This window comes from Canis aureus, chromosome 5 (assembly GCF_053574225.1).
Source record: "Canis aureus isolate CA01 chromosome 5, VMU_Caureus_v.1.0, whole genome shotgun sequence".
Lineage (NCBI taxonomy): Eukaryota > Metazoa > Chordata > Mammalia > Carnivora > Canidae > Canis > Canis aureus.
In genome coordinates, this window is record NC_135615.1 from 59273805 (window position 1) to 59552147 (window position 278343).

Here is a 278343-nt window from a genome sequence, read left to right on the forward strand (position 1 = left end):
GTGCTGTCTCTGCTCTGAGGCAGGCTCTCTCCATGCTGTGTCTAGATAATCCATTAGCATCTCCAGGCTCCTGCTCCAGTAGCTCAGCAATCCTGGCAGACACAGGGCTTCTCTCCCCAAGGGACTCCAGAAAAAGTGACAGGGAGGCCCTGATTGGCTTGGCCCACCGACCCTGAACAATGAACGGGGTTGCTGATTGGCTAGTGCTGGGTCACGAGATCATCTGGCCACCAAGGGAATGGGGTCAGCTGTACCAGAATCCCAGGCCTGAGAGGGAGGGAGGGGTTGTTCTCATAGGACAATGGGGGGCTATTTGCAGAGGGCAGAGCTCCTCTCCATGATCCGTGCTCTGTGAAGCACAGAAATGCCCTTTATCAGGAAGGCAGGATTAATCACAGCACACTGCCCTCAGCTCTCCAAAGAGCAGAAGAGGGAGGTCCCACAAGGGGGGGAGGGTTGGGTGGGGAGTAAAAGACGGGGCATGGGAAGTGAGGGGGGAGCGGTGGCTGGTGGGGGGAGAGAGTCCTGCCTGAAGACTGGAAGACAGTTCAGAGTCAGCCAGGGACTGTGGCCCAATCAGCTCCCTTCCAGCCAGACCTCAGTATCCCCATCTGTACAGAGAGGTTGATCTCACTGAAGCCTGCAGGTTTTAGGATGGTGCTGTGTGTCTTCAATGAAATGATTGGGGTATAGCTGCCTCTCCCCTTTCCAGTGACTCAGAAGGATTTCTTAATGGAATCCAGTTTATTGCTGTGATCCATGCTGGCAGGGGACCGATAGCGTTTTTCCAGGAGAGGCCTTGCAGCCGGGCTGTAAATGAAGGGGAGTTTGGAGGCTATTTCGGGCTGACTGAGGTGGGTGAGCAGTGTGGGGGTGGGAGGTGTCGGAGGCCCAGGGAGAAACCTGAGTCAGGGTCTGGGACTGAGGGCACCCGAGGGTGAGGAGGGGCCCGGCAGCTGGGAGGGGAGCGGGTGAGACAGGAATGTCCCTCCTCCCCGCACCTGTCCCCAGGCTCCTCAACCTTTGACCACATCCCATAAACACTCCTGGACAGAAAGGCAAGGAGGGAAGCCTCCTCCATGCCCATCAGGTACCCACACCTAAAATAGATATTAGTGGAGCACCTGGGTGGCTCAGCGGTTGAGTGTCCACCTTCAGCTCAGGGCGTGATCCCGGGGTCCTGGGATCGAGTCCTGCATCGAGTTGCCTGCAGGGAGCCCGCTTCTCCCTCTGCCTGTGTCTCTGCCTCTCTCTCTCTCTCTCTCTATGTCTCTCACGAATAAATAAATAAAAAAAATATATATTTTTAAGAAGATTCTTAAAATAGAGAAAAAACTGAGGGTTGATGTGGAGGTGATGGGGATTAGAGATTGAGATGAGCACTGGGTGTTGTATGGAAGTGAATTCTCCTAAAACCAATATTGCACTGTATGCTAACTAACTAGAATTTAAATTAAAAAGGGGGGAGGGGGAGGCTACTCTTGGAGGCAAGGCATGATCAGGAGTGCTGGGTGAGCCAGAGGAGGAAGGAAACTCCACGATCTTGAGGAGGGAGGGTGGCAATCTGGAAAAGGCAAGCCTTGTCTGGGCCTTGAGGATCTATACAATTTAGACAGGATGAATTGTACAGGGAAGGGTTTTCCAGTAGGAGGGAACAGCGTAAGCAAAGGCCTAGAAGCAAGCCAGGCCAGGGGACATTTGGGGCAGGTCAAGCAGCCAAGCAGGGGCCTCTACCTCACAGGACCACTTGAGCAGTGGGGTGAGGGTGGTACTACTCTGCCCTGAAAGTGCCTTGAGGCCTGGAATCTCCAGCATTTGCGGGCGGGGGGGGGTGGGGGGGTGAGCAGGAAGTGGCTGACCTCTGCCCCCTTGTGTGGTTTCACGAGCGGGAGGGTAAAGCCTGGCAGCTGTGGGTCCCCGAGGTAGGACTGGACGATGCGGAGGCCCAGAAAGCCCTGTTCCTTTCGGGCCTACGTGGAGGAGCCCACTGCAGTCTGGGAATGGACAGGAAACCAGCCATTCCTTCCCGTGAGCCGGAGAATGGCCTCTATGTGAGCCACAACAAAAAGGCTTTTCTGCCAAGTTTGGCAGGGAGGAAGCGGCCCGCTTGGCCCCTGCCCCAGCCTGAAAGGGGGCTCTGTTGGTGGCCCTGGGGTCTTTAATGCTTAGAATGTATGGGGAGGGAAGACTAGGGTGGGCAGGGGCGCCTCTTCCCTGTCTCTATTCTCCAACGGCACCAGGATGAGCTGGGGCCGAACTGCCCTGCAAGTCCGTCCGTCTGGGTTCTTCTCCCAGCGTGGCCATTTCCTAGCTGTGTGACCTTGGCAAAGTCACTTGACCTCTCTGAACCCCACCATTTCTTATGAGTAAAATGTAAGTGGGAAGTGTGCAAGCCGACTGGGGTCGCAGTTGCCCACTGAGCACTTGCGCTCCAGGCACGTGGCCAGCGCTGCACACCCGCCCACCCTCCGTTGCCCTCCCGGTGGCCCGTGAGGCCTGTCGTGTTACCCTGTCCGCTGAGATGTAGGCATGGGGAGCATCAGGCTGAAGCCCAGGATATTTTAGACTCTACGACTCCAAGCTGTGCAAACGTGAGGAAAAAAAGGCTGAAGAAACACGCCAAGCGGTCAACACTGGCCTGGGTAATTAGATGACTTATATTTTGCTTCTTTTTGTGTATCTGGTAAGTCTTAATGATCTTACTTGGCAATTAGCAAGATGGGGGCTGAGGCCCATGGTGAGCTCAGGTACAGCCACAGCAAACAAAACCAACCTAAAGATGCAGGTAGGTTCCTGTTAGTCCTGGTGGGGAAGAGGGTGTCCGGTCACACCGCCGGCTCTCTGGGGATGCGCGAGGCAGGGTTGGGGCTTTACACCCAAACCTCAGAACCTCCACGTGTGTGGGCCCCAGAGGGAGGAGGACCGGGGCGCATCACAGGATTCATTCCTTCAGCCACTGGTTCTTTGAGATTTGACCAGAGCGCTTGGGCGTCGAAGTCTCCTCAGGCGATTTCCTGAGGAGCTGCAGCCTCCTCTGCCAAGTCTCTTCCCTGGCCCGGGCTCTGAGGAAGAGCTCGGTGGGAGGTCTCGCATCTTCTCCTTTATCGTCCCTGGGCCCCTACCCCGCCCTCCACCTGCCTGGGGACCTCTGGGCTTCTGAGTGACCCTCAGGCTTCAGGCTTCAGACCTGGTGGGGCCCTGTGGCTAACAAGATGGCGTCTAAACCCGGCCGCCATGCTGCCCGCCCAGGGCCCTGTGGTGGGTGGGGGGCCCTCACGGGCCATTTCCTAGCTGGGCCTGAGAGGCCTTTGGGGCTTCTGAGGGCCAGCATTTCCTCCTCTCCTCGGCCAGTTTTCAACACAAAGAGAGGAAAGGGTGTGATCAAGGGGGGCTGGGGAGGAGGAGCGCAGGAGGGTGGGGTGTGGCACAGGTTGAAGGCCCTCGCCCCAGCTGTTGGGGAGGCCTGGTCTGCTCTGCGGTGGCGGTGGCACCCCACAACAGCTGACCATTGCATTTCTGGGGGTGCAGGCCAGTGCCCAGTAGCTCGGCCCAGAGGAGGATGTGGGGTCCGTGCCAGCCAGGCCCACATTCCAGGGGCAGAAAAGCTTCAGTCTCCTGCTCTCCTGGGCCTCATCTGCAGGCTGCCCAGGGTGAGATTTTCTGCTTCTCCAAAGATGGCAGGACAGATGGTGGCCACCATCTCATCCTCTGAGCAGAGCGTGTGCTGAAGGGGCACTTTCCAGATCCGAAGCGGTAGCATGTCCCATCTCTTGCCTCCAAGCTGGTCTTCGGGCGCCCAGAACCCAGTGTGGATGGGTGGGAGAACGAGGTGGCCTGGCCTGGCGTTCCCACCCCTCCTGGTCACGCACTGTGCGTGGGAAGCAGGGACGCCCTCCCTCACCACGAAGGAACGTCAGGTCAAGTCTGCACTCTGCCGGCCCCACTCCGGCAGGGCCAAGCCCGTCCCCGCCTCACTTTCCCCTGGTCTCCGGAGGGCAGCACCCCTCACTCTTCCTCCCAGGCCCCCTGGGAAGATCGCCTCCTCGAGAACTGGGACCAAGGTCTCTTCAGCATGGAGGCCCGGCCCCTGGTCCCAGCCTGGACCCCCTCCTGTCACCCGCAGCCCCTCCAGCCGTGAGCACCAGCCTCGAGCCTCTTACAAAGGAGGCCACGCTTGCCGGCTGTACAATTTAATCAGTGCAGAGTATTTACAGAAAGAAATGCCTGGGGGTGGACGCTGCCCCCCACCCCCCATCCCTTGGCTGGCCCTCCGGTTCCGAGGACGGAGAGGGGAGCAAGCTGCCAGACCTGTGTTCCGGGCCAGCCCGTGAGACGCCTCTCCCTCTAGGGGCCCTCGGGGGTCCGGGTGGCAGGCCCGCTTGCTCAGGGCTACGGGGAAGCACAGGGGACAGAGCCGGCTGTACAGTACCATTTCCACAGCAGCCTTGCCTCCTGCTTTGGGAAGGAAAAGAAGGAGGAAGTGTCCCTGCCTTTAGGGCTGAGCCAGGGAGAAGGGGAGTCTCCAGGCCACAGTGAGCTCCTTGGGGATCTACAGCCATGTCCCACAAGTCTGCATGAGGGGATGAGCTCCTGGCCTCTCTCTGCCAGTGTCCCTCCTCCCAGCGCCCTGAGGGACAGGGAGCTAGACGGAGGAGCCGTCAAGTCTGGTACATGGGGGGCTGTGGGTGCCCATCAGCCCCCTGTCTCCTCAGGGCAGCTGGGACCTGGCAGTGGGTGCCTGAGGCTGATGGGGTTCTGAGACCCCTGAGGACTGTGGTATGGGTGAGGGAGAGAGGGAGGAGGCCCAGGGCAGGAACCCAGGTGGATCATAGGTCAGAGAGGAGCGGACAGGGGCTGGGAGCTGGCTGGAGGGAGGCCCCTGGGTGGAGGGGTCTTGGCAAACCCCCTTTGGTCCTTAGTAAGGCAGGCCCAGGGCTGCTTCTGAAGAGAGGGGAGGAGGTGGAGGCTCAAGTGGTAATGTGGGAACTGGGGACTGTGGGGCCCTTGGCAGGCCAGGGCCAGAGCCAGGGCCAGGGGAGGAGTCTTAGGCAAGAGAAGCCTGGGTCACGGGTTGAGAGGGGTGGGTGGGGAAGGAATCAAAACTCCAAGTGACTCATGGCCAGTAGGCCCCTTGACCCTTCTGACCTCTGTGGCCTGAGGCTGCCCCAGGTGAATGCTCTTCCTAAGGCAGAGATTCAGGTGGGGGCCCCACCAGTCTCCAAAGCCAGCTCAGGCTGAGCGGGGCCCAGGGCTGGAAGGAGCCGCAGGAACCCTTTGGCCACCTTCCAGCGGGGCCTTTGGACCCCCTGCTCCTCTGGCTGTGGCTAAGGCGGGGCTAACTCCCTGTCCAGAGCAGAACTACATCTAGAAAGCTCTGATCCCTGTCCTAAGGGACCACTGCTTCTGGTCAGGAAAGTAGAAATGAAATACTCAATTAGTGTGAAAAAAAAAGAAAGAAAGAAAGAAAGAAAGAAAAACAAAACCCGGGCATAAATAATCAATGGGGCAGGGTTGGCAGGGATGTCAGCGGGCCTGGAGGGGCCCCCACCCAGGGGCTGAGGGAGCCACAGGAGGCTCTGGCTGGGTGCCCCCAGGCGCCGTCTGCCGTCTGAGAAGCACAGGTGTCTGAGAAGCACAGGCCCCGCCAGCCCCAGCCCTTAGCACCGTGAGGCGCAGGAGCAGGAGGGCAGGAGGGGGGTGGTGTCAGACCCACTCCTGCAGAGAGCGCTTGCAGTAGAGGAGCATGCGGGGCGCACCCTTGCGCTGCATCTGCACCAGGGCATAGGTGAGACCCAGGATGCACAGGAGCAGTAGCAGAGGCGGCACCAGCACCATCACCATGTTCACTGTCCGCGTGACCTCCTCCAGCTGCACCACCACACGGCTGCCCCCATCCTCGTCGGTGTCCTCCCCGGAGTCCTGGTCTCGGCCCCCCGTGCCAGGCTCATGGCCCTCCTCGCCCTCCTCGCCGTCCCCACCTGCCCCGGGCTCCGCACCCCCATCGGGGTTGAAGGGCGGACGGGCCACGTCGGGCCATCGGGGGCCTGGCTCCACCTGCTCTTGGCAGCCCATGAAGTCCCGCAGGATGGATTTGGGGTAGCCTGGCTCCATCCGCAGGCGCTCATTGTCAAATTTCCAGTACTTGGTGCCTTTGTAGAAGTACGTGTAGGCTGCAGGGGTGGCAGGGGGCAGGCAGGGAGGAGAGGTGTCAGGTCAGGCCCCACTCACCAGCCAGAGACCCTCAAGATGACCAGGGCATGTTGGAGGTGCCCCGGCTTTAAAATACCCACCTTCCCAGTCACTTGCCTGAGCCTTTTCAAACCTGCCTCCCCCCGCCCCCCCGCTGTCCAACATACAGGAGCCAGACCTGGCTCAGAAAGGGGCAGGGTTTGGGTCAAGGGCCTGACTATGCTTCTAGTGCTTCCTGGCTGGGTTGACACTGACTGGGGCGGGACACACAAGGGTCCTGGGCCCTGCTACCTTGTCCCAGGACTGGCTCCACCCCACACCAGAGAGGCTAGTGTCTTGTTCAAGGCCATGCAGCCAGCCTGTGGAGGACCTGGAGCAGAGCCCCACACTGCCTTGGACAGCTCTGGGGCCTTGGGCACTCTGCCCACGGCCCATCAGCCCCAGGAAGGGCCAAGTCTGAACTAATGGGTGAGTCTAGACTCGGCTGAACGCAATGAGATCAGCGTGGCTGGGGAGTGATGCCATCGTACAAGACACCATGTGATGTGCCTAGGCACTGGCAAAGCCAGCAGGGTCTCCCCTGAGCCCGAGACCCCAGAACCTGAGAACAGAGACTAATGGTTTCTCTTACGTTTGCCAGAGACCTCACCAGAGAAATAAAAGCCACGGCTCCCTTTTGTCAGTTATGGTGACAGAGGTCAAGCTTCCTTTTGAGGCGGGTAAAAGGGGACTCTGGGAAGACCCTTGCCCTCCAGTGCTCTGAGCCGAGCTCACCCTGCTCAGGCTTCAGGGTCCCTGGGGGCTTCCCAGGGTGGGCTGGACTCTGTAGGGAGCAGGGCAGTTCCAGGGCCAGCTCTGGACACAGGCAGACATGGGTTGGACACTTGCTGGGGGACTTGGGGCCCTTTACTCAAACTCTCTGATTTATTTGTCTGTAAAAAGGGGATGGAGACAGTGCAGCAAGGACCAGGAGAGTCATGCTCTGGCAGCCTCCAGCCCAGGGCTCTAACACAGCTGTGTCCCCCTTCCTGCCATCGCGATGCTGGGTAAATCCTGGGTGTGGAGGAGGAGGGATGTGGGTGCTGGGCAGCGCGCAGGGGGTTGGCCTTGGTACCTGCATCGTTGCTCAGGAAGGCCCCTTTGGGGGAGGTAGGGATTCCTTGCCAGACACTGATGGGTTTGGGGTAGCCAGGGTCTCCACGCTGTGTCTCCTCATTGAAGCGCCAGTACCTGTGACCAAAAGCACTGGGATGTGGGTCCTTTCTGGGTAAGGGGCACTCGACTGGGGCCTTCTCCCTTTGGGGAAGGGGGTGCTCACCTGTCCTCTTGGAAGAAGAAGGTATGACCTGTGGGTTCCCACCAGATGGCTGTGTCGATGCGGTCATAGGGAATGCCCAGGCCATAGCTGGTCAGTGGCTGTGGGTAGCCGGGCTCCAGGTTTGCTTCTCGGAAGAGCCAGTAGCGGTCACCTGCAGGAGTGGGAGGTGGGTGAGGACACGAGGAATACTATCCTGGATCTACAGATCCATTCACATCCACGGCTGCAATCACCACACACACACACACACACCACACACACACACCACACACACACTCATACTTACACCCTTACACGCAGGACAGGCACTGACCCCCCACACACACACCCAAGACAATACACAATGCAACTCACTTGCATGTCACACACACTCGCCACTCAGGGACACCCACAACATACTCATTTACACGTGTACAAGTCACTCACTCACAGCTGTACACACACCACACATTCCCGCTATAAATGGCCTGTATTCCCATGTGAACATCCGCCCCGCACCACACACAGTCCTTGTGCACAAACAGGAAAGGGGGCACCCTGCCTGGCCTCGGGGCCCAGGGGCTTTGCTTTGAGGGGGGGCTCAGGCCACAGGTCTGGGGACATGGCAGGTCTGCCAGGGCATCCTGCCCTTGAGACCCTCCCCAGGGAGGTGGGCCCCAAAGGGAGGGCTGGTAGGAAGGAGCCCCTCTGTCCCTGCAGGCAGACCCCAGAAGGCTTGCCCGAGTGGGCTCAGGGGATCTGTTTGTATGAGGGGGCGCTGCCAGAGGCACGGAGGAAAAGGATGCAGAGCCCCATGCTGCAGAAGACAGACACTCGCCTCCCCACCAGGGGGGTCTCCCCATCTCCCGGTTGCCGTCTACCTCCCCCGCCCCTGCCCTGACTCATCTGCCCCCATGGGGGACAACAGGATGACACATGCAATGTAACCCTTTCCTCTTCCCTCAGGCCCGCTGGGTCAGAGGCCAGGCCAGAGGCTAGGGCAGGAAGGCTGCCCCGCCCTCCCACCTACCCCAGCTAACCTTTAAAAAAGACAAAACGTCCGTCTTGGCGCTCGTAGGCAGCACTGATGTCACTGGGCAGGCCACGCCAGAAGTGCCCGATGGGCATGGGATAGTTGTCCAGGACGCGGTTGTGCCGAACCCGCCAGAACCAGCGGCCCTGGGGAGGGCGTGTATGTCAGTGGGCAGACCAGGCCTCCTCCTCAGCCCACCCCTGCCCAGATCAGGGAGATCGGAGGGTCGCTTGGAAAGCCAGGGGGGCACCAGCGAGCCAGCCCTGGGCGGGATACAGGCCTGCACTTGCTAGTCACCCCGGCCCGAGCCCCGAGCTCTCCAGGCTGGTTTCTTCTTGGCCTAGGGTCTGATGGCACCCCAGAGGCTGCTCAGCGAGGCAGCGGGGGATGCTGGGGCAGGCAGAGGGGGATGTGGGGGTGCTCTCCTGCTCTGAGGCTGGGCCAAGGGACTTGGGGAGGCAGGGACAGGGGCCAGACCTTGAACACGAACATCTCCCCGCGCAGCATGGCTACTGTGTCAAAGTCCCCGTCGCAGATGTTGGGGCCATACTGGTCAGGCCGTTCCGTGGCTCGGGGCTGGGCTGGGGGGCCTGGCTTCGGGGGTCGCTCTGGCTTCCCACCTGGGGGTGGTGGCTGGGGGGGTCTGGGGGGCCGATGGTCTGGCCGGCCTGGCCGCCGGGGAGTTACGGTGGGGAGAGGCCGGGTGGGCTGTGGCTGGCCATCCGGGGTGCCTGCAGAGGGGGGTAGGGAGAGTGGGAAGTCAGCCCAGAACCAGGGGACCCTGGGGCCCCCAGTCCAGGAAGACACGTACCAAGTTGCTATCCATCCACAGTAGACCCCTGCCCAACACCAGCCATCACCCTCAGGACCTCCATCCTCCATACAGCTCCCACCTTGACCTCCCCACTCTAGACATGGGTCACTGTGCCCCTGACGCTGCCCCTGTCTCCACTTCTCCTTGGGGACATTCCCCTCAGGGCACAAGCCTGCTTCAGGGGACCAGGAAGTCGTGGACACGTGCAGAGGAAAGAACGCGGCTCTGTGACCTCTGCTGAGGGCCCACCTCATTGCCCAGTTGCGGGGATACAGTAGGGGAGTGTCCATCATGTACGCAGCAGGGCAGGTACCGTGCGCAGCAGTGCCAGCCCTAACAAGGGGCCTGGTGTGGCACCGAGCGCAGGCCCTGACCCACAGAACTAGAGACCTCACCACTGGAGGCCCTCTTGGGTGGGGCGTGGGTGGAGGGGGTGCCACCTGCCTCTGTGAAGTGATAAGGCAACAACACTCACTGGAGAGCCTGGGACAGCCTTGGGTTGGGAGTAGGAGTGAGAAGGATGGGGTCTGGAACCCCAGGGGCATCCCCGTCTAATAAGAATATCACTGACCCTGAGGAGGAAAGGAGGTGTCAGTGAGGGGCCTCAGGGACCCCAGCCTGGAGCCACCATGAGGGCCCTGGGTGAGGGCCAGGCCCTGGAGTTGGCCCTGGGTGTGATTTCTAGCACCATCAGTTACTCACTGAGTGATGCGGACCCATCATTAATCCTCTCTGGGCCGGTTTCCTCATCTACAGAACAGGGTTAGTGGTGGTGCCTATGCCTGGTCGGGCTGGGAGTCGAGAGCCGGAGTGCAGAGCCCCCTGGCCGTGCCCACGCTGCCCCCTCACCGTAGAGCTGCTGGATGCCCCGGAGGTCGTCCTCGGGCAGCTGGAAGGTGTCGGTGTCCATCCACTGGTAGAATGGCGCCATGATGGCACTGGGGTTGCTAGAGTGCTCCAGCCCTAGAGCGTGGCCCAGCTCGTGCACTGCCACCAGGAAGAGGCTATTCCCTGCAGCGGGGGCGGGCAGCATGGTCAGCTCTGGCCCGGCCTGGGGCCTGTGGGCTGAGGCTATCAGAGAGCTGGCCCTTCTGCCCCTTTAGAAGAGGCTGAGCTGCTCTGACTCCAGGGCTTCATGCTTCCCCACCTGGGATATGGGTACGATAATTTCTCTTCTCTATAGCCCCTTGGAGATCATGGGTCAACGGACTGGGATGGAGGGGCAGTGCTCAGAGAAATGCACAGGGGAAGCTCTCCCCAACCAACCCAGTACCTGCTCAACCAGCTCAGAGGGCAGTGCCTGGATCTGCCTCCCCTGCCCTGCCTTGCCCTGGCCAGGTGCTCTCACCATGCAGGTCCGTGCTGGAGAAGGTCCAGGGCTCATCTGCATCGAAGTGGGTATCCCCGCCCAGACCAGGGCCAGGGAAATAGGCATGGGCCAGAAAGCCCCCCGTGCCGTCAAACGGTGAGCTGTCGCCGTGGAACCCAGAGGCAAAGAGTACCATGATGTCAGCTTCCTTCTGCCGCCGCAGCCGGATGTCCTCATAGGGCACCTCCTGGAAGACCAGGGGTGTGGCCTGCTCCCACACGCGGAAGGCCCTTCGCACTGCCTCTAGCGAGTGGTACCATCCCAGCTTCTCTGTGTAGTTCTGGATGCTGTGGGTGGGCAGGGAGACAAGGGATTGAACCCAGGGCCTACTGGGTTTCACTGTCCCCTGCTAGCACCCGCTGCAGGGGTGGGGGTGGGGTGAAGACACATGGTCATGAGAAACATATAGAAGATCTGAGCTGGCTCACGGACAGCGCCCATCAGTACAAACTGTCAGTTTACTCCGATGTCAATTTGAAAAACAGAACGTGTCAAACCCGGGAGTTCATTAGGATATCACCAAATAAGGCTGCACTGTCCCCAATTATCTTAAATAGGAAAATCATTAAGCAAACGAAACTATAGGTACTATGTAGCCGAGAGAAAGAACTAGATGGTTTGCATACAAATGGCCGAGGCTTGGGAAACATGGGCCAAGTGGTTCTGATTATTGGACTGTAGGGTCAGGCTGCCCTGAGTTTAAGACTGGGCTCTGGCATGATCTAGGTGACCTGGGGCAAGCGACTTAGTCTTTTCTGTATTTCAGTTTCTTGATCTGTAAAATGGGAAAAGGAGAGCAGTGCTCTCATCTTGGGGAGCTGTGGGGATAAAACAAATTAGCTCATGTAGGACATGTGCCCCGAGTCTGCACGTGATAAAAGCAGGATGCAGCCTGTTATTACCCACATAAATCAGATTAAGCTTCTGTGTGCTGGACAGATCTCCTCCATTAAAAGCTGGTTGGGCCATGAATTCGCTCTGGGGGCCTGGGTCTAAGTGGCCACAGGAGCTGCTCTTCCTCGGGAGACAGAGCTGTGGGTGGGGCGGTGGCTGGAGTGAAACAGGAAGGGGAGCCCTTGGGGACTGCCACAGGGCTCTGGGCTCAGGGGGTTTCTTGCCAAAGGAGGCGGATGCCTGACCCAGGGTTCTTGCAGGGACCTGTTGCCTGCCCATCTGCCAGAGGCCTGGATTCCAGCACCATGCCACCCTTAGGTGCGTGCCTCCCCTTAGGTGCCTGAAGTCCCCCTGCCAGGCAGTGTGGTGACCCCCAGCTAGGAAGCCAGCCCCGGGACTGCTGGTGGGTAGGGAGTGAGGAGGGAAGGAACACTGAGCGGAAGCAGGTCCAAGGGTCCTGACCTTTGCCGGCGGAAGACTGCCTGGGGTGTGCGGCTGAACTTGTGTGCGTGGGAGTGGGCCGGACTGTCTGTGCTGGGCACCCTGGGGTGGGCTTCTGGGAAAGGAAGCCTTCCAGACAAGCCCACTGGGAAGCCTGAGGCCTCAGCCCGGGTGGGGAGAGGAGTGGGCAGTCTCCAAGTGATGTGACGGGAAAGCTGCTGCCCTGGACCGCCACAGTCCCTACCTGAAGGTCAGGTGGTGGTTGTTCCACTTCCTCCCCGTGAGGGCATAGCGTTTCCGCCGCCGTCGCAGGTTGGCTTTCACGCGCACCCCGAACTGATCCGGCACCCCGCAGCGGGGTCGCTTCATCCACCTGGGTCATGGGCACAGAGGGGTAAGTCCAGAGCCTCTCCTTCCTATGTCTGCCTGCTTTGGCTCTGCCTCTTCCAGGCAGCCCACCTTCTTCCACCCCTTTGCCTGTGGCCTCCAGCCACCCTTTCTATGGGTATGGTGGAGGTGGGAGGCTTTCCGTGCTTCGGTATCCTCAACAGAAACACGGGCCCATTGACCTCAGACTGGAAGACTGAGTGCCCAGTAGGGCTCCACCAAGCTAAGCTCCCTTTCACCAGTATCACCCGGGAATGGGAGAGTTACTCCTTGATATGTTATGCTCAGTGCACACTCAACGACGTGTCCCATCACCTCTGTCAGATTCAGCACAGAGCCCGGGCCAAGCAAGGATGAGGATGTCCCAGCTAGGGCATGCATGCTGCTCCTCCCCATTCCCCTGTCTGTGGCAGACATCACCAGCCCGCCCCACGCTCCTTGCTGCTTGACCAGAGTCACCTCCTGGGGCTCAACATGAAGCTTCAGGCAGCCACTCCCAGCGTGGAATCAGAACTAGCATGGAAGACCTAACCCTTCGCCATTTCTTATCTAGGCCCCTCTAATCTGGAAACTCCACCTGCCAAACCCTTGTCAGAGCAGGTCAGAAGGAGGGCAGGTGCCATTGGGGTCGGGGGAGGGCTCGGTGGAGGGACTCACGCCTTGGTTTCTTCGTCAAGCACGCCCGTGACAGGAATCCCATAGAAGCGCTGCATCTCTGCGAGGGCTGAGGCCAGGATCTGGGCGGAGCGCATGGTGGACATGTGGCGGCTGGGCTGGGGCAGGTAGCCGTACAGCCTCAGCCAGTTCTGCAAAGGAGAAGCCACCACTCGGTCACCATGTCTAGCACTGCTACTTCTAAACACACAGCCTGCACCGACCACTGCCCACCACTGCCACCACCGCCCGGTTGGGGCCGCTGCCACCTCCTACTGCAGTGACCATGTGAGCCTCTGTACTGTTCTCTTTGCTGCCACCTCCTACGGCCTGTTCTCACACAAGAGCAAGAATAAAAGGCCTTTACAAGTCAGGTCTGCTGAGTCTTCTGCTTAGAATCCTCCAAAGACTTCCCAGCTCAGCGGAAAAGCCAGGCCCTCAGTACCTGGCCGGGCCTTCGCTCTCAGACCTCACTGCTCCTGCCTGACCCTAGCTGGTCACATCTCTGCCTCAGGACCTTTGCACTTGCTGCTCCTGCTGCCCAGACACCTGTATGGTTCCCACTCCCATTTTCTTCAGGCTCTGCTTTCACCTCCCCTTAGTGGAGGGGCATTCTCTGACAACACAATGTTAAAAGAAGACCCCCATCTGTGTACCCTGCATCCCCTCTTCTCCTTCCCTGTACTTGTCACCATCTAACACATTACATGTTTCACTTAGGTATTTATTATTTGTCTTCCCCCATTAGGATGGGAACTGTCCATGAGGACAGTCCACAGTAGCTGTCCTTGTCATTGTACTGGCTGCTCCAGGGAGGGCCCCCTACCACTCCTGGCAGACTGCTGGGGACCCTGAGGGGCTCAGAACCTCTTGAGGCCTCACCAAGTAGGAAAGCCGACCCCCGGCAGTGCTCTCTGACAGATCCGACCCTCCCGAAAGAAGAGTAGATGGATTTGGGCAGCGCACCCAGGCCCAAGAGGATGGGCCAGGAGGCCTAAAGTCCAGTCCCTGCTTGCCACAGATGCTTTGTTCTCACCAGGTCTGAGTTTACTCAAGGAAATCAATGGGGTTGTGGAGGTCATGAGATCTGAAGAAGACAGCCCTGGGAAAAGCAGCAGGCACACAATGGGGGTGCCGGTCCCCTTCCAGAGCTTGCTGGGCAAGTCTTCTCCATCTATTCATCTGTCCATTTATCCACCCACCCCTACTCCTGCCGAGAGTTTCTGTGGCACCCTGTGCCGGACACCATGCCAGCTGGAGGCTATGGAGGACCACGGGGGAGCTGTGCTGACCTCCAGGTGCTTACGGGCTCCCTGGGAAGACCAGGTGTTCCCACAGAGGGAGGGATTCACGCCTGCAAGTCTGTGAGCAGACATGACTGTCACAGCCGTAGCTGGAGGATGGGATCCCTGATGAGCCAAACCGAATCGCAGTAAGAATTCATCCTGGCCATGAGCGCATGGTGACTGCCATGGGATGGCCCATAGCAGTCCCTGGACACATGGAAGTGTCCTTTGTACCTCTCCTGGCCCACTCTGGGTCTCTGGGGGGCCCCAGAATGAGGGCACCTGAGGCCTGCTCTCTTGGAGGCTCTGGAAGGTTAAGGCTGCACATCAAAGTCCCATAAGGCAGGATGATGGCCAGATATGGTGGCTGCTGTGGACCAACAGCCCTATGTCAGCTGGCCACGCCCATGTCTCCTGCCACCAGCAGCACAGCCAACTCAAATACTTGCTCCCTCCCTGCCACCTGCCAGCCTACCCCCCCCGCCCCGCCCCGGCATGGCTGGGCTCAGCGGTGCCCACTGCCTCTGCTGGAGGCAATGGCTGTGGATCCAAAGAGGGGGGCACAAATGCCCAGCCGCAGCTGCCAGGCCTCCCAGGCCCTGAGAAACAGCCACAGAACAAGGAGGCAGAGACACAGAGCTGGGGACCAACTCTGGCCCAGGCACTTCAGGTGTGGCTGGATGCCGCCTGTGCGTTAGGCTGTTGGCAGACTACATTTTTTTTTTTATTTCCAGAAGACAAGACAGCCAAGTTTATATTTATTCAAAGGGACAGTGTTAAAAAAAAAAAATCAAACATCCTCTAATCAAGTGCTGCATTTAACGAAATCCATGTCAGACATAAAATGAGACAGAAGACAACCACAGAGATGTGGCCACTTAGGGGGGAATCTGTGCCTTGGAGCACCTCCCCTCCCCTGGGACACTGGGCACCCCCAGAAAGCAAGGGACGAGTGACGGCAGGTGAAGCAGCGGGGGAGCTGTGAGGGGTCCGCAGGCCAGCTGGCCCGGCTCCGACCTCCAGGAGGCACTGGGGATGAGGCACCTGCAGACGTCAGAGCCCACCGACACGGGGCGGCTGGACCAGGACCTGCCTCCTCACGCGGGCTTCCTGGAGGAGGAGTGGGGGGGCCATACCGCGGCTTGGCCATGTGCTGGGCAGGGAAAGGTGCTCAATCAATGTATTATTAATGACAGAGGCCTGTCTGGCTGTCCCTGGAACGGCAGCCTTTTGCCTCTCCGGAGAGTGGAAGGGTCCAGGCTCCAGCCTCAGGCCAGGGCAGGGCAGAGGGGGAGGCAGGAGTGCTCTGCCCCCCACCTCCCCGACCCTCCCACCCAGGGGTCCTACCCTCCCACACTGGCAGGGCCACAGGCCCCCTCCCTGTCCTCCCCCAGCGCGGGCAAGCTCTCCTGAAGCTCCGTGCGCACGGAAGGGCGGGGCGGGAGTCCACCGGAGCCGCGGGTCCCCGAAGCGGCTTGGAGACACAGAACCATGATGCCAGGCCAGCTGACGGTGGGGGGAGCCTGCGGACGACGAGGGCGCCTCTACAGCACCTATTTGCATAAGGTAAAAATATCTCAGGGAGTGCAATCACAGGCCACCAAGGGGCTGATTAGCAGCGTCTGCAGTGACAGGGGGAGGGCAGGGGCAGGCTCCGCGGCGGGCAGGCAGGCTCGGCGGCCCTGGGGAGGGAGGGGAGCTGGGGCCGTCCCGGTGAAGAGCTCCAGACCCCGCAGAGCCGAGGGGCAGCTCAGGGGCAGCTCAGGGCCGACGGGAAGGTCTCGTGGGTGCCTGAGGACCCTCCTCCATGCAGACAAGCACCCCTGGGGGCTCAGGGAAGCCAAGAGCTTCCGTGTCAGCATTGGCCAGGCCTTGACCGGTCAGTCTCCTGGGGACCAGTGGCCCCGGGCACCGCCAGTGCGAGAAGGCGGCCAGAAGCAAGGGCATGTGAGGGAGGGGGGCAGACACGTGGCCGGGGCGCAGGGCGGCGGAGCCCCAGACGCCAGGGTGAAGCTGCTGCTGGAGCCCGCCTGACTCTGGCAAGCCTGTGCTCAGGGCTGACTGCCAAGCGCTGATGGTCTACACCCGCCTTGGGGCTGTGTGGGCTTTCACGTTCCCCGTGTCTAGGGGGTCTCTCTCCGCCCTGCTGCCGGGCTGTGTGACCAGCCCAGGAGGGGAGAGCATGGCATACGGCTGCACAGGTGTGTGACAGCGGCTGCTCGCACCCCTCGGGTCCCAGCTTGCAGGCATGCTCTGCCGTTATGGGCCAAAAGGGGGTAGTGATTCCAAGGTCATGACCGACCTTGCTGGCTCAAAGTCGGGGAGGGGCTGTGTTCAAGGCCCTGCTGTTCCCACTGGTGACTGTAAAGTCTGTCCGTTACAGAAGTAGCCCCCTTTTCTTTCTTGTTACCTAGAGTCTCATAAGTGGGGTAAGCCAAGCAGGTGGGGAAACTGAGGGGAGGACAGGTCAGGGGGACCTCCTCTACGAGGGCCAATGTCCAGTTGATGGCAGAGAAGGATCTAAAAAGAGAATTCTAGGGACCATGCAGAGAGACCCCACTACCCAAGTTCTTCCAGCCATTTCTTTCCCTAGCTCCAGACCTCACCCTCTTAAGTATGTATAGACGCTTCAGGTGAGTGGTAACCCCAGGTAAGGAAATGTGGGACCATCAGGAGTCTGAGGGGAGATTCCTGGCCCCCTGGCCCCTCGGTGAGGCCATAAAGGCTGCGAACCTACTGTGGGCCAGGCAGTTTACTCTTGCCATCCCACTCAATGCTCACAAGTAACCCCATCCCCATTATACAGAGAGTGAGGTTCAGAGAGGGTGAGTGGCCCACCCAGGGTCACACAACTGTCTGGCTAGAATTGGAGCCCATAAGCGGTGCTATTGGCCCAGGCTACTGTGAAGTAGCACCGGCTCCTCTTGGCTGGATGAGCAACACCCAGCACAGCACTGGGGGAGGGCATCTAATCATCCCCACACCCCACCTCCCTGGCTGGGTCTGGGCGCTGGGCCATGTCAGCAGGGCTGCCCCCTAGAATTGCTGAGACAATGCCAAGCCAGGCCCATAGGGAGGGTATGTCTGAGAAGGAGCCTCGGATCAATATTGTGCATTAAGCGGCTGTGGGGGGCCGGGGGCGGGGGAGCGCCCCTGCTGCCACCACAGCCAGCTCCTCCAGACTGATTGCTGGGGCCCCTCCCACCCGGCTTTATCGGACCCTGTGCGATAAGGACGCTCTCTGCAGGGCTCTGCCCTGCTTCTGTCACCCACAGCTCTCTCTGCAGTCCAAGCAGACCCTGGCAGGGTTGCCAGTCAGGCATAAAAGGCATCTTGTCAGAGCTCCCAGTGACGGACCTGGACCTTCCATGGTGTGAGGTCCTCATGGTGTTCACCTCCCTTACTCTGTATCCTGGTCTGTGGGCTCTTGGGAACAGGCCAAGGTCTTGCCTGGCTCTGGATTTGGCCAGCACAGAGCCAGCGCTGAGATTTGTAGTCCTGGGAAGCCACAAACCCTGCAGATGCAAAGCATGCACCCTGGGGCCATTGGGGGTACCCTCTCCGGGGGATCAGAGCCAGGAGCCCATTCAGCAGCTAGATGACCCCACCCAGCCCTAGACTCATCCAGCCTTAGTCTAGAGAGGACCTCAGGGCCATCAAATCTAGCTACCTCACTGAAGATTCTACGGACCATGGCTGGGCCCAGGACTCTTCCAGCCTGTACCCCTGCAAAGATGGGGTGCCCACTGCCACCAAGGGAGCCCATTCTGTCTTTGGGCATCCATGACTGTTGGGAAGCTCCTCCTCAGGTGGAGCAGAAATCTGCCTCCCAGTGACACGTGCCCCTTGGTCTTGACTGTTTGTCCACCTAACAGGCCTTTGAGTGATACAGGCACGCTAATTAAGCTTCTCTGAGCCCCCTGTTCCTTCCTTGCAAAACAGAGTCAATATTAATCACTCCCTACCTGCCACAATGGGATGATAGCACAGATGACACAGACCCAAGGCCAGTGAAGAGAGGGGGCACCACGCCAAGCCCCTGTCCTTGGTGGATGCTTTTGCCTTTTGAGACAGCACGGTCCATATTTTAGCAGTTCCAGAAGAACACACTTGCTCATTTGGGGCTCAAGCTGTTCTCCCGCCCCACTACATGAAGGCTGCAGCTGGGGAAGTTGCTCTGGGTGGCAGGCAGAGTAGAAGGGGTGGGGAGGTCCAGCCAGGGAAGCAGGAAGGAGGTAGTTGCCAGAGTTTCCTGGGTTTCTTCCCCACCCCCCTCACCCGCCCTCTTCCAGCCTGGGCCTGTAATCCTTAACCTGGAGGGAAAAACAGACCGGTCCTTAGGCCAGGTCCTTGGGCCAGAGGGCGGGGTGAATGTGCCCCGTTTGCTAGTAGTTTCGGGGCAGGATGGGAGCCAGGCCTTGGGGCCTCACCTGGAAACTCTCCTGTAGTAGATACTAGTATCTATCAAGTGTAGATAGTGTGCTCAGGGTACAAAGCCTGGGTGGCTGGATAGGCTGTGGGGGAGGGCTAGGTGCCATTCTGGCCTCACCTCCACAACCTCCTTCCCACCTGGCTTCAGCTCAGCGGGGCACCACACAGGATGACACCTTGCAGCCTGTAGCCCAGCACTCGTGCTCCAGGCCAGACCAGCTGGGTTCATTCCAGCTCTGCTACCCCTCCGGCTGTGGAGTTTGGGGCAACTTCTCTTACCCCTCCCCTAGTCTCAGTTTCCTCTCCTGTACAGCAGGGTAACGACAGCCCCTACACTTGCAGAGTTAACACCGGGACTGAATGGGAAAATGCATACAAAACACCCACGGGCCGTGCCTAGGACATAACTATGGATGTTGAAGATGCTCAACAATGACACCTGATCCTCATTGGGCCCCACGTGAGGACCACTGGGCACACTGTTCAGCATTTTACACATAAATGTACTGGATCTCCCCAGTAACTCCATCTGGTAGATGCTATTACAATTCTCATTCTGTAGACAGGGAAACTGCGGCACACAGAGGTTTCATGACTTGCCCAACAGCAAATGCTATTTGCTACTCATTGTCACTGTGTTTGGCCACCATTTTGCAAGTGCTTATGTACCCAGGGCCATGCTCCTAAATGCTCCACATGAAGCTGGGCTCTCACCCCGCCAGGGTGGCAGTCGCTCCCGGAAAGACAAGGTAGTTCTCAGGGCTAATGGCCAGCCCTGGAAAGCTGATCCACACCCTGGCCTCCAGGCTCTGGCAGCTTGACCATCAGATGGCAGTGGGACTGGAAACATCTCTAAAGGCTGGATAGCAACAGGCACCTTGGTCCTCATCTGTCTGTCCAGACATCAGAGAATGAGTTGGGTCTTCTTGCTCATTTCCTGCTGTTCCCACAAGGGCAATGGGACGTGGTAAGAGGCATCCTTCTCTGTCTCTCTGATCCAAGCCCAGCATGCATATCTATGCCGTTCTTGTCTGGGGATGCAAAATCTGTGCTACCTCCCCCAAAGGGTCGGGTCCACAGCCTTTGGTCTCCAGGCTTCTCCAGAACTGGGGAGCACCCTCATGTGAGCCCTGATCTGGGGGGAGCTCATTCAGCTAGAAGGCACCTATGGTGTGCTGCAGGCTTACAGCGTTCCACCTGCAGGGCCCCAGGTCCTCACATTCATCGGTCCGGTCCTTCTAGGACCCTGTGTGGTAGAGGGGGTCCCAGCAGACAGTCCCTGACCCCTCTCTGCTTCTGCCGACTCAGGGACTGCACCTCCAGGTCCGAAAGCAAGCTGGCCATGGGGCTTGGCCCCTACCTGAGTGGCCAGTGGTGTGGGCCATGTAAACCTTGGGATCATACGGAAGATACCAGATGTCTCAGTCTGTTTAGACCACAATAACAAAAATACCATAAGCTGGGTGACTTATAACATTCATTGCTCACAGTTCTAGAGGCCAGCAGCCCAAGATGAGGGCAGTGGCAGGGTTATGTCCCAGGGAGGTCTTTCTTCTGGGTTGTGGACTGCCAACTGCCGACTGCTTGCTGTGCCCTCACATGGTAGATGGGGCAAGGGAGCTTTCTCAGAGTTTCCTTCAAGAGGGCTCCATCCTCATGACCTAGTCACCTCTTAAAGGCCTCCCTCCTAATACCATCACCTCAGGAGGCAGATTTCAACATATGATTTTGAAGGAGGACACACACATTCAGTGTAGAGCACCAACTACAACCCGAGGTGGGAGCAGTGGTGACCCCCAGCTGGCCTCAGGCAGAAATCAAAATCCCAGCTGGGCAGCTGGGTGATGATGGCAGGGAGCATCTGGTCAAGGAACAGAAGGGGCCCTTCCATGGCCATTCTGAGTTGGCCTCAGAAAACATGGGCAGTGAGTGCTGGGAGTTTGCACAAAGTCTCCCATAGGGGATCCAGGAGTGTTCTGCTCCTTGGGGTGGGACAAAGGAAGGTAGCTGTGTTCAGGGGTCAGAATGCGCAGGTCGAGTGTTGAGACAAGCACCCGCCGGGCTATTCTTCACATGGAGGTGGCTGGCTGACTGGACGGCGGGGCAGCCCAGACGCGGGGACCTGGCAGGAGATGGACTGTGATGAGCATGGCCCAATCGGATGCCAGGTCCCTGGCTGAGCTCATCAGCCCAGTTCTCTCTGGGTTTTGAAACAGAGTATGGCGAGGAGTGGTTTGTTTAGTTGGAGAAGACACTGAAAAGCCAAGATGGGAGGGAAGAGAGAAAACTAAGCTTCTTCTGAAGGTTCCCAATGACAAGGCCCTCACATTAACCCCTTTTCCCTGAGGGTGGGCACAGGGTACCTCTGCACTCTCTGCTCCGCATTTAAGAAACGATCCTAAAAGGACCAGCAAGAAATAAAATAAAATAAAATAAAATAAAATAAAATAAAATAAAATAAAAAATAAAAGGACCAGGAAGGTAGCGCAAGCAGAGATGGGAACACAAGCTGCCTGGGGGTTCGGCCTAATGGTCAGATCTGAAGGTCAAAATCACAATTTGAGGTGGCTTGCACCCCTCTTTTTACTCATTCTGCTCAGCCACCCCCTAGAGGCAAGGAAGCTGTGCGGAAGTCTACCTCCGCGGACCCGGGTATGAGCACATTTTAATGGCGGTGGCACCAGTGGCACCACACCTGTGAACCCTGCAGCTGAGTCACCTCCGTGGGGCGGGTCTGAGAACCTGAAGTCGTGTCTCACAGGAGGGTGCAGGTCTCACAGGAGGGTGCAGGTCGGGGAGAAGACCAGAGATTCTCTGGTGAAAACTGAGACACCTGAGCAGACGAGGTGTGGCAGCCGGAAACAGCGGGACAGAGACCCGAAGGCAGGGGCTGGACGCTCAGGGCAGGGAGTCCAGGAGCTGCCACTGGCAAGGCAGTCCGGCAGGGCGCGGGTCTGTGCAGGGGAGAGGGACTCCAGCCCAGAATGGCTGGAACCTGGGACTTGACATCACAGGCAGCCAATGGGACAGTGCAGAGCAGCTCAGTGGTGACTCCCTCAAGGACGACTGCCTTCTCCAGGCTGGGTGTGCCAGGTGGCAGGTGGTAGCCGGCTCCTAGCACATGCCAGGCTTCCTGATTCTTTAGTCTGGTGAAACTCCTGTGGTTTCTGTCCTGGGAGAGGGAGAGGGAAGAGAGAGGGGCTGGCCTTGACTCAGTTGCCAGGCTGCTCAGGGGAGGTCCCGGCCATGGCCTGACCTGAAAGTCTGGAGCTACAGAGGTTGTCTCGGGTGAGGGCCAGAGCCCTTCCTCTAAGGGAGGGAGGCTCTGTACACAGGGAATGGGCCAGGCCCAGGAGTCTCAGATGCTGGTCCCCAGATAGCACGGGCCTAGGGTTCTCCCATGGGCCTCCTGGCAAATGGGCTGGTTACTGAAGCCATTTGACTTTTGGGGCCCAGATCTGGATAGACTTGACAGACTTCAAAGAACGGGCTGTACCCCAAAGCCAACTCTAGTTGCTGGGGCAGCCCACTTGTCTCTGGCCCCCTGTCTACCTTGGCTTCCAACATCAAGGCTTCCAACATCCTTCTACCTTCCAGTGTCTCTTCCAGCAGTGAGTTAACCCAAGTTTTCCCCCAGGAGATGGACTGCAGGCCAGTCACAAATCTCTAGCCAGAGCCACCACAGGCTCAGATTTGACAGTGCAGGCCTGGGCTGTGGGTACTCCCTCAGCTAGGAGAGGAGGGGGGCGATGGAGGACCAGAAGCAAAGGAAAGAGAGGAAAGCCCCTCAAACCACAGTTCCTAGCGCCCCAACTCCTGGCCATCCAGGATGCCAATTCACAGGCAGGGCCACCCAATCCAGCTTGGTCTGTAGTTGCTTCCTTTACAGAGATGCCATTCTTAAATAGATTGTAATATTGTAATATGACTTGCAATCCTTTGGTCCTCCACTCCAGAGGGTAGCAGGTGGACTGGATAAGCACTCTCTACCCATTGCCTGGATGGGAGTCCCCACCGGCAGGAGCTCCCTATAAGCCTCTGCCTGACTGCTTGTGTGAAATGGGGGGCGGCTGGACTGGGCATGGGTTGGGCTCCCACTCCACCTCCTGCCAAGGCTCCCCGCAGCTTTCCCTAGCCCGGCCAGGGAGGGAGGGCAGAGCAGGTGGGGAACTGGCTGGGAGGTGTAACTTGAGCCGGGAGGAATTCCCTGCCCTTCCTCCAAGCTTTTATTAAAGCAGGGCGGGGAAGGGCAGGCTTCCATCGGAAAAATCTCCCAGGCTGCCGGGGAGGTGGGGAAGCGCGGGGGTGGGGGGGTGGCTGGGAGGCAGCACCGGCCCGGCGGCCAATAGAAGGCACTCAGGCCCACAGCCCGGGCTGCGGGAGGCTCCAGGCCGGCCCAAGGGTCCCGAGGCCCGAGCCCTGCACCCATCCCCTCGCTCCTGCCCAATCCACCCCTCTGCTGGTCCGGGGCAGGGAGTCGGGGCTTAGAAGTCTGGACTGAACGCTCCCCTCTTGCTGGGGCGGAGCTGGTGCCCTCACTGTCGGTGCTCGGGAGGAGGGCGCTGGGCGACCCGAGGGGCCGGCGTGTGGTGCGGGGGATGCCCGGGGGACCCCGCTCCACCAGGAGGCCGTGCCTGGTTACCGCGGGACCCATCCGGAGATCGGGCTCCGTAGGGACGTCAGTGGGCTCCTGATGAAAACACGATGGGAGTCCGCCCTCTCCCACCCAGGCGGCGGCGCAGGGGCGCTAGTGGGAGGAAGCGCCCGCGGACGCGGGGTCTCCCTCGAACCCACCTGGCCCTGGGGCGGCTTCCGCTCAAGAGCCCAAGAAAGTCGCCAAGGCGCCCCCGCGACCCGAGACCGCTGTCTGGGAGGCTCGCGGCCCTGCCCCCCCCCCCCCCCCCCCCGGCCCGCGGCTCGCTGTCACCCCGGCCAGAGGCTGCCGCGGCGGGCGCGCTGCGCGCTCGGCTCGGTCCGCCCAGGGCAGCCCCCTCCCCATTCGCAGAGAACGTCACGGCGCGCCCCAGGGCTCTCGAGGAATCGGCCGCGCGGGGAGAGGCGCGGAGGGGAGCGAGGGCTGGGGGCAGCAGAAGCGGCTCAGCGCCGCGGAGGGCCCTGGGGGTGCAGCGGGCGCGAGTCCTCCGCCCTCCAGGATCCGGGAGGAGGCGCGCCGCAGAGCGCCGGCTGGGGAGCCGCAGGTCGCCGGGCCCCGGTCTTCCCCGCCCCCCATCTCCGGGACCCCGGCTCGTCTCCGCGCCTCCACCCCCTCCGGGCTGCGGGCGTGGCTCCCCCCGCCCACCCACCCGCCCCGAGGCTCCGGGCCGGGGTCCTTACCTCGGCGTTGACTTCTGCGTCCTCCGCCGCCGCGCCGCGGCCCAGGCAGCCCAGCAGCACCAGGAGCAGCGGCAGCAGCCGCGGCCGCGCCGCCGCCTCCCGGCCGCCGAGGACACTGCCCGCCCGGCCCGGCCGTCCGAGCGCGCTCCGGTCGCTGCCCATGCTCTCGGCGCCCAGTCCGGCCCGGCGCGCTCCACGCCCGGCTCCTCGCTGGCCGGCGCCGGGGCCCCGCACGCGGCTCGGAAACTTGCGACGCTCCCTGGCTCCGCGCCCGGCGGGCGCGCGGCAGACCTCGGGGTCCCGGGCCCCGCCGGAGCCGCCGGGGTCCCCTCGGCAAATTCCCACGCCCGGGGAGCAGCGGGCGGGGCAGGTCCGCGGGGGGCGCCGGCCGGAGCCGCCCGCCGCGGGGTCCCGCAGCCTCCGCGCCCGGGCCCGGCTCCCCGGAGCGAGCGCGACTCCCGAGCCTTTGTCTGGCTCAGCGCTCCGGCCGCCCGGCCCCGCGGCGCCCCCTGCGCGCCCAGCTCCCTCCGTCCATGCCCGGGGCCGGGTGCTGCCCAGAGCGCGCGCCCCCCGCCCGGGGACTCTGCTCGCCCCGCGCCCGCCCGGGCCCGGGCCCCCGCGCAGTCCCGGGAGGAGGCGCAGGCAGCCGGCCGGAGCGAGTGGACGAGCCCGGGAGCCGGCGCCCGACGTCCCCGGCGAGTTGGGCGCAGCTCGGGGCGCTCCCAGGCCTCCTCCCCGCGCGCCGGGGCCGCCGCTCTTAAAGGGCCAGCGCTCTCTCCGCGCGCCCGCCCGGCGGGGGCGGGGGCGGCGCCTCAGCCCCAGGGCTTCTCCGTAGCAGGTGCCGGCGGCGGAGTCCAACGGGCGGCCCTTTGACTCTCCCCAGAAGGAGGCAGCCCTTCCCTGCCCGCTCCCGTCGCTCCCACCTTGCTTCTGGAGAGCGGGTTTGACGTTCCCACCCCCTCCCCAGCGACCCCCTGGAGAGGAAGGGAGCCAGGAGGGAGGAAGACTCTTCTTTCTCCCACCTGGCGGGTGCGTAGGGAGGGATACTAAGGCAGCGGAGGGCAGGGAGGGGGGCCGAGGGAACAGGGACCCGAGGGTCTGTCTTAGGGGGAAAAAAAGATAAACAGAAACCTCATGGTGTGTCTTTCCAAAAGCCTCAGGACGTCATGAGTCCTTGAGTGACCCTCCTCAGTTGCCCAGTGAGGTTGGGCACCTTGCAAGGGCGAGAGGACAGGTTTCAGAGGGAGGCAGGTGCACTTTTAGCCGCTTACCTGCCGCCTCCATGTCCTTACCTGGAATGCGGGGCAAAGGGCAGCCCAGGGTTAGGTATGCTTCTGTTGTCTCTACACTTTTTGTTTTTTTAAGATTTTATTTATTTATTCATGAGAGACAGGGAGAGAGGCAGGGGCAGAGGGCCAGATGCCAGACTCCATCCAAGGACCCAGGGATCAAGACTTGGCCCTAGGGGCAGCCACTTAACCGCTTAACCGACTGAGCCATCCAGGCGCCCTGCTGTCTCCACGCTTCCGCTGTTGAAGCAGAGGACCCTGTTTTGTGTAAGTGAAATGTAACGGTGCGGTTCCACGAGGTGATGGGCCAGTGGGCAAAACTTCCACAGAGTGGAGCTGAAAGTGCTAGATGCTAGATTTAGTTCTGAGATCCAGCATGAGCAGCTTGAGATCCGTCTGCATGGATGCCTCTGCACGGATGCGGAAGGCCCCGGTCTAAAGTCCACAAATACTGCGAGAGCAAGTGCAGTCCTGGCCCCACAGACTGGCCCCAAGGTCAGGAGGTGATGACTCCAGCGGGAGGGTGGAGACCTTCCCTCTCCTCTGCCACTTCCCAGCACTGGTGATGGGAACTTCCCTTACCTGAGGGCAGGTTTCTCTAGAGTGAGCCCTGGGGTGGCCCAGGCTGCCTCACCTCCCGGAAATGGGAGAGGTCAGGCTGAGCTTGCAAATGGCCTGTTGAGAGACCTGGCAGGTGCAGAAAAAGACCACTGAGAAAGAAAACAAAAGTTAAACTTGGCAATGATACATTTTGTTAAAAAAAAAAAAAAAAAAAAAACTTGCAGTAGAAGAGAGATTTCAGTATAGAATCCCAACTCCAAATACAACCTAAAGAGGGGCGAAAGCCAAAAAGCAAGTGGAATGGGAGGTGAGGGGTGGTGAGGATGGGGGTGGAGGTTGGCTGCAGGAGGCCCAGACGATTAGATATCACCTGGGGGGCAGAAGGGATGCTGAGCATGATAAGATCTCAGGGTGGGAAATTCTGGATAAACTGACTTAGCAGGATTCTTGCTAAACTGGATTCTAGAAGGAAGTACACAGAAGGGCCTCCTTGGGGAGAAGGTTCAGGGAATCCCAACTAAAGATTCAATCAAAGAATCTTTGTCAGTTTCCCCTCTTGCTCAAGGGAAGAAGAGAAATTCTTCTTTCCTCCGTTCAACTTAAGTTCATTCCTTTTTTTAAAATTTTTTTATTTATGATAGTCACAGAGAGAGAGAGAGAGAGAGAGAAAGAGGCAGAGACACAGGCAGAGGGAGAAGCAGGCTCCGGGAGCCCGACGAGGGATTTGATCCTGGGTCTCCAGGATCACGCCCTGGGCCAGAGGCAGGCACTAAACCGCTGCGCCACCCAGGGATCCCCGTAAGTCCATTCCTTATGCGGTCACCATTTATTTGTTTAGAATCTTGGTGACGGTAGATAATTGCTTGTTGTGACCTTTAATGAAAGGAGTGCCTTGAAGATAAATAGAGGAACATTAGAGTTCAATAAAGAATCAATGTGTGTACCCAACTTGATAGGCCTTCAGAGATCTATGAGACATCCCAGGACCTGTTGTCCTTCCATGGCAGCATGAGCTGGGATGGCAATGAAAAATTTCTTCATTCACCTCTCCAATGTTCCTGGTTATGGCAAAGATGTCTGGTGGACTGTTGGGGTTGAAAATGTAATGATTACCTCTGACTACTGTGCAAGTGCCCCCTTCTGTAACCAGGGTCGTATCGAGGGCACTGAAGTTATAGAGAATGGCTCGCTGGTTTTCTTGACTTTGGCCAGTCACTGATCAGGGATATTATCCGGAGACAAGGTGAATGGCTTCCTCAGTGAATTGATGATCCTGTTGTTGAATCTAACTTCTTGTACCAGGTGATAGATTCCTGGGGATGGTACTTAAATAGTGGCAAACATTTCCCAAAAAAGTAGCAAGGTCCTGGATGGAACACGGGCCTGGTCCTGTGGCTCTTTTTTTTCTACCCCACCTTCCCAGGAACTGAGATGTCCGTAGGGAGGATCCATGTTGTCCTGGATCCCTCTTGTTCTTATAGTGAGAGTGAAGTGACCCTGAGTGGGAGATGGTTGTTTTAGAAATAATTTAAGAATGCAGGAAGATGGCAGGAAATAGAGTAAGATGAAGAGACTGGGAAGATTGGTGAGGTAGCTAGAGCTGGCCCAGTTGGGAGGGAACAGCCAGGACGCTTGGGTTCCCCCAGACAAAGTCAGAATCCTCGGGAATTAGCCAGGAGTCATAGAAATAATCATCTGGTGGTTGAGGATAACCAAAGAATGCTAATTTTGAGGATGGAAAAAAGATGTGTCTGGAGGTGGTTTCTGTGTAGGACAGGCTATGTCTGAGAAACGAGGTAGGAATTTCCATTCACAGGAGGGATCTCCAGGGACCCCTGTAGTAGTGGCTGGGAGCTTTTATGTTGGATTTAGTGATGGCTAGGTCAGGGTTTTCTGGTTCTGGGTAATCCCATGGTTTAAAACGGTGGAGGGGGAGCTACTTCCCTTCCTTGTTGCACCTTGCCTGGTTTTCCCAGATTTATGTTTCTGGCAGTTGAGGCAAGGAGCAACCCCTTGGTCCAAATGAGAGCCACAGTCCAGACCACTGTTTGTCTACTATATCCTGCATTTTGTGCTTTTCCATGAGTCATATTGTAGAAACCACACACAATAACTCAAGAGATTAACTTAAAGACTGTGGAGCAGCCGTCTTGGTGTTTCGAAGTCCATCTGAGTGGCTTAAATATCAAGCTTTCCCCATCCAGTTCTCTCTGAGTCTGAAGCTACCATTTGGGCCACATGGATTTCTTTTATGATTTCCTAAGGAGTCGTCCTAAAATAGTGCACTGTCTCTCAAGGGAAGGTGAATGATCCCACCAGAGATCTAGGCTCTTAAAGCAGGATGCAAGGGCACAGTCCCAAGGCTTGGAAGCTGCTTGGGTTTCTTGGGTTGTCAGGCAGGAGGCTGCTGATTTAGCGTACTGATCAGTCAAATCTATTTCCTTAGATCTCAGGTGAATCTTTTCATGCTGCATTCCTCTGTTTTTACCATAATAATCTACTGGGATAATAACAGTGCCTCTAGAAGTTCTGCTGTTTGGGGTCCATTTTCGACTGGGGTACTGGCTGCTGTCAAGAGTCCTCTCTGTTTTATGAACCCAACTCACGTTCTGTATATATGTTAACCTTTATTCCTTCTGCTCTTATGCAAGCCCAAGTAAGAGCAATTAACTCAGCAACCAGGGCTGATTTGACATTTGGCAGGGCTGAATATTCTAGAGGTTTATGTTGATCAGTGATGGCATATTCAGCCAGAAAGGCTCCATCTTCCTTCCAGAGGTAGGAGCCATTGAAATGAAGAGTGAGGGATGCCTGGGTGGCTCAGCGGTTGAGCGCCTACCTTCGGCCCAGAGTGAGATCCCAGAGTCCTGCATAGAGCCTGCTTCTCCCTCTGCCTGTGTCTCTGCCATTCTCTCTCTCTCTCTCTCTGTGTGTGTGTGTGTGTGTCTCATGAATAAATAAATAAAATTAAAAACAAGAAAAAGAAATGAAGAGTGAGGTCACTATGTATATGCGGGGTGGGGGATGGGGTGAGGGGTGGGGGTGGGGGTTGGGGTTCTGATTAATCTGGCTGAGGACAGGATCATAGTCTAGTGTTAAGGACACAATGATGGGGCATCCCATTGGTGGGTGAAGGAAGCAAGGTGGCAGGGTTTTGAGAGTGACATATGGTGATGTGAGAGGGAGAGAGTAGTAAGATTTCATGAGAGGTAAGTCAAGATGCAGAAAAGTACTGTTTTTTTTTTTTTAAGATTTTATTTATTTATTCATGAGAGACAGAGAGGCAGAGATGCAGGCAGAGGGAGAAGCAGGCTCCCTGTGGGGAGCCCAATGTGGGACTTGATCCCAGGACTCTGGGATCTCGCCCTGAGCCAAAGGCAGATGCTCAACCCTTGAGCCACCCAGGCACCCCTCCCCCCCACCATTAGTTCTTTTTAATGGCCAAAGTGGGAGTATTGCTGGGATTAGAAGTGGGGATTACAAGTTCTTTTGTCTAACAAACCTTGGATTATCGAGTGGGGCCCTTCAAGTCCTTCTGGCTTTAAATGACACTGAGGGATCCTGGGAGGGGCATGGAAAGATCTATCTTTACCTTAGGGGGTTCTCTATCTCTATGTGTCCATATTAGTGGAGGTTTCTTTGTCCATAAAGAAGAGGGAATCCTGTTAATAATTGATTTCTATATTCAGTGAGGAGGTGTCAGTTGAAGGGGGCAGAGGACCCTCAGGGAAGTCAGACAGAGCCGGTAGGAGACTTACATGAAAGGAAGGAATCAGGGACTTGTAGAAGGAATCCTTCTAGGGCACGATGACCTTTTATCTCCCAACTCATGAGAAGCTTCCTTCCTACCAGGCTTCCAGGGTGGCAGAACTGACAAGGAAGTTGCGCTGAGCTTCAGGAGGTCCCCTGGAAATATTAAGGGGTGGAGACAGAGGCAGATCAGGAGGTAAATTATCAAAACTCACCACTGGTAAGGTGACCTCAGGAAGGGGGCAGGAAACAACGTGGTGCTAAGGGTAGAACGAGTTGCCCTGGTGTCAGTGAGAGGCGTGGTGAGATGCCCTCGAGGATGTAGGGTTCTTTCCCCTTGTGAGTTTGGTGGTGCTTGAGGGCACTGGAAGCTTACTTCCTTGGAAAGAGAGTTTCTTTCTCCGGAAAGAGAGAGTCCTGGTGAGGAGGGGACTCAGGCTTTTCCCTTCCTCTTGAGGCCTGGCACTCCCAGACCCAACACCCTTCTTTCTTACAATTTCAGCAAGTGTCCCAATTGGTGGAAGATGGTGATTTTGGAATTTGCCATAGATTAAAACTTTCAGGACCTCCTAGATCTTTTAATCCCAAAGCCATAAGCTTGCCTTCTGTATTTCCAATGGTTTTGAAATACTATCCTCGTAATGCTGGACTATTGTCTGGCGCTTAGACATGTCTGCGTTTTTGCCAGTTAATATTATTTAATATTATTTCTCTGGAATGGGTCATGAAGCTCTGGTCTGCAACTATTTCTAAAGCTTGTGGCCAGAGCTGAGGCTAATATGGAAGGTCAGCTCCAGCCCCAAGTGCTCCTTCCTGCTGTCTCTATTTAATGGTGATCGTTAGGCACATTTCATCTTTGTTTGTAATTTTGAATACCTGACCAATCCATTTGGGCAAGAGAGACCTGAGGGATGGCTTCTAGTCATTTTTCTCTTACTTTCTTCATTTTCTAATGGGAGTTAGAGGTATCCTTGAAAGTCGTCAGATATGGTGGTCCTTTGGCCTTTCCAAATTGAAGGGAGGTATCCCCAAGACCAAACCACAGGTAGAGAAGTTGATCTAAATCAGGGAATCTGGAGAGCATACTCCCAGAACCACCCTATAATATTCAACAAATCTTTTCCTTTTTTCTCAGGAGTCAGGAGAGTCCTTGATGATGACGTTTTGATTCTGAGACCAAGTTTTAAATGGCGTCTCTTCTGTCAACCTGGCTTGAGAATGGGTATGGGTCACATCTTGGGCCTCATCTGCAAGAAGAGATGGGGGTCTGGTGTGTCTTACAGTTGCAGCCAGTTGAGGGGCTGGGGGTGGTGATGGTGAAGGATATTTTGGGAGAGAGGGATGGATATGAAGAACTGTGAGGGGAACGTGAGGGGGTGCTGTGAAGGGTTCTAGGGGTTTACTGAGAACAGATTCTCTGAAGACATTGTTCAAGAACTTCTATGTTTGTTTTTTTTTTTTGAAGGTTTTATTTATTTATTCATGAGAGAGACAGAGAGACAGAGGCAGAGACACAGGTAGAGGGAGAAGCTTCCGGGACTCGATCTCCAGGATCATACCCTGGGCCAAAGGCGGGCGCCAAACCACTGAGCAACCCAGGGATCCCAACTTCTATGGTTTGAATGAGGTTTGAATCATTTAGTTGCTTTTTGGTGTCTTCATATCAACTGAACAAAGCAGACTACAGTGCATCAGAAAATTTTGTTCTTGATTGCCCTAGGGCTCCCCTTAGGTAATGCACTAATTTGGGCAAATCCCAAGAGCCCCCAGAGGGCCCACTGTAAAGAGAGTTTTCAGTAAAGTTTTGCTAATGAGAAAGAAAGTGGACAGCATTTGGCTACAGAAGGATATAGCCAGCAGGAGTTTGAGGAGAGCTTTCCTTCAGTTCAAGAGCTTCCCTGTTCTGGACTACCGGTACCTTTACACTTATGAACAGAAATGCCTGGGATTCTAACCCAGCCTCTGTTCCTTACAGAGACTGGCATCTTCTAATCAGAAAAGCCTAGGACTCACCTGGCCTCTGTTTATCCAGGACTCTAACAGTTAAACAGCTGCTTGCTTGGGACTCTGACCCAGCATCTAGGGAATACTCAGAATCCTAAGAATCAAAATCTGTCCTCACTGTGTTTCAGGGGACATTTATCCAGAGCAGTGGATTCTGGAGTCGGATTATCATCAGATACCCAAACCAGCAAACAGACTGGTGGCAAAAGGTCTAGATGCATAGCACCAACCCTGGTTGTTATGTCTGTGAGTCTGATGCTGGTTCCAGTTCAGATCTGGGTCACATTACCAACAACCATAAAGAGAAACAGGGTCGGACAGAAGTTAAAGCAGTGAAGATAGATTTTTACCGAAAAAAGCTATTGCAGTAGGAGAAGAGACTCCAGTATAGACTTGGGCTCAATTCCCAAGACAACCAGAACAAGGAGGGATTTATAGTGAAGAAGCAAGTTGGGTGGGGGGGCATTGGCGGATGGAAAATCACTAAGAGCAGACATTAAGTCTGGGGTGGGCTCTGGCTGAGGCAGGCAGGAGCCTAAGGGGTATTGCCTAGGGGGTAGTGGGGATGGGGAGTTTGTTCAGATTATTAGGGGAGGGGATTTCTCGCTAAACTGATTTAGCAGGTTTCTTGCTAAAACTAGATTCTAGCAGAAAGTATGCAGAAGGGCCTTAGTTCTTCAGGGAAAAGGTTGGGACAATTTTATCCATTTCCACTACCTTTTCTGTGGGACCCCCTCATTTGAGAAATGGATTTCTAATTTTTTAAAAAAAATTGAAGTATCATTGACAACAGTGTTATATTAGCTTCAGGTGTATAACACTGATTCAACAATTCTATACATATACTGTGCTTGCTACGATAAGTGTGGTAAATTTCTAATTTTTTTTACTCTGAAATGTATTGTGGTTGTCAGAAATGGACCACAGACTTTTCTTCGTTTAACTGAACACATTGCAATCTTTCCCAATATTTATCGCCAATTTAAAAAGAAGGGTTTGAGGGGTACCTGGCTGACTCAGCCAGTAGATCATGGGACTCAGATTGTAAATTCAAGCCCCACGTTGGGTGTAGAGATTACTTTCTAAAAAATCTTTAAAAAATAAAAATAAAAAGCAGAGTTTGAGTTTTAGTGATGTTTAGTAAAGAGAGGGAGCCAGGAACTGTGAATAACTGAGTAATGCTCTTAGAGACCTGTGTTCAGTTTAGTCATTGTTTTCTCTCTGTTGGAGGTTCCTCTCCTGGGGTAAATCCCACTTAAAGAGGTGGCATCTCAGGATGCCTGACTGGCTCAATGGTTGGGTGCCTGCCTTCGGTTCAGGCGGTGATCCTGGAAACCTGGGATCGAGTCCCACATTGGGCTCCCTGCATGGAGCCTGCTCCTCTCTCTGCCTGTGTCTCTGCCTCTCTGTGTGTGTCTCTCATGAATAAATAAATAAAATCTTAAAAAAAAAAAAAAAAAAAAGAGGCGGCATCCCTTGTGACCAGACCCTGAGGCTCCCAGTAGTTGGGTTCTGGGAACTGCAGTCACCTCTGGGCTCCCAGGTGGTTTGTACACCCATCCATCACAGAGGTCTGTGGTCCTACATGGTCTGGCCAGCACCTAAGGCCTGAGGGGACTGGCAGGACAGACACCGTGGGCCCTAGCCTTGGGTCACCCAGTGTTAAATGTCATCTGTGATTTGCTAATATCACTGCATCTAGAACCTCCCACCTGGCAGTTTTTGTTTTTTTGGAGCCTTTCTGAATTAAAGTGCAGACACCTGGTTTCATGGCAGCTTCACTGAGACTCCAAGGTGTTGTGAGGTGGTGTACAAACGCCTAGAGATTAGAAACCAGGCCTGGGAGGGGTGGGGAGGGGTTATTGGGGGTGGGGCACTGCCCCAGCACTAATTTACTGGGCAATCCTGAGCAAGTTCTTTCCCCTCTTTTGGGCTGCCTCTTCATTTGTAAGAGGGTTCTGGCTCAGATAGTGGCTGAAGTCCCTCATAAAGGCAAGGCACTGTGGGTTGGAACCAGGCCCAGGGCCCCACCCCCATCCTTGGCTGCCACCCCCCTACCCCCACCCTCATGGGCCCCTCAGGCTCCTGGTACTAAGATAAGGAATAAACAAACAAGCCAAACATGTGAGATGAGCAGAGGGTGTTAGAGTATGTTGGCAAATTGAATTTAAATAAAATTTTGAAAAACAAACAAAACCCAAGGCAAAGTGATTTCCCTTTTCCTTGGAAACGAAGCTGGGGTGGTCTGGAGAGGCGTGTGGAGAGAGCCAAGAGTGCCAGGAAATGGGCCAAGGAGGCCTCGGAAGATCACTTCCCTGCCCTGTAGGAACATCTGAGGACACCCAGGCCAGATGTGTTGATTTTGCACTCCCTCCGGTGTGATAAAATCCCCATCAGGAGCATCTCTCTGTTCTGAGCCAGCCTGCCAAGGGGTGGACCCCAGCCTGTGCTGGTCTCGTCTTCTGTCTTCGGATCACATCTCCTCTTATGGAAGAGCCCCAGCTGCTCCTGCACTGTCAGCAGAGCGCTGGGAGCCGGCGGCTCGGGCTCCAGCTCCAGCTCCAGCTCCAGCTCCAGCGGCACACTCAGAGTCTGGGCTTCCGCCAAGGCCCCCCCTCCCCCTCCCCCGCCTCCCTGCTGACCCTCCCCCACCAGCGACTCTCCCGCTTCCTTCCTCTGTCACCACCTGCCATTCCGCCTGAAGAGCCCCTTATTGATCTTGGCCCATCTCTTAAAGTTGTCGCTCTGTAATTCCACCCGGAGCCACATGGTCCCCTGGGGCTGGCCCAGCCGGTCCTCCCGGGTTTGTTAACGGGGGTGCCCTCTCCTGTGGAGAGCCAGCGCCCAAGATGGGGGATTGGTGTCGGCGAGGAGGAAAATCAGCTGGTCTGAGGCTACAGAGCCTGCGTTGGTGGAGCCTGGCTTCCACGCCAAGCTGGAGCCTGCAGGAAATCGGGTGGCTTTCTTGTGCCTCCCAGTCTGAGAAGTGCAAAGCTGGAGATGGGGAGTCTTCTCTGCACACCCTGCCTACCCCCTCCTTGTAGGCATCCAGACACAGCCAGTGTCGGTAAGTGCTGGCTGCACAGCAAGTGTGCGGTGTTCCTAGCATGCCAGGAAGGAGGCCAGCCTTCGCCCTTTACACTGTGACCTCAAAACCCAGAACTGACTGCCCAGTGGGAGTTGAATCAGCACATCGGTGCGGTGGAGTTGGGGAAGGAGGCACAGAATGTGACTTCCTGCATCTTTGGGCAGCGATTGAGAGCTTACCTCAGAAGGGTGCAGGAGGCGGAGTGGGAGCCAGAGTGACAGGTCCCCTTTCCTCAGGTGAGGCTGGGGAGAGCAGGCCTGACTGGGAGCCCCAGGGCAGGATCGAGGTCAAGGTGGACCAGCGATAAGGCATTTAAGCTGTTCTTCTGTATAAGTGGAATACTCATTCCTCCCTGGTTGACTTTTCAGGGGGTTGTTGGGAGAACAGAGGACATGGTCCTAGGAAGGGCTCCGACTGTGTGATGGCAGGGTCAGGTCTGAATGTCTTCGCTTACAATGATGAGGGGCGTGCACCGTTCCCCACCTCCCACCTGCACACCAGCCACAGACCCCGCCCTGGGCTAGATGTGGTCTGTGCCACTTCTCTGGTGTGCACACCTGGCAGGCCGGGTGACTGTCATTTTACTGAGGCATCACCAATGCCTCTCACGGCCACCTTAGAAGCCATAATGGGGACTCCCAAGAGTGCCCCATGCTGTGAGGCACGCTGGAGATGGTGGGGACAGAGCAAATTCATCTTTTCACCTAGCTGGACAGAAGCAGTCCCAAGCAAAATGCAAAATTAAAACAAATTTTTATTTGAACATAACTGAAAACTGGCACATAAAAATCTTTCTCGATCACCAGAGATGCAAATGACAACTGAGAGAACTGGTCTTTGGCTCTGGTGAAGGCCTGGTGGAAAATAAAAGCCCTGGGCAGCTCCCCTTCCTCTAAGCTCCCCCTCAGAATGCCTGCAGCCCACGGCAGGAGGCAGTGGAAAGAGAACTGGGGGAAGGCGCCTCTCTGCCTCTTTGGGAAAGCCGATGAGAAGTGAGAAGCTGGAGGTCACAGAGCGTTGGAGGCCTGGCTTAGAGCCACCAGCCAGGCCAAAACGAAACATCTGCTCCCAGCTCCCCAGGCACCTGGCTGGGGGCGAGTGGGAGGCAGGGGTGGGGAAAACTGATGCAGAAGCACAAATGAGGACTCTGCACCTTGGCTCTGAGATGGCCTCTGTTGGCCATGGAGGTGGGCGCGGTACCAAAAATAAATAAATAAAAGCGACCCGCTTCAGGAAGGGAGGGGACAGACCCATTAAAGCACACGGTGTCCAGTGTGAGTGAGCAAAGAGCCAGGGCAGGATGGTTTTAAGAACCCCGTGGAGGCCAATGGCATCCAAATGCAAACAGCTGATGGGGGAGGGGTAGGGTGTGAGAGAGGGGCTGTTTGTTGGAGGGCTACCGTGGGGATTCTGGCTGAGTCTGGGTGGGCTCACCGGGTGACCCTCACTTTATTCTGTGCCAGGCAGGACCACAGACCTGGAACTAGGAAGCCCAGGCTGCCCTCTACTGGTGATTCCTGACAATGACCACACAGCCAGGTGAGACCTGCAGCCCCAAACCACCGCCTGGTGAGAACCGCACCCAGGGACCTCGGTCAGGGCTGTGCTCCAGACCAGGCCTCCAATGGGAGGCTGGGCGCCTCCCCAGGGACTAGAGCTGGTTCCTCCATCTCTGCCTGGCTTGGGATGAGGGTCTTTGCTGCTCACATCAAAGGCATCGAGAAGAACTTGTTTCCAGACTTGCAGCGGACCTGCTCGGCATGGGCGCGCAGCACCATCTCGGAGTCTTCAAACTCATCCACGATATTCTTCCACCGGGAACCAAGAAAGGAGAGTCATATTAAGGCGAATCAGGGACCCAAAGGGTAGTGCAAACAAGACCAGCCTACTAAAATCCTTCAGGGGTTCGGCACTTGTGGAGGGAGACTGAGGGCTTGGCAGGCCCCAGGCTCTTGCTTGGGCATCTCTTGTCTCATCAGCTCTGCAATGTGAGGTTGGTCCTATCATCCCAACTTTGCAGAGGCGGAAATGGACACTCAGACCCAATAAAACTGGAATGGGGACCGGGTCCACAGGAGCCCCAAACCAGGGCTCTTTGCCCCCACCGCATGATTAGGCCAAGAGCAGAAGCAGCTGCTTGCTGATGGCCCAGGGGCTCTATCCTGTCTGGACACACTGTTTGGCTTGCAACATGTTTAAGAAAAATACACATTAAAAAAAAAAAAAAGAAAGAAAGAAAAAGAAAAATACACGTTAGTGCCAACGTTTGAAAATAGATCGCACATAAAAATCTGGACTTTTGGCCTCCTTTGAAAAGCAGAAGTGCTAGCGACACTAGGTCCACATTCCCCACTCCATCCTCTCCCAGAGGTGGAGGATCAGCTCCTCTGAAGGAACTGACGGGAAAGGAAATGTATCGCTCACTTATCAAAATAGGAAGGCTACCTGGGGCGGATGCCTGGCCCGTTTTACTCATTTCTAACACCTGCCAGGCCCGTGGGCAGCAGCGCCTTTGACCCCTGCGCGAGGGACTAGGGCTTCAGGAGGGGCCTACAGCACTCTCCCAGATCAGTGTCATAGAGCAGCGCTTCTCAAAATTTAGCATGCACACAAATCCCTAGAGATCTTGTTCAAATGCAGTTCTGATTTCTTAGGTCCAGGTTGGGGCCAAAGAGGTCTGGATTGTTAATAGGCTCCCCCCGGGGGCCGTGGCCACGGGGCTGCCCTTTCAGTAGCAAGGTGAGGTGAGGGGGTCTCCTCCCATAGGTTCTGGTTTGCACACATAATCATCAGGGCCTGCCAGCAACCCTCCGCTCCCCAGCATGCAGCTCATCACTCCTGGTGTGCCATGTGGCACCCCCTGTGCTCCCGCACTGGGAATCCACCTGTAGTTCCTGCAGGCACTGCCCTTCAAGCTGGAGACGCGCATCATCCACACACCAGGCCAGACTGATGTGGAATGAAGGGGCCTGTGGAGAAACAGCAGGGAGGCAGCCAGTCACTTGGATGCCTTGGCAGGTCCAGACAGGATGGTAGGTCCATGACAGTTGTCACAGTATCCCTGCTGGAGGCCTGGCCCTCAGTGTTGATCAGTGTTGGTTCCCAAGCACTTTCTACAGATAGATAAACTAGCTCTGGGTTGGCCCCAGCTCTGGACTGAATTGTGTCTATAACCTGCTCCCCCCACTGCCAGATGTGCCTGCTGAAGCCTCAATCCCCAGTGTGATGGTATTTGGAGATGGGGTCTCTGGGAGATAATTAGGTTTAGATGAGCATATCCAAGGGGGGGCCCTTGTAATGGGATTCATGCCTTTATGAGAGACCACAGAAAGCTGGTTTCCTTCTTCCACCGTGTGAGGACACAGTGAGAAGACAGCTACCCATGAGTCAGGAAACGAGTCTGCACCAGAAACTGACCACGATGGCACCTTGCTCTTGGGCTTCTAGGATCCAGAATTGTGAGCAAATAAACCCCTGTTGTCTAAACCACTCCATCTATGGTGTTTTGTTACAATGGATTCAGCTAAGACTGTCTGGCTTCCAGAGGCTTTCCTGTACACAGTCATTAAATCTGGGACCTGGATGAGAATGCAGGCTCCAGCTCTATTTTCTGATCTAGAACAATTCAATAGATGACATACTTTCTAAGATGAAACGAACAAAACCTAAAATGTCTAAAATTATGAGCAGTAATCTCCACTGAAATTCATACTCATATGCCTCAGTTTTTTTTTTTTAAGATTTTATTTATTCATTTATGAGACAGAGAGAGAGAGAGAGAGAGAGAGAGAAGCAGAGACATAGACAGAGGGAGAAGCAGCCTCCATGCAGGAAGCCCCATGTGGGACTTGATCCCAGGACTTGGGGATCACGCCCTGAGCCAAAGGCAGATGCTCAACCACTGAGCAACCCAGGTGTACCTCAGCTTGTTTTTTTTTTTTTTTTTTAAGATTTTATTTATTTATTCATGAGAGACACACACACACAGAGAAAGAGAGAGAGAGAGAGAGAGAGAGAGAGAGAGAGAGGCAGAGACACGGGCAGAGGGAGAAGCAGGCTCCATGCAGGGAGCCCAACGTGGGACTCGATCCCGGGACTCCAGGATCACGCCCTGGGCCAAAGGCAGGCGCCAAACCGCTGAGCCACCCAGGGATCCCCCCTCAGCTTGCTTTTAAAAAGAATGTATCAAGCAAAACCAGGAGCCTTTCAAGGACCCAATATTCAGTTTGGAGTTTCAAATACCACCAGAGGGCATGGTGTGAGGTGCAGGAAGGTATGTGGAGCTTCAGCTTCTCCTGGTGTGTCAGTTTTTACTAAAAAAAGATTGGGAGAACCACTACTTCTTAAAAAGTATGTGAACACGGATCCACATGGAGCAGAACGGGTAAATCTTATGTATACTGAAGATATAACAAAAGAGTCCTATGAAGTGTTGGATTTTTCAATGGGCAGCACCTGACTACATCTTGGACTCCTCCCCTCTCTCATGGAGGTGGGTGTCCTCAGAAGGCTGGCATTAGGGACACTTTGTGTGGGCAAGTTCTGGAGGGCTCTTAGGTTTGCTCTAATAAGGCCTCCTTCGAGGATGGTTTTACTCCACTTTGAGATAGGCCAGTGGAGAGCAAGAGGCTGTTACCTGGTAGAAAGTGGTGAGGTCAAATTCCTCCATGACTCTGTCTACCTCCGAAACGAGGTCCAGGAACTGGTTGTGCCCTGAGGTGACCTCGAGCCCAATAAAGGTCCTGTGGAAGGCAGAAGTGGAGACAACATGGCATGAGATGCAGCCCCTGAGGATGTAAATCATCCAGGCTAGGGGTGGAGGAAGTGACCAGGAGCAGTCAGGTTGGGGCCTTGGGTTCTCGCCCTCTCTCCTGGTTGCCTGGCCTGTCCGCCCTCTGAGCTGGATCTTTCCTCTGTCCATAAACCTTCCTTCCTCGGTTCTAACCACACATCTCTTCTCCTTCCCAGGGGTTCAGATCTTCGACGAACTCCTTCACCTGCCCCTGCCACGTGTCTATAACACTCAAGCTTTTGCGGCCCCGCTCTCCAGCATGGCTTTGCTCCAGAGTCTGGACCCTTTCTTGGGGACATGGCTCTCGGGTGCCAGCTACCTTCCCCTCAGCTGTCACACATACTTTCTCATCTTTATTTTTAAAGATTTTATTTATTTATTCATGAGAGACACACAGAGAGAGGCAGAGACATAGGCAGAGGGAGAAGCAGGCTCCATGCAGGGAGCCTGATATGGGGCTCGATCCCAGGATCCTGGAATCACAGCCCTGAGCCGAAGGTAGACACTCAACTACTGAGCCACCCAGGTGCCCCTCTACTTATTTTTCTTAATGAAAGGTTCCAATTTGGGAATAGCTGCTTTTATAGTCAGAGCACAAACAGAAAAGCACAAACAGAAAAAACTGGGGCAGACAAGGCTGGAAGCAAAACACCCTTTCAGTCTTTACTTCAAAGAATCTTCTGGAAGCAACTAGACAAGGAGACCCACCTGGTTTTCTCTTGATTGGTATAAATCTTTACCCGGTTGGCAGTAAAGAAGAATCTGGAATTTAGAAAAGTAGAGACCATGTTTCAGGAATAATAATAATAATTTTAATTCCAAAAGAACATTTATATTAAAAAGGAGTACTTGGAAAACAGTTAACTCATTTCACACTTCTTTTTGTTACCCTGTTATATAGGTGATATAACTGAACCCTAAATATTAGGGCTGAACAAGGCCTTACCATAATCACCCAGGTGAAGTAACACAGAGCTTCAATGAGAACCAGCAAAAGTTTTATTAATGGCAGTTCATCCCAATGAACATTTTGAGACTATTTCAATTTTACTGATGGGAACTGAGAAACTCATCAAGTAGATGATAGCAGATGAACATTTCCCACGTACCAGGTGCTGAGCTGAGGGCTTTGTGGCGATGAGCTAAGGGAATCCTCACACAACTCTGTGATGCAGGCACTCTAACTGTGCCCATTTTACAGACACGGAAGCTGAGGTTAGGTGAAGTAGGATTTGGTGATCTACAATCTTAACTTCAGTCTGATTCCAAAGCTCTTGCTGTCACCTGTGATGCTATAATGAAGGGAAATGGGTCTCTGCTGGTGTGAAGACGGGGCAGAAATACCTGCCCACCCTCATACCCACCCATCCCTCAGATCAGTTACACAGGGCACGAGTTCAGCCAGGGAAGTGCCTTCATTCTGGCCAGTTCCGGCTCTGTTCTCTGAGACACTAGGAGATCTCAGAGGGACTCACTGGCTTCATGCCCTTAGTGGACCAACTTGGCAAATACCATTGCAGGGAATGATCATTTACGGCCTCTGGGCCAGGTTTCCATGTGATGGGACACAACACCCCAGCACGCCGGGTAAAATCTCACAACTTGTCCGGGGCTTAGAGTCCGCCAGCTTTTGGCTTCCCCATCAGCCCTCAGCCTCCAAATGTATTCCTTTTGGGGAAAATATAAGGGACGACAGAACCAGCAGGAGCGTGGTTAAGTGCAGCATTTCCAAAGAGTTCTGCAGGGACCTGACAAACGTCCTGAAGTGGACATTGGAGGTTTGTCCCCAACCATGAGGGTTCATTTTATGAGTCAACTTGACTGGGCTAACGGATGCCCAAAGGGCTGGCAAAACATTATCTCTGGGTGTCTGTGAGGACGGTTCTGGAAAAGATTAGCATTTGAATTGGTGAACAGAATAAAGCAAATAGCCCTCCCCAGTGTGGAAGGGCATCATTCAATTCACTGAGGGCCTGGACAGAACAAAAATGGCAGAGGGAAGACAAAGTGGCGCTCCCACTCTCTGCTTGAGCAGAGACACTCACTTTCTCCTGCCCTTGGACACTAGACATCGCCTTTCTCAGGCTTTTAGGCTCTATGGGGACTTACACCATAGTCATCTCCCTCTCCCCCAGCACCCCCCACCCCCCACCAGATTCTCAGGCTTTTGGACTCAGACTGAATGATACCACGGGCTTTCCTGGTTCCCCAGCTTGCAGATGGCAGATTGCAGGATTTCTTGACTTTCGTAACTGCGTGAGCCAATTCCTATAATAAATCTCTGTGTATTTCTAGCGCTGTCTCCATCTCTACCCTATTGGTTCTGTTTCTCTGGAGAACCCTCCACAGATTTTCGTACCAAAAGTGGTTCTAAACCAGGATTTTAAGGTTGAATTTTCTGAATTGGTTCTGAGGCTTCTGGAATTGGCTAACTTGATTGGATTCAAAGACACGGCTGACTTCTTTCTAGAAGTAAAGAGAGTGCTGGTAGTCCATGTGGGAACTGATTATAGAGACGTGTAAAAAATCTGCACTGCATAATCCCAGTCAACCATTTATTAGAAGGAGCCAAATGACCCTCTGTATGAAACTTTCAAACAATTTGGGGGAGAATGTGGGATATAATTATATTGGTTGGTTGCCCCTCCTGTCTCACTGGACAAAGTGGGAAAAGAAAAAGGTGAGCTGGGGACTTGAAATCCCAACTGAAGCAGCATAAAAGGACCTAGGAGCCTCTAGGTGTGCTCTGAGGGAGGGCCTCGGTCCCCGTAGCCTCAGGGCTGGAACTGCTGAGAGCAAAGGTGGAACCACATCCTGTGATTGGCTGAACTATGACACAAGTTGGACTCCTAGCCCTGTAGGGTGTTACAGTTCCAATAAAGACACTGCCTGGGAGAGACTGGGATCCTGCAAGTTGGAATGCAGACACATGGGAAACCCTGCGGAAGCTGAAACACCAAGCCCCTAAATTCTCCCAAACTTTCTTCCTCCCCCCCAACAGTGGCTCCCACCTCAGTGGCCCCCCAACAGTGGCCTCCCACCTCAGTGGCCTCCCCCAATAGTGGCCCTCCACCAACAGTGGCCCCCTCCCTAGAGTTGCCCCCCCGCAACAGTGCTGTGGGCCTTTCGGCCTCCATCAGAGTGGATTCATCTGGCACCACCAGAGGACCAGGTAACGACCCCCCTGAGGCAGTTACCCTACAGGAGGCTGGCCAGTCTCCTCAGGACCCACCGCCGCCACCCCTCCTTGCTTCTAGGCCTGTAACGAAAGTCCTGGCGGACCCCTAAAGGGCAACAAAGCATGACTCGTGAGGAGATGTGCCATGCCCCAAATACTTGAGTTTTGAAGCTACGGGAGCAGAAATCCAGGGGCCTCGTGTGGTAATGGATATTAAAGGTGTGGGTTAATGGTGCAAGTGTCGTAAAGATGGATCAAGCTGGATTTCATTATGCGGGCTCACGAAGCAGAGACCAGGCATGAAGGCTGCACTCAGGGAGTGAGAAAGGGGATCTAACAGTTGGCTAGGACAGTTGCCTGAAACGTGGACCGAGAGGCAGCTCCAGAGACGAACAACCCCCCTAACCCTGAACTGAGAAGCTAGTGTAGTTACCATGGTAGGCAACGCACCAGAGCAGTGATCGGGAGAGTCTGACTCAGCAGACTTAGGCACTGGCTAATTGTCGTGGTGTCCCTAGAAGTGAAATAAATGGGAAGCCTACTAAACTCTTACTTCATCTGTACAAGCAGAAAAGTTCTACACAGGTGATCAACGTCTAACTTGAATAAAAAAAAAAATTACGGACCCTCAATTTCCAGACTTGAGCCAGTTTATGGACCTAAAACTCCTCGAATGAAGGGGAGGTTGGGTCCCTTTGAAGAAGGACCCTGGTACACTGTTAAAAATTTATACTATTCATCTTTTTCCTAGTCTTCTCAAAAGGGACCTATGGCCTTGTGGTGGAGTAATTATGCATGAGAGAAAAGGAAATAATTAGACCTTTTGGGAACAACTGGCCCCTGGCTCTGAACTAATTCTGGGAGACCAAAACATCACTGTGGCCCTCCAGTCGGAGTAGGGGCTCATGGAGGCCAGATGGCCAACGGAGTTTCAGCTCAGCTCTGTCTTGGTCCCAAACCCACCCTGTGGTTACTCCTCCAGTTCTGAATGCATAATTAAAAGACACACTCAGTAGCTGGCAGAGTCCCCACCTGACCTGTGGGCCAGGGTGATTATGGTTAGGAGAGCCAAGTGGAAGCCACCAGAACTGCCTCTACCTAGGAAAGTAGTAATTCAAAAGCAACACTCCATCCCTGGACGAACTGCAGAGATCGGTGTCACCACTAAGGACTTGAAAGATGAAAAGGGCAGGGGCAGGATTCCCACATCTCCATTCGATTCTATCTGGCCTGAGCAGAATACAGACGATCTTGGAGAATGACAGTGAGTTAGAACAAGCTTAACCAAGTGGTGACTCCACTTGCAGCTGGTGTTCCAGATGTGGTTTTATTGCTCAAGCATATGAACACGTTCCCCGGTTTCTGGTATGTGGCCATCAGTCTAGCAAATGCATTTTTCTCCAGCCCTGTCCCTGAGGCCCAGGGTCAGTGTGCTTTCAGCAGCTGAGGCCAGCATACACCCCTTCACTGTCCTGCCTCTTGGGTATATCATCTCCAGCCCTATGCCATAATTGATCTTGCAGGTTCCATCACCCTGTGTTTACACAAGACATTACATGGGACCATTACATTGATAATCTGTTGATAGGACCTAATGAGTGAGAAATAGCAACTACTCCAGACTTCAGAGAATCCAAAAACACCAAACAATACTCCATCTCCCAGGAATCCTGTATTGGACGGTTGCTCTCCTATTTTGTGCTGGTGGAGCAGTGTCTAATGGGCTTGGCCAATCAGAACACAGCATTCCTTCAGGTGCAGCAACAGAATCATGTGCGCTGTCCACTCTTGGTCACAGGCTCAGACAGACAAATTTGAAGAGGCCACCTAGTCCGGCTTTATCCAGGCCACGGGGTAGGAAACACCATGCACTAGCAGGGGAGCATCGGGGGAGCCTACTCTGATCTAGATGCTATTTTCTGGTCCCAAATGGAGCAAGAAGATAAGCTTCATCTGTGCTCCCCAGGGACCATTATCTCTAGGAACGGCCCTCGGCACAGTGTCCAGAGGTTCCAGCGAGGGACTTGTCTGGTCAAAGAACCACTGCATGCAGAGAAGCCCAGAGCCATGGCCTCCTGCCAGAGGTTTCATTCACTCACAGTCTTTGCAGCCCAGATGCCTGCAGTATATGACAAATGACAAATCATTTGGGCCTAAAAAATGTGGCCCCAGACAGAGCTAACATTCCACATTTATCCAGAGAACAGAGCTGGAAGGAGGGTAACTGAAGCATTCTCACATAGAAGGGGAGAGGGTTTTGTTAACTCAACTGACAAAAGCAGAGCACGTTAGCCAAGGTAAACCAATCAAAGTTGTCCCCGCAACTTTTGCTGAAGCTGTTAGAAGATGATTGTCTCCAAAGGCTGGCAGCCTTGAGTTGCTGGTGGCCTTCTTTGCCATTGTGAGAATGAAGCTTGCACCAAGAAGGGCAGGGGTAAGAGATGGTGAGAGTGTCAGGTACCATCTGACATCTGGTCACCCCAATCCACTCACTCATGAAGCTAGTGTTACTTCTGAACTTTTTAGTTATACCTATCAATTCCCCCTCAGTTTAAGCCACTCTGGGTTGGATTTTTGGTGTCTGTGACTAAGGGAGTCCTGATGAATATATATATTGCACAGTAAATTTAGTAGTGGAGATTAAAAACAAAACAAAACAAAACAAAACAATACACGGAGGGGAGAGATAAGCTGAATGAGATGGAGAGATAAGCGTTAGCCCTGATTCTCTGGTTGACTAAATTGGAGCAAATCCCTTCCTCCCCTGGCCCTTAGAAAGGGCTGAACCAAATGGGCAAGCAGTTCCCTACCTGGGCAGAGTGAGTCTATAGAATTCCTGGGCCTGAGGCTTCCTGGGCTGTGGGGGTAGGGCTTGCACCAGAAGACTTCTGTTTTCTTTTACACATCCACACTTCTAGGCTTTTGGGTAACACCTCATTTCAAGAAGGAGCTCTGCAAATAAAACCACCCCCTGGATGGCTTTTTAGGTTCCTTCTTCTGAAACCAACATTCTGGATCCCTCTCTCCTCCTGCTCAATCATTCAAAAAATACTCATGTGATGCCTACAGTCAGCAAAGTATCTGGAGAAGACGTATAGGGTATTCGGAGAGAAGGTGCATGCCTGGGCCTGCAGGCCCTTGGTTCCCAAGGGGGAGATGGACATGGGAAGGACTGGATATGAATGAAATGAGCACAGTGGTATAGACAGCACAACATGGGATGATTCCTGGGACTGAGGAATTCTGGGGGAAATGCCAAATCAGAGAGCTACAATGAAGGAGAAAGGCTTTGACCTGGCCAGGTACAGGAGAAAGGCACTCTGGTAGGAAGAAGAGATGTTAAAAATTGAGGAAGGAAAAGTCTTAGGCTGGCAAACAAAATCAGAGGCTGGGTCCAATTCTGATCCTCCAAGTGCCACGCCAAGACCTGCACGACCTCATTTCACTCTTGGAGTGAAGCTACCACTTTTTTATCCCCCCAGAAAACACACGTTTACCCGTACACTGCGGAGATGGCCCTGGCAGTCACAGTTCAAAGGCCCCTTTGCCCAACGAACCCCAAGCTCCAAGCTGCCCTGACCAAGGCAACCGGCCTGGGAAGTGTGGCACCAAAGGCAAGTAGAAGGCAGAGTGTGAGGGAGGACCAGGGCTGTTGCAAGATCAAAGACTGATGCTGGTGAGCGGGGGGCCATTGGCTCCAGGGCAAAGGCCACTGGACAGACCCAGAGAAGGGATGAAGATTTGGATGACTCAGGGAGTGGGGTGCAGAGGAGGGCGCCAAAGCAGCTCCCTGATCTGCCCATAGGTAAGGACGCAAGGCTTCCAGAGCTTATGTGGCATGTCCAAAGTTGCACAAAACGAGGTAAAGAGCAGGTGGCTCCAAGAGATGTTCACTGTTCTAAGCTTTAGGTCTGGTCTGCTGGCTGGGGTAGTACACCCACACCTACACCCCCACAGTAGCTTAGGACAGGAAGAGAAGCCATGCAGAGGAGATGAGAGGCAGAGGAAGCACTGGGCACTCACCGCTGGAAGGAGGCCATGCGGTCTTTCAGAGCCTGCACAAAGGGGAGGATCCAGTGATGCCGCAGAACCACACTCTGGGACAAGCTGAGGTGGAATGCTTCCATCTGGACCAGCCGGGGTACGTATGTCTGTGCGTGGGGCAGCAACACATCAAGCAGGTCCAGGAACTCCTCCCTGGTTTCATCTGGAGAGAAGAGTGGATAGTGGGCCATTCTTTTAGCTAAGGTGGTGTGGCTGAATGAAGAATTCCAGAAGGCAGAGAAAAGATTTGTTACTCTGGGTTTTTTGGTGAAAATTACTTTGACAGCAGCCTACTGTATGTATCTTAGTACAATTTTATGGTTATAGAAGTAACACACATATGCTCATTGTAGACAATTAAAAAAAAAAAAAGGAAATAATAAAAGGAGAAAGCAGGGCCCCCGAGATCCTATCACCCACAGCAGCAGTCTCCAAACTGTTGTGATCACCTGGGCCATTAGTCAAACAAACCTGCACGCACACCTCCATTAAACCAGTATTTATTTATAAATTACAAACATTCACGTTACAAAATTATGTCCATTGCAAAATGCACACTCCTGAGAATGGAACTTTTATTTATTTACTTATTTAAAGTTTATTTATTTTTTTAAAAGTTTATTTATTTTTTAATAATCTCCACACCCAACATGGGACTCGAACTCATAACCCCGAGATCGAGTTGCATGCTCTTATGACTGAGCCAGCCAGGTGCCCCAAGAACAGAAACTTTAAGAAGATTCAGATAAAGAAGTTCTAATACTTTTCTTCCAGATGGATCATCTTAACCTCCTCCCCCGGGGGCATACACCCCACTTTCAGGATCACTGCTCTAGAGATCAAAACTGTCAGAAGTGGACACCTGTCTCGCCAGCCCCCTCTCAGTGCCGGTACTAGTATATACATTTTATTTACTGAAAATATGAGACTGTACCATTCGAACTGTTCTTCCACCAGCTTTCTTCATGTAACACTACATGCTGGATAGTCTTCCTCTCAGGGCAGAGGGCAAGCTCATGATCACAGCTCCACAGTAATCCATAACTTACAGGCTCCTCTTAGACATTTAGAATCTCCTGATAAACGTTTAGAATGCTCCCGACTTTTCAGAGAAAAAGAAACTACAATGACCACCACTGTATGCTCATATATGCTGCTGCTGCTTCTTTTTTTTTTTTAACCAGACGTAGTACTGGAGCTGCGTGGTTAACAGTCTGCTCACACGCACCGTGAGTCACTTTTTCCAAATGCCCTGGTGAACAGGTAGTAGAGGGAATCACTCTCCTTCTGTGGATGGGGAAATGGGGGTTCTAAGAGTTGACCTGATCTAACGTAAAGTACTAAGAGCCACCACCTGCTCTGTGCATTGTGCTAAGAGCTTGACATAAATGATCTGATTTAATCTTCACAAAAGTTCTAAGACATACAGATTTCTATAATCTCCATTTTAGAGGTAAGCAAAGTGAGGCTCTGGGAAGTCCAGTAACTTAATAAAGGGTGCTCAGAGTAGTGGGTGGCGAGGTCTGACCCCTAAGCTTGGGCATTTTTTTGCCTGCCACTCACTCATGAGGGCTGGGGGTGAGAGGCAAGAGGGGGACCTGGCCTCAGCACATCTAGCACATCTTAGAAAAAAAACCTGTCAGTCATTCTCGCACTCCAGGATGGCCTTGACATTCTGCTCTAGATCCTTCCCTAGTCACCCTCCTCATGAGTTGGAAAACACTATATCAAGGGTTAATAAAAAAATATTTCAGGCAACAAATTTGAACCTGAAAACAAGTTTACAGAAAAATTCCCCAATTCCCTCTCTCTGTTAAGTCCATCTCCCTCCTACCCTCAACATCAGGGGTTTCTGGCTTCTTCCTCCTGATTGGGGCACCTATCAAGAGGCATCCCATCCGTCTCAGGCACTCGCCTTTTACACTACTCACATGGCACATAGACGTGGGTGGCCCAGTTGCCCCGCTCATGGGGGAAGGTGCGGACCCGGCCTCCATGCTTTTCAGGGTCATCCACAGGCTCCTCCTCTGTGTCCAGGAACATGTGCAGCACGCTGTCCGGGACTGGCAACCTCTGGCTGGGAAGTGGGCTCTGGGCACTGCAAGAGAGAAAAAGAGAACATGCAAATTTATCCTCCTAGCATCCTCTACCTCTGCACCTTTATCCAGGTGCCATAGGCACCTTCTAGATAACCACAAATCTCTTTCAGTGGTACTGTCTCACTGGGGTCTCCCAACAACCCCCTCGGAGGCCGACTTTAGCTGGGAGCGTGGTTCCCACAGGAAACAACTGGGCAGGCAGCAGTGTGTGGTTCAGAGGTCACATTCCCTAAGTGGACAAGCCTGAACTGGAGTAGAAGTGCTTTGGGGTCTTGAGCAAGTCACGTGTACTCCGTGGGCCTCAGGGTCCTCATCTGTAAAGTGTACTTGACAGAGCTATTGTGCGATGGCCCGGGTACTGCTGCTTGAAAGGCACTCCTCAAAGCACCAGGCGTGGCACCGGACAACTGAAGCTCCACGCAGTCCGACTTCCACGGCTTGGTTCACTGCCAGGTGTGCCAGCCCCAAGCCTGGCGCGGGGCGGGCGCTCCATGAGTATTTACTGGATGAATGAAAACACTCTCCAAGGGAGGAAACAGACCCAGGGCGGTGCCGTGGTGCTCGCCAGGAGGTCCAGGCGGCCAGCGCTGGGGGCTGGACCCAAACCCACGTTTCCTGCCTCCTAGCCTTGGCCTAGCCAGGTGGGAGCACCTGGGGCCGTGTCCGGGGCTGTCCTCCGGATCCTCCTTCCCTGGCGGGCCGCCCCGCACCGTCATCGCCCCTTTCCCCCAAGACCCTCGGGTCCCGTCGGGGTGTCGCGCAAACCAGCAAGCTCCCCAGGAAGACCTCCTCGCTCCTTACCGCCCGCAGCCTCCAGCACCCGGCTGCGCCTGGGCCCCGGCCCCGGCCCCGGCCCCGGCCCCGGCCTCATCCTCCGAGCCGCTGCTGCTGTAGCCCACCAGGGGCGCCGCGCTCATGGGGCCTCCTCCAGCACGACGCGCAGCGACCGCGAGCGCCCGCCCGCACCCGGAATTCCGCCGCGCCGGAAGTGCCCTCCGGGGGCGGGGCCCGGGCTAGCTCCGCCCCTGGGCGGGGCCGGAGGGCGGGGCCCGCGAGACCCCGGCGGGACTCCAGCCCAGGCCGCGCCGTCTGCCGGCTCGCGGCGCCTCGACGGCTCCCTGCAGCCTCCCCGAAGCCGCCCGCCTTCCCCCCAGCCTCTGTGCGCCCATTTCACAGATCGCCCCGGGCCCTGACCTCTGTGCGCTGCTCTGGCAGCCATCCGCGACCAGACCTCCCTGGGTCAGCGGCCGGCGCCCGAGGCCCCGCGGAGACCCCTGCCCTCGAGGCCCGGGCGGGATCGGCGGCCCGGGAGTCCCCTCCTCAAGCCGGCCCAGGTCCGAGCCCCGGGGCCCGCGCTCCTAAGAGCAAGCCGAGCAACCAGAGGCGAGTCCGTTCCGGGCGCTCCGAGGGTCTGGGAGGCCCGCCTGGCGAGCTCGGGCGTCGGGCCGCCGGTCGGGCCGCGGGACCCCTCCCCCAAGGCCGAGCAGGTGGGTCGGAGCCGGGCGCCCTCCCGGGTCCGCCGCGCGTGCGGGCAGGGCCCCTGGAGAGCCACTCCGCGCGCCCGGCTGTCCGCCCCGGCCCGGCCGCGGGGTCCCCGGCAGGGGGCGGCCTCGCTCCGCGCCGCCCGCTCCTCCCGCAGCCGCCGCCGCCCCGGCCGCCGCTCCTCCCCCGGCCCCGCCTCCCCGGCCCCCGCGCCGCCCGCCCGTCCGCCGGTCTCTGCAAGGCCGTCGGTCCGTCCGCCCGCCCTCCCGGCGCTCCTCCGCCCTGGCCCCGCTAGCCCGGCCGCGCACGTCGCCTCCTCGGTTCCGGCCGCCGCTAGCCCGTGCCCCGCCCCCGGGCCGGCCGCCGCCGCTACTCGAGGCCGGGGATTGGCAGTGCGCGTAGGCCGCGCCGCCGCCGCCGGAGCCGGAATAAAGGGGCGGCCGAGAACGCAGCCGGTCGCACTCGCCCCGCGCCTGACCCCGCGGGCGGCCTGGAGCAGGTGAGCGGCGGGGCGCCCCGGGCTGCGGCGGGGGCCCACTCCCGCGCCCGCCGCACCCGTTCCCCAGCCGGCCCGCCAGCCTCCACCACCACCTCCCCCGCTCCGGCCCGACCCGGCGGCCTCCTGAGCTCTGGGGCGGCCCAGGCCAGCCTGGGCGGGTCGCGACTAGCCGGGCCCAGCTGCGGCCCTGGGGCCTTCGTCGGCCCAGTCGCCCGCGGGGCCGGCCCGAGCGCCGGAGAGGCCCGGCCACCACCGCGGAGGGCTGACAGCAGCAGGCAGCCCCGCTGGGCCGCTGGCAGTGCCTGCGGGAGGGGATCGCCTTTCATTCGGTTTCCCCGGGGAGGAGGCAGGGCTGGCGTGGGGCGCAGGTGGGGGCCTCCCTTTGCCTCCCTTACCCTAGTCTCTCATTGCGGAATGGTCAGAGAGGTCTCCGGGCCGCACCTTCCTGGAGAGGGCAGGGGTGGGCGGCCGAGCTGGGCACGCAGGGTCTAGGACCCTGGTTCTGGTCTTGCAGCCATTCATGCCGCGGGGGGGGAAAAGCACCTGGGTTGGCGCACCGGGACCTAGACTGTGCTCAAAGGAGCCCCTCTTCCTTCTTTCCTGGGGAGGCTTCCTACCTGCTTGCTCAAGCAACCTGCTGCATCTGCCCCCGGCAGCGGCGCCTTTCCTCCTTTCCTTCCTGGAGGATGCTGTGGATGACAGTTATTTACCCGAGTCTTCGGTTTCTGTGGCAGAACAGTTAGAGGCACGGCTGGCCTGTGAAGGCATCCCCTTTCCCCCCCCTCTTTCCCTCAGGAGAAAACTTAGAAACTTTTCAGTGTTTGAGGCAGAGGAGCTGGAAACCTGAAAGTGGGTTGCATGTAATTCTAAAAGTTCCTCCCTCTCGCTGTCATTACCTTATGCTGCCACAAAGTGGTGAGTTAGAGATCTGCCTGGGCTGGGTGTTCTTTACCTTCCATCGATTACCCAAAATGTTTTAGAGTTTTGGAGCAAGGGAACAAGGTCATCTCTGGAAAGGCTGTCTTTTCCAGGTTGTCCTGGGAGCAGGAGAAATGCTCTGTGGTTAGCATGCTACTTGCCACATTGCTGAGGCAAACTCCTAATTGCCTACTTTTCCCTGCAGGGAATCTTCCTTGGCACGGTCAGATTCAGAAGATTTAGGAGTTTTGGCTGCTCTGGGAGTTAACGAGAGTGGGGATGTTCTGCTGTGGAGACCTCCAGCCTGGGTGGGTCTCTGGACCTATCATCCAACCCCCATCATACATTGGCTTGGGTCTCTGCAAGGCCATCCTAACTATTGTGTGGAGTGAGAAACAGGCACATAATCAGGATAGAGGGCCTGGGGATAGTTGAGAGGGATGTCGGTCACCCTTCACAAAGTAAGTTTTTTGAGATAGTCCTCATTTCCTGTAGTTGTTTTAAATATTTGCTGCCTGAGGCCTTTTGCTATTTGGGCCCTCAGGTCTGGGAGGCCTGATTCTCTGGCCCAGCAGGCTCTTACCCTGAGCAGCAATGTGCTGGGTTGAGATTCAGGCAGCCAGGGGAGAGGAGCTGGAAGGCCTTGGGGAATCCTCCACCAATGCCTCTCTGCTTTTATCTAATAACGTATTGGGCTTCCAAGTAAGAATTTTATTTGCAAAAAAGTCATGCTGCTGAAATTGGTTTGGACGCCATGGCCCTCTTTCTTCCTTTGGAGCATGAGCTGAATTTATGACTTCTTCGTATTATGGGCAGACCATCGCAGACCCTTATCTGTGAGATAGTTGACTAAAGAGAGCTGGCGGTAGGCTGGGAAGCTGGGAGGCTCCCTGAGCCACCAGCAGACTTCTTTGCTTCTTTGCTTTGAGGAGAGCTGGTCTTCCAGCCCTGAACCCCCCTCACTTCCCTGATGTGGCAGTGGTGTGGGCCAAATGGAGAGGCCCAGGGACCAGCTGCATATCCCTGCCTCAAGCTCATGATTTTTCTCTTCTTTCCAGAACCAATCATCCCGGAAGGCAGAGCCCGTCTGGCATTGCTGGCACCTTGCCTTGGAGAGCTCTCCCATCCTGTAGGCAGAGCCTCGTAGTCTGTGTTGGTTAATGACTTGGGCCGTCTGACCCGTCACTCTTCTGTGCCTTGTCTGAGGTTCTGGTCCATACCTGATCCTGGGCAGCTTCTCTGTGGGTTGGCTCACCTTAAGTGGGAAACTGAAGCCATTACTCTCCAAACCCTGTTTCATCTTCCCAAGCATGTCCGAAAGCTGGCAGCAGCCGCCACAGACACAGCCACAGCAGCCACAGCCACCACAGCCTCAGCACCACGCAGAGCCACCTCCGGCCCTGGCTGAGCACACACTGCCCCCAGGCTCAGCGGAGAACCCCCTGGGCTGTGCCGTCTATGGCATCCTCCTGCAGCCAGACCCTGGCCTACAGCCCCCTCAGCATGCGCCCCTGCAGGCAGCAGGTGAGCCAGGCCCCAAGTGCGGTGTGTGTGGTCACGACCTGGCACACCTGTCCAGCCCGCATGAGCACCAGTGCCTGGCGGGCCACGACCGCTCATTTCAGTGCACGCAGTGTCTCAAGATCTTCCATCAGGCTACTGACCTGCTGGAACACCAGTGTGTGCAGGCGGAACAGAAGCCTTTTGTCTGTGGTGTCTGCAAGATGGGCTTCTCGCTGCTCACCTCGCTGGCGCAGCACCATAGTGCGCACAGCGGCACGAGTGGCCTCGTGAAGTGTTCCATCTGTGAGAAGACCTACAAGCCGGCTGAGGCGGCTGAGCCAGCCGCCACTGCTGCCACCTCCCTGCCCCCGGCGCCCCCGCCGGCTGCCGTTGCTTCTGCCACCGAGCAGGCCGACAAGCCCTACAGCTGCCCCATCTGCCAGAAGCCCTTCAAGCACCTGTCGGAGCTATCGCGGCATGAGCGGATCCACACTGGGGAGAAACCGTACAAGTGCACATTGTGCGACAAGAGCTTCAGCCAGTCGTCGCACCTGGTGCACCACAAGCGCACGCACAGCTCCGAGCGGCCCTACAAGTGTGCGGTCTGCGAGAAGACCTTCAAGCACCGCTCTCACCTGGTGCGCCACATGTACGCACACTCGGGTGAGCACCACCTGTTCCGCTGCAATGTGTGCGAGCTGCACTTTAAGGAGTCCTCGGAGCTGCTGCAGCACCCCTGCACGCCAAGCGGGGAGCGGCCCTTCCGCTGTGGCGAGTGCCAAAAGGCCTTCAAGCGGCCATCGGACCTGCGGCAGCACGAGCGCACACACAGTGCCGAGCGGCCCTTCAAGTGCGACCTGTGCCCCATGGGCTTCAAGCAGCAGTACGCGCTCATGCGGCACCGGCGCACACACAAGACGGAGGAGCCCTTTAAGTGCGGCCTGTGCGAGAAAGGCTTCGGGCAGCCTAGCCACCTGCTCTACCACCAGCACGTGCACACCCTCGAGACGCTCTTCAAGTGCCCTGTGTGCCACAAGGGCTTCGACCAGTCGGCTGAGCTGCTTCGGCACAAGTGCCTGCCAGGCGCGGCTGAGCGGCCCTTCAAGTGCCCCGTGTGCAACAAGGCCTATAAGCGGGCGTCGGCCCTGCAGAAGCACCAGCTGGCACACTGCTCGGCGGCCGAGAAGCCCCTGCGCTGCACCCTGTGCGAGCGCCGCTTCTTCTCGTCCTCAGAGTTCGTGCAGCACCGCTGCGACCCGGCGCGCGAGAAGCCGCTCAAGTGCCCGGACTGCGAGAAGCGCTTCAAGTATGCGTCCGACCTGCAGCGGCACCGGCGCGTGCACACGGGCGAGAAGCCCTACAAGTGCCCCAATTGCGACAAGGCCTTTAAGCAGCGGGAGCACCTCAACAAGCATCAGGGTGTGCACGCCCGGGAGCAGCAATTCAAGTGCGTGTGGTGCGGCGAGCGCTTCCTGGACGTGGCCCTGCTGCAGGAGCATAGCGCCCAGCACAGTGCGGCGGCAGCCGCTGCAGAGGGCGCCTACCAGGTGGCTGCCTGCCTGCCCTGAGGGTGGCCCTGAGTGCGCCAGCGCTAGGCTCCCCCACCACGGTCCCCGCTCCCGGGTCCACCCATTGAACCCTCCCCCTTCTTCCCACCCCTGTCCTCCCCGGCTCGGTGGTCTGAGGCCCTGGGCCTGAAGACAGTGGGCGTTGGGCTGGGCAGTTGCAGGGTGTGGGTGCCTGGCATTCCTGGTTTTGGGCGGGAGGTGGTGGTTGGGTAGCCAGATTGCTGTGGCTGAACCTGATCCCAAAAACCTCTTTCCCTTTATGGGATTCCTTTTCTTGAGAGCCATCAGCCTCCCTTGTCTCTGGGGGCAGGAAACCAGGCTGGAAGTCAAGTGGCCTCTCTTTACCCCACGGAGGAATGGGTGCTGGTCCAAACTTCCCAAACTCTTTAGCCTAACTAGGAACCAGATAGGTTAGGAAAGAAGACCATGGTCTGGGACAAGGGCTGGGTCCTATAGGTAGGCTGGATATAGGGCATCCTACTTCAGGTTGCCATTTGATGAAGGCCAGCTTTGTGATGCAGTCCTGGGGACCACGAGGGCGGACGGTGAGCTGCAGGCCTCTCTGCTCCAGCTAGGGGCAATGTGGCCTCCCGGGTTCCCACAGTGAGACATACAGGAGAGCTGCACAGCTGTGAGCTGGGGCTGCTTGGAGAGAATCGGCCCAGCCAGAAGGGAGGAGGCAGAGAAATTCTCCCGTGACACACTCAGCCAGGGACAGTGCCATCCACAGGGAAAGGACGAAAGGCAGCTTTTGTAACATTGCTGTTCAGAAAGCACCCCTCCTACCTTTGCAGCATGGTTCCAAGCTCTGGGGAATGTGTTCTCAGCCAGACAGAACCACTGTAGAAGAGATTGTTAGATGTTAGACCACCTTGGTGCCTGGGAGGAAGCAGGGCCAAGCCCACAATCTTACCAGTGGATGCACACAAGTGTCTTCCCCCTTGAATGTGTGAACCAAAGTGTCCAGGCCTGGCCTCAAAAGCTTGCCCAGCTCTATTTCTGGGCCAAGACCAGGCCTGGGCACCCAGGGTGGGGAGGTGAATGAAAGGACTCTGAACCACAGTACTCTCCCTAGACCATGGTCTGGCTGCTGGCCTGGACCCCAGGGGTCTTGCACTGCCAAGATGCCCTGGATGACATCCAGTGACTTCCAAGGCTGGAGATTCTCTCTGGGGTCCTTCTGGGGTCCTTCTAGGTCTCTGCCTGCCCACTGGGACTCATGGAGTTGAGAGTGTCTGGGGCGATAGGGAGCAGGCCAGGGAAGAGGGCTGTGAAGGAAATCCATAGGTGCCTGGAGTTGAGGGAACTCGACTGGCCAGTGGGGGGGGGGGGGGCATCCCTTGGGAAGCCCAGAGGACCTTTATTATTAAAATGATTCTTTTGAACCCAGCTGTGGCCCTGCCCTGCTCTCTTCCAGCCCTCCTTGGGCGTGGGTCTTGAAAGAAGACTTCAATCAGTGCTCGCACCAAGGGCCCGGAGGAGCAACGAGGCCTGCCTTGTCTCGCTCTCGCCTTGAGAAGGCTGAACAGCCCACATCCGCCTCCTCTATGGGACTGGACTCCCTTCCTGTGCCTGCAGAGAGGGGCTGGGCCTTCCCCTTGGTGCTGGCTCTCAGTTCACAATGCCTCAAAAGACACGGAACCCAGGCCGACAACAGGCCCCAACTGCTAATTTTTCCCTTTCCTTTTGCTTTCTAAAAGCAGTTGTTATACTGTTCATAACATTGTATAGTTTAATTTCATGTCATTTTGGATCTTATATAAAAATGTGAAAATTTTGATTTTTAAAAAGAATGACTCCATTTTAGATAGCCCCTTTTGATGTTAATATATAGTGAGTCCAATGTATGCTTTAGAAGTAAAGACATTGACCATCACAGACCAAAGCACTGCTTGTTCTGGTCATTCTTCCACTGGGGAATGATGGGGCATGGAGAAAGAGAGAAGTGCAGGCTAGGGTGGCAGGCTTGGGATTGGGACATAAGGCTGGGTTTGAATCCTGAGTTTCGAATGTTCTGGTCATATTGCTTTGGGTAAGTCACTCAACCTCTTGGGATTCAGTTGCCTCAATTGCCTTGCTTGGTTGCTGTGAGAATTGATGGCATCATGTTTGGAGTTCCCGGTGGGGAAGCTGTGAAGGCGCTGACAGTACTCAGGGCCTTAGGGAATAGGCCAGCAGCCTCTTGACCTGCTAGGGGTCTAACTGCAGCCCATGCAGGGGGAGCCGGGCTGGGAGGGACAGGCAGCTTGTGGTCAGAAGTCGGGAACCTGGCCTGGTAAGTGTGAGCACTTGCTCTGCCCCGGTGGGAAGCCAGGGCTTGCCTGGAGCAACAGTGGCCTCAGCCAGATGCCCTGCCCCACGGGGTTGCCTGCCCTCGCCCCACTTGTACTCATGCTGTCACATGGCCATTCCATCTGTGGGTCCAGCCAACCGCCTCCCTTCTTGGCCTTCCAACCCACCTTTCTTCTGTTCTGCCCTAGTCCCCCAGTGGGTGAACTGTGACTCATTTCTCAAAGGCGGAGATGTGGAGAGAGGGAGAAACAGTCTCCCCAGGTCAGGACATCTGAGAGCCAGGGGAGGGTGCTTAGGAGGGTGGTCAACACCCTGGCCTGGAGGTGAGGGGTGATGAGAGTAGAAAGTCAAGAGGACAAGAAGCTGCCCATGCCACAGGGAGCTCAAAATTAGGTGCAGACGGATAGTGGAAAGGGTAAGGGGGACCCTAGATGTGACCTGGACCCCACAGTCCCCTTCTTCCCTCTGTGTGAGCTCATGGGAGGACTTCCCTTGAGGATCTGTGTGTGGGTCCTTCCTACAGGCATCCACTTGTCAGCCAGGCTTCTTTTTTTTTTTAATATTTTAATATATTTATTCATGAGACGCAGAGGCAGAGAGACACAAGCAGAAGGAGAAGCAGGCTCCCCACAGGGAGCCTCATGCAGGACTTGATCCCAGGACCCGGGGATCATGTTCTGAGCCAAAGGCAGATGTTTAACCACTGAACCACCCAGGTGTCCTGTAGGCCAGGCTTCAATCCTGCCCTCTTTTCTAACTGAGTGACCTCAAGCAAGACCCACCTACCTTGCAGAGACTTCTGGAAAGCACTGGCATGTGTTTGGTACTCTAGGGCTTCAGGTTCCTTTCCTGAATGGACAATGGTCTAAGTGTGCCTGGGGCAGGAGGAGCCCAGGCCGGGCATGGCTGAGCTCACATGGAGCCTGCAATGACTTTCTCTTGCTCTGTGCCCATCCTCACCTCTGCCTGCAAAGCAGTGGGGCTCCTACAGCCCCCACTTGGCCCTCAGGCTCTGGCCTCCAGCCTGCACTAAAACCAGGGCAGTGAATGGAGCCTGAGAGCCTGGAGGTTCAGGTTCAAGTCCTAGTCATTTGATAAAAAGTGACCCCAGGCACTCTGGGGTCTTGAGGCCTCAGTTCCCCATCTGAAGCAGAGGTCTTGACCCTGATCTCTAACGGTTCTTAGAGACCTGACACTCAGATTCTGGGAGGGTGACAGGATCAACCCTTGTCTCCTCTTCCTCTCCCAGCCCCTCCTGGCCTCCAGCCTGTAGTCTTCCTGTCTCAGTCTGGCTTCAGTTGTGATAGAAGGAGCACAGACTGGCATAAGCAGCTGTTGCCTGCAGCTGACTGCACCTCCCACCAGTCTGCCTGGGAGCCCCGCCATCTCCTGAGTCCCATAGCCGATGTGAGCCTACCCCTTGTAGAGCCTAGCATTTTCACGAGGGGACTTCAGACGTTGTGATGAGGGGTGTAGACTAGTATTACCTCCTTTAGTCTGGGGAATTGTTCCCTTTGCTCCAACCACTGACAAGATAGGAAGAAGGCAGTACCTTGGGGTGAGAGGTGACATCTGGATGACAACCAGAGCTGGGAGGAGCAGGAGGAAGAGGCTGACATAAGCCTCCCAGTTTGGAGTTAGTAACTGGGGAGCGTGAGGGCATAGTGAAATGGCCTGTGTGAAGGGTTTGGCAGGTAGTGGCCACTCGGGAGAGCAGAACTATCAGAGGTTGAAAGTGGGAGGGAGCCGGCCTAACTCTTCCCTCTGACAGTCAGGGCTCTCCCCACCCCACCCTGACACCCTATGCATAAGACCTTTCCCATCCACCAGCTGGTCAGAGCCTCATACCATCTCCAGGAGACGGGCAGGGCAGACCTGAGTATTCCCTTCCGGCTGACCCTTTAGAAGCCCTGGGGCTGCCCAAAGCCACGTAGTTGGTGACAAAAGATGCCTGCAATTTCGGGGGCTGGCCCGGTGGGAACAGACAGAGGGAAACGGGACAGCCCTTGGGTCTGAACCTCACAGGCCTCCAGCTCCGGCCGCTGAAGTCTGGGGCTCTGGTTCCACCCCACTCTTTGCGGGTCGGGAAGCTGGGCACAAGGGCTGGGACCCGTGCCGGCACGCGGTCTGGCATAGGGAGCAAGAGCGCACTTCACCGGCTGGCAGAGGGGGCGGCCAGCCCTCTGGTGGGCCCTGGATTCCTTGAGGGATTAAAGCAGCCGTGCTCTGTCTCCCATCTGTGCAGAGGCAGCTTTGTAAAGAGCCTAGACCTCCTCCTTAGACGCCTTTGGGAGTCTTCTGTCTCCAGCCCTCCATCCTCGCTTCTACCTCCCTGCCTCCTTCCTGCCTCCAGAGCAGGCCACAGACAAGAAGACCATGGGCTGCCCAGGCCTTGGACATCTGCCCAGGGCCTCCCAGCCTGGGCCAGGCTCTGCTGGTGATAAGCTCCACAACCCATCCTCAAACGGGTGCTTTCTTTGTTCCTTGAGGCTCAGGCCTCCAGGAAAAGCTTTGGCCGCATTGATTTTCACAAATCTACAAAGACTCCGAGGCCCAGTATGCCCGATCCCCCTCAGGGCCCTGAGAAGGAGGTTGAGGAGAGGGGTGGAGATTGGGGGGCACCCGCAGGGTCTCCCTTTTCCCTGTGTGTGCATCTCCAACCTAAATCTGCATTCCCGCCTTTGTTCCCCAAGGGCTGGTACTGCAGGGCTCGCAGCTAAAACTTCAGAGGAGAGAGCATTGAAGTTTTCATGTATCAAAAGGTAGGGTTAGAAAGGTCAGAGCTTCTGATTTGTAGCACAAAATATTACATGTGAGTCCTCCCTGACCCTCACCCCACCCCTGATCCATCCCCATTGCCAGCCCCAGGCCCTGGGTGTGTTTCGTGTGTTACTTTGTAACAAACATAGCCATTGCTTTGTAGAAGTTGTTTCATTTAGTCTAGATCTGTGTGTTGGTTCTGGGTGGTCTCAGGCCCCATTCTTGAGCCCTGCTGTTCACTCAAAGAGATAAAAAAGAGCCTCCAAGTGCAGTATTTCCTTAGAGACAACTGTGGGCCAGAGGCTAGGAATTGTTCTGTAGGCCTGGGGAAAATCGGTGGGGGGAGGAGAAGGGAGTGCTTGAGAGAGGACTTTCTGGAAGAAGTGGCAGGATTTGGGTAGGAATAGATGAGGAAAGTATTTCTGGTGGGAGGAAGGCTTTGAACAAAGGTGGGGAGGCAGACAAGAGCCTGGGTGTTCAGAACAGCAAGGAGGCGGATGGTGAGGTTTGCGTTGGGGGAATACATTGAGGCTCAGGGCCAAGGAAGTGGACTGGGTGACTGACCGGGAAGACCTGTGGGTGAGCCCATGGAGGCTGGACTGTTCCCAAGGTAGTGGGCCATAGGGAGGATTTCTAATGTGATCTATTTATGATGAGTCAAGAGCTCCTGAGGCTGAGGGGACTCCGAGGCCAGGAAACAGTGGCCCAGGCTTGGTGGGAATGGGGCTTCTGCCAATCTCTTGGCCTCCAGTTTGATCTCTTGGCCTCCATGTCCCTATCCCCAGGAAGCCCCATCTGGTTTCCTCTCCACTCTTGACTCGAATCTCTCTCACAGCTGGAAGCCAGTGGAATGTGGTGGCTGCAAGCTCAAGGGTCAGGTAGGCTGGCTTCAATTCCCAGCTCTCCAATCACCAGCAGTATGACCTTGGGCCAGTCACTTAACCTCCCTGAGTCCATTTCATCATCCATAAAAGGGGTCTGAAATTATCCACCTCACGGTGTCTGTAAAATGCTTAATACATTACCTTGGCTGAAAAAAATATAAAGTGCAGGGGTGCCTGGCTGGCTCAGTTGAAAGAGTATGTGACTCTTGATCTTGGGGTCTTGAGTTCGAGCCCCATGTTGGGTATAGAGATTACTTAAAAATAACAAGAAAAAGTGAGTACTTAATAAGCCTTATTAACACTCATCTACTCTGCATTTCCTTTATTCTTGGGCACACATTTTTAGGTCTGTGGAATCAGGATTCAATGTACAACTGGTCACAAGAACCCAATTAAATTGCTGGTGCAGGTTACCATTCACAGTGTCTCGGGTTTGAGGAACGTGGTCACCCATATTCTCACCTTTCACTTTCATATTTGAATCAGCGTGGCCTGCCTTCCTCTTCCTGGACTGGAAGCACCTCCCAGGCAGGGATGGCATCTGGTCCGTGTCCTTCCTGAAGCCAGCATGGGGCCAGGCAAGACCTCAAATGTCTGCTGGGCCAAATTCCTGGAGGGCCTTGCCCTGTCATTCGGTGTCAAGAAGGCAGGGCCAGGAAAAAGCTCCCAGGCACTTGATTCCCTCTGGCATACTGAAGTGTGCTCTTTGGCTGTCCCCAGTCCCACAGGGGCCAGGACTCCAGCATCCCTGCCATGATGTGAGCCTTGGGCAATTCTTTTCTCTGAGCTGTTGTGTTGGAGGAGGCACTCAGGTTTGCAGAGTGTGGCTCTGGCACCCCAACGGGTTCTGTCAGTGGCTTCCCAAGGTTCAAGCCTGGTGGACCGCCCACTGGGCTGGGACGAAAGGGTTTCTTCCTGCATGAAATGGCAGGAGGCTGAGTACCTTCCCAATAGGCCCCCAAAGGAGAAGGGTTTCCGTGATCTGTTTACCTGTCTGCTCTGCCCCCAATGCTTCTTCTTCTTCTTCTTTTTTTTTAAAAGATTTTATTTATTTATTCATGAGAGAGAGAGAGAGAGAGAGAGAGAGAGAGAGAGGCAGAGACACAGGCAGAGGGAGGAGCAGGCTCCATGCAGGGAGCCCGATGTGGGACTTGATCCCAGGACCCCGGGATCACGTCCTGAGCCAAAGGCAGACACTCTACCGCTGAGCAACCCAGGCATCCCACGCCCCCAAGCTTCTGCTCTATTGTCAGCAGAATCCCACACTTGAGGACAGAGACAGACACCCTGGTCCCTCGCCTCAGTATAAGGATAGTAACCATCACCTCCACCCCTAAAAGAAATTAAAATCAGCCTAGAGTCTGTAAGGCAGGCTCTCTCTGCATTTTCAGATGACAATAATATAATTCACCTCCTTGTTTTTTTACCCGAGAAACAAAAGACCTCCCATTCTGGGAAATAATTTATTCTACAATGTTGAGTATAAACTATAAGTGACCATTGTGTCAAGTGCCAGGACTTGCTTTGAGTCCTGAGTTGTGGGTTTGGCTGAAGTGAACTACTTCCCAATCTGGGCCTCAATTTTCTTATCTGTGATATAGGATAGCATTCATTCTGGTCACTTTTCAGAGTTTTTATGGGGCTTACAGCCAAAAAGTGATAATGAGTCACATGACAATGTATTCTGAATAGTGTAACATAGAGTCCATAAATAAAAGGATAGTATTGTTCTTCAAATCCCTTCCACCGGAGACCTGGCTTGCATACAGTAGTTGCTCAGTAAATATTAGTGGAAGGGGCTGGGGAGGGTATAAGTCAGGGTTTCCTAACCTTTGTGGGCACAGACTATCCTGAGAATCAGATGAAAAGGAGCCTCTCCATGGGGAAATTGTATGTGTGTATGTGTGTGTATGTGTGTGGGGGACAAGTTTCATTTTTTTAATAAAGATTTTATTTATTTATGAGACACACAGAGAGGAGAGACATAGGCAGAGGGAGAAACAGGCTTCCTGCAGGGAACCCGATGCAGAACTTGATCCCAGGACCCCAGGCTCATGGCCTGAGCCAAAGGCTCAATCACTGAGCCACCGAGGTGCCCCAGGACACACAGTGTTGCTCATAATTTCCAAAGGTTCGTGGATCCCTGAGGCCCCAGATCCTAGCAGCAGGGGTCTTGTCCAAATAGTCATAGAGCTTGGTGGCTATATGTCTTTGCAGACTGCCCACAAGCAGGATGCAGGTGGGATGTCTGGAAAGTCTGGGAGCTATCCATTGATCCTGGCTCTCTAATCCCCCAACCATGCCAGAGAAACTCTTCCTTAGCCCTTTGAGTGGCATCATTCTGGACCTGGCCCAGGAGTGCCGATGGCTGTCTCCAGGACATCATGCATCATACATTCCTTTCTGTAGTGCAGTGGACAGATGTAAGGGCTAGTCCTGAAGCTATGTGGATAGAATAGACAACTCTTGCTCCATGCCCAGAGATGCATCTAGCTCCCCAGAGCCTGCCAGGCCGAGGGAAGCCCCCCAGATTATACTGGTCTGCTGAAAGCTTCTGAGAGAGGTATCTAAAATCCCTTTCAAACTTCTTCTTTTCTCTTTAGGGACCAAGTTCAGAGCCTGAGGTGGAGGGGGCTTGGTTGTGGGGCTGCAAGCAGTGAACAAGGGCACAGGGGAAATGCAATTCCCAGGCTGCCTCTACACCTCACTCCCAGTTGAGTCTTGGGGCGCAGACCCTGGATCTCTACTTGGGGTCATGAGACATCTTTTTCTAGCCTCTGTACTGTCCTCCAGGAGTTGGCAGGGGGCAGGTACAGGTAAGATACTATCATCCTTTCCCAGTCCCTGCAACACATGTGTGCACGCACACACACACATAGACATGGGCCTGGCTTATTATTACTAGGTTTATTTCCAGTCAGGCTGAACTCTTAGGGAGATGAGTGATGCCACCATATACCCTCTGTCCTGCTGGAGAAACTGAGATGACATAGTCCAGCAGCCTGAAGCTTGGCTTCCTTTTCACAGATTAATGCCAAGGGATCTGGTAGTTGACACGGCTGTGGAAAGAAGGAGGGCTGATGCAGGGGCCTCCAGGGTGTCCTGGGGAAAATCAGGCTGTCCTTCTGCAGGCCTGCCCCCCACCCCATCTTCCTGTCCTCAAGGCTCCGAAAACACAGCTTCTATCCTGCCTCTCCTGGCTCAAGAGCCTTCAACAGCTCCCTATTTCATTTTATTTATATAATTTCTGAGACTCTGCTTGACTCTCAAGTCCCCTCCCCTTCCAGTTTGCCTCATCTTTGTTTCTCATTGATCCCCAGTCCTGCCCTGCTTTACTCATTTTTCAAACTTTTAGTGCACTTACTCTGGCAGGCATTATATCATAGTAAAATATCAGAAAGTGTTCCCCTGTGTGTGCACAGGGTGGGTTCGAGAAGGTAAGCTTTCCATCGGTAACTATAACGCAATACTCTGCATGCTTATCAGATAGGGATGCACCTGTGGTGGCCAACCTTGAGGGTTTGAGCTGCAGGGGAGGGGCAGAGGGGCAGGGAAGGCTTGAAGGAGGATGGCACATCTAGGCTGGGCTTTCAAGAGTGAGGAGGAAATTTCCAGGCAGAGAAGGAAGGATCATCTAGGCCCTGATACAGCACCGGCAAAGGCCTGGTGTACTTGGGTGTACTGGTACTTTGGGTGACACCAAGGAAGGTGGTACTGCTGTGGTGCAGGAAAGAGGGCTAGGTAGGTGGGAGATGGCCAAATGACCAAGATGCCTAACATCTTGCACTGTCCTGCTGGGAACAGGAGCCTCAGCCTCTCCCACCTACCCCCATTCTGGAAGGTGGACTCTAAGTTCTCTCTATCATGTTTCTTATATGTCTGTTTACTTCTCTGGCCCCTGATCTCCACCCGGTAAGCCCTCTCCTTTTGGCCCAGCCTGAGCCAAATTGGGTGGGACATGCATTCTGCTCCCATCTCTCAGTAGGCCACACCTTGGGCAAGTGCAGATCTCTCTGGAGGGAAGCAGCTTGGCACCCCCATATCACCCAGGAGGTACCAATCCTTGGGTGAAGTGGAGTGGAGAGGGGTCTGAGAATGGCCTGAGCCGGAGGCTATCTGGGCACCGCCCCTCGGGGAGTGGCTGGGTGTGGAGCCGGGCGGGGTCATTCCCCTACCTGTAGATTGAGCCAAAGCGTCGGAAAGCGTTCCTGTGGAAGAAGAGGAAGGTGAGCCCGAGGTGGGGGCGACCCTCTCCGGGAACCTCATTCCCATCTCGGGAGGCGCCATCCCACCGGGAGGATTACATTCCACTCTTGTCCCACCTAAGGCCTCTACTCCGAAAGGGTGGGGTTGCCAGGGACTGGACGACAGGGTGCACCGTTTGATGAGAATTAAACATCTATCCATTTTGAAACTGCTGTTTTCTTGTGGTGTATTGGAACCAAGCAGTTTTCCCGGGTCTCACATATTCAAGGGTCCCTAAATGTGCTCTGAGGAAAGTGGCCAAGCCCTCATCCTCCCTCCTCCAGGTATGGGGTTCCAGGGCTTGTGGTGTCACTTACAGGGAGTCAAAAGGCAGGGGCTTCTGTCCGTAGCGGTCCAGGCTGGGGTTCTGGTTGAGACAGTACTGGCGCGGGCCAGAGAAATGGGGGGGGGCAGTGAGCCGAGGGGGACACTGGCCCCCTCCCCGGCCCCCACAGCCCTCTCTGCCAGAGATCTTGGCCCTGGGGCCTGGAAAACTCTGCTCTGGGTGACCTCTCCCCTACCCCGCTCCGCGTGCTGGCCTCTCCTCCCCCACCTCCTGGTCCCCAGGGCCAGGTCAGCGCGCAGATCTTCCTTACCCGCCAGTTCTGGGTCACCTCCGGCTTCAAGTACCGCACCGCGTAGCCGCTGAAACTCTCGCCTGCGGGGGGCCCGCCAGCCTCCAGCGCCCAGCCAGCCCCGCCCCCGCCCCGCCCCGCCCCGCCCCCGCCCTACTAGGCCCGCCCCCGGCCCAACCACGCCCACACCTGTGGGCGAGCCAGTCCCGCCTCCACTGCCCCGCCGGGACCGCCGCGCCCCGCGACCCTGCTCCCCCCGTACGGAACGCGCCCCGCGCTCGGCCTCCTCCCCAGGGGCTCCCTCTGGCGGGACCTGGCCCCTGCCCCCTCCCCAGGACGAGCCCCATCTCTTTGTCCCTCTTCCCATCGCGGTCCTGCCCGCTCCACGCGCCCCAGCTGCTCCTCCGCCTCCCCGCGGTCCTTGTCGCAGCCCACCCGATGCCCCCCGCCGCAGTTGGAGCTCCGGGTCGGCCCCAGCCCCTCCCCGAGGGCGTCCTCCGGGCCCAGGAGACTGACCCTTCCTGCTCGGGCAGGGCAGCTTGAACTCGCCGGCGGCGGACACGAAGCGGGACCAGTCCTCAATGGCGCGTGTGAAGCGGGGCCAGTCCGGCCGGTTGATGCCTGGAGCAATGGGTACCAGCTTTCCCTCGCGGTACCTGTTGCGGAGTTTCTGGCCGGTCGCCGTGATGTCCTGCCGGGGCCATGGGAGTCAGGAACGCGTGGGTAGGTGCAGAAGCTTGGCCGGAGGGGGGGCGGGATTGGGGCGATGGGGGGGGGGGGGCGATCCAGTCCATCCTATAGACCGCAACTGACATCTTGGCCTGTCTGACCTAGGTGCCTGGCCCAGAGCCGGAGAAGCCCCCTAAAGGACATGGGAAAGGGGGAAGGGGCCCAAGCAGGCGGCTGAAGAACCCGAGGTACTCTGGGGCTGGGCGCAGGCAGGACCTTCACATCCTCTTTCCTGAGCAAATCCAGGGAGGTCCAGGAGCAAAGGACACTTACCAAGCAATGCAGGGGTTTGTTGGGGACACCCAAAAGTGTGAAGTGGGCATTGTCAAAATCATCTGAAAAAGAGAAAGAAGAGATGTCTCCTCCACCAGCCCGTTGTGCACCCATTCAGGAGATCTTTGGCCCACACTGCTTCAAAAGTTTTTGGGAGTTTTTGACAACTTAAAAAAAAAAAAAACCAAGATTAGATTTTACTTTTTTTAAAAAAGATTTTATTTATTCATGAGAGACACAGAGAGAGAGGCAGAGACATAGACAGAGGGAGAAGCAGGAGAACTCTGGGATCACGCCCTGAGCCGAAAGCAGACACTCAACTGCTGAGCCACCCAGGTGTCCCTAGATTTTTACTTTTACAACAGATAAACTCCAAGTAGTTCAAAGATTTCAATGTAAAAGAATGAAACCATGAAAGTACTAGAGGAAAACATGTAAATTCCCTTATAACCTTGGGGTGGGGAAGGCCATACCAACTCACCCACAATCCAATAGCCAAAAAGGAAAGATTGATGACTTTGACTACATAAACATAAACTTCTGCTCAGCAAAACTGACAAGAATCAAGGGACAAATGGGGAAAAAAATATTCCCATTTAGTTTACAGATGGAGCAATTGCCCTAAGAATTGCTAGAAATTGAGACAAGAAAAGAAAAATGAGCAAGCCATATGCATAGGTGGTTCACACACAAACACAAGGAGTGCAGATGGTCCCTAAAACATGTGAAAAGACACTCAGCCTCATTCACAATAAGATGAATGCATATTCAAACTACATTAAGATGCCAGTATTTGCCTATCAGATTGGAAACAATCCAAAAGTTAGTGCAGTTATCGGAAACAGTGACACTGCCCTAACATTGCCAGAGGAAGTATAAATTGATTCCAGCCTATGGAAAGCAACTGGCATTATCTATCAGGAGTATGTGAGTTTAAATTCATATACCTTTGGACTTAATAATCCTACTTCTGGGAATTTATCCCACATTACAGGTGTATGACTGGCAAATGATGTGGGTAAAAGATCTGCCCATTTCAGCATTGTTTGTAGCAGAGAATGATGAAACAGCTCAAGTGTCTGTCATTAAAGGACTCATTAAATACCCTATGATACCTCCTTACTAGGCAGCTACTTAAAATAGAGGAAGTTCTCTATACGAGACCCTCCAATATGCATGAGAATATATGCTGTATGCTATCTTTTGCTTGAAAGCCTAAAACTGAGATGATGGAGGCAGAGAAGAATATACATTCAGGTCACCACCTTAACCAAGTCATCAAACTTTGCATCATGAATAGTGGGCTAATAGCATTACCTGTCTCCTGCTGAAGCATTAGGGCAAACATGGCATCCGTCACCTGTGCAAGATTCTGGCCAGCAATGTTTTGCCTGGCTAACCAAGCCTGTACACCTAGTTTCTAGTTTACAGAAAACAATTATGGTAAACAGCATTGTAAGGAAACAATCACTCAAATTCACAATGTAGGACTGTATACAACATAACTGTTTTGAACTCTAAAGAAGTCGATATTAGGGAAAAATGGAAAGTGGGTGGACTATTTCAGACCACAAAAGATACATAACCACCAGTTGCAGTGCACAATCCTAGATTGCAGCCTGGTTCCAGAAAGATTTTAAAGCTATAAGACATCTTTAGTAGTCATTTGGGACATTTTAATATGGAGCAAAGAGTAGGTGCTATTATTGTTAACTTTCTTAGATGTGAAAATGGTATTATGTCATATAGGAGGTTGTCGTCACTGGGAACTGCTTGCTGAAGTGTGTGTGAGTGTGTGTGTGTGTGTGTGTGTGTGAGAGAGAGAGATGAACCAAATAAAGTAATAGATTAACTGGAGAAGGTAGAAGGCACTGGGTGTCCATAATATTATCCTTTCAACTTTTCTCTATGTTGGAACATATTGATAACAAAAAGTTGGGGAGCAAAAGAATATATGTTTGTATTCACATTAGTAAATAGTAGAAGGGTATGTTAGAAACGGTGGTTACCTGTAAGCACAGGTGGGTTGCTGTGGAGGGAGATGTACATTGTTACAACATTTTGAATTTTGAACCTGTGACTCTATTACTTTTTAAAAGGATTTTGTTTATTTGAGAGAGGAAGAGCACGAGTGCAGGGGGTGGGGGGCAGAGGGAAAGGGAGAAGCAGACTCCCTGTTGAGCAGGGAGCCTGACTCAGGACTCGATCCCAGGACCCTGAGATCATGACTTGAGCCGAAGGCAGACACTTAACTGACTGAGCCACCCTATTACTATTTATTTATTTATTTATTTTTCCTCTATCACTTTCTTAAAAAGCATATGCTTGCAATAAAATACATATTTAAATCAAGAGCTTTCCCTAGAAATCTAGATTCCTGACTTCCAAGAGAAGCCAGGAAATTGGAAGAAACGTGCTGAGCCTTCCCACACAGCAGTTAGCGGGAGCCCCGTGGCTGTTCCCCCTTAGAGGGCCAGGTGTGGGGGCTCCACTTCACCTTTCATCCCTCCCTCCTCACTGCTTCCCCACCCACCTCCAGCACTTCCCATGCTGGCCCCCCAGGGCTCTGCATGGGACCTCTAGAGAACTCCAGCAGTCTATGATACATTTGCCGCATTTGTCACCTGAGCTGGAACCTGGGTATGGTTCCAGACGTCCTACTCTTGCCCCTCATCCACGCTGCTACCAAATCCTATCTTTATCTCCTAAATACCTTCCCGAGCCCTCTCCAGTGGCCAACACACTGTCACTCCTTCCTGAAGACTGTGGTTGCTCCCTGTCATACTACCCAGCCCCCATTCATCTTTGGTCCCTTTGGGCCATCCTCTACCTCTCCACCCCCAGATTGCTCAGACCTCATTCCTACTTCAAGTCTTCAGAACTTCCCCTGTGCCTCCAAGGTCCAGGCCTCTGAGCTTAGCAACAGTTCCCTCATCCCCAGCCCTGGCTCTTGCTGCCACTCCAAACTTGTCCTTTGGCCCTACCAAACCCCTCAAGGTCCCCCAACACCTGGGGCAGGTTTTGCCTTCCAGGCCCCCCCCCCACCCACACTGACCCCTCTAGCTAGGATACCTTTGTTTCCCTGCTTCCCCAGGAACATCAGGCACAAAGCAAGTGCTTAATAAATGTGCTGAAAATGAAAGTGTATTCATTCACCCATCCATCCATTCATTCATTCACTCACAGGCACCTCCACCTCTGCACCCAAGCTCCTCAATCGACGAAGGGCTCTTCCTCGGGTGCATGCAGCCTTTTCATCCCAAAGGCTCTTCTCTCCTGTCCACAGCTCATTCATGGCAAGTGTGAGGAGGGTCTTTCTCTTCCCTTTCCACACAGACAGCACATTGGACAGAAGACCTCACTATCACTTTATGATCATCCCTAGCACCCCGACTACTGACTTCACACTACTCTCTCCAAGAGTAACCACCATTATAGTATTGTTGAGCAGGTACTATATGCTTGGCACAACTTTAAGTGCTTCTCTTAGCTTGTTTATTTTTAAATTTAAATTCAATTAATTAACATATAGTATATTATTAGTTTCAGATGTAGAGGTCAGTGATTCGTTGGTTGTATGTAACACCCAGTGCTCATTCCATCACACCCTCCCCTCCACCAACCCTCAGTGTGTTTCCTACGATTAAGAGTCTCTTATGGTTTGTCTCCTTCTATGATTTTATCTCGTTTTATTTTCCCCTCCTGTCCCCTATTCTCTTAGCTTGTTTCAATCTCACCATAATATGAGGCAGGCCCTGTTATCCCATTTTCCTAATAAGAAAGCAGAGGCTCAGGCCTGGGCAGGTCCCCTCTCCCACCTCCCTAACCCCTCACCCCCCCACCGTGCTTCCGGGTGTTCCCTCCACCAGGGCTCTCCCCCGAAACCACCCACCCCTTCCCCCAAGGCCCAGAGGCAGCCAGGTGGCTTGACCTTTGCGGCAGTAGGTGGTGGACTGGCAGTGCTCGTCGGAAAGGCAGGCCCTGACCGAGTCCATGTCCATGCGGCCCAGGCTGGGCAGGGCCGGGTGGTAGAGCTGCTGCTTCACGCCGGCCAACTGGTTGCGTGTCCGCTCCACAGGCAGCAGAATGGCCGGGGAGGCATACATGTGCGTGGAGCCGTCATCCCAGGGCACCAGGTCGATGATGCGGGCCATGGCTGGGGAGCAGAGACACCCCGACCCAACACCCTTCTATAGGGTAGCACAACCCTGGCCCTGCAGATTTGTTTTCTTGTCCAACACGACTACCCAGAGCTGGGGGCTCCCATGTGGTGTTGGGGGCATTCAGACTCACGCCCACCCGTGCACACACGATGTGCTAAGGGCTCTGATGGGTCAGTACAGGGGCTATGTGGTTGGGGATGGTCTAAAAGAGGATGCATAGGAGTCTATTCTTAATTCGTGAACAGCAAGTGCTTTCAGGATTTAGCTCAGTTTGCCTCTGGGTAGCTAATTATGGACTTCTGGCCTTAGCTAAAGTATCTGGCATTTACTCAAAATTCTACAGGGAGGCATAGGAAAGTTTTAAATCAGGGGCGAGGCATGAGAGATAGGGACTAGGAAAACATTGCTGGTTACTCAGCGCTTCCCTTTAAAGAGTGGCTATTCCCATGGCTTTTCAGTCATTGAAACTTCAGTGATAATGTGTTGAGTCAGCTTGCTTTCTGCCTGACCCAGTTAGACGTGTGAGACGGAGGTGAGTGGTAGGTGGATGGGAGGAGCGAGGACCTCAGATGGTGGAAGAGCAGGGAGAGGGCAAGGTGACTGGCCCTGGGGAAGCTGTCTTAGGGTGCGGGCCTGCCTGGGGGGGACGGGAAGTGGGGCAGGGACAAGAGGACACAAAGGACTCCTTGCTCCTCACCCTCCGACGGTGGCTACCTGGTCTGCAGGTGCACAGGTCTGTGAGGGTTCTCTGCTCTTCCAACTGCTCAGTGGGGAGAAGAGGCAGGGAGATGGGCTGGCCCCAGCACCTCATACAGTAGGAGAATAAAGGAACATTCTGCAGAGAGACAATGCCCATTGCCACCTGATTGTGAGGGCGCCTCCTCTTCCTCGGCAACCCTGACAACGGTAGGCTCCCAGGAGAGGAGCCAGCTACCTGGGGTGTTGTGCACTGGCTCCCACTTTCGGCTTTCCTGAAGGTTGCTGTCTTCTAGGCCTTAGCTCAAGCCGGGTGTGTTGAAAAATGTCAGACAGGAAGCAGGCCTCCCTGGAGGTGGCCCTGCCAGGGCGAGTCCTGTGTGATCCCGGGCTAGTCGCTATCTCTCTCAGGGCCTCACATGGCTCTATGTCAGGCAAGATCCTAGGCCCTGGCATGCAGGGTGACCGTGAGCCCTCCTGCAGACTTGAGAGCAGAGGGTACTGCCCTGCCTGCCAGCTCTTGGGTCTCCAGGGGTGGTGATTAGCAGTGGTCAGTATCCAGGGTCAGCATAAAGGGATCAGAGAGAGTGGTGGCCTCAGCAGGCTAGGGATTAACAGGTGATATCCTAGCTCTGGCCCCTTGCAGGCCTAGAGCCTCCCTCCCTCCTTCTTAGGAAAGAGAGGTCATGAGTGCCTAAGCCCGGCACGAAAGCCCTGGGACCTGCCAACCACCCCAGTCACAATTATTGGCAATGGACCCCAAGGGTGAAGAGACCCTGGGGAAAGTCTAGCTTATTTGCCTGTATCGGTATATGCTCCGCAGACACCTGCCCAGGTACTGAGGCTGCTGGGTCCTGGAAGATGCCCCTTGTGAGGGTCACCCAGGATCTGGCTTCCTAGGGGCTCTACCTCCAGGACTGCATGCAGCTCCAGACAGCATCCTCAAGCCCCACCCCTTAGAGAAAAGTTTCCCAGGATTGCCTCTGTTCACCACCCCACTCCCAATTTGTTTTTGGTTCTTTAAAAGTTATAAAATACAACAAATGCAGCAAGTGCATAAGTATATAGTGTAACTAATAATTTATAAAGTGAGTTCAGACCAAGACAAGAGGTACTACTTTGCAAAACAGATTAGCAGTTTCTTAAAACCTGACACATAAAATTACTACACAACACAGCAATTTTACCCCTAGGAATCTTCCCAAGAGAACTGAAAATGTCCACACAAAGACTGGCATGTGAATGTTCATGCCAATTATTTCAAATAGCCAGTAGGTGGGAACAACCCAAGTGGCCATTGACTGGTGAGTAGAGAAACAGACTGTGGTATATCTCTTCCATGGGTTACTCAGGAATTGAAAAGAATGAAGTACTAATACATGGTACCCTGTGGGTGATCCTCAAAAACGTTATGCTGAATGAAAGAAATCAGACACAAAAAACACTACACATGTTGTATGATCCATTTATATAAAATGTCCAGAAAAGGCCAATCTGGGGGGTGGTGCAGATTGGCAGCTGTCTAGAGCTGTGGCTGAGGATGGGAGTGATGCCCATCAAGCATAAAGGGCCTCATCGGGGCGATGACAATGTTCTCAAACAGGATGGTGCAAGTTGCCTAGCTCGGTCAATGTTAAAAATATAAATGTTAAAAATATAAATTATACCTCGGGAATTTGTTTTTAAAAAATTTTTAAATTGATGTCAGCTAAAGAAAGCAAGAAACAGGGAGGGCCCTGCTGCCTCCTAGAAGCTCCCACACACCCCTTATCCATCCCAATATACAAGCTTTTGAGCTTTGTATATTGGCCCCTGGAGTCTTGAGTCTGACCCCTTTCCCTCCATGTACATGAGGGTCATCCAAACTGGTGTGCGGCCAAAGTATGTTCATTTCCTTTCCCTAGAGCCACTTACTCTTCCCCCAGGCACATCTGACTTTGCCTGCTCTCCAGGGGCTCCGCTGCCTCCAGGTTGATCAGCCTAGAGAGAGGGGCACAGGCCAAGCCTCACTCATGCAGGGTCCCATATAATCACCCCTTCCCAAGCACCTCACTCTCCTTGGCTTGCAGCACCCTCACTTCCTGCTCCTCCTCCTCTTCTCAGCCTCAAAATGTGCTACAGGATTCTGTGTCCCCTTCTCTTCTTTAGCTGCATTGCATTTCCCAGGGGTTCTCAATCTGTCCTGGGGCTTTAAGCAGCATCTACTGCTGAGCTAATAGGTCCAACATTTCCATCTTCCCAAACTCCAGACAGATGCACAGACACACAGACACACACACACAGACACACACAGACACACACATACACACACACACAACTCTGCCACCTAGTGCACATTCCCATTTGGAAGTCTCTTCAGACATCTTACTAAACTAGAGTTCGTGAGTTCCCCTGCCCCCCAAAACTCTTCCCCCTACCTCGCAGCCCCAGCCTTCCTCTTTTAGGTAAATAGCATCATCTGCCACCCAGTTGCCTGAGCTATACCCTCAACATCTCCTGGTCTCTGTTCCCCTGTTCCCACCTGCTGCCATCTCTGCATGGGCCTCTGTCAAGCCGGGGGCAAGGGTGATTATCACTGAGGACATAGGCCATTGCCTGCAGGCCGGGCAGACCTGAAGAGCTTGCTGTTCACAGGTACCATGAACTTGCAGGCCACAGGTACTTGCAGGCCACAGGTACCATGGGAGGAGCCCTCATCCCCTGCAACCTGGTGTATTTACAGAGGAGGCGCAGGGCCAGCTTGAGCTCTGCCATTGGTGTTCGGCCTTGCTGGCAGAAAGAACATTCTCCCATGCCAGCTACCTTGGGAAGTTGCAGAAGACTCAGGGTCAGAGAGACTCTGCTTGAGTCCTGGCTCTGGAGCTGGAGGCTGGGGTACCTCCTGCCACTGATGATTGAGAGTTGACAAGCCCTTGCCACCTAGAATCTCCCAGGATCACGTGGAGACATGAAGCTCTTATTCTCCCACTGGCCACTCTGTGGCTTGGCCAAAGTATGTGGGACACTGGATCCCTGGAGCCTGGAGAGGTCCCCTGGCAACTCATGGTGTCCCAGTGACACCATGGGGCTCCTTCCCTGGGGCCTAGATCCCTGTTGGCCCCTGGAGGGTTGCTGCTGGCTGCCTGGCCATCGAGCTCCTGTTCCACCGCCACCTCCCCACCCCTGTTGGGCACCTGCTAATCCTTTGCACACGGCCCCTGTCCCGCTGCTGCCAGTTAATCCCCCCTGTGTCTGAGAGATGAGCTGCAAGTGACAGGGAGAAGGCAATTCCTGGCTGGTGGTCGGCATCTGAGCAAGTAAGTCAGGATGATGTGGTGGCTCAGTGGGACCTCTGGTGGGACGCCTATGCTCTCCTTCTAGCGAGGCATTTAGATGTGGAGAATAGGGAAAAGCTGGAAACCTGGAGCTTCCCTCTCCACCTGTGGTGCTCAAACCTTAGCAAATCCTCAAGGCAGCTTGTGGCATGCAGATTCCAGGCCCCACAGAGGGTTGAGAGGAGCAGAGGAATCTGTGTTTTCACTAGCTTCCCAGAAGATTCTGAAAGGCTGGTGTCCCAGCACCATGGTTACCCTGGGCTTTCAGCTCCCCCTTCCCACCTTTGCCCGCCCTTATCACTGTGGAGTCAGCAGGGACATGCAAATATGTCTTTGCCGGAGGAAATGGCTGGGTCAGGGGGAAGAAGAAAAATTGGGAGTGGGGAGGGCTTCCCTGGTCATTTCCAGAAGGTTCAGAAACACAAACAGAACTGCTGCCCACTGGGAAAGGGTCTGTAGGACTGGCCTGCGGCAGCCAGCCCTGAGCACATATTAATACCATGGAGAGTAGATGTGGGGCATCTGGAGTTCAGCAGACCTGAGTGTGGCTCAGCTTGGTTGCTTGCCGACTGTGTCACTTTGGGCAAGTCTACCAATCGCTCCGTGCCTCTGTTTCCTTAGCTGTAAAGTGGTAGCCCTTAACTTCCTGAGGCTGGTGGCCGGTGGGGACAATGAGGATGAGTGTGATCTGGGGTAAAAGACACTTAGCTTCATTTGGGCTCTTGGGGCTATTTGGGGTTGGCCACATCGGTGGAATCCACCATCCTAAACATAGGGTCTTGGCTCTCCCAGGCTTGGAAATCCCTGTGTCTGCGCCCCAACCCAACAAAGACATGGCAGACCGGAAGGGCTAACGTCTGGCTCAGGTTCACCTTTTTTTTTTTTTTTTTTTAAAGATTTTTTATTTATTTATTCATGAGATACACACACACACACACACACAGGAACAGAGGCAGAGACACAGGCAGAGGGAAAAGCAGGCTCCTTGCAGGGAGCCCAACATGGGACTTGATCCCGGGTCTCCAGGATAGGCCCTGGGTCGAAGGCAGCGCTAAACCGCTGAGCCACCTGGGCTGCCCAGGGTCATCTTTTCGGATGCCGAGTCAGGGATCTGATTTTCCCACCCGGAAGTCTGCCCCTCACCACGGCCTCTCCTAGGGGAGCTGGACTGCTGAGGCCAGAGCAGGGACAGAAGTCAGGGCTGTGAGTAGAAGGGCAGGTGTGGGGCCTGGGGGACTGGGGCAGGGATCCTGGGCCCTCTGCCTGTCCTTTTCAGCGTGGGGTCAGGGTCTCTGGCAAAGGAGAGACAGAGACACCTTCTATCATGTTGGGCATCGCCTTTGAAGAGCCTTTCGAGGGTGTAAGTTTGCACATACTGACCTGTGTGGTGCTCGCTGGGCCAGGCCTGTCCATAGGGATTTAGTAGTGAGTGCAGAGCCCCCCCCCACTGTCTCCAGAAGGGAAATGACGCCAGAAACTGAACCTGTATAAGGTAAGGCTGAAATACCCCAGTACATCTTTTTTTTTTAATTTTTATTTATTTATGATAGTCACAGAGAGAGAGAGAGAGAGAGAGGCAGAGACACAGGCAGAGGGAGAAGCAGGCTCCATGCACCGGGAGCCTGATGTGGGATTCGATCCCGGGTCTCTAGGATCGTGCCCTGGGCCAAAGGCAGGCGCCAAACCGCTGCGCTACCCAGGGATCCCTACCCCAGTACATCTTGAAAAGGGATTTGACTATCATTTTATCTTAAACATTTTTAAATCATGAAAATAGGTTAACATTTATGTTAAAATATTTTCCATTCATATGCTGTTCATAATGTATTTTTAAAAATACGTTAAATTAAATACACGATATTCTAAAATTGATGTTTTTGCTTGACACCAAATAATGGTCACAGCCAGCACTTTATTAAGTTCTCAGTGTGTGCCAGTCACGTTTGTATCACGTTATTTTATCCTCACAATCCTCTCCACAAGATAGGTTCTGTAACATCCCTGTTTTACAGACAAGCACACCAAGGCTCAGAGAGTTCACCTGACTTGGTCATGACTAGAATCCAGAGCAGGTACATCTTTTCATGTTAGTTCAAATAGATCTACGTTTTTATGGCTCCATAATATTCCATCATTGGATGTATTATAATTTATTTAATATGTATCCTTCTTACAGATGAAAATTTAGGTATTTTCCAATAATCTGGGTCCTACTGATGAATATTTGGATGTTTTTCATCTCTTGGTATAACACTGTGGTGACCAACCTCTTTATACATGTGTTTTTGGCTTGAGTATTTCTTTTCTTTTTTCTCTTCTTTTCTTTTTTGCCTGAGTTTTTCTATCAAGTGAATACCTGGAGGTATCACTTGTAAAAAATGTTTTGAAAGATTTACTGAGAGAAAAGGGAAATGTGTGACCCACAGAAGTGGCCCCCAAGTGGCAGGAGCAAGGGTGCACACTCTGGGGAGGCCTAAGGGCTCTGTGTCCTACAGGTGTCGGGATGTTGAGCTGGGTCCAGAGGGTGCTGCCTCAGCCCCCAGGGACCCCTCAGAAGACCAAGGTAGAGGAGGAGGGAGGCGCAGACCCAGAGCCAGAGCCAGAGCCAGAGGTGAAGCAGGAACCAGAGCTGGAGCCTGAAACAGCCCTTGAGGAGGCCGAGCAAGGGGACTCCCTGGTAAGAGAATGAGCCTGAGGGAACAAATTCCTAGCTTGGGTCAGCTGTCCCCCAGGAGCTTCCATGGGGTGACTCCAGCACATCCACAGTTGCCAGTTCTGCATCCCATCCATTCAGGGGCCTGATGATGACAACTAATTCAGAAGCTCAATTCTATAGATTTGATTTAGTTTCTAATTGATGCCAGGCCTGTACCCTGAGCTGGGGAGCATGATGATGAGTGAGGCTTTGTCCCCGGGGGGCAGCAGACAAGTACCAGCCAGATCATCCTATCAGAAGACAGAGGTGATGAGGAAATGCAGGGATCTCCAACACTGGGCTCAGCTCTACCTTCCAGGGAGGGCCGAGCAAGTTCATCACACAGAACTATGGGAGCTCAGAGGAGAGAGAGAATCATCTTAACTCCGGAGAGTGGAGGGGGAGTGCTTCCCAGACATGGAGGGCTGGGCCCAGTGTGATGGGAGATGAAGACCTGGGGTGTGCCTGGCAGAGGAAAGGCTAGTTCTTGGCAGCACAGGGTACACTGAGGAAACAGTGACTACCCAGGTATAGGGTTTGTGTGTATAGTGTTTGCATGTGCACACAAGTGTACATGTACGTGCATGCCCTGTGTCCTTTGTGGTATGTCTGCACATACATATGCACTAGCAAACCGTGTACACATGAACACACATATTTACATGGATTTCTGTGCACACATGTACTCGTATATGTGCACTTGTGTGCACACATGCATTGATATGTCTGTAGTTCCATGTGCCTGTGAGGCATGCTGTAAGCATGTAAGTGTGTATATGCATATGCTTCTGAGTCAGTGAATGTATTCATGTGTTTGTGTATGCACATGTTTGTGTATTTGTGCATGTATGTGTGTACAGACATCTCTGGCATGTGTCTGCATGTTTATGTACATACATATTTGTACATCTGTGCACATATATGTGTGTGTTCAGATGCAGAACTTTGTGTGTGCAGGTATACATGCATATGTATGTGTACAGACATATGCTTGTATGTTTGCCTACGTGTGTATTTGATTATGTGTTGATGCACATATGAAAGGATGCGTTCATGAATACACATTTGTGTCCGTGAGTGTATCTGTGTATGTGTCTATGTCTGTGTGACTAAGCATATAAATGTGCATATGTGTATACATAAATATCTGTGTCTGTATATATATGCAAATATATGTGTGTACATGTGTGTGCATATGTGTATGTATATTTGCAGGTATCTGCATTTGTGTGCATCTGGATATGTGCATATATATATGAATATGTGTGCATGTGCCTGTATGCACATGCATGTGTGGTGGGGCACACATGCACACACAAATGTATATGCACGTGTGCTTGAGTCTTGCATGTACATATGCAGGTGTGGGCAGATACATTTGTTTTTGTGTCTGTTCATGTGTGTATACACACATCTCTGTGTTACTATATGTATACATATGTGTACTTATGCATGTATGCATCTGGACTCATATGGAAATTTATGTGTGCTCATACATTTACATATCACAGTGAGTGTGCACATGTTAGCATCCCTGTGTGCACATGCATGTTTGTACACACACATATGTGCATGCAGTGGTAGGAGCTGCAGCTCGGAGGCAGATGAGAGGCAGGTGGTGGGTGCTGAATGCCCCCCAGCTGCTAGAGGAGAATGGAAGGTTTGGCCCAGAGGAGAGGAAGAGCTCTGGCTGCGGGGGAGGTATGTAGGGGGGCTCTCACCTCCCTCTCCCCCTCAGTTTGCTCCAACATTTCTCCCTATTCTCAGGCCAGTGGAGTGGGGCAGCTTCCTGGGGAGTATGATAGGCCCAGAGCCTACCTTGGTGGGGGGCACTCAGGGCCCTATCCTGGATGAGGGACCCCTGGGATTGGGAGGAAGGGAGTGTCCCAGGCTGAAGGTGAAGCTGCCAGGATTTACGGGGACGATTGTGAGAACAGAGCTACTAGGTCCTGTAGGGTAGGGGGTCTTATGCAGGTGGTTTTAGGGGCTGTTCCTGCCTGAACCAGGCTGGTCTCACAGAGGGCTTATGTGGTCCTGTTTGAACCTTCCAGCCACCTGAAGAGCCATTGGAGGAAGTGGCTGCAGCTGACCCAGGCCCTCAGGGTGAGTGCCGGAAGCCCAGGGCCAGGCTGCGGGGTGGAGTGTATTCTCCCTCAGGACCTTGCCACATCCACAGACTGGCAACCCCTTTTCACAGATGAAGAAACTGAAGCTCAGAGAAGCTGAGGGCTGGGTTCCTGGGGACACTTTAGCTGAACTGAGCTGGAGCCTTGGCCTTCTGACTCCCTTGGAGCTCTCCTCTTTTCTCTGCCTCTGACTTGAGTTTCCTAGCAGGGGAGAAATGGGCCACTCTGAGGCTCCAGATCTGAAGTATGAGGGTCTCTTTTCCAGAAATCCAGGAGGCTGCCCTGAGTCCGCCTACATCCCTCCAGGCCCAGATCACTGTGGCTCCTGAAGTGAACAGGTACCACACCACCCTGCCCTCTCCTCAGGGGCCCCCAATCTAGGGAGCCACTTGGGGGTGGGGACCAGCATTGCTCTTAGGTCTCTACTCATTCCCGGGCAACTGCCCCAAGCATCTTGGGAAGGGAGCCTCGGGCAGGGGTCAGGGATCTCCTAGGCCAAATGAACAATGTGACCAAGAGAAACAGTGAGTAGGGTCCAGAGTGTTCTCAGTGCTTGGGGGAAATGCAGATCCATGTGGTTAGAGTTTCCAATTTACCTAACAGAGCCAGAAATCCAGACTATTGCATGATAACTCAAAGTTGGCTCATTTTAGACCATTAGCACTTATCCAAGTGGGCATGCCTGTGGGGGGTGAGGCTCAGGCAGTGTCTGTGACCCTCACACTGAGACCGTCCAGCCTCAGCCACAAGGAAACACCCCATAGGAAACCCTCAGCCCTTCTAGAGCACAGGACGTGTGCCAAGTATAGATAGGATGGGACCCCCTGGGACCAGGCTAAGGGGGAAGCAGGATGACAGAACTTGGCTGCTTTGTGCCTAGCATCCAATGAGAATGGGCTCAGGATGGCACACCTCTCCAAGGGTCGGTGTCCCCCATTTTCCAGAGCTGGACATAAGACTCAGGGGGGAGGTGGCAAATCTGAAGTCTCACAGTGAGGAGATAGACATTGGGATTCAAGCCAAGTTCATCAGGACACTGTGAATGAAGTGCCACTGGGACTGGGGTGGGGCAGGGGACCTTGAGGATGGGTCGGTACCTCTGTCCCTCAGCAGTTCCAACGACTGGGTGCTGACATGGCTTAAGAAGAGCGTGGAGAAGGTGGTCCCACAGCCTGTCCCCAGCAGCAGGCTGGCCCAGAGCACCGCTGCTGGCGGGGAGGGCCCTGCTCAGGTACTTCTGAGGCCAGGAGCTGAGGGAGGCAGGGTGGGAGGCCGCTGCCTCTGGGTTCTCTGTCCTCATCTGTCTGTCTGTCCTGGCAGGCAGGAGCACAGGTGTCTGGGCAATGCAGCACTGGGAGCTCAGGTGAGGCCAGCTTTGCAGGGATGGGACCGCAGGACTTGGGATGGGCCCTGCCACTGCAGAGAGCCCACAGGCGGGGGACACTTATGTGACTGGCCCTGGATTACAGCCTGGGTTTGAGTGAAGCTGATGGGAGGAGGGGGTCTGGGCAGGCCTCTTGATGCTCACCACCCTCCTTTCTTCTCAGATGGACTTGGTGAGGCTGCTGGGGACACCGGGTGAGTCCTCATCCCTGAGCACTGGTTTGGGAGCCCCTGAGCCTCCTGCGTAGTGTGTGTGGTGGGGGGAGCAGTGTGCCCAGAGCTGAGGGTCTTGGGTTCAGGAGCAAGGTACACCACCACCTCAGCGTGTGGTATTGGACTCACCTTTCATCTCTTCCGCATGCTCCAGTTTGCAATCTCTGCTGGAAACCCAGAGTTATGCATTCATCTTTATTCACCCCATTCATTCATTCCTTTCCTTATTCGCTTGTTAGACTGTTGAATTCTTGAGTGCAGAGGCTTTTGTCTCATCACTGCTGGTATTCAACACAGTGCCTACCGTAAGGAGGACTCAGCACAGAGGGGATGAATGAATGAATGTATTCATTCATTCACTCATTATTCCAGCTCACTGTCTATTTCTTTTTGTCTCCTGGAGGCTGCCCAGGTCAGGGGTCCCCAGGGCCACTGAGCTGACTCATGAGACCAGTAAAGCAATTTAGGATGAAGGCCCCCAGGGGACTTGTTAGCTTTCTTTTGGGTTATACCTGAGAGAGGGGTTCCCTTGGGAACATGGAGCTTCCCTGAAGAGAGAGCAGCTGCCTGGAGGCCATGGTCTGGGGGCCATTTTCCCCAGGACCAGCTATGTAATTTGTGGGGCCCAGTGCAAGATTAAAATGCAAGACTCCTTTAAAAAATTAATAAGAGTTTGGGGCACTTGGGTGGTAGAGTTGGTTGAGCATCTGACTCCTGGTTTTGGCTCAGGTCATGATCTCAGGGTTGTGAGATCGAGGCCCACATCAGGCTCCGTGCTCAGCAGAGAGTTTGCTTGATATTCTCTCTCTTCCTCTCATTCTTCTGCTTTTAAATAAATAAATCTTTTAAAAATTTAAGTTTAAGATTGAGTTTAGGATTGTGCCAACAGCATGAAACCAAAAATGAGCCCTTCTAAGTATTGGGCCCCGTATGACTGCCCTTCTCCCAGGCCAGTGGAGCCAGACTTATCTGTGCCAGGCACGGGGAACCCCCCATGCTGCATTCAGGTTCCCAAGCAGCCCCTGGTTCTCACCTGCTGCCCGGGTGGCCAAGGCTGGGTCTGTTGTTCTGGGCCTGGTCCAGCCAGAGGTCAGAATTTGAGGCTGGCAAAAGTTGCCCCCCTGACCTTACAGAGTAGCCAATGTAGGGTCCCCACTGTGCAGATGAGGCTAGAGGCAAGGAAGGGCTGGCCGGGGGCTGGGACTCCAGCAGACGTTAAGGTCGCTGTGACCTGGCTGTGCCACTGACCACTGGCCCCTGTGCAGGTCTGGGCCCTGGCTGCTCAGGTGGCTTGAGCAGAATCTGGAGAAAGTTCTGCCTCAACCTCCCAAAACCTCCAAGGTAAGTCAAAGAAAAGGAGGAGTGGGCAGATGACCACCTGGGAGGGTTTCTGGGGCCCCAGGAAGGGCCCAGCTGGCTATCCCACCCCCGGGTTACATAAAACCTCCTGGCGGGTTCTCCATGGGGAGGTGTGACTGCAAAACAGCAAGGGAGCTCATCGGGAAGGATGAGGGCCCCTTGCTGCCTGCCCTGGGTACGGCTGGCCAAGGGAGGGAATGCTCAGGGCTTGCTTTATTCCACAACCCCACGTCCTTTTCTTTTTTTAAATTTAAATTTAATTTGCCAAGATACAGTACATCATAAGTTTCAGACGTAGTTTTTGATATGACCCCACTTCCTGTTTCTGATCTAGGACCAGAGAGATGAACCTGCAGATGCTGCCTTGGACACAGGTACAGGGAGGGGACCTGGGAAAGGCTGCCCAGCATGGTCACAGGCAGGGCTGGGGGTGCAACGGGGCCTGAGAGAACCCGCGGGAAGCCCTTAGCCATCAGCTGGGGTACGGAGGGGCTCGGGGCTGGCAGGGAGTGGCGGGCCTCAGAACCCCGCCTCAGTCCAGGCTGTGAGGTCTTGGACAAGTCCCTTGAACTTCCCAGGTCTCACTTCCACATCTGACTGATGAGACAGGTAGTGGAGTGGGCCCAAGGGGCTCCTGATACCATCATATTGGTGCCTCAAATCTGGTCCCCAGTGCCCATGAGGGGTCCCGTGGAGCCCTGTCTTGTCATCTTTAGATGTGCTCTCCTTGCTGCTTAGAGCCCCCTGGGCCCACCCTGGAAACAGAGCCCATGCTGCAGGCCCCAGAGAGCTCCTGCGTGCCCACTGCTGGCCCCTTGGAGCCCCAGGAGGAGCCGCCTTCAGAGCCCCAGCTCAGCCCTCAGGCTTCCTCCTTGCTGCTCCCCAGTGACCCTGCCAGGTGAGCCCCCCAATTGCTTCCTCTTTCATGGCAGAACCAGTACTTGGCCTCAGCCCAATGTCCAACACTTCACCAAACTAGTTTTTTTATTTTTTATTTTTTTTTAAAACTAGTTTTTTTTTAAATTTAAAAGTATCATATCGCTCCGGGAGAAAATGTTCAAGGGACTCCCCAGGGCCCTTCCCAGGTCAGCCACATCAGCCATCATCCTTCCACGCCTTCTGGAAGCACAGACAAGCTTGGGAGTCTGCTTCTCCTTGAAAGAAACACACCTACCAGCCAACAGCAAAATCTATATACTTTTCCGCATTTTGCTTTTTTTTTTTTTTTTTTTTTTACCAAAAAGTCTATCTTAGGGTGGTTTTATGTACATTGGCTTACTTATTCTTTCAACAGCTGCAGAGTGCCCCGTTGTATGGCCGTACCGCTTTTCTGTGGCCATTTGCTGGCCATTAGGTTTATTTCCACTCTTTTGCTACCATTGGTGGCCTTGTACAAGCATCATTTATTTTGCTTGTGTGGATTACCTGTAGGGTAAATCCAAGGAACTGGAGTTCCTGAGCCAAAGGATGCATGCTTTTGAAATCAGGTTAGGTGTTGCTGGCAGTGTGGGAGAGGCCTGCATGCACCCTCAGGGCGGGGCGGGGGGCTGCTGGGGTCTGAGCAGTAGGTCCCCAGAGGCTGGCCTAGGGAGGCCAGGCAGGAGGGCAGCAGGCCTTGGGGCTAGAGACCTGGGTTCAGGTCTGCCTTCTGGTGAGTTTGCTGTCTGCCTTGGGAGGGACCCAACTCTGATCTCAGTTTCCCCAGGGGCCCTGCTGCATGGACATGGCCTGTTTTCTTCCACTTGCAGGTTGATGGCTTGGCTCCTGCACAGGCTGGAGATGGCCCTGCCGCAGCCGGTGCTCCATGGGAAGGCCAGGGAGCAGGTCTGTTCTGGGCTGGGAGAATGGGGCCTAGGTAGTGGTGGGAAGGGTCTTGGGATGGAAAGTCTGAGGGCAAGGCACAGAAGGAAGAAGGGAACCTGGAGCAGGAGCCCACCCCATGCAGCCCACCCCATGCAGCCCATCTTCTCAGATCACACTCATTCCATGTGCACTCTCTGAGGCACCTTGGCCACAGGGCTGAAAGGGGCTGGCCCAGCCTTGCTAACCAGGAGGTCACAGTCTGTGGGGGAGGTGCTTCCATGGGGGGAGCAGAGAAGACGTGGGGTGAAGAGGAGGAGAGTTTCCAGGAGCATGAAGGAAGGCTTCCTGATGGAGGTGGCTTTCAAGCCAGAGACCTGAGGGAGAAGTAGAATGGGGGTGGGTAAATGAAGGGGGCCAGTGTAGGGAGAGCCCTTTAGGCAAAGGATCAGCATATGCAAAGGCCCAGAAACAAGAGAAGCCTGGAATGTTCTAGAAAGGAGTGGGGCTTGCAGGAAAGCAGAGGGCTGTGTGTGCATTTCTGAGAACCTAGGATGGGTGGGTGGGGGAGCAAGGCCTCTGTCACCTTTTCCTCTCCTTCTCCAAGAACCTGGCACCTAGGGGTGCCTGGGTGGCTCAGTTGGTTAATCGTCTGACTCTTGATTTCAGCTCAGGTGGGTCATGATGTCAGGGGCATGGGATCAAGGCCCACTTGGGGCTCTATGCTCAGCAGGGAGTCTGCTTCAGATTCTCCCTTTCCTGCTGCCCCTCCCCTTGCTTGTGCATGTTCTCTCTCTAAATAAATACATGAAATCTTTTTAAAAAATTAAAATTAAAAAAATGTTAAAAAAATTAAAATAGGGATCCCTGGGTGGCGCAGTGGTTTGGCGCCTGCCTTTGGCCCAGGGCGCGATCCTGGAGACCCGGGATCGAATCCCATATCAGGCTCCCGGTGCATGGAGCCTGCTTCTCCCTCTGCCTGTGTCTCTGCCTCTCTCTCTCTCTCTCTCTCTCTCTGACTATCATAAGTAAATAAATTAAAAAAAAAAAAATTAAAATAAAAAAAAACCTGGTACCTGGCCCCTCTCTTGGGAACAATTGTGTATCTTGACAGCAGCTGGAGCTGGGAGGCAGGAGGCCTGGGTCCCAGTCCTGGCTGCAATAGGAGGTGGACAAGAAACGTCAGGTGGGGGAGGCACCCTTCCCTGCAGGCCGAGCCCTCAAGCTCTGAGTCCATAGGGCCTCTGCCGGCAGCAGAGGAAATGCAGCTTTGGACTTTTCCGAGAGGAGGGGAGAGAGGCCTGGTAGCAGGAACAACATGTCCTCCTCACAGACAGGAGGGGCCCCTGGGGACGGGGCTGGGGCCAGGGAAGGTGTGGTGCTGGAGGGGGAGAGGACTCCCTGGCAGATAGAGCTTGGAGACAACCCCCCAGGGAAGGCTGGGAGCAGGGGAGGTAGGCAGGCATCTCAGGCAGGTGGCCCCACCTGGGCAAAGGAGCTGAGGAGGGAGCCGGTGATGATCCAGGGAGGAGAGAGCCTGCAGGCCCTGAGACAGGAGGGGAGAAGCAGGCCAGAGAGGAGCCAGGAGCAACTGGGTCTTCCGCGTGTCCTCCTTGGGGATGAGGAAAACCCTCAAGCTCCTGCATGTGCTGGGAGGGGCAGTGGAGACAGGGGGGCTGATGAGGAGACACAGCATTTTTCCCCTTTCTCCCCATGCAGGAGCCTGACTCCCCTGTGACCTGTGACGTGCAGACCAGTAAGTGCCTCCTTGGTGGGTTTTCATGTGCATCTCCAGTGCAGTTGCTTGGCCTGAGGGCACTAGGCCAGGCCCTGAGAGAGCCCAGGTCCTGCAAGCTTCCCCTCAAGTCAGCCTGGCCACGTAGTCAGAGCCTGGCCCGAGCCAGATGGTGGCTGGAGGCCCCTCCAAGGAGCTGGAGGTGGGGGGTGGGGTGGGGGGGCGCTGGCTTGCCTTCCAGTTTCTATCCAAGTTGGGGGGAACACCTACAGAGAGCTCTCCACTACTCCCCTGGGCCAGGGTGTTTGGCTAAGCAGAGTCCCTGGTTAAGGGGTAAGCGGAGAGGCATGGGGTCTCCTGGGGGAACTAGCTCCCATAAACTCCAGCTCTCTTGAGCCAGGAGGGTTCCCCTCGTCAAAAGATGGTGGGGGGGGGAGGTGTGTGCTGCCTTTTATCCCAGCCCCGCACAAGTATTGGGGGACGTACTAAGGGCAGGAGGGGACAGCTCGGGTCCAAAATCTGCTCCTCCTTTCATGTCATGGCCTCAGTTTGAGAGACATGTGGTTATAGGGCATTTCTTCATTCGTAAAGGTCACAGAGGGCTTGCTATGTACTGGCTGTGAAAAGTACTAGAGGTGAGCAAAGCAGAGCTCAGGGCCTGTGGGCAGTGGCCCTCCTGACCCTGGACACAGGCCCTCAGACCATGGGCCTCAGGTGTCCAGAGGCTGTCATCCGTAGCTCCACGAGGCTGATAGTGGTCTTTACGAGCACTGCAAGGGTGAGGCTGGCCACCACAGCCTGGAGCACAGACGGGCCAGCCAGCTGCGGCGTGGGGTTGTCTGGCAGAGTGGCTGTGGGAAGAGGTGGGGTTTGTAGAGGGGTGATGATGCTGTGAGGGCAGGCCTCAGAGCAGGGCTTGCTCAGTCTCGTGGAGTCCCTGTGTAGAGCAGTGACCCTGTATGGCTGTTGGGGTGGGCAGAGGCACAGAGATGTGCCCAAGGTCACCGAGTGAGTTGTCACAGAGCGACGACTAGCATCCCCTTGGCCTGGCGGCAGTTGTCAAGATTGAAGGAACAGACAACGTTCCCTGGAGCAGAGACCCTGGAGCAGGGGCCTTGGAACAGGGGCCCTGGGGAGCTCTGAAAACGGAGCCCCTGGCCCCCTCTCCTCCTCTTCTCTGCTCCTCTGGAAGGAGGCAGGGTGCTCAGCCAGCTGTAGCCGGGCACAAGCCGGGAGTGTGCGGGTCGTGGGTGGGCGCAGGGCACCAGGCCCAGGCACCGGGTGTGTTAGCTCCCCAGGGCTGCTGAGGCAAAGAACCACAAACCGGGCGCCTTCAGACAGCAGGAATGTACTGCCTCACAGCTCACGATCCAGAACTCTGCCTTGAAGTGTTGTGGGGTTGGCTCCTCCTGGTGCTCTGAGGGGGAAACCATCCCACACCTCTCTCGGGGCTTCTGGTGGCTGCTGGCACTCCTTGGAGTCCGATAGGCTTCCGGCTGGCCTCCAACCTCTGCCTCTTCCTCTGTGTCCCAATCTCCTCTCCTTTCTCTTGTAAAGACACCAGTCATGGATATAAGGCCCATCCTAAAACCAGGATGAGTTCACCTTGAGATCCTTAACTGATGACACCTACAGAGACCTTTCTTTTCTTTCTTTCTTTCTTTCTTTCTTTCTTTCTTTCTTTCTTTCTTTCTTTCTTTCTTTCTCTCTCTCTCTCTCTCTTTCTTTCTTTTTATTTCTTTCTTTCTTTCTTTCTTTCTTTCTTTCTTTCTTTCTTTCTTTCTTTCTTTCTTTTCTTTCTTCTTTCCTTCTTCCTTCCTTCCTTCCTTCCTTCCTTCCTTCCTTCCTTCCTTCCTTCCTTCCTTCCAGATTTTATTATTCGTGAGAGACACACAGAGAGAGGCAGAGACACAGGCAGAGGGAGAAGCAGGCTTCCTGTGGGGACCCCGATGTGGGACTCAATCCCAGGACCGTGGTATCAGCCCTGAGCCGAGGGCAGACACTCAACCACTGAGCCGCTCAGGTGTCCCTGCAAAGACTATTTCTAAATGAGGTCACATTCACAGGTCACAGGGATTAGAACTGAGTATATGTTTTAGGGGGACACTAAACTGTTCAACCCACTTAGCAGGGTGACCCACAGGTGGGGGGATGAGTTCCCTCCCGTGCTGCTGGCTCTGCTTCCAGTCTCCCTGCCCATTCACTCCTCACACACCTGCTCATTCATTCCTTCCGCCTGCCCACCCAGCCACCCACCCTTCCGTCTTGTTTCAGGCATGGCGACAGCAGGAGGCCTCTGAAACAAGAGAGAAGGGATCCTGGGAGAGCACGGATGGACAAACGGATGGTCGGATGGAAGGAAAGAAGGGTGCCCTGAAGACCTGCAGGGGAGGGGAAGGAGTGGCTGTCCACCTGGCACCCTCCTCCAACAGTGACACCCCTGCCACTCTGCACGCTCCCAGGCAGGGCGAGGGGAACCAATCCCAGAACTGCCCCTTTCCATGGAAGCAAGAAGGGCAGCCGAGGGCAGCCTGTGGGACTCAGGCTAGACAGCAGGAAAACTTCCCAACAGAAGGCTGCAGGAAAGCCCATGGAGGACTCTCTTCCAGAGCTGGCCTGCACAGCCTTCAGCATGGGGTCCGGCACACAGTTGGTGCCCTCACAGGATGCATTTTTTCCCAGAAGAGGATCCCCTTAGGTTTGGCTGTGTTCTTTCCCTTGAAGAGTTAGGGCCCAGCAATGGACAGCAACACATGCCTTCAGTGACATTAAAAACCATAAATTAGCACATCAAAGCTGTGATTGCATGATATCTTTACTTCAGAGGAAGTTAATCTGGGTACTTAGGTTTGAAGGATGGGTAGGTTAAGGTGGCCTGTGGTCTGGGGGCAGCAGGAAGGAGGAGTTTGCCAGGGATCCTGAACCAGTTGCCCTGGGCTCCAGCTGGTCCACAGATGTCTGTGTTTGGGGCAAGGAATGATTTTAAACATTAGAATTAGTTGCCAATATCTAAAGATGAGGGGACATTGCACAGGAAAAGTCTGGCTTCTCTCAAAAACTAGGAATATCCACACAGTGCTTGTGAGGACAGTGTGAGCAACAGCTGCCCCCTGAAGGCAGGTAACATGCTCCCCTTCACCCACATAAACCATCTCCCTGGCTACATAGGTCTTTGACTTTGAGGCCCCTGAGGTCCCAAACTGGCGGCAAGTGAAGGGCAGCCTGGGAGAGGGAATAAAGTGAGCAAATGCCTAGAGGTGAGAGAGGGAGAGTGGTGGGTACTTCACTGAAACCCGAGTTCCTGATGTAGAAAATAAAACCAGAAAAGCTGGGGCCTGATTTTAGGAGACTAGACTTTAGCAATGGAGAGCCACCGAAAGTGATTGAGCAGAGGAGTGACTTCACAAAGATGACTCTGAGACTGAGCAAGCATTGGAGGCAGAGAAAGCAATTGAAGCAAAGGTTCTTGAACTTTGGGCCACATCCAAAGCATCTAGGACCCAACTGTGCCAGAGAGGATGTGCCTGAGCTTGGGCTTTGCCAGAAACCCAGGGTCTGGTGGGGACCTTGGCCTAGAATCCACGCCCTTAGCCTCCTTGTTTGCTGATCCTGGAAATAGGAGCTCCCTCCCCAGATTCACCTGATGACCTTCTCTGCTGGAGGCAGCCCATTCAGTTGCCCTAAGGGCCATCCTAGGCTGGCAGAGAGGCTGCTGGCCAGGAGGTGGTATGCCAGTGAGGGACTCCAGGAGCCGAGTTTCAGCCCCACATGGCACCAGGGGTGTCCGTGTGAGCTTGAGCACCCGCAGTGCTTCAGTGGCCCCATGTGCCACCCAGGGATGGGGCCCTGGAAAAGCCAGCAGAGCTGAGAATCGGATGCCTACAGAGAGGGTCTCAGAACCGCACCCCTGGGTCAGTGTGGCCAAGTACCCCATGCCTGGGCCCTGCCCACCTGGTACCTTGGCCACCATCCTCTTCTCAGAGCCACAGAATCTTTGGCTGTAACATGGGGACAATATAGGGCATGGCTCACAAGACTGGCACAGCAATCGAAGGAGGAAAAGCTTGCAAAATGTTTACTCACTAAAGAATACTGAAAAAGAAAGCAAGGACATAAACAAAGATGGCATCGACTCTTTAGGACACCAAACGCTGGGCTCACCCAGTGCCCATTACAGAGAGGCCACCCATGCCAGGGAGACACTCATGGGACATGTTCATCGCCTGGGATAGCACACTAGGGAATTGGCAGTCAAGGAGACCTGTCAGGTCAGGCAATGTCAGGCAATGCCTCCGACATCCTGTGTGGCCTTAGACACGTCACTCAACCTCTCGGAGCTGGCTCTGTGGTTTATCAAATGGTGAGAGCAATGTTCTCCCCATGTAGAGTTGCTATGAAAGTTAATGAGCTCATGGGCCAGAGGTTGTTCCGTGACATAGCAGGATGCCCCTTGCTATGTCAGGTGGGGACTTGCACCCCAAGTGGCTGCTCAGGGGAGAGATGCTACACCATGACTGGACGTTGGTCGAGAATGATGTTTATGATGCGACCCACCACTGGATTAGAGCCACGCTTGGAAGAGCCTCCCTGGTTAGACCCCAGGGCTGTTTGTGGGGCTGAGGAGCCAGGACTGCGTGGAAGCCTAGCTAGTTCAGGATGCCTGTAGGGAACTTCCCCAGGAGCAGGCTTATCCTCTCTCTGAGAGGCAGGATGATGTCTGTACTCGGGAGCCAGGAGGGGGAGCAGGAAGGGGCAGCTCCCAGAAAGCAGACAGCCCCGAGCCTGGGACATGGGAAGCACCCTGTACAAGAAGGTGTTAACCTGAGTCTCAGTTTGCTCATCTGTAAAATGGGGAATAACATAAAAGAGGGAAAATAAAATGGGGGGTAACAATTATTCCCACCTCAAAGGTTGGTGTGAGGATCATTGAATTAATTCATGTATATCACTAGGTCAGGCACATTGGAAGTGCTCAATAAATGCGACTGCCATTATATTATTATTAGTATTACTTTTCTGCACCATGAACAATAATTTCCAAAGTCACAGAACAAGACTTGGAGCGAACTCCCATTTACAGTCACTGTTAGGGGAGCCTGGGTGGCTCAGTCAGTTGATCATCTGCTTTTGGCTTTGGTCATGATCCCGGGGTCCTGAGACTAAACCCCGTGTCAGGCTCCCTGCTCAGTGGGGAGCCTGCTTCTCCCTCTCCCTCTGCTTGCTGCTCCCCCTGCTTGTGCTTTCTCTCTTTCAGTCAAATAAATAAATAAAATCTCAAATAAATAAATAAATAAATAAATAAATAAATAAATAAATAAATAAAGTCATTGTTAGGGTACCTGGGTGGCTCAGTCAGTTGGGCATCTGCCTTTGGCTCAGGTCATGATCCCAGGGTCCTGGGATCGAGCCCCACGTTGGGCTCCCTGCTCAGTGGGGAGCCTGCTTCTCCTTCTCCCCTCTGCAGCTCCCCCCTCCTTGTGCTCAATCTCTCTGTCAAATAAATAAATAAAAATCTTTAAAAAAATAAAGTCACTTAGTAATTCATGCTTGGCTGAAGGGCCATCAGGATGCCAGAGCTTTGAGGGAACACCTGAGAGTCAGGCAACGTCTCCCCTTTTCCCCTTTCTCTTGCTTGTTGGGGGTTCCTGATGGGATTCCCTTATCCTCCTTCTGCCCCACACTGTTTGCAGTGTCAGGGACCTGGGTACATGGAAAAAATAGTGAAAACAACTGATTCCTATCTGAAGGTGGGATCACCTCTACCAGGAGGTCAATCCCGTCAGAGTCTCTAGGCCCAGGAGGGAAAGACTCCTGGAAGCGGGTGCTGAGGTTAGGAGCATGTAGTATGCTGTCATCAGTGGGTGGCGTCTAGAGAATAGGCGGGGCGGGGTGGGGGGCAAGCTCTCTCTGCATCCCTGGGGACAGTCTAGGCCACCCTGCATCTGCACATGCCAAAGCGGACCCCAAGCCTGGATCTTTCATATCACCTGTGATGCTATGGTTCTGCTTTTGCATAAGCCTCCAAGAAGGTGGCCCAAGGGGACACAAAGGCTAACTGCTATCAAAGCTCTATCTCAGGAGGAAAAAGAAGGGGAAGACGACTAGAAGGAGACTGGGTGAATGAATGATCATGGGCTTCAGCCCTGGTCTGGTTGCTGAAGTTTCCCAGATGATGGTGCTCTTTCTGCTGCTTGGCTGGGAGCTGGCTCATGGCTGGTGAAGTCCAAGGCCCCCCATGTGGTCCTGGGACTCAGAGGCCCAAGCCCACTCTCCCCTGTGCCCTGTGTCCCCTGCAGTCTGCATCCTCCCTGGAGGCCAAGAGGAGCCCGATCTCGTCCTAGAAGAGGTTGACCCCCACTGGGAGGAGGATGAGCATCAGGATGGTGGCGCCAGCCCACAGGACTCAGAGGCAGCTCCAGCTTATGAAGAGGAGAATGAGGCTGTAGAGGAGATGCCCAGGTGGGAGCCAGAGAAAGCCCCAGAAAAAATGACTGTTTGAGAAGATAACAGGTACACAGTACAGAATCCCAAAGGTACCAAAGGGCATAGAACAGGAACCAAACCTGCCTCTGCTTCTTCCTCCTCCCTCCCCCAGACATCCATCCCTCTCTCTGGGAACAGAAACTGCAGGTCTCTTCTCTGCCAGTTCGGGGAGCACCTGAGCATTTACAGGCATGGCTCCCCACCTTTTTTTTTTTTTTTTTTTTGCACAGAAGATAGCATATCACATGCACCTACCTAGATTTAAAAAATCTTAAAAAAAAAATAAAGTCACTGTTAGTAATTCATGCTTGGCTGAAGGGCCATCAGGATGCCAGAGCTTTGAGGGAACACCTGAGAGTCAGGCAACGTCTCCCCTTTTCCCCTTTCTCTTGCTTGTTGGGGATTCCTGATGAGACTCCCTTATCCTCCTTCTGCCCCACACTGTTTGCAGTGTCAGGGACCTGGGTACATGGAAAAAATAGTGAAAACAACTGATTCCTATCTGAAGGTGGGATCACCTCTACCAGGAGGTCAATCCCTTGTTGCTCTATTCATTCAACAAGATACCCCTCCACCTTCAGAGCTTAGAGAGATCATCCACAGCATTTTTTGTTGTTGTTTACAACGGCATAGTATTATGTTGTATGGATGAAGAGTAGAAGTTATCTACTCTGCCCGCTATGGATGGACATTTATGATTCTGAAATTTTCTTTTTTTTTTAAGATTTTATTTATTTATTTGAGCAAGACAGTACAAGCAGGGGAAGAGTCAGAGGGAGAAGCAGGCTCCCTGCTGAGCAAGGAGCCCGAAGTGGGGCTCAATCCCAGGATCCCAGGATTATGACCCGAGCCGAAGGCAGACACTTAACTGACTGAGCCACCCAGGTGCCCCTGAAATTCTGTTATTATAAATATTTTTCAACAAACACTCTTGCACATATGTCCTAATACATGCACGTGAGTAGGTGTGCAGGATAAGTTTCCAGAACGGGGGCTGCCCCTCCATAGGGACATCACAATCATTGTTCCCACTAGTTGTCTTGGAGATAGCCTCTTGAGCTGGAAGGTCTCAGGTCCACAGGCCTCTGACCTACGTTGTCAAGGTGGGGAAACTGAGGCCCAGAGAGGCTCAGGGGCTGGCCTAGAGTTGCCACTAGGATGGCAGGAGTTGAGTCAGGCCCCTCATGCTGTGAAGTGGCCTTGCTGCTGGAGAGAGCCCGAGGATGCTTAGGTGGGGTTCCCTTATCAAGTCTTGGTTAAGAAGTCCAGGTCTGGTCTCAGAGGTCACAGGACATCTTCCTGAAAACGGGGACAGGAGGTGGACTTGGGGTGGTGCTGCAGGTGGGCTCACCTCCTACTTCTGACCTCAACTCAGGAAGCTGCCCTGGATTCAAGAGGAGAGAGAAGATGAGGAGGAGGATGGAGAGGAGGAGGGAGAAGATGAGGAGGAGGCAAAGTAAGGTGCTTGTGTGTTCTCCATCCTTCCCACAAGGGCGACTAAGGGAGGGGTTACAGGAAGGGGCAGTGGGGCTTCTGGGGTGCTGGAGCTCTTTCCTTGTTCTGTGCTGTGTGCTGCTGAGCACTGAGCAGAGAGGCTGGGGAAGCTGGGGGTCCCCCCACTGTGCTCATTATGATCTGGACCTCTTATTGTCCACCGCTGAAACTCTCACACACCTGTATACACGCATGAACACTAGAATGCAGCCTCCTTGGGGGTGGGGGTTTGTCCATTGTGCTCACTCCCATGTCCCTAGAGCCTAGGCACCAAATAATGCCAGCTGAGTGCATGGATGGATGGGGGAAGGGGCCCACACAGTGGGCTCACAGCCCCTGTCATGAGCCAAACCAAAGTATAGGGCTGTGTCCCCATCCACGCTGCCCACAATGGTCCCATGGGTGCCTTTGACACTGAAGGTCTGTCCCAGATTCTGTTCTATGGCCCATTAATGGTTGATTCTCCACCCACATCCATAAAGATTTCCACAGGAATACATAGAGAAATAAGTTAAAATAATGGTTAAAGAATGGCAGTCAGAAACCACTAAAAGTTACAATCATCAAACCCGCTGAAAGACTAGATCTTAGTTATTTCCAGCCACTAACAAGGAATGATCATCATGTGACATGGTCGAGGTGCTAATTAGCACCGCAATGGCAATCATATTATAATATAGAAATGCACCAAATCAATGTGCCGTACACCCAAAATTTACACAATGTTATGTCAAACACATTTCAATGATAAAAAAAAGACCACCAAGAGGGAGAATTTTAGCAGTGTGGGATGGACAGGACACATGGAGAGGGGGGACACAGGGAGAGATGGGTAGCAGGTGGCGGGGCCCAAGTGGAGTTGGGGGTGAGGGGTTGGAGTGTAAAGTCAGGATGTTAGACAGAGCTGGAAACCACAGGGCTGGAGGAGAAGCTGGGGGAGCTGGCATGGTGGAGGAGAGGCCCAGACGCCACATCAGAGCCACGGAGATTCGGAGATTCGAGGACCCAGAAAGGCCTGAGGAGGAGGTGCCTGTGAGGGGGGTGGGAGACGAAAAGAGTGTGGAGCCCAGGGGTTCAAAGAGGGAGTGGTTTGCTGCCTCAGAAGCAGCCCGTTGTCCAGGGACCAGTGACAATGCAGCTGGTGGACATGGGGAGAGAGGATGCATCAGAGGTGGGGGCCAGATTGTTAAGGCCTTGTGCTTGCTTTCCTGGGAGCACTGGGGAGCCATTGAAGGTTCGTGAAGGGGGGGGTGATCTGGCAGCTGTAGTGTAGGGAGACTGAGGCAGGAAGAGCTGTGAAGAGGCTGCTATCACGGGGCAGGCCAGACGGATTTAATCTGTCCCTTGCATTAGTCCCCATCCCTGTGCCTGTTCCCTCCATGGTGCCCCGGCCCACACCTTCCTCCTTGACCTGTGCCCCTGGCCCTGGCTCGAGACGGGCTCTGCTCCTCCTGGCAGAGTGACCTGAGCACGTGCACACGGCATGGAGCTTCTGCCTCTATGTCTATGGAACAAGGGTACCCACAGCCCCTGCAGAGTAGGCACAGGGCCAGCTGTGTAGCCGGTATATTAGGGTCTGGCCCGCAGTGGGTGCCCCATCAAAGGTCGTCAATGTTCTCATCCCCACTGAGGGTCACTTACCGTCCCAGTCAGGAAATAGTCATACCATGAGACCAGCACAGGACTTCCGGGCTGAAGACCTGCTCAGTGGCATCTGCCTTTATTCCACTTTCCCTAGTTTGCATATAACTTTTTCATCACTGGGAGGAGACCACACAGCCACTTGCTTGCCTCCAGTGATGGGGAGCTCACAACCTCTTGAGGGACATCCATCCCATCCTTATACACCTCTGACTTATGAAATTATTTCTTCCATAAAAAATGAGCATGTTTCCCTATGGTTTCTGTAACCCAGTCCGAATTCTGCCCTCTGGGTCCCCCAGAGCCGGGGTGCTCTCACTTACAGGTGACAGCCCTTCTCTTGGGTGAAGGCTTAGGTGTGGCCCAGCCTTATTCATGCAGCCCCATCTGCTGTCTGCTTTTCACCTTGAAGGCCAGCGAGTTAGTGTACTCACACGCAGGCACCGACTACGCACATGTTGTCAGTGCACAGTACACACTGGTACACGCACGGATTGCACTATGCGTACACGCCAACACATACATACAGACACACACATGGGGTTGGGCACACACCTATATGTGCAGGTATGCACACAGTTACACCCGCACATAACCCGCACACATGCACAAGCACACACACGCACACACACTCATCTATGTGTCCACACACACGTGCACACACAGGCACGCAGATGCACACTTGCATGTAGGCACGCTCTGCCCTGTGCGCATGCTCATGCACATAAGCCTGTGTATATAATTACCCACAAACACTGCAGACACACATGTAATCACACACATTTACCCAGAGTTTCAAACTTGGGGAACTTTAGGGCCCAGGGCCCTGGATGGGGACGAGAGTGCAAGTGATCCCAGGGCCAGGGCCAGAGGGTGTCAGGTGTGGGCAAGCGGCTGGGGCTGTCCTGGCTGGGGGAGGATGCTCTCTCCAGCTTTGCAGAGGCACAGGGGTTACTGATGACGCGCGCAGGCCCTGGTAACAGGCAGACAGTCGCCTAGCGACCTGGTCTCTGCCGGCAACAGCTCGGCTCTTCCTAGCAACCGCAGCCTTTTGGTCCCCACCTAGCCTCCCTGGGGGCATTTCGGCAGAGTTCCCTGCACCCCCCCTCAATCTGATTAGAAGCAGGAAGGATCAGTGGCTCATCTGCCACCCGAGCCACCCTGGCTCCAGCGCTGGCCTGGCAGGCCTGGGGCTGGGCCGGGGGTCCCCCAGCTGTCTACCTGTGTGCACTCGACACGGGGCTCGGGATGAATGTCACCGCCCCCAGCTGAACTCCTGCATCATGGGCCCTCTTGTCGGCAAAGACAGCGAGACCCAAGTAGGTGGCTACTTCTTCCTAGGGGTTCCCCTTCTTCCTTTCAGGGTTGGGGTCCCTGGTGAGGAGTGTGCTGAAGACCTTGGCTTAGGGGCATAGCCTGCCAGGTGCTGCTGGGGAAGAGGAGCAGGGGTGGCCAGCATTGGCTTCTCCCTGCACCTCTACCTTCGATAGCCAGCTGGGGAGCCCCTCTGGATGCCCACCTCAGCCAGTTTGTCTGATCCTCTGCTTGGAAATTGCTAGGATTGGGGAGGTTTCTAGAAGTTGATGGCCTACTGCTTCTGAGCCAGGCAAGGAGGGGGCCTGGGGCCCATTGTGGGCCAGGGGCAATGTGACTTTGGGTACATAGCTCTCAAAACAGCCCCTGGAGGCGCTGACAGGGCCACAGTAGGGCTTGTTAGGTGTCTTGATAGCTGGAGATGTTTGTGCAAGATGTTTCCAATCCACGTGGGTGACTCATAACCCTGCAGGATGCTGCCTCCCCTACGATTAGTAATAATAACGATGAAAACAATCATGACAACAGCTGCCATCTGAGTAACACTTGGTGTCCATGCCAGACTCTGGGCACTGATTATTCATCCCATTTCACAGAAGATGGAACTGGGGCTCACAGTCCTCTCCATGTCCAAGGGGTGCACTGCCAGCAAGTGCAGAGCTGGGACCATAGCTAACAGTTGGTGCCACAGACAAGGAAATTGCTTATCAGTGTTGAAAGATGGGGGACGAAGAATGACACCAGGCATGGGAAGTCTTTTTTTGACTTTTTCATGAGATTCTCACTGGCCCTTCTGACCTTACTCAAATAAGTCAGGCTGGACAGGCTGAGTAAGTCCTACTCATTTGACAGATGGGCAAACAGAGGCAGACCGAGGGCTTCCCAGTGACATGCTCAAGGCCATCCAGAGATTTCCTGGCCTGATTCTGGAATGAGCAACACCCCAGGCAGCCCTTGACTGGACCGTGAACGCTCATGTCCTGGGCTTTTCTGCTTGGAGAACTGGGCAGGGCATAGTTCCCACAATGTTTTTAGGGGCCTTCAAGCACATTTTAATTTCTTTTGACATCAGACCCCAATATGAACTTTCAGTGGAAGAGAATGTTCGAATATATAATAGTAACATATAGATCTTCATATAAATGTAATCACAAAATAGAATTTTTCTTTTTAAGGACAAAGGGGCCCACGAGGGCTAAAGTGCCCAGGCCCCAGGAAAGTCATCAGGTGCTTTTGCTTTTGTGATTTGAATCTCTTTAAGAAAATCTGTCTCTTCCTGGGCAGGGTGGGGAGTATGACCCTGATAGCTGAGGCCCCTTACAATGGAAATAGTTATGTGCTGATGAAGGGAAATGAAGTGAGTTAGGTGATCGGATCCTCAGGACAGACACTTGCCTCACTCCTCCATGTCACACGGGGCCGTGTAGACTCTCAGAGGCAGGCAGCCAAGTATTGAGGACATGGCCTTGGGGTCAGAGGTACCTGTGTTTTATCCAGGCTTGCCTTGTGCCCGCTGTGTGACCGTGGATGGGCCATCTGCCTTCTCTGTGCCTTCCATTGCTGAGCTGGAATGGGACCAGTCACAGCCCCAGCCTCTCAGGGTGGTTTGGGTGAGAATGCAGGGAGTCATAGCCCATGCGGACTGCTGTGACAATGTGATCACTGATTGATTCCTGCCCCCAGGCTACTGGCTGCAAACAGACTGGGGTTGCAATTCTGTCCCCACCGGCTCACCCCACCTCGGGAGAACTGAGGCTCAGCCCTCTGGGCAGGAGATGGTGAATCCGGGTTTTCCGGACGGCAGACATTACAGAGCACCCTCTGTGAGCCCTTGCTGACAGAGGTCTGTGAGGTGGGGTGGGCCACTAGAAACCAGGATCTGATTCTAACTACAAAAGTCCCATTGGCCCCTGGTTCTGAGTCACCACTTCAACCCAGAGGCTGTGCACGGGTATCGAAAGGCCCAATTTAGCCCATAGACAGGCTCTTTTGTTTATCTACATATTACCATGAGTATACTAATTTGGATTAATTATCAGCAACTAAAGATTGGAGATCCCACCGTCAAAACATGTAGTTCAGGCTCCTCTTGAAAATCGGAAGATTTTTCAAGCCAAGTGGGATTGCTGACTCGGATGGGTACACGTTCTCTGCACCCCTGGTCCCCGTCAGCCTGGGCCAGGGACCCCTGAAAGCTTCAGCGGCCGAAGTGTAGCTCTGATCTCATGCCTGGAAAGAAGTAGGGCTTGCATTCAAGGTTTGTGTGGTGTCCGACAATGTGATTTTGGCCAGGTTAGATCACCTCCCTGGGCCTCACTTTCCTCATATTCCCTGCTTGCCTGCATCACCAACATCACCTGGGGACCTGCAGAGGGGGAATGCTGGGAGTATATTTTGAACACTATACAGTGCCATTGGTCCCACCCCCAGAGGACAGTTCCTCAAATCACCCACCACATTTTTCTTTGCACATGCTGTTCCCTCTTCCTGGACACCCTTCCTTACCCATTCCTCATGATCAACTCATTGTCCCTGAGATCCAGCTCCGAGGCCACCTCCTCTGGGCAGGCCTCCTTCCTAGGCACAATTGTGGTCTGCTTGGCCTGTGCAGGGATCCTCGTGAGGGTGAGGACCTATTTGTGGGCATCTTGGTGCACCAGCTCCCAACACAGGGGCTGGCTCTCAGCAGGGCTCAGGAAATGTCTAATGTCCCTAACGCTAGCCCTTTCCTCCTCCCCCGTGGGGTCACAGTGTCCTGCTGGATAGCTGTCTGGAGGCGCAGGCTGGCGAGGACCTGACTGGAGTAGACAGAAGCCAGCCCCAGAGGGCCTCCCAGCAGGTACGGAGCGGCACCGGGCCTGGTACCGACCACCTCTGAGGCCTGGGTGGGCGTCGGCAGAAGTGGCTGCGGCTTTGTCTACTTTGTTTACAGGGGGATTTTCAGCTGGTGAGATGCCGACTGGACAGAGGGAAGCAGGGTGGTGGCTACAGCAGGGCCTTGCTAATTATACCAAGGGTCCTGTGGTACCAGGGGGGGCCTGGGATGACACGGCCATGGTGGGGAGCAGTGGTCCTGCACGCCGGTCCTCATGTGGCTGAGTGACTCTGGACGAGTCGCCTCCCCACTCTGAGCCTCAGTGGCCACCTTTGTAAAACGGAGCTAAGGACCCCTCTCTAGGGCGTCACGTGTAGTCATACACTGTGAAGTGTAGTGCCCGGGGGGAGCCTGTGGTGGCTGCTTTAGCCGCTCGAGGCCTGCATGCACAGGGCTGCGTGAGAAGACCTCCCTCCTCATCTGCGCCAACTCCAGGCACTGGGGCCCAGGGCTCCCGTGTGCCCTCCCCTCTCCAGGGTGGAGGCTGCCTCCCTGGATGCCCCAGCAGGTGCGGTGGCAGGGCCTGACCCGTGAGGCAGCGCTAGGAGTGGAATCGGGGCCCCTGAGGACTCTAACAGGGTCTGGGCAGGCCCGGGGCTAGGAGGAGGCTTGGGGGTCTCAGCTTCTGTTTCCCCTTCATTATCTGCAGGAGCTGCAGGAGGAGGCCGTGACCACCAGCCCAGAAGGTAGGTGTGCCCTGGGGTCGGGGGGCGCACAGAATGTTGCGGATGTTTTCAGGCCAGGGGGCAGCCTAGGCACAAGGGCATGCACCCCCTCTCCCTCCATCTCTGCCGTCCCTATGCCTGTCTCATCCTTGGGCAAAGCCCATCCTCTGCGTCTTGGGGCCACATTATTGAGCTTCGTGATGTATTTCAAAGGCCCCAGGAGAATCACTGGAGGCTCCCGGGACTCCAGCAGGCCTGTGGAAACCCCACTCCTGGTCAGCCCCTCCAGCCCCCCGCCTCACTGGGAACGCTGTTCTCTGGACCACCAGCTAGAGAGGGATTGGCTGAAATGTAGCCTCTCTGAGTGACAGTCGGGACCCCAGCTTGCAAAGGGCCCGGCCTAGATCCATGTCATGATAAGCTTTTCCTTACTGCTCAGATCCCCAGGCCACGCCCAGCACATGCACTTTGCTGTTATTTACCGCCCTCACCCCCAAACCCGAGAACTCCAGGGACGGTGCGGCAGAGTCCAGGGGAGCCGAGGATAGCTAGGCTGGGGAGCCCGAGACAGGTGACACGAGCCCTGGCCTTACAAGCCTCCGGGTCCCTCGAGCTGCCAGTGCTCTAGCCACACTGTGAGGCAGACAGACCATTAGAGGATGTGGCTGAGCGGTCAAGGGCACAGACCTGCACGTCACCGTTGGCTCCTTCCTCCCGTTGCTGTGTGACCTGGAGCCGGGTGTGTGACCTCTCCTAACTGTGGGTCCCCACAAGGAAGACAGGGCAATAGTAGTACCCACCTCCTAAGGCAGGTGGGCAGGGCGGGGGGATAGTGTGTTGCATGTACCCAACCCTGTGTGGCGCTGAGGCAGGAGGCCACATGGGGACCATGAGGCCTGTGTCCCAGCCAGCCAGAGACTGACCTGGGACTGGACGCAGGTGTCCTGACCCCAGGCATCCCGAGCTTGCTCCCCACCTGATCTCTGAAAAGCACCTTCTATTGACTTGAACATGTTATCGGTAGGAAACCTACTAAGTCGGAACCCCACACAGATGAATAAGACCAGGGTTGCCCTGCTGCAGACTCAGGTTCTGAGGGCCTTGTTCTGCCTCCTTCTCTGGGTCATCTGGAAGCAGGTGGCCTGGGAACCACGCTCAGAAACACAGGCAGTGCCATTTGTCTGCTGCTCCTCAAAAGTGTGGACCTAGAACCAGCAGCTTTGGTGTTACCTGGGAGCTGGTTGGAAACACAGAATCCCAGGCCCCACCCCAGATCTGCTGAACCAGAATTGCATTATAACCAGATCCCTGGTGGTTTTTTGCACAATAGTGTTTGAGAGGCAATGGCCTCGAGCCCTGGTTCTCAAACATGTCTGCGCACCAAAATCATTTGGGGAGATTTTAAAAATCAGACATTTCTGAGTGTCCCCAGGTGATTCCGATGTAAAGCCTACAGAACATTCCTGCTTCTGGGTGGAAGAGAAATTCATTGAGCTCCAGGGTTTCTTTGGAATGGAACATCCTACCTGGCTGAGAATGCTTCAGTCCAGGATATGTGGGTTCTTTGATTCTAACATTTTCTGTCTGAGTTGGGAAATGCCACCAGTGGTTGGTTAACAGAGCACAAAAAGTTGGGGGGCCCGGTGCTGTCCCTCAGAGCTGTCAAGTAGACCAGCCACATGACATGACATGATGACGCTTCTGACATTGACTCCAGGGACACAAACGACGTTCCAGGCTTTGGGTGCAGCTGCTACAAGTGCAGGAGGGTACTGGCTGGCCCACGTTGGCGCTGGTGGGCAGGAGCCTACCTGCCCTGCCTCCCCCAAACCTTGTTCCTGGTTGCAGTCCCCAGGGTCCCACCTCCACCTGAGCACCCCGGCCCCAGCACCATGACCAAACCAGGCCAGGACGTGGAGCTCAATCACCTGGTCCAGGACCAGCCACCCGGCCAGGTGGCTCCAGGGCTTGCTCCCCCAGCCCTGGTGGAGCACCTCCCCAATGTGCCCAGCTACCACCCCCCAATCACCCGCATCCCTGTCCTCATCTCCCGGAGGACGGCCTTGTCCAACTCCAACTTCGCCAAGGAGACCAGGAGTTCCATCCGTCGCCTAGGTAGTGTGATCTCATGCACCTAGCATGCTTGTGCCTCAGTGTGTGCTTCTGCATGGCTCGGGCTGTTCCCTGCATGGGTGCCGTGGCAAGGTATAGGACTGCCAGTTGAATTCATGGAAAACCACCCCCTCCTCTGTTGACCAATGCCTTCATCTTGCTTTGTGGTGACTTAAGAAGTATTAGTCCCCTTATCTCTGTGCCTCAAATCCCACAATTAGCAGTTAAGTTCTTTGGGTTAAACATTGCATTCTGCAGATCATCTTTTTTTTTTCTTTTTTTTTTTTTTTACAGATAGTCAATCACACCCCAGTTTAAACAAATTACTAAGCTCTCTAGGCCAAGAAACTTGGGTGGGGGAAGAAGATAAATTGAGGGGATTGGGGAAGAAGGGGAAGGTGGGGACCCATTTCAGACAGAGTCTTGCTGACCTTGATGATTTTCTGGGAGCTGGACTTTCTAAGAATTGTTGATACTGCCCAGAAAATTCCATTTTAGGAAAGGAGAGGCCCCCAGGTGTCTGCAGGCAGACCAGGAGTAGAAGCATCCTGGGGGCCAGGGAAGGAGGGCTGTTTGGATCTGTTTAATTGTAACAAAGTCCCTGCAACAGCCTTTGGGCTCCTGCTGCTTGCTTCTTGGTGACCAAGTGCTCGGGAAAATCCTGGCGCCTCTGGACTAATCCCTATCACTCTGCTTTAACTGGAGCCAGACCTGCCCACTTTCCCTTTTAATTGAGTGATAGTGTGCAAGGTTGCCTGTGAGGTCAGTAGGCAGGTAGAACTGAACATTTCCTGAGAATAGATCCAGTTCTGTCTTTTTTTCCTGGCTCGTGGTGGGCATAGGATGTGGATGAGGTGGCGCAGGGATTGGCCCGCCAGGCTCAGTCTTCTGGGCAAGCCCTACATCTACTCACTCCAGAGCATCTTCCGATTTCTACCCCCACGGATCCCTTCTCAATTTATGCTACCTTCTGTACTGGTTCTACATTTATTTGCTTGGTATTTTTATTTTGGTAGATTCATTTTTAAAATTTCGTTAAGTTTATTTAATCAGGAACCTTTACAATACTATTCCAGTAAGAAACCAACATCATGTGCCATAAATAGAAGGCATACATCGAAATAACAAATAAGAAAACAAAGTCATGCTAATTGTTCTAGCGAAGTGCAATGACCTGCTGAAGGCTCCCAGGGGAGTCCTGCTCCCTTAGCCACGAAGAGGAATTAGGATGTGTCCGAGAGGCATCAAGGCTATGGTAGCACCACGCTGAGACTTCTCTGTGCGCGTTCAGGATCTAGAGAGAATGGGAATGGGAAGAATGTTCTCATTCTATGTTTCCTTTGCCTCATCTGTGTCATCTTAAATCATCTTGTGTCTTCCCTGGTCCCTGGGAGCCCCACACTTGGGGAAATAGTCCCACTGTCACGTTGGGACAGTGGACTGATCCAGCTGTGGGGGTACGACCAGAGATGATTTGAGATGTTGTGGATAAGGTGTGGCAGCACGTAGTAAGATTATCCCTATTTCAGGGATGCTGCTTGGCACACAGTGAGGCTTTGTTTAAACAGAGGCCTCTATGTGTGCTGGTCACCTGCCTCGGGATGGAGGAAGAGGCTCAGAGCCGGGCTGCCTGAGTCCAAATCCTGGCTCTGTGGCCAGGTTCTTAACTTTTCTGTGCTTCAGTTTATCCCCAAAACAGGGACCATGATAACAGCAGCCTTCTAGAAGGGCTGGGAAGGGGGAAAGAATTAATATATGTAAAGCACAAAGAATTTAGTAAAATAAATGCCTGACCGGCACATCGGAAGTGCTTCACAGTAAATATGAACTATTCTCTAAACCAATTTAATCATGCCATATTATTCTTTCTTTTTTTTTTCACAATATTATTCTCATTCTATAAAAATAAAATACCAGGCTTAGGGGTTTTCCTCCTTTACTGGGGGTGATGGAGGTTGCAAAGTCTTGCTCAGCAAGACTGCCCCCCACCTCCCAGGCTCCCGGAGACGGCCTCACAGAGGGGCTACGCCGGGAAGTCTGGGGCCCTGAGCATTTTGGACAGGCTGCCCTGGGTCCGGCTGCTGCCCCAGCCCCACCCCACACCCGCCCCAGCTCACCCAGCCGGGAAGCAGGCCCAGGTACCTGTACCTCACTCCCTCTCCTGCTTTCTGCAGCCCAGGGTATCTCTTGTTAGTCCGGCAAAACTTCCTCCTTAAATCTTTAGAAACATCTCCACCCCCGCTCATCCTCTTCCTCTGAGGGCTGAAGGCTTAGTAGGACAGATGCTAAAAGGCCTTGCTTAGACCCCCTCCGTCAAAGTCCACAAAGTGCTGGCTTTTCTCATGGTGGCCATTTCAAACGAAAATTTTGTCTCCGAGGGTCTCAAAATGCTCCCTCTCCCCATTTTGGTGGTATGTGCCCTCCTAGCTGGTACTGGGCTTGCGCCTGGCTGCTAGCCAGTGGTCCCACCCAGGTGTGGCTGGGAGACCCCCCCCCGGCCTGCTCTGGGCCCCTCAGCATCCTCCGAGCTTCACCTCAGGCAGGGGTCCCCACAGCCCTCGGGGTGGGCGATGAAGCCTGAGGCAGGGCCACCCCCTGCCTCCCCAGGGAGGCCCCAGTTCTTGGGATGTGGGAAACGGCACCAGACCTGTCAGAGGTCAGGAGGGAGGAATTGGGCTGATGAGTTCCAGGGGCTTCTGGCACACCCAAAAACAAGGAGATACCAAAACAGATTCCCAAACAGGGGTGACACATCTGACCGGGACAGGCTGCTATCTTGAATTGCAAGAAAATTCCCAATGTCTCCACGTGAGGCCCTTCAGGAGTATGAGGCCATGTGCCTTTATCATCCCTACCTTGGGATGGGGAAACTGAGGCCCAGAGAGGGGAAGCAGCTGAGGCTGTGTGAGGCCAGGCCCTGGGACTTGGGCTCTCCTAGCCTCTCCCTGACCTTTCTGGGTGCTGCCGCCCAGCGCCCCCACCCCACTCCCGCCAAGCCCCAGGTCCTTGATGCTTCTCTGGGCCTGGGGAAACCAGCCTGAGCTTGGGAGAGCTAGACTCCAGGCAGTGCTCAGGAGCTTCTGTGCTTCTATGGTGTGGTGGCTCCTTTTGCAGTTCCTGGGCCGGTGTCTGGGGTGGCCAGGCCCTCAGAGGCCCCCGGAGCTCTATGTTCTTGCACTCTCTGCATGGAGCTCTCCTGTGGGCCCCACTGGGGGGTGAGGCTGCCAGAGGCCCCTCCAAACATGCTTTCTGTGGCTTTACTCAAGAACAGAGCAAGGCCCTTGGGACCCGGCTTCTCTCTGTCTCTCTCTTTCTGACTGTCCTCTCCTGCCTCTCTCCAAGTGCCTGCTACAAAAGAGCACCCGGAAGTGCAGGTGGAAGATGTTGATGCGGACAGCCATCCCCTGATCGTGGAAAATACCCCCTCACCTGAGCTGCCACCACCTTCTCCTGCCAAAGCCGACACCCTCACGGTCCCAGGATCTGCCACAGGAACAGAAAGGTCACCTTTTACGCTTCCCTTGGGCTTTTCAGTCACTCAGTGCTTTGATGTCAGGACTGGGACTATGGCCCTACTCCCTGGTCCTAAATCCTGGTTTAGGACTCTATAAAGGATTCTCCAAGGAAGTCCTGTCCCAAGTATAGAAGGGGATAATAAATGTGATAAGGCTAATCTCCACTCCCTCATTTTATTATGAAAATAATGGAATGGAGATATCAAAAAACACTAGAAAAATAAGCATCCTCATCCCACCACACTAGATAGTGATTTCATTTTACTGCCTTCTCTTCTGTATCTGGTCTATGGGCCCTTGCTTGTGTGTGGTTTTAACTGGAGGAGTGATTTGGGTCACATCTCATCCAAGACCACATCTGACATTCCTGCAGTTCCATGTGCCAGAATAAACTTCATAAATATATTCTCATTGGGCACTCTCCATAATGGAGCTAAGAACATCTCTTTGGGTTTCTTCTCTCTGTCCTTGGGCTCCTTTCTCAAGTGGAGCTCCTGGTCAAGGCTGTACATGTTTTTATGCCTCTTGATATAAATTTGTTGTATGATTAGAGTTGGTTTTGGACAACCTGAGCCAGGTAACAGAGGTCTTGCATATAGCTGTAGATAAACTGTGAAGTGCTTTGCAGTACTTTGTAAATAACTGTATTTAAACTGCAGGGAGTGCCAGCTGCTTCTCCTTTAGTGGTTGAATTGTGAGATAGCTTCCTTTTCTTGATTAGTCTTTACTCTCCTCTAATGGGCCTTGAGTACTTTCTCAGCCAAGGTAAAAAGCTTGCTGTAACAGAGATGGCTAGATGTGACCAACTGAGGGCTCTCTGATTTTAATGTAAAGAAAAGAGTTGTAATCTCATCTAGCCTTGGATCACAGCCCACTGTCCTATCAGTCTTCTTGTTTCATTCTTTGAACTATACACAAAGCACACATAACAGGAAACGGAGCCAAAACTGTTGCAGACATCTGGTCTACCTCCCTCTGCTCTCACCATACAGGGTTGGGGGTAGATATCTGGGCACAGAGAGGGGAGTAGGCTCACCTGAGGATAAAATCCAAGCCCTCTGCCTTCTGTTTATGGGCTAGGCCTTGACCTTAGCACTCACTCACTCATTCATTCACAAACATTTATTGAACATCTTTATATATCAGGCTCTGCTCTGGGGTGCTGGGGATGCATCAAGGAGGAGCCTGACAGGGGCCTGCTGTCACAGAGTTGATGTTCTAGGGGGGCTGGGATAGACTATGAACAGACAAGACTGCTCCAGAGAGCACTAAGTTGAACATGACTCCAAGAAACCAGGAGATCCTCTACTTGAGCCTCTGCCTGAGCATGGCCCTGAGAAGGGAAAATTCTGATACCTGACTTGAGAGGCCAGTGGTGCCTATGGTCAGAGGTGGAAGGAGCATTGTGGGCAATTGATAGGCACCAAAACACCACAGGAACCACAGAGGCTGACGGAGGGGCACACAGGCAAGGCCATGCCTCATAGCTTAAAGCCTGGTTTTGGGGTGAATCCCAGCTCATCACTCACTGATGTGAGGCTCAAGGCAAGCAGTTAACATTCCTGGTCTTCCTGTTCTTCCTGTAAGATGGGGATAAACACACCACCAGTTACTAGATTGCTGGAAGAATTCAATGAGTTAATTCATGCCAGGTGCTTAGCACAGGGCTGGGGGAGCCTAGCTGCTGACTCAAATCCACACTCTGGGGTCTCGGGCAGCATGTGCTCTCCTGGCTCAGGAGAGAACACCAGGCTGGGTGCAAGAGTACCGAGTTTGGGTCCCCCCTGTGCAAACTCTGCCCTCAGTGCCCTCGAATGTGAATTTTATTTAGAGTTGAAAGAAGTGAACCCATGAGTGCCGCCTTCCTTGGGGAGGTAGCAGAGGGCAAATGGATAGTTCCAGAGCTTCTAGAATAAAGGCAAGTGCTGCACATCCCCCCAGGCTGTATCCTTCTAAAATGTCTGGGACCCTGAGTCCTGGTGGTTGGGGATGGGAAGAAAGACAGGTGGATTTGAACCCAGACACCATCAGCCAGGACTCCAATGGCTCCAAGTGCAGTTGCCATAGACATGGACCAAATGACAGGGGACCCTGGGGAGGCTTGGTGTTCCTTCCTCAGACAGGGAGCCTGGAAGAGGTGCGCTGGGGATGCATTCCCTATAGACTGGGAGGGGACGCAGGCCCTGTAGACTGGGAGGGGACACAAGCCCTGTAGACTGGGGGGGGCGGGGACGCATGCTCTGTAGACTGGGAGGGGACACAGCTCCTATAGATTGGGAAGGGACGCAGGCCCTGTAGACTGAGAGGGGACACGGGCCCTGTAGACTGGGAGGGGACACAGACCCTGAAGACTGGGAGGAGACGCAGCCCCTGTAAAATGAGAGGGGACACAGCCCCTATAGACTGGGAGGGGACGCAGGCTGTGTAGACTGGGAGGGGAGGCAGAAGAACATTTAAGCTGAGGTCCCAGTGAGTCCTAAGTAACTCATTCTACCCCCTGCCCCATTCCCCCTGCCCAGGGTTCAGCTCTAGGTGATCTGCAGGCGTCAAAGTCGGCTCATTTCCCCGAGGCCCCTGCCCTTGCTGAAGGCCTCTTCTCTGTCTGTGTCCTTGCAGGAAGAGGCTGCCCTCCCAAGATGATGAGGCTGAAGAGCTCAGGGGACTGTCACCAGCTGAGTCCCCCATGGTCGCCTGGTCAGACCCATCCAGCCCACAAGGCACTGAGTGAGTGGGGATCACCTCCAGGGTCTCAGAGGTTGGAAGTATGGATAGGGATGAACAGGCAAGGGGAGGTGAATGGGGTGGCGGACAGCACAGACCTTTTTAGAACCCTGTACCATGAATTTGCAGCACCATCTGAGCCGTAAGGCAGGGCTCTGTCTCCCATCCAGGCTGCTTTTGGCTGGCCTAGGAGTTCTGTAAAGTCTGCAGAATAGGGACGCCTGGGTGGCTCAGTGGTTGGAGCATCTGCCTTTGGCTCAGGGCGTGATCCCGGGGTCCTGAGATCGAGTCCTACATTGGTCTCCCTGCATGGCGCCTGCTTCTCCCTCTGCCTGTGTCTCTGCCTCTCTCTGTGTCTCTCATGAGTAAATAAACAAAATCTTTTAAAAATCTGCAGAATACACTCTGTCTTTGCACAGAGGCTTTGTTGTGAAAGAGAGTCTCCTGGCCCACAGGCAGAGTTTGGCTCCTGGCACTAAACCCCTGAGAGGGTCAGCAGGTGGAGTGAGGACCACAACGATCTTCCAGGGTCTGAACCCAGGGAGCTTGTTAAAAATACAGATTGCCAGCCCCTGCCCAGACCTGCTGGATCAGAACCTCAGACAGTGGGCCCTGGGGCATTCACATTTTTATAAGCCTCCAGGTGGTCTGTGGGACAATATTTAGAGGCCACAGTGAGGGCATTGGAACCTGGGTCTCTGACATCTACCTATTCCAAAGACTGGGCCAACAGAAGATGTTTTCCTGAAGAGTCTGAGATGTCTGGTTGATGGTGAAGCCCCTGGCTGCAGGCTCTGGTCTGGGATCCCCAACCTATTTCCAGCCACAGCTCCAGGAGTGGCCACAGGAGGCACTAGACTTTCCTCCCAGCCTTTTTTTTTTTTTTTTACCCATAATTTATGGAGTTTGTTTTACAGAGTTGTGGAAAGTTCAGAAATGTTAGAGGATCAGGAAAAAAAAATCCAAACCTCACCCCTAGTTCACTGGTCCATTTGAGTATACAGTGGGGTTATGCAGTAGGGTTGGGACAGGGTCAGAGTTTAGTAGCAGCAAACAAGACCGAAATCAGTTATAATAATAAAAGTTACCCTTGAAGCCTCTTAGGGGGTTCAGTGTGGGGATCCATGCGCTAGCGAGGTGGGCTCAGCCTCTGTAACAAATAGACCCCACAGATTCAGTGGCTTAAGCAACAAGATGTCTCATTTATCATAAACATGTCACTAGATCAGTGGAGGATTCTGCTCCATTCAGTCAGTTTAGGGACCCCGCTGACAGCAGCTCTGCCACCTTCATGTGGCTTCCAAGACCCCACAGGTCACCCCTAGAAGGGGAGAACGCCAGGCAAGGGGTTCAGGGATGCATGTAATGTAGTATGTCCATTCGTGTTCCCCTGGTGGGAGCTCGCCCGGCCACACGCAAGACCTGCAGCCCCTCGCTGGGTGTCTGCGGCCCAGCGACCTCTCCCACGGGAGCCGATGTGGGTGAGCAGCTGGCATCTCCACCACCCCTTTGTGCTGTCTCTTGTTAAGGCCCCTGGACCGCTTGTCTCCAGCCTGCCTCATCAAGTGAGCACGGGGAGAGGAGCTGGCTTGCATTCTGGTTACCTTTGTGGATGAAAACAAATAGATGTGAAAATACTAGTATTACACTCAGCTCAGCACAATGGTCCCAGTGAGGCTGCTCAAAGGACAGCCGATTTGCAGCCTGTCTCAGCTCACTCCAGGCACTTGCCCCATGCTGAGTGGAGTGGTGGGCAGACTTGCACTCTCTCTCTTGCTGTCTCTCTGTCCATCTGTCTCTCTTGCTGCAAGTGCATGCAGTTTAAATTCCTTTAAGTTAAAAGGAAACAATTTTTAAAAAGATTTTATTGATTTATTCATCACACACACACACACACACACACACACAGAGGCAGAGACACAGGCAGAGAGAGAAGCAGGCTCCCTGAGGGGAATCCGATGTGGGACTTGATCCCAGGACCCGGGATCACACCCTGAGCCAAAGGCAGACATCCAACCATTGAGCCACCCAGGCGCCCCAAAAGGTTACATAATATATCCACAATATTCTTTTCCACCAGCTATTTCCTGAGCCAAAAATGTAGCCCCGTCCCTTCTTTGATGTGTCCCAGACACGAATCTCATGTGAACCCTGAATTGGGACCAACAGCCCTGATCTAAGTTCTAAGCTTTGCTGCCTAAATCTCAAGTGGGATCAAAGTTTTCTCAGAACTCTCCATCTGAATCAGATCCCACGTGGTACATTTTCTAAAAGCTGGGCCCCCGGGTGTTAGCCCCAGACTGAATTTCGTCCTAAAAGCTATTAAAGTGGATTTGATATTTCTGGTGTCAGAAGGACACCAGGACAGCTTTTACCTCCTTAGGGCCAGGTGGAATACAGATGCCATTCAGCTCTTGCCCGGGGGCACAGGGGTCCCTTCCCCTCCAGCCCACTCACTTCGGGTGGTGTGTCCACAGTGGCCAGGATCGCGCAACCTCCACGGCCAGCCAGAACAGCGCCATCATCAATGACCGGCTCCAGGAGCTGGTGAAGCTTTTCAAGGAGCGGACGGAGAAAGTGAAGGAGAAGCTCATCGACCCTGATGTCACCTCCGATGAGGAGAGCCCAAAGCCCTGTGAGTCCAGAGCTCGGATAATTCACCCTATCATAAACAGAGCCCCTAAAGCCCTTGTAAACTGGTGAGGGCACCCGCAAGGAAATGGTTGAGGTGCTTGAGAAAGGCCTACGTCCCCACTGTCTGGATTTTGGGGTCCTGTATGTACAGGTTTAGCTATGTATCCAGGGGACAAAATAAGGTCAAATTCTGACCAATGATCCAGTTTTACTTGGCTTTCCCTCTGGGCAAAGTACCCTCATTGGCCCTTCTGGCCCTTTCCCTCTGGCAGGCAGGTGGTTCAGCCTGGGAGGCATCTCATGGACTTACACTCAGAGGGTGTCCACACCCCACTCTGGAACCAGGCAGTCTTATTTTTTGGAGGCCTCATTTGGAATAGTCTCATGGGGCTACCTGAAAGTTTCCTGTTTTCAAGATTCCAGAGGGAAATGAGAGGTTTTCCAGGTCTTTCCAAAGGAGGACTGTGCCCCAGGTCTCAACAATGGACCTAGCAGGGCCTGGATCCAGAGTCCTAGAGCTAGAAATGCAACCATATTGAACCTACAAAATTCAACCTCCAGGTCACCAACAACATTGCCTTCAATGCACAGGGAGGCTCTGGTTCCCTTCAGTGTCCTATTTCAGAAATAAAGGAGCAAAGGTTCTTGTTCTGTAAAACCCAGAGCAAGGTTTCCCTGACTTCTGGCCCTGGGTCGTAGGAATCTGGGTATGAAACGCCCCCAGCCCTCCAGAGAGAACTGAGGGGGTCTAAACACAGATGCACACACAGACTTTTTCAAACATCCAACTTGTCCAGAAACATCTCATTCTGGGCAGCTCCTGAGAAGCAGCTCCAGACTGGTAGCTGATAAGAGTGTCAGGGCAGGTGCTGTGGGGTTTGCTGCAGGAGAGCACCCCGGCTTCTGCACGCAGGGCTGACAGCATGTTGTGAGGTGGCGCCAGGTTCTCTCGGATCCAGGTCCAGAATCTGGGGTTGGGAGCCCTCTCCCTGTATCCTCTGCCCGAGCCTCAGGGCAGGGTCAGATGGTCATTGGTGTCATCCCACAGCCCCGGCCAAGAAAGCCCCAGAGCCTGCCCCAGTCGTGAAGCCGGCTGAGGTGGGGCAGGCGGAGGAGGAGGAGCACTATTGTGACATGCTCTGCTGCAAGTTCAAGCGCCGCCCCTGGAAGACGTACCGCTTTCCCCAGAGCATCGACCCGCTGACCAGTGAGTCCTGGGTGGGCCTGGGCCTTGCCACGGCATACTGTGTGAGGGCAGAACAAGAGGGAGAAGCCGGGGGAGTGCAAGCCCCGAATAGGAACCTACTATCACACCCACCGCACAGACAAGGAAACTGAGGCACGACTAGTTAGTCAGACCGGAGCCCTGACCCTTGGTCAAGTCTGCTTTCTGCTCTTGCTGGCCCCTTCCTGGATCTATTACTCTGAGCAGGAAAGGGCAGAAATTCTTCTACATCTAAAGTGAATTCCCCTCACGTCCCTCTTAGCCCATGTTCTATTCCTCAGGAATGACAACCCCTCATATGGGCACAGCGCTTTACAGTTTACGAAGAACCTCCCAGCCTTTCTCAGCTGACCTCTCTTTGTGGCTTCCCTGGGGAGGCAGGGTGGGTGCCAGAGAGAGACTCCCCCGTGGTCACACAGGAAGTCCTGGGGGCACAGGACCCCTGGTGTCCACCGGGCCTTGGAAATGACTACATGACCACGATCCATCCATCCATCCACCTGTCCGTGTGTCCATCTTCTATCCGTTATTTACTATTGTGTATTTACTAAAGCAGGAAATACATTTTTGGAAATATTTCAATAGGAAACAGAGCGTAAGTGTTTTCTAGTTAGCTGCCTATTATCTAATAATGCCCCCATAGCCTCTCTTCGAGTATTCTGGTTTATTAGGGCCTAGCAGTGATTTATTTTTGAATCAAAGATAGTTTTATACCCCCCCCCCCCCACACACACACGCCAGTCACAGAAGTGCCGCATCTAGGAACAGACAAGTGGAAAGAAGGAAGGTCCTTCCCTAATCCTACTGTGGAGGAGCCCTCCTCCAGCTGACATCTAGCATGTTCCTGTCCCTCCGCTCCCTGCAGACCTGATGTACATCCTGTGGCTGTTCTTTGTGGTGCTGGCGTGGAACTGGAACTGTTGGCTGATCCCCGTGCGCTGGGCCTTCCCTTACCAGACACCAAACAACATCCACCTCTGGCTGCTGATGGATTATCTATGTGATCTCATCTACCTCCTGGACATCACCGTGTTCCAGCTGCGCCTGCAGTTTGTCAGAGGGGGAGACATCATTGTGAGTCCCGGGCAAGTGGAGGCGGGCAGGGCGGGGGCAGACCCTGCAGCCAGGGCCTTCAGGAGCCTGCCCCCTGTTGCTGCTGCTGCTGCGATAGACGAGACAAATGAACAGGATCTCGGGAACATCTGCCCGTGCCAGGATCTCGGGAACATTTGCCTGTGCTAGTTCAAATTACACGCACCGAATATTGTTCAGGGGAGAAATGGCTCCTGGACCATCTGATAGAATGAAAGATGGAAAGTGGACCAGAGAAGGACCTTTAGGTGAATCTGGTTCGAATCCCAGCACTACCATAACTAGATGCAGCCCCCCTGCCACCTCTGAGCCCCAGTTTTCTCATCTGTGAAATGGGGATAGTAATTGTTCCTGCTTCATAGTGCTGCTGTGAGGGCAGATTGAGATGATGTCTGCAGAGCGGCCAGCGTGGGGAACTGCTGGCCAACAATGCTTCCTGGGGGTCCTGCAAAGAGCATGCTGCTTGGACCCATGTGAGACCCTGTGCCCTGGTACAGGCCCTGCTTACTGGGGAGGAAACTGAGTCCTGGTTTTGACTTGGCAGTTGTCCAAGCCCACCCCAGGTAGATTCCCATCTCCTAGCTGGACATTCAGTTTTAGGCTCATGCTCTTAGCACATGGGTCTAAGGAATGTCCACGCTGCTCCCACGGGGTCAGGGATGAGGCTCTCCGGCCATCTCACGGTCGGTATTCTGTTTCTTTCAGACAGACAAAAAGGAGATGCGGGACAACTACCTGAAATCTCGTCGCTTTAAGGTGCGCGCTGGCGGGGGGGCGGGCGAGCTTCTGCCTGGTCTTGGGAGGCAGTGTGTCTGGGGACCCTGGGTGCTGTGGGGCGGGTGTGATGTGGTTCCCACCAGGATCACTCTGGGTGGGCAAACACAGGCTTGTTGGTGGAGTGCTCTGTGCCCCCTCCTGGGGCATTCTGACTGCGCTTTTCCCCTGAAGGTAGAGACCTGTCATTCCCCGAACCCCCAACCCCTGGGGCGGCCCATTTCATACACTGTGGTGTCCCACTGGGATTTCAGATGGACATGCTCTGCCTCCTGCCCTTGGACTTCCTGTATTTGAAGTTTGGCGTGAATCCCCTCCTGCGCTTGCCCCGCTGTTTGAAGGTAGGCTTCCCACCGGAGACCTCGGCTCCCCCAGGCTCTGCACTGGCCCTGCCATTTGAGCTCTGCCCTGAGCAGCTGAGCAGCACTGGGGAGCAGGGAGGGTGGGGGGCGCTTCAGGGTGTGTGGGGGGGAGGGGGGATGGGAAGTTCCCTAAAAGTGTTAGCGCTTCTCACTTGTGCTGTGTGTTAGGTATTATTCCCAAAGCTTTACGAGTACTTACTCCTCGACCCTGTGAGATGAGTGTTTAGTACCAGCATTTTACCAGAGGTTCAGTAACTTGCCCTAGGTCACACAGGTCGGAAGGAATGGAGTCCGGATTTGAACCCAGGCAGCCTGCCTCCACTGTCTATGCTTGCATTAATTATAGAAACAACAGGGGGACTTCTGCTTTTATGATGGTGTGCATCTGAAAGATGGGGACACTGAGGCTTGGAAAGCTTGGGTCACTTGCTCAAGGTTACAGGAGCCAGGAAGTACCCAGGAGAGATTTGGATGTGCAGCCCAATACGTGTTTCTTCTTTTAATTTTTTATTTTTATTTTTATTTTTTTATTTTTATTTATTTTTTTTTTCTTTTAATTTTTTAAAAGATTTTATTTATCTATTTGAAAGAGAGAGAGAGAGAGAACACAAGTAGGGAGGTGGGGGAGAGAGAGAAGCAGGCTCCCAAATGGATTTTTCTGGCAGATCAATTAAATTCATCTCTCTCCTTACGCGATACTGTTGCCTCTTCTCCAAAACGCTAATGAGGGAATTCACAAAAAGAGGCAAACACAATACCCTGAATAACTTGGAGAAACAGGACAGAGGAAAATAGGAAGCAGGCAAGGACCCTGAAGAGAAGACAGCACATCGTGTTGGAATTGAGCGCAGATCCTACCGCTGGGCTCCCCGGCTGCCCAAGAGGCAGGGCGAGCCTGGAAGCAGCACCGGTCTTATCCGACATGTGCCAGCCCCCTGGGGGCCACAGAGGTAGGTTTCTTTAGAGCCAAAGAGCAGAGCAAGCCGAGGTTTACTCCCCACATAGTGGTGGGATCCACGTCTGGGTTCACGTGGTGGTGGTGAGCGTGTGTGACTCATGTGTCTGGTGTTTAGCACGACCCCAGGACAAAATTCTGAGCCTAAGGGGAGAGAGATCCAAGACCCCAGCCCCAAGCCTCCCCCCCCCCCCCGCCAAACTCTGGGGGGACTTTAGAATGACTGCCTGGAGGATGACCAGTGCATGGCTCAGGGCATTTCCCTCACCGTTGTTCTCAAATGTCAAGCAATACATGTGCCAGGTGTTGCTGTTATGAGTATGCTCTGGGCTCAAATCCTGCCTCTGTCACTTAGCAGCTGTGTACTCTGGGCAAGGGACTCAGCTTCACGAAGTGCCAATTTCCTCTCTGTAAAAGGAGCATGATACCACATAGCTCACGTGTAAATAAGTAAGGAGGCCATGTATAAAAAGCAGAGGTGTTCGTGAAGAAGAGCAGTCACTACTATAATTGTATTATTATAAACAAGCCTTTGAAGGATCTAGGTGCGGGGTGGTAGGGATGATGTTTCTTTGTAAAATGGTTTCTTTTATAAATAGACGTTGAAAACAGGGTCCTAAACCTGAGATGCATGTCCCCCTGAAGATGTCACGATGGGCTTCGGATGGTCTCGGAGCCCCCCTGACACAAATGCAAACTGTGAGAACAGGATGGGATGTAATTGCTGTGGGAAGAGGGGGGTCACAGTTTCCAGCGGATTGGTAAATGGGGTTCCTGGCCACCACCCATGGGAGGGCTAAGGACCTCTGATTTGTGAGTGTCACTGCCCAGCCTCCTGGGAGGGCGCTGCAGAGAGAGGCCTCCGTTCTGGGGAGCAGGCTGGAGAGGGGAGGGTAGCACACCCCCCATGGACGGCGGGCTGTCCTCATGCTTTGCTCTTCTTCCCAGTACATGGCCTTCTTCGAATTTAACAGCCGCCTGGAATCCATCCTCAGCAAAGCCTATGTTTACAGGTGAGACACACACGCACACACACGTGCGTGTACACTGGCCGTTTGCAGCAACAACGGAGCAAGGCACTCTCTACTCATATTTCTTCCCCTTTCAAGCTCCTCTGGCCCTGCAGGCCCCAGTGCTACCGGAAGCCAGGCCTCTTCCTGGCCCTTCTCTAAAGGGATGTTTGTTTTTTTAGAGAACCAAGAATGTCCCATTTCCCCCAATTGTGAGGAGAGCGCACAGAGGTTCCTATGTACAGCTCGCCACTGTTTCCAGGGAGCCGGGCCTCATTTTGATCTCAGCTCAGGGAACTGGGTGCCTCAACCTGGCTCGAACATAGGGGGGCTGTGTGTAAGGACGGCGGGCCAACTTTCGTCGGGGGCACTAGACCAGCCGGCCACACTCAGGGACAAAGCTCCTCCACGTTGCTCTCGAGTGGCGCTTCTCTGCACACATCTGTCCCTTCTCTGGCCCTCTCCAAGGATACACACCCTCTGTCCTTCCTGCCCCCAGAACCATCTGCACATGGAACTCAGGGCCATTCCAGCCCCTGGCCTTGACGATTTGCCATTCACAGGCCACCATCCCTAACTGTCCAAGTCTCAAAACAGCATCCAGTTGGCCCAGTCTGGCCACCGGCTGGTTCCCATCAGCCAGGTGTCCATCCTGCCAGGCCGAGGGACAGGGCCATGAAGCTCCAGCAGGGAGATATCTGAGGCAGGTGTCAGGGGAGGTGAAGGTGGGCTTGTTTCCCACAGTCCCCCTGGGTGACAGATCATGGCCACCCTTCCCGTTGATGTGGTCACACCTTTCCTTCTCCCGCAGGGTCATCAGGACCACGGCCTACCTGCTCTACAGTCTGCATGTCAACTCCTGTCTGTATTACTGGGCATCTGCCTATCAGGGCCTCGGCTCCACTCACTGGGTTTACGATGGTGTGGGAAACAGGTGAGCCAGTCACCCTCCTGGGGCTCTAATCCACAGAGAGTCCTGGAAAGAGGTCCCATTGCTGCCATGAGAAAGTATGAGGACCATGTGTCTGTGTCCTCACTGAGCTCACGTTTCCTGAGCACCTGCCACGTGCTAGGCAGAGGGAGGCACAGAAAGAAACTAGACCTGCTAGAAAGATCCTTTCAGCCTCCTAAAGCCTAGTAGAGTTGGCAAATTCACCTCACGTGTGCGTCTACTTCTCTACTCCATGGACACAGCCAAGTGGGAAGGAGGCCAAAGCACACTTCTCAACATAGCTCCCTGGGCGTCGCTAGCCACGCGGGAGCTGGCAAACAAGGTGAAGCCTGCTTGCCAGACCAGAGAGCTGCCATACGTTGTGGGACGTGTTCAAATAATGACGATGTCAAGGTACTTCTACTAACCCGAGCAGCGAGCCCTTACAGCAGAGAATGCTTATTCTGTACCAGCCCTGGTTTAAGTACTTAGCAAAGTAACTCATTGAATCCTTCTAGGAATCACATGAGATAGGTACATCATTCCCATCTTACAGATGAGAAATGACTAACCAAGGTCGCACAGTTCATTCATAAGTTCCAGAGCTGGGATTTGAACCTGGGCAGTGTGTCTGCAGTCTTAACCAGCGCACCATCTGCCTGGTGCCAGAGAAGCATGGGGAACGTGGCACAGGACGGTCAGTTCCCAAAAGCTGCATTTGATTTTGGCCTTGGTAGGTGGAGGGAAGGGGCAGAGAAGCCTTGGGGGAGGGAGCAGCGGAACAAAGGTGCAGAGTTGCAAAATGGTGGAGTCAGGGCTCTGGGAGCCCTCTTGTGTGGTGGCAGGGGCTACCCAATATCATGGCCACTAGCCACCAGGGGCCACCAAATATTTAAAATGCAGCGTGACTAAGATGTGAAATACACACGGGTTCAGAAGATATGAAGAAACACGTCAACTGCCTTATTACTAATGCCCAAAACTTTGGTTATGCATTGAAATGATATTCATTTTGATATTTTGGGTCACTAAAAAATGTTATTGAAATTAATTTCACCTGTTTCATTTTACTTTGAGGAAATGTAGCAGCTGGAAAAAGTTTTAAATTCGGTATGTGGGTCTCATCATATTTTAATGGGATAGTGTGGTTCTGAGCCATGGGGACCCCAGTATGGGGTTCTTCTTTGCAGTTCTTCATTTCATATATATTTATTCTGATTATTAAAGAAAGATCAGGAACATTCTCTATTTCTTGCATTCTAAGATGTAGTCCATTCTGTGATGCATTTTTGAGTCAATACAGCTTTTGGCAAAAAAAAAAAAAAATTTCAACAAATGTACCCATAGATTTTAAGAGACATCCCAGTTTTAGAAATGTGAAAATGTGGAAAAATATGTCACCCACAGGGATATAGAATAACATAATATCATGCATATCTGTCCATCATTAATTTTTTTTAAACCACAATAGTAATATCCCTGCCGTGCAGAGAGGCCAGTGTTTCTTTGACTATGTCCTCATCGCTGGGCTCTGGAGGTATGCCTCCAGTTCTTCTGTCTGACCCGGGATGCTGCAGTGAGCATCTTTGTCCTCTGACCTGAGTGTTTCCTCATAATAAATTCCTGAAAGGGGATGGCATGGCCAAGGATATGAACATTTCTAAGATTAAAAAATATATATATTATTTTTGTAGTTAGTACACTATGTTTTTTAGAGCGGTTCCAGGTTTAACAGAAGAGCCGATGGGGAAGTACAGGGAGTTCCCGTATGCGGCCACATTTGTAATGGTCAGATGGATGCGGAGAGCTACCCGGGCTACCCTCTCACCTCTTGCCTCAAAACCTTGGAAGCAGGAAGATGACAGGGCCCAGGGGGATCTCAGAAAGATGACTCTGCTGGTGATGGTTGAAGGGAGGATGGACCAACAAGATAGGCAGGAAGCCCAGGGACCTGATAGGAGGAGCAACAAAAGGCCCTGACAAAGGGTTGGTATGATCAGGGGGAGGGAGGGCCATGTGGGAAGGTAAGCAGGAACCCTTGGAGTCCAGATCGGGGGTGTGAGCCTGGAGAGCCTGGGCACAGACTTTAGGAGTCCAGGGAAGGGAAGAACAGAAGCTATTCGTTAAAACTCGTTCTGTGACCTTGGTGGAGGCCCCTCCCTTCCTGAGACTCAGTTTCTCTTCTACAACTTGAAGATGGTGTTACATTCAGATTTCTTCTTTTTAAAAAAGACTTTATTTATTTATTCATGAGAGACACACACACACAGAGAGAGAGAGAGAGAGAGGCAGAGACACAGGCAGAGGGAGAAGCAGGCTCCATGCAGGGAGCCTGATACAGGACTCGATCCCAGGACCCGGGGATCACGACCTGAGCCAAAGGCAAGCGCTCCACCACTGAGCCACCCAGGCGTCCCTACATTGAGATTTCTTGTGGGGAATGATAAACTAATGTGTGCAGCATGTCCAGGTCATGCCTGGACAGGAGTCAGTGGCCATTTTCTAGCTACAGTCATTCTTATAGGGAAGCCGCATACCAGGAGAGAGGTTCCTAACCCGGGATCCAGACTCGTAGAGGGTGGCCCCACCACCACCGTCCTGGAAATTGGAGCTAAATTTTGAGGACATGCTGGCTTCCTGAAGAAGAAGGTTGCTAGCTTTCCTTAGATTCACAAAGGGGTTTGTGCTCCAACAAGCTAAAAACCTAGGTCCCAGGATTGAGCCTGGCACACCTATCATGGGCAGGCCTGGGATGGAATGGCAAGCAGAGAAGGGGAAGACAGGGGACAGCTATCAGGGACTTCCTCCTGCAGGGACCTTAGAAGGGACACTCTGTCTTGGCAGCACTACTTTTCTCTGAACAAAATCCTACAGGGAACCCCCAATATGTGCAAAAAAGCACAAATGGTGAAGGATCCCTCCAAAAGTCCAATATCATGGGTAAATTACTTTCAAAGTAGTGACTGTTTGTTGAGTGTCTGCTCTGGCCCAGGGGCTTGAGGACCCAAGCTCACACCTATGGGGGTCTCCCATCCTGCTCTGCTTCTGCCTGGCCTGGAGCACGCAGGGGTCCCCACAGGCCCAGTAGCAGGGAAGATGCCAGGACTTCAAGACCCTGAGACGGGCCACGCCAGTAGAAGTTTCCTCCAACCAGAAAGCTTTTGGGGAGAGGCTTGGGGACCTTGCTCCCACGCCTTTCTGTTGGTGGCCTAGGGGCACTCCCTGAGCTCCCAGACAGGTGCTCCCCTCATTCTCTGCTTAAGGCTGCTTTGCACGCCCTCTGGTGGCCGGGGGACGGTATGACCAGGGCTTTACTGGGGAGACCCTTGCTCTGAGACGTCTAGTACCAGGGCGGAAGGAGGAGCAGGGTCGCCCAGGGTTACCCAGCACCCCACCCCAGGCCTCCCAGCTCGTAGTCAGAGGCGGAGACCCCTCCAACATAACTCCCCAGTAACCTCTGCTCCCTTTCAGGGCTCCCTCCCAGGGCTCTTTGCACGATTTCGTGCTGTCCATTAGATGGTGAGCTGCTTGAGGACACAGGCGAGTCTGCTGTTCCCTACTGCGGGCGGGCGTGTGGCCGGTGCCAGCGGCAGAGAAAGCTCTGGTAGCGGACGTTTACTGAGAGCTCATCATGTCCCGGGAGCTCTTCTAGCACCTCATTTTTTCCTCACGGTCCCCCTGTGAAGGATGTTCTATTGCCATGTCCATTTTATTTTATTTTATTTTATTTATTTATTTGTTTTTTAAAACTGTTTCTTTTTTTTTTAATTTTTATTTATTTATGATAGTCACAGAGAGAGAGAGAGAGAGAGAGAGGGGCAGAGACATAGGCAGTGGGAGAAGCAGGCTCCATGCTCCAGGAGCCCGACATGGGATTCGATCCCGGGTCTCCAGGATCACGCCCTGGGCCAAAGGCAGGCGCTAAACCGCTGCGCCACCCAGGGATCCCTGCCATGTCCATTTTAGGAGAAAGAAGCCAAGGCTTACTGAGATTAATAATTTGTCCATGTTAATGCAGCTAGGAAGTGGTGGAGCTGGGTTTGAGCCCAGGCAGTCCCACCCAGAGCCCATGTTCTGACCACAGCTCTGCAAAAATAGCTGGTGAACAGAGCGCCAGGGGGGAACCCAATTGGGGTCATCATCAGACTGGGTGATCTTTGCCAGCCAGATGATGGTCTTGGTTTTGGTGCTGAGCAGGGACCTCAGAAGTGTGGGTGTATCAGGACGCTGGAGGTGGGGCAGGCTCTGGACACCTTCTGCACGCCCAGGGAGGAACACAGGACAGCTGGGCTTGTCCTGTCCTTGAGCCTTGCTCACCTCACCCATTGGAAGGGCACAGCCTGAAGGTGTGAACAGATGTATGAAGGACTGTTACTTCTCTGTGATAATGAGATAAACTTGGGGCATCTCCTATGCCTTCTACCACCCAGTAGGACCCTATCACCCAGACCTCCCTTCCTAGGTTCATGCACTTGTGTAGAGGTGTTACTAACAGTGGGTGAAGCTCCGAGAAGCAGATGACAGCCTGAATTCTAATCCCAGCTCTGTACCTGGCCAGCTGGTGACCATGACCGTTTCCTTTGCCTTCTGGGACCTCAGTTTCCCTATCTGGAAAAGGAGTGGGAAAAGCAGAGTGTCAGAAAAGGTAGTCCTGATATGTCTTTCAAGTGCAAAGTCGCTCTTGCTTTCCATGAACCAATGTGGCGGGATGGCAAAGGGAAGTTAGTGGACATTGAAAGAATATAGAGGGAGCCCAGACGTCAGGAGTCAGAAGACCCTGGTCTATCCTCCTGCCAAGTCTTTCTAGCAATCTCCTGGAGCCTCAGTTTCCACATCTGTATATGGAGTTGACAACAAGCCTCTGCATCTATGAGCACGCTCGGCAAACCGCAGGGCTCTGTGGGTGTGAAGCTGTTTTCCTTGTACTTAGAAATAAAGCGTTTGCATCTTGCACAGCTGTCAGAGCCAGGCCACCCAGGCTCAGCAGGGTGGGGCCTTTGCTGACCGAGGTCCCCTTCCTCTTCTCTCTCTAGTTACATTCGCTGTTACTACTGGGCTGTGAAGACCCTCATCACCATTGGTGGGCTGCCTGACCCCAGAACGCTCTTTGAAATTGTCTTCCAGGGGCTGAACTATTTCACGGGTGTCTTTGCTTTCTCTGTGATGATCGGACAGGTAGCTGGGTCACCAGTCTGGCTTGCCACCCACCCGTCTGCCAGGGCCCCTCCCACTACTGCCAGAAATGTCACCATCTGTGGCCATTCCTTTTGGACTAAGTCTGGGAAAGAGCATGAGTCCTAGACTCAGGAGCCTGGAGCTCTGGGACCTGTTGGGTGAAAGGGGTGGGGGTGGGGGTCTAGGTCCCAATCTTCTCTACCGTTGCTTCCATTGGAAAGGTCGGTCCCTTTGGGTTATCTTTGCGGAGCTGGGCTGAATGGCTGTCTGCAAAGCCTGGGGATTTGGACTGCTCCCTCGGAGAGAAACCCCTGGGGGTGTCTAATGTGCAGGGGGAGGGCTCCATCTCATATTCTATTCAGTGCAGGAAGCCAGAGTCAGGCGGCCTCAGAATTGGGTCCTGCCCCAAGCAGTAGTACATCAGGTTCACATTTCTTCCCTGAGGTCAAAGTGGCTTTAGGCACCAAGGGGCCAGGTGGGACCAGAAGCAGCCCAGCCCAGTGAGGCCTTTCCTCCTGGTGGGGCTCCAGGGCCTGAGGCTGCTCAGGGGGTCAGCAGCCTCGCTCCTGCCTACCCCTGTCGGCAGCCTCCCTCCCTCCTGATCCCCCTTCCTCGAGCGCCCCTCGTCTGTGTAGAGTAAACGTGCTCATGATGCACAGCCCCAAAGCCCCACTCTGACCCTCGACTCTTTCACTTTGCCCCTAGATGAGAGACGTGGTGGGGGCCGCCACCGCCGGGCAGACCTACTACCGCAGCTGCATGGACAGCACAGTGAAGTACATGAATTTCTACAAGATCCCCAGGTCCGTGCAGAACCGTGTCAAGACCTGGTACGAGTACACCTGGCAGTCCCAAGGCATGCTGGGTAAGATGGGTGCTCTGGGTGCCACCAGCTATCCCCCGGCCACCTCCTCCTGGGCCCCTGCCTTCCTGGCCCCTGCCTCTGCCCTGTGTCCCTGAGGTCCTGAGCACTGGGGCCTCTTGGCTGTGGCCCCAACATTTTCAAGTGAGGGGGGCCTAAGGGAGGCCCATGAGGTACCCCCAACTGGGCTGTCAGGAGACCCCTGAAGACTTGAGGTGCCCTGCCCCCCATCACCTCTGAGATGCGTCCCCATCAGAGATGGAAGTACAGTAGGAATCGGGGCAGGGGGAAGGCCCCTCTCTTTCTCTTCCATATACATGCACACATACACATATTTTTTGCTAGGTTTTTTGATGTTATGCTTTGCTTCTGAGATTCTTTGGCCACAATGATGCCTTTAATTCACCACCGTTTCTGCTTTCTTGCCAATGATAGGGTGGGCTCAGTGACCCTTGTGAAGTGGGGGAAACTTACCTGTACGTTGTTTTCTTTCTTTTTTTTTCTCTTTTAAGATTTTATGTATTTATTCATGAAAGAGACTTAGAGAGGCAGAGACACAGGCAGAGGGAGAAGCAGGCTCCATGCAGGGAGCCGCATGTGGGACCCGATCCCGGAACCCCGGGATCACACCACTCCACCACTGAGCCACCCGGGTGCCCCTGTACATTGTTTTTAAATGTAGTGAAGTTTTCGTGAATTCTAATCAAATTCTTAATTAAATTTGAATGTGCTACTTATACATTAATTAAGTCACACATTTTCTCCCCAGTCGTTTTTTTTAAATCTTGGGGCGCTAGTAATTTAGTTTTCAGAGCTTAGACATCATTTTGAAAGCCCCTGAGAAGCCAGTGGGCCACTGGCACTGTGCCTTAGAACCCCCTCAACTGTCTCAGCTGATTCAGGGCCCCGCTGCTTCCACGCGCTTCCCTCTCTGAAGAAGCCACACTTCAGCGCCCAATCTCCTGAGCCGAGGGGTTGTCAAATCTGTGGACAGTGAGTGGTCGAGCCTTCGCCGCTATCCGCTGCTATTGCACTCAGTCTGTAAAGACATGTTGCCGTCCATTGCCTCATTCTGTCCCAGTGACAGCCCTGTGACATCTGAACCATTGCCCTCTTCCACACGAAGGGGCCACAGGAGAGGGCCAGGGTCGTGCAGATCCACACTTGAGCCCATAAATAATGGTGGTGCAGCGGGAGGGGCGTCGGGATCGAGGTCAGGCAGTGCATTTCCTGTCCCTGGCCTCGACATTCATTCTGTGCCAGGCGCTCTGCTGGGAGGGGCGGACCCCATCATGGGCAAAACACTCTCGGCCCCTGCTCTCCTGGGACGGGCCCAGGACCCCACAACCGGGGTGGGGGGCTGATGCCATTTCCCCTGGGCTGCGTGGCTGTGGGCAAGTCACTGCCCTCCTGAGCCTCCCTTTCTTGCAAAGTGGGGATTATAGTAGTGGGGACCTCTCGGGTTGTTGGGAAGATTTACTAAAACCACCTTTGTAAAGCTCTCTGTAAAAAAGTGTTCCATATACTTCAGTTCTCGGGCTGGTGGGAAGAAACCATTGCAATGAGGGGTGTGATCAGTGCTACAGCACAGAGACTGCTAAACAGAATGTCTGGGCATGGGGATCTCCAGGGAAGGCTTCTTGGAGGAGGTGACGTTAGTCCTGGGGTCTGAAGAATGAGTAGAAGTTAACCAGGGAAGGACATGAGGGTGTTCCCTGCACAGGGAATAGCATCTGAACAACCCAGAGAGGGGACTCTCCCTGTATAGCGTGGTCCGGGGGGGCAGAGGAATGGTGTGGCCAGGGCCCCGTGGGAGGGTGGGGCAGAGGCCTGGATGTGCCTCTGACACTTGCCAGGGTCTCCTTTCCAGACGAGTCAGAACTGATGGTGCAGCTTCCAGACAAGATGCGGTTGGACCTCGCCATCGATGTGAACTATAACATTGTCAGCAAAGTGGCTCTCTTCCAAGTATGGCCCCCCCAGGACCCCCATCCCCGGGCTTCCGGGAAGGCCCCGAGGCCACATCGTCCCCTAAACAGGCATTCTTTTACCCTCTTCTTGGGGACAGGGCTGTGACCGGCAGTTGATCTTTGACATGCTGAAGAGGCTTCGTTCTGTCGTCTATCTGCCCAACGACTACGTGTGCAAGAAGGTGAGTGGCTCGAGGCAGCTGCACGACAGTCTGGGATTTACGGTGCACCTGCCTGCTGGGAGCTGGGCTGAAGGGGGTGCCTTTGGAGGCCTGGGAGTGTTGGCAAGCCCAGGGAGAGCGGCATCCCTGGGGAGGGAGAGCTGACCCCAGGGCTCTCGGGTTGTTTGGCATGAGGTGGCTTTGTCTGGCTCCAGGCCTTGAACCCAGGTGTGCCTCAGGCTCTGCTCAGGACACAGGACCAGGGGCACTGGGATGAGGAACCCCGCTTTCCAGAAAAGGAAAGTAAGGGGCCGAGCAGGAGGTTGGGCCTTGACCCTATAGATGGAGCTGCTTCCAGGGTCTTGGTCTTCCTATCAGGAAAATGGGGCTGGGGTAGGTTGGAGGTTGCAAACTGGTGGCCTTCATATAGGAACCAGCCCATACATTGTTTTGTGGTTTGGGGTGTGGGGTTTTTCCCCCTAATTAAAAAAAATTATTTATTTATTTATTTGATGCAGAGAGAGAGAGCCCAAGTAGGCAGAGAGACAGGCAGAGGGAGAGGGAGAAGCAGGCTGGATGCAGGGCTGGATCCCAGGCTCCCCTTTTTTCCTAATCTTAAAAAAAAAAAATGTTGGATCAGTTCCCAACCTTTAAAAAATTTGAAGGTCTTACATAAAAATCCAGACTTCTGGCTGAAAACTGAGCTCCACTGTCCCAAATAGCAAGAGTCTACTGGAGTGAAGAAGGGGTTGCTCCTGAGGGCGGGACATCACCCTCTCTCCTGATTCCACAGGCCCCAGCCCTCCCCACTGCCCTCTACCAGGCTCCCTTCATTCCTTAAACTGCCCATCAGATCCTAGAACACATTTGGATTTGAACCTGGGGCTACACAGTGTTGAGGCCCTTTCTGCTCCCATTCCCTGGGATACACGGTGAGACCAAGGTCACCTGTGAGTGGGTGGTTAGGGTGGAAAGGCAAGAACTCAGATTTCAGCTCCCCTGTTACAGAGCTGTTCAGGCTGGGTGTGTGTACAGGGGTGAACAAAACACCCAAGCAACCCCTCTGAGACACAGGAAACCCCAGCCCAAGAAGGCCCCCATGCAAAGTTGTATGCTGTACAGTAGTGAAGTTTCCGGAAGCAGAGAGCCGTGGGGACTGAGGAGACAGTGCTAGAGATGGTTGAGAACTTAGAGCTGCAGCCCTAGAGGCCAAGAGGGGTTTGGGTGATTTGTCTGACACCAGGGCTACTTCCTAGCTGTGCCCCTTGGGGCAGTGGCTTGCCCTCTCTGAGTCTCTCGCTTCTCATGGGTAAAGTAGGGATGTTGCTGGTACTCCCTCCTGGGGTGGTTGTGAAAATTGAATAAGCTGTGCCTACAGAGTTTGGCACCGTGCTGGCAGAGTCGGTGCCACTGCCGCTGTTACTATCCTTGGGTAATGTAGAACTTGCTGGCAAAGGAGCAAGACCGAACCAGGTGGTTGGAGTTGGCGGGGGAGAGCACTTGATGAGCAAGTGGGAATGGCGCCCTCTGCTGTCCAGTTTTGCGCTGCGCTGAACTTGCTGAGATTGGCACCCCCCTCCCCCCACCTGTCGCCTCCCACCATTGATTGCCCACCCCAGGGCGGTTAATGAGGCGAGGGTGAGCTCTTTAGACCCTTCAGCCCTGTGTCAAATTGGACGCAGAACAGGGACATGAAACTTTCTTCCTGTTGAGAAGCTCATGCACGTGTGAGACGCCCAGGAAACGTTTGTCGAATGAGTACAAAGTGTGATCAATTTATCTATTTTGCTCTCTCTCCTTTCAAACATTCCAGGTGTGATGGACATGTGGCAGGGGACTGTGAGGGCATGAGGATTGGAAGGTGCATGGTAGACTGGGTGTTTCTGATTGCAGTCTGAAGCAAGCCATTCATTCATTCATTCACTCAGTCGTGCATGTATGCATGCACGCTTTCATTCATTCGTTTGCTTTGATTTGGGATTCAGACCATTGCATTCGTTTGCTCCAGCTGCTCCAACCAAGTGTCAGAGACTGGGCGGCTTTAGCAACAGAAATGCATTGTCTCTCAGTTTTGGAGGCTAGAAGCCCAAGATCAAGGGGTTAGTTGGGTTGGTTCCTTCTCAGGGCTGCGAGGGAAGGGTCTGCTCCTCTCTCCTTGGGTTATAGATGGCTGTCCTCTCCCTGTGTCACTTTGTATCATCTTCTCAGTATAACTGTCTCTGTCTCCCAGTATCCCCTTTAGAGACACCAGTTGTATTGGATTAGGGGCTCATACAACTCCAGTAGGACCTTATCTTTATTTAATGGATGACGTCTGCAATGACCCTATTTCCAAAAAAAGGTCACGTTCTGAACAACGGGGGGTGAGGACTTCAACATATGAGGTTGGGAAGGACACCATTCCATCCACAGCAGCCATGAGCTCTGGACCCAGGCTGTCTGGGTTCAAATCCCCACTCTCCCTTGGCCTAGCTTTGCGACCTCGGGCAAAGAGTTCCTGCCCCAGAGCTGTTGAGGACCTGGGACTTGGAGCAATGCCCCGCATAGGAAATGTAGCACGAGCACTGGACTTCATTACTGATGCTGTTATCATTGAGCAGACCTGGGACTTGGAGCAATGCCCCGCACAGGAAAATGTAGCACGAGCACTGGACTTCATTACTGATGCTGTTATCATTCCTCTTTCAGTTAGCAAACACTTACCGAGCTCCTGAAGGGACATGGGCTAGGTATCAATTTATTGGATGAACCGCTGTTAATTTTCTCCATGCCTCCGGGCCCTCCACTGGCGTGTAGATTCAGGAATTTGCAGAATGCCATCACACGTGCACCTTCTAGCTTACCTAGCTTACTTCCCTTTCCATCACATCACTAACTCCCCAAGTAATCCTGTCAGTCAGGCAGGCCGGGGGTGGCCACTCTCCCCAATCCACAGATGGGGAAACTGAGGCCCCAGAGGGGAAGCGACTGACCCTGTACCGCACACTGAGTCAGTGGTGGGGCTGGATGCCATCCTAGGGTCCTCTGCATTGCACCAGTGGCCTCCGGGCCCAGCCCCGCCGCCTCTGTGGTCACTTTTGGTAATGGCAGAGGGGCTCACCCCTTCTCTGTTTCAGGGGGAGATAGGCCGAGAGATGTACATTATAAAGGCAGGAGAGGTGCAGGTGTTGGGCGGCCCCGATGGGAAGGCTGTGCTGGTGACGCTGAAAGCTGGATCTGTGTTTGGAGAAATAAGGTCAGAGGGGAGCTGGGGTGAAATGGGCGGACCTGGGCCCAAACTGGGGTGGGGGGCTGTCCATGGGAGGGAAGACCTCGTCCTCAAGGGCCCTTTGGTGGAAGGAGGCCACTGTGGTTGCTGACATATGCAGGGTGAGCCCTGGCTCTCGACCATGTGGGGCCTCCACTGCGCTCCGGGAAGGGGGTGGGAAGGGACATTTTAGTGGGATTCTAACCCCAGCCTGCCAGGTCTCACCTCCTTCCTTCTCTACCCCAGCTTACTGGCTGTTGGGGGCGGGAATCGGCGCACAGCCAATGTGGTCGCCCACGGGTTTACCAACCTCTTCATTCTGGATAAGAAGGACCTGAATGAAATTTTGGTGCATTATCCTGAGTCTCAGAAGTTACTCCGGAAGAAGGCCAGGTACATTTTTTTATTTAACACACAAAAAAATCCATATATTACGTCATTGCGCATTTCTTAAGGACTAAAACTTTCTCTTACATGGCCGGGGTACCTTTATCAAAATCAGGAAATGTGCTGCTGAAACGATGCTATTATCTCATCCCCAGTCCATCTTCAAATTTGGCCGATTGTCCCAATTATACCTTGGGTACCCTTTCTGGTCTTCTTTTCCATCTCTGGATCTAGTGTAGGACCACCTGTTTCATCACATAGCCTTGTGTCTTACTCTCTTTGGATCTGGGATTGTCCCTCAGCCTTTTTCCATCTTGAGTGATTTGAGGAGGACAAGCCAGTTATTTTGTAGACTGTCCCTTCATTTAGCTGATTTAGGTTTAGCTGATTAACTTCAGGTTCTGCATGGGGGCAGGAATTCCTCAGAAAAGATGTTGTGGGGTGCCTGGCTGGCTCAGTTGGTAAGGCATGCCACTCTTGAATTCAGGGTTATGAGCTCAAGCCCGACATTGGGCATGGAGCCTACTTTTTAAGAAGTGATGTTGTGTTTTTTTTTTTTTTTTTTTTAAATTTCATTGGGACGCCTGGATAGCTCAGCGGTTTAGCACTGCCTTTAGCCAAGGGCATGATCCTGGAGACCTGGGAGTCCCACGTTGGGCTCCCTGCGTGGAGTCCCTGCTTCTCCCTCTGCCTGTGTCTCTGCCTCTCTCTCTGTGTGTCTCTCATGAATAAATAAATAAAATCTTTAAAAAATATATTTTATTTATTTATAAGGGAAAGAGAGAGAGACCAAACACATACACAAGGGGAAAGGGCCGAGGAAAAGGGAGAAGCAGACTCCCTGCTGAGCAGGGAGCCCAACGGGCTCCATCCCAGGACCCCGGGATCATGACCTAAGCTGAAGGCAGACGCTGAACCCACTGAACCACCCAGGCGCCCTGCGATGTTGTATACTTAATGCAGCATGTGGAGAGGCCCAGGATGCTGGCTTCTCCCAGTATTGATGATTTTCCTTTTGCTCACTTGGTTAAGGTTTCTACACTCTAAAGTTAACGTTTTCCTCTTTGTAATTAATAAGTAATCAGCAGGGCGTCACTCTGAGGCTATCTAGACCTCCTTTCCTGTTTCCCATCAAGCAAGCCTTCACCTGCTACCATCAGCATTCCCTGAAGGCTCGTTGCTAAATCAGTGGTGGCCACCATGGGTGCAGAATGGTGATTTTTTCTGATTCCATCATGCCTTCTGCATTTATTAGTGAGCATGCTACTGTGAGGGAGATCTTTCCTCTTCTCTCCGATTTCAATTTATTTGTTTCTTCATTTGTCTATATAAGTGTGGATTTGTTTTGTTCTGTAAATATCCTGTTACAATCATTATTCTGGTGCTCAAATTGTTGCAGATTTGGCCAGCAGGCATCTCTTCGGGCTGGCCTTTGTGACTCTTTGTTATGTCCTCTAAATATTTTAGCACTTCCTTGCTCACAAATACAATTAGACTCACTGGGCTCATCTTGTGACCTTCTCTCTGCCACATCCCTGGAAATGGCCATTTCTTCAAGGAGACTTGATTCCTTGCAGGTGGGAATGGGTTTTAGAAACCTCATGGCTACTAGGCTGCTACTAGGCTCCCAAGTGGACAGAGCTGGGAAACACATCTGCATGTCCACCTGTGTACATAAATGCAGATATACATACATATAAATATATATACATATATATATCAACCGCTGCGCCACTGGGGCTGCCCTCATTTGTTTAGTCTTAGGATACAGACAAAGCAGTTGCAGAATTGCTATCCCAAGGCACTGGGGCAGTAGGGGTTGGGGTATGGAAAGCCTTCTCAGCAAAATTCAGTATTTGGCGCCATTCTTTTTGTCTTCAGCTGAGTACCCGTGAAGTAAGTGTTATGTTCAGACTTATTTCGATTCGTTTTCTTTTTCCTCCCTTTAATGTGGTGGTTTTGCTCATTTGAAACATACCCAGACTTGTGTGTTTTGGTTTGCACTCCATATTTTATGATTCTTCCCACTTCAATCCTTGTTGACTTTTTGTTGTCTTGAATATGTCAAGCATTAACATGGTACCAAAAGTCATAATGCAACAAAGCCTAGAGAGGTGTCCGGGTCCCCCCACCTGCTGCCCCTGGCCGTCCACGAGCCCAGTCTCATTTGTTTCTGCTGCTTCCTTAATGTGTTTCCTTTTGCAAAAGTAGGTAGAACGGTGAACATTTTATTTTTCCCATCTTACATAAAACGTAGCATACTGTAGATTTTCTTTTGCACTTTGCTTTTTTTTTTTTTTTCACATGACAACCAACCCAGAAGATGTTTTTTCTCAGTCCATAGACAGCTCCCTCATTCCTCTGACAGTTGCAGAGCATTCCTGGGAAGGGGCAGTAAGGTCATTTCCAGTATTTTGCCATTATACGCAGCTCCCTGAGGAATAACCTTGTGCATCTGCATTTTGTACTGTTGAAGAGTGGGTAACTTTTTAGAGAAGCAGGTCTTTGTTTTCAGACCCTTAAGATCAGATTTCCAGTCGAGTGAAAGAGGCAACACAGTGTGGTAGAAAATCCACAACAGGCTCAGGAAGCTGATGGAGCTCACACCCTATCTGTAGTATGAGGTACTGGCTGTGTGGCCTTGGAAAAGTCACAGAAAAGTTAACTTCTCTGGTCTCCATTTTCTGCAATTATGTAAAATAAGGGTTTTAACCCCCTATTTTGTTGTTGGGAAGCTTAAATAAAGTAAGTGTGTGTGAATATCTCCAGCAGGGTACCCGGCAGGTGGGAGAACTCCATGAATATTCATAATGATAATTGCTCCTCTTTACCCATCAAGTACTCTCTGTAATTTTGCCATTGGATAAAGCCTTTTAAATCTATATATCCTGTTTTTCTCTCCATTGCCTTTTACCACATATTCCCATTTTCTACCTCATTCTATGAAATGACACCATAAATAAACTGTACAGAGAATAGTCACCATAAAGGGAACTCAGAGTGCACAATCATTGATTGAGTACATAGTTCTAGGCCCTAGGGACACAGCAGGGACCAAATAAAGCTTGCCTCCTAATGAGGGAGCCCGACCATGGAGAAATGAAGGATTCTGTGATGTGTCAGCTGGGGACAGGGCTGTGAGGAAACAAAGCCACATTGAGGAGACAGAGGTGATGGAGGGAGTTATCTGAGATAAGTTGGGCAGGGAAAGCCATTCTGAGGAAGTGGAATTTTAGCTGAAATCCGCACAGACTGAAAGAGTGATGGGACTGCTTGCATGGAAGAGCATCCTAGTCAGAGGCAACAGCACATGGAAAGGCTCTGCAGAGGAGAGAGTGTGTGTGTGCAGACCAGCCAGAAAGTAAGTGTAGCTTGACATGGGAGGGGAGAGGTCCAGGGGATGAGATCGGGTGGGGCCTTGGAGATGAAGTCTTACAGTGGCTTTGGGTTTTACTCTGAGGGAGAGGGCAGCTATGTACGGTTTTACACAGACAAGCAAATTGATGTGACTTAGGGGTTTGTTCTTGTTGTTTTAAAACAAGATTTTATTTATTTATTCATGAGAGAGGCAGAGACACAGGCAGCGGGAGAAGCAGGCTCCCTGCGGGGAGCCCCATGCAGGACTCAATCCCAGGACCATGGGATCACAACCTGAGCCAAAGGCAGACGCTCAACCACTGAGCCACCCAGGTGCTCCAGGACTTAGTTTTAACAGGACCCCTTTGGCAACGCCAAGAGGGGGTGATGCTGTATTGGTGAAGCATAATACCCACAGGATGCTGGCATCCTCTGAGGAAGGAAGCTGCCCTGTAACTCATTTTACCTGTTTGCTCTTAAGGAAGTCACTGGGCCCTTCCAAAGGCTAGTCTGTCTGAACTTTTCTCACAACATCTGCCTGCTTCCCCCTACTCACCTGAGAAACGGGGAAGTACAGTCTGTGCTCATTATTCACGTAGCTGTGATTCTGTGTCTGTAACTAACCTACTCACTAAAATGTATTTGTAACCCCAAAATCAGTACTCGTGGGCATTCCTAGTAATTTGTGGACGTGCACAGAGCGGTAAAAAATTTGAGTTGGGCCCTAAGCTCATGTCCCCAGCAAGAGTTAAACAAGGTGACACTCTGCTTTATTGTTTCAGCTCAGAAGCATCTGAACACTTGTAAACAAGTGTCTTTTCATGGTCTATTTAGCACCACATTTTTCACATTTTTGTGATCGTTGTTGGCGATTTTGTGGGTCCTCATTTCAGTGTCAGTGAATCAACTGGATGTCTTTAAACAGAAATATGCAAAGTATTGATCAATTGATGAAATGTAATGAGAGGCTCACAGCAACCTAACCCTGTATTTCCCCCCCAGAAACAATGGTTCGGTGTTTGAGATTTCAGTGTTTGCGGGGACTCTACAGAATGACACCACCGCGAATAATGAGAATCAACTGTGTCTGAGATGTGGCTCCAGTTCCCCCTGCCCTCCCTTCCTCCCCCTGCCAGAGGAGCAAGGCTCAGGAAAGCCATGCGTGTAGCCCAGCTACCCCACTCCTTTGGCTGGGTTAGGTGAGGCTCCTGACCCATGTGTCAAGCCTGAGCCCTTTGCTGGAAAAGGCTGAGGTCCCAGCCTATGGCAGCTGCAGGAAAGAGGAGGAGCCGCAGGGCCTTGCAGCAGAGAGGCCTTGGGACCAGAGCTGTAGGATGATTCATTAGAGAGCCTGGTTCCCTGGACAGGCAAGCGTCAGGACGGAGGCAGGGGATCATGCATGAGCTCTGACCATCAAAGGAAAGACACAATCTGGGAACCACAGGGCCTGGGACATCTGAGCTGGTGAGAGTCATGTGAGTCATGTGTGGGATTCTGGTTGTAAGCTACCTGCTTTACAGATGGGGGACCTGGGGCCCCAAAGAAGTGAAGTGCTCAGCTGTCTGGCTTGGCCACTCTAGGAAATGGGGCTAAAAGTTTTCACGCATGCCACTTTCTCCAGGGATGAATGCGTGATCCTGCTTATAGGAAAACGCATCATCTGAAAACGAGGCTCAATTTCCTTACTCTGGAAATGTCCCAGAGGCCAGTGCAATGTTGCAAAAGAGAGACTGCCATTAGCAGTTAACAAAAGTCCCACAGATAGTTCTTTTGTGTCATTTTTGTACCAATCTTTGTACCACAGACTGTCATGCTGTGAATGATGGCTGAATAACACAGGTGATAGTGCCAGGCATGAAGAGGCCTCTGATGAATTATCATGTTTGTGTTCTCCTAGGGAAGCCCCAGCCAGAAAATGCAAGTCTTGGGCAATTAATATCAATATGCACAATTCAAATCCATTGCTTCTGATTAGATAAGCAGCCAGTAATGGCCTCATTTTTAAACAAACAAGTTTTGCTGGAGCCCTGGTGAATGAATTTGCCAATTAGGAGTCGAGGCCCACTAGATTGCAGATGAAATACATTTGTTCTTGAGCCAAACCACTCATCACATATCTGTAGCATGAAAAAAAATTCCCTATCAAAGGCTGGGGCTCTGTCCGATGGAAGATCCTATCCCTACTTAGAGAGCACGGGAGCGCACTGCATTTAGATCTGGGATTTAATTCTGGCCACTTCATAGCTGTGTAACCTTGGGAAAATTATTTACCCCTTCTGGTCTTCCATGTCTTTATTTGAAATGAGATGAAAAAAAATAGGGACCTACCTGGAAAGATTGTGTGGGATTTACAGGACAATGTATGTACCAGTTATCTGTTGTATAATAATCTTACCACCCATTCAGTAGCTTAAAACCACACATATGTATTACCTCACAGCTTCTATGGGTCGGAAGTCTGGGACAGCTTAGGTGGGTACTGGCCAGAGCTGAGTCTCATCTCATGTCTCCCCTGGGGAAGGGTCTGCTTCCAAGGTCACATGGAGGTCAGCCAAATTCAGTTCCCTGCGGTTGGAGGACTGGGGGCCTCCGTTCCCAGCTAATTGCTGGCCGGTGGCTTCCCTTGGTTCTCGCCACATGGGCCTCCCTCAACATGGTCACTGGCTGCATCAAAGCCAGGAAGGGAGAGTCCTTGCAAGACAGAGATCACAATCCCATGTGACATGTTCACAAAGGGGATATCTGATCACCCTTGCTGTATTCTACTGGTCAAAAACAAGTCACATGGAGAAAGAGACACCAGAAAGGAGGTCTCCAGGAGCCATCAGGGTGCCTCTAAAGGACCAAGCATAGGGCCTGACACATGTAGACACTCATTACATGTTGACGGAGGTAATGGTGAGGATGGTGACATATGCAAAAGGGAGAGAAGCAAAAAGCGTATCTTTTTTCACCTGGGCATCCTGTTTCTGAGTCCATATATTATAGTATCATTCGGTATTTCCTGTGTGACTTCACTAAAGTGACTCAACCTCTCTGAGCCTCCAATTTCCTCCTCTGTAAGGTCCAGACGGTAAGACCCATGTCATTCTGGTTGTTCCGATCACTGAGATGCTGTGCATAAAGCGTTAAGTACGCTGTGTTTGCTCACAGACCATTAGCCAAGACGACCACCGCCACCGTGCAACTCTATCATAGTCCTCCGCCGAGGAGCCTTTCTTCTCTTCTGGAGTATGTTTGTAATGTTCGTGGGTGCTGCTTTCTTTCAGGCGCATGCTGAGAAATAACAACAAGCCCAAGGAGCCGAAGAGCGTGCTCATCCTTCCTCCCCGGGCAGGCACCCCCAAGCTCTTCAATGCTGCCCTGGCCGTAGCAGGAAAGATGGGCGCCAAGGGAGCCAAAGCCGGTAAACTTGCCCACCTGAGGGCTCGGCTCAAAGAACTGGCTGCACTGGAGGCAGCTGCGAGGCAGCAACAGTTGCTGGAACAGGTAAGATGGTGGGGAATTAGCCACACCCCCATTTCAACATTGTGCCAGATTGTGGACCATGCCTTGCACTGTAGGGAATGTCTCCCCTTCCTTTATACCAGTCAGGACTCCTTTGGTTGCAAGTAACAGAAATCCAGGTCATGGTGCAAGCTCACATTAGCTTAAGAGACCAGGGGATGGATGGGGTCAAGTAGCTTAAAAGTTCAGACAAGGCTGGATCCAGAAGTTCAAATAATGCCAATGGGATGAGCTTTGCCATCTTGTCATTTCTGCTTCCCTCGATGATGACTTCAGATCACAAGAGCACTAGGATTACATCCTCCTGGTTTAGCAGCAACTCCCATAGAAAGTCCCTCTTGCCCAGTGATTCCAGCAAAAGTCCCAGGGCTCATTGTCATTGGACAGATTTGGGTCACATGTCAATTCCTGAGCCATTCACTGTGCTGCCCTGGGAGAGGCCAGGCTCCTGTGCCATCCCTGGGCCGAGGGGAGCAATCCCCCCAAGGGAGTCCTGGTGCTGTTGCAAAGGTAGGAGCACTGGGTGTGAGCGGGCAGTGTCCCTCCCCAGATGGCAGTGATTGTCTCATATTTAATATTTGCATCTGTGACAATTTCAGAGATTTAAAGAGAAAAAACCCTGCTGACAGGCACAGTGCTGACTGTCCCCCCCCCCCCCTTGGAAATCTGAAGGGAATTTTAAAATTAGTTCTGGGACTCTTTTCTGTGACTAATGCCAAAAATGCCAATTAGAATGATTGCACTAATTATGACTATTCACGATTGTCCTTTAGGGAGGCTGCTGGGAAGGGGGGTGGTGGGTAGGCAGGAGCTCAGTGGCCAGGAGGGTGCTGCAGTCTACACAACAGAATTCAAAGGAACCTAGGTTGGAACAAGCCAGGCTGGTGTCGGAGTCCAGGGAACCTGTCAGGAGATCATTTGACATCTGGAGTCTGGGAGGTGCCATCAAAGCCACCCAGGGTTCCAAGATATTCTCAAGATACAGCCACCCGTGGCCCCAGACTGAGGACAGACATGACTGCCTGGCTTACCCAGAGCCAGGGTCAAGGTTGAGCCAGGAAGTTGAGGTCTTTGGTGCCAGCTGCTGCATGGGACTGAGCAGACATGAACTCCAAGACTGTTCTCAATACAGTGAAAGGCTTTTATATGAAATGGGCCTTTTGCTCCTGAGTATTAGCTCTTCACCCAGGCAGCTTGGAGATGTGAATTAAATTTGCATGAGAATTCTAATAAAAGGCAATTTTAGAACAATCAGGACAGAATGCCGAGTGCAAGGAGTTCTGAAATAACAATCCAAAGACACGGGTCTAAATCCCAGCTCTGTCACTGCCAGCTCTGTGACCCGGAGAAGCTCTTCATGCTTTCTGAGACTCAGGTTACTCATGGTTGCGGCGTAGGGTTGTAGAGATGAAGCAGGGTACCTTGGATATCTTTTTAAAAGCATTTTGGCATGGCAAAACACCTGACTAAACTCCCCATGATTCTTCTGGTTCCATTCATAGCAGGATACTTCCAGAAGTCCCATAATGGGCACCATCCTGCCTTGGAGTGTGTCGTCGTCGTCGTCGTCGTCGGAGTTTAGGACAGACACGGGATGGTGGAACATGCAGGAACTCCAAGATGGGGGGAGGGATGGGTCCCCAGAGTTGCCTTGGGTTCTAGGAGTGGGCTTCCCCATTTCCCTTCCTTCAACACTCTATGATTTGAGCAAGCTTCTTCCTCACAAGCATGCTGACTGCTCTCATTTGAAATTCACTGCTGCTACCTTAAGAGGGTCTTAGATCGCTGTGGGCCATTCAGGTCTCCTCCGGGGAACCCCTCTGTCCCCTTTATGTCTCCACAGAAGTGGGTCAGACAGGGCAGGACAGGCCATGAGTATCTTTGAAGGCTTGGGTTTTTACTGACACACAGACTGGTCAGTGTCCACAGGAACCACGAAGGCTAGAGGCTGGAAGTCCCCACCAAGTCCCCAAACATGGGGGCTCAGCCCAGCCTAATGCCAGTACTACCCTGCCCATCCTCCTTCCTGGGGAATAAGAGTGTGCGGGTGGCAGGCTCGACCTATGAGACCTTCCAGAAAGGAGGCCGGGCCACAGCAGCTTTTACCCTCTCAGCCTTTTTACCTTGTTTGCTTAGAATTGTTCTCATCCATCCAGGAGCACCCAGCCCTGGTAACTGGGGTGGACAGGGCAGTTGGCTCAGCTTTGCAAAGTCCCTGCTGGTGCTCCCTCCGGGTCACACCCCTCCTTCCTCCATAGCTCAGGGGGAGGCCTGAACCCACAGCCTCACTCTGGCTTCTGGCCCTGCCCATCAACAGAGATGGAAAATATCCCCAAGACCTTCTACTAGATCCAACCAGGATTTTTAATCCCTAAACTTCCCCATAACATACTCTGTTCCTACCAAATAATCCTGATGCCCTCTGGCCCCCCACTTCCCATACATTAGATGGCACCCCTGTGCACTCTGCCATCCTCCTTTTTGGGGGTCCAAGAAGGGGAGCAGGAAGCTGTTCAAGACTCCTCCAGGACCCCTCAAAGAACTCTCAGACCTTCTTTGCCTTACCAATCACCCTTTCTGGATTTTAGGCCAAGAGCTCGCAGGATGCTGCAGGAGAGGCAGGACAGGCGGCCCCAGACCAGGACCAGCCCCCAGCGCCCGAGCACCCAGAATCCCAGGAGCCCCCGGCCACACGCTCTTCGCCACCTGCCTCGCCACCTGCCTCGCCACCTGCCTCGGAGAGGCCCGAGGAAGGCGGGGAGGGGGAGGCCGGGCCCTCGGAGCCATCGGTGCTGATCCGCATGAGCCCGGGCCCGGATCCCAGTGAACAGATCCTGTCGGTAGAGGTCCCGGAGGAGAAGAAGGAGGCCGAGTGAGGGCCCCCGGCGCCCCCCTCCGGGCAGGTGTATCCACCCGCACCCAGGCGGGTCCCCCAGCCCCGCGCCTCAATTCCCGCAGGCCCAGACTCCAGGGGCAGTAGAGTCCATCCCACCACTCCTTGCCCCCGCATCGGTTTCTGCCGCCACTGGTTTTGAAGTCAACAAATGTAGTGTTTGTGCCCCTAAGTCCTCACCATCACCTGAGAACCCTACCTCTCCCGACTCTTATTTTTAAGAACAAAATTCTTTTCCATTTTAGAAGTTTATAGACAGAGCATAGAATGGGGCTCCGAGCCCTGGGAAGCTCTGTTGGAGACTAAAGCGTTATCAAATGTTTGAATTTCATCTCCCACGTTTCAAGGATAGAAAACCTGCCAGCAGTTGTGGGGAGCCCGGCTGGCTCAGTCGGTAGAACATGTGGCTCTTGGTCTCAGGGTTGCAAGTTCAAGCCCCACCTTGGGTTTAGAGATTACTTTAAAAAACCCTGGTCAGCACAAAGGGTGGTTGTGCTGGTCATTTGACCCGATGATCCGTGCTGGGCAGTCACATTAGGGATCCTCTGCTCATTAGAGCGCTTAGCACCCATCTTCCCCAGGCTGTATTTAGTTCCAAGTGTGAGACCAGTCTTTCAGAACATAAAATGCAAGTGGACTTACTGGCAACGGGCTGTGAGCGGTTCTGAGCGCCCCTGCCAGGCCCCCAATTCTGGTCTGCAGGGAGTCACGCTTGCTTGCTTCCGACACCTTTGCTACAGAGATGATGGCAGCACCTTCCATTAATCCTAGGAGACAGAAATCGCGGACACCACTGAAGTTCCTAAGGTTTCTCCAGATCAAGTTACATTGCTTCAATGATTCAAGATACAAGGGGGGCCGGGTGGGGAGGAGTCATTCAGTCACTGAATTATGGGAGGATTTTATTTGCATATCTAATGGCTCTTGGGGGAGTGAGTGATTAAAAACTAGTGTTGGGCCATTTGTTTCCACCAGCAACAACAAACACCAAAGGCCTGGAATTCCAAGAGGTACTGCCCACTTCGTATCAAATTATAGGACACTGTGCTCTGCTGCTGGGGCCTTCAAGGGCTTGCAAATGTGTCTATTTGTCTGTCAGTCTAAAAGCAGAACATTCCTTTCCCCTGTGAAAAAAAAAAATGACACAATATGGAAGTTGCCAGGCTGCTCTAAACATTTCCAAATCCCAGGGTAACAGATTTATCTAGTCGATGACATGCCTCGTGATCTGAGTAATCACCACATCGAATATAGCGATGAGCAACATTAGGTTAGCCTTTTAAAAAGCTTTTATTAATCTATTTTAATAGCTAGTAACATATTTTCATGGGTAGGAAAGGCTACCCAGTTAAAATGATGTCTCCTACCCCTTGTGCCCAGTCCCCTTCCTGGAAGCCACCACCGCTATCAGCTCCTCATGCCCTTTTTTCTTTACACAAATAGTAACACACTAGTGCTGCTGTTTTTCATTTGTTTTGAAGCTCCTCCTTTCTTAGTACATCAAGGGCATGTTGACTTTTCATGCCTGCAGTCTGGTCCATTGAATGCAAGTCCCATCACATTGAATTGCTCTCCCATGAACAGGCATTTGCAGGGTTTCCAATCTCATGCTGTTGAAAATAAGGCCGCAATAAACAAAAATCTTATGCATAATTTCACTGGTCAACACTATTTTTAAGTAGGGAAAGTCTGGCGGTTTGGGCTCATTTTTGTCTTTGCAACCTCATTTATCATAGTCATATTTGCATCACGTATTCTAAGATCCAGGCATAGAGAAATGCTTCCATCTTTAGCCAAGTATTTCAGCTATATCAATAAAGTCAATGTATTACCCTTCAGTAGATGGCAAAATGTTTCAAAGGCACCTTCACTGTGAGATCTTATTTTACAAGGAATCTTTTTTTTGTATGAATATACTCATTCTTTTAGATACTAACCCTTGAATGTATACTGCTTATTATATAAAGTGAAAGATTCTTGAGGTTCCCGAGAACTGTCCTGGAAAGAAAATTGATTTTGAAATGAGATGAGCAGTATCTTAATTTCACTGTGATACTTCCTTAAACTCGACGCTTTCAAAAAGTTGGATGTTAGGTAAATTGAATTTGAGGCTAGCATTATTCTCCAAATAGAATTGGACTGGTTGGTCGCCAAGGTCTGGATGGTACAGCTCAGAATACTGTAATTCTGCAACTGAATCAGAATCTTTATTTATGTGTGTTGAATCTCTACCAATTTCCAATGTCTCAACATTTCCTGTACTGTGGTAGAAGATGAATAGGAAGCTATTTTTTTAAACTATATAAATATTTTAAATAGAATTAAAACCAAGAAGCTGTTTAAAATTTCATTATCAAAATGTATTTGGCTACCTGGAATATTTTCATTTGTTTTCTTAGCAAACATGAACACTGTATTTAGACTCTGACTTTCATCCTATTACAATGCATTTTAATTAAAGCGTTTAGACAAATGTTCCTGGCTTGTGGATTCATTTCAGAAATTGACCATGTGTGACAGATCCTTTTGTGAGGAAACCTAAGTTTGTTTCCCAGTTCAGGCTTCCTTGCTTATCTGAGAGTGACATCCTTGGGGCTGTCATCCATCCTGCATTCCCGGTGCTTGAGGGACATCCTTGTGGCACCCCTCTCCATGGACCCTAGGACTCTAAGACCCTTAAAAACAACCACTTTATGTCTGGTCAAATCTACTGATCTCATCAAGCCAACTGCTCACTATGACCCCAACTCCTTTAGACTTGTCCAGTGATGTAGTGTGCTGATGAACATGGACTCTGGATTCAGACTGTGCAGCTTCCAATCCTAGTTTGACCATGGACCACAGATGACTATGGACCTCTCTGAGCTCCAACAACCTCATCTAGAAGATGCAGATGATATGCTGCACTGTACAGGGCCACAGTGATGATCAAATAATAGGCATTATCAAGTCTGAATGGGCATGAGGGGTAAAGCTAACTTGCCACCCTTCTTACTCTGCTGTGGTTGGGGTGCAGTGGAAGCTCCCTGAGAACTCTCTCTGGCCTGAATTCTGCCTCTGTTCATGGGTATACATACAGAAGAGATGTGATCACCCCTTCTTTGCTTTTTTTTTTAAGATTTTATTTTATTTATTCATGAGAGACAGAGAGAGGCAGAGACACAGGCAGAGGGAGAAGCAGGCTCCATGCAGCCAGCCCCATGTGGGACTTGATCCCAGGACCCCGGGACCATACCCTGAGCCAAAGGCAGACGCTCTACCACTGAGCCACCGAGGCGTCTCCCTTTCTTTGCACTTTAACTGAAAGTTTACACAAACACCTGGACATATTTAATTATAACAATATAAATAACAGCCTTCTGCATCATCCACAAATGTATTTAACCCAATTTCATACAAAAACAGACCCTAAAACACCCCACCTATGGCTTACTTTCCTGGGATGATCGCTCCACTCTGGGCTGGGCCCAGGGCAGGCTTCATGGTGTGTGACCCGCACAGTCACATGTGGCCTCATGTTCAGAATGGCCCCATACTTGTTTACTGCTCTGCTGCCACTGTCTTGAAATTCTTAATAATTTCTGAATAAGGCATCCCACATTTTGATTTGTACTGGCTCCCACAAATTGTAGAGCCTGTCCTTCCTAGGCTGGAATAGCCCCTGATACCTGGAAAGGCCAAAGGCAGAAGTAGAGATGTGTCCTTTTGGCACTCAGCTTTCATCTCCCTTCTTCCAGCCACAGGATCCCGCTCCTTTTTGAAACACCTTTCCATCATGCATGGGGTCTCTTTCCAGGGAATCTGAATCACGAGAGCTACTGCCCTTCCTCGTTGCTAACAGAGCCCTGATTTGGCTTTGTGCAGCAATATGCCCAGCCCCAGGAGCGAAGAATTATAAAAGGAAGGGTGATGAGAAGCCTCCTTAATAAAAAGGGACACCCCCTATTTCTGCTACCCATCTTTATGGGTGGAATATATCTGGAGCTGCAGCAGCCATTTTGTGATGGAACAGCCAAGGAATCAGTGATGTAGACTGCAGGAGGGTTGAGTTGCCACACCAATCCCAAACCACTCATCTCCAGAAGACTTGTTACATGAGACAATGAAATACCTTTATTTTATTTTTAAGGTTTTATTTATTTATTTGAGAGAGAGGGAGAGAATGAGCAGGGGGGAAGGGCAGAGGGAGAAGCAGGCTCCCCACAGAGCAGGGAGCCCAATACGGGGTCAATCCCAGAACCCTGGGATCATGACCTGAGCTGAAGGCAGATGCTTAAGCCACTGAGCCACCTGAGCACCCTGAGGCAATGAAATACCTTTATTATTAAGCCATTTGTAGTCAGGATCTCTTACTTGTGGCTGAAAACATCCAGCTGGGAGGGCCTTGAGATGGGGAGGGAAAGAGAGAGGGAGCAGGTGCATGGGAGCCCCGACACCTGCCCACACACACCGTTGGTTTCAATTGCTCAGGTCTTCGTCACTATCCACATTCCCGCCTCCCTGGCCTACTCTTCAGCTCTGCCTAAATTACACGGGCTACCTCGAGTATTTGAATAAATATGCCTTAGGCTGAGGTCGGCCAGAGTTAGCTTCCATTGCTCATGATAAAAGAAACCTCACTGATGCTGACAAAAGTACTTCTGGGAGTTTCCTGGTTGTTTAAAATTCAAGATCTAGGCCAACACCCACTCTGGGCATGATTCCCACCCACTTTGGTCTGGCCCAGGCTTCTATGGTTTCTAAATTCAAACATCAGGAAGAGACCTTCAGAGGAGGGAGCGGAGGAGAGAAGAGGGCATTTGGACCAAGATCAAATTCAAATGCTTCTCTGTGGATGGGAAACCCAGTGGAAGGCAGTGATTTACCCCAGAGGAGCACTTGGGCATCAAGGTACATTTCCCTTCCTGCTCTTCCAGTTCCGCCCTTATCTGCAGAAGGACCTAACAGCAAAGATCCCTGGGACAGACCCTCCTTCTGACTGATCCTCTAGACTGGTGCCTTTCACTGTTTTCTCTTACCAGTAAGGCTCAGGGACTCTTGGGTGGCTCAGTGGTTGAGCATCTGTCTGCCTTTGGCTTAGGGCATCATCCCGGGGTCTTGGGATCGAGTCCCGTATCGGGCTCCCTGTAGGGAACCTGCTTCTCCCTCTTCCTGTGTCTCTGCTTATCTCTCTGTGTCTCTCATGAATAAGTAAATAAAACCTTTAAAAACAAAACAAGTAAGGCTCAGAACACAGGTGATTGCTCTTGAAGGTTCTCAGCTTTCTCATTCGATTAGTTTTGTCCACTGTGCTGCTGTGAGGTGATCAGAAAGGGAATTAGGAAACCCAGATGAGAGCCGAGGAAAGCCAAACCTACACAGGCAAAGGGATTCATCCTCAGGGGACCGGGACTCCTGGGCAAGAGATGGAAACAGTTGAGAGGCCCCTGCTCCACCTCTGCCACAGACCCGCAGTGCCACCTCAGGTGGGTAACTTTCATTCATTCAATAATTTTAAAAGATCTTTCTATGTGCCAAGCACTTTTCTACTATTTTCCAGGCCTTCGAAGTTGTGTCTCTGTGCTGGAAGAAATAAAACAATCCCTCCAGGGTGGCGGTAAGAAGGTTCTGCAGAGGGGATCCCTGGGTGGCGCAGCGGTTTGGCGCCTGCCTTTGGCCCAGGGCGCGATCCCGGAGACCTGGGATCGAATCCCACGTCGGGCTCCTGGTGCATGGAGCCTGCTTCTCCCTCTGCCTATGTCTCTGCCTCTCTTTCTCTCTCTGTGTGACTATCATGAATAAAAAAAAAAAAAAAAAAAAAAAAAGTTCTGCAGACACTTGTGGCGCTGTGCCTGTGTCACCTTAGCCAGCTCAGGCTGCCAGGACAAAACACAGACTGGGTGGCTTAAATGACAAATGTATTTTCTCAGGGTTCTGAAGGCTGGAAAGCCCGAGATTGCAGGGTTGGTTTCTGGTGAGAGCTGTCTTCTGGGCTTGCAGATGGCTGCTTTCCCATGGTCCTCGAAAGGCCTTTCTTCTGTGCATGTGGAGAGAGAGCTTGAGCTCTCCTGTGTCTCTTCTTCTAAGGTCACTACGCTTATGGGCTCAGGGCCCCATCCGTGTGACTTCATTTAGCTTTAATTATGTCCTCAGAGGCTTCATCTCCAAACTGGTAGGTTAGGCCTTCACATGAACGGGTTGGGGGACACATTTAGCCCTAACACGTAAATTATAGATGTCCACATTTCCTGGATTTGGTATCTGAGCACAATCTCCTCCAACAACCCTTCACAAATGAAGAGGACGGCCCCCTTCGTCTTTTAAAAGGGCCCTTTAAAATGTATTCTTTCAATGCACATGAGTTATTGGCATCTCTAAGAGGTCCCTGTCATTGTGGTAGGGTGCCAAATTTAGCAAATAAAAGTATGGGATGGCCAGTTAAATTTCAATTTCAAAAAAAGAATGAATGGAGGGTTGGGCACCTGGGTGGCTCAATCAGTTAACCAACCGGTTTTTTGGTTTCAGCTCAGATTGTGATCCCAAGGATGTGAGATAGAGGTCTGAATTGGGTTCTGCACTCAGTGTGGAGTCTGCTTGAATTTCTTCCCACTTGCATGCTCTTTCTCTCTCTCAAATAAATCAATACATCTTAAAAAAAGAAAAAGAAAAAAAAAAGAAAAAGAAAAAAAAGGGACGCCTGGGTGGCTCAGGTCATGATCTCAGGATGGTAAGATAGGGCCGGGCCTCAGGCTCTGCACTCAGCATGGAGTCTGCTTGAATTTCTCTCTTCCTCTCCCTCTGTCCCTCCCACTTGTACTCTCTCTCAAATAAATGAAATCTTAAAAAAAAAAAAAAGAATGAATGGAGGGTTTTTTTTTTAAAGCATAAGTATGGCCCATGTGATATTGGGATATACTTATGCTATTAATTATTTGTTATTTATCCAAAATTCACATTTGACAGGGGATCCTGTATCTTATCTGGCAATCCGCTCAGTGCAGACCAACTGCACCACAGAGCCTGCAGCCTCCTTTGCTGACCTCAGGAACCCCCAGCCTGGAAAGGCAGGACTAAGCTTTTGATTGGACACCTTACTCCCTCCCTTCTCCAGAGCTGGTCATGTTTCTTGCAGGAGGGAAAGGACCCCCCCCCTGCCGCCCCAGTCAGATCACCCAGTCTGTCAGTGTTTGGTTTTTAATGTTTATTGTTATTAATTGTAACCTGAATGTGTAGGTAGACAAGGTGTTCTGCATCTGAGACAGATCTCTTATTAACTGCCTTAAAGTAAAAAATAAATATGTCACCTCCACCCCAGAGTCCTCCAGACCTTAGCCCTTGGCCAGGGGTCAAATGTCCTATGCAAGGGAAAAATAATGCTTCTTTGCTTATAAACAAACAGGAAGGAAGTAGATAGCCCCCTTCCTTCTTGAAAGACTCTGCTTGGATACCAAATGGATCTGAAACCTAACTCCAACCCTTTGGTATGTAAATAGTCTCTCCAGGAGTTAGCCCCCCCCCCCCCCCCCCCCCCCCCCCGTGTCTGCTTTTACCCGCTTGTGGAGTCTGCACATTCTAGGACTTTATTCCTTTTGATGTGACTATCTACCCACAGAGATAGCACCGTAGACTTCTGCAGCCTTGTGGCTTCACCTAGGGTCCTAGATCCAACTGGAGCCATTTGGCCCTCTCCCTGAGATAGTGGAACTTCATTATCCTCTCAGAGAAGAGCAATTAGCTAGATAAATGACTACAGATCTAATTATCACAGCTTGGAAGGGCCTCCAGAGGCCAGGGCTTTTACACAAGCACCAAGAAATCCAGGGAAGTTGTATTTCCCCATAGCCAATGTATGTAGCAATGTACACAGAGACTGCTGTGGTCAACCCCGCCTTTCACACTTCCAAATATCTAAAAACAAAGCGTTTTGCTCCTTAAAGAAAGGGTAAAAAAGAACCCGAACTGTTTCCAGACAGGTCCAAAAGAATAATTCAGATAAGACTGAAAATTTCCACAGATAAGCCTAAAATGTTTAAAAGCAAAAGTTTGTAAAATCAGATTGACCTTAGTTCTACGGAGGAAAATACATTGATGACTTTGGGCAAATTTATAATGAACAGGGATGCCTGGGTGGCTCAGTGGTTGAGAATCTGCCTTCGGCTCAGAGCATGATCCCAGAGTCATGGGAGCCTGCTTCTGTCTCTGCCTCTTTCTCTCTGTCATGAATAAATAAATTTTAAAAATTATAATGAACAGCACTTTTACCAGGGAAGAAAGCTGCCAGGAAAGAGTATGAGCCACAAAAATTTGTACCAAAAAATAATATTTCACATTCTATCAGAAACTACATTTACTTACAAGGATAGAACTGAGGATACAGGTAGAGCCCCTTTTAAATTACCCCTTAGGAACATGACATGGTAACTATGGAGAAGAACTTTTTGAAGACTAATAAGGAGATTAGAAACTTTGTATGATTCAGATTTGAATTATCCATTGCAACCTGGGGTAATTCTTCCAGATGTGAGTAATACCCCTAAAGACATTAAACCGAAACCAGGAATAACACTTGCTGAATCACAGAATTTCTCAGACTGGCTTACCAGGAAAACAAGGGCACCCACCCACTGGAAACAGCAGAAGCCTAACAGTACCTGTATGAGATTGCTAATATGAAAGAAAATAAGAATATTCCTCTTAATTTGTCAGCAAACGATAGGATGTAGAAATGGCACCACCAGCAAGCAGCACTCAGTGAGTGCTCCGTGTGCATATAGATTTGAAGTTGTTTTCCTTGGCAATTTCTTTTTGGTGTTTGTGGAATATCTAGCAGAAGAGATGGTTGCTCTATTAGAATGGCATAATGAAATAAAGTGGTCAGCTACAGAGACTTTATGGATTTCTCTAAGGTTTTATTTCAGCATAAACTTTAGTTTCTGCAGAAAGCTTGTTTAAATCTCTTCATACTCCATGTAAGTTGTGTATTTGCAGTGTATGAGCCTTACTCTACTGTATTCAGTTGAGGGTCTTATTACTTTTTTAAAAAAGATTTTATTTATTTACTCATGAGAGACACAGAGAGAGAGGCAGAGACACACACAGGCAGAGGGAGAAGCAGGCTCCCTGTGGGAACCCAGTGTGGGACTTGATCCCAGCATCCCGGGATCATGACCTGAGCGAAAGGCGGATGCTCAACCGCTGAGCCACCCAGGTGCCCCATCATTTCTTATTATTTAGGAACATTTTAGATTTTTATACTTATGGAAATTTTATACCCTACACTAGTCCTTGTTTCCTTTGAGACCTACGTTTTATGTTATCTATCCCCCCAGACATTTTTTCTCCCCAGACATTGAAAGAGTTTTTTGCCTTCCTTGTATTATGGGGGCCCGCAGCATGGCATTTGGTGCTTTTATTTATAATGTGGAACACATTGAGGTAATCCACTCTCTTATAATTTTGGGACCAATGGTCTTCATAATCCCCTTGAAATTTATCCTATGTAGAAAGTTACATAATTTTTCAAGAATATTGTCAATCTACAAGTACCTGGCTGGTTCAGTCCGTAATGCATAAGGCTTTTGATCTTGGGGTTGTGAGTTCCAGCCCCACGTCAGGTATAGACATTACTTAAAAACAAAATCTTTTAGAAAAAATATTAAGGAGGATCCCTGGGTAGCTCAGCAGTTTAGTGCCTGCCTTCGGCCCAGGGCATGATCCTGGAATCCCAGGATCGAGTCCCCATTGGGCTCCCTGCGTGGGGCCTGCTTCTCCCTCTGCCTGTGTCTCTGCCTCTCTCTTTCTCTCTGTGTGTCTCTCATGAATAAATAAATAAAATCTTAAAAAAAAAGAAAAAATATTAAAAGAATATTGTCTATCTAGAAGCTTGGAGTCACCCATGATTCTGTCCCTTTATAATCTGAGAGCTCTGATTCGTGCACTGAAATGGAATCCAACAACATAAAAGCACACACAAAATTGACTTTCACAGCATACACCCTTAATTTTAACTGATTCTGTGTCTTTGACTTACTAAAGCAGAATAATTTCATTTAAGGACTTGATTTTTTTTTTTCATCCAAAGCAGTTCTAGTCTTGCAAAGCTCTAACTCCAGGCAGAATTGAGGGGGAAAAAAATGGATGTTGTTTATATTGATCTATACATTGATTTAAGTGGTTAGATAGCAGTTCAGCAGATAGGACTGAAAAACCAGAAAGAAAAGGAAAACCCTCCATCGTAGAAATTGCATTGTTTGAACAAAAGAAATCGTCCTATGACATTAAATCCTTCAGTTATCTACTTTAATGTAACTTTCCTTATGATCAACCAAACCCAAAATGAAATCCTAGGTATGTCTGATTGGTGCACAAAGCTTGTAAACCAGAAATGCTTGGACGACCAGGATAAGAAGTGACATTTTTCAGGCTGAGCTTTTGTTGTATGATAGCCACTGATGGAGCTGACAGGTCCATTAATCAAGAGACACTTACATCCAGCTAGCTGAAAGGCAGGCTTGGATTGCTGAGTATTCATTACAGGAAAGATAACTCTTATGAAAACCTCGAGCATACTTATCAACAAAAAGGAGGTAATGACTGTGACATCTGCGGATGTACACAGTTTCCAAATGGAATTTCGGGAAGAAAATAATGGGAGAGTTTGGAGAATAAAGAACACATTTACATTTCAATGGGCGCTGTTTGGAAGGTAACATTCACAATCACCTAATATATGTTAAATCCCCATGAAATTAATTGCAGGGGTTTCCCTTGTTTGGAATTTATGATGAAGCTGATGACTTGGTACCGAGCTAATGGACCTTCCCTCCCCCCCGCCCCCCCAGGGCTCTGGGTACCGATTTCAACACAATTAGAATTTAAAATTTTATTTGGAGTCTGTTTTCCAAGCCTCGTTTCAGATTTGTCAGGTAAACTTGAGCTGATCTAAGTAGAACGGGTCATCTTTTATGTAACTGTGTTGGAAGTAAAAGAGGTACCTCTGGTCGGCTTACAGGTTAGGGCGTATGTTCGACAGCAGGTAGAATAAAAAACTCAGGCCCAGACCTGCCTCCTGAGTCCATGGCTCTTAAAAAGCAACATTCCTCTATGTTGCTAATGCCTGAGCCAACTGTGCCCGGCTGCTTACCCCCTTTCTTCAAAGCTGCCTCCAAACCCTGCCCATTTCATTCTGATTCCAGTTCGGAAAACACCAACTAGCTTTTCCATCTGCAGTTTTTTTTTTTTTTTTTTAGATTTTGTGTATTTATTCATGAGAGACACAGAGGCAGAGACACAGGCAGAGGGAGAAGCAGGCTCCCTGCAGGGAACCTGATGTGGGATTCGATCCCGGGACTCCAGGATCACGACCTGAGCTGAAGGCAGATGCTCAACCTCTGAGCCACCTAGACGCCCCCCATCTGCAGTTTTTGCCTTTTCCAGACACTTCGAGATTATACATTTCCCAAGGCAGGATCTGGAGGTGATGTGCACGGGCAGTCCCTGCGTCCCCTCCACATCTGTGTGCGCAGAAGTCCTTGTCTGTGCGCATGGCTTCAGATTGGGTTTGGAAAATACGGTCACTATGGTGAAATGGTCCTGGTTGCCATGTCACACTATATGTGTCCGGCGCAGCGGGGGGGGGGGGGGGGGGGTTGCGTGTAATAATAATTACTGCATCTCAGTGATGTAAGTCATTGCCAGCCAATAAACAGCTAGTGGGCTTCTACTGCACCCCAGTGAGGTAGGATGTATAAGGACAGGTTTCTAGAAGCAGGCCCTCTGCAGATGTAGGTTGTTTTTTGGCAAATGGAATTACGCCCTCCAATGGGATCTGCCTTCAGAGATGGTTTAGATGTAGGACTGCTTAGTCTTGCTCCCCACTCAAAGGCCCTGCTTCGCTCGAGTGTCTGTGAAGAAGCTTCTAACTGTTTGCTTTGCCCAGAATGCCATCTCGGGAGCCTGGCCGCAGGGACAGAGCATGGAGCAAAGACTCGGTGTCATCCTCCATCAGTCAGGTTTCTATTTTTAAATTTATTTTATCTAGGGATCCCTGGGTGGCGCAGCGGTTTGGCGCCTGCCTTTGGCCCGGGGCATGATCCTGGAGACCCGGGATCGAATCCCACGTTGGGCTCCCGGTGCATGGAGCCTGCTTCTCCCTCTGCCTGTGTCTCTGCCTCTCTGTCTCCCTCTGTGTGACTATCATGAATAAATAAATAAAATCTTTAAAAAAAAAAAATTATTTTATCTTAATTTTTTAAGATTTTATTTATTTATTCATGAGAGACACACACAGAGAGAGGCAGACACACAGGCACAGGGAGAAGCAGGCTCCATACTGGGAGCCCAATGTGGGACTTGATCCCAGGACCCTAGGACCATGACCGGAGCTGGAGCAAGACATGCAACTGACTGAGCCACCTAGAAATTTTAACATTTCTTATTGCACTCTGATGAAGGTTTAAAAAAAAAAAAAAAAGACATTTCAAAAATTCATATAAACTTTGAATTGAATAATTTGTACTTTTGGGGGGACTTTTAGAGTGCCACACCATAGGTTCTTCAAAAGTACATCTCCTCCCAAGGAAAAGATTTCCACTGAGATAGCAAGCAGTAACTTAATAAAAGAACAAGAGGACCATAGCACACAGGCGTTGTTTTGTTGCCTTGATAGTGTTTTAAGGGTCCCGGTTGGCCGCTTCTCACCTGTTCATGGCTCGTTAGTTCCAACACCAGGAGGAAGGACTCAAAGTCTCCCAAGTTAGGCCTCTTGGCTTTACTTCACATTTGACCTGATTTCTTGCTGCCTCCTAAAATAAGCTGGAGGTTTCTTTCTCTGCCTATGGTCCTCATTCTCCAGCCTTCCTCCTTGCTGCTACTGAGCCGGTTTATCACTAGATGGTGCTAAGACTTGGGTTATAGCTGCCAGGACTCCAGAAAACTGTCCTTCCTGGAGCCCTGCCAGCTGGAATTTGAAAACTGGAAGATTCCTTTAGAGCTCACCCTGGGGCAGCCCTCCTATTTCACAAATGAGGAAACAGAAACTCAGTGAAAATAAGTAATTTGTCAGAGTCCCCTGGACTTCTCCCCTTCTGCGGCCATTTCGTTTTTGTTTGTTTGGTTCATTGAATTCTTGTTTGTTAATAGCTCCCTTGTAAACTCCTCACCAGAGCAGGAGCCCAGGAAGGAAGGTAGGTCAGAGAGAGATGTGGTCGGATTCGCTTTGCAGAAGGAGCGCTGCGGCACCTGCAGGGCACCATTGGCTCACTCACTCATTCCACCCAAGAAGAAGCTACCTTTTGCTTTGCACAATGCTAGGCACTGGGAATTTTTTTTTTTTAAGTGAGACAAGTTTTCAAAGAACTCATATTCTCTGAAGAAATAGAGAAATGGGGACGCCTGGGTGGCTCAGCGGTTGAGCGCCTGCCTTCGGCTCAGGTCGTGATCCCGGAATCCAGGATCCGGTCCGCATCGGGCTCCCTGTGGGAAGGGGCCTGCTTCTCCCTCTGCCTATGTCTCTGCCTCTCTCTCTCTCTCTCAGTCTGTGTTTCTCATGGATAAATAAATAAATAAATCTTTAAAAAAATAGAGAAATGATAGGATGTATGGGTGGCTCAGCTGCTGAGCATCTGGCTTTGGCTCCAGTTGTGATCCTGGGGTCCTGGGATCAAGTCCCACATCGGGTTCCCCACAGGTAGCCTGCTTCTCCCTCTGCCTCTCTCTCTGTGTCTCATGAATAAATAAATAAAATCTTGAAAAAGAAATACAGAAATGAAATAAAAAGTCACACCCTCAATCAAAGATGCTATAATAGAGGGGATTGTAGTACACTCTGGTCACTTGGAGGAATTTGCAACCAGCTGCTTGAGGAATTTATTTTTTTTAAGATTTATTTATTTATTCATGATAGACACACACACACACACACACACAGAGGCAGAGACACAGGAGGAGGGAGAAGCAGGCTTCATGCCGGGAGCCCGATGTGGGACTTGATCCCGGGACCCCAGGATCGCGCCCTGGGCCAAAGGCAGGTGCCAAACCCAGGGATCCCCTGCTTGAGGAATTTAAAGCGAAGATTTGGGGGCGCCTGGGTGGCTCAGTTGGTTAAACCTCTGCCTTGAGCTCAGGTCTCAGGGTCCTGGGGTGGAGCCCCAAAGCATGATCCCTGCTCAGCGGGAGTCTGCTTCTCCCTCTGCCTACACCCCTCCCCCCTGCTCATGCTAGCTCTCTCGCGCGCGCTCTCTCTCTCTCTCCCTCAGTAAATAAATTTTTAAAAATCTTTTTTAAAAAAGGAAGATTTTGGTGAGATTATCTTTGAGGCTGAAGGACATACATGGGGGCTTGGGGACTGAGAAATAGGAGGCAGAATCTTCTGGACAGGGAAGAGCGTGGGAAAGGTGGCAAGGCTTGCTGGAGAGCTGCAGGTTGTGGCTGAGCCCAAAGGGCCCGGGGCAAAGTGGTGGCTGGCAAGCCTGGAAGCAGGAAACACTCTGAAGGCCTCTGAAGGCCCCACTCTGAAGGGGTTATGCTTACAATGCACCTTTGACTCTAGAGGTGGCGGGACAGCCCAGGAAGGAGTACAGCTCAGGGAATGGCCTGGATGGTTCTGCTTTTCAGAAAGAGCACCCTGGCAGCTGCATGGGGGCTGGAGGCCAGGAAACCCAGGTGGTGGCCTGACAGGGGCCGCACAGTGGGGACGGGAGGGGAAGACGCTTTGGAGATAGACCTTGGGCATGGAACCCACAGACTTCTCTTTGGAAAACGGTGATCCGGGTCGTGACCAATATCCTTAGAGGGTTGTTACAAGTCTAGTCCTTGAATTACTTAGCACTGACAAAATGAAGTTTTAATTAAACACATATACTGCTTAAATGACATCTTTGAAATTATTATTATTATTATTATTTTTAAAGATTTTATTTTTTTATGATAGTCACAGAGAGAGAGAGAGAGAGGCAGAGACACAGGCAGAGGGAGAAGCAGGCTCCATGCACAGGGATCCTGATGTGGGATTCGATCCTGGGTCTCCAGGATCGCGCCCTGGGCCAAAGGCAGGCGCCAAACCGCTGCGCCACCCAGGGATCCCTGAAATTATTTTTAAATGCAATTTATTTAGGGGGTGCCTGGGTAGCTCAGTGGGTTAAGCATCTGCCTTTCACTAAGGTCATGATCCCAGGATCCTGGGATGGAGCCCCATAACTCCTTCTCCTTCCCGCTTGTGCTCACTCTCTTGCTACCTCTATCTCTCACTATCTCTCTCTCAAATAAATAAATGCAATCTTTAAGATAGTGCAATGTATTTATTTAAAAATGTTTTTAGGTTTTTTTTTTTAAGTAATCTGTACACCGAGATGGGGCTCAAACTCCCAACCCTGAGATCAAGAGTCACATGCTAAAAACAAAAACAAAAACAAAAACAAAAAGAGTCATATGCTCTTCCCACTGAGCCAGCCAACTGCCCCTAAAATGCAATTTAATGGCATTTCAAGTTAAAGCACAGATCTTCCTGTAGAGTGTCCCCCCCCATCATAAACGGGATCGAGAACCCCTGTGCCCCCACTCGCCTCCCAGCATTGCCTGATTAGGGTTAAGGACAAATAGACCTCTTCAGGCCACCTTTGTCATCTCCTTCCTTTTCTGGAACATGCCATTGATGTGTTCCTTTTAGTTGTCCAAATTCTGCTTCCACCAGAGCTTTTTTTCTTTTTGTTACCACCACCGATGACCGAGGACATTATTTCTCTCTCCTGGACCTGTCACCACCAAGACCAGCCTGCAGTGGCCCACTTGGTGGGTTGCAGGGCTTTTCCCTATAGTTGGAGGGGAAGAGCTTTTGGGACCATTGATGGGGGGCTGCTCTGAGTAGGCTCTGAGCTGCCGCTTTGCCCCAGAGGGAATTTTTTGAGACTCTTTTTTTAAAAGAGTCTCCAAGTCCAGAACCATCCTATTTTCCTGTTGTCCTACTCAAGCACTAATTATATTTATTATTACCATTAACATCACTTCACATCCCAAATTAGAAGTTTTGTGAACAGAATTGTATTTCAAATGTGTCCAGGGGGTGAGGATGCAGGTGGGAGGAGTTGTGCATGGAAAAAAGAGAAGCAAAGTCCTGGATAGAATGAGGACCCTTGAAATGTTCCAAGCACAAGAAAATTTCTTTGTCTCATTCGCATAGATTTCCAAGTTTGGGGTTTCTTTTAAGAGGCACTAAAGGCTCCTATTTATCAAGAGCTTACTCCATGTCAGGCATTTTTAGTATTTTGTCTCTCATCCTTGGGATCCTCTCCTGCCAGGAAAGTTCACCTTGGCTCCTCTCTTTGTCTCCCCACTGCACCCCCAGAGCTCCTTTCTGAGCCAGCACATTGTGGGGGCCCAGTGAAGGTCTGCAAAGACCCATTGGCTCTCCCCATGACAAAGGAGGAAACTCAACTCAGGTGTGTGCTCCATTGCTTTATTCATCCATGCATTAGCTAAGTACTTAGTTGAGAAAGAGAAGTTAAGGAAGGTCTCTCTGAGAAGGTGACACAGGAGGAACAGAAGAGCTCCCAGACTCAGGCAGCCCCAAAAAGCCCAACCGGCCAGGATTTGTACCTGGAAGCTCATCCTCACTCTTTGATGATCTGTACACACTGTTGACAAATGCTCCAGTTCCCCGAGCTGGAGATGATTTGTTTTACCTGTAGGAAAAGGTTATGTTGTTCACACTGCACCCTTCTGCCAGCCTGCCCCTTCAGACCACATGAATGCTGTGTCCCCTGTGTCTGCTGGGCAAGTGCCAGCACCTCGGTCCATAGTTCTTCTTGCCACCAGCTGTGAACATCTCCTTGAGAGCTTCCAGGCCAGGTCAATCCCATGTGATATAGGAGACCGACAAACTAGTGGAGGCTTTCTTGGCAATAGAATCAGAGGGAGGGACACTGAGATAGAAGATTGATGGTGGTGATGAGTGCCAATACGTGGTTAATTTCGTTGGTATGTCCAATTTGATTTTCTACACTTTCCTCTGTCTTTATGTAATTTTCTTGGTAGGCATTAGGATCCCTCATCTGCCACACTCGTGGCTGGTTGTTTGTTCTTTTGTAGGTCATGTGTTTTGAAATGAAACCAGTAGTTCGGCATTTTCAGTTACCTACACAGCTTGCCTCCTGTCGTCACTGTCTATTACTCAGGGGATGTGGGAGGGGAACCATGTGAGGGAATTTCTAATGCCAGCATAGACAACATAATCTCGGGGTCTGTGGCAGCTTGGTAGGGATGGATGAGCCCCCTGGTGGAGTTTCTGAAAGCTTGGTGAGAAGATAATTAGTAGCTCTTTCACTGCAATGCCTTTTACTCCTAACTAAAGTCATTCATGCCATTTTAACTGCAAAACTGAAATTTTGGGTAAGGGAGGGCAAGCTTTTTCTCAAATTTGGAAGTGGAAGCGGGGAAAATAAGTGGAAAGAATGCATTAGTCAACTATTCTGGATGTGTGGAAAGTAAGTGTTTTTAGTGAAGACATTTCTGGAAAGGCTTTGTCTCTCCTCTTTAGATCTTTGCTGCCCACTGCAGTATAAAGTTATAGGGTAGCCATGGCTTTAAGGAAATCTAACTCTGAGCTGGTGATGTTTATATATATATATATATATATATAGACACACACACATATACACACATATATAAATATATATACACATATATATAAATATATATATATATATTTCAAGATTTTATTTATTTATTTGAGAGAGACAGAGAGAGAATGAGTAGGGGAGGGAGCAGAGGGAGAGGGAGAAGCAGACCCCTTCAGCTGAGCAGAGAGCCCGATGTAGGGCTCAATCCTAGGACTCTAAGATCTTGACCTGAGCAAAAGACAGATGCTTAATTGACTGAGCCACCCAGGCGCCCCTCCTATATAGTATTTTAAGACTATAAGAATGCAAAGTAAAAGTGTCTTTTTGTTTATCTTCTTTTGTATAAAACAGAGTACTTAATAAATTTTTTTATGAATTGGTCTGTCTTGACACAAATGGGCATTAAATTTGTTCTGAGAATTCAATTATATATATATATTAAAATTTTTTCAAGACAGTAAGGCATAGAAAAGGTGTGCTTGTGAACTAGCAAGCAATAGAAGGTGAGCAGCATTTAACCATACATCTGGAGCAGAACAACAGAGAAAGACAGTTGTACACTTTGCTTTTCTGATAAGTAGTGCACAAAACTTACACTGCCTGTCTTTCTACTATTGAAGTGGGACAGGAAGTGAAAAATAAAAACGAATGAGACAAAAACAAAAACCTAAAACCTGCCCAGCTGCTTCTGAATTCCGGGGAAAAGAAAGCTTCACTAAGGGGCAAAGTGTTCTTCATCCTGGGGACATTTTATTTTTGGACCTTCAGGTTGTGCAATGAGGCTCCAAGACTCAAAGAAACTAAATTTCTCTGCTTGTTAAATATTAGGAAATTTGAACAGGGAGAGAAAGGAAGTTTGGTTTTTTTTGGGGGGGGAGGGGGCAAGAGAGGTAGGATCCTAGGAGACTCTGGGAAGTAAAATATGAGAGAATAATCTCAAGAGGCCAGGCTGAAGTCAGAGGACCAAGAGCAAGGTTCAGAAGCAAGCTTTCCCTTGGACACCTGGTTGGGCGTCAGACTCTTGATTTCGGCTCAGGTCATGACCTCTGGGTCATGGGATGAAGCCTGATGTCTCTGGAGTCTAGGGCTTTGTGCTTAGCAGGGAGTCTGCTGGAGATTCTCTCCCTCACTTTCTGTCCCATCCCCCACCCATGCTCTCTCTCTCTCTCTCTCTCTCTCTCTAAAATAAATAAATAAATCTGAAGAAAGAAAAAAGAAAGAAAGAAAGAAAGAAAGAAAGAAAGAAAGCAAGCTTTCCCAAGGAAAGAGGGCTGGCATCTTAGGAATGATGATGCCTGACCTGCAAGTTCTGTTTCCTGGAGAAGCTGACAATAACCAGGATCATGTATGCTTCCCTCTGGAGTTCCTTAGAAAGACACGCAGCTCAAAATTAAAAAAAAAAAAAATCTTTAAAAAAAAAAAACCGTTGGGCAATGGTTTAGCGCTGCCTGCAGCCTAGGGCATGGTCCTGGAGACCCTGGATCGAGTCCTATGTCAGGCTCTCTGCATGGTGCCTGCTTCTCCCTCTGCCTGTGTCTCTGCCTCTCTCTCTGTGTGTGTGTCTCTATGAATAAATAAATAAATAAATAAAATCTTAAAAAAAATAAATTAATTAATTTTTAAAAACTTAGAAATAAAAGGAAAAATAGACAAATCCACCATTATAGTTGGAGTCTTCACCTTGTCTCTCTCAGGAATTAGTAAAGCAAGTAGGCAGAAAATTATCAAGGATAGAGTAGTGAATATTACCATCACTCAAATGAATCTAATGAGCACTTATGGAATAGTCCACCCAGTAACAGCAGAACACGTATTATTTTCAAGTGCACATAGAACATTCACCATGATAGACCATATTCTGGGGCATAAAACAAAGTTTAATAATTGTAAAAGAGTTTAAATCCCATAAAGTATGTTCTCTGACCATATTGGAATGAAACTAGAAATCAATAGAAAAATACCTGGAAGATCTCCAAGTATTTGGAATTTAGAGGACACATTTCTAAATAATCCATGAATCAAAATGGAAGTCTCAACAGAAATCAGAAAATATTTTAAACTGAGTGTGAAAGGGAAATACAGCATATGAAAATTTGTGGGATGCAAATAAGAAGTGCTTAGAGGAAAAATGTATAGCATTGAATGCTTGTATTAGAAAAAAATCTCAACCCAAAAAGCTAAGCTTACATCTTAAGAAATTAGGATACAAATAAAATAAATCCAAAGCAAGCAGAAGCAGGAAAATAATAAAGTTAGTAGCAGAAATCAGTACAATTTAAAATGGAAAAATGATAGAAAAAGAGCAATAAAACCAAAAGCTAGTTCTTGGAAAAGATCCATAAAACTGATGAACCTCTAGCCAGATGGACAAAGAAGAAAAGAGAGAAGACAGGAATCACCAAGATCAGAAATAGAAGATTATAATGAAAGACTCTCACTGACATTAAGGGGTAATATTAAAGGTATATTACAAACAACTCTATACACATAAGTTTGACAACTTAGACAAAACAGACCAATTCCTTAAAGCCACAAACTACCAAAACTGACCCAAGAAGAAATGGATAGACTAAACAGTTCTATATCTGTTATAAGAAATTGAATTTATGGGATCCCTGGGTGGTGCAGCAGTTTAGCACCTGCCTTTGGCCCAGGGCGCGATCCTGGAGACCCGGGATCGAATCCCATGTCGGGCTCCCGGTGCATGGAGCCTGCTTCTCCCTCTGCCTATGTCTCTGCCTCTCTCTCTCTCTCTCTGTGTGACTATCATAAAAATTAAAAAAAAAGAAATTGAATTTATAGAGGTGCCTATATGGCTCATTCAGATAAGTGTCCAACTTTTAGTTAAGGCTCAGGTCATAATCTCAGTGTTGTGGAATTGAGCCCCGCATGGGGCTTTGCTTTCATCACCAAGTTTGCTTGTCCCACTCCTTCTGCTCCTCCTTCTGTTCCTCCCCCCTGCTTTTTTCTCCCTCTCTCATAAATAAATAAAATCTTGAAAAAAAAAAAGAAATTGAATTTATAGTGAAATCCTTCTAGGAAAATAAAACTCCAGGCCCGGAAGATTTCACTGGTGAATTTTACCAAACATTTAGAGAACATATAACACCACCTCTTCATAATCGCTTCCAGAAAATAGACCAGAGATATCTCCCACCTCCTGTTATGAGACCAGCATCACCAATATCAATGAGCCCAAGATTTTGGTAATAATAATAATGCCAGTAACCATTCATATATCATGAAATCCATTTTCTAAAGATATGTCAAAGCTTACTTTCAAGAGAGTGGCAGAGGCCCACTGCCCTATTTCTGTTTTTGCTGCATACATTTTGAAGCTCTGTTCTTAGGTGCCTATACATTTATAATTATTATGTCTTCTTGGTGAGTTGACCCTCTTATTATTACCTAATATTTGTCTTTATTCCTGGTAATCTCTTTGCTCTGAAATTTACTTTGTCTGATATTGCTATAACCACTCCAGCTGTTTGTTAGCATGTATATATATTTCCATCTTTATGCTTTTAATATACCTACACCACTGTACATAAAGTAGATTTCTTATAGGAATCATGTAGTTGGATCTTTTAAAAACTCCAGTTTAACAATTTGTCTTTTGATTGGTATGTTGAGGCTATTTACATTTAATATAATTATTAATATATTTGAATTTAGGTCTACCATGTTATTACTAGTTTTCTGTTTGTCCTCTCCATTTTTTGTTTCTTTATTTGGCCTTCCTTGCCCTCCTTTAGGCTCTTTGGACATTTTTTTGGTATACCATTTTAATTTATCTATTGGGTGTTCCATTATATTTCTTTGTGTAGTCTTTCTAGACAAAGACATGTTTTATTTACATACTAGGGCATTATATTTCTTTGTGTAGTCTTTCTAGACAAAGACATGTTTTATTTACATACTAGGGCATATAGTTTTAGTTCTATACAAAAAAGTTCTAGTGGGGCAGCCCAGGTGGCTCAGTGGTTTAGTGCCGCCTTTGGCTCAGGGTGTGATCCTGGAGACCCAGGATCGAGTCCCATGTCGGGCTCCCTGCGTGGAGCCTGCTACTCCTTCTGCCTGTGTCTCTGCCTCTCTCTCTATCTCTTTCTCTCTCTCTGTCACTCATGAATAAATAAATAAAATCTTTAAAAAAGAGTTCTAGCTTTTCTATTCAAAGAAATGTTCTACAAAAGTTTTTTAAGTTGCTCTGGGAACGACAACACAATATATGGATCTAATTTGGCACAGTCTACTTAGAATTGAAATTCTACCACTCTGGGTGGAACGTAGACATCTTTTTGGCGCGTATGTTTTCTCTACTCTTTCCCACTTGGGCTCACTATAGCTTATGAACAATAATTGTTCCTAATATGAATGAGCTTTGCACTAATCCTCTCAAAGTAAAATATGAATGTGCAGGACTTCTGGTTAAGCGTGAAGCCTTGAGTGTATGCATTTATTTTCATTCCTTCCTAAACCCAAATGAAATGACTGTAAAGGGTTTAAAAAGTAAAAACCTATACGGATAAAGATAATAGAACAGGAAAAGCATCAGACAAAAGGCATAAAAAAATCTGGACGTAGAAAGACGCAGTGTGGAGGCGAGCGCAGATGAGGCACAGAACCCCAAACAAGGATTAAGTCTGACTCTGACTCTGAACAATGAGACCTCTGCCTCCTTCCCTCTCTTAGGGCTCAGAATGTTGGCAGCCGGGATTATACCCAACCTCCACAGGAGAGAGGATTATTCACTTGGGGGGAAATTGACCAGCTCAAGAGAAAGGACCTAATAAAACTTGCAGTGGAGCCTTTCCAGGGAAATGTTGGGATCCCCACCTATCCTTCCCCCTGCAGGAATTAGTTCAGTCACAAGCTCCACCCACACAAACGATTTCCAATTGCCTCTGTAGTGCCCCATCCTTAAATATGAACAGAAGTCAAGAATAATCTAATAGGAAGTCTCTAGCTGAAAAATAGAGATCAACACAAAGCAAACAGGAAAAAAGAAAGAGAAAACAAGCAAGAAGAGAGAAGAAAAAAACAAACAAACCTGTAATTAGTTATCCAGGAGAGATGAGATACAATTGCATGCTTGGAATGCTATTAAATAAATAAATATTCAAATGCAAGAAAAATCTCTGGGGAATCAAAAAGAAAAATACTGTGGGGGAGGGAATCAATAGGTCAGGTTGGAAGGTACAGTTGAGGAAATTTCTCAGGAGCTAGAACAAAAAGAGATGATAGGTAGAAGAGAAAAGAAAGGTAGAATCAAATTAGGAATTCCAAAAACAAATGCAAAGGAATTCCAGAGAAAGTCAAGACAATGGAGGGAAGGACAATGTCAGAGAAATAACAGGAAATTTCCCCAAAACCAAAGCACATGAACTCCTAGATCGAAAATGCCTTGCTGAACGCCCAGCACAATGATGACTCATTCTTTAAAGTCCGCAAATCTCAGGTGTGTCCTGATATTTTCCCAGTGTGTTTTCCTCAGAGATTTTTTCCATCGCTAACCAAAGGAGGAAAGAAATCTCTCTCTCTTAATAAAGTTTCCCCCTTTAAAAATTTCCCATTACAGGGATGCCTGGATGGCTCAGTGGTTTAGCGTCTGCCTTCAGCCCAAGGTATGATCCCGGGGTCCTGGGATCGAGTCCCACATCAGACTCCCTGCATGGAGCCTGCTTCTCCCTCTGCCTATGTCTCTGCCTCTCTCTCTGGGTCTCTCATGAATGAATAAATAAAATCTTTAAAAAAGAAATTTCCCATTACAAACAAGAGTAAACTATTGCAAGTCCTTTGAATTTTAACATCACGCTGTGAAGAAACATAAAAACCTCATCTTATGTACCTCTACCTAACATCTTCTATTCCAGAAGCAACAGTTTTGTGTCCTTCCCTTCATAGAACAATGAGTAGTAGCTACAATCGAAAAGACTCTACTGACTTTCAGATTCTTGAAGTGCCACCATGAACCCACCGAACACATTAGTAAGTGCTTTAAAGTAATTCCATCAGTAAGCGCAAAGACTGCTTTTACTCACACACACACACACACACACACACACACACACACACACACACACACACACAGTGTATCTCAATTGCTCTGGAGTAAGCTTGCATTGTCATTATCTACAAGGTTATTTATTTCAATGAGACTGACCTGTAGGGAGTCCATTGATGAGTGAAAACTGGGTTTCATTTCTGTGCTTATTTACAATTTACCCTTTCAGCTGGGACTACCAATTACCGAGGAATTGTCATGGAATTTGCCTTGAGTTGGTTAACAGGGCTCCTGTCTCCACCAATAGGGGACCCAGTTTCAGACTAAAGGAGCCACAGGTATAAACCTTTAAAGCTTATTGCTAACCTCTCTGCTAATCCCTTGTACCATCTGATCACTCAGTACTATTGTTTTCTGCTTGTTACAAAGCACAGAAAAAGTGGGTTACTTATCATGACATCTGAAGGGAGAACAATTTGGGGATTTCAGGATTAATGTCTCATTGAGGGGAGAAAAAGGCGAAATGAAGTCATCATAGAACTTCTCTCACAAAGCTTAATTTTATGTGACTATTTTTCTCCCACAAAACAAAGTTGAAGATCACTGCCTCCAGGGACTCTAAATTCTTTAGATTTTTCTTTTTCTAACAGAATTTTCACAAACTGAAAAATTACAGCTGAACCTCCATAGTTTTTGTTTGTTTGTTTGTTTGTTTGTTTTTTCTAAGGCTGCCTAAAGGTATCAGAAGCGTAAAGTCCTAAGCCACGGTACATCTTTTTGTTAAAAATGCTATGTAGTGATTCTTAGGGCTTCTGTTTAGTGGGAGAGATGCTTTGGTGGTCCACACACAGAATAGAAAATGAGATTCACCAGGCGTCTTAACACAGGTCCTGAATTTCATCTCTTTGTGTGGTCCTTCTTCAGATAAATCACACCTTGTTCATTTCCAGCTTTATACTAAAGAAAACAATGACTAAGTAACAACGACTCCAGGACATCTCTTACTTCCCAAGGGCATCATGAAAGCACATGAACACTCAAGTGGACAAAATGAGCTTATAGCTTTAATTGACTCCCCCAAATATGTGGCAATTTCAAGGCATTGGATGTAAAATAATGACTTAGTGCTAAAACTTTGGCTTCTGATTTATTTTTAATCAAAGACAAAGATGTTCCAACAATCATTTTCCAGAGGATTTCAAAATTGCTTTGTGAAGGACTCTTCCAGCCTCTGGCCTTAATCTGAAAGTATATACTCTTGAACAGTAAGATGAAGGAATATCTTTGGCAGACCCCCTTATAGGACACACCTCCCCTTCCCTGCCTACAACAGAGAACTGGGCAGGCCCTGTGTGTGTTCGACATGCATAGACTCTGTTTGGAGTCATGAAGGAGAACAAACTCCTTTTTGTTGAGCATTTCTTTGTTTTGCTCATAAAGACTTACCCTGGGTCATAGTTGAGTTCATGAAATTCATATAAGTAGAAGATTTCTCAAAACCCAATACCTGAGTGTTTAGGGAAGGTCATTGGACCTGTGAGTGTTGAACGAGCGTGGACTGATGGTGTGGCTTTGAGCCAGCCACGGGAGTGACATTTCTAATCTGCTTTTCGCCTTAACACCCAGATGGAGAGGGAGAGAGAGGAGGGAGACCAGCTGTCTGTGACCAGATTCATTAAAGAGTTGGGGCCAGGATGGGTTTGACAAGACAAGGGGCTGCACTGTCTTGGATGGCTACAATTCCCAGCAGGACACTGCCTTCCAGCCTCTGCAGAGAGCTCACTTCTGTTAGGCTCACTCTGTACCATTCTCTTTCTTCAGCAATCAACATTTTTATTTAGAAAGCTGCGTGTCTGGAAGGCCCGGAGTCCAGGTTGGAGGCTGCTAGAGGCCACAGGTAGGGAAAGATATACCCTACAGCTCTGTCTGCTTTTCCCAGCCTGACTTGGGGTTTGGAGCCAGAAGCCCCACCAGCTGAGGACCCCATGGGTGGAAGTCGTCCGTTGTCCAGCCCCACTCAGGGTCAGGGGTGGAGCTCTCCCTGCACCTAGCTAGGGGCCCCTAGAGGTCCAGGACCTACTTTCCGTGTTGGGGTGGGGGTGGGCATAGGTTTGCAAGTCACTGTGTGTGTGGGAGGGTCCCTACCTGGTCCCCAGCCCCTCCCCTACTCCCTCTTCCCCTTCTAAGCTCCACAAGGGGCTGGAAGATCTAAAACATTTTCTCTGTGCTCTTTCTCATCCTGGTTGGACAGAAATTTTGTGCCTCGAAGGGCCTCCCCTTCATTTCACATCTTTCCTAAGCTCCCTTCACGTGTCAGGCTCTGTCCAGCTGCCTGAGATACACGGGCAAACAAAATAGACAAAGATCCCCACCCTGCAGGGCTTGCTCCCTGTCATAGAGGAGAATAGATACGGAACAATAGGCACAACCATTAAGCACATTGTTTAGTATGCTGGGGGTGTTGAATGCTATGAAGGGGGAAAAAAAACTAGGGCATGGCGAGGGATGGGGAGGGGAAGAGGGCACAGAGGTGGAAGACGGGGAGGGGTTGAGAAATGAGCTGTCATTTTCAATAAGGTGGTCAGGGTGCACCTCCTTGAGATAAGACATCTGAGCAGGTGTGAAGGCAGGAGAGAGGGAGCCATGTGGGTATCTGGGGAAGGAGCATCCAGGTAGAGGAAACAGCCAGTACCAAGGCCCTCAGGGTGCCTGGCGGGTGTCAGGAGCAGGGTGGAGACGGGCCATTGGTGGCAGGTTTGGAGCAGAGAGGCCTCGAGTGCCCCTGTAAGACTGGGGCTTTTACTCCAAAGGACACGGAAGCCATCAAAGGCTCTACGCAGGAGTGAGTTGATTCGACTCTGATTTAAACAGGACACTCCAGCTGCTGCGTTGAGGAGTAACAGCAGCGAGTCAGGGCCGGAGCGGGGACACCTATGGGAGCCTCCTGCAGGCTCCAGGCTGAGCTGGAGGGAGCCAAGGCAGTGGTGCAAAGTGGTCAGATTCTAGATAATACTTGGAGGTGGGCCCCCAGGAGGTGTGATGGACAGGGTGTGGGGTGTGAAAGAGAGGAAGAGTCCACAAGTCATGGGAGGGATGCGGCCACTATCAGCTGGGACAGGAAGGAGGGGGTGAAGCAGGATTTGGGGGGAGAGGAAATCAAGGTTCTACTGTGGACACCTTGAGTTCCCACCTGACTGTCAGGAGAGCCTAATTAAGTTTATTCTTGCACCCCCCCCCCCATTCTGTTCCAATTCCAATTTTTCTCAAAACCGAATGGACCGCAGAGGAGACACACTGGCGAGAAAACCCAGAAGACAACATTTCAGGACCCCGGCTTGCGACCTGAATCATCCCCCGGAAGCCGAAGGAGCGCCTGCCTTCAGAGCCTTTTAATTGCAGGACTAAAGACTGAATGGCGGCCTTGTTCAGCACCAAAGCCACAGAGGGTCCAGCCAGGAATTGGTGAACCAAGCAGAAAATTCCAGGGCACGGGCCATTCCGGGCACCGGTTTGGAAGCCTCCACTCCCACAGCCTGACCATGTTTGTGGTCCCAGCCCTGGTGCGGCTGAGCTCGAACAGCTGGGCCCTGCGGGGGGGACGGCGGGGAGAGGGCGAGAGGGACCCCAGCACAGGCCGGGACGAGGCCCCTGGCTGTGACAGCGGGCCGTGGCCTGGCCCCTGCATCTCCAACAGAGCTCTCCTTGCCAAACTTCAAGCCTCCTCCCTGGAAAGCATCCTGGTCTCTGAGATGACAGGCCGCAGTTTAGAGGTAAGGAATAAAGGGGTGACTACCAGATGTTGCCAAGGGGTTGATTGTGTCTTTAGATAAAGGAAAGGATCTTCTCCGGGAAGGGGCATGGATAGTTTCCTTCAAGTCCTGCAAACAGGTCTCAACGTTGCCTGATTAGGCATTTCTAGTATCTTCTGTACTCAGAAACTCCTGCCAACTGACCAGATTTAACACAGAGGACTAGGTTTTTTCCTGTGGTGAATATCTCCACCATCAGGGCAGCGCTCAGCACCCAGATCCATCCCTTTCTGGCCCTAGGACCTTGAGCAGGTTACTTACTTTGCTCATTTGTAAAGTGTGGATAATAGTACATAGCAATGAGGTCATGCACGTGAGGTGCATAGCCCAGGACGTGGTTGGGAGGAAGCGCTCATTAAATGGTTTATATCACATTCTGACTATACTATGGTTGGATCTCTGTCAAGGAGTTCAGAATTCATTGAAAAACCTTTTGTCTGAAACATCTCAATTCACCTCTGCGATCATCTATCTTTGCAACTTTTTCTTCCAGGGTTTCTTGTACACAATCTGTGCTTCCTGATGTTATTGAGGGAAATTTGAATACAACTGTGTGGCCTGGTGTGAAGGTCTTGGCTCTGCCCTTTACTGGCTGTGTGACCTTGGGCAAGTCACGAAACATCTCTGACACCCCAGTGCTTGGACCTATTCAAATGGGAAGAATGGACCATCTCTCACTGGGTTGTCACCAGATGAAGAGAGATAGTAAATGCTGAGGGCTTTGAATAAATGCCCGAGTTATTAGTCTTATGGAACTGTTTTGATAGAATAGAATTATGAGATGGAATTATTGAATCATTTTTATTACTACTTTTGTTATTGTTTTAATGTTGATAAGATGGCAGAGCCTGAGACAGGGGTTGATTAGTTTTTGAGCGATGCCCGATCTGCTGCCCTGGATCACATTAATGATTTACAAGTTCGTTCACTAGTTCTACTTGACGGATGGATTGCTTCATTCAGCAAATACGTATTGAACATTTGCTCCAAACCAAGCCCCGTTCCAGGCTGTTGGATGGGCCACCACCACTCTCTCGCAGAGCTTGCGTTCCCCGTAGCTGAGGCAGACGGGAAACAATTCTGGATGGTGACAAGAGCCTTGATGAGAATGAAATACAGGAAGAAGGCGGGTAATGGGAGGCTGGGGTGTTCAGGCAAGGCCCCTCCAAGGAAGTGACATCTCTCAGACCTGGAAGAAAAAGCTGCAAGGAAGTGACATCTGTCAAGGAGCCAGCCTTGAGAAAAGGAGAATGAAGGATGGGTGTGTGTGCAGGGAGAGGGGAATGGAGTGGCCCAGACCAGGAGGTAGAGGGGCACCCAGAAGAAATTCCTACATTTTACTCTAATTTTGGCACTTGTCCCTTGCCTGAAAGGAAGGAAGTTCTAGTCAGGTCAAGAAATTGCTAGAACAGTGCTGGCCCAGAGTAAATATGTACATATTTGCTGAATGAGAGCCTGAATAAAGTGACATGTTGTACGTTATGCTTTTACCAGGTCCCCCTTGCTGACGCGTGGAGGGAGGGGACACAGGGAGCCTGGTGAGGTGACTTCTGAAGACCTCTAGAGTGAGGATGGTGAGAGGTGGTCCGGTTGGACATTATCCAGCATACAAGGCCCACTGGACTTGCTAACAACTGGGGTGTGGATTTGAGTAATGATGATTTTGATTTGACCACTTGTGACCAGGAAGGCTGAGGGGACATAGATGGGGAGGGGCAATTTGGCGTGGGGAGTCCACTTGAGGTGTAAGATCACTAAGATGGTGTTGTGGATGGAATAAGATGGTGAGGAGAAAGATAGTCCTTAAAACAGTGGCGAAACTGTCCGATGGGGGTGCCTGGGTGGTTCCGTCAGTTAAGTGTCTGCTTTTGGCTCAGGTCATGATCCCAGGGTCCTGGGATTGAGCTCCATCCACATCGGGCTTCCTGCACAACAGGGAGTCTGCTTCTCCCTCTCCCTCTGCCACTCCCCTTGCTTGTGCTCTCTTTCTCTCAAATGAATAAATAAAATCTTAAAAAAAAAAAAAAAAGAAAAGAAACTGTGACAGACAAATTCATGTTCCTCAAGTATCCTGTAATTTCAGATTAAAAAAAAAAAATTCAAAACTTAGATCTAAATAAATTTGGGTAAATAAGCCTAACACTGATTGCATTTGAGTGCAAAGCAGCAAATAATAATGTTAGCCAAAATGCCTACATTTTCAAGGCACAGGAAGTGCTTGAAAATGAATTTCATTGGAATTTAAAGTAAAATAAGGGAATGACAATAGGGGAAGTCTCCAATTTATACTTGTTGGGTTTTTTGTTTTTTGTGTTTTTTTGTTTTGTTTTTTGATTACAGAGACAATTACCAATAACCTTTAATGTTTTAGGAGAGGAGTATCACCCAGAATAAGGGTTATTTCCCAGACTGCTCCTCTCAGTTTTAGTTTTTAAGGAAGCTCTAGGCTGGTCTAGGCCGGAGGTGAACTAGGCTTGAACTCAGGACCCTGAAATCAAGAGTCACACACTCTACTGACTGAGCTGCTGGTACCCCTGCTCTCAGTTTTTAGGAGGAGCCCCACTGAGTTTTTCAGGCCACCCCCACATTTCCCAGAGGCCACTTTACTAAAGTCACCCATCCCATCAAGTGCTTCATGCATCTGCCTGCCACGGTGCCTTTTTGTTGTTTGGTTTTCAAACGACACTACGGACGCTACAGATCCTTTAATGATGAGATTCGGCAGTAGCTATAAAGTGCAGGAGTGGTTCTGGGGGCCAGGATGAGGACGCCCAACCCATGAAGGAATGGGTTAAGCTCAGCTATGATACCGTCTAACCTGGAAGGGCTTCTTGAAAGGCTTTTGCTTTTTTGGAAATGGAAGCCATAGCACTATAGCTATCTCAGCTGGTTCTTTCCTTACGCGGAAGTCATCGGAGCAATATTTTCCACCTGAAGATGTTCCTGCCCCCATGAAGATGATTTGCTGGCGGCTCATATTTTCCCATACGGAGCTGTGCTTTGCGAACACTGTCTACAGATGCTCGGGAACAGATATGCGTGAAGCCTCTCCCAGAGAGCAATTGCTGCAGACAAGCGTGGGCAGGGCCGTAACCAGGTGGCCGCATCGGGAACTCCCGGGGTGTGTTTAGTATTCTGCGTGCGTGGAGGCTGCGAAGACCCAGCCGTGGCCGCCTGGAGGATTGCTGTGTGCAGCTTGCAGGGCACGCGCATTCCAAACCTCACAGCCTGCTTGGAGGAGGTTTGCAGTAAAAATATCAGCTGCTCTTGCAGGTAAATCTGCCTTTCATTCTGTCTCCAATGGCTGAGCTCGAGGATGCTCTCATTTCTGTTCTTTGTTCCTTGGCAGCAGATTTGCTGGTAATGCATCATCTCCTGCTGAAAACGATTACTGTTTGAGTATATAAAAGATGGCCCCGTTCTGTCGATGAGTTTAGGCTGTGCCATGCTGCCTCCTTACCTCGTGTTTCCCCCAACGCCTCCTAATCGACCCTGGTTCAGCAAGCTGCTGTGGAGCAGCCCTCAGGGGGCAGCGCACCTGGATCCGAACCAAGCTCTGCCTCGGCCGCTCTGTATGATCCTCTGCCTGAACCTCAGCATCACATCCACGCATTGAAGAGGCTCAAGAGTACCATCGCCTCCACCTCTGTGACCCGGTGATGATGCTCTACCTGGCATGGATGCTTGGAGACACAGGCTTCTCCCTGTACTGAGTGTCCCAGACCTGGATTCCAAGGGCCTTATCTGGGGGCAGTACCAGCCCCCCAATTATGAACCCTAACCATGGCAAATATGCATACCCTCATCCTTGCACACCCCTGAGGACACATATCTGCTCACACCTGCCCAGAATAAATGCTGGGAAAATGAAAATGTCAATTACGTGGTTGCTATGGCAACACTGTCCTATGTTTGCTGCTACATTTTCAGTGTTGTGATGGTTTCTTTGAGATGGAGGTGACTTCCTCAGTTGTTGCCTGCTTCCCCAACTCTCATCTTTTCCAAACACACACACACATCCACACACACACACTCAGAAGAACTCATAAACTATCAGATGATGTATCTTTAAAGGACTGAGAATGCTTTTGGAGCAAGAGTACACCATTTTTGTGATCTTTCTTTGCCTTTTGGGGGTAGTTCAGTGAGATAGAGTTTTCAGCCCTAGGAGAGAAAACTCTACCACGAATTCCTTTTGACCTTGCATGAATTCAACTGTTTGAGAGGGAGGTTTAGTTTAGTTCTTTATCAAGAAAAAAGAAGGTCTTAGCCCTACTAGGGTGCTGTGTCTACAACCTTCATGTTCCCTTGAGAGGAGTGACCTGCACGTCAGTCCAGATTGGATCATCCCCTGGCATCCAGAGCAGCCTGGGTGCCTGGGTTGGAATGGAGTTTTATTAGCCACAAAACTTGGAGCTAGATACTTATTCTTTCTGTTAGTATAAAATAGGCTGAGTAGTGCCACCTCACTGGGCTGTTCTCAGAATTTGAGGAAGGCCATGGAAAATGCTGGCATGTAGTAAGTACCCAGTAGATGATAGTTCTTACTATATTCATGCTGGGGACTTCAGAAAATCCACAAAGGAAAATTGTACTGTCAACTTGCCATCATTGGAAGACACATGCTTCGACTCTCCATACGTGTGCTCTTCACTGCTTTTTGGAATATGTTCCAACTTCCTCTTTCAGAACAGGCTGGGATTCAATAAACAAACTTTCATTTTTCACCCCCTCGCTGTTTGTTGATAAAGGAGCTGATGTGATCTTGATATTTTAAAAATTTGTTTTGTTTTTAAAAGAAGTTCTTTTTTTTTCTGTTGCCAAAACCTTCTGATGATGAAATTGCCTATCATCTACTCAGATGTTGATAGAGAGTGCCTTGAGGGCAGAGGCAGCATTTCTCCCATGACTGTGACTAGAACAAAGGAGGGAATCTTCCTCTGTCTTACTCACAGGGCGGAGGGGCCCTGTAGGGATCCAGTCAGTCCTGGCAAAGAGGAAAGGAGAGAGGATGCTTTTCTGTTGCTTTTTTTTAATCCTCCTGAGCTTTACTATCACAGGCAGGTATCTCCCACTATTTCCTAGATGGATGGCCTTCCTTGGTGAAGAACGTGAGGCAGCAGTGTAGCGGAGGCCCGAGCATTGCTAATTAACCACTGTTTCTACAAAGCACAGTGTGGTCCAGAGGTGCCAGTAGGGAACGGCCCATCTCAATGGCACTTTATGGGTATTCTGATGTCACAGGGATTTCAGAATTTTAACAGTTAAAAAAAAAAAGAAGGATCAAGGTGAATGTTTTACTAAATACTGAATGAACTGTATAATGTGTATAACCTTTGCTTTATTCTTTCACTCATTCACTCATTCATTCCTGTGTTTAAATAATGTCAAGGGAGTGCAGCTTGCTCAGGGACCAGCTAAAATGATGGTGTAGAATAGTTGAAACAAGGAGAGCTCCACTGAGAGCGCTGAGAGGAGTTTAACAGATGGTAACCTTTAGCGATTTTTTTTTTATCCAACGGTATAGTCAATAATATGTTTCTAAACCCCAGTTCGCTATCACTTTAAAAGTAAAATGGTAAGTGCTTTCCTAAATATTGAGTATCATTAAACTAAGTATGTGCAGTAGGTATGAAACTACTTTAAAAATTGAAAGGGGCACCTGGCTGGCTCAGTTGGAAGAGCATGCAACTCTTGATCTCAGGGTCCTGAGTTTGAGCCCCACATTGGGTGTCGAGATCATTTTTTTTAAAGTAAATAAATAGGGGATCCCTGCATAGCTCAGCGGTTTAGTGCCTGCCTTTGGCCCAGGGTGCAGTCCGGGATAGAGTCCCACGTCCGGCTACCAGCATGGAGCCTGCTTCTCCCTCTGCCTGTGTCTCTGCCTCTCTCTCTCTCTCTCTCTATGTTTATCATGAATAAATAAATAAATCTTAAAAAAAATAAAGTAAATAAATACACTTAAAGAAAAGAATTAAAAATTGTCATTGATGGTGCCTAGTTCTTTCGCCCAGATGTCTTGGAGAGGGCTGGCCCTAAATTCCTTTTCAATAATTTTGGAACCCCTCCCCTTTCTAGGTATCTCCAGAATGGGGAACTCACCAGAGTGAAGGGTAGGGGCTCTGTACTTCTCTGTCATCGTTTCTGACGCTGGCATCATAACTGTCCCAGTCTTTGGATCCTCCAGGGTGGGGGGCAGGGGGTCCATGGGGTCTGCTTTCAGGTGCAGCATGCTTGCAGTGGGGAGCCTGGGATGTGGCTGGAAGCTTCTCTCTGAGACTCAGCTCCCCCTGGTTGCTTTGGCCCCCACACAGTCTTCCTCCCCAGTGCAGGGAATCCCCAGGGTGCTCTGGCTGACCTACCTATGTTCAGGAATTACAGATGGGTCCTAGTGGGGTTGATAGGGACGCTGAAGGCCCCGAACTCCCCTGTGGCACCATCACCACCTGCCACCACCACATTTTGCACCAATGTCCCCTGCCCCATTCTGGGCCTCTGGGCTTATATATATTTTAAGATTTTTAAAAATTATTTATTTGAGAGAGAGAGAGCACAAATGTGGGGGGGGGGGCAGAGGGGGAAGGAGAAGCAGACTCTCTTGATCATGGAGAGCCTGATGCAGGACTTGATCCCAGGACCCTGATCATGACCTGAAGCAAAGTCAGATTCTTAACCGACTGAGCCACTCAGGTGCCCCTCTGTATATTTCAAGATTTTATTTTAAAGTAATCTCTGCACTCAATGTGGGGCTCAAACCCACAACCCCAAGATCTAGAGTCTCATGTGTCACAGACTGAGTCAGCTAGGTGACCCTGGGCTTCCCTTTTTATAAAAGGAAAGAAAAGCCACTCCAAGATGATTCCACAAAAATCCCTCTTTGAAAATACTTTTCCATAAGCATGAACAGGGAGTCCTTTTCCATAAGGTGGTGGTGGGGGGTGTTAGGAGAGGGAGTTATAGCAGAGGGGTTGGCTCTATCCAGAGCCTTCTCTTTTTAAAAGGAAAGCATCTGATTACTGCAACTACTTGTGATTTCAAAACATCTGTGGCAAGACAGCACCTTTGGTGCTGGGCATGTGTGTTGGGAAGTGGGTTTGCTGGAAGGGCAAAAATGAACTGTTCAATCAATTATCCTGCCACAGATGTTTCTATTTAATTCGTCTTCTGCCCCATCCCCCACCCAAAAAAAGGAAAGCATGAGGATCTAGTTTATCTTAGTGCAGCTGGTTCCTCGAATGCCAAGCTCTGGAGCGCAGAGTGCTCAGGGCTCCCTGGTCTACCGCGTAAGGTCAGCCCCAGAGGAACGTCTTGCCCTTGTGCATCAGCATCACCTGGTCATCAGCTGGTCAGAGATGCAGAAGCCCAAGCCCTACTGAATCTTAAGCTGCATTTTAACAACATCCCAGGTGATTCAGTGCAATTTGAGAAGCACCGCTCTGGGGGAGGGGGTTGGGAGTGCTGTCATCCAAGGAGGCTGCCTCCTGCCAAGTGCTTTGGGCTTTGGGGGACGCCTGGAGGAGCTCGCTGGTTGGGTTAGCAGGGTTCAGCCTCCCCTGGTATGCACAGATGCGGTTCTAACTATAGCACCAAGCCTGGTGTAAGACAGGCTCACCTGCTGGGCAACAATGTTGCTCACCTGGAAGGAACCCTCAGATCTGCTCATTATTCAGACCTCTGTTCTGTTTCACAGTTTCTGCCTAACATTGTGTAATCCTGGACTCGCAAGGCTCAGTGTGGCATAAGTCACTGGGGCTGATGAATTTCCAACTCTAGTGACGCTTCAATTGGAGGTGACACTCCTCTTTCGTTAGCAAGGTGACTACCTCCTTTCTAAACCTTCCCCTCAAAGACTTGGAGGGAAAATGAGGCTGACCTCATAGTAATGGCAGCTTTGCTGGCTTCTCCAAATATATCAATGTCTTGGGCAAGCCCAAAGCATAGCAATTACCTGAGGCCCTAGGGATATTGGGATCAATTTTTTTCTTTCCTCCCCAAATGAATATTCCTATGGCTTTTAGTTGCAACTGCTTTTCTATACAGCAAGCATTTTCTGTACAGGAAGCGTTCTCACTACAACACTATGGAGGGTTGTTACTCTTAACCATTTTCTAGAAGGGAACTCATAGACGTAAAGTAACTTTCTCAAGGTCACACAGTAAACTAAGTGGTAGAATGGGAACCAGAACCCAGGTCTACATGGCTCCAAAGCTAAGGCTCTTTGTCTACCTGGCTCTACCTGAACTTTCAGAGACAGGATTTCTACTATTGGTCCAGGCTGTTTATTCTTTTCTGTTAGGTGAAGAAGAATGTTTAGAACGTTCTTCTGGATGATCTTTGTCCTTCTCTTGCGTCTCACAGGCAGGAATCTCCAGGGATCACATTGTTTCTCACCATCTCCTCATGAATGACTTGCCCCTGAGATGTGTGATTCCTCTGCTCCAACAGTTTCTTGCCAGGGGTTGAGCCTGGGGAAGCTTAATCACCAGGGATGGTGGCCAGTGGGGCGAGCGTCCATGGCCAAGTGGCCGTTCTGACTGAGGCCCTCCCAGGGACAGGTGTACTCGGCAGCAGCCAGGATTGCCCTGGGCGCTGCTCCTCTGACACCAGCAGAGAGGCTGTAGTATTTCTTTGACAGCTCTGGCCTTGGGAAGGGAATAGATATGGGTTCAAGTGCTGCTTCCCCAGAGTACCATATGATGACTTTCATGAGCCCTAGGTACTTTTGCCTTTATGGGTCTCTTTCTCCATGAAAAAGAAAAATCTAAAAGCTTATCTACTGCTATGTTGATGTAAAGATGAATATCCTAATATTATATATTAAAAATTTTCTTTATTCTGAAAGCTTACTTTTTCCTTCAGGGTTTTTTTTTTTTTTTTTAAGATTTTATTTATTCATGAGAGACACTGAGAGAGAGGCAGAGACACAAGCAGAGGGAGAAGCAGGCTCCCTGTGGGGAGCCCAATGTGGGACTCGATCCCAGGAGCCCGGGATCATGACCTGAGCCAAAGGCAGATGCTCAACATCTGCCAAAGGCAGAGTCACCCAGGCGTCCCTTTCCTTCAGATTTTTAACTGAAGTGAGAACATCTTCATGGGCCCTCCCAAAAAGGTACTGTGGGACCGAGCACAGTGCCCACCAGCTCTGGTGGATAAGTAGGCCTTGGGCTTACTGGGTTTGTGGTGACCTTGAGCCAATTATTGGACTTTCCTGAGTCTCAGTTTCCTCATCCATAAAATGGATGTAGCAACCGTGTCTGCTTTAATCCATAGCAGGTAGCTTGTGTCAAGGTTGCCCTATGGCACCTGGCATCTGGTTAGTGTTCCAAGGTGCTTGCTGTCCCTGCTCTCTGCTATGGGGCTTGTGGAGGGGTGCTGAGCAACAACCCTGGGGAGCAGGCTGCTTCTCAGGCACTCGGTGAAAACCTACTACGAATGAGGGTTTATGCAATCTGCCTTGCTTCTCACTCCTGCATCACAAAGTATTAGGGCCAGGAGGGTCAGCAGAGCCTACCCTCCGCCCAGACCCAGGAAGAGGCTGGATCTGTCCAGGCAGAGAGCTGGGACGAGAACCCAGGCTTGGACCCCAGCCCAGAGGCATGGAGCCCCACCCGAGGCTGTCTATGCAGGGTGCCACCCTCAGAGAGACAATTACCAGCACATCTTCTTGGCAGAGACATAGACAAGACTTTGCCGCACACCTCCTTCCTGCCGCCCACGATGCCTCCTTGGCCATCTCCCCCGCTTCACTCCATTTCCTCACGGCCACGGCTGCACGTGGGCTGCCTCGTGCAGTGCCCAGTGAGGGCCTGGTCTGGAAAGCTGGTGCAGCCCTGGGCCAGATCCTGGCTGTACCCCTGAGTCGCTGGGCAGGTTGCTTCATGTCAGCTTCCTCCCCTGGGACAGAGACATAACCATACTTCCTACCTCACAGGGCAATTGTAAAAGTGACATGAGATGACAAAGGTAAAGCCCTCGTTCAGTGACAGACACATGTGGGGGCTCCATCATGAGGATGAATGTAACGGGGAGGAGCAGGTGGGACAGAGAGTTGCTTTCTTCTCCATTCTCCTTATGAGGCTGCCCACAGGAAAGCCCCTGAGTGGTCCTTGGGCAACACGGTAGGCCCTACCACTTACCAGTAGTGTGACATCGATCAGGACTTCACCTTTCTGTGCCTCGGTTTCCTTACCTGAAAATGAGATAATCCTAGAACTTACTTTGAGGGGTTCCTAGGAGGAATAAATGAGTTAACACATCTAAGATGCTGACATTGCTACCTGGTATGTAGTGAGTGCTCAGTAGATGTTAGATATTTTATTGTTGTTGTTGGTATACAAGTGACAGATGACAAAATGGCTTTCACTTTCAGGATGGAACTTTCTAGAACTTATATGAGGTTCTAGAAATGGGAGTTCTCAGTTCCCTCCTCTTCAAAGAATGAGAGACATGTTCTCTGCCTATGGGGATGTTTGTAGCTCGGGGAATGCAGGGGAGTTTCTGACCATCCATGGCCTCATCATTGCTAAGATCCAAGCTGATGACTCCTCAGCCTCAAAAAATGGCCATGTTAGGAGGCTGCTGACATGACATCCCTGTGACACGTTGTAGAAGCAGCAAGAGGCTCTGGAGAGGTGCACCCCAGGCATTTTGAGGGGAAGAGGGAAGGAAGGAAGGAATGGGATGACAAGTGTGGAGTGTATCCTCCATGTCAGGCACTGAGAGGCTTTGGCTCCACTCTGGATTTAAGGATACTGCCCTGTGTCAGGTGAGTGGCCCGGGGGACCGTCAGTCAGGGTCCTTGGCTCTCTGGCTTTAGCATTTGCCATGTCATCACTGTGGGCAGTGCCCTCGGGCTTAAAGCCAGCTGGATACCAAGCTATGGCTTGTGGTCACTGCCCAAGGGAAGCTCCCATCTCCCAAGGGCGCCAAAGGCAGCCCCTGAGCATGTTGACACCAGACTCTAACCCGCCACAGGCCTTTCTCAGTTCTGGTTCCTTTTAGCTTTTCTCTCATGGAGTCCCTTTAGTCTGATGTGGGCCCTGGACAAGAAACAATGGCACCTGTCTCTTTGTATGGTGCTTTCCTGAAGATACTGTTGTTTCCCTGAGTTCTTATTGGCTGCTGCCATCAAATATTAATACCTAACCGAGCGTGTGGGCTCCAGCGCCTTCTAGACACAGGCTCTGGTTTCACAGCCCTGAGGCAGCAGCTGCAGGCAGGGTCAGCAGCAGGCCCCAGGGCCCCAGCGCCTCAGTGGGCCGCCGCGAGGAGCAGCCCCAGCCTAGCATTCCTGCTCAGCAGCTGCCTCCTGGAAATCTGAGGTCAAGGAGCATGACGACGACAGTGAGAGGTATGTACCCTGGTGGATGGAGCGTGGTAAAGAATCTGACTTCTGGAATCTGAACTGAGCTGTGCTAGCTGTCTCTGTGATTGTCAGTGGGACAAACTGGCTGCTTCCTGTATGACTGAATCAAAGCACAGACATACACAGAGCTGGTGGTCACATGCAATTTTCTTATACATGCTTTCCCCCTGTACCAAGACTTCTTAATGTGGGGTCTGTGAGTGTTCCCCCAGAAAATTTCTTAAAAGATTTTATTTATTTATTTGAGAGAGAGAGAGAGAGAGAGAGAGAGAGAGAGAGAATGAGCAGGGGGAGAGGGAGAGGGAGAGGTAGAAGCAGACTCCTGGCTAAGCAGGGAGCCTGATGTAAGATTTGATCCCAGGAACCTGAGATCATTACCTGAGCCAAAGGCAGATGCTTAACCCACTGAGCCACCCAGGTGCCCTTCCCTCCAGAAAATTGATGCAAAATAATTGCATAGGTTTTTGTTTTTGTTTTTTCTGGAGAGAAAACTAATTTTTATTAGATTCTCAAAGACGTTGCTGATTTCTACCCTAAATTTTAAAACGCCAGCAATGCTGCTTCTAGGAATACCTACGACCACTTGTAAATGAGAACTAAAATCCAGCTACAAGGACATTCCCTTTGGAAGCATTGTTTGTGGTTGTAAAAGATTATAAATGACTCCATTATCTATCAATAGAGACTACTGAAATCAATTGGGTCCATTTGCCCTTTGGAGGATACACAGCCTTAGGGGGGCAAGTCTCTATGTGATTTGGAGGATCCCCAGAAGGGTTAGGTAAGAAAAGCAAAGTGTGTGTGCTTTATTTTTGTTCTGTTTTTCCTGTGCTAACATTAGCGGGAGAATGGGGCATTTCTTCGTGTGAGCTTGTACAAGGGAACCATCCAGGCAAGGATCCGCCAGCCGCTGGCTGCAATGACTGTTTCAGAGGAGGCAGATGGGGGACAGGGGTCAGCGGTAAGGGGGCTTCTTATTTTTCAGTGGAGTTTGTGCTGTTTGCACCTGTGTGGCATTTACTAAAGGAGTCAAACAAGAAAACCACCCCACAGGGCGACGTGCCAACTTGGCTTGCGGAAGAACTGAGCAGGAGACAGGCAAGGGAAGCACGGATTCGAAGCTGGACGAAGGGCAGCTAATTTGGGCGGGCAGCTGCTGCTCCTCTAAATTAAGAAGACGGTGGAGGGCGAAGCCTGCCTCCCAGCTGGCTCTGCAGCAGCCCAGGGAGCTAAGTGGAGTGGCTCCCCTTGGCACCGTGGTAACAGCCCGTCGCGTGCGAGCTCGTATCCTTGTCATGATCACAGAATCCAGGCTTTCGTGGATGGAGCTCAGAGCTGGTGTGTGAACCCCGTGGACTCTCCTCGGGGCCCTTCGAGGCCGGAAGGCCACAGCACAGATGCTCGGCATCTGGCAGGGAAGGGCAGGAAGGAGGGGACTGTGCTGTGACACCCGAGGACCGAGGACCGAGAGTGGCGACCGGGCTCTGCCCCACTCGGGTGGGAAGTCCCCCAGGAGCGCCTCCGCCTGGGAGCAGTCTGGGATTGCCCGCGGGGCCAGCCCCAGGCCACCGGCGACCCGCCAGGCAGGCTGGGCTGGGGTGGACCGGCCGTTGGCCACATTCCTCAGCCATGAGGTGCCCCGCGGATGGGGCCTCGGGGCTCTGCCACTGACAGCCACCCATCCGTCCCTCGCTGGGCTCCAGGGCCCCAGGCGCAGCTGATAGGCTTAGGCTCAGAAGCAGGTTAACTATCGCCCGAGGCTGAGCGAGGGCCCGGCCAAGGGGCGGCAGCGGGGCAGGGCTGGCCTCACCGTGGGCTCCGCTCTGCTCTGGGGCCTCCGCTGTGACCGGGCGAAGGGTGACTGGGCCACTGTGAGGTCTCGTGGGAGGCGAAACATCTGATTCAGCCAGTCCGTCTCCGGCCCTGCTGTGGTCGGGTGAGACGTCCAGCCTGCACCCTGGCCACGCGCGGCATCTATGCCCCTGGCTGTAGGTGCTGTCGCAGGGACGCTCACTGGCTTCATCCGCAAGGTTGGCCCGGAAATAGGGGGACACCCCGCCCCACTGTCCCAGTTCACACAGGACTCAGGGATTTCCCAGGATGCAAGCTTTTCAGTGCCAAAGCCAGGACAGTCCCCAGCAATCCCTGATGGCTGGTCACCCGCCCTGAAAGCCTGCCACCAGAGGGACATGCTCTCTCCTCTGACAGCGGAATATGCCAGAACTCGGCACCCTTTCAAGGGCAAGGACCATGCATTTCTTCTTTTTCTTTTCCTTTCATAATTATAGACTTTACAGAAGAGTTGCAAGGGGAATCCAAAGAATTCTGAGGTACCCGCCACCTAGATCCCCAACGTATTGTTAACACTTTGCGTTGGCTTTATCCTTTTCTCTCTCTCTCTAAAAAAAATTTTTTTTAAAAAGATTTTAGTCATTTACTCATGAGAGACACAGAGAGAGAGGCAGAGACATAGGCAGAGGGAGAAGCAGGCTCCCTGTGGGGAGGCCAATGCAGGACTCGATTCCAGGACCCCGGGATCATGCCCTGAACTGAAGGCAGATGCTCAACCGCTGAGCCCCCCCAGGTGCCCCCCTCTCTCTGAATTTTAAGAGAAAATTGCAGACATGACACCTCTTGACCTCTAAAGGTTTATATTTCCTAAAAACAAGAAATTGTCTTTTATAACCAGTGTATGATGATCACCATCAGCCAAGGAATGTAAGACAATATTACTGTCTAATCTATAGCCTGTATTGGGGTTTTGTCAATTCTCCCAATAATGCCCTTTATGGCAAAAGGAAATTAATCTTGGTGTGACCTTTGGCTACCAGATCCCTTGAGTCTCCTTTGATCCCAAATAATTTCAGAGTTTTTCTTTGTATTTCATGACATTGACATTTTTGAAGAGGATAAGCCGGTTATTTTGTAGAATGAATGTTCCTCCAGCAATGCCTGGCACATAATTGACCCTGGATAAGTGCTACCACGTATTGAGCACTTACTGTGTACCAAGCTCTTCACATACATGATCTCATTCATCTCATTAACAACCCTTTGAAAGACACGTGATAGGATTATCCCCATTGCACATAAGGAAACAGGCTCAGGGAGGTTTAGGGGCTCGCCTGAGGTCATTAGGCTGGTAAGAAGTGAACTCGGATTTGAACCCAGAGCCCAGGTTCCTAACCACTGGGACGTTGTGCCCTAGAGGAATTTTCTTGGTCTTATTTGCATATGTTGTTTCTGTTTAACTTCTGGAGCAATGAGGTCAGCAGATTATTGTGAAGATCCCCAGCCATCCCCTACCTAGAACCCTCCCCCATGCACCTATAGAGATAAGAAGGCTGACCCTTGTACTTCCCCTGGGGCCTATAAGACACAAGGGGGCAATTAGCTTTCAGAGCATTTGGAAAGATTGCAGGCAGAGGACTGCAGAGGGTTACAGGGTGAAAGTTCACCTTTGAGTCTAAGCAAGTTCTGATCCAAGTCCTTCCCAGCTGGAGGAGGGCATGGACTAAGAAACCTTCCCTGGCCAGGTCTCTGTGGCTGTGTCTATAGCTGGAGCAGCAGAGGAACACCTGGCTCCTCTTCCTACCTCTCACCAGACTCTGTGGTCTCCTCTGTCTGCTGGTGGGCCACGAGGACTGGTCTGCACTGCTTTTGAGAAAACAGCCTGGTTTCTGTCCATTTCTGCCCTTGTGTGTAGCCAGGCAGCCCCTTGGGGCTCACACATTCCTCTCCTGCCCCTCCCCCCCGGGGTTCCCCAGCAGCTTCCGCTCCAGCCTCAGCCTTATGGGCCATTCACGGGCCATCTTTCCACTGCCAGTCTGGTCTTTTCCCAGGCTTCCTTTGGGTGATCCATCCACCATGACTCTGTATCTCTGTTGAATGCATTCATTCATTCACTCAACAAAAACCCACTGAGCACTTGCACAGGAGGCATTGTACTAGGAGCTGGGGTCAGCAGGAAAACAAGACAATATCCTTACTTTGATGGGAGAAAGACAATTAAGGGGAACAATAAATAAACAGGACAACCACAGGTTGCGTTAAGTGCTATGAAGGAAAGATAATGGGGGGATTACATAGACAATAACGGGACCATGCTGAATTGGTGGCCAGGGAAGGCCTCCCTGAGGAAGGCACAGTGGAGCGGAGATCCTAAGGATAAGGAGCCTGCATCCATGAAGTTGGCAGAATGGCTTTCCAGGCAGAGGGAATAGTAAGTGCAAAGGCCCGGTGGCATGTCTGGGGGAACAATAAGGAAGCCTATGCAGCTAGAACTGAACTGAGCTGGAGGAGGTCATGGGAGCCAGCCCTGCAGGGCCTTGTTGACCATGGCAAGGAGTTTGGATCTGTTGTGAGCTCTATGGGAAGCTGCTCGGGTTTTTAAAGTCAGAAGGTGATGTGGTCTGCTTTTCGTGGTAGGACCTCTCTGGCTGTCATGGTGGATCAGAGGTGAGGCCCCCTAAGCCTCCCACCTTCCTGCCTGTGCCAAGCTATGTCCTCCCTCTTGCCCTGCATGGCCTAGAGCACACTGGCTTGCCCAGCCTGCTGGTCCTCCCTCTCTCAAATACTCCTCCAGTCCCTCCCCATCCCTTGCATGCTCTAAGGGGCTCCCCTCACAGTGACCACACTCGTAGCCTTGGACGATCCCTGATCTCACTTTCTACAGAGACCAAGATGGGGCTGTGGACTCAGGCAGACCTGGGACTGAGTCCTGGCTTGGCCACTTGCTGGCCAAGTGACCTTCCTCTGAGACTCAGTCTCCAGCTCTGGGAAAGTGGGAGAACTGATATAGTAACTGCTTTGTGGGGTGTTTGTGAGGATTATCAGAAAGTGCTAGGCTGTACCTGGAGCAGTGCCTGGCATGGGGCCCACATCAGGCTGTGTCTATGTCATGACCCCTCCGGTCTGGGAGTGGCTTGGGGGATGGCACCCACTGCATCTCTTGCTGCTGCCAGGCTCTGCGGCTCACCTGCAGGCTGTGAGGCCCTTCAGCGATCTTGACCTGGTTTTGCTTCACTTGGTAACCACTCCAACAGCTGGCCTCACTGCTGGTGAAGAACCGTCTGGGACGAGGGGATGAAACCTGAGGAGGTGAATTTAAGCCTCAGATTTACAATACTTTTTATGGACTTGGCAAGTGTGGCTGAAGTAAACACAGCATGGGCATTGACACATTAGGTAAATAGCCTCTACTGGCTTGGCAAAGCCTTGGAATGCTCTCATTAGATCACCATTTGGAGCCTATGTAGTGGAGTGTGCTGGGCCCGGGGTCAAGAGATCTGGCCCTCTTTAGCTGTGTGATCTTGGTCAGGTTAACTAATGGAGCCTTTGTTTCCTTTGTAAACTGTAAGCCAGGCCCCTCATGGCTGTGGCAGGAAGAAAGCATGATGACGGCCAGGAGAAGCTTTGTGCCCACCGAACTGCTGGGCCCCAGTGAGGAGACTGTGATGAGGATGATGTCTGTATAAATGTGAGTTGTAGCGTCAGAAAGACTGGTTCTGGTCCTGGCTGTGTGACCTTGGGCTAGTTGTTTAACCTCTCTAACCCTCAGTTTTATTACCTGTAAGATGGTGGTAAGAGCAGTATCAGGGTTCCTAGGAGAATTACATGTGATACACGGGGTTGAATAGTGTCTCCTACAAATTATGTGCCTTTGGAATGTGACCTTACTTAGAAAGAGGGTCCTTGCAGAGGAAATCAAGGTAAAATGAGATCATACTAGATCAGAATGGGCCCTAATCCAATATGACTGATGTCTTTATAAGAAAAGACAAATCTGGACAAAGACACTGACACACAAAGAGGAGAACACCATGTAGAGACAGAGACAGAGATTGGAGTGACCCATATCTAAGCCAAGGAACACCAAGGATTGCTAACAACCACCAACGGCTGCAAGAGGCAAGAAAGGATTCTTCCCTAAAGCCGTCAGAGGTGTGGCTCTACCAAAACCTTGAATTTGGACCTCTAGTAGAACCATGAGGAGATACATGGTGGCTGAAGCCATCCAGGTTGCGATGATTTGTTACAGTGGCCACCGGAAATTCATAATCCATGTATGTGATAATCCAGAGGAAGTGTTCAGGGTAGTCCCCGGTGGCTGGACAATGTATTATTGTCATCATTCTTATCACCTCTGTACTAATGGTTCAGGGTAGGTTCTGTGCTGGCTACAGATTGACTGGGGGGAAGCCTTGCCGCCCCTCTGGCCTCTGTGAGGTGTGGGCGAGGGTGGGGTGGTTGTCTGGGCCACGTTTCCCGAAAGCCCTTGCCTGGATGGGTTGGCTGCTGGCAGAGCGGTGGCTGGCTCCCATGCATCTTGGGGGTTATGCTGAGGTTTGGGGCTGGGTGTCCCTGAGCCCTTGCTGTGGGGAGGGGTGGTGGCTGCCCCATGGCCGAGGCCTCCCGGGAGCCACCTGGTGTGGCAGGAGCCCAGGTCTGGTTTCTGGATCCCAGCTCGGCAGATGCCTCATGAACCTGTCTGGCAACAACATTCTTGTGACAGACAGAGCAGCCGGCTGTCACTCCACAGCCCCTTGTGGTTTTGTCACGCGTAGACGACGAATGTCAGGTGTGACTCACAGAGCCAGAGTTTCCCCAGTGGCAGGCAGACTCTTGCCTTCTGTCCAGCTTCTGTTCGTGACTGAAGGCAGATCCTCTGAGGCCTCCTTCGGAAGGAACCAAGGGTGAGACAGGCCTCTGGAAGAAGGACCCTACCTTCCCTGGACGCCTGGCCTGGCTCCTGGGTTTGGGACAAGGAGAATCAGGCTTCAGGGTTCAGGTGGGCCATGGAGGGAAGTGGCCTCAGGATGCCTGGTTCTGGCACTCTCCTCGGATTGGCCACTTTATCTTTTAGGGCCTAGGTTTTCTCACCTGTAAATGGGGATGTTCTGAGGACACCAGGAGCTATGGGAAGTGGCGGGCACCCTCCTCTCCTCTGCTTCATAGTGCCAGGCACATCTGAGAATGACTATTAGTAGCAGGTTAAATGGCTGATGACAGTGTTTGACCACATCCTTCCTGTTTGTGTCCAATAGTTTATATCTGGGGCTCGGAGGCCCTGGGGGAAGAAGGGACAGGACTTCTGATTACCCCAGTTGAAGTTCAAGGATATAAAAGCCAGTCTGCTGGGCGAGGCCAGTCCCACTGGGTATGTCACACGAATGGACGTGGGGCCCCAGGCAGAGCTCACCACAGAGCACAGACTTAATCTAAGCACCAAGCACTCACTGCCTATGCGCCAGGGCGGCGAAGTGGCAAGGAAAGGGGCGTGGAGGTCTTGGGCGTCTTTACGGTGAACCAGAGCACTGTGACGCCATGAGCCCCATGAGCCCAGGCAGCCCTGCTGTGGGACGAGCCAGCCCTGGCATCCTTGAGATAGCGGACAATTCCCCCTTCTTCCCTGCGGTGAATGGAGTGTTTCTTAGGAATGAGAGCCTCACTTTCATTTTTGGAGCTGGTGTTTCCAACATCTGGGGCAGTGCCTGGTGAGGGGGTTCAGTGTTGAACAACCAGGCCAGAACCACGGATGTGGCCACAGTTCAGTGGGTGGGAGTGAAGGGTAAAGATCTTTGCAAAGTAGCCCCTAGGGTTTCTGAGAAATGTTGGGGGTGGGGGTCCTAGAATTCACTGGGGGGGGGGTTGAGCTTGGAGCATTCTGTGAGCTGGCAAAACCAACCCTGTACTATTCTAGTTATAAATGTTTACAAATTCCACCCCCAGTCCGCCTCCTAGGACCCTCAGAGCCTCCATCGCCATCCACCCAGGAGGCCTGATAATCACGGGGCTCTGAACACCGCAGGGCTGGTTTGGGCAGAGTCTGCTTCTGTGGGTAAAGTCAGGGATGATGGCAGAAGCGAAAGCAGGCCACCCCGGGTCCCCCACCTCAACTGTCAGCCTTTAAAGATGGTACCGCCCCAGCCAGGACAGGGTTTAGGTCTGAGCACTCTGGAATGTGTGCAGGGTGCTGTTTCTGCTGAAACTCTTTTCTGTCCAAGTCCCCTCCCAGTTTCATCAGGTTGGAACTTAAGGAACAGGATTTGAGCTCTGCTGTGTGCTAGGCTTTGGGATAAAGCATGGCACTCATGTAAATAGTGGTGATCCTAACAGCAGTGATGGTTTCTGCATCTGTAAAATGGGCGAGAGGTCCCACCTCCCAGGGTGCTGTAAGGATTAAATGAGATCATGTACATAAAGTACTTAGCCCATAGTGCCTGGAACACAATAAGTGCTTAATTAATATTAGTCGTAATGGCTGCCATTTATGAGGACATTGAGACTCAGAGAGGTCAAATGCCTTATCCAAGGTCACACAGCTCGGGAGCCTGAATCTGGGAGCTCCAGTCTAATGGAGGAGACAAGCTCCAACCTAGGGTAATAAGTGAGTTAAGTGAAGGGTCGGTGGTCCTGGGGGAGTTCTGACTGGGTTAAGTCAAGAAGGTCTGGTGGAGGACCCTTTCCATTGAACCTCCCAAGGAGAATGAGCTGTCATCAGGGAGGTACAAAGGTGGGAGGGCGCAGACACAGGATAAACTGAAAGAATGGGGAGAGGTGCCTTGAGGGGAGTGAATGAGAGAGAAGGCTGGGCAGGTCAGCTGCAGGTGGATGCTGAAGAGCATTGAACGCTTGCAGGACTCCCCTGACCATTGCCTTGAGAGGCAGTATGGTGCAGTGCCTCAAGACCTGGACTCTAGAGCCAGCCTGCCTGGGGTCAAAGCAATAGAGCAGGGCATGTGCCCCCCTTAGTAAGGCAAGAGTCCTCAGTCCAGGGCTGGGGTGTATTCCCTCAGCCTCTGCCAGCCTGTCTGCCAGGCACAGCATGGGTTTATGCCAAGGAAGCATTCGGGTCTTTTCCCTGTGAAGAAGTAGAGGACTGAGCCCACTTGGGCGAGAGGTTCCCAGCTGCCAGGAACTTCCAGTCATGAGCAGGACGCCAGGTTGGAGGTTTCCTTCAAAGCAGAGCAAAATCCTAATAATTGACAAGCAGGTGCTTGGCAGGCACACGGGTTTGACCTTCAGGGACTCTCAGAAGGTAGCCATAGTCTCCAAGATGTAGCTTCCTTGTTCCCTTATGGTTGGACCATCCAGTGCTATTTGCCCCAGGAAGCTCCTATGAAGAGGATGTACATTGGGTAAGGTTTGTCCGGGAGAGGTGTTTGCAAGGAGAGATTTAGACACGGAGGCTGTGCCTCCCAGACCCTCTGGGAGTCTCCTCTTTCAACAGTAAGTTTACCTAACAACAGGAGTGGATTGAGCTCCTACCTCTTACTGGCCAATTTCACCCTAATTTTGGGCCCCCTGCACCTGTGCACCTGGCTTGGGCTCAAGACTGGGCTGACGTTGCCTCTGGGACAGTTGTATCTGTCTGTGTTCCCCACTGCTGCCAAGAAGACAGCTGTAACTAGTTTGTGGGGGTTGTAGGGGGAGCCCTCAGGAGTGGCAGGTATTTCTTGTGCGGGCTTTTTGGTGTGCCACGATGTTTCCAAGCAACTGAGAGAGCCCCTGGGTGTCCCGGTGTTTGCCAGCCAGGGTCTGTTTCCAGGCCCTCCCAATCTGAGCAACAATGGGCCCCAGCTCAGGGCCTCCTCCCATGTTCCCCCTACTTTGACCTTCATCCATTTTCTTGCCACCCCCACCACCCCTTCTTCCCCATTCCTCCAGGCCCACAAGTGCTCTTTGGTTCATGGGTCCTTTGGCCTTCAAGGAGACCAGGAGCTCCTGTCAGAATCTGGGGCCATCACCTGCCACTTGAGTGTCTTCCCAGACACCCTCCTAGGCTCTGGATTGTGGATGCTCAAAGGAGAGAGAATCAGGGAAGGGCTTGGTGCTGAGGGTCCCACTCCCAGAAGGCAAATCCCAAAGGTAGCTCTGGCCCTACCTTTATGCAGGTCTCTTTCCTTCCTCCCTCCTCCCCTCCCTCCCTCTTCCCTTTCCTTCCATCCTACTTTCCTTCCTTCCTTTCTTTCTTAAACAGCTTTATCTCAATAAATTATTAACATTTAAATTAACATACCATAACATTCACCCATTTAAGGTGTACAACTTGGGCACCTGGTGGTGCAATCAATTGGGCATCTGACTTTTGGTTTCAGCTCCTGTCATGATCTTGGGCTCGTGGGATACGAGCCCTGAGGTGGGCTCCAAATGGCCTGGAGTCTGCTTCTCTCTCCCTCTCTGTCTGTTCCTCTTGCTCATGCTCTCTCTTCCTCTCCAACGGATAGATAAATCGTAAAAAAAAAAAAAAAAAAAAAAAAAAAAGTGTACAACTCAATGGTTTTTAGTATATTTGCAGAATGGCGCCACCATAACCATAATCCAATCATAGAATATTTTATCACCCCAGAAAGAAACCCCATTAGCAGTCACTCACCATCCCCACTCCTGAGCCAACCACTAACCCCCTTGCTTTTGCTAGTGCTTGTTTGTGAAGTGACTGGTGAACTGGTGAAGCCTGGCCTTTAGCAGGCAGAATCTTGAGTCCTCCCTTCCCTCTTGCCAACTCCCTCCCTCATGGCTTTGGTGCCAGAAAGGTCAGCAGCCCACCCTCCTCATTTACCCAGGGAGGGACAGGAGACCCAGAGAGAGGAAGACATCTGCCCAAGGCCCCTCAGTGGTTGGGAACACGGCCCTGCCCTGGAGCGCCTGCCTTTTCCAGCACCTGCAGCCGTCTTCTCACAGATGCTCTCTACTCAGTCAGGAGCCTCCCCCTCGCAGTTCTTAAAACATAGTACCTCAGTTTCTCCATCTGTGAAATGGGATTATAACATTGCACACGTGGTTGAGAGGACTAAATGAATCCCAAGGCACCAATCCTGCATATAGAGTTAGCCCAGTGCTTGGCACTGTTAAAAAAACAAACAAAATTCATCAGAGCAAAGTTAAAGATCCAAGAGGCTTTATTTAATGATTCGTGAATTGGGCAGCATCCCATCTAGCAAATAGAAACAAACTGTCAAGTTACAGGTTAAGAAAGACTTTTTTTTTTTTTAAGATTTTATTTATTTATGATAGACAGAGAGAGAGAGAGAGAGAGAGAAGCAGGCTCCATGCTATGCTGGGAACCCAATGCGGGACTCGATCCCGGGACTCCAGGATTGCACCCTGGGCCAAAGGCAGGCGCTAAACCACTGAGCCACCCAGGGATCCCAAGAAAGACTTTTAAAGACAGAGATGGAATGAGAAAAAAGGAAATCATTAGCAAGAATGCCAGTTTAGGCAAGGTCACCCTTCTGAGGTGTACAGAAGAGATCTATCAGTAAATCTGGTGCCGACCAGGAAATTCCCACATTGACTGGTCAAAGATTACATTCTTGGGTGAAGGTGGCAGTGGGGCCAGGCTGGGGAGGGGGATTGAAACTGTAGTTAGATAAGGTTTTAAGTTTCAGTTTACTGATTAGGGCCTCTGACACAACTGACCACATTTTGGGCCTGTCGTTTTCATTTTAGTAACACATTGCTGACTCTCAGCAAAGGCAAGCAAAATCAAATGAGATTAAATTCCTGCTGTGGTATTCAGGCCCTACGTGGATTCCAGTTGTTTGGGATGAGTGGAGGTTCTCTCCCCTTCCGTCCCCCCAAGGTGACTGGAGGGAGGCCAGTTAAACTAGAGAGCTCCCAATCACCTGGAAGCTAATGATGTCGGCCAGGCAGGCGGAAGGTTGAGACTTGCCATGATGACTAAGAACCCAGAGCCGTGGGAGTCTGGTTAATCAGCAGCGTCAAAACTTCCCCTGGCTGTTTGCAAACAAGGGCCACCCCCAGAGGAGGAGGACCAGAGTCGAGGTGGCAGGGGGAAGAGGCCCTGGGGCCGCCGCAGAGCCTGGGTGAGTGATGCTGGCCATGCCAAGAGACTGGCAGGGTGGTCCAGAGCTGTGGCTGCAGAAAACATGGCTTCCCTGACCTGAAGGCCGTTCTGTACCCACCTCCTGCACCCCCATCCCCCAGAACAGAAAGCTGACTACAGATGCCAGAGCCTCTTTGAGGGATTCTCTTTCCAGGAGTGAGTGATGCATTTACTGTATGAAGCCAGAAGATGACTGGCTGGTTTCAGAGCAGGAACAACCTTAGTAACACTAATGGTCACCTGAAGAGAATCTTCCAGGGTTGTGTGGGATGTTCCCACCTGGCAAGGTGTCTGGGGTGGGGGGCACCAAAGAGCAGCCAGGGAGACAGTGCACTGACTCAGTGCTTCCAGCCCCACCTGGCCCAGCCCAGTAGACAGAAACACCGACAAACATACCAGACACTCCTCCCTTTTGACAGCCATCATTCAGACATTTTTTTATATGCCTCATGCCACACAGGGGAACCAGCCGGGGCCAGATCCAAGAGAAAAACTGTAAATTAGCGCAAGAAGTAGTTCTCGTCGAAATTGCCACCAACGACAGTGTAAAGTGTAAATTTGGTACAGCCCTTCTGATGGCAATCTGGCAATATGTTTAGAAAGTGTAAAAAAATGCTCAGATTCTTTATTCAGAAAGGATTTATGAAATTAACAACACCCTCTTCCCCTGGGGATGAACATGCTGCGTGTGGGGAGATGTCAACAACGATGCTGTTTATAAAGAAATGGGACCTACCCACATATCTGACCTCATCTAATGGTCAACTGAGTTGGGGCAGAGCCATTCAGTGGAATACTATGCAGGCATTTAAAATGATTATTCTTTCAAGGCTCCAGGCTGGCTCAGCAGTAGAGCATGTGACTCTTGATCTTGGGGTCATGAGTTTGAGCCTCATGTTGGGTGTACAGATTACTTTAAAAAGAAAAAGAAAGAAAGAAAGAAAGAAAGAAAGAAAGAAAGAAGAAAGAAAGAGAAAAGGAGAATGATTATTCTTTCCAGTAATTTTTACTCAGCACTTGGTGTGTCCCCAGACACTGGGATCCCAAAGCTGAATGGGACCTGGCTTTATCCTCAGTATGGGGCCTACAGCTCAGAAAAGAACAAGACATAGTAGAAAAAAGTAACTTGGGGGATCCCTGGGTGGCGCAGCGGTTTGGCGCCTGCCTTTGGCCCAGGGCGCGATCCTGGAGACCCGGGATCGAATCCCACGTCGGGCTCGCGGTGCATGGAGCCTGCTTCTCCCTCTGCCTATGTCTCTGCCTCTCTCTCTCTCTCACTGTGTGCCTATCATAAATAAAAAAAAAAAAAAAAAAAAAAAAAAGTAACTTGGAAAAATGCTCATTATACGATTTAAAGTGAGAAACTTTAAAATCACTTTCTGTCTCCCACTATTCCCAAACTAGTGTTTGTGGATTACCGACCCTATGCCAGATGCTGGGCTCATATTTACTTCTCATGACACCCCAGTGGGTTAGATAATAGGGCTACTCCTATTGTCACAAGAAAGAAAGTGATTAAAAAAAAAAAAAGAAAAAAAAAAAAGAAAGAAAGAAAGTGATTGAGCAAGGGTTCAAAACCAGGACCACTTGACGCCTAAACCTAGTTTCAACCGTTGTCCTATACTGTTTCTCCTTAAATAGAAATAATGTCTGTTCAAGGCCAAATACCAAAAAGAAAATCTGGGTCAGTGACAATACGATAAGGTGGTGGGATCTGGGTTTTGTTTTTTTCCCCCCCTACTTTTGGTTTCTACTACATTTGTGCAGAAAAAAAAAATATTGAAGTTAAAAAAAAAAAAAAAAGCCAGCCACCTAGAATTTGCAGCAGATGGGTAGAAATGAATGGGGAAGTTGAAAAAAAGTGGGAACGACGTTAATAATGCATGCCTTGGCTTAGAACAAGGAGATAGAATGATTTAGGAGCAAGAAGCAAAGCCGAGGAGAGAGCGTGGAGGGTGAAGGAGGCCAGGGGGCTTCTGGCGGGTGGGCAGGCAGGATGCTCTGACTCAGGGAGGAGGGGCACGGCCGGGCAGGCTTATCTTTCCTGGCCGTTCTTACTAAATCTTTTTATTACCCGGTGCCTGAGTACCTATCTTCTCAGTGTTTGCATTCCTCTCATTTTTTAGACTACAGGAAATGATAGTGGGGGTGGGGGGAACCCTCTGTTTACTTTCTACCCTGGAGTGCTAGGAGAGTTATCTGCCAAATTCTTTCTCAGGTCATGAAGAGGTTTCAGGTTTCCCTCACCTGAGAGCCTGGGGAGGCACCGAGGGGTCCAATCTCCCTGGCAAAGGCAGAAAGGTAGTCACTGTCTGGAGATTTTAGGGCAAGGTGGTTTTACTGAGGGGAGGGTTGCTTGGTTCCCTGCAGGGACCTTTGTGAATAGGAGGACTGTTGCCCTTGTTAATAGAGCTCTTAGAAAGAAGGCAGGCCCCCCTCTGGGCAGGGATGGGGAAGGCCCAGAGGGAGCTGGAAGGCAGAGGAGAGAGAAAGGTATCATTTGTTCATTTATCTGTTGAACCCCTGGTGCTTAGAAAAGCTTACTGTGGAGCAGAGAAAGACAGGAGCTTAACCAAGAAGCCAAGTGTTCCGTCTGAGACCCCACCCCTTCATGTCCATGAGGGGCGTGGTTTCCTGAAAACTGGCAGGTGGGAGCAGAGCCAGTGCCCACCCCCACCCCTCCCACCTCCGCCTACAATCAGAGATTTAGTTGCCAAGTCCTGCAGCTGGGAGTCAAACTCAAGCTTGTAGGGCTGAGTTCAGAATCCTGCCTGTTCCCTCCATGGGACCCTCCCCAGCTCTTTCTGCGATGTCCATAATGAACCATTTCAGGAGTATTGGAATATGTGGATTCAAAACAGTGGCTAATTGAGTCAGGATTACTTAGTATTCAACTTCTTCCCCCAGAATGTTGTTCTTCAACTTCAAGAAACTGTTAACCCAGAATCGTGCGAGAATATGTGTGTGTGTATATATATATACACACACACACACACAACTGCAGGGTGCTCCTTACTGACCACATTGAAATAATTATTTAAGGATCTATTTCTTACCTTCTTTTGATAAGAATTATCATTAACTTACACAAGAAGAAAGTCTGTTTAGGAGTGCCTGGGTGGTTCAGTCAGTTAAGCGCCTGCCTTCTGCTCAGTTCATGACCTTGGGGTCCTGGGATCAAGCCCTAGTCAGGCTCCCTGCTCAGCGAGGAGTCTGCTTCTCCCTCTCCCTCCACCCCTCCCCACCGCTCATGCTCTCTCTTTATCTCTTTCAAATAAATAAATAAAATCTTTAAAAAGAGAGAGAGAGAAGAAAGTCTGTTTGGATATGCTTTAATATACCTGTTCTTCCCCTCTGAATTATACATGATCTATTTATTTAGTCAATGGAAATTTATATGATACTGGGCACTTGCGGAGGATTTCCTTGTGATCAAGTCAGAAAAGTGCCCTGCCCTCCAAGAGCTATTGCTATAGACAGGAGAGGCCATTACAATCCAGTGTGGGGGTGGGGGCGGGGGGGGGGGGCGCGGGGAGGGGGTGCTGGGGGAGATGGTGCCTGGGAGGGTCAAGGAGCATGACTTCTAAGCTTGAAGGACTTGTAAAGCAAGAGCAGAAGTCAGCCAGGGAGAGGTGGGTGGAGGCATGTGGGAGTGGGGGAAGGAGAGAGGCTTTTCCCGGGTGGAGAGAACAGTATTGCAAAGGCCTGGAGGTGATCATATCTTAAGTTAAATCATTAAAACTGGAAAATCATATAAATCTTATGTGGTGCTTTACTCTAGGTTACTGTGAGAATCAGATCAAACATAATCCATGTTATTCCCCCCTCTTTCCTCCCCTTTGGGCAGTAGACCTCTTGGGCCCCAGGCTACCTCTCAGGTGGACACCTGAAAGTGAAGGGGTTTCAGGCTCTTTGAACACCCACCTGGGGGACAGGGTGGATATGGATACGGAGCTGCAGTGTTCTGGCCACTGTGTCTTGTGTAGCCCTCCCTATGTTTTGGTATTTCTGCCAGGAGGTGGGCAGAATGTCAAGACCAAAGGTTAACCCAAGAGTCCTCATTTATTGATTCAGGACCTCAGTGTTGGGATGGCCAGGTTTCTGGCAAATCTCTAATTTCCCTGTGGCCAGGAGGCAGTTGCTAGCCTCCATATAAAACCATCAGTGGATTTTCTAGGAGAGAAATGACCTTGAAGTCATTAGTATGTAGTTCCTGGTAACACTGTACATTCTCAAGCTAAATTCCAGCAATCATAAAGCAATTTGCTTTTACATTCAAGTCAGATTTTTGCAATAATCTCAAAAATGTCTCCATCTAATACCTCAATTTTCTTTTTTCTTTATTAGTGCTTTGATCTTAATAAACGCTTGCATCTGATATCTGAAACTCATTACATGTTAGTACTATCTGTGTGTACTATGTGTACATACACATATACCCATTGGGCTCATATCTCAGCTCTGTCACATTCTCAGTTTATGAATGAACTGTGGGAGGCTCAGTTTCCTCTCCAGAAAACTGGGGATATAATGGTGTCCACCTCATTGGGTGTTTAGGGTTAAATGGGATCTTGTTTATAAAGAGCTTAGTACAGTGCCTGGCACAGTGTTAACTTTGTATAAATGGTAGCTATTATGTGCATACAAAAAAAAAAGACTACTAAAATGTTGGCAGCATTTATCTCGAGAGGGTGGGATTATGGTTACAATGAACATCTATTACTTTTGTAATCACAGAAAACGAACAATAAATGTTATTATTAATTTAAAAATCAGGCTTTGGCTTTGTCGGAAGGAACCTGCAGTTAATGTCACTGTACCAGCCAGCGAGTAAGACAAGGCCTCCAGGTCTATATCAGGCTTTACAGACAAAACAACTTCCCTTAGTCAAATAATAGAGAGATACTTGGTCAGGATTCCAGAGACATTCTGTCCTCATCCAACCCAGCAGTCTCCTTGACCACTCTTGCCTGGGGAGCAGGCAGGGGTTTCAGAGAAGGTAACTCTCAAATTACTACCGCCTTCTCTCCTGTTGGGAGGGTTATCTGGGGTTCTGAGTTGGAAATCAGTAACTCTCCAAGGAATCATTCCAGGAGAGTGACATTTATCTTCTACTGGGCCTTCACTTGGGTGTCTCAGTTAGAAAATAAAACACACATTAGCCCACTCCCAGTAGGGGGATTGTGAGTGTCCTGTTCTGGTGTCCAGAACAATCTGAGGCCCAAGACCTTGGCTCTGTTTCCGTGGAGATTCTTGACTGCCAGCCCAGTGCCTGGGCAGCAACAGGAGACGCAACCCTCATTGATCTGCATGTCCCCCCTCCCCACCCCATCCCCTCCTTGCACCTCTTGGGCCACCTGCGAAGTAGGAAAGAGCCAAGTGCCCACCCTTCTCCGATTATCTGTGGAACCATCGGCCTGCACTGGGCTGGTTTCTGAGCTTCTTTCCTCCTCTTTCTGAACCCTGGAGGGGACTATGACTGGAATAAAATGCCGCCTCTGTTTGGGAGACAAAGAACAGAGTGGCTCCTCTGGATCAGCTGTCTCTCCTTGGCTGCCCAGCTCCCTGGCCTCCCCTGTGCCTCTTCTGAGACGTCCCATAAGGAAGGACTTCTGGGCTACACTGGCAGCTGCTGCCTGCTCCTGAGTGGTTGCACTCTGGACATATTTTCACTGGAGAGCTTAAAGGAATATTTTACCATAAAAAATCCTAAACTCTGGGAGATGTTAAAATGGGCCATGTTAAAATGTGGCCATGGCTGAGGAGGCAACCTGGCCTGTGTAGAGCTAGTGAGAGCATATGTGTGTGTGTGTGTGTGTGTGTGTGTGTGTGTGTAAAAATGAATGATAACGTGTGACACGCATGGTATGTTGCATGCTACCTGGAGTGAGAGAGCGTTTGAGTGAACGCGTGGACTTGGGTTTACAAGGATGTGTATACTACAGTGTGAGAGAACGAGGCATAGAGCATGTGAGAAAATGTGTGTGAGGGAGAGCAAATGTACGTGTGCAGTAAGGAGCACGCGAACCATTGCACGTGAGCCATTGCACTAGAACCATTGGCGGGAAGCACGTATGAGAGTCTGAGCACCGGATGATCATGTGAGTGCTTGTGTAAAGGGTGTGAGACTGTGGAGGTGAATCCGGGTACCACCCAGAGTGTGTGAGAGCATGTGTGTCAGAAAGTCAGAAAGCGTGCTAGTTTGTAAGTGTGAAGGACAGCACGGGAGAAGTGTGCATGTGAAGGGTGACGAGTGTGTGCGAAAGTTCCGTGCTAGGGTTAGCAGATGCACATGTTGGAGTGTAAGTTGAAGTGTAAAAGCACGTGTGTGAGAACGGAACGTGTTCGTGTGTGCGGACTAGAGCACGTGTGAAGGCATGTGTGAGGGACGTGTGTCCTGGCTTGCGAGAGTCTGTACTCGAGAGCGCGAGCACGTACGGCGCTGCGTGTGCACTAGTGGGAGTGCGCGCCCGTGTGCAAGGCGTGTGCCGGGCGTGCGCCCCGGGGCCCAGCGGGAACCCCCGGGCGGGGAGGCCTCGGGTCAGCGGCCCCGCGGGTGAGCAGGGGGCGCGCGCGGGAGGGTGCGCGGGAGCGCGCGCGCCGCCGACCCCGCCCTGCCGGAGCCGGTTGCCATGGGAACGCGCCGCGGCCCGAGTTAATCATTTCCTGTGGAAAGTGTGCGGGAGGGGCGGGAGCGGGGCGGGCCGAGGAGGCGGCGGCGTGGAGCTGCCTCCCGCCGGCGGGCCGGGCCGGGCCGAGCCCCGGGCTCTGCGGCGACGCCGGGATCCTGCCTCCGCCAGGCCGGTGAGTCGGGGACCCGGGCGGGCGGGGGAGGCGGGCTGGGCTCTCGGGGGTCCGCCCTGCCCGGGTGCCGGCCCCGCGTCCGGGCCCGCCCTGCCCGCGGGACCCCCCTCGGCTGCCCGGACCGCCGCGGGGCGCGGGGCGCGGGGCGCGGGGCGCGGGGCGCGGGGAAGGCCGGGCCGCGGAGAAGCAGCCCCGCGCTCGCCCGCCGCCCCCGCGCCGTCCGGCCGGAGCCGAGGACCTTGCCCCGCCGCACGGCTTGGGGCGGCACGTCCCCCGGGGTCGCAGCAGCCTCGGGAACCCCTTCCGATCTCTTGGGCCCCGGGAGAGCCGGAACCGACCCGGCAGCCGCGTGTCCATCAGGGCCTCCCCCTCCGCTTGCAGAGACCCTCCGCACCCCCAGGGATCCCTTGAAGGCTGCAGTTTCGAGCCCTCCCACCGCGTAGGTTCCCTGGGCTGTGCGCTTCCCCCCTCACAGGGCAGGGGTGGGTAGGCCCGCCCCGAGGCTGAAGGAGGGCCTGGGCCAGTGCCCTCCCGGGCAGAAGGAAATTGAGCCAGTGACAGCGGCAGCGGGGGGGAGGGGGACCCCAGGGGGGAGGGTGAGCCAGAGGCCACCTCCTTCAACCCCCTGTTGTGAGTTAGAGGAGAACTCTGGCGCAGTGAAGGGCCTGGCCCTGGGAGGTTTTAAAGAGGAAGCTGAAATTCTCAAGTACGCCCCCAACCCCCAGCATATCTGTCTCAAGGTTGTGGGTCTTGGCTGTCCCGGACCTTTCACCCTCCCCTGGCCCAGGCCGATGGAGCACCTCTCCTTGCCCAGGCGCACTTCCTATGCCCTTGATAAAGTAGCTATCTCCTTGGTTGGGAAAGTCATTTGCAAGGAATGCAGCCTCCAAATGGGGCCTTGTATTTGCAGTGACTGGACTTTAGGGACATAGGGTGATGAGTTCTGCTATTCTTAGGGGAGCAGAGGTTTTGAGGGCCGCGTTGTCCTGGAAGACCCAGGAGGTGTGACTGTGTGCAGGGGAGAGCCTAGCTCCGGTCCAACCTCCCTGACCTTCTCTCCCAGGGGGACTAAGCCCTCCTCAGAAGCAGTATCTGGGCAGTTGTCAAATCTTGTCCCTCAATCATTGCAATATCCCTGGTCTGGGGGAGAGAGCGGGGGGGGGGGGGCTGCAGCTATGGCTGTGGCGTAGACAAAGAGGGGCAAATCTGTCCCCCTTGCCAGGCCAGCCCCTCTGCATTCACACACCACTGGAAGGAGGGAGATCCCTGAAAAATAAAAAATTTGAGTTCCTTTTATATGCCATCATTGTTCTGGACACTTTATATATGCATTGTCTAATTCTTACGCCAACCCTTTAATGTGGAGTTCTCCCTTTTTTCAGATGGGGATAATGAGGCACAGAGAGGCAAAGTAATTTTCCCAAGGTCACACTCCAGTAAGTGGCAGAGCTGGGTCGGAACCAGCTTTTGGTTATAGCCACTCCACTACATGTCCCCTTTGTCCCACCCCGTGAGTCCTATGTTGGTAGAAGCCTCAGCCTTGGACTTATTTGAGTCCTGAATACTTTTGACTTTCCCACCCTCCTGGCTACTAAATTCAGCTGCTTTTTCCTCTTCAGGATCTTGCACACACCCTTCCTCTTTCTTCCTGCTATCTTCCTGGCTGCCTCTCCGACTTCCCTTCCAGAAAGCCGCAGGAGTATTGTCTCCTCCGGTCCCTGTCTCTCGGACTTAGCTGATCTCCTTAACAGTCTTCTCCCTCAAATGTGGAATCCACCTTTAATGCCCATCTCACTTTTCCAGGAGCTTGGTATGCAGGTGGAACCTGGTTCTCTCCCTCTTTGCCCCGTTAGGCCAGCTGGTCTTTGGGGTTGGCATGTGTCCAGCTCTGTGTCAAGCAACCTGGAGAAAAGGGCATCTGGCTGTTCCCCCAGCCTCCCTCTGTTCCACACTGGTCCATCTTCGTTCCTCAGTGGAGCTGGCCCTCGTATTTGGATTAGCTTTCTCCTCGTCCTTTGGCCCACAGTCCAGTAGCACTGTACCCAGAAGTGTCCTCTGAGCTGTCTTCCTCAGTCAGGGAAGGCAGAGAGCACGACTCCCTAGCCAGTAAGCCTGGCATCCATCCAGGGCTCAGCTCCGTGAACTTTGGTCACCAGATCTTCTGCTACCCATCCCTGCACTCTGACTTCTTTTGCCTCTCCATGCTTCAATCATTCCTGGCCCTGTCGACCCAGCAAGCTCAGATCTCTCCTATTCTACACACCACATCCTCTCAATTCAGCCTCCCCTCCTTATCCTGGCCAAACTTCCCCACAGAGAAGGAAGCATTGGCTTCCTTTCACCCTACCCACCTCTTGGGCCTACTCAGCTCTCTCCTCTGCCCGGCTCCATTAATGTGCTCGCTCCCTTTCAGAGCCTCCAGGACTTTCTTCTAGTTTGACCTCTCCACGGCATTGTTCACTGGGAACTGACCATCCTCTCCTTCCTACTTGCCATCCAGTCAGAGGTGCAGAGGACTCTGCACCTGCCTAGTGTTGTTGCCACCTATGACTGTCCTCCCAACGTTCCTTACCACCCAGAGTGAGCTCTATCCTTGGTTACTTTTGGTGATTATATCCTTGTCTGTGGCATTGGGACCCTCCCCGCTCTGAGTCTCCAGACCTGTTCTTTTCCAAGCTTCAGTTCTTTTCCAAGCGTTCAGGGAACGCTTATTTCAGGGCATTCACCTATCAAGGCATTGCCAGGGGTTTGGTGTGGGTGTTGTTCCAGCTCCAGGCTGGTTGGTATAGGGCTGCACAGATGAATGTGCACGCACACGCACCTGCCATGGAGAGCCATAGAGAGTCGGGGGGATTGGACACTGTTCGAATAGGTAATCTCTACTGTCTGGTGGAAAGCAATCTGCAACCCAGGTAGCACCATTAGGAAGTTCTTGGGTGCCTCAAAGTCCATTTTAAAGCCAAAAGCAAATTCCACATTGCCTCTCTGAGCTGACTTGGCTGCTTCTGTTAATAGCATCACTGTCTGAGTCTGGGACTGTAGCTTGGTACTTAAATGCCCTCACAGCTGCTTTACACATGATAGGTGTTCAATAAAGATGTGTGTAAGGAATACTTAAAGTCTGTTCTCTTCATCTGCTCAGTTCATGAGAAACCTACGCAGCTTTCTTTCTTTCTTTCTTTCTTTCTTTCTTTCTTTTTTTAAATATTTGTTTCATTATTTTAGAGAGCACAAGCAAGAGGGGCAGAGGGAGAGGGAAAGAGAATCTCAAGCAGGCTCTGTGCTGAGCATAGGGCCCCATGCGGGGTTTGGTCTCATGACCCTGAGATCATGACACAACCAAGAGTCAGAGGCTTAACCCACCACACGAGGCAGGGGTGTTCTATCCAGGCCGGTGCTCCCCACCCCCAACTTCATTCTCCCATACCACCTGGTGCCTCCCTGCATCCTGTTCTGATTGTGAAGGTTTGTTGAAGTGCTTACCTCCCTCCTGACAGGGAGCTTTGAGGCCCTATCTCTCCTGATCAAAGAGGACCCCTGGCAGGTGCCTGGCACAAAATAGACACTGGATAAATAATTATTAAATGAAGAAGCAATGAATCTTTGTATCTTACTGCCTGCCAAGTTGTAGGCACAGAGTGAAGGCTAGTTGAATAGAATGAGTGGACTTTAAGAGAATTTGATCTATATAAGCCACTGTGTCACTGGCCACAGTCAGGCCCCGTCTGATTAGAGTTGCTGTCGACCTGTGCGTCCTGTGTGTGGGGCTGTGACCTGGCGCATCTTCAGGCTGCCAGGCTTCCAGCCGAGGGGCTGAGATGGGAGGTCTCCGCAGGGTGCAGCTGACACACCGGGTGGTCTCTTCACCCACTTCTGAGCTTCCCTACTTGGGAAAAAGCCCCCTGAAATGGTGAGGGGCTGTGTTGGATCGCGCAAGGCCAAGGATCGCTGCGGGGGGCGGGGGGCTGCCGCTGCGGGTATAGTGACCCTGTTGCAGGCGGCGGGCTCCCTCCGAGCTGCCACCCAGGTGTCGTCGGTCGCCGGCTCAGCCTCGCCTCCCCGTTCTGTCCGCAGGCCGCCCGGCGCCCCGAGGAGGCCGCTGAGCCCCGGGCCATGGTCCCGTCTCGCCGGCCGTGGAACCTGGGAGCCACGCCCTCGCTGCGCGGCCTGTGGAGAGTGGGCCGGGCCCGCGCGCCCGAGCCGGGGATGGCTCGCCCCGCCCCCGCCGGCCCGGCCGCCCGCCCTTTCCCATACACCGGCCCGGGGAGGTTGAGAACTGGTGAGTCCGCATTTTTAAAATGCCTCTTTATTTCCCTTCCTTCCTCCAGATAGCAGCGATGGGGCCGGGCTCTCTCGCAAGTTCCTAGGCTCGGTCAGGGCTGTCAGGTAATTACAGGGTGCCGGCAGCCCGCGGGCCGGCCGAGTGGGAGTCGGGGCGCCAATCTCGCCGGCGCTCCTGCCCGGCGTCCTGCCCGGCGTCCTGCCCGGTGCTCCTGCCCGGCGTCCTGCCCGGCGTCCTGCCCGGTGCTCCTGCCCGGTGCTCCTGCCCCGCGACCTGCCCCGCGCTCCTGCCCGGCGTCCTGCCCGGCGTCCTGCCCGGTGCTCCTGCCCGGTGCTCCTGCCCGGTGCTCCTGCCCCGCGACCTGCCCCGCGCTCCTGCCCCGCGCCCTGCCCCGCGTCCTGCCCGGTGCTCCTGCCCCGCGCTCCTGCCCCGCGCTCCTGCCCGGCGTCCTGCCCCGCGCTCCTGCCCGGCGTCCTGCCCCGCGACCTGCCCGGCGTCCTGCCCCGCGCTCCTGCCCCGCGCTTCTGCCCAGCGTCCCGCCCCGCGACCTGCCCGGCGTCCCGCCCCGCGCTCCTGCCCGGCGTCCTGCCCCGCGCTCCTGCCCCGCGCTCCTGCCCCGCTCTCCTGCCCGGCGTCCTGCCCCGCCGCTCCTGCCCCGCGCTCCCGCCGGTGGAGAGACGTCCCGGGCGCCGAGTTAGACCCCGGCGCGGCCGCCGAGCGGGGGGCGGGCGGGGGCGCGTCCTTGGTCCCCCGCCCAGCTCGCAGTCTCGCTCCGGTTTGTGCCCGCAGCTGGTAAACAAGGTAGGTGAAGTGGCTGCCCCGGTGCCCCGTGCGGCGCGGACACCTGATCGCGGCGGGTCAGACCGCTGGGGGCGCGAGGAGCCGCGGCGCCGGCAGAGTGTGGGTGCCCTGAGCCGGGTTTCAGGTGCTATGTGGGGCGGCTCCCGCAGGGTGGCCCACAGCAGGTGGGGGCAGTGAAGGAGCCCGCCTGGGATGCTGTCAACACCAGCTCTCCTTTCTGGGTCGCGTCCCCTGGTGCCTCACAGGCCAATAAGTGAGCGGCACCTCTGATTTGCCTGTGGGCTGGGTTGTCGTTGGGTCTGGGCAGTTGCCCCACGACTGCCTCCTGAGGTGAGCTTGGGCAAATCTATCTGGAAGTGTGGAGGGAGAGAGGGTCTTCAGTCCAGATGTCATCAGACGCTTGCTGTCTGTTGTTCCTGACCTAGAGAAAGAGGTTTAGATTACCAGCCTGTCTGAGCTAGCAGAGTTCCTCTGGCTATCAGATCCAAGCCCCCCTGGTACACAGAAGGGGAAACTGAGGCCTAGAAAGGGTACACAGCAGACTCCTGTTCCGTCTCCTCTCCCACCACATTTGTGCCACTGGTGGGCACCAGAGTGATACCCTCCAAAGTGTCTCTGCAGGGGACAGTGAGGCTGGGGATGGCACTGGGGGCCTCTGGGAAAAGCATAGGCTTTTGGGTCAGGTAGCCTGAGTCATCTGGAGGGGGATGAAGACGGTCTCTACTCCACATGGTTGTCCTAAGGATTACATATGTAATATGAATGAGTATTACTTTTCTGGTTAAACAAAAAAAACAAGACAAAGAAAAAAAAAACAAGCAGAAGACAAAATATGTTCCCTTGGAAAACTAGAAAAAATAAAAAAATAAAACCCAGAAAAGTATAAAAAAGAAAATAAAAATCACCTATAAGCTTGTTAGTGAACATCTTATGTAGTTCCTTCCGATCTTGTATATGTGGGCATGCATATTGGTCTATTAAATGAGTATCATGAAGATTATATGACCATACAGGCTTATCTGCTTTTAAAATTTAAGACAAAGGTCAAATGAAATCGTGTGAAATGCTAAGCAGAGTGCCTAACAGTGAGTAGGGCTTCAGCCAGCTTGTCACTCCTAGCCCCTCAGCCCCCACCCCGACTCTTGCCTCTGTCTTGGGAGGTATAGGCAGAGGGTGAGTTAGCCCATGGGATTGCAGGACTGGCTCAGTGTGACCCTGGGCACGGTTTTAACCCTCCCCGGTCGTGGTCCTAATGGCCTGCACATATGGCCAGTTTCTGTGTGCCTGGTGGAGAGTGAGCATTTTAGGTGTGTCATTCCATGTAACCCTCAGCACAGTACTATGAGCTTGGTTCCTTATCCCCATGTTATTGATAAAGGAAACTGAGGAACAGGCAGGGCAGTAAGCACTTGGCCGGCTGCTGGCACTCAGGATATTGTCACACCCCCATGAGGCTGTACTCATTCCCATCCCATGCTACCCTGCAGGCTGTGGTGGGGGTTGAAGTGGGTGCATGGGATGTCCATACCATGATCATCTCTCTCCCCTGTCCAGTGAGGGAGGCAGTGGGTCAGAGGCTCGAGGGGATGCACTTTAGCTGGTGCTGAATATGCTTTTGGAGGCTGCTGGGACCAGGCCACCCAGCATGGCGTTGGTCTTTATGAAGTCAGGGGAGAAATTGCCACCTAGAGGCGGCCTTGGTAATAAAGCCACAGCCCTGGGGTGCTCCTCCTGTGAAGTTTAGTGCAGCCAGGTTGGCATCGGCTTCCCTTTGCTACTCTCTGGAGAGGGAGTTCATGAGCAAGTGTCAGCCCAAAAGCCACTGTGGAGGGTGGGGAACACATGTACCCCAGAAGCTTCCGGTGCCTTCCCAAAGGGAAGCTTGGGGTGGCTTTTGGGAAGAAGGGAGCACAGCTCCTGCCTGGTGCCAGGCCTTCCCTCCGAGTAGGTCAGGCATGTGAGGGCGTGTGAGTCCCTCCTGGCCGCGCCCGGGCTGGCCCAGCATGTGGGGAAGCGGAGCTTTGCCACGGCCCTAGTCAGTGGTCCTGGCCACCAGCCTTCAGCCAGGGGCCTAGCATCTTACCTGCATTCTCTGTCCTGGAACAGGGCGTGGAAAAGACACCCCGATCAGCAGTGACGAGGACTCCGGAGCCCGAAGTGCAGCTCGCCCAGCCCTAGCTCAGTGTCGAGCCCTCAGTGTGGACTGGGCCGGCCCTGGGAGCCCCCACAGGCTCTACCTGACCGTACAGGTAAGCACTGGGGCCTTCAGAAAGGTGAGGGGCCGAGCCAGGCCGGTGCACCTTACTTAGCCCTCTGAGCTGCTGCAGCTGGGTCACTGGCAGGCTCTCTGGGGAAGGAGCACGGAGAGAGAGCCGGGGACCTGCCTTGTGCCTTTTTGCTAAGCTCCTCATGGCACATCTGCCCTGAGCCTGTGTGGATGGAGCAATTTGCTTTATTAGGTTATCTCCGGGAAAATCTCACAGGAGATGACAGAGACTTTTCAGCCACACCCTGGCTGAGGTGTTAAAGTCAGAAATGTGGGACCTTCACTGAGAGGCTATTAGGAAAACAGGTTTGGGGTAGCTGTTAATCCCCACTCACACTCAAGCATGTTTGTCCATGGGGCAATATTTGTATTTCCTATTTAATGTGGGAATCCAAAGCTAGACAGAGGGTTTTGCTAAAACTTTGATTCTTTCCTCTTGCAGTTATCACTAAATGACTTTCTAAAGACAAATTTACGTATATTTGTGCATTTGGTCATAGAATACATAATGTTAGTAACAATAACTATGATTTATTGAACGTGGATGTTGTACCAGGCACTGGTGCCATGTGTTATATATCTCACCTCAGTGCTCAACAATCTCAAGCCACAGTAACTGTTTTATTTGAGACGTATGCGTGAAGTAATGGAGGCTCAGAGAGGTCAAGTCACGTGCTACTGATCACACAGCAAGCCGGGATCTGCAGAGCTAAACACGACAAGCTTTCTAACATGGTGTAAAGAATCGCTCGGGCATGGAACAGTGTCTGGACACTGAACGCCTCCTATATCCCTATATCTTTAAGAAATCCACAAGAGTTAGGTGTTTATGTATTTGTCCTATGTAACCACTGAATTATATTTATACAATTTTGTTATTTATTGGTACATACTGTTTTGTGACTAGCTCTTTCCCTCAACTTAAATCTTGATTTCTTTATGCATGTCAATATACAGAGATCTACCTCATTCCTTTAAACTGCTACAAAATCATCTACTTTGGGGTTTACCATAAATCATCTAACTGGTCCCCTATTATTTCTGATTGCAATGAGCTCCTTGAATAGCTATGCATCCACTCAGCTATGGCTTGGAGCAATGTTAGGGCGCTGTACTTTTTAATGGATACATTTGTTAACATATTTATGGGCCCGGTGCTAGCCCATAACAAAGCAGAGATATAGAGCTGATATTCTGGCCGAGGTGCCAGAGAATAATCAAATGATCACAAAAGTGTGAAGGCAAAGTGGGCAAGGACATTGACACAATGACGTGGGATGAAGGACCAGAGTTATTTGGGACTGTTGCGAAGGCTCCTGCCCAAAAAAGATTGTACACGACAGGCTTACTTTGAAGGGACATGGGCAAACGGGGGGCAGGATGGAGTGCAGGAAACCCAGGTTCCCTTTGAGGGTATATCCTCCCTCATGCAGTTGAACGTTCTGGGCCCAGGCGGCATGGGGCCCCGAGTCCCGAGTCCAATCTGAACATGGCCCAGGGCTTCGTGTTGCTTCAGGGCCAGTCTTGGGCTCCAAGGCTTTTCTCGGTGCTTCTTGTGTGGTTCATGTGCAAACTGAACCAAACGGTCCTTCTTTTATCTTAGGATTTGCAAGAAAAGCAGGTCTGGTGTGGGAACAGTTAAAGAAACTGGAGAACCCATTTTTTTCCCTCTGCCTTGAGCCCTGGGTAGTTAACTTGGGAGGTGGTCAGAAACCGGCTGCCTTGAGTTGGGCGGTGGCTCTGTTCTTGCATTTTGATTATGGGGTGTTGGGTTGTGGTTGCTGCTGAGTCCTGGGGTCAGCAGATCTGCTGAGAATCTCTGAGAAGCTCCTGTCAGCAAGCAGTTTCCATGTTCGTGTCCTCCTGGGCCTTCATGAAGTTCCATTATGTTTCTAGGTGCTTCGAGGTGAGGGACGTGGGGGCTGAAGGAGGGACCCAGGCACTGTGGGGTGGCATAGTAGGCTTAGTGAACCTCCTCCCTGCCCCAGCCTCCCAAGTGTTAAAACCTGAGATGCTCCCTTGGGAAGTGCTGCAGAAATTCCCAGCACCCCCCTCCCCGCCCTGGGGGCCCGGCTGCCCTTCCTGTGGCTTGGCCAACAGGCCAGAAATAGCATAACCTTTGCTCCGGTCGGCAATTGGAAACTTCCAGCTGCTGCCATTGCTGCCACCGCTGACAAGCCTGCTCGTGATGGTGTGGCAGTTGGTCAGAGGGTGGGGACAAAATAAAGTTGTTGGGGGGGGGGTTGTTTCCTACATGTGAGACCTGGTGCTTGCCACCCTCCCTTCTCAAGCAGAATGTGAAGTCAAGAGAGAGAGGGAGTCAGAGATGGTGAACAATGAGGCTGCTGGTATGGCTTTTCTGTTGGGTTTGGGGTTACAAAAGTAAAAAAACAACAAGAAGGAGGAGTACAGAAATAATATAATGCTAATGGCTACCCGATATTGAGCTCTTTCTGTGCGCCAGACGCTTTGAGAACTTTGCACAAGTTCCCGATGTTACCGTCCACACCAGCTGCATCAGGTGGCCATTATCATTTCTATTTTAAGAATGGGGAAAAAGGGCAGCACAGGTGGCTCAGCCTTCAGCCCAGGGCGTGATCCTGGAGACCCTGGATTGAGTCCCACGTCAGGCTCCCTGCATGGAGCCTGCTTTTCCCTCTGCCTCTCTCTCTCTCTCTCTCTCTCTCTCTCTCTCTCTGTGTCTCTCATGAATACATAAATAAAATCTTAAAAAAAAAAAAAGAATGGGTAAAAATGAAGCTTCAGGGAAGAAAGGTAACTCACCCAGAGCCACACAGCTCACACAAGGCATAGCCAAGGCTTCACACCCAGCCCTTTCTGACTCTACACTCAGAGCATTCTTTTATTTATTTTTTAATTTTAATTTAATTTTATTTAAATCCAATTAAGCATCATACAGTATATTATTAGTTTCAGAGGTAGAGTTCCCTGATTCATCAGGAACTGTGTATAACATCCAGTGCTCATTAGATCACATGCCCTCCTTAATGCCCATCACCCAGTTACCCCATCCCCTCACCCCCCTCCCCTCCAGCAACCCTCCGTTTGTTTCCCAGAGTTAAAAGTCTCTCATGGTTTGTCTCCCTCTCTGATTTCATCTTATTTTATTTTTCTCTCCCTTTCTGTATGCTCCTCTGTTTTGTTTCTTAAATTCCACATGAGTGAAATCATATGATAATTGTCTTTCTCTGATCGACTTATCTCCCTTAGCATAATACCCTCTAGTTCTATCCATGTTGTTGCAAATGGCAAGATTTCATGTTTTTTGATGGCAGAGTAGTATTCCATTGTATATATATATCCCACAACTTCTTTATCCCTTCATCTGTTGATGGGCATCTGGGCTCTTTCCATATTTTGGCTGTTGTGGACATTCCTGCTATAAGCATTGGGGTGCAGGTGCCCCTTCAGATCGATATGTTTGGAACCTTTGGGTAAATACTCAGTAGTGCAATTGCTGGGTGGTAGAATAGTTCTATTTTGAACTTCTTGAGGAACCTTCATTCTATTTTCCAGAGTGGCTGTACCAGCTTGCATTCCCACCAACAGTGTAAGGGAGTTTGCCTCTCTCAGAGTATTTGTCTTTTGTTTCAAATACAGGAGGCAAAAATGTGTCTGTAGGGGTGCCTGCCTGGCTCAGTCAGAAGAGCATGTGACTCTGGATCTCAGGGTCAGTAGTTGGAGCCCCATGTTGGGTGTAGAGATTACTTAAATAAATAAAACTTAAAAATTAAAAAAAAAATGTCTATAATCCCCCTTCCCAGATTATTTTTTGTTGACCATAAAAAACAAAACAGAACACTGTAGATGGTTATAAGGCTGAAAATGCAATGCCAAGGAAAGGTTCAAAATGAAATATGAAGACTCCTTTCCCTATTTCCCACATTCTCATAGTCCGGTTTCATTTTTCCTCGCCTAAAAGTTTGAATGATGCACGTTCTCCTAACTGCTGCATCACCTCACCTCCCAGAGGAGGCCTGTTTTATTTCTCTTATTGTCAAGTGGAATTGCACTATACATGTGGTTCTGTGGCTTGCTTTGTATGTCTTTCTATGTGAGCTGCAGGTGATTTTCCCTGGGTGACTCTTTCTGTCCTTCCCCGACCCTCCCTGCCTGTCTGCTGGTCTGTTCTACCTCAGCCCCTGGTTTCTCTGTGACCAGGACATGGGGGTCAGGGGTGTAGCCTTCCCCTGGTTGTATGGATCTGTGTGCCCCGCCCTTGGCAGTTCTGAGCTGGTGCCATCTGTCGGTGGGGGCAGTCGACATCATGGGGGGAGTTACCCTGAGATTGCCATGTGCCCGGTGGGGCTGGACAGCCCTGTGAATGGTGGGACCTAAAGCAGGCAGCCCACTGCACAGGTGGCTCCAACCCCACAGAGTCTGCAGGGACAGCCCAGTGAGCTTCATGTGAGACCTTCTAGGTGCCCAAGAACTTTCTTCCCTGGTGCAGATGCCTGGCTGCTAATGGGGGCCAAGAAGACGCACTGCTGCTGTCTTGTGGGCACATTTCTTCCAGACCCCATGCCTTATTGTCCTCACCCACTCACACAGCGAGGGACGGATCCCTGGGCCCAGGGGGCTCACCAGCTCCAGGAGCACAGGATCCTTAGCCTCAAGGGGGTCCTTCCCCACTGCAGTCCCCTTCACGTGAGGATTCTGGTTGTGTCTTGGCAGCAAGCCCTGCTGGACAAGAGTCAGGGGACGAAGGAAGAGAAGCTCTCGAAGAGGCAGGCGCCGGCCCCCAGGCGGGCCCGGGAGGCCCACGAAGCCGGTGGCAGCATGAATGTAGAGAAAACAGGTAAAGGAGGTCTGCCCGCCAACCTGGAACGGCCCTTGCTAAAGCTGGCCCTGGAGGGGAGGCTGCTGTGGCATTTGAGCTGTCCTCACACACCGTCTCTTCCCCTGCAGGTGGCCCAGCCGAGTCCTGGCCACCTCGACATGGAACTCGGGGACCCCAGGCTGCCCATCCCTACTCCAGGGGTTCCCCCTTCCTGGTGATCAGAGGCTGTGGCCCTTGTGGGTTGCGGTTGAATTTTGCTGCTTTTTGTCTTTTCTCCAGTGCCTGCCAAAAGCAGGCCAAGGGTGGCAGCCTCAAAGATGCCACGACCTGTAGAGAGAGGCCTGAACCCCTCCCGTTTATCTGTGGATCCATCAGGGACCCAGAAGCTCTAGGATAGGACCTCACTCTGCTGCCCCAAGGCTGGGAGAGTGGAGTTGGTGGCTCCATTCTTCTCTGTCCAGGATGACTGGTTCTGGAAGATTCTATGGGCCCCCTGCGTGGGGTTCCCTAGCGGGAAGCCCGAGCCCCAGCAGTAGTTGAGAAAAGGCAGCCTCAAGGAACCCAAGGGGATGGCCAAGAACACTGGAAGAAGAAGCAGCTGGTCTTTGCTTGTTTGCTTCCTCCCATCACCAGGGGTTGATTTATATTTGTGATCTTGCTGTGTGGTGAAGGAGCTACTGCGTCCTCTGGGGCTGTCCCAGAGCTGCAGTCTTCTGGCTGGCATTGGGGGGCAGGTGCCAGGGGCTGGCCGAAGTGTGGGCACATAGGCCATAGGCAGGGGTGCACCGGCCAGCCAGTCAGATCGGCTCTCCTACTTTGTGGAGAAGAGAGAGACCAGCTCCTGTCATGAGTGAGACGGAGTCTGGTTAGTGGGGCCGGGGTGCCTGAGCCTGAGTGCCCTGAGGGGCAGGGTGCAGGCAGGGTCTCTGAGGCACCATCCCTTGAGAACTTGTGCTGACTTGCCTACTACGAGGCATGCTGCCTCCTCAGCGCCAAGGCCCATTCGGTCCCTCGTCCTCACGTGCGCCTCTGGTCTCACCTGTCCCTCCTCCTTTGACCTTCCTTATTGGCTTCTTCAAGGACTCTTCTCCCTTAGCAAGTGCTCAAGTGCTCTCCAGGCCCCGTTTCAGCTCCCCTGGCTGGGCTCCTGTGCTGAGGTCAGGATGAACCCCTGTGTGGGCTCCAGGGTGTCTCAGAACCTTTTCCATGTCCTAGATGAGAAAAACTATTCCATGTCTCATCCTAGCCCTGTAGCCTCTTGGGTGACATTCATGGATTCCAGGCTCCTTTTACACAGTTGCCTCTTAGGGCAAGGACCAGTGTCCCCATTTCACAAAGGAGGACCCCAAGGGCCCCACCCTCCTGTCTCTTAAATGGCAGAACTAGCTCCGGGGACCTGGAGTCTAGTATGCTCCCCACCACACCGTGGCAGGCTGCAAAGGGCTGAGGGCCATGCTGGTCACATGCTGCTCATGGCAGCCCCGTGTGCAGGCCTGGAAGCATCCATCTGACCTCACTCTCTCTAGAACAGATAGCAAAAGCTTGGCCCACTGTGTGTGATGCGCATGCTGTGTCACATGCAGGCCACATGGCCAGGGCCCCTAGCCAGCCGGTGATGTACTGGCTCCAGCTCCCTGGAGCATCTCGAGTCGCAGCTATTCCAAGGGATTGGGAGAAAGGGAAAAGCCAGCCTGTCTGTGCTTCGCCTGCTCTCTCGAGAGCCAGACCTGAGACTTCTCAGGGTCTCCCCTGCTGCGGACAGGGCTGAGTGAGATACCCCACCCAGCCCGGAAGCTATATTTTGGCTTCTCAGAAGTCTCAGTGAGCACACTTGCTGTGTCCTGGTGGGTCGAAGTTGCCAGTAGGGTGTGTGACTTCAGGTGCAGAGTCTGGGAGCCCCCAGGAGTCCTGCCTCACAGCTGTGCCTCTGAGATGCAGTGTGGGGGCACCCAGAAGCCCGGCTGCCCTCAGAGTGGAGGCTTGGAGCTAGCAGGTGCTTCTTGTCACACTAAATTCTTGGATGCTACTTTCTGCCTCCTGGGGCTTTGGCCAGGTCTCCGTTTGGGTGACCTGGGGGGAGAGGCAAATCTCCTGCCCTTACACCCTCCCCTCTGCCCATGCCCACACACCCCAGCTCCTCACCAGCTCTGCTACTGCAGAGATGGTGACCATTCTCAGTGTCCTCCAAGCAAGCTATGACAAGCATCCCAGTCCCTATCAGCGGGTCATGGCCCTTGATTCTGTGTCTTTGTCCTTCCGTCCGTCTGTCTGTTTCTCTCCTGCTCCTGGTGACAGGACAGTGGAAGGCCGAGGGAGGAGGAGGACTCTGGCTGAGGCACCGCCCCCCCTGGTATTTATCACTTCCTCATGCCTGTGTGGTCCCTGTGCTCAGTGCAGGTGTTGGCCCTGGAGCGGGCCTGGCTGTGTTCCTGCTCACGTGCTGTGTCCGTCCCCATGTGTCCTGGTCTGCCTGTCCCTTGCATACGCACACCCTCCCCTCGCCCCTCCTCTGTGTACAGGTGACCACTCCCTGTGGAGGTCAGGGGACAGGCTGGGGAGCCTCTGCGCCTCTCTTCTGTACTCTAGAGGGGTTGGGGTTTAAAGAAATCATATTCTCCCAAGAATAGTGTTTTCTGGGGAGAGGACCCCAGACTCTTAATCATCTGTTGCCAGAAGCCATGTCTTTCTCAGCTATGATTTGTTGTGGCCTGGTCACGGAGAGGGGATTGCCCATCAGACTTAGGACACATGCTTTGAGGGGGTATAGGGTGAAAGTTGCTTTCCTAAGTCCCGACCAGGTGATTCTGACCCCAGAAGCTCCCCCTGGAGCCCCGCCCCCTGGCTAACCCGTGCTGCTGCTGCCCCCAGCTCTTGTCCCATCAGCTTGCATCCCCTTCCCCCCTCCCGATGGTCTGGCCTGCCATGACGAGCCCTCTCTCCGGAGCCGGGGTGGATCCTCTGCTGTCCTGCTGATTGGCCACTACTTTGCTCATAGGTGGGCGGCTCTTTGGCAGCGGGAGGTGCTCGAGCCTGGGGGGGCCGCCAGGTGTGGCCCCCATGGTGCATAGGATGGTGGAGGCCATGTCCCAGCTGCAGGAGGAGAAAGCTCGGCTTCAGGAGGAGCTGGCAGCCCTTCAGGAGAGGCTGGCCCTCCAAGACAGTGACCAGCAAGCCACATCCACCCAGCTGCAGAACCAGGTACTGGGGAGGATGGGATGGGCAGAGGCTGCTGCCTACTGTGGAGCAGGTTGGAGGACACTGCTTGGGGCCCTGGGAACCAACCCACCAGGCCATCTGGCTTAATGGATGGACAGATTGAGTCTCTTCCCTTGGCTCAGGAATGCATGAGAGGGCAAGGTGGCAAGAGTCAGAGGCTTGGGTCTTCCGTCCTACTCATCCTCGTGCCCCAATCCCCGTGGTTCCCAGGGGCCAGGACCTATTTCTCCGGAAGTAATAGACTGTGTGTGTAGAATGGGAGTGAAGCGGGAAGGTACGGGATGCTTCTAGGATGCTTCTAGCCTTAAGGCTAGTACTGAGGGCACCCCATCTTATTCAGTGCCCTGGACTGGGCTGTCCAGGTAGACAAAACTGACTACGGAGGTCACCCCAGGGAAAACCAGTAGTAAAGGAGAGGCTGTATGACTGCATGTGGGAGGAAGAGCTCTCAGATCTCTGGAAGCCAGGGAGAGCCTCAGGTTTACACTGGCCAACAAGGACATGTGCAGACTGTGCTGCATGCCCCCTGGGGCTGACCACGGGCCCTCCTTCCTCCGCTGCATGTGGGCCTGAGGCCCCTGTCTGGTCCCATACCTGTAGTCAGTGTTGTCTTTTGTGTCTGTCTGACCTTCCCTACTTCCCCAAAGTCCCCCACCCTGTCTGTATATCATCTCTGCCTCAGATTCCTGCCCTCAGCTCAGGGCCCAGGGCTCTCTGCTTTTTGAAAAGCCTGCCTTCTGGTTGGGCTAAATTCTTTCTCTGGTTACTCAGCACGTGGAGCTCCTCCTGCTCGGGGGAGCTTCACTGAATACGATGACCTGTTCTCAGTTCCAGGAAGCAGTAGATTATTTTTATGCATTTAAAAAATATTTTATTTATTTGAGAGAGAGAAAGAGAGAGGGAGAGAGCATGAGCAGGGGGGGAGGGACAGAGGGAGAGGGAGAAGCAGACTCCCCACTGAGCAGGGAGCCCAATATGGGGCTGGATCCCAGGAGCCTGCGATCATGATCTGAGCTGAAGGTAGACACTTAACCGAGCTACCCAGCCACCCTACTTTTGTGCATTTTGTAAATGTAGCATTTTTTTTTCTAGCTTACAGGTGTGTCCTCTTCTCAAGAACTATGTGTACTGACCACCTGCCCCTTGCTGAGTTAGGTGGGCCTCCTTGGGGGGTTGTGTTCCTAGTGCCCTGTGTCTCCCTCTGATACACTGACCACATTATTTGTTGCCTCTGCCTCCCTATCGGGCTCCTGTAGGCCCGGTGACATACTAACTTTGTCACTCTTGCCTCCTGCAGTGCCCACCTGCCTCCCTCTCTCAGACTTGCTGGGTACCTGGTATGTACTGGGCACCAGGCCAGCCCCTGGGGACGTCCAGGTGGGCAGGCATGCCCTGGCCGATGGGGGTTGTGGTCTAGGGTAGGACAGACTTTTGTTACATACACCCATGTTAAGTTAGAAGAGTAACAAGGGCTCTGCAGGTGGGCACACACACAGGGCATGAGGGCTTGTACCAGAGGCCTTTGTCAAGGACATCAGGACCTGTCAGGGAGGTTGGGACAGCCTCCTTGATAAAGAGGTGCTAGAGCTAAGGTCAGGCACCAAGCAGAGGAAGTAGGTTCTGAGTTGAGAGAATAGTCTGTGCAAAGGGACTGTGGCAGGAGGAGCAAGATGAGTATAGGGGCAGAACCAAGGTTTGGGTAGCCCTGTGGGGCTGGGACTGGTCCAGGGCTCAGCCTGCAGGACATGCCTGGTCCATGGCAAGAGCTTATCAGCAGCTCTTCTTTCCCTGACCTTCTCTAGTTTAGGCTGTCCTGGCACTCCATTTTTTGAAAAAGTTTTTTTTTTTTAATTTTTTTAAGAGCTTTACTGAAGTATATTTCACATACCATAAAATTCACCCCTTTAAGGTATTTAAGGCATACAATTTAAAGTTCTTAAGTAGATTAAGACAGGGATATAACTACCACCACCATCAAATTTCAGGACATTTTCATCACCCTAAAAAGGCCTATTTAGTTACTCCCATTTCCCCTACCCCTACAACCCCTGGCAACTAGGGATCTACTTTCTGTTTGTATGGTTTGCCTTTCCTGAGCATTTCATAGAAGTGAAATCATAACAATACGTGGCCTTTTGTGACTTTGAACAAATTAAAAAAATTTTTTATTTCATTTTTTAAAAGGATTTTTATCTATTCATTTGAGAGACAGAGGGTGAACAGGAGCTGGGAGAGGGGCAGAGGGAGAAGCAGGCTCCCTGCTGAGCAGGGAGCCCGACACACAGGGCTCTATCCCGGGACCCTGGGATCATGACATGAGCTGAAGGCAGACTCTTAACCTTTTAGGTGTCTTTGTGCCCTGGCTTTCCATACATTCCCAGCCCCTGTCCTCTCCCATCCCCGGCTCCCCTGGAGATTGGGAGAATTCAGCATGGTTCCTCATCTTTGCTCGTGTATTAACTTGGACCTTCTCACTCCTCAGAAGTTTTCTTTTCTGAAAATTTCAGAGGATGCACCTGAAGCTCTAGGTCTTTGGGCTGCTCTTCGGAGGGTCCAACACATGGGCCAGGAGCTGGGCTCAAATCCTGACTTTGGGCACTACTCAATTAGCTGTGTGACCTTGGGCTCGTTAATTACCACACTGCACCTCAGTTTCTTCATCTGTCGAATGGACATCATAGCACCTGGTGAGATGAACCCATAGCGTTGGTGTTGATGCCACCCCCACTGTCTTTACTGGGAAGAGTTTTGGGGTTTGGAATCACATAAATAGGATTCTAGCCCTGGTGGGGCTGCGCCCTAGCTGTGCAGCTGTAGGCAGTCACTGGCTCCCTGAGCCTTTGTTACCATTCTCTGGGTGGGGGCTGATACATGTCGCGTGGTTATTAGATCAGTCATGAGACTGGGCGGAAAAATGGATGGCCAACCATTAAGTGCCATGCCCTGTGAGGTATCGCTTCTGTGTGCTCAGCTCTCCTGTTGGCCTCACTGTGGTGTGACCTGGATCGACCTGCCTGCTCTTCTAAGTGTTGCTCACCCAAGAAAAGAAATGGGGGCCGCTCTGCCTCACGCTTATGGTGCCTTGTTCCCAGCCTTGTCCAGACTTGCCTTCTGACGAGGTGGATGCTTTTCTGTGTTGCTCCTCCTGAAAGGCACTGTAGTCCCGGTAGTTGAGTTTAAGGGCCCTGTGGGGGTCCCTCAGACCTGAATTTCCATCCGACGTCCACTACTTAGTGGTCCAGTGACCCTGAGCAAGTTGTTTACCTAAGGAAGCTTAATCTCTTGGGAGTCTCAATTTTTCTTTCTGGAAAGTAGGTAAAATACTCGTATCTACCTCACAGAATTGGGGGGTTCAGAGTGATGATCTGAGGGAGTCCTGGTGCCCTGCTGGCAAAGCTGACTCAGTAAATGGGGCTGCCATTATCCAGGCTGGGACCTGGGCTTGTGGGGGGCTGCAGGAGTCTTTTGAGGCTTACCTACTGAGCACGCCGTGCTCCTTACGGGGAGCACTCTAGCTGTCCTAGGCCACGGAAGTCACTGGTCTTGGTCTGGCAACCAAACTGTGGCTGTCACTGGTCTGGATTACCCTCCCCAACGTTGGCAGCAGCCCCCAGCCACATCCTGGTGGCCTCAAGCTCCCCTCTCCTTTTGTGGATGTCCCTGGAGCAATGAATGGCCTCCATACCCCCCCGGGATCCTGCCACTGTGACATGTGCCCACGCTGCACTCCCCCTTTATTGCCCTGGGACCTCAAGATAGAACCTTAAAATTTTATGCTCAGAGACCACAGGCTCACAGACTAGACTGAGCCGTCAAATATGTCTTGTTTGCCTGCTTTGTTTCTTCCTTTTAACCATTAAAAGAATTGTGATAGAACACACATACCATAAACTTGACTATCTCAGCCATTTTGAAGTGTATAGTTCAGTGGTATGACGTATATTCACACTGTTGTGCAACCATCACCACCATCCATCCCTGGAACTCTTTTCATCTTACAAACCTGAAACTGTTCCCATTAAATATTAATTTCCCCACTCCCCACTCCTCTCCCCCAGCCCCTGCCAACCCGCATTCTACTCTGTCTCTATGAATTTTGCTATTCTCGGCATTTCATTTAAGTGGAATCATAATGTTTGTCTTTTTGTGACTGGCTTATTTCACCTAGCATGAACCTTTCCAGGTTCAACCATGGTGTTACAAACAGCAGGATTTCCTTCTTTGTCCATCCAAGTCCTTTGCCCATCCTGAATTGGTTTTTTTGTGGTTGAGTTGTAGGAGCTTTTTTCTATATTCTGAGTATTAATCCCATATCAATATATGATTGGCAGGTAGTTTCTCCTATTCCATGAGTCACCTTTCTACTCTATTGATGGTGTCTTTTGATGCACAAAAAAGTTTTATTTTTATGAAGTCCAGCTTACCTATTTTGTTTTTTGTTGCCTGTGTTATTGGTGTGCCATCCAAGAAAGCACTGCCAAATCCAGGGCCATGAGGGTTTCCCTGTACGTTTTCTTCTAAGATTTTTATAGTTTAGTTTTTATGTTTAGGTCTTTGATCTATTTTGGTTAATTTTGTCTGTGGTGTAAGGCAAGGGTCTAAATTTGTTCTTTTGCATGTGGATGTCCAGTTTCCCAGCATTGTCTTTTAAAAAGACTGTCCTTTCCACATTGAATGTCTGGGCCCCCTTGTCAAAAATCAATGTGAAGGTATTTCTGGGTGGTCTATTCTATTCCATTGGTCTCTATGTCTTAAAGACATGCCAGTACTTCATTACTTTCTTTGCTATAGTTTTGTAGGAACTTTTGAAATCAGGAAATGTAAGACCTCCCACTTTCTCTTCTTTTACAAGTATGTTTTGGCTATTTGGGGTCCTTTAAGATTTCATTTGAATTTTAGGATGTTTTTTTCTATTTCTGCAAAAAAATATCTTTGGAATTTTGTTGGGGATTGCATTGAGTCTGATGCTCACTTTCGGTAATATTGACATCTTAACAATATGCCAATCCATGAATGTGGGATGTCCTTTTTTTTTAAGACTTTTATTTATTTGAGACAGACAGAATGAGCAGGGAGAGGGACAGAGAGAGAGGGAAAAGGAGGCTCCCCAATGAGCAGGCAGCTGACATGGGGCCTGATCCCAGGACCCCAGGATCATGACCTGAGCTGAAGGAAGACACTTAATTGAGCCACCAGATGCCCCAACGATGTCTTTTTATTTATGAGCATCTTCTTTGAGTCTAGCAACATTTTTTACTTTTCATGGTACACATCTTTTGCCTCTTTAAATTTACTTCTTTTTTATTTTTTTCTGATGCTATTATAAATTAAATTATTTTCTAAATTTCCTTTTTGGATCATTCATTGTTAGTGTGTAGAAGCACAACTGATTTTTTTTTTTTAAAGATTTTATTTATTTATTCATGAGAGACACAGAGAGAGAGGCAGAGACACAGGCAGAGGGAGAAGCAGGCTCCACACAGGAAGCCCGATGCAGGGCCTTGATCCTGGGACTTGATCCTGGGACTCCAGGATCACGCCCTGGGCTGAAGGCAAGCACTAAACTGCTGAGCCACCCAGGCGTCCCACAACCGATTTTTTTTTTTTTTTTAAGATTTAATTTATTTATTTGAGAGAGACGGTGTGTGGAAAGGAGCAGAAGGAGATGGAGAGGGACAAGCAGATTTCATGCTGAGCACAGAGCCTGATGTAGGACTCAATCTCATGACCCTGAGATCATGACCTGAGCAAGAACCAAGAGTTGGCCACTTGACTGAGCCACCCAGGTGCCCTGAAGAACCACGATTTTTATATGTTGATTTTGTATCCCATGACTTTACTGTGTTTATTTGTTTATTTCTTCTAATTGGTCTGTTTTTTTACTAATCAGATTATTTGTCAATTTTTAAACCCTAGTTAAGGTCACATAAAAAATCTGGACTTCCCATTTTGTCAGAAAATATTGGAAGATGTGGCATCTCTGGGCTGCCATTCCATGGGGTACCTACTTCCTGGAATCTCATAGCAGCTCCTACCTCTGGCAGAAATGGGCATCCTTCCTCTGGTGCCCCAGTGGTGCCCCAGCCTCCAGCACATTTCCTGCCCCATGCCCTGCCTGACAGCCTCACTCAGAGACCCTGCTCTACCTGGCCCCTCGTGCATTCAGCATTCTTTCTACATGTGTTTGTTGAGTACCTGCTATGTACCAGCCAGTGTCCTAGGCACCCACACAAGAGACAAATATCTCTGCCTTCAGGAGCCTTCATTCTAACAATAGAACTCATTAAGTGCTTTACATATATTATCTCATTTAATCTCACTTAATCCTCCAGACATCCTCCTAGGGGTAGCCTCATTATCCCAATGAGGAAAGCAAGAGGCGTGGTGAAGTTGAGACTTTTCCATGGTTATCTAGGGGGTAGGGTAATATCTGTATTAGAAAGTTGGGCAGTCTAGCCTGAGAACCCATGTTCTCAACTGCCCCTCAGTGGCCGAAGGACTCGAACGGAAAACTTGGCAGTGGGCAGGGCAGGGTGGATGGGGCCAGACGGGCACAGTCAGTGCTCATGTAGCCAGGCATCAAATGTCTGCAAGGGGACATGTGTTGGGGATGCGATGGGGTGCTTCTGAGAGCTGCCCTCTGGCCTCTGGTTCCTTGAGGTGTCCTGGATTCCAGGACCTTGTGCTTTTTCAGCTCAGCAATGCCTTGGTCTTGCCATTGGGAGAGCCCCTTTTTCTCAGAGGACAGCTGGTGATCAGGAGCCAGGCTTGGTGGGAGGTGGGAAGGTAGTCAGCAGGCTGTCTCCTCCGATGGGAGCAGACAGCCGAGAACACCCACCTGTGCAGGGCAGCCCCACCCTCTGCTGAGCCAGCTTCTGCTGAGAGATGTAAATGCAGGTTTGTGTCAGACAGGCTCCAGCTCCGCACTCCCACAGCGGCCCTCTGCATCGGCCCATGACCCATTTTTTTCTGGCTGACAAGGAGCCTGGGCCTGGGGAGGGATGTTGCACAATCCCAGCCCCTTCCTCGGCCCTGGGGTTGACATCAGCAGCCTGCCAGGCGCCTGCTTCTCCTTTGGCCTGGCTCTTTGCACTCACAGGTGTGCATGTTGCTCCTCTGCTGTTACTTCAAGTGTTTATTGAGTACCTCCTGTGTGCTGGGCACCTGCTGGGGCTGGGGCTTCTGAGGAGTAATAGAGAAGGTCCCTCCCCACTTTGCCTCCAATTGCAAGCACCACTGCTGACTCAAAGCTGGGGCGGATGTGTAAAGGGTAGCTGCAGGGACTCTTTCCCTCAGAAGGCCTTGATCTCTGGTCCAGTTTATCCCCAGCACCCCACTCTCTGCTCTCACCACTCCCCTCACTCTTTTTTTTTTTTTATAAAGATTTTATTTATTCATGAGAGACACACAGGCAGAGACATAGAGGAAGAAGCAGGTTCCATGTAGGGACCCTGATGCGGGATTCAATCCCGGGACCCCAGGATCATGACCTAGCCAAAGGCAGACATTCAACCACTGAGCCACCCAGGCACCCTGCTTTCACCACTCCTGAAGCAGAGCCTTCTGGGTGGAGGGCAGCCGTCCTGCTCCTGAGCAGCACACGTTCTCAGCCCCCAATGTAGCTGGCCTGCCGGGCGCAGTCCCCACACACCAAGGAGTGACTTGTGCCTGACTGGTCACCCTGCAGTGTTGGTGGCCTGTGTCCCCCATGCTGTCTGAGACAAGCCAGGAGATGACTGATAACTCTGACAAAAGGAGTCTTTTATAGCCTCTTCCTGAACCACCCCCCAGCCCATGCCCCTAACATGCTCCATTTTGCAACCACCTCCTATTGGGGCACCTCTCAGAGATTCCAGGCAAAGCCCAGGAGCACCCAGAGTTCTGATTGTGATGCAAGAAGGGAACAGGAGGGATCCCTGGGTGGCTCAGTGGTTTAGCGCCTGCCTTTGGCCCAGGGCGCGATCCTGGAGACCTGAGATCGAGTCCCACGTCGGGCTCCCGGTGCATGGAGCCTGCTTCTCCCTCTGCCTGTGTCTCTCTCTCTCTCTCTGTGACTATCATAAATAAATAAAAATTAAAAAAAAAAAAAAAAGAAGGGAACAGGAGCCTGGGCTGCAGGCAGCTGGTGCGCAGGTATCCTGACCCCCTGAGGAAGGCTGAAAAACTAACAGGGTTTTCATTGCATGTGGGGCTGAGCACCAGTGGCATTGGGGGCAAGCGAGGTCAGAGCACACCCAGCCCGGGGCTGAGGGAGCAGCCTGTCTAGGACACCTGTTCAGTGCAAGTGGCTCTTCCCGGGGTGATTTCCAAAGAAAGGAGGGGGGCAGGGGCATGCCAACCTTTCAAAAGGAGGTAGAACCACCTATTTCAAGATGGGGGGGAATGTGAGAGGAATACGTTTTTGGAGGCTTAAAAATTGCTGAAAAGCATGAAGAATTTATCAGGCATAAGTCCACGGTCCAGAGACCTCTACTTTTTGGTGTTGCATTCACGATTTTGCTTTTGGATTTTGATTTCACTATGTTGAGGGGCCTTCCTCCAGGTCACTTAAAACTTCTGACAAACACAACTGTAATGACTCCCCAGGAGTACGTGTGTGCATTTGCTGTAACTCACCTAACCGTTCCCCTAACGCTGGGTATTCCGGTCACTCCCAGTTGCATGACTAGGAAATGAAAGGCTACCTTCTGTGAGCTGTCCCTTGCTCTGCTCTAAGGCCAGAGGAACTGAGTGCTGCTCATGCCAGGCTCTCAACAGAAGGGGGCCTGGGGTGGGCAGAGAAGTGGCACAGGCCTGGTCTGTTGGTCCATTTCCTCCCCTCACCAACTCAGAGGAGCAGAGGCCTCCTCCTGCTCTGGGAGACTGAGCTCTAAGCTGTGACACTCCCCCCCCCCCCCCCCCCCCCCGCCCATACTGCCACAGACCATTGATGACATCTCAGCCATGTAAAATGGGGAGATTTGACACACCCCAACACCCCCACAGCTGTCCTTTCTTGAAAGGACAGAAGTCTGGAGACATGGGCCTGTGTGCTCCCAGCCACGGCCTGCAGGGAGAGCGCTGAGCTTGTCTTCTCAGGGTGGACGCTGGGCATCCAGTCCTGTGCTGCCCCTCACCTGCCTTCCTACTGGTCTGGCCTCTGCAGGCAGCAGACTTTGTTGCTGTTGCTTCCTAATAAGACCCAATGCTTCGAGGCCTGCTTGGGTCAAACCCACCTCCTAGGTCCCCACAGAGAGAGTCTGACTCTCACTGGGCTTTCTCAAGGTGATGTACAGTCAGGTACGGTCATCACAGAATGTTCTGTGACAAAACCCCTAAATATGCACTGATGACATTGGTGCCAAAGTCTTCAGTTGCATTTTGGGTTATTTCCCAAGAGGTTCCTGGAGGGGGGCTGGTGCAGAATTGGGGTCTGGAGTCTGCAGGGAGGGTGGCCAGCTGGAGGACAACTCTAGGGGAGGGTTGTTACCCTGGGATGTACACTCTCAGAACTGGCATCCTGGTGGCTTCCTCTGGCTCTGGCTGAGCCAAGCCACCCTTGCTTCCTGATGGGGTGCACACACCCTTCTCTGATGGTCCCAGCTGTCCAGCAAGGCAGACAGGGACCTGGGGGGTGGGGGGACACAGGTCCAAGACATGCCCTGGTTGCTGGTAGACCTGTCTCTATAGGCAGACTTGCCAGGCACCACTGGAATGGAAAAATCTAGGTTCTGGGCAAGGACCAATCAGGTTTCATTGTGTCTGGAGTTTATACAATTTGGGAGCCCTTTTATGAAAAGGGAATATAAAATTACAAGTATGTAGACACAGGCTGTGGCAAGGGACTGTGCAAGGTGGGGGTCCTGAAGGTCAGCCTCCTGAGTCTGCCAGGGAGCTGCCTCTGGTGTGGGCACAGAGTGGTATAGAGGTCACCTCTGCTGTGCTTGCTCCCCAGACTTTGCTGAGAGCGGGACTACCTGGGTCTTGTGGTAGGAGAGGGTGCTGAAGGCCGTTGGGACAGGGCAGGTGTCTCTCACCCAGAGTCCTGGGTGTGCCCTGATGCTTGAACTGAGGGAGCATGCGGGGCTGAGAAATGAGGCCTGAGCGTGGGCCAGAAGTGAGGAACAAGGCTCACCGTGACTGTGGCTTTGTGCTGGCAGGTGGAAAACCTGAAGGAGAAGCTCATTAGCCAGGCCCAGGAAGTGAGCCGCCTTCGATCAGAGCTGGTGAGGCTCCACACTGCCATCCTAAGGTGGGGGCTGCAGGGGGGCTGGCCTGGCCTTGTGCAGACTGACCCTTCCATTTGAGGTGTGGGACCCCATCCCTCCAGAGCCCTCGAGTCCAGCCCAGCAGATGCCATTGGGCCTGAGAGATGCTCCCCAAATACTTGTCACCACTCACTAGGCCTTCAGAGGTCGTGTGACCCCCAAAGGGAGGGAGGTTAATTCTCATCTGCCGATGTAAAACAGGAGTGTGAACTCTGTGTATAAATATGACTTTCTTGTTACTTTCACACTCGGGAAAATAGCATGAGAGGGGCGGGTAAGGCCATCCCCCCGGCTCCCCTTCCTTCCTCTGTCTTCTCCTTATGTCCCCCTTGAGCTGTCTCCCCTCCCTCTCCTGCTTCTCTCTCCTCTGCGCTGGTGCCCCCTCGGCCTCCCTGCTCTCTGCTCCCGGGGCCTGGCCTTGCCACATGCATGCCCTGTGCTCTGGCTCCGTGCAGGGAGGCACGGACCTGGAGAAGCACCGGGATCTCCTGGTAGTGGAGAATGAGCGGCTGAGGCAGGAGATGCGGCGCTTCGAGGCCGAGTTACAAGAGCTACGGGCAAAGCCGGTGGCCCCCTGCGCGGGCTGCGAACACAGCCAGGTGAGCACAGAGCCACCTGCTCCCAGAGGGCTCGGTCCCTAACGGTGACCCCGGCTCCTCTCCTTGCAGGGAGCCCTGCATGCTGGTACCCCCCCCCCCATCTGTTACACACTTGTCCCCACCCCGCTCCCAACCACCTGTCTGCAGGAGAGTGCCCAGCTCCGGGACAAGCTGTCGCAGCTACAGCTGGAGGTGGCGGAGAACAAGGGCATGCTGTCGGAGCTGAACCTGGAGGTGCAGCAGAAGACCGACCGGCTGGCCGAGGTCGAGCTGCGGCTCAAGGACTGCCTGGCCGAGAAGGCACAGGAAGAGGAGCGGCTGAGCCGGCGCCTGCGAGACAGCCACGAGACTATCGCCAGCCTGCGGGCCCAGTCGCCACCCATCAAGGTGAGCCTCTGGCGCTGGTGGCCACGTGCAATGTCCTTGCTTTCTTGGCTGCACCCCAGTCTTACCCCTTCCCCCTCTTGCTGTCCAGGGCCAGACATGTAGTAGGCATCTGGCAGCCGAGGCTCAAGGCGCCCACACGTGCCAGGCATGCCTGTGGTACATGGCAAGATTCTGCTGTCGTCTTTGCCCTTCCTGTCTGTTCTGTGCCCAGGCTGGGGTCACAGCCAGGCTCTTGGGCTTACTGAGATGAGAGGATGCCCGGAGGCCCTGCAGCATCCTGTAAAGCCAGGACCTTGAAGTTCCTCTAGTTTTTTCTGGGGGCTTTTGGTGGGATGTCCCTGAGGGTCCTCTCCCAAGGCCAGCTGCGTCTCAGGGCCCCCCCGGGGGTGAGGTCGAGGCACCTGCACCTTCAGGCGCCCATCCCTCCTCCCCCTCACAGTACGTCATCAAGACCGTGGAGGTGGAGTCATCCAAGACCAAGCAGGCCCTCAGCGAGTCCCAGGCCCGGAACCAGCACCTGCAGGAGCAGGTGGCCATGCAGAGGCAGGTGCTGAAGGAGATGGAGCAGCAGCTGCAGAGCTCTCACCAGCTGACGGCGCAGCTCCGGGCGCAGGTGCGCAGGCTGCCAGGGCACACGCACGGGGCTGTGGGAGAGCATGCACACGCGGTGGGAAAGCCAGAGGTGGGCCTGCAGCACAGCGCGGCGGTTCAGTACTGGGGGGCCCATGGAGCTGGGTTCCAGCCCCCCCACCCTGCTCTCCCTGTTGGCTGTGTGACCAGCGCCAAGTTTTATCTACGCCTCTGTTTCCTCGTCCATAAAATGATGTGCTCATAGAAGCTACCTCCCTGTGGAACTCAGAATAGTTGCCAAGAGTCCTTGCCTGCAGGCCGGGCACACAGGCTCTTGGAAAGGGGCCTTGGTCACTATTATGACATAATATGCTCTGCTGGGGCCTGTGGCTTGTGTATGTGTTATGTGTCAGGACCCAGGCTGGTGCTGGGGCTAATGCAACAAAGTAGCTGCATGGAGCTCACAGAACTTTCCAGGAGTGAGATGGCCTCTCCTGTGTGTGTGTGTGTGTGTGTGTGTGTGTGTGTGAGACTGTATGTGTGCATGTGGAGGTGGATGCTGTTTGCTCCTGTACATGTGTGGGGTAAGGCATAGGGCTTCTTTCTGGCACCCACCCCACTCCCTCCTGAGCCCCACGTTGAGCTTCTGGCCTTGGCCGTCAGATCGCCATGTACGAGTCAGAGCTGGAGCGGGCACATGGGCAGATGCTGGAGGAGATGCAGTCCCTGGAGGAGGACAAGAACCGGGCCATTGAGGAGGCCTTTGCCAGAGCCCAGGTGGAGATGAAGGCCGTGCACGAGAACCTGGCAGGTGAGCCAGCCAACTGGGCCCTTGCCCGCACCCCCCCACCCCCTCACTGCGGCCCCCCACCCTATCCACCTTACACCTCTTATGTCCCCAAAGGTGTCCGGACCAACCTGCTAACCCTCCAGCCGGCGCTGCGGACCCTCACCAATGACTACAATGGGCTCAAGCGGCAGGTGCGCGGCTTCCCTCTGCTCCTGCAGGAGGCTCTCAAGAGTGTCAAGGCCGAGGTGAGGGCAGCTGGAGGCTGAGGGGATGGGGGTGGCTTGGAGGGACCCTGGAGCCCAGGGTGCCATTCCAAAATGCAACAAAGCCTCCAGACAACGGCTCTCCTCCCCCCTCACACAGACTGAAAAACGACTGGTCAGGGCAGGTATTTTGGTATTTGTCTTATTATGACTCTTTATTTTTTATTTTTTTAGAGAGGGAAGTGGGGCAAGCAGGGGCAGAGGGAGAATCTCCAGCAGGCTCCACACCCAGTGCAGAGCCCAACCGGGGGTTCGATCTTACAACTCTAATGTCATGACCTGAGCCGAAATCAAGAGCCAGACACTTAATTGACTGAGCCACCCAGGCACCCTTATTATGACTCTTTAAATCAAGCATGTAACGTATATCCTCATATCTCAAACATGCTACATATATTCTTACATCTGTTTTAATTTCTTTAAGCTGTGCTTGTACAGTATGAGAATAGCCAGCGTCTCTTAAGTGCCTCCTACGTGCCAAGCCTATTATAGCTGTCAGCTCCTTGAATTGCTACGGCAGCCCTGCAGGGTAGAGACTGATATATTTTGGGAATAGCAAATAGTTTTTTTTCTGTAAAAAAGAAAATTATGTCATTAATACATGGACATGGTAGAAAGTTCAAGCCGTGCAGAAGGCAACAGCTGAAAACGAAGGGCCCCTCTCTGCTGCCCTGGCCCACATTCCCCACACGGATGTCAGATGCCCTCACCCCAGGCGTTCTGAGCTCGTGAACCCGGTGGACGTATCCATGTGCATATACACACTTCCCTTCTACCCAACAAAGGGGAAGAGATGCATGCATGCTCTGCATTTTGCTTCTGTCCCCTATGAAGCATAACTTGGAGATCTTTACCTACTAGGTCCCACAGATCCACAAGCCAGATGGTGTTATTCCCATTTTACAGATGAGAAAAATGAAACTCAAGGACTGAGCTGAGCTGATTGCCTTAGTTCCCCCAGCTGCTCAGGGGTAGGGCTGGAATTTGGGTCCAGCTGAATCCTATTGGTCAAGTCAGGTGCCAGTCCCGTGGAGTGAGGGTGGAGCGCTGTTTGCTTATTAGTAGGGCAACCTTGAGCTGTCAGCTCTTTGAGGCTCAGTTTATTCCTCTGTGAAATGGGCCCGGCAGCAGTACCTACCCACAGGGGCTGTTGGAAAAAGGCAACATGTGGCAGCGCCCATGGGCTGGAGCGGTGAGCAGCTGGGGGCAGGGCTGGGGGGGTAGGCAGTGTTGGACAGTGCTGTGCATCTTCCACAGATCGGCCAGGCCATTGAGGAGGTTAACAGCAACAACCAGGAGCTCCTGCGTAAGTACCGCCGGGAGCTGCAGCTGCGCAAGAAGTGCCACAACGAGCTCGTGCGGCTGAAAGGTGACTGCCAGGAGGGCTGGGGGTGTCCGGCATAGAGGTCCCAACCTGGCTTGGGTCCTGCCCTTCCCCCCAAACCGTCACCACTTCTTAGAATGAACTGTGGCCTGTGGCTGGGGGGCTACTATAGTTCCCTCCCCATAGGTAAGGAAACCCCAAGGCAGAGAAGTCAGGGAACCTACTCACACCCGCATGGTTAGTAAGCAGTCCACCCTGGATCTGGACTTGGATCTGCCCGACTCTGAAGCCCTCACCCTAGTGCCTGTGGCAGGCTACCCCCAGACCTCGGGGGGCCCAGGTCGAGTAGTGGAGCACTGGGTGGTGGGTGGCTGCAATGCCACTTGTTCTGACTGAGGGCCTGGTCGAGCTTGAGACGGCCTGTTCACACTGCACAAAGGACTAAGGGGTGCTTGCCCTGTGCCTGGGGCTGTTCCAGGCCCTGACAAGTGGCCATGAGCCTATGGATGCTGTCGCTGCCCTCACAGGGCTCACTGCAGCTGGGGGAGCAGATGGTGATCATGAATCACCCAGAGAACCCCAACACTGCCCCTGTTACCAGGGCTGGGGAGGGGCTCTAAGAGCCCCTTGGTGTCTGACAGGGCTGTTGCAGGGCTTCCTGGAGGAGGCAAAGGCACAGCTGAGGCCTGGATAGTGAGCTGGAGTGGACAGGTGAAGGGGAAGGTAGGGACATGCTGGATGTAGTGGGGAGTTGTTCTTCCTTCCAGGAGCACTGAGATCTCACTGAAGGGCTACCGCAGGGAGAGGGCACAATCAGATCTATGCCCCCCGGCACCCCAGGGCTGCCTGTTGCCTGTGCCCATTCCGTGTACCGGTCGTCCACCTACTGTTGGGTTCTGTTTTCCCATCTGATTGCCAAGCTCTGTTCAGGCATCCATGGAGCCCTTGAATGACGGAACAAGTCCCTTGGCTTACTGGGACCCATGCCCCTCATTATATAGAGGGACACGGAAGTCCAGAGATATAGTGTCCATTTGGTGTCCTACCCAGACTGGATGCAGTGCCTGAGCCCCACAACTGACCTTTCCTCCTGGTCCCCAATGTGAAAGTCCCACTCTCAGCTGGTTTGCCCAGGAAGAAGGTGTACTAGTACATTAATTCATGATAGTGTGAGTGATAATAGCATTGTGGGTGGCCTTGCTTAGAAGGCTAGGGGTGTCTGAGCCACTAGCCTGCTCAGGACACCAAAGGACCCCCGTGGTAAGGCCATCTGATCTTGACCCAGCTTGTACCCTTCTCCCTGACACAATCCAGGGAACATCCGGGTAATTGCTCGTGTCCGGCCAGTCACCAAAGAGGATGGGGAAGGGCCTGATGCGACCAATGCTGTGACCTTTGATGCCGATGACGACTCCATCATCCACCTGCTGCACAAAGGAAAGCCTGTATCCTTTGAGCTGGACAAGGTCTTCTCCCCACGTGCCTCACAGCAGGATGTGAGTATGGCCCTATGGGGAAAGGGACAACAGTGGAGAGCGGGGAGACACACAGGGAGAGATGATGGGGGCATGGACAGAAAGAAATGTAAGAGTTAGGGAGACCGGATGGAGAAACCTGGGGTGCTGGGATGCCTTGTTCCTTTCACTGGAGGAGAGAAGGCGGGGGGGAGCTAAGACCGAGGCTGAGAAGCTCTGCAGGGAGGAGATTCAAGGATAGCCTATAGCACCCACATGGTCCTCCCACACCTACAGCCATGCCCACTCTTGGCCTCTCCCATCCACATGCCCATGCCCACCCACAGAGCCCCTCCCACCCATGCAGCCCTTCCTCCTACACTCACAGCCCCGCCCACCCACCTGACCCTGGGGGGCTTTGCTTCTCCAGCTGGAGTTCCTTCCCACAGGTCTTCCCTGGGACTCCCCCCACCCGCTGCCCCCAGCCCCCGGCCTTGTGAGAGCCATGTGGTGTCAGCTGAGTTCTTGTCTCATCTCTGCCAGGGCTGACCGGCCAGGCCTGTCCTGCCTGTACCCTCCTATCCTGCACTTGGCTTTACCTTTGCCCCATCCTCTGTCTGCTGGCAGGTAGACCGGCTACAGGAGGCGCCAGGCACATGCTGACCTCTGCCTTCATTTTGCTGAGCCCTCCTTTAGTGTGGGAGAAGCCAGAGGTGTGGGCCTCTGAGCTCCAAGGCTGGGCAGCCCTTCCTCGGGTGCTGGCGGGCCGGGGGCACTGCCCTAGCTTCCCTTCAGTCTTGGCAGCCCGATTGCCCATTGATGTCTGTTGTGACTTATTAGTCATACATTCTTCCCCAGTGAGCCACTGCCCAGTAACAACACGCGCTGTATTACTGAAGGAGAGAAGGGTTGGGGAGGCGGCTGGACTTGGAGCTGGTGGGGAGCCCAGGGGGGCTCACAGTCTACATCCCCTCCCCAGGTGTTCCAGGAGGTGCAAGCCCTCATCACCTCCTGCATCGATGGCTTCAACGTCTGCATCTTTGCCTATGGCCAGACGGGTGCCGGCAAGACGTACACGATGGAGGTGGGTACTGGCTGCGAGTGAGGACCACTCCTTTGATGCCCTTTTGCTTTCGGGTTTTGTGCAGTACAGGAGCAGAGCTGGGAGTTATCTGTGTTAGCCCCAGAGGGCCACCTTGCCCAGGTGGACCTGTGATGGTCCCAGTGGATGTGGGGAGGGGCAGGTATGCAGCCAACAAACTCCGGCATCAGAGGAATTTCCACCCGAGGTCAGAGCCTAGGGCAGACCACCTGTATGTCTCTCAAGATGGGCTTTCATGTCTCCCACACGCATTTATTGGGCTCCTGCTGTACATCTGCCCTGTGCTGGGCCCTGGGGTATTAGGATGAACGAGGGCAGTCTCTGCTCCCGGGGCCAGGGCAGGGCTGTTTCCCCCTGCTTGTGCCCAAGCCTTCTGGGTGTGGTGCGGCAGGACATGGGAGCATTGAGAGAAGACCGATAAAAATGGAAGGTAGCCCTGGGACTGACTTTGGTTTGTTAGCATTTCTCTGGCTCTTGAGGGGTTGCTGTGGGCTTCTCTGGGAAAGGGTGAGGACAGGTGTCTCAGTGTCTGGACAGGGCAGTGAGGAGACTGGACAGGTACCTTTTGAGGAGGCTGCCATGGTGCCTCTTTCTTCCCAGTCTGGACCCTAGTTCTGGGATTGAGGAGACTGATTATTGGGGGGCAGGCCAAGTAAGGTGGGGGGCACGGGGTCAGGTGGCTCCTAACTGTGCCTTGGGTGCTCAGAGTGGGGGTGACCCCCGGGAGCAACAGTACCTGCTGCAACAGTACCCGCTGAGGCCCATGTACATTGGGCACCATTCTGGGTGCCGGGCACGCTGTGACCACAGAGCGTCTGCCTCCCGGAGCCAGCCCGCCACTGGGGAGACTGCTGTGCCCACAGCAAATCAGGCCGTGTCCTGTCAGGCGCCAGGGAGAAAACTTAAAGCTGAATATGAGGAATTAGGCATTTGGGTGGAAGAGAAGGCACCTGCCCAAGGAAGTGACACTGGAGCCATGGGGATGTGTGGGGAGGAGCATTCCAGGCACCGGGATCAGCAGGGCTGAGTCCCCAGGGCTGGAGCGTGCTAGGGGCTCTGAGGCCTGGCAAGGAGGCCTGAGCAACAGGTGGAGGGCGTGGGAGGTGATACTTAAGGGGAGGCGACGGCTCAGGTGAGGACTCCAGATTTCTTTCCAGAAGGGCTGGCCAGCCCATCCAGCCCCAGAGCACTCGTGGCTCTGCCTGTGTCTCCCTTCTACTACCCACAGAGCCCTGCTCATGGTCCCCGTCCCCCGACATGAGCCACCCTCCGGGTGGTGGCAGGAAAATCATAGATTCCCAGTACCCCCTCCCAGGGGCCCCCCCAGGACCAGGTATGCACCTGGCACTCAGCAGCCCTCGTGTGCCGGCCTGCGCCAGGTGCTTCACCCAGTGCTCTGCTTTAAGTCTCAGGCTAGTCTGGGCAGGGCAGTGCCATGGAACAGTGGGGAAACAGGCCCCAGAAGGTGACGTTGCTTGCAGCTAGTGGAGGGTGTTTGGGGGCAGCCCAGCAGGCAGAGGAGAGGCCTGGTTCACTGGGCCTTGCTTCTGCCCTCAGGGAACCCCTGAGAACCCCGGCATCAACCAGCGGGCCCTGCAGCTGCTCTTCTCCGAGGTGCAGGAGAAGGCGTCCGACTGGGAGTACACCATCACTGTCAGCGCGGCCGAGATCTACAACGAGGTCCTCAGGTGGGAGGCCCTGGCACGGGGCACAGGCCTCCGGGTGGTTCGTGGTCCTCAGGGCCGTGCAGAGCCATGTGGGATGCAGATCGGAGTCGGGGCTATGGTCCTGCCTCAGCCCCGCGGCAGGGTGGTCCCAGGCCCCTGCCCCACACCAGCAGGTGTCAGGGAGAAGGATGTCCAGACCAGACGGAGGTGCTCCTCTTGCCTCTGTGTCTACTCATTGTCCCTGTAGGCTGCACCAGGTGGTGATAAATGAGCATGGGGATTTGGGGGGGCCCCGCCCACAAGAGCTCAGTGCACCGTTAGGGCAGGAGAGGCGCCAAAAGACTTTGGGGGAACACTCAGTCTCTGCCGCTCAGCAGACTGTCAGGGAGGGGCTGGAGGAGAGAGGGGTTTAGCCCAGTGGTTAAGGAAGGCTGCCTGAAGGTGCGATGGGGTGGGGGAGCGATCCAGGTGTGCGGGGGTGTTCCAGGTGGAGGGGGAGCAGGGTGCAGTGCAAGCAGAGGTGGGAGGAGGGAGTGACCATCCAGCCTGTCCCTGCAGGGACCTGCTGGGGCAGGAGCCCCAGGAGAAGCTGGAGATCCGTCTGTGCCCCGACGGCAGCGGGCAGCTGTACGTGCCAGGGCTGACCGAGTTCCAGGTGCAGAGCGTGGCGGATATCAACAAGGTGCAAGGCCGGGGTGCCTGGGGAGGTTCAGGAAGCGCTGGGGAGACCCAGTCCACCGGCAGAGCCCAGCTGGCACGGGACTCGCATGGGCAAGTCCCACGCCCGGGGGACCCCTCACAGGGGTACTTGGGGATAGGGTGGCGGCAGAGATCTCACTCCAAACCCTGTGCTCCTGTCCTCCCCGCTCGCTGCCAGGTGTTTGAGTTTGGCCACACTAACCGCACCACAGAGTTCACCAACCTGAATGAGCACAGCTCCCGCTCGCACGCCCTGCTCATCGTGACAGTGCGCGGGGTGGACTGCAGCACTGGCCTGCGCACCACAGGTGAGTGAGGGCCACGGGCGACCTGGCTGGAGGACCCCTGGCACCACCCCCACGGGGGCAGCCTTGACCTGCCCGCCTCCTCTCTGCCCCCCTGCAGGGAAACTGAACCTGGTGGACCTGGCGGGCTCGGAGCGCGTGGGCAAGTCGGGGGCTGAGGGCAGCCGCCTGCGGGAGGCACAGCACATCAACAAGTCGCTGTCGGCTCTGGGGGACGTCATTGCGGCCCTGCGCTCCCGCCAGGGCCATGTGCCCTTCCGCAACTCCAAGCTTACCTACCTGCTGCAGGACTCGCTCAGTGGGGACAGCAAGACCCTCATGGTGGTGCAGGTGAGGACCTCTGGTGAGCTGCAGGCTGGGAGGGCTCGGCCAGCAGCACGACCGGAGACCCCCTTCCTCTGCGGCCCAGGCTCCCCAGGCTGTGTGGGGAAGGGACCCTTGTCCTCCCTCAGCAGCTCCAAAGTCAGTGAGCATGCTGCCCCTCCCAATTCTGGGGGTGGGGGAGGAGGCCTGCTGGCCGGGGTGTGAGCTCTTGTGTCCCATAGGTGTCCCCTGTGGAGAAGAACACCAGTGAGACTCTGTACTCCCTGAAGTTCGCTGAGAGGGTGCGCTCTGTGGAGCTGGGCCCTGGGTCCCGCAGGGCAGAGCTCGGGTCCTGGTCTAGCCAGGAGCATCTGGAGGTATAGGGACTGTCGTGGGCAGGAAGGAGGGCCTGGGATGGGGGACAGACTGGGGTGGTGGGGAAGGGAGGATGCCAGAAGGGGCTGGCGCCAGAACTTGAACCCAAGAGCCTCACTATTTTAGATATTTGTTTATTTAAGGAGGGGTGGGGGAGAGAGTGTGGGCACAGGAGCGAGGAGGTGGCAGGGAGTGGGGGAAAGGGAGCAGCAGACTAGCCCTGAGTGGGGAGCCTGACTCGGGGCTTGGTCCCAGGACCCCAGGATTATGACCTAAACTGAAGGCAGGGATCCCTGGTGTCTCAGGGGTTAAACACCTGCCTTCAGCCCCGGGCGTGACCCTGGAGTCCTGGGATCAAGTCCCGCGTCAGGCTCCCTGCACGGAGCCCGCTTCTCCCTCTGCCTGTGTCTCTGCCTCTCTCTCTGTCTCTCATGAATAAGTAAATAAAATGTTACAAACAAACCGCAGGCAGATGCTTAGCAGGCAGATGCTTAACTGGCTGAGCCACCAGGTGCCCCTGCCAGGGGCTTCTCTCGTCTAAACACTTCTTAGCCTCAGAGCGCCCTGTGGTGGTCCTCAGCTGGCTGGGGGGCGGGCGGGTTGCAGGCTGGCACGCAGGTGCTCAGTAGTAGCTCAGGGCCCTTTAACATCCATTATCTCAGCTAATTCCTTCAGTAACAAGGTGGGGCTCACCTCGTCATACCCATTTTGCAGGAGGTTGGGGAGGGGAACGCAGGGGTGGAGCACGGTGAAGGGGGGAGCCAGGGCAGCATGGCCCCTGCCCACCTGCTCACCCCTGCCCACAGTGGGAGCCAGCTTGCCAGACCCCACAGCCCTCAGCACGGGCACACTCAGCCCCTGGCTCTGGGACCAACAGCCGCCCAGGCTCTATCCGGAGGAAGCTGCAGCCCTTGGGTAAGCCCTTGGGGAAGGGGCCACTGTGGGGTTGGGGGTGGGGGTGAGCCTCCTTACAGGTGGATAGCCACCAGACTGCCCTTGCCTGAATGGACTTTTCCTTTTTTTTGTTTTGTTTTGAAGTTTATAGAAGTCCTCCAGAACCTGTTATACAAACTTTTCTGGCCCTGGGAAGTAGTCAGTCAGGAAGTAGTCAGGACAGGACACTGCTAGGCCCATTTTACAGATGGATAGTCAAAGGCCCTTTGGAGAGGCGGTAGCATAAGGGGAACCCAGACCTCGGGGCTCCTAGCAGGGCTGCTGATTTGAGGCCCAGGAGGCAATTCTCTGAGGCTGGCCTCAAGACACCCCTGCCCTGGGCCTGGATTCCTGGGGAGGGAGGGTGAAGGGCAGGGCCCACCCATGTCCCAGGTGAGGAGTGAGCCCAGCCACAGGCCTGGCATCCAGAACCCCAGCCCTCTGAGTGGCCCCACACTCACAGAGGGGCCTGGCAAGGGCTGGAGTCCAAGGAGGTAGGGGCCACAGGGTCCCGGGGAGTCCCAGCCCCAGGCAAGCCCACCAGTGAGACACCTGTTGCTTTGATTTCAGCCTGACGGCTGGGGCTGCAGAGTCTCCAGGTGAGTGTGGGGCCAGGGGCCCGGGCCCGCCTGCCCGCCTGCCTTGGGTTGCAGGGCTGTGCCGGGGAGAGGGCTGCTCAGGGCGGGCCTGTCCTGCTGCTGCCTGCTGTCTGTGCTTCTCCCTGGCTCCCTCCCGATCGCGTGCACAGAGGCTGACGAAGCCTTTTCCCGCTCCCGCAGGGAAGTCCAGGCCGGTGCCTGTGTGACGGACGCATCCACCCTGCCAAACCGGGGACTGGATCCACCTGCTGTAGCACCAAGAGCCCAGGAGGCGAAGGCCAGAGTGGAGGCATCTCTTCTGCCTCGTATCCACTCAGAAATGAGAAAACATGTTCCAAAGGAAATGGTGTCTCTCGGCAGTGGGTGTGGGTGCAAAAGGCCCGGGCTGGAAGGGCAGAGATGGCCCACTCTGCCTGGCAGGCCCGGGCCGTCAGCAGATCCTCGTGGGGAGGGCAGGAGTGTGGGAGGCTGGGCCTCTGGCCTGGGCCAACTCGCTCCAGCCTGCAGGGCCTGTCTGTAACGGGTGGGCTGAAGAGCCCCCAGCAGGCCCAGGAGCCGTGAATCTGGGCAGTCGGTGGGCACGCTGGGGCAGCCCTGGCCCCCTTCCCCTCCGAGGCAGGCCCCGAGTGGGTACGTGTATAGTGTGACTAGGTGTACATAGGAGCGTGGCCCTCCCTGCCGAGGGCTGGGCTGTATTTATGGCTGGTGGGAGGCCAGTGGGTGGGGATCCTGCTGCTCCCCTCATCTGCCTGGCACCAGGCTCTCGCCTTGCTCACTGGCCTCTTGACATTTTCCTCCTCTGAAATCCTATTTAAGAACTTTTGGAAGCTTAGCCATTTTTACTTATTAAAATAAAAACCTTTTTACACAACGATAGTCTGAGAGTTGGGTCTCTTGAGCTCCTGGTCAGATCACAGGGACAAGCCCAGGGACAGCTCCCTGCTGCTGGCTGGTCACCCACAGCCCTCTTGAGATCTCGTGAAGGCCACGACTGAGAGGATCTAGTGCCCCTGGCCACGCTCATCACATGGACCCACCCAGCAACACGCTATCCTGTCTGTACGTGGGAAACTTGGGCTCTTCAGAGGCTTGAGCACCATAGCCAGCAGGGCTGGGCTGGCCCCTTAAGGGAACTGGCTAGGGGTGGGTACCACCCTCTTCCCGGTGCTACAAGACTGCCCTCCCCAACCCCATGGGGGTTGTGCTGGCCTCCACCTGGTCTGGCCTCGGCCTCAGCAGGGAATGTGCACAGGGGCTCAGTGGGGCCCTCTCTCCAACTAGGGCTGCCACAGGAGCAGAAGGGGTCAGCGCTGGGGGATCCTCCTGGGAGGAGGGCCACTGCCCTTCCAGCCCTGTCCCAGGAGGCCTCCTGGAGGCGTTGGGGAGGGTGGTGGGCTCAGTGGTGGCCAAGCCTGTGAGGCTTGGGGTCCTGGCACCTGGAAGCATACAGCTGTCGGCCGGCCCCTGAGGCATCCGCAGGACAGCTGGGAGCGTGGCTGAGATGGAGGGGATGGGCTGGTGGGGCCCACCCCTCTCCTGTCTCCCTTAGCCTTGGAAGAGGGGGGTGCCTCCGCTCCTCCCCCAGCGTGCTCTGCACTGGCCCCTTCCGGCAGGCCGGGCACTCTGCTGCCCCCAGCTGGCCACACTGCCTCTTGGCTCAGAGGGGCCAAGACAGGCCAGTCCTGGGCCTGAGCGAGCTGAGCTGCGTGGCCAGAGAATTCCCCTCCAGGCAAAGAAACCAGGGAATAGTTACAAATTTAATAAAATTGACCTTATAAATTACACCAGCAGCCCCAGGGCGCTCTTTGCTGCCCCAGGAAGCGGGAGTTGGCAAAGCTGGGCAGCCGCTGCTGGGGAGAAGTTGTCTGAGAGCTCGGGGGCTGTGCAGGTGGCTGGTGGGCCAGCGCTGCCGCCTCCAGGGTGGCCACAGGGCTGCAGCGGGGGCTGGGCAGAGGCTCCTGGGCCCAGGAGCGCACAGGGGACAGGATTAGGGGCTGAGGCCAGGCCGAAAGCTCCTCAGTCCAAACTGGCCATGAGTAGGTGCAGCTCTCGGAAGGCGCTGCCATGACGGCCACTCAAACTTGACTTGCTCTTGACGAGGCCACTGATGCTCTTGAGCTGCTTGTAGCAGAGCCGGCACTTGTGTAGCCTGTGGGCAGAGAAGTAGTGCATGAAGGGCTAGGCCCTTTCCTGCTGAACTACTCCCGCCCTCCTCTGGGAGGCTGGCCGAGGCCCAGGGTACAGGACCCACCCAGGCCAGGCCACGGACAAGCCCAGGCACAACCTCCTCTGTGGGCTATTCCAGCAGAGCCATCAGCAAGCAGGCTGGGCCCCCAGACCTGTGTACCCCAACATTCACACCCCACCTGGCCCCTCACCTCTCCTCCCGGCTGATGTCTACACCCACAGAGGGGGGTGCTGCTAAGATGTCAGTGATCAGGGGCAGAAACCGCTGCAGGATCAGCTTCAGGGAGGTGCAGCCGGTCTGGACATAGCTTCAGAGGCAGATGGACAGAGCCACAGAGAGAAAGATGGAGAGCAGGGTACACAAAGACAGAGGGGGTAGGCAGGGGGCCAGGGGCAGCACAGGCCTGTGTGCACCATGGCTTCCCACCTGCAGGGGACAGCACTGCTACACACCCACCTCCCAGGGGCACTGGCCTTGGGGGGTCCTTCCCATTGTCCCTCCCCGTCCCTGTGGTAAGGCAGGTATGGCTTCCCTACATGTACCTCTCATACTTGCTCTGCAGAAGTTTCTCGATCTGCGGCAAGACCGTGGTGCACAGATCCAGCTTCCACAGGGAGCTGAGGAGAGGACCAGGGACAGGTACCCTCAGCACCTGGCTCCACTCACTCGACCCGCTCCGCCCACCACGCCTACTTACGCTTTCTGGTTGACAATGTTAAGGAGGTCCACGACCACGGACAGGTCATTGATGGCCACAGCTGAGTCCACTGACGTCTATGCAAACAGAGCACCTGTCAGAGGGGCCTGGAGCCCCTGCCCGGGGAGTGGCGTCATGATGGGCTTTGTTGTGGGGTGTTAACAAGACTGTAGCTAAAATGATGGGTGAGGCCAGGTCCGTAAAGAAGCGCTCAATAAATGATGACGATGATGGCATGAAATCAGCCAGAGTGGTGACAGGGGCCCCTCTGCCCTTGTGCAGCCGCTGTCTGGGGTCAGCCCAAAGCCTGGGGGAAAAGTGCTTGCCTTGATGTCACCCGTGGTCCACACAGCCCGCACGGTGTCCAGGTTCTTGTGGCGGCTGGTAAGTACCACACACATGGTGTCATGGCCTTTGCGGATCTGTGACATGGCGTCCTCGTCGACCAGCTCCACCTGCTGGGGGATCTTCACGGCCTGCGTAGGACGAGTGCCCAGGTGCCAACGGTGACGTTCTGTCCTTGCCCCACAGGCTTCCACCCTGCCCCGGGGCTGGGCCCCCACTCACGGGCAGGAAGTCAGATGCCTTTAGCCCGATGGGCTCATTCCGGGTAGCTGGGATGATGGCAGGCTCAGCCTTGGGCGCAGGAGTGGAAGTGACAGCCGGGGGCCGGAGCAGGACCTCGAGCTGTTGGGGCTGGAGCTCAGTGGGTGGCCAGCCTGAGGCCCCCTCTCCGCCCACCCTGGCACGGAGGGCCCCTCTCCCAGCCCTACCATGCCCTCTCCACCCAGACATACATTTGGCACCGGGAACTGCGAGTCCGTGGCTGGGCTGGGCTTTGCCACCTCCTTGGCTGTGGCCATGTCTGGAGGCAAAAGGGAAAGATCTTTGGGTCGGGTCAGGCCAGAGGGACTGGCTGGGGAAGAAGGCGGGGCTTATGGTGGGCCTCTGGGCTGCATCTGTTAACTGGGGGGATGAAGCAGGAGCCAATGGGGCAACTGGGGAAGGAGACAGCAGCAGTGTGTATGTGGGGGGAGAGGTGGGGAGACTCCTGGGGAGGCTTGAGGGTGGGGGCTAGATGTTCCCTCCCTTTCTCCACCCACTCACCCACAAATCTGGCAGAAAGCAGGTGTCAAGCACTGCCTGCAGATGGGAGCCAGGGAGCTCCCAGGAGTGGCCTGGCCCCTCACTGGGAATGGAGTGTGTGTGCTGGGGTGGGCTGGCAGTGAGTGCATGGTGAGCAGGAAGCACAGGAAACCCCACGTGCAGGGGGAATGAGAAGATGGCCCATTGAAGAGGAAGCCAGGTGAAGGGGAGGGCTGGTCTGTGGGACAAGGGTGCCCCACCCCGGCTTCTTCTCCAATCAGAAAGCAGATCATGTTTTCTCCCAGCAGCAAAACCCAAATCCCCAGCTAGGGCCTGGCTTCCTGCTCCCAGACCCCAGGGAGCCCTGCCCCTCTGCCTCCACCCCCTCCCCACCTGTGGCTCTCCCCAGCTCCTCCCTCTCCTACAGGCCCTCAGCAGCTCTCTCTCACCAGCCCCGCCCTTGCCTCCACGGTGCTGTCCCATCTACAGACAGTCCCATCTACAGTCCCATCTGGCTGCCTCCTGCCCTCCTCACTAGGGTGCAGGCTCCTGAGGACAGCACCTGCCTGCCTTGCTCATGCACCAGAATCTAGGGTGGAGCCCAGCGCACAGTAGGTGCTTTTAGGTGAGCATAGGAAAAAGATCTGGTGGGAGAGAGGCTGGAGCTGGTGCCCCCAGGAGGCCAGGCTCTGTACTCACCGTCCTCAGGGGGTGCTGGGAAGGGCTCACTTCTTCGGGGTGGTGTCCGACCTGCAGAGGCAAAGAGGGCTGGGGACTCTCCCGTTGGCCAGCCCGGGGTCCTGCCTGAGCCTTAAGGGCCAGGCTGGCCTGGGACACGGGGGACGGGAGGTGGCTCTCTGGTACACACACAGCTGCAGACTCGTGACCCTGTTCCCGGTCCCAGGAACCCTCAGGTCTGCCCCCTCCCATCTACTTGCCCCCATGGGGCCTGCCTTTGCTCAGGGCGGGCTGCCAGGCCTCTTCTGGGGCCTTGAGGACCTGGGAACGGAGCCGGGGCCCAGGTGTGAGCTGGGAACCCAGCGTCGGAAACAGAGCGACATTGACACTGTCCCCGACAGTGACACTGTCACTGACATTGACACCGTCTGTCTCTATGCACAGATGGGACGTTCGGCTAGGTGGGTGGGGGGCGGGGGGGCAGGCCTCACTGATGCTGTTCTTGGGCTGGAAGATCTCGTTGTACTCCTCGGTGTTCTGGATCTCGGCCCGAGACTCCCGCTCGTCCCGGTCGTCCTCGCTGCTGGGGCTTCGGCGCTCACTCTCTGAATTCTGCTTCACCCTGTGGGGCAGGGCCAAGGCAACGGGAGGCCAGCCCAGTGAGCTGCAGCTGGGCTCCCCCAAAACCTCCCCAGTGCCAGCCTGCCTCCCGAGCCCTCTGGGCCCTGAGCACCCCACCTCTGAGGCTTGTTGCAGGCTGTGCTGGGCCGTTCATAGATGCGCCGAAGAGGGGCACTGGGGTGGGCTGGCTGCTGTGCCAGGGGCCGGCTGTCCTGCACAGGGTCCTGGGCCACCGTGCCTGTCCTGGTGACCCGTGTCAGGTCCACCACATAAGAGGAGACGTTGCTCTGGGAGAAGGCCACGCCTATCTGCAGGAAGTGGCGGAGCTGGGGTGTGGGTGCGCAGGACCCCAGCAGGGCTCAGGGAGAAGCAGGGGCCTGAGGGGAGGCAGTGAGCAGCCAGGGGAAGGGCAGGTGGCAGCTCTCTCACCAGCTGGTCGTTGCAGACAGCCAGGTCAGCCACCTTGCCCCAGCTGACTAGGACGACGTCAAAGCAGCGCTCAGGCTCCCAGCCGTAGACGCGCAGTGAGTCCTGGCAGCCACTGTATAGGCAACAGCCATCGGGGTTGAAGAGGACGCTCCTGGGTAGGCGAGAGTGGGGGGTGGGTCTCAAGAAATCCGGGAAGGCTGTAGGGAGCCCCGGAAAGAGGGAGCAGGAGCGGTGATGGGAACGGCTCACCCCTGCCCCATACCTACATCCAACCACCTTGGGAGGAGGGCTCAGACCCACCACCCAGCTGCCTGCATACCTGACAGGCCCTGGTTCTCCTTCGATGCAGCTCACCACCTGGAACTTCTCCAGATCCCAGAACCGGATGGTCCTGCAAAGGCAGCCAGGCTATATTGGGTAGCCGGTGTCCCCATCCAACCCCCATGCAGGCCCACAGCCCAGGAAGCCCGTTTCTCTGCAAACAGCTGTCCCCCTGGGTTGTGGCCACTAAGAGCAATGCCTGGGATTGCGTGGCAGGTGGAGGGATTTGGCAGGTGGGAGGTTAGCATGGACTTTGGATCTGGATATGCCATGACAACCCAGGACACTGGGGCCGGGGAACCAGGGTTGGGGGAGAGATGGGATCAGGGCCTCATCCTGGCTTGGCCGGAAGTCAGGTCAGTCTACAGAGCATCATCAGGCATAGGACACCTCAGGGCAGAGACAGACTGGGACAGACACACACAGAGGACACAGGTGTGAGATGGCAGTCATGGGTGACAAGCCTTGTTCCCCCTCCTTTTCCTCACCTGTCAGAGCTGCCAGAAGCCAGGAGGTACTCATTGGGGTGAAACTCCACCACATTGACAGGCCCTGTGTGGCCAGGGAACTCGGACATCATCTTGCCAGCAGTCAGATCCCAGAGCTGGGACGGGGCGGGCTGGAGGTCAGGACCAGGCCTGGGATCTCGGCTGCCCACTCTCCCTCTACTCCCACCCCTGCTCTTTATCTGCAAGCTGCCTTCCCATCTGATAGGCCTGGGATATGTGAGCCTGATCAGGAAGGAGGTGCAGATCCAGGCTGAGTGTACTCAGCAGGCCCCAGTCCCCAGCCCCAGGCCCTGGTCAGGCCAGGAGTTACCTTCACTGTGTGGTCGTCTGCAGCCGATGCCAACCACTTCCCATCAGGGCTGAACCGGAGGCATCGCACAGCTTGGCTGTGTCCCTGAGAAGACGACAGGGTGCTGGGCTCACTGGAGGGGCCTGGGCCCGATGGGCTGCCCGCCTCCCCACCCTGCTCCACCGGGCCCTTGACCAGCAGGTGAGGCGGAGCCAGACAGCTGTGTGCAGGAGAGGTCGGGGGGACACCTCCACCAGCAGTCACGACTCCGCGGGAAATCCAGATTTCTTGGTCATACAGTTTGGGGAACAACGTATCTTATGCCTCTTTTTTGGAGAGTTAGGTGTCCTGCCTTAATGTCAAGGGTCTAAAAACCAACCAAATTATTCAACTCAGTGCTTCCAAACACCTGTGAACAGGAACCCTCTTCACCTCCCACACCACCAGAGCGTGGAGTGCAGTTTGGTAAACATGGTTCTGGGAGGATTTGTGGAAAGTGGGGGATCCCCCTGCCCCCCATAGCACTCTTGCTCTGCTCTAGATCCTCGTATCTCACTTGGACTCTTGTTTCTCACATTCTCCCCTATGGGGGAAAGCATCCCCTTCCAGCTCCTGCCAAGGTCTGGGTACCGCCCCATGCTCCAACGCTGCTCACAGCATGACCCACCAAGGGTGCCTTCCTTACCCGGTATCGGAAGACACAGCCTTTCCTCCTGATGTCCCAGAGCTGTGGGGGAGGAGCAGAGGAGCCGTCAGGCCAGGTCACAGCCAAGGTGGGCTCAGGCTGCAGAGGCCTCACCAAGCTCTGTCCGGGAGTCCAGGTCAGAGGGTGGTACGTGGACACGAGCAAAGAGGGGTTCTGGGCACCCCCAGGTCATTACTCCCCCAAATGACAGGGATCCGGAAACTACTCACAAAAGCTGGGCATTCTGAGTGGAAATGTCTGGCGAACGTTTCCACATCCCCTCCCTTGGAGGCTGGAGATTCCGCCAGAGAGAGGGAGGACCCTCCCACGGTGCCCAGAGGCCACCTCCACAGGCCAGACACACAGCCCGGAGCCCCCGGGCGGCCCAGCGGGGAGACATGGGGCAGGGCCGAGCCTCACCTTGATGTTTGTGTCCTGTGAACCCGAGGCTACAAACTCGCCATATGGGTGGAAGTCCAGGCTGCAGATGTTGGCTTTGTGGCCCATAAGCGTGCGAAGAACTAGCAAGGAAGAGAGGAGACAGGGGTGTGAGGGGCAAGCCAGACGCCTGGCCGAGGAGGGAACGCTGTGTTCACTCGTGCGTGTGCTTCCAAGCAACTGCACAGAAAACCACAACAGCAAATTGAGCAGAGCCCTACCACCCCAACTACTGACCTTCCTCTTTTTCTCCCGAGAGATGACAGCCATTTCTGTCAGTACCCAAGCCCCCTGTAGCTTGCGCTCTCACAAGGGCACTGCCCCCAAGCCAGCAGGGCTGGAAAGCTACTGCACTCCGTTTGTGGACAGACACACAGCACATGTTCTGCCGACATCCTCAGAGCTGAGACAGGAGGGATGTGGGAGAGGTCCGTGCTGGGGGACAAGCTGCTTGGTTGAAAAGAGAAACCCAGGAAGGCTTTTTGGAGGAGGTGGTAGTTGAGTGGGCCGTCAGTGGGTGAAGGGTGAGGGAGGATATTAGGCATAAGGGAATGGCAGGCAAAGGCCCCAAGGAGGGCAAATGGAGGCCACGCCTGGAGTCGCCGTGGTGCTCACAGCAGCACCTTCTTCTCCCCTCCATCCAAGGGATCTTGAGGATGGCTGTGAGGATGGAAGGTGCTGTGCAAACCAAGAGAACACACAGGGGACATGATTGGGCCCAGTCACCTCCTGCTGCCCTGGGAAACCTCAGCTCCCATCCTTCAAAGTTTTGCTTGCAGCTCTGTGGCCAGGCCCAGCCCAGCCCAGCCTGGCCCAGGCAAAGCCTGTGTTTCTATCTTGGAGTATTCCCTGGTACCACTCAAATTTGCCTCTTCTCTCTGGCCTCAATTCACTTTTTAAAACATTTACAATTCCGCTGTCTGAACGAACCTGATCGTCCCACATGTGCAGGGGCCAAGGGGTGTGGGAATCCAGCCATCCTTAGGTTTGAGCCAAGGTGAAACAGTTGCCTTGTGAGGTAATGAGCTCCCCATTAGAGGAGGTGTTCAAGCAGACTCCAAATGTAATGCTTTTGGGACGAGAGAGCTGAGCTCCAAGCCCTGAGTGACTTAAACTCTATTGGATGATTGTCTCTATCTCCAAGGTTCAGGTCCAGGGCTCTGGAGCCAGACAGAACTGGGAGCAGTGTTGGTTCTGCTCTTTGCTTGCTATGTGACCCTGGGTAACCCCTTACCCTCTCTGAGCCTCATAATGGGCCACAATCAGAGTTAAGAAAACGGACATCAAGTGCTTAGCACGGATGTGCACACAGGAAGTGCTCAGTGAACACCAGCTACAGTGATTCCTGCTCTAACTCCTTTCTGTCCTGAGAAAGAAAGGTTCACCTTAGTGAACCTTCTCTCCTCTGGTCTCAGAGCACATGTCCTGGTTCTCTGTCTTCTGGCACCAGTGGTGACCATTACCCAGTGCCATGGCCATCTGAGTGCCTCCGTCGTCCCCAGGATGTCTGCTGAGCGCTTCCGGTGTGCCGAGAACAGCCTGAATGACTGCAGCACATTCGCTCCCCCACCCCCAAACACCACCAGGAGGTGGGCGACAGCCTGAGGCTCAGAGGATGAAGCAGCTTGCCTCAGGCCGATAGGCAGGCACAGAGCCAGAATTCAAAGCGGGCATCGGAGTCTCAGAGTCTCGGAGTTTCAAGAAGCATGCTTTACCATGTGACCCTTTACCTGAGTCAAGGGAGCTCCTCTGTCTGGGCTCCGAAGACAGAGCCAGACACACCTAAGGGTAGGATCAAATCAGCTGCTCTGGCCATTACCCGCCTCGAGACAAAGTGCCTACCTCTGCCCACGGCCCACCACATCCACCCCTCCGACCTGGTGCCACTCCGCAGCAGGCCCTGTCCACTGCCGAGCTGGGACTGAGCCACCATTACATCCTTCACAGAGTGAGACAGGCGCCAACCACACCAGGACCTCAGCAGCTCCTCCCCACTCTCTGGGGCCGGCATATGCCCTCGGGGCCCAGGCACTGCTTTGCGGGCCAAGTCGGGGCCCAGAGGGCGCAGACGCAGGCTGGTTCCTGCCCCAGCCCACCGGGCTTCCCCGATCCTGCCCTGCCCCGATGGGACATGGCAGGCTCCACCCCTGTGTGGACCAGACTCATGAAACACAGGCTGCCTCCCCGTGGCATGGCGGGGCCGACCCACCCCTACCCTCTGGCTGTGTGGTGGAAAGCAGGCAGGACCACATTCTTCCGGCGTGACTTCTGCCCCTGCTCCTCTGTCCCAGGAGTGCTCTTGGAAGCCTCCTGCTGTGGGACTCAGTCAGAGGATCCGGGGTGGCAGGCATCCTGGGTCTGCCGTCTGCCCTGCATGGGGACCTCCAAGCCCTCCCAGCTGAGTAGCTGTTCAACCTCTGCCTGAGTCGGGATGGGCTGCCTCTCAGGGCAATGCACGTGACCATCAGGTGGCCCTTTCAGAAGTCCCTCCGCAAGGGGTGCCGATCTGCCTGTCACCCTCACTCACACTGTGGTGTGGGTGGCGGCCTGAGGTCTCAGCTCTTCCCACCAAGGCTGCAGAGGGCAGGTTTCTGATCCATCACCGAACCCCAAAATGGGAGAGGGAACAGCACTGGGATGAGAGTCTGGATGCCAGGATTTGAGTCCCAGGCTCTGCCACCCCTGCCACGGGGTCTTTATCAAGCTTGGGGACCCACCTTGGGCCCCAGTTTGGCTGTGTGTCAAATAAGGGGGACCTGCCGATCCAGGTCTGCATCAGAGTCATCTGGAAAGCCAGATTTGGGGCCTCCACCAGTACTAAGTCAGGCTCTCTGCTTGTAATGAGTTCCCGGTGGAGCAGCCGACCCTGAGAGTCTAGGACCCAGGAACTCTAGAGGTCTTTGGTTCTCATTCTGCGCCCACCTCAAGGAACTCCTCACATTTCTCTTATGTATGAAGGAGCCCTGGCTGGGAAAGCATGGCACCCTTGGCTTCTCTCTTCTGTCCCTTGCTCCTCAGTGAATGGTGAATGGCTGGTGCTGTCCACTGGGCTTCAGATGCAGGCAAGGACTTCCCAGGAAGCCAGCTGCCTTCTGCCGGAGCCGGCTTTCTCAGCTGGAGCCCAGCCAGCTGGGCGGCGTGCTCCTCCCTGGCCCCTTGAGTCCAGCAACAGCCAAACACAGCGTGCCCCGGCTCTGGCACGTGGCCACGTAGCAGGAACACGCGCTGAGATGCTAAGCCTGTGGCCCGGTTTGTTATCTCACAGGCTCTGTCTCACACATGCAGCCCATCACCAGGTGGGCGAGGATCACCCGAGAAGCCCAGGGGCAACATCTCTCTTGGGGACCACCTACGCAAGAAGAGCCCCGTCCTTGAGCAGAGAGAACCCAGCCACTGGGCCTGTGCGGCTGATGGCTGCTGTCCTGCTACAGAGGTAGAACACAAGCGCAGGAGAGGCCCAGAGACCTCTGAGTCTCAAACAGGCAAAGGGGCTCTTTTCCAGAAAAAGCAGCGGGGGGGCCTCCGCTGGAAGGTCCAGGCTAGATGCTGGCAAAAAGCAGTGAGCAAAGAGGTTGAGGTTTACTAGGACCTCTCAGTGCTGCTCTGCATAGTGTTCCGAAAAAAACGTTGAATTAGCTGTCAACATTTAGAAATGGTGGTGGGGGTGGGGGGTGGATTCCACTGAAATTTCCAGATTCTCAGCTTCTCTTGAAAAATTTGTATGGCTGGCAACACTGGGCCCACACTGCAATGTGGCTGTACCCAGAGAGGCTGAGAGGTAGCGTCCCCTTTTCAGGAAGGTGAGGCTCCCCACGTGGCCCAGAACCAAAGACGCAAGTTTACTTGCCAAAAGAACCCAGCAAGGATCTAGCATACGACCAAGAACCATCACTACAAAACCCCAGGACTCCAGGACAAAGGGCCTACAAGCTTGCAGAGAGACAGGAGAGGCAGGTCCCAGGAGGTGACAGCAGGGACCTCCCGATGGCTGCCAAAGAGGAGCCTAACTTGCAACACAGCTGCACCCACAAACTTCTGAGGGAAAACGATTTCTGATCTAGACTTCTACAAACTCTAAAAAATAGATTTAAAAAAAAAAAGGATGAGGGTAGAATAGAGTCATTTCCAGCCACGGATAGCCTCTAAAACTGTGCCTGTCACGCATGCTTTACGCATGCTTTCTCAGCCAGCTATGAAAGAACAAGCTCTGGCAAAAAAGAGACAGAAGACTGAGAGAGATGATAATGAGGACTCTGGCACAGCAGAGAGACGGGGAGAGTTCCCCGAAGACAAGGCGGCCCCAAGGTGACCACCAGGTTGCAGGCCCCAGGTACTCCCCCACCATGGGGACCCAGGGGACCGAGGCTCTGATGAGAAGAGACGCCTCCTTCATGGGATGGCTTTGAGAGTAGCTCAAGGAGGAGGCTTACTCTTCTGGCAGAGAATTTGGGGATGAATTAGTAACAAAAATGTATAACACATACAGGTGAGAAAAGGACAATTATTAACTCCAGAATGATAATATTCTGTGGCTGTGAATAATATCTCTGTGGTCCTGGTACTACAAACCCTGACTCTTTACATGGTGAAATTAGGAGAACAGTGGGGCAATGCTGGAAGTGACCGCGGGGGAGGGGGGGACAGCTTTAGGAGAGCTCACTTCTTTTTAAGATTTTATTTTTGTAAGTAATCTCTACATCCAACATGAGGTTCAAACGGACAACCTCAAGGTCAAGAGACACGTGCTCCACCAGCTGAGCCAGCCAGGCATCCTTAAGAGAGCTAACTTGTCTTGTACGAGAGGGAGGCAGCAAGAGACGTACACAAGAGACAGGAATTGCCATAATACCATGTCACTTAGAAAAGCGGAGGTAGCAAGACACCGGGTAGAAGAACAGAAGGCCGAGGCCTCTGCAGAATGGGAAGGAGTGGGGTGAAGGCTTCTCCTTTCCATTGCAGTTATTTGTAGAATAGAATGTAGTTATTCCATTTGACTTTTTAAACTAAAATAACTTCTACAAAGATGAAAACTGAATGAAACAAAGTTCAAGGAGACAGAGGATCTGGCTGCCCTAGCCCCCATTCCCGTGGGCGATGGTTACTGAGGCTAAGAGGCGGCCGCTCCACGTCAGGGCACACACCCTAGTTCTCCCCACAGGCCTCCTAGCTTGTTTACATGTTCCACGTGGCCCCTGGTGGCACCTGCTGTTCTTTCAGGTTCTGAATCTACACCCACCCACCCATCCATAGTGGACCATCTGGAAATTTCCTGCTGCCTCCCGGGTGTCGGCATGCAGAGACAGCAGTATATGTCACTGCTGCCAGACTCCTGGGAGTCTCCAGGAGGGAAGTACCCAATGCAGTCAGGACAGGCTTCCTGGAGGAAGCAGCTCAATAGCAGAGCCTGAGACAACACAGCCACAGGTGTACATGTGGGGAGGGCGAGCACAGATGCCTACTTTTGGCAGCTTCTAGGTCCCAGACGCGGATGGAGCCTGACTGGGAGCCGGCCACGATGAGCTCCTCTGGGGTGTTGAGGCGGACACTCTCCACTGGGGATGTGTGACCCGTCAGGCTCTGTGGAGAGAGGGTGGCAGCTTCAGTGCATTGTGTGGAGAACCCCTCAGCTGCTGCCCCAAATTCTGGCTCCCTGGGAAGAGTATCAGCAAGAGGCTCAAGCAGGGAGGCTACGCTCCACGGAGCCACACCTGGGCTTTCCTGCAGACAGGCTGGGCAGCTGCTTCTCTTGGCCTTAGCTTGCAGGACTAGAAGTGGGCCAGACCCCATTTTTGTTCCAACACCTTCCCACTGTCCACTGTGCCCCTGATATGGGCATCATTTGCCAAAACGGCCCTGGGCCCCTTGCGGGGAGCAGCTGACCCTCTAGCCTTGAGTCCAAACCACCACCAACATATGCTCTGCTTCCATCTCCACTCTGCCTGGCCAAGTCCCTCGGTGGGGAACCCTGACAGCACTGAGGCCTAGCTCGTCAATGGCACACAGCTCACCCCTCCTGGTGATGAGCCAGAATCCCTGGGGACTGCCCCAGTGGGGGACCCTGCCATGTTTCTGGGCGGGGAACTGTGGAACCCAGACAGAGCCTGGCAGTGACCTTACTGGGAAAAAACTCTCACCCAACTCAGTGTAGGCCAGAGCTGGAGCAGGGCTGAGGCGGGTTCTGGCCCAGCCCCTTGGAGGGGTGGGAGGTGCTGGCATTTCCAGCTTTCTGGAGAGAAGGGCAGAATCTGAAGTCCATGGCATCTGTCACTCCCCGCACAGCACTGGTCACCCCAAAGCACAGTGGTGACTCCATCATTGTTTGCTAAGACAATGTTTCTGTGGGGCAGTGAAGGGGGGATGGGAAGAGAAACTGCTCCTCAGCACAAATGTCAAAAGGCCAGACGGTCACAAGCAGCTTGTGGGACTCCCAGCCATCACTGGCAGGAGTAGAAATGGGTATAAACTCCACGGAAGGCAACTGGGCAAAATCTGTCCACATTTAGAAATGCACCTCCCCTGCACATCTGCAACTCCATCCCTGGGAGCCGACCCTGCAGGTGTTCAAACACATGGCAAACAAAGTAGACCCAAGGTCATTCGCTGCAGTGAATCTTTTTTCACAAAAGACCCAAAGCCACATAAAGGCCCAACAGAGAAATGGTCAGCTAAGCTGTGGTCACCCATGCTATATTTGGCTATAAAAATGGCTATAAAGGGGGATCCCTGGGTGGCTCAGTGGTTTGGCGCCTACCTTTGGCCCAGGGCGTGATCCTGGAGACCCGGGATCGAGTCCCATGTCAGGCTCCCTGCATGGAGCCTGCTTCTCTCTCTCCCTGTGTCTCTGCCCCCCCCCACCCCCGCCACCTCTCTCTCTCATGAATGAATAAATAAAATCTTTATAAAAAAATGGCTATAAAATGAACAAGGCGACCATCTGAATATGTAAGATTAAACTCCATGACACTTGTAAGTGGAAAAAGGTAGAGAATGATGTACATAGGATACTGTTTGTGTAAAAAAAAAAAAAAAAAATGGAGGGGGAAGGGAACAGACATACATATTTGCTCACAAATGCAAAAGATCATTCTGGAAAGACACAGGGTCATCAGGAGCTGTGGGCGTCAGGTGAGGAAAGATGGCTTTTCACTGCTTCCTCCATGTCCTTTGGGTACTACAACGACATGAGCTCACACAGGCTTAGAAACACAGGTGAACAGGTCAAGGTGGCCTGTGTGCAGGGGAGCTAGCATGTGCCTAAATCCGAGGGTGAGCACGAGCTTGGTGGCTTTGCAGCACTCAAGAGGCCTGGTACACAGGCTGACTTCAGTATAGAAGGGGGAAGAGAGCAGGGGGTCCCTTCAGGCCCATTTTGGCCAGTGTTTGTTTGTTGGTGTGTTTCCAATCTGTATATGTTACTTTGGCATTTTGGGGGTGGGGGTGAGGGTGGGACATACCAGGACCCTGAAAACAAAGTGAAATAAAACAAAGCAACTATAATTCTATTCTTCACCTGGGGCCCTGGATCAGAAGAATGTTAATACCCTATGCTGGCAAGGTCACGAGGGAGGAGAGGGCAGGTTCTGGTGCTACTGGAGAGGATGTAAATTGATTTCTAAAGGGCAATCTGGCAATATGTTTTGAAAGCTTTTTAAAAAGTGCACACCCTTAGATAGTGCAACCATCACAGATCTGCTCAAAGATTGAGGTTGATGAAGACATTTACCTCTGTGGCTGAGCAGAGCCAAAACTCTGGAAATGACTTCTCTGCTGGGAACAGGGCATGGCTAAGCCAATTCTAGCTCATGCCTACAGGGATACCATGAAGTTGTCAAAAACCACGGTGTTAGGAGGATATCTGTTGACACCGGAAAATGCCCGCACATGATAAAGATTGCTATCTTTGAAACCCAGGCTACAGAAGAATAAGACAGTGTTCCAAAAATATGTTGTTCTATATTTACGTGGTCCCCACGTGTGCATGTGTGCATGTGTGTGCACATGTGTATATGTGTACAGGTGTGTGGAAGCATATGAATTTCTATCAGCACCTAGAAGGATGTGGACCAAAATACCAACTGCAGCAGTCTCTGGATGATGGAAACAGATATAATTCATTTTTGTATTTTTCCTTCCTTTATGTTTTCCTGTTTTGGAAGACAGTTTTTGGCAAGGAATTTGTTGTGTGACCAGGAGAAAAATGCTGTTAAAGAAACAGCTCTTTAATCAGCTTCAACCAGTGCTCTCAAATCCTTTCTGTGCAACCAGACAGGGAATGATTCAAAGTAACCTCCAAGTACAGCTGACAGGTGGGTGGATGGGCCAGTGGGCAAGCCTCAATCTCCAGCCCATGGGCTTATTTTAGCTTTCTTGCATAGGCTCCCTGGAATTCTGTCCACCACCAGGGGACTCACCCATTCCTGAGGGCCAGCCACTGTCCCAGTCATCCTGGGGGCACTGATGCTATGCTGTGTTCCCCTAGCTTCTGGCTGGGTGCCCCAGGCTCCTCAACCCCTGACCCCACCCTTCCCACAGTCTCCTCCCTGGACCTTTGTCCTGTTTCCCACCGTTCAGCGAGGCTCACCATGATGCAGTTGGGTTTGTTGATGGACCACAGGTTGACACGGCAGTCATCTCCACCAGTAGCCAGCAGCCTCCCAGAGGCTTTGCCCAGCACCAGCGAGGACACATTGCTGGCGTGGGCGACAATCTCCTCTACACAAGGAAGGACAGAAGGAGAAGGCAGTCAGAGGGCTAAATGTGGTCATGTGGAGGAGGGCCAGACCCTGCCCAGTACAGCCCCTGGTCCTGGTACCCAAAGTCCAGGTGTAAAGGTCCACCCACTTCAGCTCCCTTTGGTGCCAGACACCCCGACACAACCCCAGGAGCCTGGCTGCTTGGGCAGGCCTTGCACCAGGCAGGAATGAAACGACTATTTCCCAACTTCAAGTATTCATGTCCCCCCTTCAGGCCTCAAGGTTTGCTCCTCTTTCTGCACATGAACTGGTAATATTATTATGCTCACTCTGCTCAATTTAAAAAATTGACTTGCCCCTTTTGTATTTAGCTCTGTCTGAATAAAGATAATTAAGTAATAAAATCCATAAAGTTATAAGATTGATATATCTATTATACTTTTCCTAGACTACAAAACAAAAAAACAAAACCAATTATTAAAATGAAAAACACTGACCCAAGCAACCATCTAAGCATCTGCTGCTGCTGCTTGCTATGCACATAAACCCACTCTGGGGAACATGCTTTGAGAACCAGTCAGGTCAACTCTAGACAAGCTGTCTCCAAGTGAGCTCCCCCAGGCCTTCAGCCCACAGTGTCAGAATCACAGACCAGGTTCTGGTCTGAGCTCTGCTTGCTGAAGGCTGTGTGGCCTTAGACCAGTCACTCACCCTCCCTGAGGGCTGGGTTCCTCATCTGGTAAACGGGGATAATAACAGTGCCTGCCTGGTTTACTGAGCTGCCAGGAGCCACTGACAACAGGCTAGAAGCTGTGCTCTGTGGTTCTTCATCTGGCTAAGGCATGGACGGTGGACACTGGGGCCCCTGGCAGGGACAGGAGGATGGGAGGCCAGAGGGCGCCGGCTGAGGGGCCTGGGTGGGAGTGAGGGCTGGTCACAGTGGGCAGCCGTGAGGGCCCTGGCCTGGACTGCTGGGGGGAACCGCGGGGCAGCAGACACCAACCAGAGGGGCTCGTCAATGCTCCAAAGGGAACAGACATGAGGACCCAGAGGCAGCCCAGGCCTTTAAGCCAGGCCCTCAGTGAGATTCTAGGAATGAGGAGGAGAAAAGACAGGTCTCTTCACACCAGCAAAGGGAAGACCCCAGTGTGCCGACACCTGGAGACAACTGGGAGGCTGGCTTAGGTGACACCGAGAAGGGCCTGCAGTCATTCCGTAGAGAGCCTCCACCCTGCCTGGGGGTCTCCATGGCAAAGGCTTCAAACCTCAGGGTAGTCTGGAAATGGGGCCCAGAAAGGCTGTCTGTCAGGCAGCATGGCTCAGAGGGGCCATCAAAACTTCCCGGGGCCCAGACCCCAGGCTCCATCTCACAGATGATGCCCCACCTCAGGGCCTCGCCCAGCCCCAGCAGAAGGTGAGAGTCTCCTGCAGGCCCAAACATCAGTGGGGGCCTCGGAGACCCCATCACTGAACCCAAGGGAGCTGAGCCCCTCCCTAGTCCTCATCTCAACTATGGAGTCTTCTGTCCTCTGGACACTGTAGGGACAGATACCTGGGGTGCTCTGGGACTCTAGCCGTAGACTCTTGTCTGTTCAACAGCTTCTGTTGGGCCCTAGTGACTGGCCAACTCTGAGAGAGGGCAAACCACCTTCTGCCTGAGCTCTCTGTTCCCAAGCCTTGGGCCCTCTCCCCTTCTCTGAAGGCACTCCCTAACGTGCACTGCCCTCCACTTGTGCCCTACCTATAAGGCCTGAGTGTCTGCCCTGGCTCTCAGTTTTCCCTGGGAAAGTTCTGGCTGGGCCCTACTTCACCAGGCCTCCTTGAGCACATTACTACCCCTCTCTGGGCCTCAGGACTACTGCCCCTGGAGACAGCCTTTAATGCATAATATAAATGTTTCCTGGGTGCTTGCTCTAGGCCCAACATTGGGGAGCCAGTGGGGAAGGACAGTGAGAAGGTTCCTGTGTTCATGCTACAGCCTGATCAGATGGGTCCTGGGACAGGGCATCCAGCTGAAGACCCACAGACATTGGGGTGAGAAGGATTTAGAGGTTGGGCCCTTCTAGTGGGTCTCAGATCACTACCCTCTAAGCAGCCTGCCTGAGGTCTCCAGCCTGACTGAAGCTCCTGGAGGGGTGAGGGACCAGAGGAAGAGGGAGGTACATCTTGGGCCCTAGGAAGCCTTGGCAGGGGTACTGTCCCCAGTGCTCCCCCTCTGGCCTAAAAGACAGCATCCACCAGTGGCCTAGGCCTGGGTACCGAATTTGGGTGCAAACAAATAAAATCCCTCACAGCATCTCTTGGCAGGCTAGGCTGATGGCTGCAGGCCTGCACCAGCTTCCCAAGCTCAATTGGCATAACCTGGGCCCCACGTCCCAGCCATAGCTGGGGATTCGGCCACAGGTGCTGAGGATTTGCACCATTAATGAAAGGTGAAGAGAACAGGCCTGAATGACACAAGCTGGCCTAGCACCTTCTGATCCTTGCTGGACTCAAGCCACAAGGAACCAGGGGTCATTTGGCTTTGGGCTCTTCAGATAGCTTATACTCACAGGGACTGCTATGCACATGAACTTGTCAGTAAAGCCCAACATACCTGATCATATTACCACTTTGTTTGAACACTCTGATGGCTTGACCTTGCCTTTAAGATAAAGCCAAGGCCTCAGAAGGGCTGGGGTCCTGTGGACATATGCCCCTCAAGACCCCAAAAGCCTCATGTGGCACATTCTCTCCACTGCTGTGTTGCAGCTCATGGGCTCCTTTGAGCCCTTCCACCTTGCTGAGCTTCCTGCCCCAGGGCCTTTGTATGTGCTGTTTAGCACTCCCCTACCCCACCTGCCAGCATCTAGTTAACTGAGTCAAACCACATGTCCCAGCTTGGAATCAGACAAGGAGAAATGGAGGGGTGCGGTTATCTGATTTCTGCCTCTTGCAGTCCCTAGGCTCTGAGCCCCATTGCATAGGGACCTCCCTGACTATCTCCCCAGTGCCTGGTTCTATGCTCAGGCAAGACCAGTTATTGAAGGAATACATAACCTCAGTAAATACAAAGCCACTCTGTCCAAAGTGTACCCTCTTTGGGAGCCCATACAGGGTTCTCTCAGAACCCTAGGGCTAAAAAACAGTTTGAAACTATCCAAAGCTCTCATTTTAGATGTGAAAACACTGATGTCCAGCAAAAGATTTTGCCCAGATTCTCACAGTTAAAAAGTGGAGGGGCCTTGCCCAGTGTTTGAAAACAGCTCAGGGACAGCACATAGCAGAAGGTGACCAGTTTGGGCACAACAAATCTATGTTAACCAGTTACCATAGATGTGGTAAGGCAGTTCCCAAAATAAGATATTGAGGACCCTGGGATCCTCAAGATCCTTTCTGAGGGGTCTAAGAGAACAAAACTATTTTCATAGTAACACCAAGATGGTATTCGACTTTTACACACTTCTTTGCTCAAAAGCATAAAGGAATTTTTTTTTTGGGAAGATACAAAACACGTGATGACACCATCACTAATGGCAGTTGACTGTGGCATTTGATTTGTGTTTTAAAACATCTGATTGTTAATCTCTAACATGTAAATATTGACAACTCCCATGAACAAAAACTTTTTGGGGTCCTCAACAATTTTTAAAACTATAAAGAGGTCCTGAGATCAAAAAGTTTAGAGTTGCTGGTGGAGAATAACGTGAGGGTGGGTGGTGCTGGTGTTCAGTGACATTCCAGAGCCCTGCCAACATCCCTTGGCCTACCCCTCTCCCGCCCCCCAAATGCCCCCATCTCCTGAGGGAAGCCTGACTCCTGAGATGTCTGCAAATGCCGAGAACACCTCTCAGCATCTCTCTCCCCTAGTCCCACGCGTCAGCCTAACTGTACTAAGTGCTTCTTCATGTTCACCACCCTGCTTGGGTCTCACAGCAGCTGTAAAATGAGGGTGTGATTATCTCATTGTATAGACAGGAAATTCACCTCAGAGAGGTTAGGTCACCTATCCAGCGTTACCCAGCTAAGAAGTGCCAAAGTCACGATTTGCATCCTGGTCTATCTTATTCCAAGGCTGGGAGTCTCCCTCTGTGATAAGTACAGGGGACAAATCTTGGGGTCCAGGCCACCCAGCAACAAGCAGCTAACAGGATAAATGGGGTGAGGGGTGGGGGGGAGAAAGAAAGAAAGAAAATCACTTACGTAACTTCCAGGCTGTCTTGGTGACTACAGGAGTGGCCATCCTTCAGTTGGCTGGCACCTGAAGCTCCACGCACTAAATAGACTGCTCTTCTCCTGGGGTGGGGGTGGATCCCCCCCCAGATCCGCCAATCAAGTTGGCAGGGAGTTCTCACACATCCAGGCAGAGGGAATGCCTCGTCTCTCAGCCCTGGACAGCCTCGTGGTGTTAGGTCACAGCAGCCACAGCAGCAGTCTGTGTGTGCCCGTCAGGATCCCGGATTATGGAATGTCAGGCTCGAGCCATGTCAGTTCAACCCTGGGCTGGAACACAAACAGAAGCGATGGCTTATTTGAAAACACTTGGTGGGAGTTCAGGAAGCTCTAGGCTTACAGAATGACAGCCACAGCTCTCGGGATCACCAAGACTGCTTCATAAAGAGACACCCACCATAGCCACCAGAGCAAGGAGCTGCACTGCAAATGGGGTGTGAGAATCTGGAGGGGGCACCTCAGACAGGGTGACTCGGAACACAGGGAGAGAAAGGCCCTCCCAGAGGCCAGGATGATGGGATGGGAGGCGGCTCTGTTCCAGGCGGCTGGCTGCCCCAAGTGCAGCGGCCGCCGCCGCAGTGGGGCGGGGAAGACCACATGTCTGCAGTTGAGATAGATTTCTGGGAGTCACTGTTTCGTCTGACGCTATGGGAAGGAGGTGGAGCCAGGGGCCCAGGAGAGGCACTCCACTCCAGAGACAGGCATTTAAGTCTTCTCTGGGGAGAATGTCAAAGGGGGCCCTGAGGGTCCTATCCCTCCGTTTCTCGTGGCAGGGGAGCTATTCGTGGCCCCTGCAATCCCAAGGACAGTACTGGAACTAGGTCTCCGGTCTGGGCATAGGTCGGTCGGCCTCCTCGACCACAAGGCCGCTTCTTGAGGCCGGCTACCCCCTTCTTCCACGCCTCTTTCCCACGATCCCTCCCTCTCCTCTCCTTCCTCTCGCTCCTGGCTTCCCCAGTTCTACCTCTCTAGTCCTCCGTTCCTTCCCCTTCTCCCAGCCTCCGACGTCCCCCATTCGTGCACATCCTGTGTCCCGGGCCCCTTATCTTGACCCCTGCCTCGCCAGACCCCGTGAATTCCCCTTCCCTTTCTGCTATCAGTACAGCCCATTCATTCACTCTCCTTCCAGGGTCCCTGTTGGTCACTCAGCCCTCTGCGGACCCTCGGCTCCGCTTCCGGCCTACCCGGTCTCCCCCTGCGGCCCCCAGGCCCGTCCCCGCCCGCCCCCCGCCCCCGGCCCCCGGCCCCGAGGCTGCGGCTGGCCCCTCGGCCTCGCCCGATCCTCCCGCTCCTCTCCGCTCGCGGGGCCCGGCTCCAACTTCCCCCCGCCCGGAGCCCTCTCCGCACAGCCCGGCTCGGCCCCGCCTGGCTCGGCCCAGTCCTAGGCCCGGAGCCCCCCGCCCCTCCTCGCCCCTGGCCCACTCCACCTGCAGCTAAGGCTCCGGAGGCCGAGGCTCCGCTCCCGGCGCGACCCCCACTTGCCTCCATCCCCCGCCCTGATTGGCCGCTGCTTGACAACCGACCCTCACAACAAAACCTCCGGCTCAGAGCCCCGCCCCCCTCACCTCCCGCACCAATCAGCCGCCGCGAGCGCTCCGCCTCCCGCCAGGCCTGGCCAATCGAAGCAGGCGCTCCTGCCGCTCTTCCTGAGTACCCGCCCCTACTCCTGAATTGGACTAATCCCGAGGAAGGAGCACTCGAGAGCCGCCCCTCAGCTTCTAATGAAGCGGCGAAGCCTGTCTTTTCCTTGGTCCCGCCTCCGCCTCAGGTTTTCCCATTCCTCTCCTTTTCCTTCTCTCCCTCTTAGTTCGCGTTTGAAACTATTACGAGACAGCCCTCCGATGTCGGCTGCGCCAATCGCTTCAGCGACCGTCCCAATCTGACCAATAAGCGCCCGCCTTATTGGAAAAAAAAAAACCAGTTCCCAGGTAGCCAATGGGAAGGGGCCGTCGGGAGCCGCGTGAAGCCGCGGACCTTCCATCTTGGAGTGGGGCGAGGCGGGGCGAGGGCTTCGCGCTCCGCCGCAGGTCTGCTTCTTCCGCGTGGTCGGGACTTTGCCCCTCTTCTTTGGCTCGGACGGGAGACCCGCGGGGCGACGGAGCCTGATCGCGGGCCCGAGCTGCCTCCAACAAGAGCTCCGAAGAAGGCCGGCTGCGGTGGACGCTCGGGTGGGGCCGTGACAGCCCGAGCCCGGGCCCTCGCGTGGGGGCGCCGGACCCTCCCGGGGCCCGAAGACCCCGCCCGGCCGTTCCTGGTCGTCCGCCAGCGCTGACTTCGTGCGGCTCAAGGCAGCTCCGTCTCTTGTAACGCCCCCGGCACCCCCAAGTGGGACGGAGACCTGTTCCCGTAGACGGAGAGGAAACGAGGCCCAGGTGGAGGCGCTTGTCACGGCCGCACGACCCAGGAGAGGGGTGTTGGCCTCGACTCCTTGCCTGGGTTTCTGCGCCTGCGCCGGAGAGGGGTGCGCCCCTCGTGATGCGCTTTTCGGGAGTGGGTCGGGTCGAGAGAGGTCCGTGGGAGCTACCGAAAGACCACTGGCTCGGTATAAAGTCCGATCAAACTGTGTTTCCCCTCAACTTTTTATTATTGTGAAAAGCCCCTTAGAGGAAAAATTGTAAAGAATTCTACGACCATGTATATAATAGTTTAATAGTACAACCCAGCACTTGTTAATGCTTCTCCTTATTTGCTTTGCCCATGTAGGTATTTCCTCTGAGCAGTTTGGAAGTTGTAAACATCAAGACGTTTTACCCCCAAACGACACAAAATACTGAGCACGTACCTCTAAGAATGAGGCCCTTGTCCCACACAGCCGTCGTATCCCCGCACCAAAGAAACAGAATTCTCTGACATCCAGATTTCCCGGATCATCCTCAAAAGTTATGTAAAGCTTTCTTTTTTCCCCTAAGAGACGAACAAGATTCACAACACTTGGCTCTTTTAAGCTCATTCTATTTCAATTCCCTATTATTATTATTTTTTTTTAATGGCATTGATCTTTTTGAAGAGATTGATCAGGTCTTTTACCTTGTAGGCTGCCCTATATTAGGATTTCGTCTCACTGTTCCCTGCTAGTGTCGCTTACCTTGTTTCTTTCCCTCTGAATTTTTTGTTAAATGGAAGTTAAAACTTGACTGGGTTCAGGATCAGCATTTTAAAACCCTTTGCATTGAAGTATAATACACGTACCCCAAAGGGCTACTGTACTGTAAGTGTAAAAGTGAGTTTTCACAAACTGAACATGCTCATGTCTAGAAGAATGTTCCCAGCATCCCAGAAGCCCCCATGGTGCTCCCTTACACCCCAAGAGTGATGCCTGTTTTGATACCATCGATTAGTTTGCCTGATTTTTTTTCCATATAAATGGAATCCTGTAACATGTACTTTTTTATATCTGGAATCTTCTGATACTGTATATGAAGAATCTTCTGTGTTATTTCCTATGGTTATAGTTCATTTGTGTTCACCGAGCCTAAGTAGAATTTCATAACCTGTCACTGATATTTTAGGCTAGATCATTCATTCTTTATTGCAGAGAGCTGTCCTGTGCATTGTGGGATGTTTAGCAGCGTACCAGATGCCAGTAGCACTCTCATGCTAGTTATGACAACCAAAAATGTCTCAAGACCACAATTTATGTCTCTACTCTACTCCTGATGGGCATTTCGGTCGTTTACAGCTTGGTACTAATATTAATACTGATGCCATGAACATTCTGGTACATGCTTTTTAGTGGACACAATGTGCATCTTGGTTGAGTTGTTCATCGTTCTTGTTCATTGGATGGATGGATGAGTAGATGAATGGGGGTGGTGGGGGTGGAGCAGAACCTAGGAGCAGAATTGTTGAGCTAAAGTTTAGTTTGCCTAGATACCACCAGTTTTCCGAAGTGGTTGTACAGGTTGACCCTTCCACTGGGAAAGCTATTTGAGAGGCCCAGTTGCTTCTCATCCTCCTGACTCCTACTCATTTTATGCATACTAGTAGGTGGCATTTCATATCCCTGATGACTGAAGAATTTATCACTTTCATGTGTTTTGGGCCAGTTTAAAAACTAACATTGAGGGATGCTTGGGTGGCTCAGCGATTGAGCATCTGCCTTCAGCTCAGGCCATGATCCTGGGATCCGGGATCGAGTCCTGCATCAGGCTCCTCACAGGGAACCTGCTTCTCCCTCTGCGCCCCGCCCCCTCTGTCTCTCATGAATAAATAAATAAAATCTTAAAAAAAAAAAAAAAACCAACTAACACTGAGTGCTTTCTATGTGCCATGTCTGGTCCTTTGCTTTACAAGTCTTAAGACAACAATGCCATCCCATGTCACAGATAGCTCAATAGTGGCTGGTAGGAAGCAGAGCTGGGATGCTGTCCTTTGCAGTCTGATGGGGGAGCCCCCGAGTTCTGGAGCTTGCACCTTGGCCTTGCCACTCCCGTCAGCTGGACCACCGTAGCCAGGTTGAGATCTTCCCAGTTTGAAGGTGTCTGTGGGACCATCTGCAGCGGTGCCACAAAGACTCAACATTCCAGTGGAAAGAAGGAGAGAAAATAAATGAGGGAAGTGGCCAAGGTGGGTGGGGTGGGGGTGATCTCCGGCTATAAAGAAGGGAAGGAGAAAAAGTATCCAAGTTTCACTGAAATTTGTGAAACATGAGGCATAAGCGGCAAATGAAAAGTATGTTTATTTACCGGAAAGTCATGAGGAGCAGGAGCAGACTGGGGTGCAGGGAGGTGGTGTGGCAGTGCGGTTGGATGCCCGAGGGGGTGGTCATTTGCTGGGAGTAGGGAGCCTGGTGGCCAGGCTGTGGGGAAGGTTTCTTGCTCTGGTAGCTTTGGCAGAGGCCCCATGAGGGGCATCAAACAAAGACTTTCAGGAACTCCACCAAGCGGGGGTCCTTGTGGAGCTTTTCCTCCAGAGCCAGGTATTTCAGCGGGGCCTGCTCCTTGTGCCTGAGATCAGAGGGAGGAACGGGAGATGGTGAGGGCCCACAAAGCTCTGCCCCAGCCTCCCGAGGGTCCTCTCCAGCTCCCCCGCCACTCACCGGTTGAGCCGCTGCTCCAAGATGCGGATGCGGAACATGGCCTGAGAGCAGTAACTCAGGTACCAGTCTTCGTCCTCGGCCGTCAGGGTCACCTGGTTCTCCTGGTACCACTGCTGCTTCTTCTGCAGCTCCTGGGTCTCCTGCAGGTGCAGGGAGGAGAGAGCAGGGGGGTGGATTAGGGCTGACTCTCAGCCTCATGAGGGCTGGCCCTGCCGCCACCACCCACAGAAGGCAGAGGCGGGGTCCGCAAAATGTCTTGCGTGGGAGTCAGCGGGGACTTTTATAGAGGGATGCCCTGTCCATGAGGAGCAGGGCTCACTGCCAAGACAGACTTGTGAACAAGTTTCCAACATTTTCAGAGCGTGTCAGAAAATGAAGGGCATCGTATACTCCTGGCACACACCATAGAGCATGTCGTGAAGATTAAATGGTGTAATGCATGGAAACTACATGGTATGTAGTGGGAAGAAACGAGACAAGGACTAGGAGTGGTATAATGCACCCCTCTTACATCCACACATCCACCCCATCCACCCCTCCATCCACCCTTCCACCCAATAAACAAGAACGAGGAAGGACAACTCAGTCTTTTGGAAACTCCAAGCACTGATAGACTCTTTCCCTCACTGGTCCCTCACAATTGTATCAGAGATGGTGAGCTGATAGCCCCAGGTCCATTTTCTGGATGTGGACACCGAGGTTCCCTCCCCTGCCCGGACTCTGGCCACACCTTCTCAAAACGGGCTTGGATGAGGTTGGCCTTGTCGATGAGGCGCTGCTTGAAGTCACTGAGGCACTCTTCCTTGACACACATGGCTTGCCAGCGTGTCAGCTTGTTTCCCGGCGGGAGCTGGGCCAGGAATGGGGCCAGGTAGTCCAGCTGGGCTTCCACCTGCCGCAGGTGCTCCTCATGCATCACGCGCTCCTGTGGGCAGTGTTGGCGGGGCGGGGGGGGGGGGGAGGGTCAGCTGGGTCACCTCATCCAGGTGCCTGGCATCTCTGTGACTGAGACATCTGAGAGGAACTATGTGCTGTCCCTCATAGCCAACTCTGTCAAACATGAATTCAGGCAGCTAACGCTCAGCAGATGCTTGCTCAATAAATGGTAATAAATGGTGGTTAGAGTAATGTTAAGTTGAAAACTGCTGGTAACTCCCTTCCTTTCTTACCCAGGGCCTTATGGCCTATATCGGCAGATAGGGGGCCAGTGAGGCTGGGGATGTGGGGGTCAACATCCATCCCTGGGATCTGAAACCCATCCGTCCCTGGGATCTGATGCCCTGTTCTGCCTCACCAACCCCTAACTATTTTTAGAAGCCCTCACTTGGTTGATGTAGGGGATTCAAAAGCTGCCTTGAAACCCCAGCTGGGCCTTGTAGCCTGAGGGTGTAACCCAAATGTCCTGAGCTTTTGTGGCCAGAGGTGGCTCACTGGGGCTGCAGGCCCAGGTCCTGACCTTGGGGAGAGCCCTGAGTGGAGGTGGGTACATGATTTTCCTTCTTTCCCCATGCAGTAGAGGCCTCTACAGCTTGGCCATAGCCCCTGGAGGTGGGGGGAGACCTGGTCTGGATCCTGCATGCTCTTTGGAGTTCATCCTAGAAATGGGCAGCTCCGCAGCAAGGATGACCGCAATGATGTCAATAATGTCATCCCCTATAAAGAGCCTCCGGCAGCCTCCCTAATCATCCTCACCACCTTGGAGGCCTGGTTGTTGTTGTTGGTGGGGGTGTACAGGAAACGCCAGGGCCTGGGCCAGGGAACAAGGCTCACCATGGCCTCCCGATACTCTTTGCTCTTCTCGTTGCGCTTGGTGTCATAGATGGAGATGGCCAGTGTGTGCGCGTCGTCCTCCTCCTCTTGAAGCTTCAGGATCTCCAGCACCTGAATTGGGAAGTAGGGGAGGGCAAGGTTAAGACACTCTCCACTCCTGCCACCTCCTACCTGCCCACGCTCCGATGGGACCACCTCTAGCTCCGACTCCCAGGCCTGATGTCTGGACAACTTCTCCTCATTCCTCAGCTTCATCATGGCCTCGTACTGGTACAGAAGCTTCTTGGTGTGCTCCATGGGCTCCACCTGGGACGACAACAAGCACAGTGACAAGGAGAGGCAGCAGCGGCTAAGGTGGTGGGCAGACTCTGGAGCCAGACTGCTCGGGTTCAAATCTTCCCCCACCATTTTCTAGCTGTGTGACCATAAGCAACTGGCTTAACCTCTCTGAACCTCAGTCTCTTCATCTATAAAAACACAGATAATAAAAGAAGACGAGCTGGAGGCTCAGACTAAGGAATGTGCCAGGAGGGTGAGGATTTCAACGACGGAAGCCGGCTCTGTAGAGGTGGTGGGACCTTCTCCCACTCCAGTGTTGGCCCCAGGGTCTGGGGTCGGCTCTCTCCAGGACTGGGGGGAAGGGTCAGTAAGGACAAGTCTTGGCGTTGGGTTGTCTTTCTTGGTGGGAAAGGGGGAAGATTTTCAGAGGAGCGGCAGTGACAAGGGTCCCCAGATGGGAGCTCCTGAGTTTCCCAAGGGGCGGAGATAAAGTTCCCAGCTGGGAGCCATGAGTTAGGGTGCGGGCGACCCAGAGGGAACCACCGCGGCGCCCCAGGCCCACCTCAAAGCTGATACACATGTCGGGCGTCATGATGATCTTGTTGCCCTTGCTGTCCACCTCCGTGCGCCGCAGGAACTCGCGCTTGGAGGCCGTGATGTGGTCGTCCCGGCAGTGGTAGCGCAGCTGGATGCGCTCCTCCTGGATCAGAAATGTGCGCTCGGCCACGTCCTCGTCCGCAGGCTTCTCGGGGTTGCGGGAGAACCGCTCTGTGATTTTCTGGTGGGAAGGGGATTTCTGCGCGTGCCGCCGGGGGCAGAAGTACAGGACGCTCAGGGACCCCGGGCTCTGGGGTCTTGGGGGACCTTCCGTGGAGCAGCCCTTCCTGCCGCCGATGGCTCCCCAGGGCCCCGTGGGTCCTCAGCCGGGCCACCTCAGCCCTGATGCTGCGGCATTTGTTCTCTTCCCGCACAGGGTTCTATTTGCTCACCTCCAGAGATAGGGAGCTCACCACCTCGCCAGGCGCCCTGCTTTATCACTACACATCCCTTCCTGCTGGGAAGAGCTCCTTGGGTAGACAGCCATTAGCCACAGCTGCCAGGTCATTTGCAGGGATGTGGAGGGAAAAGGGCCGATTCAATGTGAGGTGAGCGATACAGGGGTCCTACCTTCGCTCACACACACATCTCAAATAGGTTAGAAAAGACTCCCAAGAACCAAGCCTATGGACACTGGCACAGTAGTATCTGAGAGCCACCGTTCTAGTGTGCACGTATGGCACAGTGGCAGGGGGCACAATCTCTCCCGCTTTATAACCAGGAGGTGCCCCCTCCTGAAGGTGTGGCTCCAGCGCTGCCGCAGAGAGCGGGCGCCCTGTGCCTGCCCCAACGACAGCTCACCACCACTGGCCGCGGGTTTGACTCTGCGCTGTTCAGAGCCAACTTCTTCACCCTGGGCCCAAAATCCACGTGGCGGTAGGAGAGGAAGTCAGACCGTCCTCGGTAGTGCTCCGTCATCGAGCTGGGCATCTCCTCCCGCTTTACCAGGCCGTCCACACGGGCTGTCTCGTAGAACTCCATGACCCGGTCCATCTCGGGTTGCATAGACACGTACGAGTGCGCTGTGGTGGGAGGCGGGGGCCGGGAAGGCAGCGGGGTGAGACCAGGAGCGCTGGCCCCTGGCTTGAGAACCCGGGCCCGGGCCCCAGGGAGAAGGCATGTCCATGGATGCTCACGGATGAGCAGGACTTATGGAACCAATGCCCCACTGCTGGGTGTTCAGGTTGTTTCTCACCTTTTTGTCATTAGAAACAACACCAGGGTGAACATTCTTTAGTTCTTGCCCAGTATTTGCTCAGGACAAATTCTCAGAGGTAGCACAGCTGGTCGAAAAGCATATGTATTTTAAAGCTATTATTATTTTGCCCAACTACTTTCTCGAAAAGTTGAGCCAGTTTGCTGTCCTATGAGCAGTGACAGGGAGCAACTCTCTGCTGCTTTGCTTACACACTGGTAGGACCATTTTGTCATCTTCGCAACATGAGGTTTGTAAAACGGCTCCTTCCTTCCTTCCTTCCTTCCTTCCTTCCTTCCTTCCTTCCTTCCTTCCTTCCTTCCTTTTTCTTTCATTTCAGCCATCAAGTGAGTTTGATCATTTTTAAAGGATATATAATGACACTAGGCTTTTCTTCTCTGTGTCCTTGGTTAGGGCTGTTGATTCTTTCAAGACACATCCTTCCCTCACTTCCCTGCCTCTTGGGCTCATGACCACACCCCTGCCCTCCGCATCGCCCTTGTGGGGGCATTTGTTAGTTTTGTTGCTCTGTGTCCTGACCCCTTAGAAAGGTGGCCTTCAGCATGTGCCTAGCCCTAAGCACAGAATGGGCATGTGGCCCTGGTTTTGACTTTCCTGGAGGGACATTTGTCACATCTTCTGTACTTCCCCTGGCCTCGTGCACATCTGGTTTGCTTAGGGAGGCAGGGGTGGGGGCTTATGTTGCTTGTCATACCCTGGGCTCCCACTGGGACCGACAGCGGGTTCCACTCACCACGCAGAGCCTGGGGATGGCCTGGCTTGAAGTAGTCGATATTCAGACCTGTGCTCTTGTTGATGTGTTTTAGCTCTAGCATATCCTCCCGGTTCTGGTACCACTCCTTTATCTCCAAAGTCTTGGTACCTGCAGGGCACGATCAGTACTTGCCACAGCCAGGCTGGCTCCCCCAGCCTCTGTCCCACCCTTCCCGGCACACAGGTCAGCGGGGGCCCACACGCACAACAAGTGCCTGGCAGGGACGTGCCCAAGGTCACATAGCCCACTGGGGAACCCAGCTCTCCTGCCCTCGCGGCCGGGGCTGCCCGCCTTACACTCCAAGTCCTCGTAGGTGGTGAGGCGGCACACGAGGCCATTGTTGTTGAGATATGGGGCCCACTTCTCCAGCTTGGCCCTCTTGTACTGGATCACCTTCTTCCCACTGGGGCAGCGGGTCTCGAACGCTGCAGACACAGAGTGGGCTGGGGTCCCGCCTCCCCAGATTGGGGCACTAGAGGGCCAACCCCACTCAGCCACTCATCTGGTCACTGTGCTAAACTCCTCCAGGCCCCAAGCCCACTCCAGGGAGACAGAGGGAAGTAGTCACCAGGGTAGCTCCTGCCCTGGAGGAGTTCTCAGCTTTGAGCCTGACCACGGGACCTGTGCCCTACCACACCACTCACTCGCTGCCGGGCCTCTGCCTGTGCAGGTCTCTCTGCGGGAATCACCATCCCCTCCTGCCCTTACTGGGCTGGCTTCTGATCCCTTAAAACCCTGCTCAGACTCCTCCTCCTCTTGGAAGCCCTTCCTGCCCACCTTCTCCCAGTCCCCAAGCGGGCAGCTGGGCTGGGAACTCCTCCCCTGGTTCCCATGATGCCCTCTCTAGCCCTTCCCACTGTTGGAATACCCTATGCCCTCCGTGTGGGTCTAGGCCTCCCAGACAGGAACCTCAACAGCCAGTAGATGTTGGCGTGGCTCACAAGTGGCCCTTCCCTGCTGCTTTCTCTGCCTACTCCTCCCTGGGGAGCTGCTCCTCCCTGGTCCTGATGCCTCTGCTCCCCTCTGCCATCTGGGTACTATGCTGTTTGGCCTCCTCCTGGCAGGGGGGTGGGGGAGGGCAACAACCACGTCCTGGTCCTCCGTCCTTTATTTTTTTATTATTTATTTTTAAAAATATTTTATTTATTTATTCATGAGAGACACAGACTGAGAGAGAGAGAGAGAGAGAGAGAGAGGCAGAGACACAGGCAGAGGGAGAAGCAGACTCCATGCAGGGAACCTGATGTGGGACTTGATCCCGGGACTCCAGGATCACACCCTGGACCGAAGGCAGGTGCCAAACCGCTGAGCCACCCAGGGATCCCTCTCCTCCGTCCTTTATTATCCACACTCCATCACCTAGCACAGGTTAACCTGGCACCCCTCCCTTCCTCCCCCGTACACCAGACTGGTGTCAGGCCCCCAGCCACAGAGCTGAGTGCATGTGGCGGGAAGTAGATAGAACAGAGACACTGTTCAGAGCAGGGTGCATCAGGGCACAGCAGAAGGCAGGAGAGGTGGAAATGAGGGGCTGGGGCAGCCTTCACTGGCTCCCCCACTAACTGGTCCTGGGGAGGCAAGGAACACAAATGTGCATGTACCTTCTGGGGAGATCTCAATCTGCTCCACCCATGAGGGTGGCATGTCGAAACTCTTATCCTCATCCTCCTTGCCCTGTTGGGAGAGGTGGGGAGGGGGCAGGCTCTGGTCAGGGCTGGGCCTTGGAGCGGAAGCTAGAGGCAGAGCCTCTGTCTTACCCCCCCAGGGCCAAGCCACAGTGGCTGCTAGCTCCCCCAGGGGTGCCAGAGGTCAGGGGCAGTTCTGACCTGGCATGACCCCAGTTAAAGAAGAAAAGGAGGCAGCTCAGGAGCCCCTTGACCCACCTGACCGGGATGGTCAACACCTGGTCGGTCGGCATGGGCACCAGGCACAGCCAGATCCTTCCTAAGAGAGGGGCATCTGGAGTCGGGTGGCCCTCCAGCCCACATCAGCTAGGGGTCCTGGGCAAGTAAGTCCCTCAACTGCTCTGAGCCTGCATCCTGTTACCTGGACTCCATGGGAGGATTACATGTAGAATGTATATGAACCACTTGAGACACTGCCTCGCTACTGTCTTACTCTGCCTTTTTGAGCCTTAGATTCCTCATCTGTAAAATAAGGCCTGGTTTACACAAATGGTCCTCAAGCTAGGTAACTACAGAAAGATTCTCCTCCATTTAAAACTGCCCCCAAACACTGGTCACACCTGGTCCCTCGTCATCTTATCTGTCCACGTCTGGAGGCCAGCAGGGGGCGCCTGTGCCCGGAGACATACTGCCAGGGAGGCTGATCTCCAGAGATGACGCCATGCCAAGCTCCTCCTAACACTGGTCTAATTTTACCCCCAAGCAGTCCAAAGGAGGTAGAACAGAGTCACTGTTCAGATCCCAGCCTTGGGAGCCAGACAGTCAGATCTCAGGTTCAAGCCCCAGCTCTGCCACTCACTGGCCATTGACATTTGGGTAAATCACTTTCCCCCACCTCCGTGTCAGTCTTCCCATCTGTAAAACGGGATGATGATAATCATAAATGATAATACTAACACCGGCCTCACCAGGTGGTTGTAAAGACTTGGACAAGTTAGTTAATTCAGGTTAAGCACCTGCTAATTCAAGCTAAGTGCCTGCTGGCACTTAGGGCCATGGCAGTGTTACTGAGTGTAATGGGCTGAATTGTGTCTCCCTAATCATGTCCTAACCCCTCAGGACCTCAGAAGGTGACTATATTTGGAGACAGAATCTTTCAAGAGGTAGTTAAGTTAAAGTGAGGACACTAGGGTGGGCCATAATCCAGTGTGACTGGTGTCCTTGCTTGAGGAGTAGATTAAGACACGTGTACAGAAGGACCACGTGAGGACACATGCCGAGGAGAGGGGCCTCAGAAGAAGCCAACATGCTGACACCTGGATCTTGGACCTCCAGCTTTCAGAACTGGGAGAAAATTAACTTCTTTGGTTTAAGCCCCTTGGTGGGTGGTACTTGTTATGGCAGCTCTAGCCACCTGCTACCCCTAGTACTATTACTGTGGCTGTAACTGATCCCATTCCCCCACCCTCATTTTACATACAGATGATGAGACTGAAACTCTCCATAATTGGGAAGTTTGCCCAGAGTGTCTCAGCCAAGAGTTAAGGACTTTAGGTGCCTGACCCCCCATAGGCCCTCACAGAGGACATGGGAGAAGGGAAGCTGATGCCATGGGGAAGGCCCCTGGCCAATGGAGGGCTGATATGACAGATAAGAAGGGCCTGGAAGCACGTGAGGGGGATCATAGTGGCTATGCAGGAAGGCCTGCAAATGAGGTCAGAGTCTTGTCACCCCTACTGCAGGGGACATGGCTCTTTATAGAAACAGGGCAACCGCTGACCAGGGTGGACTGTATGTGGGACAGGGGACCCAGATGCAGGTCCCAGCCCTTCCCTACCCCACTGGGGGGTCCTGGGTAGGTCAGTGAACCTGTCTGGGTCTTAGTTTGCCCATCTGTAAAATGAGAGCATGGTCCAGGCCCCTCTGCTTTGGAGAACCTATAATTGGTCTATCTGGCCCATCTCCCCCTACCCTAACCCCACTCAATTCACATACACAAGGTGGGGACGTTGGTCAGGTTGGCCTGAGGCAAGACAGGGTATAAACCCCCCATCCCACCACCCAGCCCCACACTGCTAAGACCCACCAGGTTTTCCACATCGTCATCGTCATTCATCCCATCATCCTCTTCCTCAGTCAAGGACAGGTGAGATTTATCAGTCCCCAAGAGCAGGTACTCCCACCTCACAGGGTCTCCCAGGTCAAAGATCAAGTCCTGATAGGGGAAGGATGAGCTGAGCACATTCCATAGCCAGTGCACCCCCTCCTGTTCCACAGGGTGGTGGGGAACAGCTGTACCAGTGTAGAGGAGAGGCCTGGCCAGGGTCTCAGAGGGGCAGAAGGTCAGCTCCAGGCAGCCTATGAGAGTCTACACCCCTCCTCCTCATTTCAACAGGGAAACTGAGGCCCACCCCATTGTCCAGTCTCCCTGTGAAAAAATCCTGCTATTGGCCCTGTGAGATTTGGGACTCCCTGGCCTGGGCCCAGCCTGGATGTGGAGGTTATCCTGCACTGACAGGGGAGCGTCCCAGGCAGGGTTTGGAGCAGAGGCAAGCCAGAGGATTTTATGGGAGAGGGAGATGGTGGGTTTGAGAAAGGGCTATCGTATGGTTTTTACTCATGCCAGGGAGAGGGAACAAGGCAGGCCAGCGTGGAATTTCACAGAGGAGCAGAGGAGGCAGATGGGAATTTCTTCTCTGTGGAGTGGGGCTACCACCTTCTTTTCATCCAGCCTACCTGAGCTCAGGTGTACAGCTCAATGAATTTCCATAAACCCAGATCAGGAAATAAAACATTGCCCACACTCCAGAAAGTCCTCTTTGTGTCCAGTTATGACCCTCTCCGAAATGTGCACATGTATTTTTAATGTATATAATGGTACTGAGTTTAATATATGTATGTACACACGCACTGACACACATCACATATGTGTACATACATATATAAATATATGGGAATTCACTGAACTGTACACTTAGGATGAGTACACTTTTCTGCCTGTATGTTGCACTTCAATACATTGTTTTTAAAAAAATCATTCCTACAAATTAACAATCCACATTTTGTCAGGATACACACATCAAAAGAGAGAAAGTAATCATATTAAAATGGATATTTGTGGACAAAGGAGTGGGCTATGGGGACTCAGCAATGGGAAAAGTCTGGAGCTCTGTGGCAGCCAGCTCGCCCCACAGGGCATCCCCCTCCCCAGCCCCAACTGTGCCCATCACACCCACCCCACCCTGGGCCCAGCACCTTGCAGCCGTTCCAACAGTCCTGCATATTGATCCAGTAGTTCTTATGGTTCCAGAGGCTCTCAATGCCTAGGAAGTGGTCATCCTGGGTGCTGTAGCTGCGTGCCGTGAATGGGTCAATGAAAAAGCTCTCAGGTACCTCACGCTTCCCTGACAGCACCACGACCCAGGAGTGCACCCTTAGGCCATGCAGAGGGTCGATGTTTGCTTTCTCCACCTCCTGCACAGGAAAGCTGGGTGACGATGGGCCAATGGGTGGGAAAGGGGGTGTCAGGGGCCCAAACATCTCTCCAGAGCTGGGGAACCAGCGAGAGAGCTGAGTTCTGGTCCAGAGTACAGCTTTGGGTAGCTGCATGACCTTGAGGACATCACCCCACTTCTGAGCCTGTTTTCTGATCAGTAAAATGGGAGAATCTGAGTTTATCTGTAGTTAAAAAACCGAGCCCTTTGGAGCCCTAGAATATCTGGGATTTACTGGCTTTTCTGTATTGTGATTCTGGATGAGATTTCATCCAAAGAAAGGTAAGGGTGTGTCTCCCTTGTCTGCTTCCCTCTGGAAGAAGGGTGACTGTGTCATGTTTACTGGTACATCTACAGAGCCTGGACCAGAGGAGATGCTCAGTAAATACTACATGGAAGGAAAGGAAGGGGAGGGAGGGAGGAAAACTGTGGGAGGGAGGGAGGGAGGGAGGGGGGAGATGAGAGTATGGATAGATGGAAGGAGAACTGGGAGGATGGATGGGACGATGGAGCTGGGAGGATGCAGAGCTGGAAGGATGGGAGGGGAGTGTATGCGGAATGGATGGGTGGATGGAGAGCTGGGAGGATGGATGGGAGGATGGAGAGCTGAGAGGAGGGATGGGAGGATGGAGAGCTGGGAGTATGGGGAGTTTGTGCAAGTAGATCTTTAGGGAAAGAGTCTGGAACCAGGAGAACATCAGAGCCAGCGTAGAATGAACGGGTGGCCTCAGGCAGCAGAGCTCTCGACATTAGGAATCCACCACAGAAGCTGGCTGACCACCAGTAAGAGGTCCCCACATGGCTGGGCAGAGGTGGGGGATGGCAGGGTGTGGCGGAGGGGACGTGGACCGGGGTCGTGAACACATCCCCTCCCAGACCTGTCAGTTGTCAGTTGCTAGCAGCCTCTCCTGGAGAACTGAGCGGGGGCTGAGGGTGCGGACCCACCAGGAGCCGTGCTTCCTCCTCCCTCCGCTGCTTCTCCTCCTGCCCTTTCATCTCCTCCTGCTTCTTCATCTCCTGCTCCTGCTCGAACCTGCTGCTCAGGTCCCTGGGCGGTTTAATGGCGTACTTCTTAGATGGTACCTTTTCTTCCTCCTGAACCATCTGTCACCCAACGAGAGAAGAAGGATCAGCGGCCCTGCATCGCCCACCACTCAGACCAGGAGGTCACATCTGCTCCTGGAGGTACCCACCCCTCCTCACCTCGGGCTCTCAGGCCCCGGAGCAGGAGGCTCCCGCTTCCCTGACTTCAGGGCCTTCAGTAGAATGGGATGGAAATAGTACAAGACTTCTGCCCAGGGCTTGTTCTCGGAACCAAAGACAGGCAACCACCCCCGAGGGGTGCCAGGCACAGCAGAGGTCCGGAGATGTGATCTTCCCCACTCCGTTCCCCATGGCCCTGACTGCCTACCATCTGGATCTGACCGAGATCAGGTGCGTCGTCGGGAGCTGGATTGCCCAGCCTCTGTCATTGGAGGGTTTCACATGCTGACTTAGAGTTTGCTAGGCTAGGAGGGAGAAGAAAGCCTGTGTGTGCATGCATGTGTGAAAGAATGTGTGCTAGGAGGCAAGAAAAGTGTCCAGGACAGAACACCGCAGAGGCTGCAGATGTCACGGGGGCAGCTTGGAGTCAGCCAGGTGGGGCCTCAGCCCCCGAGGTTCCATTTACCAGCCGCGTGGCTTTGTACACATTGCCCCATCTCACTGTTCATCTCTATATACTCGTCTGTAAAATAGGAGTGAAAATACCCACCACACAGCGCTATTGTGAGCAGTAACTGAGTCAATGGACATGAAAGTAGTATATAAACCTGAAAATTCTCTTCCTCTGGTGCCTATTATATCATTTTAACTATTAGGATTTGGGCTGAGGTAAGAGCCCCATGTGTGAGCTCACAGGATGGTGGAGCCAAAAGCAATGAGGCTTTTGTTTCATATTTCTGGGGAAGGCGGGCCTGAGTGAGCAAGACTCCCACCTGGTGCCTTCCACCTCTCAAGCACCTGTCTCACAGGTGTGACACAGGTGCATGGGCATCAGGACGCCCCAGGCCCCTGGATCACCTGCCCTGGGCTGTGGACACCCACAGGAGCTTGACTCTAATCAGAGTCCAGTTCACCAACAGCATTGTCTGTCTGCACTGTGGCTATTTCCAAAATGCAAAAAGATACTTTTTGATTCCTAAAATTACGTTTATTTAAGAAAGTTTCTTGGGGCCCTGGGTGGCTCAGTGGATGAACATCTGCCTTTGGCTCAGGTTGTGATCCTGGGGTCCTGGCATCAAATCCCTCTGCCTATGTCTCTGCCTCTCTCTGTCTCTCATGAATAAATAAATAAAATATTAAAAAATAATATTTATTTATTCATGAGAGTCACAGAGACAGAGAGAGAGGCAGAGACACCGGCAGAGGGAGAAGCAGTCTCCATGCAGAGAGTCTGACGTGGGACTCGATCCCAGGTCTCCGGGATCACGCCCTGGGCTGAAGGCGATGCTAAACCACTCAGTCACCCCTAAATATTATTTTTTAAAAGGAGTGTTTCTTATGTCCACAGCAGCCTCTAGCCATTTGGGGCCAGTCAACTGGTAGAAAAACACACCCACCACCTGCCAGAGGAGAGGGTTGGTAACAATTCTTTGCTGTTAAAAAGAGGCCATTTGAGGGACACCTGGATGGCTCAGTTAAGCGTCTGACTCTTGGTTTCAGCTCAGGTCATGATCTCAGAGTCCTGAGTTGGAGCCCTGCATCATCAGGCTTTGTGCTCAGCGGGAGGTCTGCTTCTCTCTCTCCCTCTGCCCCTCCTCTCTCTCTCTCTAATAAATAAAATCTTTTCCTTTTTTAAAAGAGGAGTGTCTTTTGTATTGGAGGGTGGAGGGGAAAAAACAGCAAACAAACTGTCCATTTGTTTTTTCCTTAACTAGAAAGCGGTCAGGTGGATTTTTATCAAATGCGTAGGGTAAATCTGGAGGAGACTAAGAAACCATGCAGCGGTCACAAAACTCAGCCCATGGGGAACAGTAGCTGAAAGTGAGTTACAACAGGGAAAGAGGAGAGTGGGTTGGAGAATTGGGCTGTGTGTGCCTAGATGCCGGGGACAGACCCACAGTGGCTGGAATGAAGGACAGGGCAGCTGGCAGCTGCTCAGGGGTGGCCGGCAGGGCCGGGAGCCACGGGGACGCACTGCGTTAAGGAGGGTGCATCTTGCAGGATGCCTGTGGCAGCCCAAGCTGCACCTACCTCCTTGTGCTTCATGGTGAGCGGACACACGTCCCGAGTCAGGTCCATGTGGCATATGTCCTGCGAGCCGTAGCCGTTGATGCAGTAGGCGTCATAGCCAGCGCCGATGAGCATGGAGCAGAGCAGCGTGCTGAAGTCAAAGCAGTTCCCCTTCTGGTGCTTGAGCACCGTGGTGGAGGAGTATAGGTGCGAGGGCTGGCCACAGAGGGTTGGTCAGCACTGCCGGCACCGCAGCCCCCGACCTGTCCCCCCACTGGCCAGCGGCTGGGCACTAGGGCTAAGGCGCAGGCTGGATCCCCACCCCCGACCTGGGCTCCCCCACTTTGTCAGGTTAGGGAGCCTGCTAAGAATGGGATGGGACCACGGCCCATATATATAAAGTACAATCCACATTTGCCTATAATTTTAAGTGGCTGTGGACTTCCTGATGGGAAAGACCCCTGGACTATGGAAGCTTCTGGTCTAATGCTCTCTGATTGGTCATTTAATGGTTTTCTTCCAAAGTTCTCACCTTCTCTTCTGATCTTTCCTTCTCTTCCCTTCCTTAGTTCTCCACTGTGTACCTATCCCTTTCTCCCTCGTTCCCTCCATTCTCAGTTGGGAAACAAATTGAACTGAACAGAAGCCCAAAGATGGGGCCGGGGGTCACAGGCAGCGGGGCCCTCCCCCCCTCTCCTTTCCCCATCTCTCATGTCTTGAAAGGAACACTCTGAAGGCAGAAGGAGGCAAAGGAGACAAAGAGGTGGAGCCAGGAGACCAGCCTTGCTGTGTGACCTCAGGCCAGTGGCCATCCTCTCTGAGCCCATTTCCCCACCCCCACTCCCATCCCCTGGGTGGGGTGGTCTCTGAGGGACTCAGATCAGATAGACTATGGGCCGTGGCCTGAACCTCCCTGAGTCTCCTGCTCCCTGGCTTCCCATCCTCAGCCTCATGGGCCAAAGGATGCAGCCTGGGGTGGCACTTACTGGCTTGAGGGGGTCAGGCAGGGGCACCATGGAGAGGAAGTCTGATACAAACTGGGCACAGCTGTCCCAGTTGTAGAGCTCAGGGTAGGGCATCAGCGTGGGCCGGATGGTTGTACTCACAAACTTCTGCAAGGGGAGAGACCACAGGCTCCAAGAAGGACTTCCACCAGGGGAGGCCAGCCCTCCCCCAAAGCCAAGGCCCTGTGTGGGGCGCTGGTTATCCATGGCCCCTTAGATGGGCATGGGTCTCCAGGTCACCACAGGTCCCTGGGGTGAGTCACATGGAGTCTGCTGGGGCATGCTGGCATTTGAGTTTATGCTGTGCCCAGATACAAGCTCTGACCCACAGGCTTTGGCTCACCTCCCTCTGCCCTCTGCCCTCCAGCCTCTGTCCTACCCTCTACCACCCGGCCTTACAGGCACTTCGCACTCGTTCAGTGGGTGCAGGAAGAGGGGCACGCGGTCTGGGCACAGGTGGCTGTACTGACGAGAGAAGTTGTCTGCCACTTGCAGCAGGTGTTCCTCCTTGAGTGTGTTGCTTTGGTAGGAGAGGGGTAGCTTGGAGATGTCGATTGAGTCCTTCGTGAAGGTCCTGTGCCCACAAGACAGGTGGCCCCCTGGCACCTGGGCTGGCACCCTGGCTGGCGCTAGCCCTTCCTCGTGTAATCCTCACAACTGCCCAGAGGGGTATCATTATTATCATGTGAACTTTTAAACAGAGAAGGGAACTGAGGCACAGAGAGGCCGAGTGACTTGCCCCGGGTCACACAGCTCACGAGGGGCAGAGAGGGGACCTGGACGAGGCGGATGGAAAGCAGAGCCCTCACTCGTGTCTGCTTCCCTCTGCGTCGGCTCCCACCTCCCAACCCTGGAGCCGCTGTTTCTGTCTGGCCCGAAGCCCCAACCCCGACACGCACAAGGGCTGCTCCGGGACGACGATCTCAATCTCCGACAGCTTCTTCTCCAGGTCTCGGAGCATCTCCTGCGTCATGGGGGCTTCCTCCCTCCGCGCGTCCAGGGGCCTCAGCAGCTTCTCGCCCCGCTCGGCCGCCTCTGCCCGCTCGGTGGCCGCCTCCTCCTCCACTTTCTCCTTCAGGACCTCCATCCCCGGCGGCCTCTGGCTGTCCTGAGCTGTCTCTGTGGGAGGGGTGAACGCACCAAGGGTGGCCCACTTCAGTCACCAGGGTGGCCTGCGTCTCCGGGAGGGGTTGGGGGCGGGAAGCGAGCCCCCCTCAACTTCCCCTCCATCAGGGAGAAAGAAAGTCTTACTTGGTGCCAGCACGTCTGTGACACTTTTCCACCGTTTGCGGATCTCCCTATAAGACAGAGACAGAGCAGGTCGCAGCGTGGAAGCTATTGTCAGGGCTGAGCAGGTGGCCCAAAGTTACTAATGCAGTTTTATTTATTTTACTTATTCAACAGTAGCTTCTCTTCATGGCAAGTGATGCTAATGCCATAGGGATTAGAGAAAAGAGGAAGGAAAGAAAGGTAACATCACCAGGCTTGGAGCCGAGGCACAGAGAAAGGCATGGGCAGGCTGCCACCAGGCACCTGGACAAGTATGTGGGGGGTGACATAGCCTGTGCTCTCTGGGTCAAGCCCTGTGTCAGCCCGCAGGACAGAGGTCGCAGAGAACTTATTGGTGTGGGGAGAAACCCCCACACATTTGGTGACCAGAGGTGGGGGGGGTAAAGTGTCCCTTAGGAGAAGTAAAGGAGAAGCAGAGGAGATAGGGCACCGAACTGAGTTCTTCCCTTACAGACTCTGAGAGGTAGACGCTCCTTTGGTACCCACTTTGCAGATGAGAAAATTGAGACCTAGAGACATTAAGTGCAGTGGCTACAATACAGAGCTAATAAGTAGCAGTCTGGGGTTTGAGCCGTATATTTCTGGCTCTGGAAACCGTACACCTTAGGACCTACCAGGATCTATTTCCCGATAAAGTTGGGAAGCCCTAGAAGGGATGGGGCGGGGGTGGGGTGGGGTGGGGTGGGGGAGAGGTAAGTAAAGAAGGAAGTGGGGAGAAAGCCAAGGTGTCTGTGAGCAGCAGGGGGTTACAACTATGACAGGCACTGAGATGGGCCCCAAGCCCAAGGTCACAGAACACGAGAGGTGGAACTGAGCCAGAACCTGTTATACTAATTTCCCACACCAGGCTGCCCCTTCAGGTACAGCCTGGTTTAGGGAGGCCAGTCCCTGCCCAGAGGACCTCCCCACCCCACAGGCCCTTTTCTGCACCCCTCCCTGGCAGCAACCAGAAACCCACACACACACACACACACACACACACACACACAGCTTCCCCAGAAAGATCAGGCCTGAAAGCCCCTCAGCAGAAAAAGCCCTCTTCCCATCACCACCCTACTTCTTACCCCACCACCAGCTACCTCAGGGCCTCTGCTCACTCCTCACCCCTCTGAGGACTGTCTGGGCCATCTGTTAGCCTGTCTCCATGGAAACAGCTTTCCAAGCAGAGTGCAGGGTCTGGGAGAGGAGGCTTCTGGGAAATGCAGTCTTCTGTTGCTGTCTAGATCTGGGCCCAGAAGACTATGTGTGGTAGGTCCCTCAGCAAGTGACAGGCTGGAGCCAGTTTGTGCCAACTTGCAAGAGCTGATTGTTAAAATTTCAGAAATGTTTGCAAGCCAGTTGACAAACAGCCACGATTGCACATTAAATTATAGAAACTTATAAATATGGACACGTGGTTGGCTCAGTGGTTGAGCATCTGCCTTCAGCTCAGGTCATGATCCCGGGGTCCTGGAATTGAGTCCTGCATTGGGCTCCCCACAGGGAGCCTGCCTCTCCCTCTGCCTATATCTCTGCCTCTCTGTGTCTCTCATGAATAAATAAATTAAATCTTAAAAAAAAAAACTTATAAATAGATTATATTAGAAGTGGAGGTAATTAAAACTCATTACTTTTTAATTATTTTACTACATTTCACCAGCATGTATATTCTTGAAGTTATTTCCTACTACTGTATCTGTATAACGGAAATGTTACATAATGATAAGCTACTCTGAATTTCTTCCCACCTTCTCTTCAGTGATGTCATGCCAATCGTTTAAAATTGGCAAATGTTGGGGTGTCTGGGTGGCTTGGTCGGTTAGGGGTCCGACTCTTGATCTCAGCTTGAGTCTTGATCCCAGGGTTGTGAGTTCAAGCCCTAGGTTGGACTCTACACCCAGTGTAGAGCCTACTTAAAAAAAAAAAAAAGAAAAGAAAAAAGAAATAAAATTGGCCAATGTTATACGCCAGGACTTTTCCCCCCAGTGAAGCATTTACCAGGCCACCACTGCCTCTACCGCATGCATGGTCTGTGTGGCCCTCATCAAGACAGATGGAAACCAGTGTGGGACCTGGTGTGTCCGCTTATCATGGTAGATAATACCCAACTACCTAAATGAGTCTTGGATTCCAGCCCAGGTTGGGCTTCTGATTTCATCTACGACTCACAAAACAGGGAAAACTCATCCAGAGCCCATGAAAATGGGCTGATTTCATCTACGACTCACAAAACAGGGAAAACTCATAGTGGCCCATGAAAATTAATTTTAATCTTTCAAATTCAGAAGAAAAAATGAATAGACTAATCACAAGTATATAATTATGAGTCCACCTGAATTATATTGGTCTTTGTACCAATGCAGTGAAAAAATATACTTTTACTTTTTTGTTATTGGAGGGAGGGGCCTTGAAAGTTGTAAAGCAGCCCTGTGGGGGAGTGGGGGGGTGGAACGTGTCGGCAGAAACACCATCCTGATAAGGTTGGACATTTGCTGCTCCTGGGGGAGACATAGCAATCACCTCAATTCTCAATAATAAATAATGATTTTAAATTCTGGTGGGAATATTACTCAGTCACGAGAAATAAAGCATGATGGATAAATAAAACCGAGGGAAAGGTCACGGGGCAGTGTGTCCTGCGATTACCTCTGGGGAAGTTGTTTGGGGTGATAGTGAGCAAGGAGCGGGGGAAAGGTAAACAGGTGGCATGTCAGACTGGTCTCACTTCTTTTGTGTATTTATTTATTCCCTTTTATCCCTATACCCAATTCCATTCTCTGACTGTCATAGACACCTATTCTGGGCCATTGTTTTTTTTCCAAAGTGAGCACCATTCTGCATGCTGTTGTTTTTAACTTGTGTACATATTGTGTTAATGCCTCCTCTGTTTCTTATATTTTCACTAAGAACTGTGTTTTCAGATCCATCCATATTGCAGTGTGTCCAAGATAGGGATCCACTCTATTCTCCCAGTGATGGGCCCCCCACCCCCTTTTCTACCAACTCCTTCTTTTCCACTACAGATAACGCCACACATATCATTGGCCGTGTCCCTTCTAGACCTGTAAGAGTGTTCTTCTGGGGCAAAAAAAAACAGGAGGAGGATTGCTAAATGAGCGGCAGCACCCTGTTTTCTCCAGGCCATGAAATGTATAATCTACCCAACTTCCACAATGCCTGAGCCTAGTACCCTCGCCCCTCCCCCAGCCAGCAGTTGACATTATCCAGCTTCCCATCCTACCCTTTGCCAGTTTCATACAGTGAGGTCCCACTGTCATCTTACCATGCAATGCTGTGATCACTGATGATTTTAAATGTGTCTT

General features: G+C 52.8%; 8 protein-coding genes and 2 long non-coding RNA genes across 31 annotated transcripts; 4 read left to right on the forward strand and 6 right to left on the reverse strand.

Annotated features, from left to right (window-relative positions):
* Positions 1 to 4174: 4174 nt before the first annotated feature.
* MMP15 (matrix metallopeptidase 15) lies at positions 4175 to 24306 on the reverse strand. The gene is made up of 10 exons (XM_077898269.1): positions 24130 to 24306; positions 13082 to 13230; positions 12282 to 12410; positions 10682 to 10989; positions 10183 to 10344; positions 8997 to 9250; positions 8527 to 8665; positions 7508 to 7658; positions 7304 to 7419; positions 4175 to 6170 (listed from the first exon to the last, which is right to left on the reverse strand). Exons 1-10 carry the CDS (start codon positions 24289 to 24291, stop codon positions 5704 to 5706), a joined length of 2037 nt encoding a protein of 678 aa, XP_077754395.1. The 5' UTR covers positions 24292 to 24306; the 3' UTR covers positions 4175 to 5703.
* A 651-nt stretch (positions 24307 to 24957) lies between these two features.
* On the forward strand, positions 24958 to 31000 carry LOC144314295 (uncharacterized). Its single transcript, XR_013380123.1, has 3 exons — positions 24958 to 25685; positions 29832 to 29925; positions 30865 to 31000. It is a non-coding gene; the product is annotated as an uncharacterized LOC144314295 (long non-coding RNA).
* Positions 31001 to 35557: 4557 nt separating this feature from the next.
* USB1 (U6 snRNA biogenesis phosphodiesterase 1) lies at positions 35558 to 50286 on the reverse strand. Of its 3 annotated transcripts, none has more exons than XM_077898277.1 (7): positions 50129 to 50286; positions 48767 to 48933; positions 46815 to 46998; positions 40322 to 40375; positions 39458 to 39563; positions 37707 to 37790; positions 35558 to 36629 (listed from the first exon to the last, which is right to left on the reverse strand). In XM_077898277.1, the coding sequence occupies exons 2-7, from the start codon at positions 48876 to 48878 to the stop codon at positions 36525 to 36527; spliced, it is 645 nt and encodes a 214-aa protein (XP_077754403.1). In that variant the 5' UTR covers positions 48879 to 48933; positions 50129 to 50286; the 3' UTR covers positions 35558 to 36524. The 3 variants fall into 3 exon arrangements, with proteins under 3 accessions (XP_077754403.1, XP_077754400.1, XP_077754402.1); XM_077898274.1 differs by lacking the exon at positions 50129 to 50286 and adding an exon at positions 49736 to 49923; XM_077898276.1 differs by lacking the exons at positions 37707 to 37790; positions 50129 to 50286 and adding an exon at positions 49736 to 49926.
* Positions 50009 to 56789, forward strand: ZNF319 (zinc finger protein 319). Of its 4 annotated transcripts, none has more exons than XM_077898272.1 (3): positions 50009 to 50421; positions 52039 to 52141; positions 52892 to 56789. In XM_077898272.1, the coding sequence occupies exon 3, from the start codon at positions 53144 to 53146 to the stop codon at positions 54902 to 54904; it is 1761 nt and encodes a 586-aa protein (XP_077754398.1). In that variant the 5' UTR covers positions 50009 to 50421; positions 52039 to 52141; positions 52892 to 53143; the 3' UTR covers positions 54905 to 56789. The 4 variants fall into 4 exon arrangements, with proteins under 4 accessions (XP_077754398.1, XP_077754399.1, XP_077754397.1 ...); XM_077898271.1 differs by lacking the exon at positions 50009 to 50421 and adding an exon at positions 50654 to 50915; XM_077898273.1 differs by lacking the exon at positions 52039 to 52141.
* A 6943-nt stretch (positions 56790 to 63732) lies between these two features.
* SPMIP8 (sperm microtubule inner protein 8) lies at positions 63733 to 71652 on the reverse strand. 4 transcript variants are annotated; one of them, XM_077898279.1, is made up of 8 exons: positions 71540 to 71652; positions 70594 to 70818; positions 66663 to 66724; positions 66177 to 66351; positions 65682 to 65743; positions 65403 to 65467; positions 65016 to 65048; positions 63733 to 63899 (listed from the first exon to the last, which is right to left on the reverse strand). In XM_077898279.1, exons 1-8 carry the CDS (start codon positions 71634 to 71636, stop codon positions 63869 to 63871), a joined length of 750 nt encoding a protein of 249 aa, XP_077754405.1. In that variant the 5' UTR covers positions 71637 to 71652; the 3' UTR covers positions 63733 to 63868. The 4 variants fall into 4 exon arrangements, with proteins under 4 accessions (XP_077754405.1, XP_077754404.1, XP_077754406.1 ...); XM_077898278.1 differs by having other exon boundaries at positions 70555 to 70818; XM_077898280.1 differs by having other exon boundaries at positions 70555 to 70818; positions 71523 to 71652.
* Positions 71653 to 72719: 1067 nt separating this feature from the next.
* Positions 72720 to 141982, forward strand: CNGB1 (cyclic nucleotide gated channel subunit beta 1). Its single transcript, XM_077898282.1, has 33 exons — positions 72720 to 72825; positions 77331 to 77512; positions 79582 to 79633; positions 79922 to 79994; positions 80767 to 80887; positions 80977 to 81019; positions 81204 to 81234; positions 82518 to 82593; positions 82946 to 82985; positions 83350 to 83509; positions 84360 to 84435; positions 86131 to 86167; positions 92443 to 92605; positions 99830 to 99917; positions 100603 to 100639; positions 102467 to 102733; positions 106073 to 106232; positions 108862 to 108969; positions 111444 to 111601; positions 112649 to 112807; positions 113691 to 113899; positions 114623 to 114673; positions 114946 to 115032; positions 116957 to 117021; positions 117830 to 117952; positions 122983 to 123124; positions 123830 to 123989; positions 125857 to 125954; positions 126055 to 126138; positions 129234 to 129352; positions 129611 to 129757; positions 136378 to 136597; positions 139204 to 141982. The coding sequence occupies exons 1-33, from the start codon at positions 72738 to 72740 to the stop codon at positions 139489 to 139491; spliced, it is 3912 nt and encodes a 1303-aa protein (XP_077754408.1). The 5' UTR covers positions 72720 to 72737; the 3' UTR covers positions 139492 to 141982.
* Positions 132020 to 140440, reverse strand: LOC144314300 (uncharacterized). Its single transcript, XR_013380124.1, has 2 exons — positions 135542 to 140440; positions 132020 to 134023 (listed from the first exon to the last, which is right to left on the reverse strand). It is a non-coding gene; the product is annotated as an uncharacterized LOC144314300 (long non-coding RNA).
* A 54826-nt stretch (positions 141983 to 196808) lies between the features above and the next one.
* KIFC3 (kinesin family member C3) lies at positions 196809 to 234786 on the forward strand. 8 transcript variants are annotated; one of them, XM_077898291.1, is made up of 21 exons: positions 196809 to 196932; positions 201007 to 201211; positions 204122 to 204264; positions 208977 to 209100; positions 212078 to 212280; positions 222438 to 222503; positions 223001 to 223144; positions 223292 to 223531; positions 223971 to 224144; positions 224765 to 224912; positions 225006 to 225136; positions 226412 to 226523; positions 227793 to 227974; positions 228912 to 229016; positions 230592 to 230722; positions 231260 to 231383; positions 231579 to 231708; positions 231806 to 232035; positions 232251 to 232385; positions 233190 to 233298; positions 234096 to 234786. In XM_077898291.1, the coding sequence occupies exons 2-21, from the start codon at positions 201046 to 201048 to the stop codon at positions 234119 to 234121; spliced, it is 2823 nt and encodes a 940-aa protein (XP_077754417.1). In that variant the 5' UTR covers positions 196809 to 196932; positions 201007 to 201045; the 3' UTR covers positions 234122 to 234786. The 8 variants fall into 8 exon arrangements, with proteins under 8 accessions (XP_077754417.1, XP_077754423.1, XP_077754419.1 ...); XM_077898293.1 differs by lacking the exon at positions 201007 to 201211 and adding an exon at positions 201261 to 201318 and having other exon boundaries at positions 196857 to 196932; XM_077898290.1 differs by lacking the exon at positions 196809 to 196932 and adding an exon at positions 233887 to 233915 and having other exon boundaries at positions 201031 to 201211.
* An 873-nt stretch (positions 234787 to 235659) lies between these two features.
* Positions 235660 to 256349, reverse strand: KATNB1 (katanin regulatory subunit B1). Of its 6 annotated transcripts, none has more exons than XM_077898304.1 (20): positions 256327 to 256349; positions 254732 to 255031; positions 250438 to 250568; positions 247316 to 247433; positions 241839 to 241939; positions 241419 to 241460; positions 240755 to 240838; positions 240424 to 240554; positions 239934 to 240005; positions 239615 to 239765; positions 239303 to 239493; positions 239056 to 239186; positions 238586 to 238636; positions 237598 to 237665; positions 237368 to 237487; positions 237127 to 237276; positions 236801 to 236877; positions 236646 to 236720; positions 236294 to 236410; positions 235660 to 236064 (listed from the first exon to the last, which is right to left on the reverse strand). In XM_077898304.1, exons 2-20 carry the CDS (start codon positions 254769 to 254771, stop codon positions 235932 to 235934), a joined length of 1983 nt encoding a protein of 660 aa, XP_077754430.1. In that variant the 5' UTR covers positions 254772 to 255031; positions 256327 to 256349; the 3' UTR covers positions 235660 to 235931. The 6 variants fall into 6 exon arrangements, with proteins under 6 accessions (XP_077754430.1, XP_077754429.1, XP_077754432.1 ...); XM_077898303.1 differs by lacking the exon at positions 256327 to 256349 and adding an exon at positions 256244 to 256326; XM_077898306.1 differs by lacking the exon at positions 256327 to 256349 and adding an exon at positions 256189 to 256324 and having other exon boundaries at positions 240424 to 240539.
* A 3097-nt stretch (positions 256350 to 259446) lies between these two features.
* Positions 259447 to 274883, reverse strand: DRC7 (dynein regulatory complex subunit 7). 2 transcript variants are annotated; one of them, XM_077898300.1, is made up of 17 exons: positions 274651 to 274883; positions 274151 to 274325; positions 273734 to 273859; positions 272769 to 272927; positions 270480 to 270638; positions 269296 to 269514; positions 268127 to 268255; positions 266017 to 266089; positions 264712 to 264840; positions 264395 to 264523; positions 263247 to 263467; positions 262411 to 262626; positions 261765 to 261875; positions 261570 to 261680; positions 260530 to 260724; positions 259800 to 259939; positions 259447 to 259707 (listed from the first exon to the last, which is right to left on the reverse strand). In XM_077898300.1, the coding sequence occupies exons 1-17, from the start codon at positions 274836 to 274838 to the stop codon at positions 259614 to 259616; spliced, it is 2574 nt and encodes an 857-aa protein (XP_077754426.1). In that variant the 5' UTR covers positions 274839 to 274883; the 3' UTR covers positions 259447 to 259613. The 2 variants fall into 2 exon arrangements, with proteins under 2 accessions (XP_077754426.1, XP_077754425.1); XM_077898299.1 differs by having other exon boundaries at positions 272769 to 272963.
* Positions 274884 to 278343: the final 3460 nt, after the last annotated feature.

Bases quoted from the DNA above. Each gene is read 5' to 3' on its own strand.
- MMP15 (XM_077898269.1), bottom strand. From the start codon at position 24,291: ATGGGCAGCGACCGGAGCGCGCTCGGACGGCCGGGCCGGGCGGGCAGT. The intron at 13,231-24,129 runs GTAAGGACCCCG...TCTCCTTTGCAG, and splicing joins ACGCAGAAGTCAACGCCGAG to AACTGGCTGAGGCTGTACGG. The intron at 12,411-13,081 runs GTGAGTCCCTCC...CCCATGACCCAG, and splicing joins CTTGACGAAGAAACCAAGGC to GTGGATGAAGCGACCCCGCT.
- USB1 (XM_077898274.1), bottom strand. From the start codon at position 49,851: ATGAGCGCGGCGCCCCTGGTGGGCTACAGCAGCAGCGGCTCGGAGGAT. The intron at 40,376-46,814 runs GTGAGTGCCCAG...TCTAAATTCCAG, and splicing joins CGCATGGCCTCCTTCCAGCG to ATTCTTCTTTACTGCCAACC. The intron at 36,630-37,706 runs GTGGATTCCCAG...TCCCGGTGGAAG, and splicing joins AGTGCCTGCAGGAACTACAG to AATATCGTGGATGAGTTTGA.
- ZNF319 (XM_077898272.1), top strand. From the start codon at position 53,144: ATGTCCGAAAGCTGGCAGCAGCCGCCACAGACACAGCCACAGCAGCCA.
- SPMIP8 (XM_077898278.1), bottom strand. From the start codon at position 71,636: ATGAGGTGCTGGGGCCAGCCCATCTCCCTGCCTCTTCTCCCCACTGAG. The intron at 70,819-71,539 runs GTAGCCACCGTC...TCTGCTCCCCAG, and splicing joins CCTGTGCACCTGCAGACCAG to CCATGGCCCGCATCATCGAC. The intron at 66,352-66,662 runs GTAAGTGTCCTT...TGGCCCCGGCAG, and splicing joins ACAAACCCCTGCATTGCTTG to GACATCACGGCGACCGGCCA.
- CNGB1 (XM_077898282.1), top strand. From the start codon at position 72,738: ATGTCCACACAAAGACTGGCATGTGAATGTTCATGCCAATTATTTCAA. The intron at 111,602-112,648 runs GTGAGTCCAGAG...GTCATCCCACAG, and splicing joins TGAGGAGAGCCCAAAGCCCT to CCCCGGCCAAGAAAGCCCCA. The intron at 123,125-123,829 runs GTAGCTGGGTCA...CTTTGCCCCTAG, and splicing joins TCTCTGTGATGATCGGACAG to ATGAGAGACGTGGTGGGGGC.
- KIFC3 (XM_077898291.1), top strand. From the start codon at position 201,046: ATGGTCCCGTCTCGCCGGCCGTGGAACCTGGGAGCCACGCCCTCGCTG. The intron at 225,137-226,411 runs GTGAGGGCAGCT...CATCTTCCACAG, and splicing joins TCAAGAGTGTCAAGGCCGAG to ATCGGCCAGGCCATTGAGGA. The intron at 226,524-227,792 runs GTGACTGCCAGG...GACACAATCCAG, and splicing joins CGAGCTCGTGCGGCTGAAAG to GGAACATCCGGGTAATTGCT.
- KATNB1 (XM_077898304.1), bottom strand. From the start codon at position 254,771: ATGGCCACTCCTGTAGTCACCAAGACAGCCTGGAAGTTAC. The intron at 240,839-241,418 runs GTAAGGAAGGCA...TCGTCTTCTCAG, and splicing joins GCTGTGTCTTCCGATACCGG to GGACACAGCCAAGCTGTGCG. The intron at 237,488-237,597 runs GTATGTCTGGGT...CAGCCCCAACAG, and splicing joins CGCAGTTCCCGGTGCCAAAT to CTCGAGGTCCTGCTCCGGCC.
- DRC7 (XM_077898299.1), bottom strand. From the start codon at position 274,838: ATGGAGGTCCTGAAGGAGAAAGTGGAGGAGGAGGCGGCCACCGAGCGG. The intron at 274,326-274,650 runs GTGCGTGTCGGG...TTGTGGGCACAG, and splicing joins GTCGTCCCGGAGCAGCCCTT to GACCTTCACGAAGGACTCAA. The intron at 270,639-272,768 runs GTAGGTGCAGCT...GTTGGGTGACAG, and splicing joins TCACCATGAAGCACAAGGAG to ATGGTTCAGGAGGAAGAAAA.